Below are 240,180 nucleotides of genomic sequence, written 5' to 3'. Positions count from 1 at the left end.
TTTCCCTTACCGTCTCTGTGTAACAGAACCTGCCCAGTAACAACATGTAGTTGGTATGTCTTCTAGTCCTTGCCTTTATGTTATTTATAACAATTTACCATTGTTATCTTCTTCAGCTTCCCTTAGCTTTGGTGGAAAATATTTCAAACTCCACTCAATAAATGAGTAAAGGTATTAAGCACCATTATTCAAGTTTATAGCGTAAGCATTGTACTGGAACTTAACTCTAAGACTCTCCTGGTATGATACACTTGGTTTAGTGCTGTTATGTCTGATTATTTGCTTGCATATGTAAATCTCGTCTTCTTCCTCAAATTCTCCTCCTGATCTATGACAGAATCCTCATTTTGCATTTCTTTTTATTCTTAACAACACTTAGCACGATGTGAGTCATGTGATAGGTACTTGGTAAATGTTAACCTCTTGGTTGATTCTGTTCCGATTTCCAACTTGTGTTCCAACCACAAGAAATGTGAAAAAATGGAAGACATATAAAGGGCAGAGGATTTCATGGCAGAGCTAACTCTCTTTGCATCATATTTTTCGGGTGTTGCAACATCATGTTATCTCCTTTTGTTGTTGACATTTTGATAGGAAGTTTATTAACATAGGGTATAGTTGATTCTGTTTTGGTGTTTCCCCACAAGGTGCTGTGGTTATTGCCGGGTGAAAGCTCATTGCTACAGCTCCTTCTCCAAGGAATTGCCCTGGGATGATGGGAAATGCCTTGACAAAAAAGCTGGGCATCCCCCTTAGTAACCAACAAGTCAAGGGGCTGCAAAAGGCCTGCCTTCTCATCTGAAGGTGTGAAAACTCTGCAAAGCATTCTTGTAGATCAGGCCATGGCTGGACTTTACCTGAGACTACATGCTTTCTCACAGTTTCCTCTTCCCAGCTCTGCTGAACTCTCCCTGACTAATTTTTCTTGTGCACTCCCTCAGTAATTGATATGCATCCAATCCCTGTCTCAGCCTCTGTTTCCAGAGAAATCAACCTATGGCAGAGGATCTTAAAGAAGCTCATATGCTTTAAGAAATCATAACCAACTACTTTATAGCTTCCTAAAATACGTGTTTATTTATACATGTGTATTTTTGTACATTGTAGTAGGCTTGACTTTAGAGTAAATGCCCAGCTCAAAATTATATCATTAAGGACTAGTTCCTTACCTCTGTCCCCAGCAGTGATGTTTGTAATGTGATACTTTTCTCATCATCACAATTATTTGGACCAGAATGGAACTGTCAGAATCCTTTCTCTTTGGATTGAAGGAAAATATGACTTTGTGGTTTAATCTGTAATATGCACTCTGCCACTGTGAATGAATCATCTTCTACCTCCAGTGTGACTGAGTGGCAGAGAAAGCTAAGAAGAAAGAATGAAACAGACATATGAAGAGGAGCACAGGACATAGACAGAGGGCACTCCCATGGTTTCTGTTGCCCATCAATTGTGAGACACCTTCTCTCTATATAATACCTTACCCCATTTTGCTTAAACATGCTTTGGTTGGTTTCTGTTACTTAAAATTGAGAGAGTTCTAATTCATATTTATCCTTTGAGATCCAGCTTCCTTTGGAACAAGATAAGGATATTCATTATCACCACAATTGTTGTTTAATTTTGTTGCCAAGATATTAGCCAAAATGTTTTGGTAAGAGACATAAACCATGTACCAATATGGAAAAATCTCTAAGGTATGTAATTAGGTGACAAAAGATGCAAAACAGAATGTGTCATATGCTACCATTTGAGGAAAAGGAGGGAAATCATATCTACAGATATGATATATGATATAGATAGTTTCCATAGACCTCAAAATCCCTGGAAATATATTCAGGAAACTAGAATCATTGGTGCCTCTAGAGAGGATACTTGAGCAGCCAGGGGTCAAGGACAAGAAAAATACTTTTCACTGTATTTTCTTTTTTTTTTAAAAATAGGCTTTATTTTTTAGAGAACTTACAGATTTACAGCAAAATTAAGCAGAAAGTACATAGAGTTCTATACTCTTATACCTCTTGCCCCCACACATTACGACTTCCCCCATCAAAATCCCAAACTGAATGGTACATTCATTGCAACTGATGAATCCACGCTGACACTTCATTGGCCAAAGTCCATACTTGATATTAGGGTACACTCAAGGTGTTGTACATTTTATGGGTTTTGACAAATTCATAATGACATGTATCCACTGGTACAGTATCATCTGGAATGGTTTCATTGCTCTAAAATCCTCTGTGCTCTGCCTTTTTATCCCTTTTCCTCCCCTAACCTCGGGCAACCACTGGTCTTTTTACTGTTCGTGGGTTTGTCTTTTCCAGACTGTCAGGTGGTTGGAATCATACACTATGCATCCTTTTCAGAGATTTCTTTCACTCGGTAATGTGTATTTAAGGTTCTTCCATGTCTTTTCATGACTTGACAGCTCATTTCTTTTTAGCATGGAATAATATTCCATTGTTGGATGTACCACAGTTTATTTATCTATTCACTTACTGAAGGATGTCTTGGTTGCTTCCAAGTTTTGGCAATTATGAATAAAACTGCTATAAACATCCATGTGTAGGTTTTTGTGTGGATGTAAGCTTTCAGTTCATTTGGGTAAATACCCTGGAGAAAGATTGCTGGATGGTATGGTAAGAGAATGTTTAGTTTTGTAAGAAACTGTCAAACTATCTTCTGGAGTGGCCGACCATTTTGCATTCCTACCAGCAATGAATGAGAGTACCTATTGCTCCACATGCTCACCAGCATTTGTTGTTGTGTTTGTGTTACCTTTTTTTCTTTTCAGATTATGAACAATGTGAAAGCATTAACTACTCAAAAAATTAAATTAGATGAAATACAGTTAAAAAAAAAAAAGCCCATCTCAGTCCTTTTAAGAAGTCTTCTTGATCTCCCCAGGGCAGTTGACCTCTCCCTCTATTCCCTCACTGCATCATACGTTTTTAAACTATTGGACCTTTTATATTGCATTCCATTTATCATATCAGTGTCACCCTCTCCCATTAGACTGTGAGCTGCTTCATGGAGGGGCAGTATCTTAATCACTTTTGTATCCCCAGTACTGAGTGTCTCGCACTATGACTAAACAAGTGAAGTTACTGTAAATTGATATCATTAAAAGTTATTACCTTGTAATAATGAAATGATAAGTAGACCTGAAACTCCATTAGCAATCTGGGGACAGATTGAATTGATGAAGAATAGACTTGAAAATTTTCTTAGTTGCAATCTAGGAATAACTTGCTTTAGCATCTAGAAGCTCTTTTGAGTTTTTCCGCCCCCCCCCAGGAGTTTTTAAATAATTTAGCTAGCCTACTGGGTGCCTCCTACATGCAATAGAATATGCTAGGTCTTTGGAGGGTTTGGTGATGGATCTTGAGGAATTTGCCATGAATATGGAAAATGGTATCTGTCCAACACACCTGGACCAGGAACTGTATTGTAGGATGAAGTGTGATAAGAGATGTTCAAATGAAATTGATGGTATGGAAGTGAAGAGACATTTAATCTGATGTAAAGATATACTATTCATTCATTTTAGTCGTTCAGTACATACACACTGAGCCTTTAGTATGTATCAGGCACTGTTCTCTGCAGGATCATTGCAGTGAATAAGATATGGAACTTCCAGTTTAATGTGAATGTGTGTGTTTGGAGTGGAGGAAAGGTAGGTAAGGATTAGTGGGGAGGGACAAAGACAATAATTAATAAACAATAAATAGCTAAGCTTTGTTTAAAGAGAATGGTCAGATAGTAGGGATAGCAGAGTTTGCAAGAAAGTAAGGGATACTCTCTTGGGTCAACCAAAAAGGGATCTAAAAATCAGATGTTACAGTTTTTTGGACTTGCTATTTAGCAAAGAAACACATGAAAGGAAACAATAGACTAAAGAAGATGGATTTAACGTGTAAAAGGAACAGCTTATTTAGAAGTTTGGTCTGAGGATCACCAGTATCACCTGGATACTTGGCTGGAACTTTAGAATCTCAGGCTCCACGAGAGATCTACTGAATCAGAATCTGCCTTGCACCACACTCCCAGGTGTTCCTATGCATAATAATGTTTCTGAAGCACTAGTTTATATGACATCATAGTTGAGGGATACTAGGAAGATTTCTCCTGACTGCCTTTTCCCACTCATTCATTTTAGTATCTAAAATTTCATTTTTGGGGTGCCTGGGTGGCTCAGTCAGTTGTCTGCCTTCAGCTCAGGTCGTGATCTGGGGTCCTGGGTTCGAGCCCAGGCATCCCTGTCATTCATCTTAGATAAGGGAGGCAACTTATCCCAAGGGAAACAATGACGAGATAATTTTTTAAGGCATTTAACCTGAATCAGCCTCTCTGCCTACTTGTGATCTCTCTCTCTCTGCAAATATATAAATAAAATCTTGAAAAAAAAGATAAATGGTTTAACTCAGTGGACGATTCTAGGTTGACAACTGTAATTATTTTACTTCACTATTTGAAGATATTGTTTCATTGACTTCTAGTTTCTTTTGTTGCTACTGAGAAAGTCAGCTGCCATTCCTTTGTCTACTTTTTAAAAAATTTCAGAACTTCTTTCTTTGATCTTCTCTAAATTTCACTATAATACCTAGATGTGAATTTATTTTGTTTCTTTAGAGTATAGTTCCTGCGCTGGAATTGCTGTGTCATAGAAAATGTTCTTTTTCAGCCTTTCCAGATAATGCCAAATTCTTTCCCAAAATGACTGCCTTAATTCACACTACCGAGTTCTTACATCTTTATATAGCATTATGTTACATAAATTTTTGCTTGCTTATTTTGTAATAACTTTGTTAACAAATAGAGGAAGACTGCTTCTCAGTGTCCCAAATAAGAAAGGAAAAATTCAAATTGTATGTTATTCATCTTTTTTTAAAAAAGGTTTTATTTATTTGTCAGAGAGAAAGCACAAGTGCACAAGCAGGGGGTGCGACAGACAGAGGGAGAAGCAGGCTCCCCATTGAGCAAGGAGCCCGATGCGGAATGCAATGCAGGACCCTGGAATCATAACCTCATCCAAAAGCAGGTGCTTAACCAACTGAGCCACCCAGGCATCCCTGTCATTCATCTTAGATAAGCGAAGCAACTTATCCCAAGGGAAACAATGACGAGATAATTTTTTAAGGCATTTAACCTGAATCAGGCTTTTTTTTTTTTTTTTGGTCTGATCTTTTTCAATTCCCTTGAAAACAAATAAGCTTTGTTGAAAAACCTTTCTGACTGATAATTGCCCTTTTGTGTTTTAAACTTTTTACTTACTATCTTACAAGATTAACTTATTCATTAGTTTAGAACTTGGTAAGGAATTGGGAGTCTTTTCTAATCTTTGGACCCAAACTCCCTAAAACAGTTTTTAGTTCTTTTTGGTACTTTTTAAAATGTGTCTGCTCGTACATATATGAGTACTACCTGTGGAATTTTTATGGACTCTATTCCTTCTTTTATCACAGTAATACTTTTATTTTTTTTTTCAAAATGAAAGTAGGTTTTTGTCTGATTCTAAAATTATCATTTTTTTTTCTGATTCTAAATATAATAATGTTTAGGGTAATTTTAACATCTCTAGTTGATCTCAGCGCTTAAAACACCACCTGCATTCTTATCACTACTTAGGGAGAATGACTTCTAGGCCATTTTAGACAACGAGTTATTTGATGTTCTGTCTTTTTAGTTGTTGTAGTTGTTGTTGGTGTTTTACGGTATTTTGGGGGTAGAAGATGCTACAATTTCATTTGCTGTTTATACTTCTAGGAGGATGTAAAATAAAACCTGTTAGACACAAAGTCCTAAAAGCTCATTTTCTTTTATTTGTTTTTATAAGGAGATAATAAGCGACTATTAGTATCATGTGCCATGTTAACCCTACTATTAAGATATCTATCAATTTTACTGTTTAACATACTTAAAAACAATTGGTACATTTTCCTAGTCTATTTTCTTCCAGTTTGTCTTCATTCATCACAGTGCGGAGAATAACTGCTTCTACAGGATGTACCACAATTCTTCTGCATGAATCCAGTACAAATAGCACATTGTTCATAACTGAGAGGATTATACCTATTGTCATCTGAAGAGAAGAATAAAGTCAGAATAAAATGTTCCGTACTTGGGACACCTGGGTAGCTCAGTCCCTTGACCCCCTGACTCTTGATTTCGGTTCATATTTGATCCCCACTCCAGGATGGAGTCCTGAGTGGGGCTCTGAGCACAGCCGGAAGTCTGCTTGAGGATTTGCTCTTCCTCTGCCCTTCCCCACTCATGTGGGCACTTGTTCTCTCTCTCTCTCTCAAATAAATTAATTAATCTTAAAAAATGTTCTGTGCTCAAGGTACTTTTTTTTTAAAGGAATAAACAAAGCTGTTTTTCCCCCTATTTTAAACGTGTAGAATATGGACATTATTAGTTTTTGCTTTTTTTGATGTCATTCAACAAATCTGATTTAACATAAAACCAATTAGAGGTAATTTAAGGAAATCCTTATGGAGATATTGTAACTATGTTTACATTAATTACACTAGCCTTTATGTAATATTTCCAACTCTGATTTTGTTTGCTTCTTTCTCCCCCTCCCTAATTCTGATTTTTACTTATGACTTTCTTAAAGGCAGGTGTTGTATTAAGTATTAATGTTTTCACAACTAATGAAAATCTAACAATATATGGTATATATAGTCATAAGATACATAAGAGAGCAAAGTAACTCTGATAGCCTTTATTGATTTGTGTGTGTGTGTGTGTTTTGAGTACATAATATTCACAATATTAAAAATTCAGAGGATACAAAAGCATATACAATAGGGAAAGTTTTCCTCCCATTCCTGCGTCCTAGACACTCAGGTATCCCCAGAGCAATCAGGGTTACAAGTTACATCAGTGGTGTTCTACAGGTGTTTATATGTGATGATCCCCTCTAGTACCTCCGTTATTTAAAACATAAGGTCAAAGAACGTGAATGGACTTTCAAAGGCACCTCATTTTGAAGCAGAAGCAGGTTTCCTGGCATTCTAATTCAGGACTTTTTGCAATCTTCACACTAAGCCACATTGCCTCTTTTAAGTGGCTAGTTGGCAACTGGTTAATCAGTGCTGTTGTTCCAGTCCAGGCAATTTAAGTTTCAAAGTAGTTTGGTTTAAGATTGGAATACCGGTACGCAGGTTAATCAGAAAGGCAGTAGGGGGCGGGTTTCTTTGGCTCGCCAAAAGGAGGCTCGGGTTTTAAAAGGCTGACCTAGGACTTAATCACAGGGTTTGACTTTTGCTGAGTCCCGGGGATGGCGCGTGTCAGGCCCAGAGTGCTGACGTCAGCACGGCTCCGAGCCGGGCGTCTGGGTACTCGCTTTCAGCCTTCGGGCTGCTAGCATCTTTAAAGCGACCCGGCCTCTATTTAAGGCGTTGATGGGTCTCGGTCCCATCCATCCGGACTTCAGCCTGCACACCGTGCAGAGGGGATGAGGTTTCATTCTCGCCCCTACAGCCGGTCGGGTGAGTGTGGTGCAGGGAAGAGATTCGTATGTGCCAGAGCCAGCCCCACCCAGGGGCAGCCCGCCAGCTGGGTTTCGGGCTGCATAGTCCCAAAGCCAGAGCGGACCAAGGCGGCCGGTCCTGTTCGCTCGGTACGGTCCTCTCCAGACCCCACGGCCTCCACTCCTGGGAGCAAATGGTGGGGGGTAGGCTTCCATAGCCAGTCCCCTCGGCCAGCCTGCTCGGTCCCCTGACAAAAAGCGATTCCTTCAGCGGCGCTGCAGAAGCCCGCCCTACCCATCTCTTCCCTTCACTGGAAGACGGATCACGCGGCCAAGAACGCGACTCCACGAACTGGGCTTTTTTCCCTGCCAGCTGGGGCAGGGAGCGAGACGCGGGGTGAGAGTGGGAAAGGGCCTTAGCAAACAGGTCTGTGGGCCAATGGCTTTTCTTTGTCTTTTGGTGCCGGCCAATGAGGCGTTTGGAGGCGGGACTTCCGTCTAGCCTCGGTGTTGTCGTCCCCACTCCGATTTCGGCTGTGGGGGTCGGTGCGGATATTCAGTCATGAAGTCGGGGTAGGGACTTCTCCCGCAGCGACGCGGTGGGCGAGCCTATTGGTATTGCTGGGTCGGGCTTCCAGGTAAGCGCCTCTCTGGCCTCTCGGTAGCCGGGCAGGGGATTGTCCCTCTCAGGGCCTGGCGGGGAGAACACACCCCCTCGCCGGCCCTCTGTGGCAGCCCCGCTGCTGAGAGAGCTTTTTGCTGCTGCTCCCCAGGCTGGGTGCGGAGGAAATAAGGCTTTTTGCAAAAGATTAAAAAACAAAAAACTCTCTGTCCTTGGAGGGCCGCTTCCCGTTCTCCCCCACCCCCACCCTTTGAGTTTGTATATATCTAAAGTTGTATTATCTGTTTTGCTTCTCACCTTCCCATCCTGCGGCGGTAGGACCCTGGGAAGATGTTGGGAAGGCTTCTCTGGTCAAGTACCTGCCGCAAAGTCCCCGGGCAAAATCACTTGACTTAAGTTGCAGGGGACTGTGTAGCCTTTGAAAAAAGGAGGGCAGTCATCTCCTTTCTTTATAATCTTCCTCCTTCCCCCTCTGGAAGCCCCTCTGGAAGCTCAGGTTGAAGGTGGGACCTTACTCTACTAGGGACATATTCCATGTCCCTCTCCTCTCAAAGACAGCAGCTCTGCCAGGACACTTACGGAGTTGACCCGCACGGATAAAAGCTCTCTCCCAGTGAAGGAGTGGGCAGACACTGAAGCCAAGCGATCCCAGAAGCACTCAGGCAACTTTAGTGGCAGCCACTGAGTGTTTTCTGCTAGTTTTTGGTGAATTCCTTTATTTTTTGTCTTAACCTGGCAGTAGTACCTTTCCAAAATTACTGTTCCATCCTCCTTTTCAGCACCGTGGGCAGCTGCTCAGGTCCATTTTTTTTTTTTTTTTTTTTTTTTTGCCCCAAACTTGCCTGAATGTTAAATGTTCCTCAGTGATGCAGCAGGAACAGTGAAAACGAACGCATTCCTTTCAACAATGATCTGTGGTTCTCCAAGGAGAACATCTGCAGTTTTTGATACAATATAAATAAGTAAGATGGGTGTGCCTCCAAAGGGTTGTACTAGAGAAACAGATCAATTCAAGATTTAAGGATGGGCTTTCAACGGTTTAATCTTTAAATTTAAGGACCGTTTTTAATTAGTTGAGGAGATGAGTTCCATTGAAAGGGAACAAAACTGGACTTGTAGCAGTGAAAAAGAATTTTAAACAGAAGGTAAAAAGTGTAGTGCAGTGCTGTAGTTTGGACTCCACAAGGTTTAATGGATTTTGGAATCCATTTAGCGCATTGACATTAACATTAGAAAGAAAAAAAAAATAAGAGGACATCCTATGGAATAAGACTAAATATTTTATGAAGGTTTTGTTTCAGTTTTAAAAAAATCTGTATATGGGGCGCCTGGGTGGCCCAGTGGGTTAAGCCTCTGCCTTCAGCTCAGGTCATGATCCCAGGGTCCTGGGATAGATTCCCGGGTCATGCTCTCTGCTCAGCAGGGAGCCTGCTCCCCACCGGCCCACGTCTGTCTTTCTGCCTACTTGTGATCTCTCTCTCTGTCAAATAAATAAATAAAATCTTTAAAAAAAATAAAAAATCTGTATATGAAAAGGAAGCTGTGAATGTATACCATATTATTGTGGATTATGGCAAAACAGTGGGTCCCAGATTTTGTTCGGTCCTGCCTTCAGCTCTGCCTCTTACTAATTCTGTGACATTACCTGTGAATAAGGGAAGAATATTAGGAATTATTTGAAGTAAAATGTCTTTTACGTAGTTAAGCCTCAAAGTTTTTTTGTTTCTTTGTTGTTGTTTTTTAAAGATTCCATTTATTTATTTGACAGACAGAGATCACAAGTAGGCCGAGAGGCAGGCAGAGAGAGAGGAGGAAGCAGGCTCCCTGCTGAGCAGAGAGCCTGATGATGCAGGGCTCCATCCCAGGACCCTGAGATCATGACCTGAGCCAAGGCAGAGGCTTAACCCACTGAGCCACCCCGGTGCCCCTGTTGTTTTGTTTTTGAAATGATTGGGTAGAAGCCTGAATATTTCGGTGTCAGAAATGACAACTGTTTTATTAATATATATTTTTACCTTGTCTTTATTTGAAGCCAGCTAGCGTGCTGTCTCCATGTGTAATAGTAAATCATGTGGACATAATTTTGGCTTGTGAGGTTTAATACTGAAGGGTTTGGAGTAAGTTCTTACCTCTCCTTGTTTAAAGCTTATTTTTCTCAAGCATTTTGAGAGGGGCCTCAGCTGTTACTAGCATTCAACATCCTTCTTTTGATATATTTTTCAGAAGTTTGTCAGGCACTAACTTTAACAAAGTTAAGGCAGGATAAGGGCATGATTAGTTTATATTTTTGAGTTAAAGCATTTTATGTTTTATAGTTCTTGCCATTAAGATGTATAAAATGTATAAAATGAAGTGACATGGTCAGAGATCCTGGTATACTTCATGTTGCTGTGACCTAAGAATGTTTGATGTTGAAATAAAAAGTGTCATTTTGGACATTTTAGAACCTGGGAGTTAATAATGTTTAGCAGAAGGCAAATGATTTGAGTCAAAAGAGTATTTTGTATCATTTGACATATTACTACCATATGGCATTTCATATGGTAGTTTCATATGACCTGAAAAAGGGAAGAAAGCTAGTAAGTATTGTTAGTTTTCTCAAAAGAGGAAACAGAACTAATAGTCAAGTGAATTTCTTTTAATAAAGCACGGTTAATAATTGTTTAAAAATTCGTGTATTCTGTAAATACTTGCGACTATATCAAAACCACATTGTTAAGCTTTACAAAGCATTTACCTAAAAGTTGATTTGGAAACAATGAGGACATATGATTAGTATTGTCAGTTTACAGATTATAACATATAAATAACAACAACAGCAGTAATAGCTGACACAGAGTTTTTTCATTATGGGCCAAATATAATTCTACGGGCTTTACACTACGTCGTATAATGATAAGTAGTACAGTTATCTCCTTATAGAAGGAGAAACGAAGACCTTACAAATACACAGGCGTTCACACAGATTTTTAGTGGAATAACTGAAATTTGAACCTAGGCATCCATGGACAAAAAAGTGTGTCCATTTTGTGCCATGTTTTATTAAAAAAAAAAAAAAAAAGAATGCTGGTGACCCTGGGTTGGCTCAGTTGGTTAAGCATCTGACCCTTGGAACACCTGGGTAGCTCAGTCTGTTAAGTGTTTGCTTTCGGCTCGGCTCATGATCTCAGGGTCCTTACTTGGCAGGGAGTCTGCTTCTCCCTCTGTCTGCTGTTCCCCCTGCTCATTCTCTCTCTGACAACTAAATAAATAAAATCTTAAAAAAAAATCTTTTGATTTCAGCTCAGGTCATGATATCAGGGCTGTGAGATTGCGCTCCATGTGGAGCCTGCTTAAGATTCTTCCCCCTGGGGCACCTGGGTAGCTCAGTGGGTTAAAGCCTCTGCCTTCGGCTCGGGCCATGATCCCAGGGTTCTGGGATCGAACCCTCCATCGGGCTCTCTGCTCAGCGGGAGCCTGCTTCCTCCTCTCTCCCTACCTGCCTCTCCCCCAACTTGAGATCTCTGTCAAATAAATAAAATCTTAAAAAAAAAAAAAAAGATTCTTCCTTCCTCTGTTCCTCCCTCTCCCTCCCTAAATAAAATATAAAAGGAAAACAAACAAACAATGCTATGGGGTTATTTTGGATTCTTGCTTGTTTAGATGATCTTGGCTAAGTTCCATTGGCCTTCTGTTTCCTCAATTCCTTCTTCAAAAATACAGTATTAAGCCATTATGTTTTTGTGGGGATTAAGATAATTTGTAAAGGACTGGACAGAATGTGTTCAATAACTCATACATGCCTCAGTCTTTTTCCTTTTATGTTGAGGATATGCTCATTTGAAAGGTTATTAGCAGTTGGAGGAGGATGGAAGAAGAAAGATAGTTCTTCATAAGGATGCTACCCAAGCACAGAGATTAGAGATAGGAAAGCAGAGACGATTTGCCAAGGTTGTATGTTTAAGGAAAAGGCTGGTAAAGGTAGATTGATATAGAGTATGGAGATCTTAAATGCCATAATAAGGCTTTTATATATGATTCTAAGTTGAAAAGAAGCACTCTTTATAGATAAGCATCTGAAACAGAAGTGGAGTGAAGGAGTTTAAGCCTGGAGGTAGGAATACCATGGAGTTTAATTATAGTAGTTGAGGCAAGAAGTGATGATGGTGGGATTGTAAGGAACGGTATAGATTTGGAAAATGTTGACATCAACATTGGGAACTGACCTGAGTATGGGCCTAAGACAAATTTGGGGGACAGTGGTGATGTTATTTATGAAATAAGGAGATTATGATGAAGAACAGGTTCTGGGGAAGGGAAGTTAGAAGGAGAATTTATGATAGGGATTTTAGTTTCAGTGCTGAGTTTTTTGGATGTTTGTGAATGTACATTGGTTGCTGGGAGTTTTATGTATTCCATAAAAAGGGAAAAGCCCATTGTGAGGAGGTGGTCTAAGGCAATCCCCCTTCTGTGATCAGTTTCATAGGAGTGATGTAACTCCTGAAGGTCCTCAGAAATGCAGATTTCTCACTGGATAGTGATGTACCCATTGTTTTCCCTGTGAAATTTTGTGTCCTGGGATGGTAGTAGAAGGAAAAACTTTGGAAACCTAGCAATGCTCACACTTACTGTTTCAGAAGAGAAGCAATCTTTTCCCTCATAGACCTTATCTTCTAGTGGGACAAATAAGGTCTTTTAATAATAGAAAATAATTAGGTCTTTCTTATACTATGTATTTATAAAATCATAATTTTTTAAAAGACTTTTTTTATTTTAGAGAGAGCCTGAGAGGGGAGAGGAGTGTTTGGAGTGGGACAAGCTGACTCCGTGCTGAGCGCAGTGCCCAACGCAGGGCTTGATCTCATGACTCCAAGATCATGACCTGAGCCAAAATCAAAAGTGGGGCTGGTTAACCAACTGAGCTACTCAGGTGCCTCAAAACATAATTTTAAATAAGAGTGCATATCAGATTGTAACTAATACTGTAGAGCACTTTGAAAGAAGGGACTGTTATTCTTACTCATGTGTGTCTCCCCATTTCCCCTTCTTCTCAATGGAATGGCTTAGATATATTTAATACACAATTATAGGCATTCATTAAATGTTTATGGTAGGGAGATGGAATTGTGTAAAGGTAGGGGCCAGATCTTAAAGGAATCAGCTAAATGTAGCAAGTATTAAGGACCCAAGTACTCACTAAAGTGACTATTGGGAAAGAGAAGTGTGCTGTGAATTGCACTGCCTTGCTTGCCTAGGAGGTTGAAATGGAAATAAGATTATATTGCAGTTGTAAGCATCAACATTAATGGAATCTGGGTGTACCAGACTTGCCCACTAATTAGCTGGTTGACTATACATAACTATACCTTTCCGTTCATTTCCTCATTTATAAAAAATGATGTTGGAATTTTTTAGTTAAAAAATTTGCTTTTAAGACTTATAAAATATTTATTGCTGTAATGTTTCATTTTACTAATGAAGATAAAATAGAGCTGATCCTGTGCTTTCATTGTATAATAATCAGACTAAACTTATACTTAATGAAGTAGATATTTTAAAAAAAGGGGTCTACAAATTTAATGTTTTCTAGTTATGTTACTAATATGACTGCATTATAATTTTAAAAAATAAAGCAAAATATGGCCTAATATATAGTTTCCCTTTTTGCCATTATGTAGGAAAAATAAGCCACAATATTTTAGACTCTAATAATGGTTCTTAATATTTCTTCATACTTTCATACTTGAATTTTATAACAGCCTTTGATTTTTTGCCAGGTGCTAAGTATGTAAATCAGAAAAGGTATAATCCCTAACTTCAAGGAGTTTAAAGATAATGGGAGTGATGAACAATTAGTTTTGTTACCTTGTGGTGGCATAGAGAAGGCACTTACAAAATGAAGGTCTGTGAGAAGAAATTTGTATGATTAGAGGAGAAAGACTAAGGAGCAATGAATGGCAAGGGACAAAGCTGGAGTCTGTTTATGAAAAACTTTGTCCAAAAAAAAAAAAAAAAAAAAAAGAAAAACTTTGTCTGCTAAGCTGCAATTTAGTTTTGAACTTTATTCTTGAAAGTTACTTAATCTGTTAATGAATTTTATGCAGGAAGTAACCTGGTTAGGCATTTGCATATCTACCTCTACAGTCCTCTTTTTTTTTTAAATTAACATCTAATATTTGTTTCAGGGGTACAGATCTGTGATTCATCAGTCTTACACAATTTACAGCACTTCCCATAGCACATACCCTCAATGTGATACACAAGGAGGATTCGTTATTTCAGTGATAGCGTCTTACTTGAGGAAATCAGTCTTTTAACTCTTCTAGTCTTCAGTAAAGTCTGAGGACCAGTGCTTTTAGAGTATCTGTAGCTATGTAATATTTGGATATTAGAACATTTAAATGTTCATAGCCACATTAATATAAATTGAAAAAAAAACAACTCAAATTTTGGGATACTCTTCTTATTGAAGTAAGAGAACTTCTGGTCAGCTCTAAGAATTTGATTTAGAATCATTTCTTAAAGGGCTAGAAATTTGTTGAAGTTTGACTGAATGTGACTGTAGTTACACTTTAGAGAGGGAATGGACTTCCAGAGAGAAATACCACGTTGTGATAGATGAATATTTCTAAATCAAGTAATGAGAGAGTAAGTAGGAATTGAATTTTTACTTTGCTTAGATATAAAACACCTCATAGGGATGCCTGGGTGTCTCAGTCGGTTAAGCATCTAGCTTCAGTTCAGGTCATGATCCCAGGGTCCTGGGATTGAGTCTGGCATCATGCTTTTTGCTCAGCAGGGATCCTTCTTCTCCCTCTGCTGCTCCTGCTTGTGCTCTCTTTCTCTGACAAATAAATAAAATCTTTAAAGAAGAAAACTCATAAAATGTTGAAAGATAATTTATTGGCCTAGTTACTGTGCTAGTAATTTACATGTTCGACTTTCAAAAAAGAACTGCTTGTAATCGTCCAACAGTTACTATAAACAATAATGCCTTAAAATTTTTTGAGGTGAAATTCATATAACCTGAAATTAACCATTTTAAAGTGAATAATTGAGTGGCACAGTGTTGTGCAACTACCACTTCTATTTCCAAAACATTTTTATCACTCCAAGATGAAACGCTATACCCATTAAGCAGTAATTCCCCATTCCCTGCTGCCCCTACCCCCTGGTGGCCACTGACAGGCTTTCTATTTCTCCGGATTTACTGGATGACTCCTATTTGTTATAGAAATTTCATAGAAATGAAATCATACCATGTGTGACTGACCTTTGTGTTTGGCATACTGTTTTCAAGGTTCTACCCTGTTGCTGCATCAGCCTTGTCATATGTGTACCCTTTTTACGTCTAAGTCATTGTTATTGTATATATACACTACACTTTATTTGTTCATCTGTTGGACACGAGTTCTTTTCTGCTCCTTGGCTATTACGAATATTGTTGCTGTGAACATTCATATATAAGGATTTGTATTGAGTATTGGTTTTCATTTCTTTAGGGTTTATGTCAGAAATGGAATTGTTGGGTCATCCTACGTTTAGCTTTTTTGAGGACTCACCGAACTTTTCCATGGTGGCTGAACTATTCTTCAAACCCACTGGCAGTGTATGAACGTTCCAATTTTTCTACATTGCTACCAACATTTGTTCTTATCCATTTAAAAATTAATGTTATTGACATCCTTTTGGGATGAAGTGGTATCTCATTGTGGTTTTGATTTGCATTTCCCTAATGACTAATGAGATTGAGCATCTTTTTATGTGCTTATTGGCCCTTTGGATATATCTTCTTTGGAGAAATGTCTGTTTAAGTTTTTTTGACCATTTTTTAATTGGGTTTGTCTTTTTATTATTGAATTGTAAATGCTTTCTGGATCTAGATTCTTAAAAGATACACTATTTAAAGCATTTTTTCCTATTCTATGAGTTGTCTTTTCACTTCCTTTTTTTTTTTTTTAAATTTTATTTATTTATTTGACAGATAAAGCCACAAGTAGGCAGAGAGGCAGGCAGAGGCGGCGGGGGGGGGGTGGTGAGGAGGAGGAGCAGGCTCCCTGCTGAGCAGAGAGCCCTATGTGGGGCTCATCCCAGGACTCTAGGATCCTGACCTGAGCTGAAGGCAGAATCTTAACCCACTGAGCCACCCAGGTGTCCTGTCTTTTTACTTCTTGATAATGTCCTTTGATGCATAAAAGTTTTTAATTTTGATGAAGCCCAATTTATTTTAATTTCTCTTGCTTTTTATGTCCTAGCTAAGATTCCATTGCTGAACCTGAGGTCATGAAAACTTGCTTATAAGAGTTCTGTCATTTTATCTCTTATATTTAGGTCATTGAATCATTTTGAGTTAATTTTTATATTTATTTTGAGTTTGGGGTACAACTTCATTGTTTTGTATGTGAATATCCACTTGTCCAGTACCACTTGAAGGGACTATTATTTTCCCATTGAGTGGTCATAGCACCTTTGTCAAAATTCAAGTGGGCATAGATGTAGGAGTTTATATTTGATAATTCCTATTTCTTTGGTCTTTATGTCTATCCTTAAGCCCATTCCACACTGTTTTAGTTATTGTAGCTTTATGGTAAGATTTTTTTAAATCAGGAAGTGTGAGTCCTTTAGCTTTGTTCTCTTTTTTACCAAAAGTGTTTTGACTATTTGGGACTTCTTGTAATACCATATGAATCTGAGTTGACTTCCGTTTCTGCATAAAAGGCTATTGGAATTTTGACAGGGAATGTATTTAATCTGTGAATTGCTTTCAGCAGTATTACCATTTTAACGATACTTAGTCTTCCTAATACATGGCATATTTTTCTATTTATTTAAGTTGTTGATTTTGTTCAGCAGTGTTTTATAGTTTTCAGTGTATAAGTCTTTCACCTCCTTGATTAAATTTACTCCTGGGTATTTTATTCTTTTGGGTACCTTTCTAAATGGACTGGTTTCTTAATTTCATTTTTGGATTGTTCATTGCTGCTATGTAGAAACACAGCTGATTTTTTTGTGTAATGTTCATTGCTTTTAATAGTCATTTACTTTCTTTTTTACGTATATGAACTGAATCATATAGATTAGAAATTGGAACGTGATTAAAAAATTAAAAAAAAAGTAGAACATTAAAGAATTTTTATTTTTCTGATGTGAGATTTTGCTACATATGAATTGTTTGGGATCTCCTTCCAGCATAGTGTTGAATGATTTTCTAATTCTGCTAGTGAATTCCTGGTATCCTGTTATACATGGCCATTATAATAGAAGATAGAACATTTTATTTTCTTTAAGCTTTTGGAGGGGACTTAGTTGTGATGTTACAGAGAAAGCCTTAGGGATAAACCAGACTTATCACTGAATTTGGTTTAGAGATCCATGAGTAATAAAAATAAGATTGGAATGGAAGCTAATGTGATAATTTAATGATAAATTATCATTAATACACATCAGTTTACTTTTCTCAGTTTTTCTTGAAAGTTTTCAAATATTTAGCCTTAAAATTTTATTATGAATAGACATAGTTTCAACCTCACAAGTAATTAAAGCAATACAAATTTATATAATAATCAGGTCACCTGGAAAAGCTGGGATTTCATGACACAGACTTGTATTTATTAGCTCTACTATATAAGAGATGTCATTGAGCAAGTTACTTAAAAATAAGAGCAAATACTTACAAGGCGCTTGCTATATGTTAGGCACTGTTATAAGGACTTTATGTTACTGATCTAAGTCTGTTTCTTTATGGAAAAATAGTAAAATCAACCTCTATCCATTATAGTATTGTGAGGATTTAAAAAAATGGCTAAAAACATAGCCAAAAATGTAATCATTCAATAAACATTAGCAATTTGTGTTCTATAACTTTACCTAACATCAACTAAGATGAGGAAAGGATAATCAGTGCAATGAAATGCACACTTATTTAGAAGTGTAAATAGAACATTATTTCTAGAAGGCAGTTAGGCAATATGTATTAAGTCTTAAATGTTTCTTTGGTGTAGTGATTCCACTTCTAGGATTTTATCCTAAGAAAATAATCAGAAATGTGTGAAGATATTTATGTTTATCATAGATTTATTTATAATTGCAATAGTTGGATTAATCTTAATATTAACAGTTGGGGAATGGTTAGGCAAAGTCATAATTGAGCTATATAGTGGAATAATAAACAATTAACATATTGTGAGAAATTTTATTACAAAGGAGAAATGTTTGATATAACTTTCAGCTAAAAAGCATGTAAGTCATAATATAACATGATACAAATGATGTAAAAATATGTGTGGAAAAAATATTGTCACTCATGGTTGGGTCAGAGAAGCAGAACCATTGTGAATAAAGTGAATGGTATAAAATAAGGGATTAGATTTTAAGAAATTCTGGCAACTGGTTATGAAGTATATCATAAAGTTGTTGCCTTTGTGTCTTGTATGTTGGGTGAGCTGAGGGTCGTTGTGGATTAACTGGGTGGCAGTAAGGAGGAAGAACTCAAAGTGTGTTCGGGAGATCAAGGATATATTAAAACGAACATTGAGAACTAACTGCAACACACGAGGACAAACACTAATGTTATCTGTGAATATTAACATTATGGTAATCAATCCTTGTCTTCTCTTGTCTCCTCTCTCTTCAACATAGGGCTTGAACTCACCACCCAAGATCAAGACCTGAGCTGAGATCAAGAGTCTGATACTTAGTTGACTGAGACACCCACGCTCCCCTCAATATTTTCTTTATGCTTTCCAGTGAACATTATTTTTAGCATTAGGAAAAAAAACCCTAACATTTTATTAGATAGTAATGTGATGAATAATATGTAAACAATAGAGGCTAATTACAAGGGTATTAACTTAAGTCAGTGAACAATGGAACCAGGATTAGAACCTTGATTCCTATGTTACAACTCTCCTTAAAGTCTTTGCAGTTATACTCTAAAAGTTAAATTCAATTTGTCAGGGTTTCTGAGAGAAACCACAGTGATTTAAAAAAAAAAAAAAAGATTTCCTTACTTATTTCTAGGAAGAGAGAATGAGCTGAGAAGGAGTGGGAGGGGCAGAGAAAGAGTGAGAGAATCCCAAACAGACTGAACACTAAGCCTGACACGGGGTTTGATCTTATGACCCTGAGATCATGACCGATCTGAAACCGAGTTGGTCACTAAACCAGCTATGCCACCTAGGCACCCCCAAAGTGATTTTTATAGCTGATAAATTTTCAATCCTCTGTACTAATATTTAGAAAAGCCTCAAAAAACTTATTTTGAACCTTGGAAGGCATGATTAAAATAATGTATATTTTTTTATTTTGAAGTAATCCCAAGGTTCCAGAAAAGTTGTAAGAATAATATAGAGGTCTTTTTTTTTTTTTTTTTTAATCATTTGAGAGTAAGTTGTTGACCTGATGCTCTGTATCCACCAAATACTTCAGTGTAAGATTCTTACATTCAGGGATATTTACCTTGAAGAAATAAATGGCTGGTTTTAGGGCAGAGGCAGAAAACTATAAGATGAGACTGCAAAGTCTAGTCAGAAAACAAGGAAGGCTCAAGAATGATGGAGACCTATAAAAAAGACATAAAAGCCAGTGTGAGCCAGGTTGGGGACAATTAGGCATCAAAATAATTAGTCTAGCAGTTTATAACCCATTGAACAAATAGTAACCTATGATTCCGTAATGATATAACTTGAAAGTTTGAGAAATGGAATACTTATTGTGGTAGACAGAACAGTGACCCTAAAGATGTCCACATCCCAATACCTAGAACCTGTGAACATATTCTCTTATGTGATAAAAGGAACTTTGCAGATATGGTTAAGGATTTTGGGGTGGGAAGATTATCCTGGATTATCCAGGTATGGTATTTAGAAGGAAGCAGAAGAGGAGTTTAGGATAATGTGATGTGAAAGGTATCCTCTGCCATTGCTGGCTTTCTAGGTGGAGAAAGGGGCCCACCAGTCAGAGAATGTGGGCAGCCTCTAGAAGTTGATAAACATAACAATCGTGTAATTGAAAACACTTTTATTTTAAAACATACATGGATAAGAGTCTAAAAAATAGATAATTCAAAGAGACTGTAGGTGTTCTTTCAGATTCTGTGCCTTAATAACATGCTAATGGCCATATATTTATTTTCCTTTTTCTCCTGTTAAGTGAGAGAAACACTGCCTTATTTAAGTACTGTCTTGAACAGAAAGTTAACCATGTCAGTTACCAATTTATTTTCTTTCGGCTCCAAACTGTCCCGTCAATACCTGCTCCACAATAAAGGACTGGACTCTGAGTGTTTCTCGTTTACAAAGAGCAGGATGTTAAGCTTTATTAGACTCTGGAGGGGACAGAGTGCTAAAGGGAACTTAACTAGGGAAAGGGACTTTTTTCCTTCCTTGTTCCTGTTACCTGTGTTTTCCTTTTCTTGCCCTTGTTGCATGGTCCATCAGCAGTCCACGTGGTTGAGGACATCTGGTGATTGCCTTAGCCATGTGCCCAAAATACAGAGGCTCTCCGTGATCTTGCAGCTTCAGTTTAGACCTGGTATCTATTTTGCCACAGCCCTTCAGAAGTGGATGTCCTGCATCTCAGGCCTCATGCCTTCAGTGCCTTGGCACTGAAGGTATCTGCACATGCGCCCACCATTCTTGGCTTGTCTTTACCTCAGGGAATTGTTTGCTGAAGTTCTCTTGACATGGATACTGTGCATTCCAGGCCTTGTGCCTATGGCAGTGTCCTAAGTACCTCTGCACACCTGCCTACCAGCCTCAGCTTGCCTGCACTCCGAAGCATTGTTCCTACTTGCCTGGCAACATTGGACCAACTCTGGTGAAATTCTCTCTAGTGTGCTGCAACCATACCTTCTCCAATGAGAAACCCTGGCCTTGGGGAGGGGATGAAGGGAAAAAAAGAAGGGGAGAAAAAGAGGAGGGGGAAAAAAGGGAAAAAATATTTTCCATCATAGTTAATAATTACATTCATTTTAAACAATTAAAAAACTTCTTTATTGACTTATAATTGACATAAACTGTACATATTTAAAATGTGGAATCTTTCTCTCCTTCTCCTTGCCACCTCTTACCAATATCTTTATAGTTACTCCGTCAACGTTTACTAATTACTTTTGTCAAACATTGTTTATTTTACTTTATAGTTTGTCTCATAATTGAACCCCTGCTGTTAGAAAATTGATCCCTGGAGAGTTCCAGGAGCTAGACCTAAAAATCTGAAGTTTTGGTATTGGTTTGGTCATGTTTTTAGTTGTGAGCACAGTGCTGAGCTCCTTGGCAGTGGAAGTGGGGTGCTCGCAATCCATGTCTTCATAGTTAAGCTGTTACCTGTGGTTCATAGTGATTTATTGTTAACTCATATACATTCCTTGGAGCCCAAATGGCTGCTACTTTTGAACTTCATGGCAATAATATCTGAAAGGACTATAGCATGGGATGGAACATTTTGAACGCTTTACAGAGAGGAAATAACAAAGAATTTAACTCTCGGCTTAAGATATGTCCTTGCTTCACACCTTTTTGATTGTACATTTCACTTCACAAGAAATCATTTCATTTTTAAATCATGAATAGACTTGTGAAGTGTAAGACCTTATTGCTTGCTCGTTAACTTTTTTTGGTATGAAAGTAATGCACACTTAGAAAACTTGAACAAGTGGAATGGATTTTCGTTAAGATTTCCATGTATTTTCTTTTAGGCTTTTGTTTGGTATACATTATATAAATAGACTTTTAGAAAAGTCTTGACTTTTTTAGTTTTAAAACATGCAGATTTATAAATATAAAGAAAATAAAAACCATATAGAGTTCCACCACTCAGAGTTTATATGCATTAACGAATTGTTTTCTTTTATAATATTTACTCATTTTTTTAGATATACACATAAAATACTTTTAAGGTTAAGGTCTTAATTTTTTTTTTTTAAAACCATGATTAGGGGGTGGCCACATTCAGAGGCTCGGTAGAAGATAATACTGAGAGGTCATGTGTGCATTCATTTTACGAATATTAAATACATAATGCGTGCCATGTACTGTTTAGATACTTGTGATACATTTGTAAATTGAAATTCCTGTTTTGGAGGAATTTACAGTCTTACAGCAAAGATGGATACTAAACCATAAACATAACATTTAAGGAAACTGTAGTATGATAGAAAGTAATGAAAATTATGAGAAGTAAAAAAAAACAAAAACATAAAGGAGACTAAGAAGTAAGGCATGGTGGGTACAGAGGCAGGTTGCAGGCGTTTGCCGAGGAAGAGTGTGGTATACAGAAAAGAACAGCAGGAGTAGAGCTCTGGGGTGGTATTTTTAAATTTTATTTCTTTTAAATTGGTTCCACATCCAGCATGGAGCCCAAAGTGGGGCTTGAACTTGTGGCTCTGAGATCAAGACCTGAGCTGATACCAAGAGTTGGACACTCAACCGACTGAGCCACCCAGGTGCCCCTGGGGAGATATTTTAAGGAAACAGTTATCAGGAGGAATAGTATAACTTGATCTGGTGTCCCATACTTCTCCACAATTAACATAGTAGGCCAGATTTCATGCTTACTGTCTAAACTCTGTGGGTCATTGGGCATGCTCAGCTTTTTGTTCAGAAATTCTGCATAAATTAAGGAGGGTGGGGGGTAAGATAATGGGTTTGGAAATTGGTTCATTTATTCAGTCAGTCTCTAGTACATATAGATATTGAGTCCCCTAAAATAGGGAAACTGGAATGATAGCACAAATTGATACTTTCCTATACATTTTTATTTGTTTTTCGTCTTACTTGAGAAGATTTTTCTGAGGTTTTGATGAGAAAATAGTCCTGTCAGATACTCAGCAGAGTACCTGGCTTAAAATTAAGTTCTCTGCTGATCTGTCTATAGTGATGGTGGTGACTTTTGTGTGAAGCATCCTAAAAAAACATTTTGGTTCAGGAGATTGATACTTCGAAGTATATACTGAGCATGATATTTTTGATGATGTAGAAAACAACTTCCTGTCATGTTTCCTTAAATGGTTCCTAAGACTCTGATATCCATGAAAGCAATTTCATTGTCTATTGTCTTTTTTTGTTTGCTGGGTGGCTTATGGATGGGTTGGCAACCTATGACATTGGTGACAACGGTGGTATTTGAGAGAATTATGAAGTGTATTTTTGTTAGCATTCCTATTTCTCTTTTTTTTTCTACCTCTAATTTGCTCCCTCTACTGCATATCTCTTTGACTTGAAGTTTATGAATAATGACTTGGTATGCCAGTTGCCAATATATGAGAACAGTGTTTTCCAAATTTGACTTGATATAAGGATTCAATGGGGGACATTGTTTAAAATTGTTATCACAGAGCCCAGTGATAAGTGCTGTTCTGGACTAAAGCATGTTTTCCAAACTTCCTTGATGATAAGCAACTGGAGTACATGTTAATAATATGAGTAATCTACATTACCAGATACCATCTCCTGTCCACTGAAGGAGAAGCTGTAACTGGGGTTGAATATGAGTCTGGATATTAACAGTTGCTTATTTGTTCATTCACTTAGTTTGAATGTGATCTCGGTAAGCTACTACTTGCCAACTTTTAACTTTTCCATGTAGCCAGAAAAACAAAACAAAAAGATCTTGTTTTAAATGGCAGCCTGCTTTATTCTCTCTCTCTTTTTTTTCCTTTTAAAAAATGGCTAGAATTAGGGCGCCTGGGTGGCTCAGTGGGTTAAGCTTCTGCCTTTGGCTAGGGTCATGGTCTCAGGGTCCTGGGATAGAGCGCCAAATCGGGCTCTCTGCTTGGTGGGGAGCCTGCTTCCCCCTCTCTATCTGCCTGCCTCTCTGCCTACTTGTGATCTCTGTCTGTCAAATAATTAAATAAAATCTTTAAAAAAAATTGCTAGAATTATAGAAACAGAGTGCATTAGACATTTATGTGTGGTTTTAAGCAATAATGATAATGCAAATTCCCCACACTGCCCAGGTTGATATAGGGAATATTGGTGGCATACTAGAAGCACACTTTCCCTGATCACACTCCTCTTTCTTACCCTTGAGGTACCCATTGTCTTATTTTTATGATAACTTCCTCATTTTTCTTTGTTTTTACTTCTTAAATGTGAATCTCTGCATAATCTCATCTCCATTGTCTTTTAAAGAACTTCATATGATTGGAATTATGTTTGCATTCCTTGTGGCTTCTTTGGCTTTGGGTTATTGTTGTGAAATTTGTCTATGTTATATAGCTGTTGTTCATTTTCATTGGTGTAGAGAATTATATGTACATACCACAATTAATTCTTATTTTAATGCCTAATGCTCAATAATGTTTCATATAAAAAAGGAGAACTCATTGTTTATTTCTGCCTAAGACTAAGGGTATATGTTGTGGAAGGACAGGACATCAATTCTGTTACTTAACAGTAGAAATATTCTTGATTCTATTATAGTTGATATTTTGAGGGAAAGAGTAAAGTATTGTTTCTCTGGGGAAAAAAGCCAATGTGACTACATACTAAACATTGAGAATAGTTTGTATGAGGCCCTGAGGTTGGAAAGAATTGATGTTTTGCTATTTACTAACCTTTTGAAGTTAAGAATTTGTTCATTTTGTGTCATTTGTTGGAAAAATCAAATTGTAAAGCATTGTCCTGGAACCAAAATTTTTGCTTTGGTTAACGGTAATGGTTAAAAATCTTAGATGAGGCTTGCTTTGAGTTTGGATGGCTTCATATTAGAGAAATTAGATGGGCAACCTATGATTTCTTTGCAAAGAACTATAAGGCATCTTATTTTTGCTTAAAAAGCTAATTAAGCCTTGGTTTTTTTTTTTTTTTTTTGGTAACACTTTTGTTCATGACAGCCTCTCAACCATTTTTTAAAAGCCATCCTTTATGGGAATTTAATTTATATTAGTAGTTCCCAGTTGTTAAAACTCTTGGAAGTCATGATGCTTTTAAGGGAACACTGTGAAGTTATTGATGTTCTCAATTCATACAATAAGCAATTATAGTATTTTAGAGGAAACATTATAGTACCATATATATACAATATATGTACATGACCATTAGCACATTTGTTAAAAAAATAATTATCTTATGAAATATGATTTGGCTATTACAGATTTTACACTAAAGTAGTTAACTAGCTGTTCACTTATTTTTTCCTGTTAGCACTTGCTATAGCATATGTTCTTTTGATGCATTTTACAATATAAAATACATTTATGGAGAAAAGCAAATTGAAATTACTATCCATTAAATCTTTTGGCAAATTAGGAAAGGTTACCATTATTTTAGCAACAGAGTATTTTGGTCCATTTTTGGAGTGCTGGTCATGCTCAGAGAAGTAGCTTGAAAACATTAGAGTATGAGCTTATTCAGAGGCTTTCCTATGGAGATGATTAGCTGTTTCATGAGTGTTATTTGGCATTGAACTAGTTGAATGTGAGTCATCTTCAGAATAAAAAGTTGTTTGGAAAGGGAATTTCTTGTAAGTTGTTGCCCTTAACCACTTATTAAATGCATTTCCATTTGTAAAATGAAGGTTTAATTTTGCAATTTTGTGCAGATGAATTGTATAGTAGTGTCACAGATTTAAATGTGAGGTTAAGATTTACTTTGATGCTTGGGGACGTTTTTAATTTTTAAATTTTAAATTTTGCAAATACCAGATGAGCATTAGAGGAGTAACTGGCATCTTTGCTCTGTTTGGCCATACAGATGTTATCATCATCATCATCATCATACAGATGATAATTATAACAACAGATAATAATAACAACAACAGATAATAACAACAAGAACACGTGCCAGACAGGGTGCTCAGGTTTTGTAAAACAAGGCTAAGAGAAAAGTAACAATCAAGGGTTGGTTCTTTGAAAACATTAACAAAATTAATAAACCTTTAGCTAGATTTAAGGAGTAAAGGAAGGCTCAACTAAAATCAGACATGAAAGCCGAAACATTATTACCAATTTTACAGAAATGAAAAGGATTATGAAAGAATACTATGAACAACTGTAAAACAAAAAAATTGGGTAACCTAGTTGACATGGAACACACAGCTATCAAGACTGAGTCATAAATAGAAAATCTGAATATATTATATGACTAGTAAGGAGATCAAATCAATATTAAAAACCTCCCAAGCAAGAAAAGCTCAGGACCAGATGGCTTCACTGGTGAAGTCTCCCAAATATTTTTAAAAAGAATTATACCAATCCTTTTTTTTTTTAAAGATTTTATTTATTTATTTGACAGACAGAGATCACAAGTAGACAGAGAAGCAGGCAGAGAGATAGGAGGAAGCAGGCTCCCTGCTGAGCAGAGAGCCTGATGCAGGGCTTGATCCCAGGACCCTGGGATCATGACCTGAGCCGAAGGCAGAGGCTTAACCCACTGAGCCACCCAGGTGTTCTTATACCAATCCTTCTTAAACTCTTCCAGAAAGTTGAAGAGGAGGAGATACTTCCTAGCTCATTATATAAGACCAGCATTATTCTGAATCCAAAGCCAGACAAAGGTACTACAAGAAAACTACAGACGGGTATTTCTTATGAATATTGATACAAAAATCCTTAATCCTAGCAAACCAAATTAAATAGCACCATGACAAGTCATGTGCTTGTTGACATGACATGTCAAGCAGTAGGCATAACTAGATATAATCAGAGATTGTGGTGATGGCTCTACCTCTAAGAAATTTGCTTGGTAGTTCCCAAGGATTTCTAGCATATTCTCTACTATATACTTCCTTTGAAGAAATGCAGCCTTATTCTGATTATAAGAATATGTAGAATGAATATGGAGTCATGTTCTATTTTTGGTAATTATCGAGAGAGAGAGAGAAGAAAGAGCAGGGAAAGCTAGGGAAAGGGCGAGAGAGGGTGGGATGGGAGAAAAGAGGTAGGTATTTGTAATTAGCAAGATTCTGTTACCAAAAAACCCAAGTTCAGCTGCTTGTTGCTTGAAAAGCCAATACTTAAGAGAGAAGTTTTGACTGGAAAGGAGTATGATTGTGATGAACACTGGGTGTTGTATGTTAAGTGATGAATCACTTCTGTACCCACATTGCACTGTATGTTAACTAGCTGGAATTTAAGTTTTTTGAAATATTTATTTATTTCAGAGAGAAAGAGCAAGTGAGTGAGCTCATGAAAGCTGGGGTGGGGAGGGTGGGACTGGGATAAGCAGACTCTGTGTTGAGCATGGAGGCCTGATGTGGGCCTCTATCTTAGGACCTTAAGGTCATGATTTGAGCTGAAATCAGGAGTCGGACACTTAACCAACAGAGCCACTCAGGCACTCCACTAGCTGGAATTTAAATTAAAAACTTGGAAAAAGGGGTGAGCCCAGGGTCCTGGGATCCAGCCCGGCGTCTGGCTCTCCACTGAGCGGGGAGTCTGCTTCTCCCTTTCCCTCTTCCCTTCTCTACGATTCATGCTCTCTTACTCTCTCTCAAATAACTAAATAAAATCTTAAAAAAAAAAAAAAAGCTTGGGGAGGGGTTAGAAAAGGAATGAACTTTATTCAGGACACCCACCACTTGGGGAGTGTGTCCCCAGCCTTGGGAAGGCTGACTCTTGTCCAAAAACCAACTCTGAGGTTTCTGCCTGGCCCAGAGATTTTTAAGGAACTTTAGGGCAGTTAATCAGTAAAAGGGGAGTACAGTGGTCTATAACACTTCTTGTGTGCAGCTACAGACATTGCGGTACCTGGAGGTTATATATTGGTGCCTGGGGGGGGGGGGCGGCGTAGCGGGGGCAGGTTGTATAACAGGGTTTAGTTCCCTATGCATGATCTATAGATATACTAAGAAATGTTTAATCACACAGACTAAAAGTGCTTCCTAAAACTTAGACTACTTGGTTGGCCAGAGGGGTCAAGGTGGTGCGTTCAATTTTATTACAAGGCTTTTCTGTATGCTTTTTCTAAACATGTTTCTAAAGAAATGTCCTCAGTAAAATTGTGTTCTATTTGGGGGTAATAAATTCACAACAAACAATACTTTATTGAATTCTGTTATAGAGGCTGCAGTAGTTGAGTTAATTAAAAAACCAGAGGCTGATGAGTATTGTAACGGGAAAGAAAGGTACAATACCTACTCTGCACGAACAGTGAGAGGTTCTGGTTGACCTTAACACTTTCAACAAATGATTGGGCATAACCTGACACCAGGTCCCACTAGCTTTGTAGAAAAATATGGACTGGGAAGATAGCATATCAACATATATCTTCACTGAGAACCTTACATTCATCCAGGTGCTTTTATACTCAACTAAGTATACAGGATGTGACAGACAAGCATGTGTGGGTATATATCAAAGCAGCATTAGGAAAGTCTCCTGGAGGAAAGGAACCATTTTTTTTGTAATAGCCCATGAATAACTTCCACATTTCTTTAAGGGTCACACTTATTTCAAGAATGTTTCAGCGAATATTTTTGTTTTGGTGACAAACTTTTATAATTAGCTTATAGTTTTTTCACTTGTCATGCTTTTCATAAATTAGGAAGTCCTTTTTATAATAAATGTTGCCTAATAATACAATTTGACAGTTTATATCTTAAGCCAGTAATTTAAGTGCTACGAGAAAGCATTGAAGGATTTAAGCTTATTAACCTTTCTCTCTGGAAGACTTCTTAGAGATTTGTGTGATTTTGTTTGTGTGTGTGTGATTTTTTTTTTTTTCTAGAAGATGTGTCAATAACCATGGATCTTTTATCTTTTTTTACAGAAATGGTGCATATTTACATGTAAAATTTTGCATAAGATGGCATAGAAGTCTTAGTTTTCTCCTAAGTTTTCCTTGAAGATAGTGGAGTGTATTTTAAATTTCTGGATAACATTAATGAAGATAGCTGGTGATAGCAGGGTACATTCTTGGAAGTTGTGAGTTGATCAGAGCAAGGATACCTGTTGGACTACTCGGGAATAAAATTGTTTAGGTTGGGCAGACTCTGAAGATTTTAGATTTTTTTGCCACTTCTTTATCATTTACTTCTGTTGTCTGCCTGCCTTCCCCCACATTGATGTCAAAATTCTTTTCTTTCTTGACTTCTGTGAAATTAATCTTTCTCTGGACCCTTAAGTTTAGATATTCTTCACTTTTCTTTAACCCTCTTCTCTTTTTAATTTTTGCTTTTACATTAAGATCACTTTAGTTATCGGGGTGCCTGGGCGGCTCAGTGGGTTAAGCCCCTATCTTTGGCTCAGGTCATGGTCTCAGGGTCCTGGGATCGAGCCCCGCATCAGGCTCTCTGCTCGACAGGGAGCCTGCTTCCCCCTCTCTCTGCCTGCTTCTCTGCCTGCTTGTGATCTCTCTCTGTCAAATAAATAAATAAAATATATATTTAAAAAAAAAAGATCACTTTAGTTATCTATCACCTATCTGTTGATGATTCCTAAATCTCTACGGTTTGGTAGAACTCCTGACTTCTGTTTAACACTATCTGTTTACATGTCCACCAGAGTATTTCACAAACATTAAGTGAAAAAAATTCCCAAATTGTACTCACCTCCACTAACTGTAGTTCTCCTTTACTATTTCCTCTTTTGTCTTTTGGCAGCACCACCCAAACTGTCTTCTTATATTCCACTGTTGTTGAGTTCTTATATGTACTTTTGTATTTATTCCAGAGTTGTCTTTTTAAATCCTAAATAATCTGCTTTCACAGATGAAGTAATTTTTTTGTCTCAAAATCATACTGTTTGTATGTGTCAGTACTAATAACATAAACCTGGGTCTGTCAAATACTGGATCTCCTATTTCTTGCCACAGTTATAATACTGCTACTCACTTCTATGAACTTAAAAAAACTAGGGGTGTGCCTATAAGGTTTAATTACAAGAGTATTTATTGCAGAGTTTATAATGGTAAAAAAGAATTTCCAGGGGCGCCTGGGTGGCTCAGTGGGTTGGGGCTTCTGCCTTCCGCTCAGGTCATGATCTCCAGGTCCTGGGATCGAGTCCTGCGTTGGGCTCTCTGCTCAGTGGGGAGCCTGCTTCCTCCTCTCTCTCTGCCTCCCTCACTGCCTATTTGTAATCTTTCTCTGTCAAATAAATAAAATCTTTTAAAAAAAAATTTCCAATAGAAATCCCATTAAATCAGCTATAGCACATTTACATGGAATGACATGTCGTCATTATACAACTGTGTTTTAAACCAGTAGTTTTCATTTTGTATAAACAGTCATATGTGGAAATCCAGTGTATGAAATACATTAAAAAAAATGTTTGTTTAGAAGGTGTGGAAGCCCCAGAGAGCCTCTTGGACTGCTATCTGCAGTGGTTGTCCAGGAGATGTTATGGTACAGGGTTTGAAATTTTTAATTTTTTCAAGTATAGTTTAATGAAGGAGGAAAATATTTGCAATAAATGAACTGAAAAGAACACATTTAATAAAACAAGGGGCGCTTGGGTGGCTCAGTGGGGTAAGCCTCTACCTTCGGCTCAAGTCATGATCCCAGGGTCCTGGGATCCAGCCCTGCATCAGGCTGTCTGCTCAGTGGGGAGCCTGCTTCCCACTCTCTCTCTACCTACCTCTCTGCCTACTTGTGATCTCTGTCAAATAAAAAAAAAAAACTTAAAAAAAATATATTTAATAAAACAACATGTACATATCATATATCCCCAATTTTGCCAAATATATATTTGAATGTACATATAACTAAAAGAATGAAAGGTTTATACATTAAAATATAGACACTAGTTATTCCTTAATTTGGTGATTGAGTGATTTAAATTTTTTGTACATTTTCTGCAATGAACAAGAACTAGTTTTGTAAATAGACTATAAAAACTCCAGCATGTGTGTGTGTGTTTTTTAAAGGCAATAAAAGCAAAAATAAGTATAACCAAACTCACTGCATATTGTTAAATATACACCTATGCAAACCCTCTCTCCCAGCCTTCTCCTCCCCTTCATATCCAGAGTAAAAGAAGAAAACAATCTAGTGACTGTTGTGCCATGAGCATTGGTTTGATGCCCTTGAGTATCTGTTTAAGCATAGGGTCATTACCTCTTGAACATCAACCTTGATTATTGATGTTATTGTTCATTGGCATTTAGAGCATGGCTTTTGGAAGCAGCCAGGGTTTGAAACCCGGCTCTGCCATTATTTATTGTTTGACCTTGAGTAAGTTACCTACCAATACCTAAGTTTTCCCCATCTATGAAAAGGGAGATGTTAGGTTTAGATGAGTTTAACTTGATAATGTGCTTAGAGAGATGCCTGACACTTAGTCATCAGTAATAGTTGTTGTAGTTATTATACCTTTAGAGTTATTTTTCCTCTAAACTGTTTTTCCCTCTCCTTATTCCCAAAGTTGGCTGGGAATTCCGGAACTTTACAAAGAAAGTCATAGTTCTTACGCAGATTAACTTTCTCAAACAGGTTGGTAGTCAACATTCTGCATATTTATTCTTTCTAACAAGGTTTAGTAGTAACCATGCCTTATTTTATAGGGATTTGCATATTTTTTATGGTATGATTTCTGGCCAGAAATTATCTAGGGTGGTTGTGTTGGGGATCTCTAAGACTACTGCAAGTTTAGTGATTTACTAGAAGGACTTACAGGACTTAGCATCTGGTTGTACTCATAACAATGATTTATTACAGTGAAAGAATACAAAGCAAAATCAGCAAAGGGATAAAGTCCAGAGAAGACCGGATATAAGCTTTGAGAGTCCTATATGACTCCATTGAAGATATGCTAAATTCCTCAGCACTGAGTTATGACAACACATGTGAAATGTCTACCAGGGAAGCTCAGTGCCGAGAGTTTCTACTGGGGACTGTTCTGTAGGCACCCTCTGCCTAGCATGTTCAAAATTTCAGATTCCTAGAAAGAAAATGTGTTTGCTACATAACCACACTGCAGAGTTCAGACACAATGAGCCGTTCTTATCGGGGCTGAAGGGAACCCTCCTGAAATCTAGTTCTCAGATGCCCGTGAAGGGCCAACCCTGCAAGCAGGTTTTTCCAGGGATAGTAGCCTCAGGCCTGCTATGTTAATTCTTCTCTGCACAGAGGTATATTTATATATTTTACCTAGGAAACTAATATCAACAAATTTATATTTAAAAAAAAATTATAGACTTAATTCATACACCATAGGCTTTACCCATTTAAAGTGAACAGCATAATGATTTTTATTTATTTATTTTTTAAAAAGATTTTATTTATTTATTTGACAGACAGAGATCACAAGCAGGCAGAGAGGAGAAAGCAGGCTCCCCACGGAGCAGAGAACCTGATGCGGGGCTCGATCTGAGGACCCTGGGATCATGACCTGAGCCAAAGGCAGAGGCTTTAACCCGCTGAGCCACCCACGCGCCCCAGCATGATTTTTAAACAGTTTTTTCAGAGAGCAAGCACAAGCAAGGGAGAGCGGCAGGCCGAGAGGGACAGAAGATGTGGGGCTCAATCCCAGCCGCTTGGGGGCATGACCTGAGCCAAAGGCATGCTTTAAACTGACGGAGCCACCCAGGTGTCCCAGCACAGTGATTTTTTATATATTTATGGAGTTGTGCAACCATCAGCACAATCTAAATTTGCATGACCCTAAAAAGAAACCCCATACCCATGGGCAGTCATTCCCCATTCCTAGCTAGCTGCCCTCCACCCCTCCCTTGACTCCTACCTGCAGCCCCCCAGGCAACCACTAATGTACTTTCTGTCTCTGTGGAATAGAGCTATACATTGGACATATTTTCAGCTTTATTTCTTCTTTGATCGTACTGGCTTTGTAAGAAGGTAGTTCAAGAATTATTCAGAGGTATTTCTCTTTCAGTGTGTGTCAAAGAGACACAGTTTGAGTCTGCATGGTATCCTCCAAATACAGAGCTTTATCAATAGTAATCATTATCAAAATTGGTATTACTTGAGTTGGTGGTATTTAATAAAATAATTCATTATAAATGTTCTTGTCTTTGCAAACTTTGTTCTGATCTTTGTTGTTGTTGTTGTTTTTTTAAGATTTTATTTATATACTCGACACACAGAGAGAGATCACAAGTAGGCAGAGAGAGAGGGGGAAGCAGGCTCCCTGCTGAGCAGAGAGCCCAATGTGGGGCTTGATCCCAGGACCCTGAGATCATGACCTGAGCCGAATGCAGAGGCTTAACCCACTGAGCCACCCAGGCACCCTGTTCTGATCTTTAAAAAAGTATGTTATACCAATAGTTGAGGCCTACCAAGAGAATTTTAATACTTATTACTTGGTTATTGTTTAGTCCTTAATGGGATCTTTTTGCTGCAGGGTAAGGACTCATGTAGAAAATTGGATGAGGTTGGAAAAGGTAGCAGCACTATTGTCATTAGGATGTAGAGAGGGAAAAAAGTATATATTAAGAGGGAAGGGCAAAACATATTACTTTATAATATATGGCTTTTTTTTTTTTTACATTCTCTAAAGTGGGTACATTATGCAAGAATAAATAAATTTACATGAGAAGTTAAGTTATATTCAAAGAAGTATAAAAATTCCTTAAAATTATAAAAATTGTAAAGTGTTTTTAAGTCCTTATTTAGATTGAAATCTAGTTCCCTTCATAACAGAGTTAGTAGACAAACTGTACTGCATGCTGAGAACTGTGGGAGGACATTTGTTCTGTGGTTAGAACACAGAACTTAGTCACCATGAGTTATGTAGTTGTTGACTAACTTTGGGTGTTTACCTAAATGTCCACATCTGTGTAAATTTGAAATAGGCCCAATTTTCATGTTAACCCATGTTTGTAGTGAAGATATTTTTGGACATCAGGAATTAACATATGAAATGACTTGTTGTCAAGGACAAAGTACCAGAGCTCATTGTTACTTCTCTTCCAGGTGTTTTTACAGCGAGATGCTGCTCTCCATAGGGATGCTCATGCTGTCAGCCACGCAGGTCTATACCATCTTGACTGTCCAGCTCTTTGCATTCTTAAACCTACTACCCGTAGAAGCAGACATTTTAGCAGTAAGTACAGTAAAATTTATTCATGTCTAAAAAGCATCCTTCAGAGAAAAGCTTTTAAAAAGGCGCCTGGGTGGCTCAGTGGGTTAAGCCGCTGCCTTCGGCTCAGGTCATGATCTCAGGGTCCTGGGATCGAGTCCCGCATCGGGCTCTCTGCTCAGCAGGGGGCCTGCTTCCCTCTCTCTCTCTCTGCCTGCCTCTCTGCCTACTTGTGACCTCTTTCTGTCAAGTAAATAAATAAAATCTTTAAAAAAAAAAAAAAAAAAAAAAAAAAAAAAAGTCCTAAATGATATTTACCCATGAACATTCAGGCCTGTACACATAGTTGTTACTTGAAAGTTTAGGACTTTACCCATCTTTGTATTTCTTAATATCTAATGTAAGATCTCACAAACAATAAGAACCTGATAAATGTTGCTCCTGAGAGTGTGTACACTCTCAGGAGTGCTCAAGCACACATGTGTCTACATGCTGTGTGTTTGTGTAGAATCTTACTGTTTTTTTCCTTGGTAATTAGTATAGCTCTAATGACCTTGATAATGATATTTTTAAAAAATTATATAAGATGATTATAGAAAATTTCAAGCTTGGATTAACAGTAATGAGAAGGGAAGCACAACAATCTTTGAGAAAAGTTTTTACAGGGGCGCCTGGGTGGCTCAGTAGGTTAAAGCCTCTTCTTTCGGCTCAGGTCATGATCCCAGGGTCCTGGGATTGAGCCCCACATCGGGCTCTCTGCTCAGCAGGGAGCCTGCTTTCTCCTCTCTCTCTCTATGCCTGCCTCTCTGCCTACTTGTGATCTCTGTCAAGTGAATAAATAAAATCTTAAAAAAAAAAAGTTTTTATAGATTATTATTCCTCAAAACCTTAGTAGTTTTTTCTAGATTGTCTTACTGTCCTGTACCCTGGGAAGTTTATATTTTCTGTGAAGCCAGAAAAGGAAGAATTGTGTGTGTGTGTGTGTGTGTGTGTGTGTGTGTGTGTGTGTGTGTGTACATGTACATCTGTACTCTAGGTACTATGCTAAAGATTTATTATTTTTAATTTCTGGGTATAAGCGATTTGCTTAATGACAATAGGTCATTCTAGAAACAGAAGGGCTAGAATTGTTGCTGACCAGAGCTTCATGTGGTCTTCAGCCTTGTCTCTGTATACTGTAGTTTTTGGGGAAGTGTCTAGGATCATTGCAGAATTTGGGAGAGCCAGGCTGGTTTCTATACCCTGACTTTTGAATCATAGCAACTCTAATTCCTATAAAATTTGTCACCCTTGTTACCCTCTTTAGTAGGGAACTGGTTGATTTAGATTTTTTCTGGAATAGTCTAGAACAGTCTAGATGGAGTAAAAGTAGAACCTTTAAGGACTAAGAGTCCATTGACGTACAAATTTTCCTCTAAATTGGTCCCCAAAGTCCTTGGAATATTCTTGGAATGACTTTTGAAATGAAGTAGAGGATTTATGGACTCATCAGGGAATGAAGTTTTCTGTGTGTCCCTTTTCTCCTTGGATTTCTTACATATTCTCCCCTCCCCTTCCTCTCTTATTTGTAACATCTGGCACTCCTTCTTTTCTTTCTTTTCTTTTTACCTGAAGTGGATTGTTATTTTGAGGTTCAGCTTTGGTGGGTTAAATAAGTTTCAGTGGCCTGCTCTGGGAACTTAACCAGCTTTGTGATCCTAATGAAATTACTTAGCCACTCTAAGTAGTTCCGTTTCTTTATTTGTAAACTGGTATGATGTGATGATAATTAAGATAAACTGCTTAGAATAGTATCTAACACATAGTAAATGTTTTATCTTTTTTATCTTCATTATAATTATCATTCTCCTCATCCTTCACCCACTACCTCGAGTAGTGTATGAGACTGCCTGAGGTGGGTTTTTTTTTCTTTTTAATGTAGACACAAAATAAAAATATTAGGTATGGAAGTACAGTCAGTCTTTGCCAACAGTGTTCCTTGTGTTTCAGGCAAGGAAATGTGTGGAATGTATGTTGATATCATCTAGGGAAGGAACCGTCTGCATGGGAGCTGCTTAAATGGGGGTTTTTATGTTGACACTAAAGGAGAGAAGGCTGATGATGCAGAAATAGCTAGAGGAGAGTAGATTGTGAAGGCATGTAACTAGAAAAAGGGGAACTAAATATCAAGGCAGAGGAACTCGATGTGGTAACACAAGCATTAAAAGGAAGTGAGTCAAGAGCCAGAAAATGTTAGCTTTTCCTTTTAATTGAATAAAAGGATCCTGAAATCGAGTGTATAGTATTGCACATTTAAATAAGTTGGGCATTAGGTTGGTCCATTTTGGACTGGTATTAGGATACTGCTTTTGAAAAGATAAAATTCAGATGCTTTTATTTTTGGCCATTGAATTTTGTGGCCAATGTGTAAAATGAGGATGATAAAAACAGTGTCCATCTTTAATAGGGTGTTTGTAAAGATTAAATAAGTGAACACCTGTCTGGTGTATAGCATGATAACATAAATGTTCAATAGTTGTTAGCATTTGTTACTTTCTAAATTAAATTAAACCTTCTGTTCAGGCTGCTATTGAAGGAGAAACTTGGTTAAGAAAAGGCCTTTTCAAAAGAGGTAGATTAAAACTGTTATGTGGCAATAACCGGATGGGATTCCAGAAAGGAATACTTTTATTTTCCGCTTCAAGAATTTTAACAGTAGCCATTCTTTAATTTCATGAGCAGTCCACTGTCTAATACTGAAAAGCACTTTTGTGCTAAAGATGTTTGTTTATCTTGTTCATCACAGGAATATTATTATTTTTTTAAGATTTTATTTATTTAGTCAAAACAAAGAGAGAGAAGGGAGACAGGGAGAGGGAGAAGCTGGCTCCCCACTGAGTAGGGAGCCTGATGTGGGGCTCGATCCCAGGACCCTGAGATCATAACCTGAGCCGAAGGCAGACACTTAACCACCTGAGCCACCTAGGTGCCCTGCAGTATCTTTTTCTTTTTAAACAATGTGATTTTAAGAGTCATTGTGAAACAATCTGTGTTTTTTTTTTTTTTTTTTTTTTTTTTTTTTTAAAGATTTTATTTATTTATTTGACAGAAAGAGATCACACGTAGGCAGAGAGGCAGGCAGAGAGTGAGAGAGAGAGAGAGGAGGAAGCAGGCTCCCTGCTCAGCAGAGAGCCCGATGTGGGACTCGATCCCAGGACCCTGAGATCATGACCTGAGCCGAAGGCAGCGGCTTAATCCACTGAGCCACCCAGGCGCCCCGAAACAATCTGTGTTTTGCTGTTAAGGAAAGATGATGCAATTTCAAAATGGGTCTGCTCAGTGACAAAACTTATTCCAATCCCAGTGTTGCAAGTATTGTTGTTCAAGGTAGAAATTTTATTTCTGAAATTTTAGCCAAAAAAGTGAAACTCCTCAGTAATAGGAAGTGATAAAAAAAAAAAAAGTTCTTAGTACAGTTGTAGATTTTCCATTTCCTGATATTAAAAGTACAATTTTTAAAAAAGTACTGCCTGCACACATTTGTGCTTTTCCTTTGGTCTATGTTGATCTAGATCAGTTTCTTTATTTTACAATAGTGTCTTTGGTCTTGGAGCAATTAAGACTTTCTCAAGTTTAACACTTGAGTCAATTAGAGAAAGGTGTTTTAATTAAGAGATTAAATGACACATCGTGATAATGGATATAAAAAGCCTTTATGACTCTAAAGCCCTTTGTAAACTATAGAGCACTCTGTAAGTATGAGTTATTGTTACAGTAGGAACGTACCCGGAATTAGTGTTGGCTTCCAGGTGTACTACCAGGTGATTATCCCAGAGGTAACAGAATAGTTAGGTTCAGTGACCAAATTCATATGCTCGAATCCTACATTGTATTAAATTAATTACAAACATACAATGAGAAGTGCCATTAAAGAATGGCTGTGTTAAGACACTCAGGGTAATATTTAAGTGAAATGCCAGAACCATACCACCCAAATCCTGTATTGCCCATTATTAGTTTGTCCAGTCTGTCTCAATTCTGCATCAGCTTTCTCTGGTCACAGTGTGGTTGCTGGGACATGGAGTTGAGGGTGAGCAAAGGGAATTGGCAGATGAAAGGTTTTCAGATCCAAAATTTGCTCTGTTGGAGAGACTTAAGATATTTACATCTTGAACATCTTGAACACAGCTATAGCTTGCTGTTAACCCGCAGAGCTATTTTTCTGCTTGTCTCTGGCAGATGACACTTGAATTTAGAATGGGTATCACCAGTGGGCATTTGATTGAGGGATGACAAAGCTCTCAATCTGGATTTGTAACCTAATCCTTTGTGAATATTTAAAGTTTGGTTGATCTTTTGTACTATCCTTTTCTAGCTATACGTAACACTCTCACTTTGTTCCATACATTTTACCTGTCTGCAAAACGATGTGTTCTGTTGTTCTCTTTTGGCCTACTATTTGTGAAAAGCTATCTTCACTTCTAATACATCATGTAAGCTTTGCCTGTATTTCAGAAGTTACTTGTTTATTATGTTTGCTTAGTTTCATCTATCTTCCTTGTTTCTCTTTTCTGTATAGCAGATAGAACATTCTTAAATTATACAGCACACTCACTTCTCAATTATCATTAGTATTATCTTCTACAATGACAGAGAACCCTTGCTTTGTTTGGTTCTCTTTTGGTAGGAAACTGATAAATACTGTGGCATAGGAATCTATACCTATAAGGAAGGGGAAAGTTGATTGTGAATGCTTTCAGTTCTCTATATGGATATGTTTCATTGTGTTTCTTTCGTTCATTGTTCAGCTCTAGATGAAAATGTCCAGATTATATAGAAAAGATCATTTCTTAAAAATGATTTGATGCTTCTTCTTTGGGGCAAAGGCATCTTTTGTAGCTAGGGCCAGAAATCCTGTGTATCTCTTCTATTAAATAAGACCATTTAGAGAAAGTCAAATGGAACTCCTGTTGGAAAATAATCTGTTTAGAAAATTCCTTGCTAGGGCACCTGGCTGGTTTAGTTCGTTAAGGGGCTGTCTTCAGCTCAGGTCATGATCCTGCAGCCTTGGGACTGAGTCCCAAATCAGGCTCCCAGCTCCACCGGGAGTCTGCTTCTCCCTCTGACCTTCCCCTCTCTCATGGTCTCACTCTCTCTCTCTCAAATAAATGAGATCTTAAAAAAAAAAAAAAATTCTTGCTAGGGAACTGTGGGAGAAACTCAGAAAGCAGTAAGTGGTTTAATGTTATAGGATTGCTGCTGTTTAATAAGAATTTTGTGAAATCAGAATCTAAGCAGTTGTATATGTTGTAAATTGTATATATTCCTTGCCATTTTAGTAGATGTAAATTATAAAGTTGATTTAATTGTGTTAATGGATAAAATTGTGGATAAAATTTGTGGAAATGATAAATCATAAACATTTTGTTTTTAATGTTATGTGTAAATTGATTGTAACTTGATTATTTTTAATTTTATATTTAGTATAATTTTGAAAATGCATCTCAGACATTTGATGACCTTCCAGCAAGATTTGGTTATAGACTTCCAGCTGAAGGTTTAAAGGTAAGCAAATAGTAATATGCAGTAAAAGCACAAGGTATTTAGTAAGGTCATTTTTATTGCTCTTTGTTTAAAGAATGAAAATATTTCTTACCATTACCATAAAATCCACACATATTCATTTATAAATGGTTCAGACTCTTCAAAAGGTATAAAGAAGAAAGTGAAAATCACCTATGATTGTATCATTCTGAACGAGCCCCTGTTAAGATTTTGGTATGTATTTCAGACCTGTTTTCTAAGATATGTACTGTGTGTTGGGTATATGTGTATGTGTGTGTGTGTGTATGTGTGTGTGTTTATAGATATGTGTATGCATATTATATTATGTGTTTACTTATATAATGAATTTATATTTTAACACTAAATAGAAACATGCTACTTGGTTTCCAGGCCTTTTCACTTATTTCTCAATCTAGAACATCTTTTCATGGTATTAGAGAAGAATCTTTTTATTTGGAATGGCTGGCTGGTTTTGCAATATCATGAAATACTATGGGTTTTTGAACATTTATTTGTTTAATTTTTCATGTGGGTTTTTAGGTTGTCCAGTTTTGCTTTTATAAGTAATGCTACAGTGAGTGTCTCCTTTTCTGTGTAGTTGTCTATTTATTTGCATAGGATGCATTTCCAAATTTAGAATAGTTTTGTATATGGAATACATGTTTAAAATTTTGTCGTATATTCCAGGTTGCCCTTTGAATGTTTGGGACAATTTAGAATCCTACCAATAGTGTCTGAGACTTTTTTCCCCCACTCCCTCTTTAATACTAGATATAACCAAATTTTAGTTAATTGATAAACTCTAATGAGCTTGAACATCTTAGTTTTTTGCTGTTTGTGTTTGAACGTGTGCATATGAATGTGAGAGTGAATTGCCTGTTAATGCTCTTTGCCCATTTTAATTTTATTTTCTTTAAAGTTTTTTTTTTTTTTTTTTTTTAAATCTGAGGGAGAGTGTGTGTACACAAGCAGGAGTTGAGGAGTGCAGGGGCAGAGAGGAAGAAGGGAAGCTGAGTAGGGAGCCTAAAGAGGAGCTTGGTTCCAGGACCCTGGGATCATGACCTGAGCTGAAGGCAGACGCTTAACTGACTGAACCACCCAGGGGCCCCTCTCTGTCCATTTTTAAATTAAAATGTCTGTTTTTACTGATTTTTTTTTTAAAGATTTATTTATTTATTTATTTGACAGAGAGAGATCACAAGTAGACAGAGAGGCAGGCAGAGAGAGAGGGTGAAGCAGGCTCCCAGCTGAGCAGAGAGCCTGATGTGGGCCTCGATCCCAGGACTCTGAGATCATGACCCAAGCTGAAGGCAGAGGCCTAACCCATTGAGCCACCCAAGCACCCTGTTTTTACTGATTTCTTTCTTTCTTTTTTTTTTTTTTAAAGAATTTATTTATTTATTTAACAGAGAGAGATCACAAGTAGGCAGAGAGACAGGCAGAGAGCGAGGGGGAAGCAGGCTCCCTGCTGAGCAGAGAGCCCGATTCGGGGCTGGATCCCAGGACCCTGGGATCATGACCTGAGCTGAAGGCAGAGGCTTAACCCACTGAGCCACCCAGGCGCCCCCTGTTTTTACTGATTTCTAAGAATCCTTTTTATACTGGAAAAATTAATCTATTATTTGCCATATCATATGTGTTTCAGGTCATTTTTTTCTGGTTTGTCCTTCATCTTTTAACTTTAAGGTTTCAGTAGTTTTGTTTATGTAGTTAAAAATTACTATGCTTTTCTTCTACATCTGGGGTCATGGTTAGAATGTCCTTCCCCATTACAAGGTGAAGTTTTTATGTTATGTAAGTTAGAATATGAAATTGTGTGTATGTACCACAGAATGTTTTCAGGTTGTTTTTTCTTAAAATTCTGTAAAACTATTATTGTCATTTAGGATGGCAGGCACCTTTGGGAGGAGTGTGTTAGTTTTTAATTTTTTGAAGATTTTAAATTCTTAAATTCCCAGCATTGTAGGACTGTCTTGCATTATAAAAATATTTAAATAGAAAAGAAAAATACAGAGGAAAAAAGAAAAGCTTTCCATTACCCCCTCTTCATCTATACATGTCAATCCCACTTCTCTCTTCAGCATTAAGTATCAGGGTGCTGTGTGATCTTATAGACCCTTCAGCTGTTTTTCTGAATATGTGGTGCTTTTTAGTTCATTAATTTATGAATTGAAAAAGTTCATAGGTGATTACCATTTGTATATATGAAAGGTTTCTTAATTTCTATAATAGAATCAATTCTAGCTAATTAACTCAGAAAGGGATTTATGAGGGGCTACAGATGTCTAGAGTACTGAAGTGGAATAGCAAGGTTCTTGTCCCACGGAGTTGAAGAATGGATCTCACAGGCAAAGGAGAGTGAGTAAAACGATAGAAGTTTATTAAACAAGGATACAGAAAAAGCTCTCAGGACTGAGAGGGATCCTGACAGGGTTGCCACTGGGGGCTTTTAGATGGGCTTTTATAGAAAGGGAACCAGGGAACTTAAATCCTTTTAACATCTCTATTCATATCACCTTTGAGCAAGGGCTAGTGATAACAACTTCAGTGGCTTTACTTCCTTTTTAGGTTCTGGTAATTTTGTTGGTCACAAGAAGCTGTTATAACAAGATTCCACCTCTGACACCCAGTACATGATGGTCCAGCTTGTTTCCTTTTCTCCCTCATATTTTTAAATTTTGTTCTCCTGATCCCATGGCCCCCTACCTGTCTCTTCCTCCCTAGCTCCGCCTGTCCCTTACTCAGTATCATATCCTGGAGAAGCAGATTCCAAATTGTCAGGAACAAAACCCAGAACCTCCTTGTAGAAATGGCTTGATAAAGGATTGATGCAGCCACTGACCCCTAAAGCACAGCACCTTCTCTCCCATCAGGAAGCCTTTGTGATCTTACTTAGCTCAAAACATTTTGCCTCAACGGCCACCCAAGCTAAAGAAATACTCTTTGCCAGACTGTTTTCTGAAATCTAACATCTTGATTTTTCTGACTGTAGGCCCTTTAACTACTAGTCAAATAGTTTAGTGAAATACTCGCTATGATGGAGGCTGGCTAATATAGTTTATAGTTTTTGTTGTTATTTTTGTTGTTTTAGTCTGCTTTAGAAAGGTGGAATTCGTAGTGTGGGGAAGGTGGGTCAGAAAATTTGGGGCACTATGAATGACAGATACCCACTATGATGTTACTCTGTAATTTGACTCCCTGTACATCCCCACACTTAGCATTATGTCTTGATCTTTCCACAGCTGCATCTATAGATCTAGCATGTTCCTAGTGAGCACTGCATTGCATTGTATAATATGAAGGACCATAGTTTATTAGTCATTTCCTGTTAACAGATATTTTGTTTCTTATCCACAATTAAGTTATTTCTCTAGGGTAGAGGTTTAGAAGTATAGTTGATAAGTCAGTGGGTTTGTACTTTTAAAATCTTCACTGATACACTAAGTTACATTTCCAAAAAGCGTGCTGGAAAAATAAAACAAGACAAAATCAGAGAGGGAGACAAACTGTAAGAGACTCTTAATCCTAGAAAACAAACTGAGGGTTGCTGGAGGGGAGGTGGGTAGAGAGATAGGGTAACTGGGGGATGGATATTAGGGAGGGCATGTGATGTAATGAGCGCTGGGTATTATATATAAGGCTGATAACTCACAGGCTTTTACCTCTGAAACCAATAATATGTTATATGTTAATTAATTGAATTAAAATAATTAAAAAAAAAACCCGAAAGGCTTTACTGATTTTATTCCCATTAACAGCACACGAGAATACCCGTTTTTCTACACCCTTTTCAACACCAAACCTCACCTATATTCCAAAACCACATCATCAGGAGGTTCAAACTTTTCAATTTTCTTATTTATATACTTTTAAGAAGTTACTTGATAAGTAGAGGAAATAATTGATGTGGATTTTGGAATATAGGTGAGGTTCGGTAGGGTCAGGTCTGGAGCCGACGACCAAGAAAGAATTCTTTGGTGCAGAATGGTGGTGGTTTTATTAAAGCATGGAGACAGAATCCATGGGCAGAAAGAGCTGTCCTGCGCTGGGGTTGTGAGGGGTGGCTGATTATATACTTCGGAGTTGGGGGAGGTAAGGAAAAGGGAGGTTTTCAAAAGAACTCTCATATGCCAAATAGGACCTACAAGATACTGGAGGCATTGCTCTTGTCAAGTTAAGATTGTTTTTTCCCCTCCAGCAAGGTATTAAAGTGAAGACCATTGGAAGCTTCCTGGAGGAACATTGTATTCTTTTTTTTTGGTTTGGTTTTGTTTTTATTACTTTATTCATTTGAGAGCTAGAGAGAGTGCACACGCAAGGGGAGAGGCAGAGGGAGAGGGAGAAGCATATTCCTTGCTGAGCTGGGAGCTCAATCCCAGGACCTGGAGATCATTGTCCTGCCTGAGGTGAAATCAGATGCTTAACCATCTGAGCCACCCAGGTGCCCCAGAACATTACTCTGCCTGTCTCAAGTATCTGTTATTGGCCTGCAGTTTATAAGGACATCCAATTTCATCCACATTTCCTTTAGGTTATTGATAAGAATGTTTTTCTTGTTAAAAAAAAATTGTAAAACTTTTTTTTTTTAATATTTTATTAAAAAAAAAATTGTAAACTGAGGGAGACTTTGGTCCTGCAGGATCATAATCTCTAGAGCCATTTGTTTTTCCTTCCCTTAGCTTTAGGGCAATCATGAGTGGGTTGAGGAATGTCACATATATCCCATCAGGGGTGGGGGTGGGGGTGGGGGTTGTGGGGTGTCAGCTTGTGCTTTGTCTTCAGCTTGCCTTCTGTTCCCTCATTATAATGAGGATTGCTAAAAAATTGAAAGCCAGATTTATCTCTAAGGAATCCTTAATCAGTAAGCCTAGCATCAGATTTCCTAAGTATAGCTACCAATGGCAAATCTTATTTTCAGCAAAATACCTTTTGGGCTAGATATATCATGATCATTGTATACGATGTTTTTATAATATAGTACTTAGTGTATTTTATAGTACTAAGTGTATAGTACTTATGTATGTAGATGAGAAAACATAGAGAATGAAGGTCATGGGATGCAGATTGTCCTTAACTGTATCATTCTTAAAGGTTCTAGATAATTTGTACCTTTTATGATATGTATCCTTATATATGATTTCTCCTGATCATTATTCTTAAACTAGCACTCTGTGTTATCACTAGTAAAATTTCCACAAACTAGACTTATTTGAAAATTTACTAGTAACGTCTTCAGGATTCTTTTTTTTTTTTTTAAAGATTTTATTTATTTGACAGACAGAGATCACAAGTAGGCAGAGAGGCAGGCAGAGAGAGAGAGGAAGGGAAGCAGGCTCCCTGCTGAGCAGAAAGCCTGACGTGGGGCTCGATCCCAGGACCCTGGGATCACGACCTGAGCCGAAGGCAGAGGCTTTAACCCACGAGCCACCCAGGCACCCCCGTCTTCAGGATTCTTTCAGAAGAAGTGATTTTGTAGGGTTGAGATTAGAAAACTTTTTTTTTCCTCTAGTGAAAGAAAACGCAAATATTGCAAGGAAATATGGTTGTTTGGATGCCTTATTTGTGATGTCTCCTTTGCTTTCTTTGTAGGGAAGATGCTTAGTAGCAGCTACTATATTTTCCCCTCCCAAAACACTTGATAGTTTTGTGATATGAAGATGTCTTGGTAGGCTGAATGTACTTAGCTTCCTCACTCCTAGGAACTGTTAACTGTCATAATATCACCTTCAGTTTGTAGACTAAAAAAGAATAGAGTAAATAGAGTAAATAAAAAATAATAGAGTTCATTTTTCAAAGGATAGGAAATGGAATCATCAAAATAAGAGGTAACACCACACCTTTTTATACATAAAATAGGAATTCTAAAATCAAGTCATTTTTCAAATGCACAAAGGTATAAAAAGAATGCATCTTCAGTGAATTTTGAGCTTTTAAAATCTTTTCCTATTAGTTTCAAAGGTAATGATTGCTCATTCATTTCTTAACTTTATCAGGGAATAGAGCATTTCATTAGATGTGGAAAATAATGAATTATTTCATTATGACAATTTATTACTTGGAGAAGAAGTGTGGAGACAGGGACAGAGAGTAAGGGGGAGGAGGGCCTGAAGAAAAGCATGGAAAGTCTACACATAACCCTCCTATCTTATATAGAATTCCCCAAATCCAACCTTGGTTCTTTGTCTTCCACAGTTGGTAGCCTCTTCTATCATCCTTGGACCACTCACATCGTCCTAGTTAGTTTCCAACCACATTGTAAGTCAAAGAAGGCTAAGGTATCTAATCTCCTACTCAGCAAACTCCCTACACTTCCCTGTTTCATTACTGGGCATCTTTGTTGTTTGGTCACTGAGTAGTTTTCATTAGATTTTCTTGCTGGCTTTCTCAATTTGATATGGAAAAAGTAATTCTTAATTTTTCTTCACATGAAAAAATATTTTTCTGATTATAAGCAATATATGCAATATATGCTCACCATAAAATTTAAGATGATAAAGGACATGTATAAAGAAGATTATGAAAATCATACATAATTCCACAACGAAGAGACTTGGGTATAACTATGAGTTTTTTATAGACCTATTTATGTTGTCATTTTATGTGTTTATGCTATTTTGCAGCTTCTTAAAATTTGGCAAGATCATGGCATATCCATTATGGATATCTTTTTATGTAAATATACATGCATTCATGTCATCACAGTTTTTAAAATACTATTTGAATTATATAATAATGTAATCAGTCCTCTGTCTTTGGTTGTCATTGTGTTTAGATTGCTTTCACCTATTAAAAATTATGAAATAGTTCAAACACAGAGTAAGGGAATAATAGAACATTCTATATACCTACTACCTGGATGTTCATATTTTGCCATTTTTTTAAAGAAGAAACAAAACATTACCAGTACCTTTGAAATATTTTTTTCCTTCCAAATTCCATTCCCTTATCTTCCTCCTCATAGATAATCATTTTCCTGAAATTTAGATTTTTCTCATTTATGTTACAAAACATATTTTATCTTCTATATGAATCTATAATCATTTTACCTGCTTTTAAATTGTTTGTTCTGGTTTTTAAACTTGCTTTTTTTTTTCATGCAACACTATATTTGAATTTTATCTGCATTGTTATATTGTCTGCATTCATTTTGACTGTTGCATAATACTTCATTTTATGAATATATCACAATTTAAAAAAATTTTATTAATATGTAAGATGTCAGTTTCTTGCTATTATAGCTTAAAATTCTCTCCTTGTGTATATTACAATTAGATGTCATTTCACACTCAACAGATTAGTGAAAATAAGGAGTTAATAGCCAGCAGGGATATGAAAAATAGGTAGTCTTATATACTGCTGGTATATGAGTGTCTGACCACTCTGGAGAGTTTGATAATAATACCTTTCTTTTCTGAGTGATAATTTGCCATAATGAGATAATTCATTTTTTTCTGCATTCCATATATTTCTCTTTAATAAATGAATCTGTGATCGTCCTTGAGATTATCAGGAAAAATTAATTACCAGTATTAAAACCCTTATTACTTTGTATTGTTCTATTTTTATGTTTACCTGAGTGATCTGATCCCTTTTTGCCATTCGCCATTCTCTTTGAATACTTAATACTGAAATAATTTCTGTAGCTAGGATATAACCATTTTTATTAGTAATTTTAAGTTCTGAACCCCTAATCAGATTGATAACCAGTTTGTATTCAACTTCAGTTAACTGGATTATGTCAACAGTGACTGAGTTATTATGACAAATTGCAAATGGCAAATGATGTGAATAGTGAATGATTGAAGGTCTGTTTCTTTTTCAAAAAACAAAAAACAAACAAACAAAACCAGTATGTTTTTGGCTTCATTACCAAAGGATTCCTTTTAGTTAGGATTCACTTTTGTTTGCAAAACTGAAGAATTTCTCTCCTGCCTCTTAAGTTTTCACAGGTTTACTTTCTGTATTTGTTTCTGAACTCTTTTCTAATCTGATTTTGTTAGGAGTTTTGTAGTTGCTTAACATGTTTAAAGCTCTTATGCTATCTGTCAAATACTACAGAATATAAAATATGAATGAATATTCCTTACTGACTTGTGTTGTTTTGTCAGTTTAGAAGGTGATCTTAGAGGGTATTTCCAATGTAAGCTCAATCACTTAGTTTCTCTAAGAGCAAAAAGAATTCTATCTTTTTGGATGTAGCAGATCCTACAAGTATACCATAGTCTTTTGAGCTTTTGATTTTTTACTTGTTGGTTCAGTGTTTAAAGTGACAGTGTTTGACTGGATTTTTTTTCTTAAGCAATGGTGTGGTTATGATGGTCGTGTGTTGTGTAACAGATTACTAAAAGGCATTGTCCACCAGAAGGCACAGTCATTTTGGTTTTTAAGTTGTCAAGATATGATCTATGAAGTGAAGCATTATCTGTGTGTGCTGAATGGGAAACACATAACAGTTGTCCTTTCTTCGTATAGCTTGATAGAAAGTCAAAACCCTGACAAACAACTACTTTTGTGTTGAAATTCAAGGCAATAATCTTTAAATTTTTATCAATTATGTTGTTTTCAGGAATTAGACTTGTTAATAGAAAAACCAAAGAATTGTCAACCAGATCTGTTACAGTATCTCTTTAACTCTTTCAACATCAGTTTCAGTTAAAAGGGAATTACTGATCTCATTTCCAAGCTTTATCCTGGACATCATGATTTATTGCCCCCCCCTTTTTAATGATAAGATCATTAGTAAGCTATTATGTCTACAGATTAGTTTGAAATAGTAAATTTAGGAAAAAGGTATTTGTTAATTTACATATAAATGTGAAATTCTATTTGCAATCAAGTTAATCTGATTTTGATTATATAAAGAAAGGTATAGTAAATATTTAACAAGTTAAATTATATTTACATGGGACAGCCAGTATTCTAAAACCAAGAGGTGATCAGATGGGCTTTCGGAACATATTTCCATGTTACACAATGTGATCTAGAAAACAAAAGAGAAAAAGACAAATCCAGAAGAATCTCCATAGGATAAAACCATGTTTTCTTGTCTGCAAAAATAATACTAGTTACGGTGGACTGGAGCCTGTAAGAAGAGGCTATCCCCTTCAAGAGCATTCCTGAGGGGCGCCTGGGTGGCTCAGTGGGTTAAGCCTCTGCCTTCAGCTCAGGTCATGATCTCAGGGTCCTGGGATCGAGCCCCGTATCGGGCTCTCTGCTTGGCAGGGAGCCTGCTTCCTCCCCTCTCTGGCTGCTGCTCTGCCTACTTGTAATCTCTCTCTCTCTCTGTAAAAAAGAAAAAAAAAAAAAAAAGAGCATTCCTGAAACATATGTTTCTAGATGACTCGTATGAGGTAATACATATATATTCAACAGGTAATACTTTTTTGGGTAAGAATTTAACAACATTAATAGTAAGAACAGGAATATTTAAGATACAACCTGAAGTTATACTAAAAATCATCTAGTTCATTGACCAGCCTCATGTCCTCGTTGTTTTTTTTTGAGTTACTGAATTTTTTTTTTTTTAAGATTTTATTTACTTATTTGACACACAGAGAGAGATCACAAGTAGGCAGAGAGGCAGGCAGAGAGAGAGGGAAGAAGGCTCCCTGCCGAGCAGAGAGCCTGATGCGGGGCTCGATCCCAGGACCCTGAAATCATGACCTGAGCTGAAGGCAGAGGCTCAACCCAGTGAGCCACCCAGGTGCCCCTTGAGTTTACTGTATTTTTAAATAATCTCTACACCCATTGAGGGGCTCAAACTCACGACCCTGAAATCAAAGGTTGCCTTTGACTAAGGCCATCTAGCACCCCATGTTTTGTTAATAACTTTATTGAGATATAATTCACACACCATGCAGTTCACTCATTTAAGGTGTTATGTTTCAGTGGCTTTTATAATATTTAGAGTTATGCAGTTATCATCACAGTCAATTTTAGAACTCCCAAAAGAAACCCCATACCCTTTAGCAGTCATTCTCCATTTCTCCCCAACCCCTCCAGTTCCAACTCTAGGCAATTATTCATTTATAAATCGGATCATATAATATGTAGCCTTTTGTTTCCATCTTCTTTCACTTAGCACTTCTTCAAGGTTCATCTGTTTTATAACATATATCAGTACTTCGTTCCTTTTTATGGCAGCTAATCTGTTGTATGGGTATACCAGATTTTGTTTATCTCTGTATCAGTTGATGGACATTTGGGCAATTTTTACTTTTTGGGTTTTATGGATAATTCTGCTATGAACATCAGTGTACATGTTTCTATGTCTGTATTTTCATTTCTCTCTTTTAAGGATCCACCCATTTATTTTTAGAGAGAGCAAGCACATGTGGGGAGAGGGCCAGAGGTAGAGGGAGAGAAGCAGATACCCTGCTGAGTGTGGAGCCTGTTGTGGGGCTTGATCCCATGACCCTGAGACCATGACCTGAGCCAAAATCAAGAGTTGGACGGTGAACCAACTGAACTGCCCAAGTGCCCCCCCCCCTTTTTTTCTTGAATATATATCTAAGGGTAGAATTGTTGGGTTGTATGGTAACTCTGTAACCTTATAAGGAAACCCCAGATTGCTCCAAAGTGGGTGCACCATTTTTAACTCCCACCAGCAGTGTGTGGAGTTTCCAAGTTCTCCATTTCTTTATCAAAATTTGATCTTAATCTTTTCTTTTTTTTCTAATAGACATTCTAGTGGGTGTATAGTGCTATCTCATTGTGGTTTTGATTTGAATTTCCCTAATCATTAGTGATGTTGAGCATCTTTTCAAGTGCTTATTGGCCAGTCATATATTTTCTTTGAAGAAATATCTTTCAAATCTGTTATCTATCTATTTGTCTGTCTATCTCTTTATTATTTTAGGTGGCTAACATATGGTGCATATTGGTTTCTGGAATAGAATTCAGTGATTCATCACATACAACACCCAGTGTTCATCATAACAAGTGGCCTCCTTAGTACCCTTCACCCATCTAGCCCATCTCTCACCTACCTCCTTCCACTAACACTGTTTATTCTCTATTGGTAAGAGTCTCTTATGGCTTGTTTCCCTCTGTCCTTTTCTTTTTTTTCCCCCTTCCTATATGTTCATCCCATATGTTTTCTTTCTTAAATTTTATATATGAGAGAGATCATATAGTATTTGTCTTTCTCTGACTGACTTATTTCACTTAGTGTAATACTCTCTAGCTCCATCCACATCATTGCAAATGGCAAGAGCTCATTCTTTTTTATGGCTGAGTAATATTCCATTGTAGATTTATACCACATCTTCTTTATCCATTCATCAGTTGGTGGACATTTGGTTTCTCTCCATGGTTTGGCTATTGTTGGTAATGCTGCTATAAAGATCGGGTTGCATGTATCCCTTGGAATCTGTATTTTTGTATCCTTTGGGTAAATACATAGTAACACAATTGCTGGATCATAGAGTTGTTCTAAATTAACATTTTGAGGATACTGTTCTCCAGAGTAGCTGCACCAGTGTCCTTCCCCAGATTAGGGAAGTTTTCAGCTATAATTTGCCCAAATAAATCTTCTGCCCCTTTATCTCTGTCTTTATCTTCAGAGATCACATGATTTGTGTGTTATTACATTTTACTAAGTCACTGAGTTCTTGAAGTCTGCCTTCACAATCCATTACTTTTCTTTTCCTCTTCTTTTTAGCTTCATTATTTTCTGTAGTTTTATCTTCTGTATCACTGATTTGCTCCTCTCTTTCATCCATCCTCCTTTTTGTGGTCTCCATTTGTTTTTGCATCTTGGTTATAGTATTTTTAATTTTGGCTTGACTAGATTTTAGTGCTTGTAGTAAGGGATTAGCTAGTGTCTTCTATGCTTTTTCAAGCCCAGCTAATATTCTTATAAACGTTGTTTTAAATTCTGGTTCAGACATCTTACCTATATCTGTATTGATTAAATCCCTGGCCTTGAGTTCTACCTCATGTTCTTTCCTTTGGAGTGAATTTCTCAGTCATGTTGTTTTGTCCAGAAAAGAAATGAAGAAAGAGAAAAAAGAACAACAAACAAAAACAAAGCATAAAACAAAGAAAAAAAAAAACCAAGAAAAACAAAAATATAAAACAGGTAACCAAAAACCTCACCTAAATCATGGGTGTGTTTTTGTCTGCTTGTTAAAAGAATCTAGATCGCAAAATAAAAAATAAAATAAAATGAAAGTAGACAAAAATAAAAAATATATCTGAAAATTATATATATAAAAATTTTAAAAAGTTAATAAAGGAATTGGAAAATAGAAGAACAGTGAAACAATAGTAAAAATAAAAAATAAAGAATAAAAGTAAAAAAGGAACTTGATCCTATTTCCCCTAGAGCTGAGCTTTGCAGCACTCAGTGATCAGTAAACTTGGTGTATGCTAGTTGTTTGTGCTGGTCTTCTGGGGGAGAGGTCTGCTGCACTGATTCTCAGGCTGTCTTATTTCAGAGCAGATGCTTCTCCAGTGCTCAGGTGGGCGGGGTTGGTTTATGTGGCTTGGCTTGCACTAGGTGGGACTGTTTTGCTCCCTGAAGGCTTTTAGTTCTCTTGCGCAGGATGAAAATGGCTGTGTCCAGCTCTCTAACCGGGGAGCTGAACATTTGCCCCTACTCTTTAGTGAACCCTCACAGGAAAGCAATCATTGTTTCTCCCACTTTCTGTCTGAACCCTTTATTTACCCTGCTCTAGTGGAGCCTTTTTAGCTCAGGTGTGTGACTAAATTTCAAAACTGCAAATTTCAGGGATGCTGGAAGGGCAGACCTGCCCTGTTCCTCCAGGGCAGGGTCTTGTGCTTGTTGCCAGTCCCAGGAAGGTAGTTGCATGACCAGCGGTGGTATGTGGTTTATGGCAAAAAGCCCTCACCAGGATCTGCTGCTCTCTGCCGGCTTCCTGGCTCCGATTCCTGGAACAGTGTTGCAACTTGGTGCCCCTTGCTGCAACCCAGGGGATCCTCAGACCACCCTGTCACTCCTCGATTCTGCCCCTCTTTGTCACCTGAGCACCTTTACTCCAGGCATGTCCCCCACGGTAACAAACTTAAAAGTTCAGATTTTTACGCTCTGCCCTTCCTAATACTCTGTGATAGCTTTAGTAAACAGGCTCCCTCCTTGTTGCGGCATCTATAGCTGTCTTCAAGCGAACTTCTGCCCCTCCTACCTTTCAAAAGGTGGCTGCTTTTCTGCTTGAGGAGTTGGAGTTTTTGTTCTCTCAGAACTCCATTTGACTTTTTGGGCGTTCAGAATAATTGGTAACTATCTGTGTTCCAGGGATGAGACAAGCTCAGGGTCCTCCTACTCCTCTGCCATCTTAACTCCACCTTTGCTCATTTTAAAATTAGAGTCTATGAATTTTTATTATTGAGTTATAAGATTTCTTTATGTATTTGGATAAAAGCCCCTTGTCAGATATATGATTTGTAAATCCTTCTTCCCATTCTTGGCCTTGTCTTTTCATTTTTTGGATGATGCTCTGTGAAGTACAAAAGGTTTTAATTTTGATTAAGTCCAGTTAATCTATAGTTTCTCCTTTTGTTTATGCTTTCTGTATCATATGTAAGAAATCAATGCCTAATCCACAGTCATGAAAATTTATGTGTTCTAGGATTATTTTGATATAGTTCTCAGATTTAGGTCTTTATTTTGAGTTAATTTTTCTATTTAATGTGAGGTAGAGGTTCAATATAATTCTTTTGCCTATGGATAATCCAGTTTTCTCACCACCAGTTGTTGAAAAGCTATTCTTTCTTCACTATGTTGTCATGGCACCATTGTTTAAAAAAAAAAAAAGTCAACCATAAATATGAAAGTTTATTTCTAGAATTTATATTCTGTTCCATTGATTTATCTGTATGCCAGCACCATATTGTTTGGATTACTGTAGCTGTATCGTAACTTTTAAAAATGGAAGTGTGGGTGCACCTGGGTGGCTCAGTGGGTTAAGCCTCTGCCTTCGGCTCAGGTCATGATCTCAAGGTCCTGAGATCGAGCCCCACATCGGGCTCTCTGCTCAGCAGGGAGCCTGCTTTCTCCTCTCTCTCTGCCTGCCTCTCTGCCTACTTGTGATCTCTGTCTGTCAAATAAATAAAATCTTTAAAAAAAAAAAATTAAAAAAAATGGAAGTGTGTGTCCCCCAAGTTTGTTTTTCTCTTCTAGATTATTTTGGCTGTTTTGGATACCTTCGATTTCCATTTAAACTTTAGGATCACCTTGTCGATTCCTGCAAAAAAACAAAACAAAAATAAACCAAAAAATCCAGCTAGGGTTTTTATATAGATTGCATCAAAATTGTAAATTAATTTAGGGAGTATTACCCTCTTAACACTATTAAATCTTTTTATCTATGAAAATAGACTGTCTTTCCATTTATTTAAGTGTTCTTTAATTTCTTTTAACAAAGTGTCGTAGCCTTTACTGTACAAGTCTTGCACTTCTTTTATGAAACTTATTCTTGCTTTTGATACTATTGTATCAAAAGATTATATTGTTTTCCCAGTTTGCTTGTCAGATAGCTTATTGGAAGCGTTATAGAAATAGTTGATTTTTGTACATTAATCTTATATCATGCAATTTTGCTGAACTTGTTTATTCTAATTTTTTTTAGTGGGTTCCTTAGGGTTTTCTATATACAGTTGACCTTTGAACAATGTGGGTTTAGAGGCATTGACCCCCACATGGTCAAAAAACTATGTATAACTTTTGACTCTCCAAAAACTTAATTACTAATACTGTTGACCAGAATAGCCTCAGTGATATAAACAGTTTATCAACACATATTTTGTATGTTATATGCATTACATTCATATACATATGTATACATACATATACATGTACATAAAATACCCATACACACATATACATGTACATATACATACATATACCTAAAAATATATACTGTAAACATATAACATAATACACAGTAAAGTAAGATAGGGAATAGAAAATGTTACTAGGAAAAATTATAAGGAAGGGAAAATACATTTATAGTACCATACTGTATCAAAAAAAAATCCATATGTAAGTGGGCCTGTGCAGTTCAAGCCCATGTTGTTCAAGGGTCAGCTGTATAAACTCATGTCCTCTGCAGATCAAATAGAGACAGTTTTACTTCTTCCTTTCCAATTTGAATGTTTTTTATATCTTTCCTCTTTTTTCCTTCTTTTCCTTTTTTCCTTCTTCTTCTTCTTCTTTTTTTGGCTTAATCACCTGGCTAGCACTGCCAGGAAATTTTTTTTTTATTTGAAGAATATTTTTTTACTTTGAACTTTGAAATGTTTCTTTAACATGAAGCAATGAATGTCTAAAATAGTTAGGAAAAGGCAAATACTTTTATCAGAAATTCCTAAATAATCCCATTTAGGATATTTCTGAATAGAATTGTCAAGAGCAGACATTTTTTTCTTTTTTTTAGATCTATTTATTTAGAGAGTATATGTGAGAGTAGGGGAGGATCAGAGGGAGAGGGAGAGAGTGAGTGTGGGGCTTGATCTCATGAACCATGAGATTATGACCTGAGCCAAAACTAAGAGTCGGTCACTTACAGATTGTACTACCCAGATGTCCCAGCCTTTTTTTTTTTTTTTTAATTTGTTTATTCATGAGAGAGAGAGAGAGACAGAGTGTGTGTGTGTGTGTGTGTGTGTGTGTGCACGCGTGTAAGCAGGGAGGAGGGCAGAGGGAGAGGGAGATAGTATTCATGATGAGCACAGAGCCAGATTTGAAACTTGATCCCAGGACCCTGAGATTATGACCTGAAATGGAATCAATAGCTGGTGCCCCAAGAGCAGGATTTGCTTTAGGATTAGTTTGCTCTTCTTTTTCAAGTGTCTTAAAATGAAAAGGTTATTGATTTGACATTTTTCTTCTTTTTAACATAGGCATTTATAGGCATAAATTTGTTAAGCATTGTTTTAACTGTATCCCCTTAGTTATGATATGTTGTTTCTCTTTTCATTTTCAAAATAATTTTGTAATTTCTTTTGCAAACTATTTGATTCATTGCTTATTTAAGAATGTGTTGTTTATTCTGTACTTATTTCTGAGTTTCTTCAAATTTTGATTTCCAATTTTACTCCAGTGTGGTCATAGACTGTACTTTGGATGATTCAGTGCTTAAAAGTTATTGAACATTGTTTTATGGTCTCACATATCATCTATGCTGGAAAATGTTCCATGTGCAATTGAGAAGAATGTATACTTTTTTGTTGGATGAGATGTTCAATAGATGTCTTTTAGCTTTAGTGGTCTTATAGTGTTGCTCAGGTCTTCTGTTTCCTGATTGATCTGACAAGTTCTGTGATTGAAGTCTCCAATATAATTGTTGAATTATCTATTTCCCTTTTCAGTTTTGTTAGTTTTTTTTTTTTTTTTTTTTTTTTAGTATGTGTAATGCGGGACTCTGTTGTTTGGTGCCTGTATATTTATAGTAGTTATATCTTTCAGGTGTATTGACCTTTATATCATTACAAAATGTTCTTGTTTATTTCTCGTAATGTATTTTTACTTTAAAACTTACTTTGTTTGTATTAGTATAGTCATTCCAGCTTTCATATGGTAGCTGTTTGTATATCTTTTTCATCCTTTTACATTTAAACCCTTTATAATTTGTGTTTCCTGTGTTCGGCATACAGTTGGAACTTCATTTTTAAAATCCATTTTGACAATCTGTCTTTTGAATAAATTATTTAATTCATTCACATGAATGTTATTCTTGATGTTGGGTTTACATTTCCCATTTTATTTTCTGTTTTTTGTGTTTCATGTCTATTTTTTTCTTTTATTGCTTTCTTTTGCTTTAAGTTAATATTTTCTAGTGTATCATTTTAATTCATTATTGATTTTTTCCCCCCACTATATTATTTTGCATTATTCTTTTGGTGGTTGCTAGGACTTACCATATGCATCTTTAATGATTAGAATCTACTTCAGATGAATACTAGGTCAGTTTCAGTAAGATATAGAAACATGATTACAATTAGCTCTATTTTTTTCTCTTTTATATTACTTGTATGTATATTATATGTTATAAGCTCAACGATACATTGTTTTAACTATTACTTCATATAATTTTATATTTACTAATGAGCCTGAGAAAAGAAAGGAGAATAAGTATATGTAATGTTTTATGTTAACATTCTTACTTATTATTTCTGGTTCTCTATTCTTGTGGATTTGAGTTGCCAGTTAGTGCCATCTACTTACTTTAATATGGCTCTCCAGTGCATGCTAATTGGAAATTCAACTTACAGGCAGCAGCTGGGAATAGTCACTGGATATGCTTGTGTTTCCAAATTAGAGTCGTCACTGTTTTGTATGTTCCAGGATACTCATGAGATACCAAGCCCTGTGGTATCCCAGATCCCAGAGTTAGGTGATTTGGAAGTTAGTCAATGGGGTGACAGTTGGAGTGCTAGTTGTATGGACAAGCTCCTTTCAGGGAGAAGCTGGAGGCTGGTTTTACTGTTCAAGTGAGCTGACAGTGGACAGCAGAGGATGTGCCCACCAGATCTTTCAGGCTTCTGGGAGGATCCTAGTTCCCACATGGAGGCTGATTACAAAGCAGAACCTCAAGCATCAGCTAGAAAAGTATGCAGTCATAGCTCTTCTAGGGAAAGACAGGGATGGGTATTTTTGCTTGCATCCTCTGTGCTAAGCCCTGGGGGGAAATAGTGGATAGTGATTGCTTCCATACCTGTTAAAAACTGCTTTTTTGTTGAATATGGTCCTATAGGACGTTATGTGGCAGACATAAAAATTGGGATGTTAGGTGGGTGGACACACTTCTTCTAGAAAGAAGCTAGAGACTTGGTTTAATTGTTGGAGTGAGCCAGAATTAAAAGTTGTACCCTCTTGTACAGTATACAGTCAGTCCTTTTCCAGGGAATGACTGGGAGATGGGTGTTTGCTTGCTCCCTCTGTACTGAGTCCTAGATGATAGCCAGGCTGGGTGCACCTGGTTTTGTTATGGTGTGTGGGACTCATGGACACACACCCTGCTGGCTTTCAGAGATAGGCAGTTTGGGGCTGGTCCCTTGGGTACAACCTTAAAAATTGGAGTGTTAGGAATGGAGTATGGTTCAATGTAATATAATTGTATTTTGTGTGTGTGTGTGTATACACATAGTTGTTTATTATGTATATATATACATGTATATATATACACACACACAAAACTGTGTATATATATACATATATACATATGCATGCATATATATGTAAATATATGTAATTGTATATATATAAAAAATATACATTAACAGAATATAGGGGGAAAAATCTCACAATCATCTCAATTCATGTAGAAAACACGTTTGACAAAATCCAACACCCTTTCATGGTAAAAACACCCAAAAAACTAAAAAAAAGTAAACTTCCAAACGTTGCTGAAATTAAAAGACACAAATACCCTAAGGATATCAATCTTATCATGGATTAATAGACAATATAGTTAAGATGTCAGTACTGCCCAAAGCAATCTATAAATTTGATACAATTCCTATCAAAATCCCAATGATGGTTTTTGCAGAAATAGCAAAATCCATCCTATTATCTCTATGGAATCTCAAGGGACCTCTAATAGTCAATATAATATTGAAAAAGAGCAAAGTCAAAGCTCTCATACTTCCTGGTTTTAAAACTTACTACAAAGCAGGGAGCCTGGGAGGCTCAGTTGGTTAAAGAATCTGACTCTTGATTTCAGTTCAGATCATGATCTCAGGGGTGTGATACTGAGCCCTGCACGTTGGGCTCCACACACAGCTTAAGAGCTCAATCTCTCTCTCCCTCACCCTCTGCCCCTCCCCACCCCCTACATGCTTGCTCTCTCTTTAAAAAAAAAAATAATTAAAACAGTACAAAACTACAGTAATCAAAATAGTATGATGCTGACATAAACACGGACATAAAGACCAATAAAATAGCATAGCTCAGAAATAAACACATACAAGTCAAATGATTTTTACAAGGGTACCAAGACCATTCAAAGAAAGGATAATTCTTTCGACTGATGTATTGGGAAAACTGGATATTCACATGCAAAAGAATAAAATTGGACCCTTATGCCATATAAAAAATTAACTCAAAGACCTTACATTTGAGTCAAAGACCTGAATGTAATAGCTAATATATAAAACTCTTATATGAAAACATAAGGGAAAAGCTTTATAACATTGGATTTGGCAATGTTTTCTTAGGCATTAAAAGCACAGGCAACAAAAGAAAAAGATAGATGATTGGACTTCATCAGAATTAAAACCTTTTTGCATTAAAGGGCAAAAGACCCTCAAGACAACCCATGGAATGAGGGAAAATATTTTTCAATCATATATCTGATATCCAGAATATATAAAGAACTCCTAAGAACTCAATAAAAATAAGTTAACCTGATTTAAAAATGCACACAGGACTTGGACAAACATTTCTCCAAAGAAGATAAACAATGGCCAACACACTCATGAAAGGATACTGAGCATCACTAATACTTATAGGGAAATGTAAATCAAACTTGTGTTGGTTATGTTAGGATGACTATAATCAAAAGGAAAATAATAAATGTAGCCAAGGATGTGAAGAAATTGGAACTCTTGTGCATAGCTTGTGGGAACTTAAAATGGAAGAACCACTGTGGAAAACAGTTTGACGATTCATCAAAAAATTAAATATAGAATTACCATATGGTTTAGCAGTCCTACTTCTGGGTGAATACTCAAATGAAAGCAAGGACTTGAACAGATACTTGTACACCCATGTTCATAACAGCATTATTCACAATAGCCAGAAAGTAGAAACAACCAAAGTATCCATCAATAGATGAGTGGATAAACAAAATGTGGTATATGCACAAGAATATCATCCTGCCTTAAAAAGAAAAGAAATTCTAAAAGATTTTATTTATTTGACACAGAGAGATCACAAATAGGCAGAGCATCAGGCAGAGAGAGAGGGAAGCAGGCTCCCTGCTGAGCAGAGAGCGGGATGCTGGCCTGGATCCAAAGACCCTGGGATCCTGATCTGAGCTGAAAGTAGATGTTTAACTACTGAGCCACCCAGGTGTGCGCTCCCACACTCTGTTTCAAATAAAGTAAATTTCTTGAGAAAGAGCTTTGGAGATCTTTTTTCTCACCAACTGCCTCTCTTACTAGGCCAACTTTCTGAGCCACTGATCTGGAATTGGCTCCATTCAAAATTCACCAGCCTCACTGGCTTTCTTTCTAATCTAAGAAATGACTGTGTACTCACTGTTTCCTGTGTTTGTTTCTTTATTACTAATATCTATGTATCTCCTGAAGGATTGCCTAGCACAAGTCACATTTTCATTTTTCGGTGATCCCCTGCTAAGCTCTGTGCTTGTTGGGAATAGTTGTCTCTGATCTCTTTGCCCCTCTTAGCATGGATCTTTTGTCCTGAAGGTGAGCTAAGGTGAAGGTGACCAGGGCCCCAGTGTTCTTGGTTTTGTATACTTTGCCACATTCACCAGGAATTTAGCCTTTGCACTTTGGAGCTGGAGAGGATGACAAATGGTGACCTTCCCTTTCTGCTGAGATACCATATTTCTTAACTGGGAGCTCAGGGGAGAAGGAGCCGTGTGGTCTTTGCCCTGGCAGTACAGAGTGGAGCTTCCATCTTACTGACCTAATGGCGTCGGGGAATGGGTTGTGGCTCAGATGCCACAAACTTTTTTCTTACTTTAGCATAAATTTCTCATCAACCTAATAACTACCATTCTTGGTTTAACCGAGCAGTTGTTTTGAAGGAACAGTTTCTCCTAGACTTTGGAAATAATCTCTTTGATAATAAGGATATTCTTATATATCCTCTGTTTTTATAGAGATACTATTTAAATATTAAGAGGACTTCTTTTTTTTTTTTTTTTAAAGATTTTATTTATTTATTTGACAGAGAGAAATCACAAGAGAGGCAGGCAGAGAGAGAGGAAGGGAAGCAGGCTCTCCGTTGAGCAGAGAGCCCAATGTGGGACTCGATCCCAGGACCCTGAGATCATGACCTGAGCTGAAGGCAGCGGCTTAACCCACTGAGCCACCCAGGCGCCCAAATATTAAGAGGACTTCTAATTTAAGACTTATTTATATGATTTATAGTTGGTAGTCACTCAGTTTTTATATTAAATATTGGGGGCTATGTGTATTCAAAATGATTGCAATTTTGTGGGAGTATTTTCTCAGTCCTGTCTGAGCAATTTTACCAATATGAATAGATATAAGAGCTATATTCAGAATTTACAGGTTGAAAAGTTGATAAATATAAAACCAGGAAGGAAAATGTTATAGTAGAGGTCCTCACAAGCAACAAGTACTTTATCATACTCATTCTGTTGTAGTATAGTGTTTGGCATAGAATGTAAATTTCTTGAAGGCAGAATCTTTCTCTCTGGCCGTACCTGAATTATAGTAGGGATTTAACAAATTTGTTCAGTGAACCAATTTATCAATAAAATAAAGAACCAAAATGGCAATTAATGTTTCAGGTTGACCTGTTGTGAAAAAATTGTGAAATAGGAAATAACCAAAATGACCATATTGAGAAGTTTGCAATCTCAGAGGTTCATTAGTATTCTTCAGTGAACATGAAAAGCCATATTTAAGAATCTGGTAGCCTGATGTTTTCTGTTTCTAGGGTGATTTATGCCATCTGTTTTCTGCTTGCCCTCAGAAGCTCTGTGGAAAAAAACTTGAGGGTGAAAATTCCAACTTTAGGATTTATTTTGCTCCTGACAAGTAGGAAATATATTGGAGATACACCAGTGTCTTGGGGTCACCTTCACACCTTGATGACTAGCTTGTCTTAAATGTCTCATTGAGGAGTATTTATCATGATCAGTACCTCTTACACATCAGAGATGCAAAACTGTCAACAGTTATTTGGCATCAGGGGGAGCCTAACTTGAACCACAACAGCTCATGATTATTTCTTACTTTTTATTCAGTATTGTTTTGGCCTGACCACTATTCCCTAAAATTTCCTCTCCCAAAGTGAACATATTTTACTTGCAATTTTTGGCACAATAATACTGTAGATGCTAAGAGAATTTGCTCTGTAATGGAATCTGAAAATGAATCCTTGTATAAAGCAAGGGATCTTTTTTTTTCTTTAAAGATTTATTTATCTTTAAAGATTTATTTATTTATTTATTTTAGAAAGGGTGCATGAGTGAGGGGATGGGCAGGAGGAGACAAGAAATTCCCCACTCAGCAGGGACCCCAACATGGGGCTTGATCCCAGGATTCCTGGGATGATGACCTGAGCTGAAATCAAGAGTCAGATGCTCAATTGGCTGAGCTACCCAGGTTCTCCACCAAGGAATCTTTTCTTGAGTAAGTTTATTAGAATATGTATTGAAAGAAGGTAAAAATTTAACTGACTGATTTTATATATATTATATATATACATATGTATATTTTATATATAACACACACACATAGAAATATCTTTGGTTTGATGCTACCAATTTCCTTCTTGACACCCTATAATTCACTTTAAGTTGTGGGCTTTTTTTTTCTTTCCAAGTGTATTTGTTTAGCGTAAATATCGTCATAATAATAGAAATAATAAAAATAGAACTACCCTGTGATCCAGTAATTGCACTACTGGCTGTTTGCCCCCCAGATACAAAAACACTAATTCAAAGGGATGTATGCACCCCTATGTTTATTGTAGCATTATTTACAATAGCTAAATTATGGAAGCAGCCCAAGTGTCCACACTAGATGAATGCATAAAGAAGATGTGGTGTATATATATAATGGAATAAAAAAGCCATGAAAAAGAATGAAATTTGCCATTTGCAACAAGGATGGAGCTAGAAAGTATAATGCTAATAAGCAAAATAAATTAGAGAAAATACAGATACCATATGATTTCACTCAAATGTGGAATTTAAGAAACAAAACAGAGGAGCACCACCTAGGTGGCTCAGTTGGTTGAACATCTGACTCTTGATTTTGGCTCGGGTCATGAATCCTAGGGTCATGGGATCGAGACTGGAGTTGGGCTCTGTGTTCGGCATGGAGTCTGCTGGACATTAACTCCCTATCCCTCTGCTCTTCCCTCTGCACTCTCTCTCAGATAAATAAAATCTTAAAAAAAAAAAAACAATAATAAAATAAGCATGCAAAGGTAAAGAAGAAAAAAAGAGACAAACCAAGAAATAGACTCTAAACTATAGAGAACAAACAGATGGTTACCAGTGGGGAAGGGGGGTGGGTGGGTGAAATAGGTGATGGGGATTAAAGTGCTTAGCATGATGAGCACTGAGTAATGTATAGAATTACTGAATCACTTGGGGCGCCTGGGTGGCTCAGTGGATTAAGCCGCTGCCTTTGGCTCAGGTCATGATCTCAGGGTCCTGAGATCGAGCCCCGCGTCGGGCTCTCTGCTCCGCAGGGAGCCTGCTTCCTCCTCTCTCTCTGCCTGCCTCTCTGCCTACTTGTGATCTCTCTCTCTGTCAAATAAATAAAATAAAATCTTTAAAAAAAAAAAAAAAAAAAAAAGAATTACTGAATCACTATATTGTGTGCCTGAATCTAATATAACACTGTATGCTAATTATACTGGAATTAAAATGAAAAGTTAATTAAAAGAACAAAATAGCATTAAAGAATAATCTTTAGTTTCACTGATCTCACTGAAATCATCTTCTTTTTGTGTTTATATTAAATTTGAAAGACGTGTTTTTTTTTTTTTTTAAAGATTTTATTTATTTATTTGACAGACAGAGATCACAAGTAGGCAGGGAGGCAAGCAGAGAGAGAGAGGAGGAAGCAGGCTCCCTGCTGAGCAGAGAGCCCGATGCAGGGCTCGATGCGGGGCTCGATGCGGGGCTCGATGCGGGGCTCGATCCCAGGACCCTGAGACCATGACCTGAGCCGAAGGCAGAGGCTTTAACCCACTGAGCCACCCAGGCACCCCAAAAGACAATGTGTTTTTGAGAAAGGAAACATTTGAGTCAGTGTGACTCATAGCACCATTAGTTAGCTGCTGAATCTTGGCTGTGTTGTCTTCTTTGAAGCTTAATTAAATATTCTCTAAAACAGGATGATAATGCCTATGATTTGTGATCCTCAGTTGTGAGCATAAAGCTGTCTGTGTGTTCTAGGACTTCAACTTAGTTATGATAGTTAATTTCAACAGCTGCAAATGAGTTGAAAAACCAGTTGTCTATAAACCGCATATCAAAACTTCTACATAATACAATGAAAGATGGGATAATAGGATAGTAGGTATAAGAAGGAGAAGAAAAAAGGTAACCTAGACTGCTAATAATTTTAATAATAAGTACATCTGAACTTTTGCCATAAAAGTGATGATTATATTAGCACAATGCCAAATTAGAGTGCTAGGCTGACAATACGGAAACCTGAAACTTAGTGCTGGTTTAATCCCTATAAGTACTGTGCTAAAATGGGAGGAACATAGGCTTTGGGGTCAGCATTACTAGGCTTCAAATTATGGTTCTATCACTGGGTGAGTTATTCAACTTAAGGCTGTCCACTTGTCTATAGTAATACATATCCAAAGCATTAGGGTAAAGAAAATAGCTGTTATTTATTACTTTTTTCTCTTATTTTGGGTTTTGTTTGCTTTGCCCCACTTTTCCTAGTTTCTTTAGATGAAAATTGAGGCCATTGATTTGAGACTTTTTCCTCTTTTCTAATATAAATATTTAGTGCTATAAATTTCCTTCTAAGTGCTATGTTAGTTGTGTCTCACAAATTTTGGTAAGTTGTGTTTTTATTTTCATTCATTTCAAATGTTTAGGGCTCATTTGGCCCATTTGTGAGGCAGTAGTTTTCTGAGGACTCTGTTTGGTGCTCTGTATTAGAAAGTTTTCCCACTCTGACTGATAAGGGTACAATAATTCCCAGACCTGTGTAGGCTCCAAGGATTGTTCTGTTTACTACTTTCTTTCTCAGTTTCGGGTAGCTCCTTCCCACAAAATGCAGATTACTACTCAGCCAAGGACTTGAGTGGTTACCTCTGCATGTAACTAGAGCTCTTTCTTTGTAGCTCCCTTTCCCTCAATATGGTGCCGCAGAAAACCTTAGCTGCGTTGGCCTCCCCATGCTCTGAACTCTGTCTCCTCAACTTATTGAGACCACCAGACTCAGGGTTCTCCTGCCCTGTTCTGAGGCCTGGAATTTCTCCAGGCAGTGAGCTGAGGTATTTGCAGGGGTCGTTGCATTTATTTATTTCTTCTTAGCAGTTGCTGTCTTGTGCTGTTATCCATTCTTTGAAAGCTGATATTTCATACTCTGTTTAATTTTCTATTTATTTATTTATTTATTTATTTATTTATTTATTTATTTATTTTTTAAAGACTTTATTTATTTGAGGTAGGCAGAGAGGCAGGCAGAGAGAGAGAGAGGAGGAGGTAGGCTCCCTGCTGAGCAGAGAGCCCAACGTGGGGCTCGATCCCAGAACCCTGGGATCATGACCTGAGCCGAAGGCAGAGGCTTTAACCCACTGAGCCAACCAGGTGCCCCAATTTTCTAGTTATTTAAACCAAGAGGATAAAACTAAGTCCCTGTTACTCTGTCATGGCTAGGAAGTAGTTCATCTTAGCATCTTAGTAGGTAATTGATATAGGCTAATTATAAAATCTTTTTAAAACAAATCACTCAAAAATTCTTACTTGAGTAAATTCTCAAGGTGGGTGATTTTTAGAACTGTGTATTAACGTTGTATAAATTTTTATGCTTTTTCTTTTTTTTGTTTTTAATCTCAGTGCAATTAATAAATATAATAGTCTGGGACCTTATTTAAAGGTTTGACATTCGTAGACTATTGTTATGAGCCTAATTTTGTTTTTAATACTTTCTGAACTTTTTCAGAAATAATATGTTTTAAAATTTATATAGTTGGTCTAAATAGTATTTGCTGACTTAGCACTTTTAAGTATTTAATGTTTTCAGTTATTTATGGGTTTATTGTATTTTTGTGACATCCTTAAATCAGATATTAAGATCTAAAATAAAATTCATTGATAAAATATATAACCAAAAAAGTTACTAGGGAGAATTCTAAGAGTATACGTAAGGGGAGATATAACTTTTGAGATGAAAGATAATTGATTACTGATTTAAAAAAAATGCCACAAATGTAATATCTAGATTTCTGTGTTTTTTTTAAACAACCTTTTCTTATAATTTAGTTAAGGGTTTAACTTATAATTAGTATAAAGGGTTTAACTTTTAATTAATATATAACCCTCAAATTTCTGTCTTATTCAGTGCTTTCTTCAGTGATGTGCAGAAAGACATGGAAGGTATGACTCAAATTTGCAAATGGCATGAAGCTTGCAATGGTTAAAATACTAATGTTTTGCCTTTGAGACCTAAAAAATAGGTACTTAAAAAAGGCGAAAAATAGCTTAGTAGCAGCATATGTCAAAACTTTGTTGAAACAACTGTAGTGTGTTTGCCAGAAACATCAGTATGTTAGAGTGTATCAGTAGAAGTGTACTGTCAAGAGCAGGTTAAAGCGTGATAGTTCCCTTTGTTACCTTCTTGTTGATGTGTTTGATTTATCAAAAAAATTTTTTGAAATAAACTTAGACATAGAAAACCTGCAAAAAATAGTGCAGAGAGTTTCCATATACTCTTTACTCAGTTTCTTTTAATGTTAACCTTTAATGTTAACCCTGGTGCCTTTATCAAATCTGAGAAATTGAAATTTATACAATATATTAAATAAAGTGCAGACTTCTTTCAGATTCCACAGGTTTTTCCACTAATAACCTTGGTATTCTAGGATCCAGTCCGGACTATCTGTTGTTATATTGGTCAGATCATTTATAGTAGTATGTTTGGGTTTTGGTCCCAAATTAAAATATTGTAAAGCTTAAAAACCAAGTCAAATGCCACTTTTTCTGTTTTTGCCTCCTATAGTTTGAATGATTTGCTTTGTTCTATGCAGTTAATTGCATGTTGTTTATACTTTGTTTTCTCTTATTGGGTTTGTTAGTCCATAGCCAAATAATTAATATTGGAAAGAACTCAGTCTTATTCATCCTCTTACAAAGAGCCCTTATGAAATGAGACCAGCGTATTCAGAGCATAGTGTTAAAAGAACTTAAAATAACATGAGTGTGGCTAAAGGATATTTTACTGTATAAGAAGAGCATAATTTCCAACTATTTGTGAAAAAGGAATTAAATGTGTCCTGTATGTGAAATTATGGGTAAATTTTGGCAGAATGATCTGATAAAAAGTTAGAGGAAAGAACAGTGGATATTTTTAAAATCATAGAAGGTTGTTGATATACATAAATTCCATCTGTCTCAGATTAGGAAAATGTTAGCTAATAAAGTCTGATCAGCGTAACTCTGGTCTGTGCTGGAATGTAAAAATTATGACAGTTCTGTGAATCGCCAGGTTTACACACTTCACAGCACTCATGATAGCACATACCCTACCCAATGTCCATAACCCCCTCCCCCTCTCCCAATCCCAGATTCACAGACCTGTACCCCTGGGGATAAAAATACATTATATGTTTATTAAAAAAAAAAAAATTGGAAGGGGAGGCGAACCATAAGAGACTATGGACTCTGAAAAACAACCTGAGGGTTTTGAAGGGTCAGGGGTGGGAGGTTGGGGGAACAGGTGGTGGGTAATAGGGAGGGCACATTTTGCATGGAGCACTGGGTGTTGTGCAAAAACAATGAATACTGTTACGCTGAAAAAATAAATAAATTAAAATTAAAAAAAAAATTATGACAGTTTCCTCTAACATTTTTGTTTGAAATATTTATATCAGATATTGGAATCAGCCTTAATCGCCTTTTAGACTAACATTTTGGCTTGTTTGTTTTTATAAATGTTCATTCTTCTTTTTGCTGCCCATTTTGGTTTTTACCTAGTTGGGTTTTATTTTGTTTTGTCGTCTTAATGGAAGTGGTATAACATCGTGGTTCAGAACATAGGTTCTGGAGTCAGACTTCTGGAATTGCATGCCTGCTGTGTATGTAACCTTGGGCAAGTTACCCAACCTTTTTGAGACTTCATTTCCTCATCTTCAAAATAAGGATAATAACAGTAGTTACTTCCTTGGGTTATTCCATGGATTAACTGAATTAGAACATTGAAAGAGCATAGTGCCTGACACACAGTTTTGAGTGCCATGGCTCAACAAATGTTAACTGCTTGCTGTTACTGCAGTTAATTAGTTAATTTACAACTTTAAATACTAACAATATTACTCAGCTCTTTCTCTCATTCTGCTTTTAACTTTTATACTCCTACAAAGGGAAAGATGTAGTGCTGCCTTTCAACATTTTTGTTGACATTATAATTTCATAGACTTTTCTTAATTTTACTATTTTTTTTAAAAGATTTTATTTATTTACTTGACAGAGAACATGTGCACAGGCGTGCACAAGCAGGGGGAGCAGCAGAAGGAGAGGGAGAAGCCGATTCCCTGCTGAGCAGGGAGCCAGATGCAGGCTTGATCTCAGGGCACTGAGATCATGACCTGAGCCGAAGGCAGCTGCTTAACTGACTGACCCATCCAGGCACACCTTAATTTTACTATTTATATAGCTTAACATTAAGTGCAAACTGAAGGGAAGGAAGGTTAAGGTGCTTTTCAGCCTGAAACAATCTTTGAAACAAAACCACTTTATCAAATTATCTACCTATTATGCACTTATTAACCAGTATAATTATCAACAAAATTAATTTTTGATAATGTTTATCCTGAAATATTCTAGTTCTAAATACCTTCTGAACCATTAAAGCAAAATTATATTCAGCATGATTTTTATGTTTAGGTTTTTTTGAATATTCCAGTTAAAAAGTGGTAATCCAAACTACTTTGGAAAGCTTGGCAGTATTTACTAAAGCTTGATACCCCCATTATCCAGCTTGATATCCTATGGTTCTGTTTTTATGTACATACTTAACAGATGTGTATGTGTTAATGTCCATGGAGTGTTTATAACACCCCTATTTGTAATAGTTCCTAACTAGAAATTACCTTCATGGCATCAGCAGTAGAATAAATTTTGGCATAGTCACACAAAGTAATACTATATAAAAATGGCAGTAAAATATCCTCCAAGTATAGTTTGCTCAACAGCAGGGCTGAATCTCACAAATACAGCATTGAGAGAGAGAGAAGTCTTAAAAGACCACTTACTATACTATATGGTTTTGTTTGTGTCAGTTGTGAAATTGGGCAAAATGAAGCTGTTAGAAGTCTATGTAGTGACATTAGGAATGGGGTTCGAAGAGTAGTTATTGACAGGGAAGATGAAGGGAACTTCCAAAGCACTGTTAATGTTCTATTTCCTAATACAGGTGTGTTTAGTTTGTAAAAATTCATCAAGCTGAAAAATTATATTTTGTGTACTTTGCCTTTTTTTTTTTTTAAAGAATTTATTTATTTATTTATTTGACACAGAGAGATCACAAGTAGATGGAGAGGCAGGCAGAAAGAGAGAGGAGGAAACAGGCTCCCTGCTGAGCAGAGAGCCCAATGTAGGGCTCGATCCCAGGACCCCGGGAACATGACCTGAGCCGAAGGCAGAGGCTTTAACCCACTGAGCCACCCAGGCGCCCCAGTTCATTTATTTTATTACCCTGTGTTCTGACATATCTGAAATTTGGATGTGTCTTTCAGTTGCTGTCCACTAGGTGGCAATCATAGTGGAGTTGACTTCTCCGGACTTGGGAAATTAGGCCATAGCTGTTCATATTATTTTCACTTCATTTGAGTTATATTCCTTGTTGGTACTGTATGGGTTGAGTTTGATTGTTGTTACAAGTATCTGGAAAAGAATGGCGCTATGTGGTTTGTCATTAAAGCAAAAAGTGTGCAGAAAGGTACAGAAAAGGCAGCATGGTATAAATTTAACACGATTGAAGCAAATATTCATTGTTGGAAGGATAACCACAGTTATAGTTCTCTGCAAAGTAAAAACCAAGTGCTTTATGGAATCAAGAAGGGGAACTATTTTATGAATAAATGAAGGAATGCTGCATTTTATTTCTGAAACATGCAAAAGCATTTCCCATGACGAAGCAGGAGAAATTGTCATATCCTGTGGATAGGTGGTTGATGTGACCAATTCACACACCATATAGGAAGACTATTGTGTCAGAGCTTTAATTGTTCACATCTTATAAATTTATTGAATTTGGTGACTTTTTATGTGTTTATTCAGTGTCTTACACCTATTGAGACAGTCATTTGATCTGTTAATGTAACTTTTTTTTCTGTTAATGTAGCATTTTATGTTAATATATCTTCTGATGTCAAATCATCCTGTATTTCTGGAAAAGCAACTTGCTATTTTCTCTTTAAATTAATAGTTATCTTGTGGATATCTTTTTAACTTAGTGTATATAGATTTACCTCATTCTTTTTAATGGCTCCATTGTTTTTCTATTGTATGTTTTTTTAAAGATTTTATTTATTAGGGAGAGAGAGCATGAGGGAGAGAGAGCAAGCATGAGTAGGGGACAGAGAGAAGAGGGAGAGGCAGGCTCCTCGCTGAGCAGGGAGCCCAGTGTAGGACTTGATTGCAGGACCCTGGGATCATAACCTGAGGTGAAGACAGACACTTAATGGACTGAGCCACCCAGGCGCCCTATTGAATTTTTTTTAAATGGCTGCCGTGATGATGTGCATGATTTCCAGCTTTTGCTATTAAAAACAATGTAGCAGGGAACATCTTTCTATATATATATCTTAATATATTGGGGCTATTATTTCTATAGGACAAATATCTAGAAATGTGAGTTTTCATTGTTTGATAACATGACATAATGGAAAAGTTAATTTAAAAAAAGTACATACTTGGTTTAGAAATCATTTTAGAAATCATCGGGGTGCCTGGGTGGCTCAGTGAGTTACAGTCTCTGCCTTTGGCTCAGGTCATGATCCCAGGGTCCTGGGATCGAGCCCTGCATCCGGCTCTCTGCTCCACAGGGAGCCTGCTTCCTCCTCTCTCTCTGTCTGCCTCTCTGCCTAGTTGTGATTTCTCTCTGTCAAATAAATAAAATATTTAAAAAAAAAAAGAAATGTCAATCATCACTGGAAAATATACCAACATGTTAACAGTGGTTTGTCTTTGGGGTGATGGGCTTATGTGTGATTAAAGAAAAAAAATTTTAGTGGTAGAAAGGGAATGAACTTTAAAAAAACCAAATGCTTATGAAATCAAATACTACTACTTTAGAAGTCCTGGGATTATGAGCACTTGGGAGGATAGGAACTGTTGTAGCTCCCAGATAATTCATCTAGCATAATGCAAAATACATGAAGCAATCTAAAAGATGTTTTTAGAAGTAAGTTTAATTGATTTTTGGAATTTAATGGAGAAAAAAAACTTCTTGCCAATTCTTTTTCAGGGTTTTTTGATTAACTCAAAACCAGAGAATGCCTGTGAACCCATAGTGCCTCCACCACTCAAAGACAATTCATCTGGCACTTTCATCGTGTTAATTAGAAGACTTGATTGTAATTTTGATGTAAAGGTAATGTTTGTTTTTTTCCTTTTTTTTTGTTACGTTTTTTCGTTTCTCTACATTGAATTCTCCCTTGTTTCAGAAAGGCTTTAAAAGTTTTATAGAATTCATCCAGATTAAAAAAAGAAGGTGAGGATGAAAGGAAAATGGGAAGTTGGTGAAGGCAAGCAAGACAGGAACAGGTTTAAGTTTTTATTCATTTGCTACAAAATTGACTCTAAACTTTAAGCAGCCAGTACAAAAAGGGGGACAGCTCACAATTCATAGTTTTTACAACACTGTAAACAAATTGATGAGAATAAAATGATTGCTATTGGTCCTAAGGATTTTCACGTGGTTATTGGGAATCTTAAATCTTGAATCTTTAATATTAGAATATTGCTTGATCTAATCTAGGAATGGAAACATTAGCCTTCAGTTTTATGCCTTTACTCTTCCATTACCAATACTACACATGTATTTATGTTGACATTGGGATTTCTCTTTTGCAATAAGATAACTCTGTCACCTGTACAAAGTTTGTCTCCCTGGTGTGGGTTAGGTCAGATAGTAAAACAAAGTTTGCCATAGGACTTCCCTCCCTATCATCAACAATGCTGCTCTAAAGGTTTTTGATACCTCTAATGCTGTCTTTGCAAATCTGGCTTTGGATGGTCTTGGCTGAAGAGCCCACTGAGGCCCGTATAAAAACCTTGATGTTACTTTTACCGAACTACCTCAGACTTGAGTGTCATGTAGTTTCTTGTGTGTATATTAGAGAATAGACATGGGATATTACTTCATGGACTTGACATAGCTAAGATCAAGATCTTAGATGATTTGTTCAGTAACAAATCATCAGGAACAGACCCCTGCAAGTTTCTGCTCCTTGCATTTCATGAAAGAAATGACATTTCCATAATAAACTTATTAAAGGAATAAAATAAATAAGTGTAAAAGGGTTTGGAAATGTAGAGCACTTTGTAAATGATAGGTGGTGTTACTGTTGTATATCATTTCCAAATCTTAGCTCTTAGTTGCCTTTAAATGGGAAATAAATTAGAAATTGAAGTCAAATGTAGATTTCCTGCTCTTCAGAATTATGTCTTTTTTTATAGTCGTTTGAATTTAAGCCATTTTAAGATTTGATCTAGAACTAAAACTGTAATAATTGCAGATTGTTTCAACAAAAAGGAAACATTATTGTAATATTTCATTAGTTTCTTGCTGCTGAGAAATTAAAAGTAAACTAAAATTTGCTGATTCTAAGGTTTATTGCATTATTATGCTATGTAATTTATGGCTCAGTCTGGTCTTTATTAACTAGAAACTACAATACTTTTTTTTAAAATAACTTTTTCATTGGGGATGGAAGGTGGTTCACTGCAAAATTTAAGGAAATACTGTTGTTGAATGTTTATTTTTCATGGTGAAAACACAGCTCTGGAATGAATAGGTAGGCCTATTAGACCTCCTGTCCCTTGAGTGGATCCTTATCATGAGTCTGAGTGTTTCTGATAGAATTTTATGATTAGCTATACTCCAGCAACTCTCTTCCTACTTCCTGCCTTGAATTTTATGCTGCAGCCATACCCCCTCCTTGAAGTCTCTTGTACAATGCTGAACTACACCTTTGTGCCTTTATATATACTATTTCCTCTGTTCAAGATCTCTGTCCAAGGTGACATTTAAGTGCTAGCTGAGGATGTTATCTTTTCTGGAAGCCTTACTTTTCTTTCTGCCCTCTCTGATAGAATGAATCATTTTAGCTCAATGTGCCACTCTTCTACTTTGTAAATATCTCCTTTACTGTTTATCACATTATTTTTTATTATATATATGTTTCACTTGTGAACTATGTTTAGAGTTCATGTTTTAATTATAGTTATTACCTAATTTGTATCATAGTGCATAGTAGAGCAATAAAGGTTTGTTAAATCAAGCTATATAGTATAGTAGTAAGCCTTCTACTTATGCATATAATGCATTGTTTTAAAAAACATGTACATGTAAAAATGTTTAAATTGAGGATTCTCATTTTAGAAAGAGAAATAATAGAAATTTTCCCATTCTACCTCACTGTAGATACAGTTTTAATGAGTAAGATTCTAGTCTGTCGTACATGTTTTTAAACTCTGTTATCTTTCCTTCACAAATAAACAACAGAGTGTATTATAGCCATTTAAGGCTAAAGATTCCTTACTCATGTTTTTCCTAATGGTTTGTCTTGTCTCAGTTGTGTTAAAAATATGAGACCTCAGTTTATAGGGAAGACACATTAATTTTAATGAAGATCTGGAAATAGATTGCATACATTTGAGTCCCATTTTTTTTTCATTTGAAATACAACTTTATTCTGATTCTCAACTAAAAAGAATGGGAATGACAGTGACAAATTAGATTTTACCACTGGATATAGTAATGTGACTACAGCAGTCTTTTATCAGAAACTCAGAAAGGAAACAGTTGCATTCTAAAATAGCCAAATATGCAGTTCCCCAAAATGAAGGTACTTTTAAAACTGCCACATTCACTCTGAAGCCCATTCATCTCCTCCAGCATCCCCAAGATTAAGCACAGGTGCTGTTCAGCTATATAATAAAGTGGCAAATGTGCTGCACCACAGTGACATCACAGGACAGCTGCCTATAAAACTGGACTTCTGGGGGCGCTTGGGTGGTGCAGTCAGTTAAGCGTCCAGCTCTTGGTTTTGACTCAAGTCCTGATCTCAGAAATCAAGCCCCATGTCATGCTTCTTGCTCAGCATGAAGTCAGTTTGAGATTTTCTCTCTTACTCAGCCCCTCCCCCTGCTCACTCACTCACTCTCCCTCTCTCTCAAATAAGTAAGTCTTTTAAAAAATCCAAGCAAACTAGACTTTTGACACTGCACTTTCTCACAGGTCATCATCCTCATCCAGGCAAACAGTTGTCTAAGCAACTTCTAGATCATGCTTATACTGTGTTGCCAAAGCTAGGTCCCTGACAACCTCTGGTGGGGCAAGAGCAGGCATGGCGACAAACTCCAGGTTAGGGTCTCCAGTTAGTTTTCTAGCAGACACAAGAAGGGCTTTTCAAACTTGTAGTTAATTCTTTTGGCAGAAATGTCACAGTACTACAGGTTCTTCTTTGAGTGGAAGATAATAGATTCTGAGTTAATTTTCTTGTTCTTAACATCTACTTTGTTGCCACACAGCCCCATGGGGATGTTCTCACATACTTGTACCAGATCTCCATGCCAGTTAGGTACATTCTTGTAAATAACTCTTGATGTTACATCAAACATTATAATGGCACACTGGGCCTGGATGTAATAGCCATTCCTCAGCCCACCAAGTTTCTTCTGACCAGCCTTATCCCCTGCATTGTACTTAATAGGTCCTTTGTTGGTATGGAACATAAGAGGATGGACCTCAACACCCAAGGTGTACTTCTCAAGTTTATCAGTCAGATGATGTTTCACAAATGTAGTTTTTCTAGTACCACCATCACCAACCAATACAAGTATGAACTGGACTTGGGATTTGCCTTGGGCAGCTATCATGTTATTGCTTCCAGAGGTGTCTCTGATTGAACTGAATCTCATTTTTATTGTTAGCCGTGTGATCTCAAGCAAGTTATTTTACCTGTGGCTCAATTTCTTTATCTGTAAAATAGGAATTGTAATGCTCCCTACATCCTAGAACTGTTATGAGGATCAAATGAAATAATCAGTGTTAAATGCTTATCAAACAGTGCCTTGCACACAGTAAGTAAGCAGCAGGTATTAGCCATTGACGTTTTCTGCTTCTTGCCATTGGTGTAAAATAGATTAAGAAGAAAGGTGGCAAAGATACTGATTTTATTAGGCCTAGAAGTTTCTCATAATCTGCTGTTTGTAAGATGGATAACCAGGAAGGCCATGGTATAATTCAGCCTGAGTCCTAAGGCCTGAGAACCAAGGGAGCTAATGGTCTGGAGTCAAAAGGTCCAAGAATCAAGAGCTCTGATGTCTCAGGGCAGGAGAGGTGGATATCAGGAAGATCATCTATTTGGGCCTGCAACAAATTGGATGATATCCAGTCACATTGATAAGAGTGGTAGATCTTCTTTAGTCTATCGAATCAAATGCCAATCTCTGTGAGAAACCCCTTACCAGACACACTCCAAAATACTGTTTTACCAACTCTGGCATCTCTTAGCCCAATCTTGTTGACACATACAACTAACCATTACACAGACCTTTCAGAAACTAAGTTATTAACTGATAAGTCACACTATGGTGCAGTAACTCAGTGACAGTTGAGAGTGAAATTTCTAATGGGGTCTATAAAGGACAGTTTAGTCATGCCAGCATGTAATGTATAAAATATAAGTTTCATGAATACACAAGAGTAAGAAGTACAGATCACCTATAGTACAGAGGTACTATGAAGTAGGATACATTTATCATAGTTACTGGAAAAACAACTGGAATCTCATCCCAAAGGGCAATTTCTTTTTCTAAGGGTAGTCATGGGTTGATCGGCTATTAACTTTATTAGCTATAATCTTCAGATCAAAACCCATGGCTGTATTTTCTGGGCTTTCAAATTGGTAATTACATACAGTTTTTTAATTAGGTATGTTATAGAGCCTAATCACTTAGAATGTATATTATAGTACTTCTCTGAATTGAAAATAAATAGCTCTTTATATAATAGGGGCTCATTCATATATATCTACAGTTCTGTATGAATACATTGACTTAAGAAACCAGTTTAAAAAAAAACTTTCTTATTACTGATGTAACATCCTGGGACCAAATACTAAAAATGCTTAATTCAGCCCCATACAGAATGCAGCAGTTGACAATAGTTGCAAGGTTATATTTTTTGTCATGCCTTCTATTGAAAGTGATACCAAATTATCTCAGTGAGAATTAGCTGTACGTTACAAAGCTTTCCTTGGGGAAAAGAGCACTTCCCATTGTGGAGAGCAGAAGGGAAAAGAAGAAGTAAAATTTCATCAACATCTTTCAGTAGTTGTGGTGGTGGTAATCTTGGTAATGTGGTGGGTATTTCAGGGTTTACTCTTTGAAATTCTTTAGATTTTTTTTTTTTTGAAGATGAGTATTGTACTATAACTGAAGAAACCTAGTCTTCTTTTATTTCTTTCTTAGAAGTCAATGATGAAGTGAAGTGGTTCTACAATAAAGAAAATAGCACATTTTTTCAAAACAAACTATCCCAATTGCTTTCTGTCTCAGCCAATGAGACAGTCGAAATGCAATTAATAATTTTTGGAAGGTAGGAAATTGTACTGTTTTTAACATTCTAAGTTAAAGAGAGCATGATTTTAACTTTTTTGTCTTCTTTTGAGAGAAGTTTTGTCTTCTTTTGAGAGTAGAAGAGGCTTTTAATTTATCTTGCTCTAAAGAAATGTAGCAAAACCCATACTCGGAATTAGTTTTTAGATATGTAGGATGTCCAGAGGGCTAGTGAGAACTGTTGATTATCCGCCAGCTGCTTATTCTGAAAACAGTCACTTTTATTCACACTGACAAAAACTGTATCCTCTGAAAAATGCAGCTCTTTAGAGGAAAAGCTAAACAATGTCATTTTGTTTAATCCTTGTACAATGCTTTCTTTACTGTGACAAAATGTAATTGTTTGGGAATGCTAGTTTTTGGTGACTATTTGAAGTTAAAAAACATTGCTGGCTCTGATAAAGGTATTATTAAATTTTTTAATTAAAAAAATGTAATCTCCTGAGGCAGAGTTTTCAGAAGACTTGAATTGGCATCCCAGTGGGAAATAGGACTTTTTTTCTTAATTTTTGTTTGAAGAACATTAAAATCACTTTAAATAGAACTTTTCAGAACTACACAAATTTCTATGTTTATAATCAAATAATAGTTTTCAGAAATCTGTTCATTGCCATTGCAACTCAAGATATTTTCATCATATGGTTAATACTAAGTCAGCAATTTTTTCAAATAGTCCTCTTATTTTAATTGAACTCTAGGGAAACTTAGTAAACAGATATGGTGCAATGCATGTACTTCTGAATTTAATTACCACTTTTTTGCTCTAATAATTATTTTTGAATGATGCAGCTGCAGAGTCATATAGGCCAGTTATCAAGAAGCTAAAAGGACTTTTAGATATCATTCCTTCTTCCTTTTGTTTTTGTTTTTTCCTGACGTGGATGGAATAGTGTTTGGTTTGTAGATGATAAGGAATATGTTAGTACTCATTTTCTGTTGGAATATGACTTTTATAAAACTTAAGGGGCGTACAAACCCCCTTTACCTGACTTACGCCTTTCTCTCAAATCCCATCTGTACTTTGCCTGTTCTGTCACTTTAACCTTCAGGAGTTTTACAAGTCCACAATGCGTTGAGCAGTCTCTCCCTTTCTGTCTGATTTTTACCATGTTCTTCATGTGGATTCCCTTCCCTCTGCTTGGTTATCTGGGCAGCCTGACCTTATTTTCACTCTAAGATGAAGTAATTTGAAACTTTTCCAGATTTTTTTTTCTTTTCCTGATTTTTCTCCAAGTTGAATAGATCACTTCTTCTGTATATTACTTAATCCCATTTAATCACTTTTTCTTTTATATATTCTCTAATCTCTGTGAGGGAAAAGATAATGTTTTAGGTTCTATAATTTTAGTGTCTGATACATTGTATAGCACTTGGTGGGTGCGCAGTATTTGCTGAATGAACTAACTTAGAAATCTTTAAGGGCTTACAATTTAAACTGGATTAAGGAATAAACAGTATTATCGGAACCTTCTGTTGGCTCCGTGTTCACTTCACTTAATGTTCTTGGAAGTATTTCTAAATCCAGATACTCATTTATCTCATAAACTTTTTTGTCCAGGTCCCAGTGTTTTATGAAAAATTTTAAAAATTACCATAAAGTTCTTTTGGGTTATTTGGATGATTTTATAATAAACATACTACTTTTTTAAAGAAATTTTAGCATCTTATAAAATAGTCTTCCCAGTTTTCCTTTCTAGTTTTGCCTTTCATTATCTTCTTTCAGTCCTCTAGGCTGGGAGTCCCAGGATTTCCCTTTTATTTCAGTAATACCAAGCAAGTAAATATGACCTTGATTAGAAATTAAACTATAAATTATCTCAAAGTTGCTTAATATCTATTTAATTTTTCCTACTCTTTTCTATATTCCTACAAAGTAATTTATAGCATTTATTAATCTACTTCAGAATCATGTTTAAAAGATTCTACAAAAGGATTATTTTCAAGGATTCTTGGGGAAATTGAAACATTTCTGCCCACATATGGTTCAAACAGCTTTGTGCTGCTAGCTCATTAATTTATTCATTTTTTCTTCTGGCCTTTAATTGATAAACATATCTGCATTTTAATAGGTTCCTAGGGACACCTGGCTGGCTCAGTTGATAGAGCATTTGACTCTTGATCTCAGGGTTGTAAGTTCAAGCTCCACATTGGGCATGGAGCCTACTTAAAAAAATAATATTAATTGGGTTCCTTTAAACGCATTTATGTTTCCTTTGTAATGTTTATGCAATAGTAAAATGATAAAATACTCTTCTTTTACCAGAGAGCAATATTCACCAAAAGAAACCTAAAAAATAATAAATTACATGTACTTTACCCTAACCTAATGAAATGTGTGATACTCCTGACTTTATTTACATATCTCTTCCCCACATTCTTTTGCTTCAAAATCAAGATGTTCAGATTACTCAGATATACTATAAGTAAAGGAAGTCTAGGTGGGAGGAAGATAGGATCTAAAGGAAGAGGAAAGGATGGATTATATCACTGAAATTCTATTAATGTGAGAGAAATGTTACTAGCACCTAGTACCATCTTCTGTGCATTAGCTTTTCCCTACGTGGCCTGTAGTGATACCAAAATAACATGGGGGAGAGAATGGCATTGGAATAGGATTTAATCTTGACAGGATTACTTGCTGTAGTTATGAATCTTATTTCAATCATTGGTTGTTCCTTGCTATAACATTTCTGTTAAGTAGAATTAACATTGACAGTTTTACATTGACATCTGAATGTACTAGTGCTGCTCCATTCTCATCTCCATTGCTTTGATCATTTGAGAAAGAGATTCTACTTCCTAATTTCTTTTACTTCCTTTGACGAAAAAGGAAGATCATAGGCAGGTTTTGAGAACTATCTTTATTCTCTAAGTTTTCCATTAATTTTTTTCCATGTCTTTCCCTTTTAAGGAAAACAACTTTTTCTTCGGTGTTATAACGACATCTAGGCTGGGAGAAAGGGTAGTTTTTGCTAGGCTGATGTTTGAGTTACTGTGGCTTTGTGTTGGCAATTTTGAAAGAAAAGGAAACTAGTTTTCCAGAGAAATTTTTCAGTTGGCATTTGGAAGCAGAGTTAGACCACATTTTCTGCAGAAAGATCCACAGAAAAGGTTGTGGATCCCATAGAGGTTGGACTGTGAAGTGAAGCCCCAATTTTTTCAGATTCTGCTAGAATCACTAGTACCCAGTAGTGTATAGCCAGCAGGTCAGAAGAGGCTAGGTTCCAGACCCACCGAGGATCTGTTATATACGGTTTTCTTTTTTGTTTTGACTTTTTACCTTTTTATGTTTTGAAACTAGCACACACAAAGTATTTATAATGTATGTATATACAATCCAATAGTAAATGAATATTGGAATTCTCACTACTCAAGTTTAAGAGACCTGTCACTTACTGATGTTCATTAGTTAATGTTAACTAATTAAATTTCATTAAAGTCTACATTAGGTAAGTTTTTAAAGTTTTATTCTAAGTATAGATCATATTAAATTAGTATTTGTATCTGATCTTCATGAGAGCTCCCTATTTGGAATATTTTTATAGTAATTTCAAATGTTTTAATAGAGTGATGTTAAATATATCACAAAGTGATTGCTTGTTAAAGCTGCTCATTTTCTGTCTTATATTTGAAAAACTTTATGATGAAAAAATTCTTTGCTAAGGCCAGACCAAACCCCAAAAGTACTGTGCATTTCTTTTTCCGCTACAGTAGATTCTCTTTTTATGTTCTATTTTTATATATTACTGTTTTATTTCTCCCTAACTTGATTCTAGCCTAAAAACCCATGGGTACTTTCTCATGTCAGCTTCTAGGGAGTAGAATTTATGTTTTATGAAGTTCTGTGTACTGAGTTTTTTTCAGTACAGTGCTTGGTGCAACAAAATGAATGAGCAGTTAAAGAAGGGCGAATGCTCAGAGTTCTACCACTGGGTGGTGCTGAGCATTAAAGTGCTCATTGTAATTGTTCCCTCCATTACATTACAAGTGTAGTACAAGTCTATCAGTACTTGGGAATTCTTGGTTGGCTCATAGTAAGTGCAGAGTTGTCTTTTTGTTACAGGAAAAGTTCTTTCAACAAGCTTTATTTACAGTGGTAGGTGGGTTGAAATGAGCTTCTCATTCTCATTAGGATGAAAAATAATTAAGATTTGATTAGAATAGAATATGAATTTTGGCAGTATCAGAAATATCAAAATATGAATTTTGATCATATTTTTCATTTTAACATACAGTTTAATATGCATATGTAACTAGAGAATAATTTGTGGATACCTCTATTAAACTTAAATTGCAATTCTGAAAATTTATTTAGGCAACTTTTAACTGATGTGGTTAATTCTAACTGGTAAAAGTTCATTACAAAGTTTTTTTTTAAGGCATCTTCAAACTAATGACAGTATTAGAAATAGCTGTACATAAAGGTTTATTTGTGTTTTCTTAACATTTCCTAGAAAAAAAGGATTGTTTTTAGTTTTATTATTCTTCTCATGTCCTAGACAAAATATTAAAACTTCATTGTAAACAGCCACATTTAGAGACCTATAAGTGATGGTGTGTTGCGGAATACTATTTCTGCAATAAAAAGCACAGATTTATTTTCTGATTACAGACAATGTACAGAACATTAAGAACTGTTTATATAAATAGGTTTTCAAATTTTTTAACTGAGAAAGTACAGCCAAATCCACAATAAGAAATTTACTTTTATTCTTGCCCTAATACATATACAACACATAGCCTATAATAAAGTTTGATGAAGTAGTTTACTAATACTACTTATGATATTCTGATATATGAAACTTTTTTAAAAAGATTTTATTTATTTATTTATTTGTCAGAGAGAAGGGGAGAGAGAGCAAACAAGTAGGCAGAGAGGCAGGCAGAGGCGGACAGAGAAGCAGGCTCCCAGCTGAGCAAGAGCCCGAAGTGGAACTCGATCCCAGGACCCCGGGATCACGACCCGAGCCAAAGGCAGTGGCTTAACCCACTGAGCCACCCAGGTGTCCCTGAAATTTCTTTTTATTAAAAAACTTCACCCAGGTCCACCAAATTATTTTACTACCCATAATTTTTATTACCTTCAATACTTAAAAATTGCTTTCCCGTGTACCAAAACAAAGATTGACTAAAATGCTGCCATTGGACTGGAACCTAAAATCGTTTTTAAGTTTCTCGAGGATTCTAGCTTCTGTTTTATGCTATACTTGAAAAAAGTAAGTATGGCTTTGCATACAAACACCGATTTTACCAGCCCTGCCAAAAATGTTTTCTAATTAAATAAATTCAACTTCTCTCCAAACCTAAATAAACATATGCCATTTGTCAAAAGGTCCACTCTCTTAAAATATAACCTTACATAAGAGAGGAAATGTGCCTTTGTATCACGATTATAAATGTCATAAAGTTTCAGCATTAAAACCACATACTTTTCGTAACAGTTTTTTTTTTTTTTAAGATTTTATTTATTTATTTGACAGAGAGAGAGATCACAAGTAGGCAGAGAGAGAGGGAGAGAGGAAAGCAGGCTCCCTGCTGAGCAGAGGGCCTGATGCGGGTCTTGATCCCAGGACCCTGGGATCATGACCTGAGCCGAAGGCAGAGGCTTTAACCCACTGAGCCACCCAGGCGCCCCCATAACATTTTTTCTTAGAACTTTTATGTACTTATTATTTTTTTTTTTTTTTGTAAGAGTTGAATTCTTACCAGGTTTATTTCTTTGTTTCTCTACCACAGAAAAGAGGTAAGGGTGGGGGAAGGCTGGAATGACTATTGTTTAGCCTACTACTAGTGAGTACAGAAAGAGAGGAAGTGACATTTAACACTTAACATTAAGGAGAAAAACCAGCTAGGGTATGATGAAGCCTATTCATGATGATCCCCCGAGTCACTGGAAAAGGTCAAATCATATTTGTTACCTTTTTCCTGAGAAAGCTGGGAAAATGCAAAATATTTTAGGAAAATTTTTATCTGTGATGACTGAAGTAAAATTTTTGGCATGTTTTTTAGGGGGAACTAAACGGAAGATACAGGGAACTTTTATTTTTGTGACATACATCTTCCTGGTAGGGCTGGTAGACTGTTACCTTAGTTGTGATTGAGTTTGAAGAAGCAAGATATATACAAATAAACAAGGTAGTTCCTTTCCTAAAGGAGCATAAAATATTGCATCCAAAGTACTCTAAATGTCATTTTATCATCTTTATTTTTCAAGCTGATTAACAGACTTAGTTTTCTGATAAGTAATGTTTTCACCAAGATGTTTTTTTTTTAAAGATTTTATTTATTTATTTGACAGAGATCACAAGTAGGCAGAGGCAGGCAGAGAGAGAGAGGAAGGGAAGCAGGCTCCCGACCAAGCAGAGAGTCCGATGTGGGGCTCGATCCCAGGAACCCGGGATCATGACCTGAGCCGAAGGCAGAGGCCTTAACCCACTGAGCCGCCCAGGCACCCCTCACCAAGATGTTTTTTTATCAGGATGGGGAAGTTCCCTTCTATGTCTAATTGTTTTTTTTAAGATTTTATTTATTTGACCTACAGATCACAAGTAGGCAGAGAGGCAGGCAGAGAGAGAGAGAGGAGGAAGCAGGCTCCCTGCTGAGCAGAGAACCCGACATAGGGCTTGACCCTAGGACCCTGGAATCGTGGCCCGAGCCGAAGGCAGAGGCCTTAACCTACTGAGACACCCAGGTGCCCCATGTCTGACTTATTTTTATTTATTTATTAAAATATATAAAAAAATTTTTAAATAAACATATAAGGTATTATTAGCCCCAGGGGACAGGTCTGTGAATCGCCAGGTTTACACACTTCACAGCACTCACCATATCACATACCCTCCCCAATGTCCATAACCCCACCACCCTCTCCCTCCCCCCCTCCCCCCATGCCACCCTCAGTTTGTTTTGTGAGATTAAGAGTCTCTTATGGTTTGTCTCCCTCCCGATCCCATCTTGTTTCATTTATTCTTTTCCTACCCTCCAAGCCCCCCACGTTGCATATCCACGTCCTCATATCAGGGAGATCATATGACAGTTGTCTTTCTCTGATTGACCTATTTTGCTAAGCATAATACCCTCTAGTTCCATCCACGTTGTCGCAAATGGCAAGATTTCATTTCTTTTGATGGCTGCATAGTAATCCATTGTATATATATATACCACCTCTTCTTTATCCATTCATCTGTCTAGGTTCTTTCCATAGTTTGGCTATTGTGGACATTGCTGGTATAAACATTCGGATGCACGTGCCCCTTTGGATCACTACGTTTGTATCTTTAGGGTAAATACCCAGTAGTGCAGTTCCTGGGTCGTAAGGTAGCTCTATTTTCAACTTTTTTAGGAACCTCCATGCTGTTTTCCAGAGTGGTTGCACCAGCTTGCATTCCCACCAACAATGTAGGAGGGTTTCCCTTTCTCTGCATCTTCACCAGCATCTATCATTTCCTGACTTGTTAATTTTAGCCATTCTGACTGGTGTGAGGTGGTATCTCATTGTGGTTTTGATTTGTAGTTCCCTGATGCCGAGTGAGGTGGAGAACTTTTTCATGTGTCTGTTGGCCATCTGGATGTCGTCTTTGCAGAAATGTCTGTTCATGTCCTCTGCCCATTTCTTGATTGGATTATTTGTTCTTTGAGTGTTGAGTTTGCTAAGCTCTTGATAGATTTTCGATACTAGCCCTTTATCTGATATGTTGTTTGCAAATATCTTCTCCCATTCTGTCAGTTGTCTTTTGGTTTTGTTAACTGTTTCCTTTGCTGTGCAAAAGCTTTCAATCTTGATGAAGTCCCAATAGTTCATTTTTGTCCTTGCTTCCCTTGCCTTTGGCGATGTTCCTAGGAACATTGCTGAGGCTGAGGTTGAAGAGGTTGCTGCCTGTATTCTCCTCAGGATTTTGATGGAATCCTGTCTCACATTGAGGTCTTTCATCCATTTTGAGTCTATTTTAGTGTGTGGTATAAGGAAATGGTCCAGTTTCACTTTTCTGCATGTAGCTGTCGAATTTTCCCAACACCATTTGTTGAGGAGGCTGTCTTTTTTCCATTGAACATTCTTTCCTGCTTTGTCAAATATTAGTTGACCATAAAGTTGAGGGTTTATTTCTGGGCTCTCTATTCTGTTCCATTGATCTATGTGTCTGTTTTTGTGCCAGTACCATACTGGCACAAAATGATGATGACAGCTTTTAATAGAGCTTGAAGTCTGAAATTTTGATGCCACCAACTTTGGCTTTCTTTTTCAAAATTCCTTTGGCTATTTGAGGTCTTTTCTGGTTCCATATAAATTTTAGGATTATTTGTTCCATTTCTTTGAAAAAAATCGATGGGATTTTGATAGGGATTGCATTAAATGTGCAGATTGCTTTAGGTAGCATAGACATTTTCACAATATTTTTTCTTCCAATCCAGGAGCATGGAACATTTTTCCATTTCTTTGTGTCTTCCTCAATTTCTTTCATGAGTACTTTATAGTTTTCTGAATACAGATTCTTTGCCTCTTGTTTAGGTTTATTCCTAGGTATCTTTTGGTTTTGGGTGCAATTGTAAATGGGATCAACTCCTTAATTTCTCTTTCTTCTGTCTTGTTGTTGGTGTACAGAAATGCAACTTATTTCTGTGCATTGATTTTGTATCCTGACACTTTACTGAATTCCTGTACAAGTTCCAGCAGATTTGGAGTGGAGTCTTTTGGGTTTTCCACATATAGTATCATATCATCTGCGAAGAGTGATAGTTGGACTTCTTTGCCGATTTGGATGCCTTTAATTTCTTTTTGTTGTCTGATTGCTGAGGCTAGGACTTCTAGTACCATGCTGAGTAGCAGTGGTGATAATGGACATCCCTGCCGTGTTCCTGACCTTAGTGGAATAGCTCTCAGTTTTTCTCCATTGAGAATGATATTTGTGGTGGGTTTTTCATAGATGGCTTTGATAATATTGAGGTATGTGCCCTCTATCCCTACACTTTGAAGAGTTTTGATCAGGAAGGGATGCTGTACTTTGTCAAATGCTTTTTCAGTATCTATTGAGAGTATCATATGGTTCTTGTTCTTTCTGTTATTAATGTACTGTATCACATTGATTGATCCACGAATGTTGAACCAGCCTTGCAGCCCTGGAGTAAATCCTGCTTGGTCATGGTGAATAATACTTTTAATGTTCTGTTGGATCCTATTTGCTAGCATTTTGGTGAGAATTTCTGTATCTGTGTTCATCAAGGATTGTGGTCTGTAATTCTCTTTTTTGATTGGGATCCTTGTCTGGTTTTGGGATCAAGGTGATACTGGCCTCATAAAATGAGTTTGGAAGTTTTCTTTCCATTTCTGTTTTTTTGGAACAGTTTCAGGAGAGTAGGAATTAGTTCTTCTTTAAATGTTTGCTAGAATTCCCCCTGGGAAGCCGTCTGGCCCTGGGCTTTTGTTTGTTTGGAGATTTTTTGATGACTCTTTCAATCTCCTTACTGGTTATGAGCCTGTTCAGGTTTTCTATTTCTTCCTGGTTCAGTTTTCGTAGTTTATATGTCTCTAGGAATGCATCCATTTCTTCCAGATTGTCAAATTTGTTGGTGTAGAGTTGCTCATAGTATGTTCTTATAATTGTTTGTATTTCTTTGGTGTTGGTTGTGATCTCTCCTCTTTCATTTATGATTTTTTTAATTTGGGTCCTTTCTCTTTTCTTTTTGATAAGTCTGGCCAGGGGTTTATCAATCTTATTAATTCTTTCAAAGAAACAGCTCCTAGTTTTGTTGATTTGTTCTATTGTTTTTTTTTTGTTTTGTTTTGTTTTTGTTTTTTTTTTTTTTGGTTTCTATTTCATTGATTTCTGCTCTATTCTTTCTTATTTCTCTTCTCTTGCTTGGTTTAGGCTTTCTTTGTTGTTGTTTCTCCAGCTCCTTTAGGTGTAGTGTTAGGTTGTATATTTGAGACCTTTCTTGCTTCTTGAGAAAGGCGTGTATCACTATATATTTTCCTCTCAGGACTGCCTTTGCTGTGTCCCACAGATTTTGAACCGTTGTGTTTTCATTATCATTTGTTTCCATGAATTTTTTCAATTCTTCTTTAATTTCCTGGTTGACCCATTCATTCTTTAGAAGGATACTGTTTAGTCTCCATGTATTTGGGTTCTTTCCAGATTTCCTCTTGTGACTGAGTTCTAGCTGCAGAGCATTGTGGTCTGAAAATATGCAGGGAATGATTCCAGTCTTTTGATACTGATTGAGACCTGATTTCTGACCCAGGATGTGATCTCTTCTGGAGAATGTTCCATGTGCACTAGAGAAGAATGTATATTTTGTTGCTTTGGGATAGAATGTTCTGAATATATCTGTGATGTCCATCTGGTCCAGTGTGTCATTTAAGGCCTTTATTTCCTTGTTGATCTTTTGCTTGGATGATCTGTCCATTTCAGACAGGGGAGTGTTAAAGTCCCCTACTATTATTGTATTATTGTCGATGTGTTTCTTTGATGTTGTTATTAATTGGTTTATACAGTTAGCTGGTCCTACGTTAGGGGCATAGACATTTAAAATTGTTATATCTTCTTGTTGGACAGACCCTTTGAGTATGATATAGTGTCCTTCCTCATCTCTTATTATAGTCTTTGGCTTAAAATCTAATTGATCTGATATAAGGATTGCCACCCCAGCTTTCTTTTGATGTCCATTAGCACGGTAAATTGTTTCTCACGCCCTTACTTTAAATATGGAGGTATCTTCGCGTCTAAAATGAGTTTCTTGTAGGCAGCATATTGATGGGTTTTGTTTTTTTATCCATTCTGATACCCTGTGTCTTTTGATTGGGACATTTAGCCCATTTGCATTCAGGGTAACTATTGAGAGATATGAATGTAGTGCCATTGTATTGCCTGTAAGGTGACTTTTACTGTATATTGTCTCTGTTCCTTTTTGGTCTACTACTTTTAGGGTGTCTCTTTGCTTAGAGGACCCCTTTCAATATTTCCTGTAGAGCTGATTTGGTGTTTGCAAATTCTTTCAAGCTTTTGTTTGTCCTGGAAGCTTTTTATCTCTCCTTCTATTTTCAATGATAGCCTAGCTGGATATAGTATTCTTGGCTGCATGTTTTTCTAGTTTAGTGCTCTGAATATGTCATGCCAGCTCTTTCTGGCCTGCCAGGATAAGTCTGCTGCCAATCTAATATTTTTACCATTGTATGTTACAGACTTCTTTTCCTGGGCTGCTTTCAGGATTTTCTCTTTGTCACTAAGACTTGTAAATTTTACTATTAGATGACGGGGTGTGGACCTATTCTTATTGATCTTGAGGGGGATTCTCTGAACCTCCTGGATTTTGATGCTTGTTCCCTTTGCCATATTAGGGAAATTCTCTCCAATAATTCTCTCCAATAGACCTTCTGCTCCCCTCTCTCTTTCTTCTTCTTCTGGAATCCCAGTAATTTTAATGTTCTTTCGTCTTATGGTATCACTTATCTCTCCAATTCTCCCCTTGTGGTCCAATAGTTGTTTGTCTCTCTTTTGCTCAGCTTCTTTATTCTCTGTCATTTGGTCTTCTCTATCACTTATTCTTTCTTCTGCCTCATTTATCCTAGTAGTAAGAGCCTCCATTTTTTAAAAATATTTTATTTATTTGACAGAGAGAAATCACAACTTGGCAGAGAGGCAGGCAGAGAGAGAGGAGGAAGCAGGCTCCCCACGGAGCAGAGAGCCCAATGTGGCGCTCAATCCCAGGACCCTGGGATCATGACCTGAGCTGAAGGCAGAGGCTTTAACACACTGAGCTACCCAGGCGCCCCGAGCCTCCATTTTTGATGCACCTCATTAATAGCTTTTTTGATCTCAACTTAGTTAAATTTTAGTTCTTTTATTTCTCCAGAAAGGGCTTTTATTTCTCTGGACAGCGTTTTTCTAATATCTTCCATGCCTTTTTTGAGCCCGGCTAGAACCTTGAGAATCATCATTCTGAACTCTAGATCTGACATATTACCCATGTCCTTATTGATTAGGTTCCTAGCCTTTGGTACTGCCTCTTCTTTTTTTTTTTTTTTTGTGGTGAGTTTTTCCATCTTGTCATTTTGTCCAGATAAGTATATATGAAGGAGCAAATAAAATACTAAAAGGGTGGCAAAGACCCCAGAAAAATGTGGTTTAACCAAATCAGAAGAGACCCCAAATCATGGGGGGGAGAAAGGGGATAAAAGAGGTTCAGGAAAAAAAATTTAAAAAAGAAAACAAATCAAGGAAAAATATAAAGCAGAAAAAAAATATATATATATTAGACTGGTGACTAGAACAGGGTCACCCACTTAATATGGGGATTATTTCAGTCTCTTAGAAGAAACTAACTCCCAAAATTTTAAAGAATGAAAAACGTATAAGGGTAAACACAATGACGGGATGGAATATGATTATAAAGATGAAAAAAATTTTTTTTTAGTTTCTAAAAAAGGAGTTGATAAGGTAAGTTGGTTGGGAGAATAAAGAAAAGGAAGGTGGGGGGCGCCTGGGTGGCTCAGTGGATTAAGCCGCTGCCTTTGGCTCGGGTCATGATCTCAGGGTCCTGGGATCGAGCCCCGCGTCGGGCTCTCTGCTCCGCGGGGAGCCTGCTTCCTCCTCTCTCTCTGCCTGCCTATCTGCCTACTTGTGATCTCTCTGTCAAATAAATAAATAAAAAAATCTTTAAAAAAAAAAAAAAAAAAAAAGAAAAGGAAGGTGGAGTGAATTTGCTCGGTCTGGAGACTAGAACAAGCCCAATGCTAGATTTAGGGTGTATTTTGATCTATTAGAAGTCATACCTCAGATTTTTTAAAAGCAAAAACCGTATGTGTATACAAAAAATAAAGTTAGATACAATGAAGGATAAAATATGACTATAATAATGAAGGTTCAAAAAAGATTTTTTTTATGAAAGGTATTAAGATAAACTAGTTAAAAAATGTTAAAAGAGGAAAGGGTAAAAGTTAAGAAAAATTTAGCAGAAGAAAAAAAGTAAAATAAAAAAAATTAATTAACCTTGCAAGACTAAAGAATCATGGGGAGAAAGCCATGAATTCCATGCTTTGCATTCTCCTCCTCTGGAATTTCGCTGTTCTCCTTGGTAAGTGAACTTGGTCTTGGCTGGATTTCTTGTTGCTCCTCTGGGAGAGGGACCTGTTGTAGTGATTCTCAAGTGTCTTTGCCCGAGGTGGACTTGTACCGCCCTTACCAGGGGCTGGGCTAAGTAATCTGCTCCGTTCGGTTTTGGGAGCTTTTGTTCCCTGAACACTTTCCATAGAGTTTTGGAGGATGGGAATGAAAATGGTGGCCTCCAGTCTCTGGCCTGAGGAGCCAAGAGCTCGGGGCCCCACTCCTCACTGCGCTCTCAGAGAAAAGCGCTCAATCACTCCCGTCTCCCCGGCCTCCTGCCGTGCTTGGAGAAAAGCGCTCAATCACTCCTGTCTCCCTGGCCTCCAGCTGCACTCTGAGCTCACCCAGCCTGTGACCAAGCATCTCTGTCTCTGGCCCACAGCTCCCACAGATCCCTGAGCTCTTCCAGGGGGCTCTACCTGGATCTTGTAGGGTCCCCTCTCACAGAGCAGTGGCCTGTGCCACAGATCATGGTTCAAGGTAACCCCAAGTTGAGAGCTCACGCCTCGGCTCTGTCTCTGTACCCGGCTTCTCCACTCTAATACCTGCGAGCTTTGTGACACTCAGACACCCCCGATCCTTCTGTGACCGCCCAGGACCTGAGGCCATGCTGTCCCCGCATGAGCTTCACCTCGGTTTAGCCTCTGGAGCAATGTCCCTCAGTGGAGCAGACTTTTAAAAGTCTTGATTTTGTGCTCCATTGCTCCACCGCTTGCTGGGAGCTGGCCCCTCCCTCTGCGGTCTATCTTCCCATCGCTTTGGATTCACTTCTCCTCTGGTCCTACCTTTCAAAGAGTGGTTGATTTTCTGTTTCTAGAATTGTTGCTCTTCTTATCTTCGATCTCCTGTTGGATTTGTAGGTGTTCGGAATGGTTTGATAAGCTGTCTAGCTGATCTGCTACCTGATGTCATCTCAGCCTGCTACTTCTCTGCCATCTTGACTCCTCCCCCCCCGTCTGATTTTTAATTCAATATCATTTAATATCCATGATATCAAACAATATCATGGAAAAATGTGGCCATTATATTTTCAAGGCTTGCCTCATGCCAACACTGAAATGTTTACCAAAATATGAGGAGACATAGTTCCAGCTATTTCCTGCAGGTGAAGAGAGCTTGAGGAAATAAACTGTTAGCATTAAAACCAAGCGGAAACTCTTACTTTAGCCAAGTAATGAGGTGGACTTCTCAGACACATGCCCTTGTTAGTTAGGGTCATTAGTGGATGTGCACACTATCTCTAGTACTATTGAACTCACTGAGGACCTATCAAAGGTCTAATTGAGATAATTTTTATGGAATTTTTCATTTTTACAGTCTTAACTAAAATAGTCTAAAATCTATCCCTGCATCAGGGGAGATCTTTAGAAAGCTGAGGACATTAGATCAAGTAACATTGGTCCCCATCGAATTGTTTGACTTAGATGAACTTGGCATGATACTATCATTTTGTATTAAGAAATACTATAAGAAGCAGCCCCACTTCATTATATTTATCTTAATGTAGCTAACATTTTAAAAATTATTTGTCCTACTAGAAGGGTCCAAAAATAGAGATTTTTACAACTTTATTTTTTATCTTGCTTTAGTATGTATGTTTGCACTAGAATCGTTTCACTTGTTCTTCTTACTGGAGTAATCATCACAATGAATTCTAAACAGTTAAATCAGGTAACATATACCTTCAGCAAAGCTAAACCCCATCATCCTTCCCTCCATCCATCTAGCCAGCCCGTAGGTTTTTCTGAGCACTGGTCTTGTGTGTATTTGCTAAGTATGCCAAGTTGGTAAGAGTCTCTTCAGTCTTTTGCTCATTTTTTGGGGGGGTGGGTTGTTTTCTTATTAATAAGTTTTGAAAGTTCTTGATATATTCTGGAATATAAGCCCTTTATCAGATATGCATGGTGCAAACATTTTCTTCTAGCCAATAGCTTGTTTATTCTTAACAATGTCTTTCAAAAAGAAGAAATTCTTAATTTTGATGAAACCTGATTTTTTTTTAATTTATTTATTTTCAGCGTAACAGTATTCATTGTTTTTGCACCACACTCAGTGCTCCATGCAATACGTGCCCTCCCTATTACCCACCACCTGGTTCCCCAACCTCCCACCCCTCGCCCCTTCAAAACCCTCAGGTTGTTTTTCAGAGTCCATAGTCTCTCTTGGTTCATCTCCCCTTCCAATTTCCCTTAACTCCCTTCTCCTCTCCATCTCCCCATGTCCTCCATGTTATTTGTTATGCTCCACAAATAAGTGAAACCATATGATACTTGACTCTCTCTGCTTGACTTATTTCGCTCAGCATAATCTCTTCCAGTCCCGTCCATGTTGCTACAAAAGTTGGGTATTCATCCTTTCTGATGGAGGCATAATACTCCATCGTGTATATGGACCCCATCTTCCTTATCCATTCGTCCGTTGAAGGGCATCTTGGTTCTTTCCACAGTTTGGCGACCGTGGCCATTGCTGCTATAAACATTGGGGTACAGATGGCCCTTCTTTTCACTACATCTGTATCTTTGGGGTAAATACCCAGCAGTGCAATTGCAGGGTCATAGGGAAGCTCTGTTTTTAATTTCTTCAGGAATCTCCACACTGTTCTCCAAAGTGGCTGCACCAACTTGCATTCCCACCAACAGTGTAAGAGGGTTCCCCTTTCTCCACATCCTCTCCAACACACGTTGTTTCCTGTCTTGCTAATTTTGGCCATTCTAACTGGTGTAAGGTGATATCTCAGTGTGGTTTTACTTTGAATCTCCCTGATGGCTAGTGATGATGAGCATTTTTTCATGTGTCTGATAGCCATTTGTATGTCCTCATTGGAGAAGTGTCTGTTCATATCTTCTGCCCATTTTTTGATATGATTATCTGTTTTGTGTGTGTTGAGTTTGAAGAGTTCTTTATAGATCCTGGATATCAACCTTTTGTCTGTACTGTCATTTGCAAATATCTTTTCGCATTCTGTGGGTTGCCTTTTTGTTTTGTTGACTGTTTCCTTTGCTGTGCAGAAGCTTTTGATCTTGATGAAGTCCCAAAAGTTCATTTTCGCTTTTGTTTCCTTTCCCTTTGGAGACATATTTTGAAAGAAGTTGGTGTGGCTGATATCGAAGAGGTTACTGCCTATGTTCTCCTCTAGGATTCTGATGGATTCCTGTCTCACGTTGAGGTCTTTTATCCATTTCGAGTTTATCTTTGTGTACGGTGTAAGAGAATGGTCGAGTTTCATTTTTCTACATATAGCTGTCCATAAATCAGTGGCTTTCTTATACACTAACAATGAAAATACAGAAAGGGAAATTAGAGAATCGATTCCATTTACTATAGCACCAAGAACCATAAGATACCTGGGAATAAACCTAACCAAAGAGGTAAAGGATCCGTACTCGAGGAACTACAGAACACTCATGAAAGAAATTGAAGAAGACACAAAAAGATGGAAGACTGTTCCATGCTCTTGGATCGGAAAAATAAACATTGTTAAAATGTCTGTACTGCCTAGAGCAATCTATACTTTTAATGCCATTCTGATCAAAATTCCACCGGTATTTTTCAAAGAGCTGGAGCAAATAATCCTAAAATTTGTATGGAATCAGAAGAGACCCCGAATTGCTAAGGAAATGTTGAAAAACAAAAACAAAACTGGCGGCGTCACGTTACCTGATTTCAAGCTTTACTACAAAGCTGTGATCACCAAGACAGCGTGGTACTGGCATAAAAACAGACACTAGACCAGTGGAACAGAGTAGAGAGCCCAGCCAGATATGGACCCTCAACTCTATGGTCAAATAATCTTTGACAAAACAGGAAAAAATATACAATGGAAAAACGAAACCTGATTTTTTTTAATGAATTGTGCTTTTGTTGTTGTAAATAAGAAATCTTTTCCTGGGGCGCCTGGGTGGCTCAGTGGTTTAAGCCGCTGCCTTCAGCTCAGGTCATGATCTCAGGGTCCTGGGATCGAGTCCCGCATCGGGCTCTCTGCTCGGCAGGGAGCCTGCTTCCCTCTCACTCTCTCTGCCTGCCTCTCTGCCTACTTGTGATCTCTCTCTGTCACATAAATAAATAAAAAATCTTTAAAAAAAAAAAAAGAAATCTTTTCCTTCCTGAGGTCACAAAGATTTCTGCTTGTATTTTTTTCTGGAAATTTTTTTGTTATGTTTTAAATTTAGGTCTAAGTGGCTCATTTTTAGTTAGTATTTGAATTTGGTGCAAGTGATACATCATATTCTTTGTGTGTGTGTGTGTGTGTGTTAGTCACCATACATCAATATTCTTTCTTTTTTGGGGGGACATCTAATTGTTCTAGCACTGTTTTTTGAAGATTGGCCCCTTTTTTTTTCATTTTTTAAATTGAAGTATGGTTGACATATGCTACATTAGATTCAGGTGTACACCATAGTGATTTGAACTCTGTATGTTATACTATACTTACCACAAGCATAGCTACCATCTGTCACCATACAACACTCTCACAATACCATTGACTATGTTCTCTATGCTGTACTTTTCACCCTGGTGACCTCTTCATTCTATAACTGGAAACCTGTACTTGCCATTCCTCTTCACTCCTTTTTGCCTCTGACAACCACCACTTTGTTCTCTGTGTTTATGCTATTTCTGCTTTGCTTTGGTTTTTAGATTTCACATATAAATGAAATCTTTTGGTATTTGTCTTTCTCTGTCTTTTACTTAGCATAATACTTCTAGGCCCACCCATGTTGTTACAGATGGTAAGATCTCATTCTTACTTTATGGCTGAGTAATATTACTCTGTATGTGTGTGTGTGTGTTTGTGTGCACATATACCACGTTTTCTTTATTCGTTCATATATCAGTGGACATTTACCCTGCTTCTATATCTTGGCTATTATAAATAATGTGGCAATCAACATTGGGGTGCATGTATCTTTTTGAATTAGTGTTTTTTGTTTTGTTTTGGTGAATACCCAGTAGCAGAATTACCAGGTTTTATGGTATTTCTGTTTTTAATTTTTGAGAAACTTCTGTAGTTTTCCTCAGTGGCTGCACTAATCTGCACTGCTGCCAACAATACACTAGGGTTTCTTTTTCTCCACATCCTCGCGAACACATACTTTGGTGTTGAGTTGTATACTTTATATATTTTGGATATTAACCTCTTATCAGATAAATCATTTGCAAATATCCTCTCCCATTCTGTAGGTTGCCTTTTCATTTTGATGATTTCTTTCACTCGCAAAAGCTTTTTATTTTGGTGTAATCCTAGTGGTTTATTTTTGCTCTTATTTCCCGTGTCTGAGGAGACCTATCTAGAAAAATGTCAGTAAGGCCAGTGTCAAAGAGATTACTTCCCATGTTTTTTTCTAGGAGTTTTATGGTTTCAGGTCTCACATTTAGAATTTTAATCCATTTTGAGTATATTTTTGTATGGTATAAGGAAGTGGTCCAGATTCATTATTTTGCATGTAGCTGCCCAGTTTCCCAGCACCATTTGTTGAAAAGACTGTCTTTTCCCCATTATATGTTTTTGGCTCCTTTGTTGTAAATTAATTGACCATATAGTTGTGGGTTTCTTTCTGGGCTCTCTATTCTGTTCCATTGATCTATGTGTCTATTTTTGTGCTGGGACCATCCTGTTTTGGTATTTATTGAGTATTTTTATCATGAAAGGATATTGATTTTGTCAAATGCAGTGTTGGCTGCATTCCAAAAATTTTGATATGTTTTGTTTTCATCAATTCAAAGTATTTTACAGTTTCCTTGGTGAATTCTTTTTTGACTCATTGGTTATTTAGGATGTGCTGTTTAATTTTGATATATTTGTGAATTTCCCAAATTTCCTTCGAATATTGATTTCTAACTTAATTTCATTGTGGTTGGAGAACTTTGTATGATTTTAGTACTTTAAATTATTGAGGTTTATTTTATGCCCTAACATCTGGTCTGCCCTGGAGAAACTGCACTTGAGAAGGATGTTTATTGTAGAGTAGAATGTTTTATAGATGTCTGTTAGGTCTAGTTAGTTTATATTTTGTTCAAGTCTTCCATTTCTTCATTGATCTTCTGACTTATTCTATCCACTAGAGAAAGTGGGGCATTGAAGTTTCCAACTATCATTGAATTGCGTGTTTCTCCTTTCACTTTTTTTTAGTTTTGCTTCATGTATTGTGGAACTTTGTGATTAGGTGCATATGTTTATAGTGGCTATAGCTTCCTGATGGAAAATGGAAAATGTCTTCCTTTGTCTTAGTAAGACATGGATCACGTTTTTAAATCCATTCTGCCGATCTCTGGTTTTTGATTGGGATATTGAGTATGTTTACATTTAATGTAATTATAAAGTAGGATTTACATCTGGCACTTAATTTGTTTTTTTATCTTTTCTGTATGTCTTTTTTAGTTTTTCAATTCCTGCCTTTTTTTGTGTGTTAAATGGATATTTTTTAACATACCTTTTTAATTTCCTTGTTGTTTTTTCTGTATATTTTTTAGTTACTTTTGATAGTAATGGTCCTGCTATTGCAGTTATCATCTTAACTTAAAACAGTGTAGTTTAGATTAGTACTAAGTCGATTTAAATAGTATATGAAAATTATGGTTCAATATACCTTTATTCCCTACCTCTTCTATCATGCTATTGTACTATTATTGTCATACAAATTGTATTTTTATATAAATCTATTAACATTTTTTTATGCAGCTGTCTTTTAAAACAAATAGGAGCAGGAAAGAGTTAGAAATAAAAATATCTTTGGAGACTCAATCTCCTTTCCTTTCCAAGTTTCCTGGACACTCTGTCCATATCTATATTCCCTGTGTCTTCTATAAACTCTGTTCTCACTTGCTCTCAGTTTGTGTTTGATTTCTATCCTGTGTGAAGCCAAGGACCCTCTTGGCCGGTCCTGTGGGATTCCACTGTGAGTCCTTGGACCCAACCAGCCTGGACCAACCACATCAAAAGCGTGGACTGCAGGGGCCCCTGGGTGGCTTGGTTGCTATACATCTGACTCTTAATTTTGGCTTAAGTCACGATCTCAGGGCACCAAGATCCAGCTCTGTGTCGGGCTCCATGCTCAGTGGGGAATTGGCTTGAGATTCTCTCTCTTTTCCTCTCTCTGTCCCTCCCTCCCTCATGTGCGCGCTCTCTCTCTCTCTCTCTCTCTCTCTGAAAATTAAATTAAAAATCTTAAAAAAAAATGTGGACTACAGTATACTTAGACTGCAGGCCAGGAATGTCTGCTGCTTCACACACTGTTCTGGTCAACAGAGGGAAGAGTGCAGAGATTGACAGAATGCATTTAGAAACTTTCATAGCAATTTCATAGAGTCATCTATGTCTGTTGAATCTAATAAAAAAATTAGGTGTCCTAAACAAAACAAAACAAAACATCTTTTTAAAAAAAGATTTATTTATTTTAGAGTGTGAGCAAGTGTACATGCATGAGTCGCGGGAGGGTCAGAGGGAGAGAATCTTCAAGCAAAATCTCTGCTGGGGACTGGGGGGATGCCTGAGGTGGGGCTGGATCCCAGGACCCATGAGATCACCACCTGAGCCCATACCAAGAATTGGGCACTCAACCGAGCCACCCAGAAGCCCAATAAAAGTATCTATATACAGTTTTCATCATACCTATGTAGTTATATTTACTGCTGCCACTTATTTTATATAGATTTAAATATTGGCTACTCTTCATTTCATTCATTTCAGCCTAAAGGACTCCTTTTGATATTTCTTGTCAGGCCACTGGCACAGAGTCTCTGTTTTTGTTCATCTGGAAATGTCTTAATTTCACCTTCATTTTTTTTCCCCAAGATTTTATTTAAATTATTTTAGAAAGAAAGAGAGAGTGAATGAGTGCATGGGGTGGGGGTACAAACAGACTACACCAAGCTGGACTTGGGCCTCGATCTCAGGACTCTGAGATCATGACCTGAGCCAAAATCAAGAGTCAGTTGCTCGGGTACCAGGGTGGCTCAGTTGGTTAAGTGGCCGCCCTTGGCTCAGTTCTGTTCCCAGGGTCTTGGGATGGAGCCCCACATCGGGCTCTCTGCTCAGTGGGGAGCCTGCTTCTCCCTCTCCCTCTGCCTGCTATTCTGCCTGCTTGTTCTCTCTCGCTCTCTCTGTCAAATAAATAAATAAAATTTAAGAAAAAAAAAAGAGTCAGTTGCTCAACTAACTGAGCCACCTAGGCGCTCCTCACCTTCATTTTTGAAGGAAGCTTAAGCTGGATACAGAATTCTAAACTCAATTATTTTCTCTTGAAGCCTTTTATTAGTTTATCTAAGTGGATGGTTATGTCAACTTACAAATTAAGAACATCTTCTTTGGTAATCTATATTCACTCTTTCTCTCTTCCCAATCTCCACTGTCCCATGCCTCCCACCTTCCTTATTTCATTGACCAGAATTTCAGTATACAATGCTGAATAGATGAGGTGAAAGTTAACATTTTTCTCTTGTTGCTGTTATTGAGAAGAAAACATTCGCTGTTTTACCAGAAAATATGTTGATTTTGGGATATTTTTGTAGATAACACTAATAATGTAGAAATATTTAAAAATGTCGATATAAAATGTGAACTCAAGTTCATTATTGGGCAGGAAAGTAGATTGAGAGCCAAAAGAAAATGAAAGATGCTTTAAAGTCACTGTAGGTATCATATGATTAAATTTAGTCATTCTCTTCCTAGTAGTCAAGTGCTTAAAATGCATCTTGAGATAGGTGTATCTTTTAATATTTATACCCAAGCCAGGTAGACTTTCCAGGTAGAAATTCCCTAATATTTATTACATCTTTTTTTACTCCTATTACTACTTTACTTGTTTCAGTAAATAAAATTAAAACATGTCATAGAGGGGCGCCTGGGTGGCTCAGTGGGTTAAAGCCTCTGCCTTCGGCTCAGGTCATGGTCTCAGGGTCCTGGGATTGAGCCCCGCATCAGGCTCTCTGCTCAGTGGGGAGCCTGCTTCCTCCTCTCTCTCTGCCTGCCTCTCCGCCTACTTGTGATCTCTCTCTGTCAAATAAATAAATTAAAAATTTAAAAACAACAACAACAACAAAAAAAAGTCATAGAAATTTCCTTCTAAATCATATTTTCATTCTGAATAAATTACAATCTGACCTATTTCAGCTTTCTAGTTAAAAATAAATGACCTTTTTAATTTATAATAAAATGGTGAAATAATGAACTAAACTTAAGATTGTATTATCACTAAAATTAGAAGAGAATATGTTTAAACTTGGCTACTATTTTGAATCAAACATATTTTGTCCCATCAGTTGAAAGCAGGTATTTTTAGAAACATGGGGCGTCTGTAGGAGACATGTGTATGGTGTTCATGGAATGTTAGCTGTCTGTCTGTCTGTCTGAAATAATCTAATAAGCTTGCCTTTTCACTGTTGTTCAGGTGTTACAAATTTTTCTTCATGAAAGAAAAAAAAACAAATTTATAATTCAGATAAAGACTTGAAATGTGTTTCAAAATTTAAAAAAAAAATCTTATAAGTGTTTCTGCTGTCAATAATTGGATTCTTTTCAAGGTTATTTTCCATCAAGGAAAGTCAGCTCTGTTGAATTTTTACCATTCTTGCAAATATATAGCTTAGAGATATACATAGCTCTGCTTATGTGTAGCATCTCTTCTCAGAGGAAAAAAAGAAGTACATTTAGTTCACGTACAGATGTTAAAGGGGTTTGAAGACTATAAGAAATGTAAAACTGTGAATGGATTATGTTTTATTAGAAGTTAATTATTTTTAGCCACCAGGTAGCTAGATTTACTCCAAATACTTGTTGGATGAATGAGTGAATTAATTTGCTGAAAATCTTTAAGTTTTTATCTCAAGTCTTAATCTGTTGTATTCTATCTTACCTAAAAAAAAAAAAAAATCTATATATAGAAACCCTTGCTACCCGCCCTCCCCTTCCCCCCGCCCATTATTCAGAGGCATTCCTTTCTCTTTCCTTGTGAAAACAAGCTCTGCTTCTCAGGCTTTTCCATTTCTGTTTAAGCATATTCCCCAAGTTACCTAGGTTCCTAGGTCCAAAAATTAGTTTTTGAAGAAGAATAAAAGCTACTGTTCTTTCATATCATTGCCATCTTTCTATCCTGCCTTTTCACGACATCTCCACATATTCAGTTTCTCCTTTCCATATCAACCTAAGTAGACCAGATTTATCCTAAAATACTGCCTCAGCCATGTCAGCCCCTTATTCAGATGCGTTCTGTGAACTCTAACGGAGTAGGTGCGGTGTCTGATTTTTGGAATGGTCTCCAAGGTGGTACTGCACAATCTGGCCCTTTGTTTTCTTTCTTCTCCCTTTGGATTCTCCAAGAGCAACAATAAAAATCAATGGCAATGACAGTACTCATAACTAGCACTTATTTAATATGTGCCAGGTACTGTCTAAGCACTATTTTGAGTGTTTTACATATGTTAAATTGTTTAATCCTCATAGTAACTCTTTAAGTTGGATATATTATCAGACTTACCTTACAGAGAAGTGAACTTACTTGCCTAAGTTTATACAACTTGTATGTGACAGTCAGAATTGGAATGCAGGTAATCCTTTTCCAAGAGTTTATATTTTTAACTTCTCTGCAGATCTTCCTTTCAGTAACATTCTTTATTTAGTAATGTCGATGTTTTATTTTGTTTTTAGTAGGCCTCGCTAGGTCCTGACTTTTGTTTTGTTCTTTCTCTTCCTTATCATATGAGAAATTTCCCTCAACTCTTTTCTACAGTTAGCCCAAATTTTTTCTCTTTGTTAAAGTGTAATTCATGTCCCATAAAATCTGTGATAGGCATTTCAGCCCACTAAATATTTCCCCTCTAAGTTTCCAAAAACTCTATGACAATATTTTAGCACTTTCCTTCTTGGCTTTAAACGCTGTTTTGCATAGAGGTTTCATTTGACCCACAAGGTTTTATGATCATGTTGTCTAAGTTTTGATGATTTCTCAGTTCAGTTCCTTTTCTCACACATTTATAAAATGTTAGTAAGGTTTATAATTTTTGTTCTCCTCCTGATTCATTGGGAAACCCCATGCTTCTCTATCTATTCAGATTAAAAAAAAAAAATCGCAGCTCTGCCTAAATGCGATTGTAGGGCACTTTTACTTACCCATTTTTCCTCCTTTCTAAAATGTAGAAAAGAATACCTACTTTGTTGAGGTGTGCTAGGTATTAGAGATAATATATGTAAAGCACTAGCATATAGAAGCTTCCTTTATTCATTATAGCTTTTAGTCTGGAGCCTTGTTACATGTATCCTATCAACAGTTAACCCCCAACTTCTCAATCCTTCAAATCCCATAAAAGATCTCTACTTGGAGTCTTGACAGCTCAGTCAGTTTTATTAGTGTCAGTATTACCAATTTGTCCACTCTGGAAATAAGATGAACTATTGTGTCATTTCCAGAATTCCTTTTCGAACCTTACTAAAAGTTTTTCCATTAATAGTTTGCTATCTTCTGACATGCTGGCTACTTCCTATAACTAGCCAGCAGTCCCATTACTCCAGAACTCTTGGGTAGATGCCGCCTGGTCTACATAATTTAGTTGCAGCTAATTTTTTTATTAAAGCTAAAATATTTAGAGCATTTACCACAATTTGAGCTAATGGCTCTGATCAATCTCCTTTATTTTATTTTATTTTTTTTATTTGTTTATTTACAGCATAACAGTGTTCATTGTTTTGGCATCACACCCAGTGCTCCATGCAGTACGTGCCCTCCCTATTACCCAAAAGGCAGATTGGCAATACAATTCAGAAGGCTTTTTCATGAAATTTTCAGTTTTGATATCTCTCTTGGAATTTAGGTTTGTTCACAGTGCATGTTTTTTATTTGTCAATCTTTGAGTTCTTTGCCTCCATCTGACACCATGTATGAGGTTGCATTTTATGAATGTGAAACTGCACGTGTTTACTAAGTTGATTTAGGTTTTATTTCTGCCTCATGTTCTTAAAAATACCAGCTGCTGCTTAGTTAAAAATGTAATTTAATTTGACTTGATGCACACGTTTTGTAGTTCATAAACATGGATATGGTTTCCTTGTTTGTATTCATGTCTGTTGGTCCATATGTTAATGTGTTTCTTGATTTAATTTTAATACTTTATTTTGGAGATAATAAAAACAACAAAAGCCTTAGGGAAGACTTCTTGTTAAATTTTTGAAAACATGTTTCTAATTTTGGGAAGTCACACTTGTACATTCAAAAATCCCTGCCTATTTTAGTGGTTTTCTAAGTTTTCTATTTGAGGGATTTTATTGTTTTGTTAGCAGAGAACAGCTTTTGATATTGATATAATATTATATTGTATTTATGGAACCAATTTCATTTTGGATGTGTGAAGGAGACATTTCCTCAGTTGCTCCATGCAGTTTTAAGACTCTAATGGCTAGATTTAATTACACACATGGCAGATTGTTGTAAATCCAATAATTTATATTGGTGGTTACTAACATTTGGGGGTTCAGAAAGCCTTTTATAAAATTAATGATGGCCTTATCTCTTCCTACCAGAAAAGCTCACATGCAGACAACTACAGGAGCTTTAAGGACCCCATGGAAGGTTGTTTTTTTTTTGTTTGTTTTGTTTTTTTGAAATGGGATAGTGTGTGTATGTGTATGTGTGTGTGTGTGTGTGTGTGTGTGTGTGTGTGTATAATATAAGGCGCTATATAAGATCTTTAAGAAAAATGAAAACAAATTGATACAAATGCTGTAAGCAGGGAGTGGTTATGTGGGTGCTTGAAAAAAGATGCACAGCAGGGCATGGAACAGGGCAAGCTTCATGGAGATAATGAAATTTGAAAGCCTGATAGGCATTCAGAAGACAAAGCCTATTCCAAGCAGACACACTAGCATGAGCTAATAGAGAGGCAAGAAAGTGCCTGACCTCTTTGGATATCCATGAGAATTGAGAGCTCTTTCAGAGTAAGGATTGTTTCTAATTCACCTTTGAGTTCTGCACTGTGCCGCACAGTACCTTATGTAATTTTATTATGTAAACTCCACAAATACTAATTGAATTGAACTTTTTTTTTTTATCATGGTTCCTGAGACCACCTTCCTGTGTGTCCTATTGTGTTGCATCACAAATATATATTTTGCAGGGAAACAAGTTAAATCATGTAATTTCAAATTACATGATTTTTTTAAGCCAAATTCATTGGCTTTAAAAAACTAAAACTTGGGGCGCCTGGGTGGCTCATTGGGTTAAAGCCTCTGCTTTTGGCTCAGGTCATGATCTCAGGGTTCTGGGATCGAGCCCCACATCGGGCTCTCTGCTCAGCGGGGAGCCTGCTTCCCCCCCTTCTCTCTCTGCCTGCCTCTCTGCCTACTTGTGATTTCTGTCTGTCAAATAAATAAATAAAATCTTAAAAAAAAAACCTAAAACTTGTTTTTTTAATTAGAAAACACCTTTTGATATAAGTTTTATATTTCTTAAATTGTATCTCTGGGAACATTTGTTTTTTGAATGTTTTAAACATTTCTCCTCAGTTACTGGGTTAGCTTTTTGGGAGCAGTTAAAATGGTCATGAAAGCATCAAATAAACTAATAGTAACCCCAAGCAAGTATACTTCTGTTTAAAAGCTAAGTGAAGTCTCTTCTGCTATGGTAATAGAATGAATAAATAATAGATTAATATATAAGTAATAAATAAGTAAGATTTAGAAACTATAATATCCTTCTTAAGAGTATTTTTTTCCTCCCCTTGAAAGAACAGTACTATCTATGTGGAAGAAGTTTTGGAGCTAGCAGTTTGTCAATTTTAGCTGGATACTTAAAAATGCAAATGTAATAAAAAAATAGCAGACTTTCTTGATTTTTGACATTTTCTTGCAGGACTAATAAACATTCCTTAACAGTTTTATTGGCTGGTTAATTTTCTTGCCATATTCCTAACATTAGAGCAGTACGTCCTGTGTTGGTGAACTATTTATGTTACTTTAATCAGTTTTTAGAAAATCTCTGCCTAGTTTTCTTTCTTGTGTTTGTAATGTTATAATGTGGGCTATTAATTTGTGTGCATGTTTTATACATTTACTCTTGAATAAGGAATAGTTAGCGCCTGTTCTGTGAGGCTGTTTCACAAGTGCTTTTAATTCCTTGAGGCACTCATCGACTACAGACCGGGGTTTTTAATTTATTTATTTTTTCAGTGATAGGATAAAATTATTCTGATTAATCCGCAAGAATAAAAGTAATTTGTCCAAGTTTATTCCCCTATAAGCAGCATATATTTGAATGCCCAAGGGCTGATGACTCTTGAGCATGATCATAGCAAATCTCTATGTGTTAGAGCTAGGTGGGTTTATTGCTTTGGATCCTTTAGTATTTTAGCTTGTATATGTCTTTTATTTGCTTTTCATTCACTTCATGCCATGAATGAAATCAAGAAAATATCCAAAGTCATTGATAATCAATTATAAAATATGTTATGTTTCAAGAACATATTTGAGATCTATTATTAGATATATACATAATCTAGTCCTAGACACATGGTATAGACTTGCTGGTTTATGTTGAAGTTGAGGGACTGTATGACAAAGCAGTCTTTTCCTCATATTGCGATTGTTTTCTGACTTGCAGGTTTTAAATGCACAGAGAGCAGGATACAAAGCAGCCATAGTTCACAATGTTGACTCCGATGACCTCATTAGCATGGGATCCAACGACAGTAAGTACAGGTATCACTTTTCTTCTCTCCTGTTTGACAGATCTTTTTGAAACTAAAACTTAACAAGACTTCCCCCCACTCTCATTTTCTTTTTAAAAAACAAAATTTCTTTTCTTATAGAAAGGTAACTCATCCTAACCGTTACTCTTGTGACAATTTTATTCATACTGAAGTGGAATTGTTCTTTTCTGAACAGTTAGCTGTTTTGTTTTCTTTTAACCTTGTGTTTCATTTTAGAAGATGTGTTGATATTTTGGTAAAAATCAAAGCTTTAAATAGAGATAAACATGCTGAGTTAAGGATCCATAGAAGAATTCTGGTGATTTCTTTATAGAATTACAATATTAAATGTTAGGGTATGCATCTACACTAGTTAGCTACTGTATTCTTATAGAATTTCAAAGCCACATACTTGTGCTTTCTTACACCAGTTGGTTATTAGCTTCTTAATATACATTGATATGCCTATAGCTTTTCATTCAAAATGGGAATGTTTTCCTTTATTCTCTACCAAATACTAGCTTGTAGGGAAAATGAGCCGATTTTAACCAAATAACTGGCTTTAACCAGTGACTTTTAAGCTGTATGCTTTCACTTAATTTGGTGAGAGTGGTAGGGGTATCTTTTGTTACGTTAAGGATGTGACTTTGGGACCCCCCAAAGGATGAGGGCTGGCTGCCAGGAGAACCACCCTGTGATGAAAGGGTTGGAGCTTTCAGTCTCCCCCAGCCCCCAATCTGGGGAGAGACAGAGGACTAGAAGTTGACAAGATCTCCAGTGGCCAGTGGTTTACTGTCTAATGGAGCCTTCATAAAAACCCAAAAGGACAGGTTTCAAAGAGTTGCTAGATTGGTGAACACATTGAGATTTGGGGAGAATTCTGTGCCTGGAAAGGGCATGGAATCTCCACATCCCTTCTCTCATACTTTGCCCTATGCATCTCTTACATCTGGCTGTTCCTGAGTTCTGTTCTTTCATAATAAACTGATAATCTGGTAAGTAGATTGTTTCTCTGAGTTCTGTGAGCTACTTTACTAATTAATTGAACCCAAGGAGGGGGCTGTCAATGGAACCTCTAACCTATAGCCAGTGAATCAAAAGCATATGTGATAACCTGGACTTAAAACTGGTGTCTGAAGGGTTGAGGGCAGTCTTGTGTAGAATCTGACGTAGAATCTGTAGAATCTGATGCTATCTCTAAGTAGATAATGACAGAATTGAGTTGAGTTGTTCCATGATGTGGGGGATATCCCCCACATATCCATTGAAAATTGGGTTCAGAACCCAAAGCACACTGCCAGCATCCATGATTAAGTATTTTATTTTTGTTTTTCTTCTAGCACCTAACCATAATACCTCTGGCTACTAAGTGCCATTGAGTCTCATATGCAAGAAAGAGCTTGGAGCAAAAAGCAGACATAAAGCTGTGGACTACTATCCTATGTTGGAATATATTTAAGACTTTAAATAATTAGATCCTCAATAGGAAATATTTTGGAGTCCTTAACTAAATTTTTTATAACTTAAGACGCTCTTCGTTGTTGTTGTTGTTGTTATTGTTTGAGTAGAACCCTTTTCTTCTTACCTTTAGAATCTGAGCTAAAATTATAACTTATAAAAAGTAAAATTGGTGGGGTACCTGGGTGGCTCAGTGTGTTAAGGCTCTGCCTTCAGCTCAGGTCATGATCTCAGGGTCCTGGGATCGAGCCCCACATCGGGCTCTCTGCTCGGCAGGGAACCTGTTTTCCTCTCTCTCTGCCTGCCTCTCTGCCTACTTGTGATCTCTCTCTCTCTCTTTGCAAATAAATAAATAAAATCTTAAAAAAAAAAAAAGTAAAACTTGGTAATGAAATCCTTCATTAATTTCCATATATGTATTTAAAGTTATTTTTAACATTTTAGCTGATTAAATCATTAAAATGCATGAGGTACCCTTAGAAGGGTCTAGCATTTCACAAAAAGTTTGCCAATCACTGCTGGGAAGTAGAGGAATTGATGAAGGTACTTGACTTACCAAATAAACTAGTTCTTTTGGTACTGCAGACATGACATGCTCTTCTTTCCCTTCAGCTGTCTCTTTTAAAAAAATATATGCCAAGTCAGTAACTTTTGTTACCTGTATACATTACTAGCAAAATGAAAAGCGTAACTACTCAAGAAATGGGTGTAAATTTAAATTGACACTCTCACTTGTATCAGCTGTATAACTTTAAGCAAGTTACTTACTCCTTGTGTGTTTTGCTGAAGTCCTAAACCAGTTAGCAGGCTTCAAGACCTTCTCAGGTGTTTTGAGTTAAACAAATTCATATTTATAAACTATTTACTCTCTTTACACATTTTCAATAAAAATTTTGCAAGCAGGAAGTGCCTGTTCCCTCTAACACCTATTTTGTCTTTGTAATACCATGAAACCTTTTTGTGGTAATCATGACAGTTCCTAAGGAAAATATGTTAAATGTTAAAAGTAGCACACAACATGTAATCCTGTTGTTGCCATGGAAATGTTTGAGTTGAGCTATTTCATTTCAAAGATTGCTCAGAATTTTGGTTCTTTATTGCTTGGATTATTTCTGTGATATTTTGCTCTATCCCTATGTATCTGTGTTTGGGACATTTCTTATATTCAGAAACAAATGTTGTAAAGATCTTTACAATTTTCAACTTTGCTGTTACTTGGAAGACGAAGGGAAAGCATGGATTCATTAAAAGAGGCATGTATCTATCCCCTTTTTAAGGCTTAGTCTATGACCACCGAGAATATTGTGCATATTTTAGGAACCGACATTGTACTATCTGGAAACAAAAGAACGTTTTAAAAGCCCCTTGCTGCCAACATTTCACACAAGGAATTTGTCTGTTTTTATTTCAGCTAGGACATAGGATGGGTTAACTCAGTGAGCCAGTAATATTTGTCATCTTCAGGAGGCAGCAGAATGTGATGGAGAAAACACCCAACTTCGGAACCAGGAAATGTGGGTTTATTCTTCTAGGTTAGTTAATATATGAATTTTGGGAGAGTTACTTAACCTTTTAAGCCCTTTACTTTCATCTGTAAAGGTGTGAATAATTTTTATTTTTATTTGACCTGACGAGGTTGTGAAGATCCTATAAGAGCAGATATGTGAGAAAACCCATGCCATGACAGAGTTGCAAGAGCTTAGATTAGGAGGCAGAGCCTCAAGTTTGAGTCTAGGTTGTACAAATTCCTAATTGTATAATCAGGGCAGGTTATCAATATGTCTGGGTTTGTTTCTTCTCTTTTTTCCCTTGTTGTCTTCCTTGAACAAGTATTTTTTTGACAGCCTGCTCTTCATCAGGTACTATTTTAGCCACCATGACTACAGCAGGGAATGACACACTTTAAGGCTCTGCTCTTGTATCTTTCAGTGAAATAGCAGAATGCAGCAGTTAGTTTGGCTTCTGGATACTGCCTGCTAGGGTTTGAATTTCAGCTGGATCACCTGCTAGCTGTGTGACCTTGGGAATATTTTCTTACATCTCTATAGGCCTCACCTTTCTGATCTGTAAAATGGGGATGATAATAGTACTTAACTCATTGGTTTGTTGTTGAGGATTGAAAGAATTCAGACATAGAAAACCTCTAGAAGACTGTCTGTTTCTTAGTGGTTTCTTAGTCATTACATAATAAATACATGATAATATAATTATTAGATATTATATAATAGTATTAATAATAATCATTTATGGCTATTATTACTGCTATTATTACATTCTAGGGTGGGAGAGAGGAAATGAACATACAATCAAAGAGATACGCTGTATGTCAAGTAGTGATAAGTGCTATAAAGACAATTATGAAAAAAGAAAGAAAGAAAGAAAATTATGTCAGGGCACCTGGGTGGCTCAGTTGGTTAAGCGACTGCCTTTGGCTCAGGTCATGATCCTGGAGTCTCAGGATCCAGTTCTGCATCAGGCTTCCTGCTCAGCGGGGAATTTGCTTCTCCCTCTGATCCTTTCCTCTCTTGTGCCCCCTCTCTCTTATTCTCTCTCTAATAAATAAATAAAATCTTCAAAAAAAAAAAGAAAGAAAAAATCCATGTTAGGCTGAAGGGATATAGAGTGTCAGGGATGAGAGGAGGCTGGTCATTTTAGATAGGGTGGTCAGAGGAGGCTTCTCTGAGGTTTTGACATTTTAACAGGTCTACAGCAAGAGACTGAGCCATGCAGATTTCTGGAGCAATGTTCCAAGGAAAGGGAACAGCAAGCAAATACAAAGGCTCAAAGATAAAGTTTATTTGGTGTTTTCAAGGTGTGACAGAAAGCCACAGTGGCTGAAGTATAGGCAGAGAGAGTGGAGAGAATGAGGTTAGAGAAGGCGCTAATGGCAGGATCACATTGTGTATTTATAGGACTTTGGAATTTGTTATGTGTAGCTTTTAAACAGAGATGTGAGGTGATCTTTTATTTTAAAAGGATCACTTTGGGGGCATCTGGGTGGCTCAGTGAGTTAAAGCCTCTGCCTTCAGCTCAGGTCATGGTCCCAGGGTCCTGGGATCGAGCCCCACATGGGGCTCTCTGCTCCGCGGGGAGCCTGCTTCTCCCTTTGTCTCTGCCTACCTCTCTGCCTACTTGTGACCTCTGTCTGTCAAGTAAATAAATAAAATCTTAAAAAAAAAAAAGGACCACTTTGGCTGTTCTTTGGAGAATAGATTGAAGGTGGAAGGTGGGCAGGAGTGCCAACAAAGAGACAAGTTAGAACGTTGCTGCAATAGCCAGGCCAGAAGTGATGGTGATCTGAAGTATTAGCAGTGACTATGATAAGTGATAGAATTATGGCTCTGTTTTGAAGTTGATAGGATTCAACAGAAGAAATAAAGAAATTGAGGAGTCAAGAATGATTCCAAGATGTACAGCCCGAGAAACTAGGTGAATACAGAATGCTGTTTACCAAGGAGAAAGACAAGGAGTAGAGCTGATTTTGAGGAAAGAGACAGTGAGAGTTCCATTTGAGAAACATTAAGTTTAAAACATCTATTAGGCAAGCAAGTGGAGATATTGAACAGGCAGTTGGATATATGAATCTGGAGACGTTGGGGTTGGCCATCTAAATTTTATTTTGTCTATGATATCATGACGATACTATTGGCAATGTATATTTCACAGTTTTGTGGATAAGAATTATCTAAAGTATTTTGTGAACTAGAAGATGTTTGGTTCAGTAGATAAATAATATTGCAAAGTCTCCAAGATGGCTTTTCATATTTGTATACATTCCTCCCCTTCTTCTGACTGAAGTGAGGAGCTTTTTACATCTCTTTAGATATCATAACTCAAAGAAGTTCTGTTACTTCCAAAAATTATTGATATGACAATATCTGAGTTGTATCAATCAATGGAAAAAACTTATACTTTTTTCCATTATATGGTCCCATTGATATAAAAATATAACATTTTTATTGATCCCACTGATATAAAAATAGTGATTAAATATTCTTTTACCAACCATTTTGGGTCTTGCCTTCCTGGGGCTTATATGGGATGTGTATATGTGAAAGAGGGGTAGGGATGGGAAGAACGGGAGGAAGGAGAGAATGAGCAGAAATGAATGATTATATTTATGTTAAAAAAAAAACTAGAAGTGAAAAAAATGCACTCTACCAGGATTTTATAACTTTAAAACTTGTTTTTATGGGGCGCCTGGGTAGCTCAGTCAGTTAAGTGTCTGCCTTTGGCTTAAGTCATGATCTTAGGGACCTGAGATCAAGCTGCATTGGCTCCCTGCTTGTGGGGGGAGGTCAGGGATCTGCTTCTCCCTCTCCCTCTGCCTGCCCGTGCCCTGTGCTCATGCTAACTCCCTCTCTCTCACATAAATAAATAAAATCTTTGAAAAAATTATAAATTGAGTCCTGCTATTATTTTTTAAAGAAACTTATTTTTATAAAGATTAAAGAAAACACGTCTGCAGTTGCTTAGGTTGGAGGGGAGAGGTTGAAAATAAAGGGGGATACAAGGGAATTTGGGTGGTGATAGAACATTCTGTGTCTTGATTGTGGTGGTGGTGGTTACATAACTGTATGTGTTGAAACTCCTAGAACTGTTTATTACTTCAAATAAAACCTTTGTCTTTGGGTGGGAAGGATAATGGTTGTGTTTGGTTTTCTTCTTGTATCTCCCCCCACACCCCTGCCTTTTTCAAATTTGTGTTTTGAGAGAACAAAGTTATTGTGAAAAGTGTAATGAAAGTAAGTGGACTTTCTCTAAAATTTTAGAGATTTGTTAATTTGTTAAATTAACAATTAAATTAACAAATTAAATTAATTTGTTAAATTAACTCACAGCTAAAAATAAGACTGCTTTTTCTATTGTAAATTTAAAGAGAATCTTCCTGAGTAATGGGTAATTTTTACAAACTTCTCTTTTGTTGACATTTGACTTTGGTTTTACAAGTAGGTATAAGAGTCCATTGTCTTAAGACACCAAACAAAACAGAGCTTTACTGTGAACTCCAGGCTTAGGAGGAAGTAGAAATTTACCCGGCTTTCCTATTCTTTGCCCTTTCTCAACTTCTGTCAGCCTGTCAGTCTGGAAAGCCGTAGGTATATGGTATCATTTTTGAGACTTGTATAAAGTGGTCTTTTCTTACATTCTTTGGCTTATACATCTCCTGGGAATGGGTATGTAAAAAAAAGCTTTTTCACTTTCTCATTTAAGTTATGTGTGGAAAGAAAACGTAAAATAAATTTCTTTCTCTTCCTTTTCTAAGAGTTAATTATGTCTATAGAGGAATAAATCAAAAGGAAATATTAAAAATATATCTAGTCTTCACAGGACTATTGAGATGGTACGGTAATGTATGTATGCACAATGTTAGCTTTTGTTATTGTAAATGTAATAGGATTTCTCAATCACTGTGATTGATAATACTATAACTCTGCAATGAGGAAAATCAACTGATTTGAATTGATTGTAATTATTTCCAGTTGCATTTGCTGCTCTTATGAAGAAACTAGAGTTGATTGTACACGGAGTATGGGATTTTAAGAATAATTTTATTATTATTTTATACAGTTGATGTGCTAAAGAAAATTGACATTCCATCTGTCTTTATTGGGGAATCATCAGCTAATTCCCTGAAAGATGAATTTACATATGAAAAAGGGTAAGTAATGGATATAAAAAAAAATCATGTAGCTTAATATTCCTTATATTAGGGTAGAACTATATTAGTTGTAACCAAGGTTATGTTTAAAAATGAGCTCTACTGTGCTAAATTATCTCTTAAGTCATTATGATTTTAAGACTCTATCGTAATATTTCTTCTGTGCATGATTATAATCATTGATGATAACTTCCTAGATCCATTGAGTTCTTTAGGGTTTGCAAGTACTCTAATTTTATAATTCCTTCTTCATTTATTAGCTAAAATGCTTCTGTAAAGAGAACGTGCACCTTTATCAGTTATTTCATTACCTTGATACACAATCTAAGAAAGCGAGGATGGGGTGTCAGGCTGACTTAGTTGGTGGAGCATGTGACTCTTGATCTCAGGGTAGTCAGTTTGAGCCCCATGTTGGATGTAGAGATTATTTAAAAATAAAATCTTAAAAAAAAGGGGGGAGGGGTGTCTGGGTGGGTTAGTCAGTTAAGTGTCTAACTCTTGATTTCGGCTCTGGACACAATCTCATGGTCCTGGGATCAAACTCTGCCTTGGGTTCCAGGCTCAGTGGGGAGTCTGCTTGGGATTCCCTCTCTCCCCCTGCCCCTCGCTTGTGCACTTGCTCCCTCTCTCAAATAAATAAATAATTCTAAAAAAAAAAACAACTGGTATAAACAATCCCTGCCCTTCGTTTACTATTTTTCAAAATGATTTCGTTCACTAGCATCTTCCAAAGATGATTTATATGTATATTCAAACTATCATAATGAATTCATGAGTTAAAACTCACTGAATGTGCTTCAGCCCATTGCAGTGATTCTCTTTATTGATGTTCACATTTTCCCATTTCAGACTTCCAAGTTTAATCCAAATGTCTTTTAATGTAAATCTGGAGCTTTTGACTGCTCCTTATTTTCTGTATGACAAGATGTTCCAGGTCCCTTTTGTTCTTTTCCTACCCCTGACTTGGAACCTGCCGTTTTTTTGAAGGCGCCTCTGTTTTCTTTTAATTGAATATGGTATTTAGAGACTGAGGGGTGATCATTGCTCCTTGGTTTGTCATTATTTCTAGGGCTTTTCAGTGGATAAATCTAAGACATATATGTGCTTTTTGTTTTTATTATACGAGGTAAATTTTTCAGATAAAATAGTGTGTTTTAAAGATACAAAAAGTCATGAGCGCATGCTGTTGCTTCTAACCTAAATTCAGGGCTGAAGGTTTTTTGCTCTACTTCATTAATTTTACACCTGTATTTTATTTTTCTGTGCTCAAAGACACCAAAGTAATTGTTTTCTTTTTTAATTGCACAATACATATATAACAGAACAATACCAACACTACTGCCATTTGTTAAAAAACAGTTCTTTCTTTGTTTAAGGTATATCATAATAAGGATCTAAAACCAAATTACCATGTTTTAAAGACATGTAAAATAATTCTGTGTGCTGATGCTATCAACTGGAAGCACAGGCCTATTTGATTCATGTTGCTTTTAGATTTTAGGGATTGCTTTTTTTACCCTCATTGTGACTTTTATGATTTTGTATAAACTTAAAGTCAAAATCAACAAAACGCAGTGCATAGTCAGAGAAGTCCAGCTTCTAAGTATCATCTGCTTTGTCCATTGTTCCCATCCTAACCTTTTAAGTAGCAATTTTAAAGTTTATTGGGGCACCTGGGTGGCTCAGTTGGTTAAGCATCTGCCTTTGGCCCAGGTAATGATCCCAGGGTCCTAGGATTGAGTTCCACATTGGGCTCCTTGCTCAGCGGGGAGTATGCTTCTCCTTCTGCCCCTTCCCCTGCTTGTGCTCGCTCGCTCTCTCTCTCTGTCAAATAAATAAATAAAATCTTCTAGAAAATAAGACATAGGAAACACTAGATTTAGAACCCAGGTCTGTGAATCTTAACACAGTGCTTACAAGAAAATTCTGGAATTGATTGCATTTCTGTGGTTACACATATATAGGAAGTGTTCAAAAGTATTTAAATTTCGGAGTGCCTGGGTGGCTCAGTGGGTTAAAGTCTCTGCCTTCAGCTCAGGTCATGATCTCAGGGTCCTGGGATCGAGCCCTGCATCGGTCTCTCTGCTCAGCAGGGAGCCTGCCTCCCCCTCTCTCTCTTCCTGCCTCTCTGCCTACTTGTGATCTCTGTCTGTCAAATAAATAAATAAAATCTTTTTAAAAAAAAAGTTTTTAAAATTTCTAGTTCCCTGGGTCTTCCTGCTTTGTTCGTTTAGCCCCTTCTCACCTGGCAGTTCTGTTCATTTCTGAGCAACCCTTTGGCTTATCTCATAGGACAGGGTTTATTTGTTTATCTCATCCAAGCCACATCCACATAACATCCTTATGTTAACATACGGGGCGCTTGGTTGGCTCAGTAGGTTAAAGCCTCTGCCTTTGGCTCAGGTCATGATCCCAGGGTTCTGGGATCGAGCCCCATATTGGGCTCTCTGCTCAGCAGGGAGCCTGCTTCCTCCTCTCTCTCTGCCTGCCTCTCTGCCTACTTGTGATCTCTGTCTGTCAAATAAATAAATAAAATATTTTTTAAAAAGATTAAAAAATTTAAAAAAATTAGAAAAAGAAAGTTGTTAACATAAAAGGAGAAGAAGAAAACTCATATGAGAGATGTAAAGTTTGCTATTGCTGAGATACTTATTTCTATAATGAGTTGAATGTAGATAAGCAGTAGTCTGGCTTTTAACCCTGACAATGTTAATTTATAGCTGGTTGGTAGGAGTAGGGTAGGGAGGTTGCAGAAGACTAGCATCGGATGGAAAGGTTCTTCTACTTAAAAGTGTCACCACTGTTACTGTCTCAGCACTGGCTCATACGGTTTCAGAAGAATTGTGTCAAGCATAGGGGCATTACTTCCAGACCTGACCTCATGCTGGAAGAGATGGCATACATTACAGTGGCCCAGGCTGCTGCTTTTCTTTTTTTACCCTGATAGATCAGTCATTTTGGTATTTTATGTAAAGCTACAAAAACACGTAAATCTTTTGTCATCCCCTATTCTGCTCAAAGTGATTGAAATAAAAAGCTCCTTTTATTCTAGCATTCTTAGCATTTTTGGGAAAATATTTAAATTATTGGGCCATTCCTTATATTATCTTTTTTATTTGTTTTTGTATTTGGTAAGCTTGATAGAGCTCCCTGCATATGAATATAATAAATAATGGCAAGAAGACTTAAAAATTGCTTAATTTGATTTCATGTTATTTTTCTTAAGTACTGTGGTGTTCTAAACATCTCTGTGCGGGGGAAGGAGTTGGCCAGTTTTTATTTCCCTTTTATTGAGAATTTTTGTTTTGCATTTAACCCTTATGTTACGAAGTACCAGGCTTCACTGCCTAAAAATCACCTAGAAGTGGGTTACAATGTGGTGTTACCAGCACCATACTAGTGGAGTAGCACCTGAGTACAATGGAGAAAGCAGTCCTATCACCATTATACAACCGCTTCCTTAGACTGAATATATTTTCTAATGCAGGATTTTGCAACCATATAAAATTTGCTCACACAACAAAAATAGTGTGCCTGTTTTTGTTTTTTTTTTCCTAAAGATTTTATCTGAGAGTGAATATAAGCAGGATCAGAGGCAGTGAGAGAAGCAGACTCCCCACTGAGTAGGGAGCCCCATGTGGGGCTCATTCCTAGGATTCCAGGATTATGACCTGAGCCAAAGGCAGACACTTAACCGACTAAAATATCCAGGCACTCCAATAGTGTGCCTATTCTGATCACAGTTTCATTTTATGAGTCCCTGTCAATTTTTGTAATTGTAATTCCACCATAAGCAATAACATGGTTAATAACAATGGGGATTAAGGCAGGTAGCCTTATTCCATCCCTTTCCCACAACGTACACTTTTTTTTTTTTTTTTCAGCTTTTTCCAGTCAAGCAATGGGGAGGGTAGAGAATAGGGAGGAGGCTACACCTCCTTTTAATTCCCTTATCAGTTTTTTATTCCATATCTCACAGATTAATGTACAGGGGCTATGTCCACTGTACCTGGTATAAGAAGTTCATGTAAAGCATAGGGAAGAAGGAGGATATTTTTGATAATAGTAGCTTCAGAGCTTTACCATAGGAGGAACTGATGGATAATTGACTGGGATGAGGGGTTCTGTTGACAAGGTGCCCAAGGTACTACCATTGTTTAAATTGCTGATTTTGCCTGTAAAATATGCAGAATTTTGCCCAGGTTACTAAATTCAGTAAATAACATGTTTCTAGGATGGACACAGTAATTATTATTGGCTGATTTCCTGTACCCAGTCTAAAATCTTCCTTAATTATGTAAGCAAGTTATTTTGGTAAATATGTAGAAGAAACAAAGATGGAGAATGTATCTCTTAAAGTATTGGAAATCATGTTTTAGAAGATGAGATGTGTTTAGTGGATTGAATTTTAATATCTAAATGCCTTTTAAACATTGCTTTTGTTTTTAATTAACATTGTAATTTGGCAACTCTTAATATTTCTCAATTACTAATTTTTGTTTTCTTCTAGGGGCCACATTATCTTAGTTCCAGAATTTAGTCTTCCTCTGGAATACTATCTAATCCCCTTCCTGATCATAGTGGGCATCTGTCTCATCTTGATAGTCATTTTCATGGTAGGTAAATCAATGTTAAGTATATTTTTAAAAATAGTATGGATGGTTCTAAAAAACATTGTATTGAGTGAGAGGAGACTTACATAAAGGGGTACATATTGTATGAGTCCATTTATATGATTGGGTCTAGAAAAGGTGAAGATAATCTGGGTAGAAAAATCAGAACAGTGATTACTTCTAGGGGTGCTAGGAAGAGGGGGTGAGGGATATACTGAGAAGGGTATGAGGGAACTTTTGGGGGGTAAGTCATATTCTGTATCTTGACAGAAGTTGCACAAACATCTGTACACTTGAATTTTTTGCATGTCTTTGTATATAAATTTTACCTAAGGAAAAAAATACTGTAAAAGAAATACTAAGCTCTAACTAATGAGAGATATGCTAAAGTATTTGGGGAGACATATAATGATGATCTGCAACTTTCTTTGAAATGCATTATAAAAACAATGAGAGAAAGAGGTGTTTTGGGGTGCCTTGGTGGCTCAGTTGGTTAAGCGGCTGCCTTTGGCTCAGGTCATGATACCAGAGTTCTGGGATCGAGCCCTGCTCAGCAGAGGGCCTACTTCTCCCTCTGACTCTGCTTGCCACTCTCTATCTTTCTGTAAAATAAATAAATAAAATCTTAAAAAGAAAAAAGAAGGTGTTTTGATGGGTAAATAGAGGGATGGAAAGGTGATTAAAAGTGTAATACAATGTTAATTGTGGAATCTAGGTGATGGGTATATGGGTATTATAAAATTTCTTCAATTCTTCTCTGTATTTGAAAGTTTTCATATCGAAATATAAAGAATACTATGAGTGCTGAGGTTAAAGGTGATGACACATTATCTAAAACAGTGGCTACCACAGTATGGTCCTGGGACTCTTAATGGGACTGCGAAGTCAGAATTATTTTCATAATGATGCGAAGATATTATTTGCCTTTGTCACCCTCAGTCTCTCAGTGTTTAAAGTGGAAGTTTCTAAAAACTATATGATTTGTGATATAAAAACAAATTGAAGGCAGAAGCAGATAAGAGAAGACCTCTGTATTAAGATAGATACTAAAAGAGAATTGCAGGGGCACCCTGGGTGGCTCAGTCAGTTAAACATCTGCCTTCAACTCAGGTCATGATCCCAGGGTCCTGGGATCAAGCCCCATGTCGGACCTCCTGCTCAGTGGGGAGCCTGCTTCTCCCCCTTCTTGTGTTCTCTCTCTCTCTCTCTCAACTTAATAAATCTTCTAAAAACTTTTTTATTGCCACCATATAAAACAATCCCAGGAGTCTCATTTTATTTTTATAAAGATATTTATAATAACAATCAATCAGTTTATTGTTATATGGACATTACAGGTTAGAGATTAAATGCCATCTTTGGAATGTTCAATCTTTCTGTGATGCTCTGGTATTTCTTTTCATTTATTTAGATCTTCTATATCCATCAGTTTAATAATTTTTTTCTGTAAACATTTTGCACGTCTTTTGTTAGACATTTTTTTTTAAGATTGTATTTATTTATTAGAGAACACAAGCAGGCAGGAGGCGTAGAGGGAGAAGCAGACTCTCCACTGAGCAGGGAACCCGATGTGGGACTCCATCCTCCGACCTGGGATCATGACGTGGGCCTAAGGCAGAGGCTTAACGGATTGAGCTACACAGGCGCCCCTTTTGTTAGACTTTTGAAATTGCATTTTCTCAGTGGTTGTTATTAGGATATAAGAACATTATGGATTTTTAGAAAACAAACTTTTGGGGCCTGGGTGGCTCAGTGGGTTAAGCCGCTGCCTTCGGCTCAGGTCATGATCTCAGGGTCCTGGGATCGAGTCCTGCATCGGGCTCTCTGCTTGGCGGGGAGCCTGCTTCCCTCTCTCTCTCTCTCTCTCTGCCTGCCTCTCTGCCTACTTGTGATCTCTCTCTCCGTCAAATAAATAAATGAAAAATCTAAAAAAAAATAAATAAATAAATAAAAAGCAAACTTTTAATTTTTGAATAATGTTAAGATTTACAAAAAAATTTCAAAAAAGAGTGTTCTTGTACATTCCTCATCTAGTTTCTCCACTTTACATTACCGTGGTCCATTTGTCAAAACTAAGAAACTAACATTGGTACCTTATTAGTAATTGAACTCCAGACTTTGTATAGATTTCCTGAGTTTTTCCATTAATGTTCTCTTTCTGTTCCAGGATCCAAAACAGAAATCCTGTTCCAGGATTCCAAATAAAAACTATTTTATTTAGTTAGTATGTCTTCCCAGGCTCCTCTGTTCTCTGATAGTCTGTCAGTCTCAGTCTCTCTGTGTTTTCAATAACCTCAACAGTCTTGGGGAGTCTTGGCCAGGTATCCTGTAGAATGTCCCTCAATCTGCTGTTTTTCTTATGATTACATTGTGTTATAGGTTTCTTGGGGGAATAAGTTTTTAAAAACAGAGGTGAAGTGCCCTTCTTATGTCATGGGGTACATGATATCTGCATAACATTACTAATGGTATTAACATTCATTCCTTGGTTAAGGAATTCTCCACTATAAAGTTAATATTTTTCTCTTTTTCTATTCTTACTTTGGAAGTGAGACACTTGTGTAGCACCCCTAAAACTGAGGAGGGGCAAGCAAGATCTAGAGTGGGGAGTGGGAGAGAGTATCTACTACATATATTATTTGGAATTCTTTTGTGAAAAAGATGTATCTCTTCTTGGCATTTATTTATTTATTCAATCATTTATTTATATTAATATGTACTCCTGTATATTTATTTTATACCTTGGGTTATAATCTAGTGCCATTTTATTTATGTTCAAATTTTGACCTTTGACCATGGAGCGCTCTATCAAGCTGGGTCATGTGTCCCTTTCATTTAATCCATCCTTTAGTTTTTCTAAGCACTTCTTTAGTATCTGGTACTATAAGAAGCTTCAGATTCATCTTATATTTTCTTGCTCCACCCCTAAAATTAGACATTTCTCCAAGGAGCCCTGGTTTCTTTTATTGAAGTGTTATATTTAGAAACCAAGATTTAAACACTGGACATAATTTTTATGTATTAATCTTGTATCTACAAACTTGCTGAATTCTACTCTGGTAATTGGAATTTATTGAGTCCCTTAGGTTTTTAGTGTAGAAAAAAAGAATAGAAAGAATAACAAAAAAATGCCCTTGGCAGAGTAGGAGTAGATGTAAATACCCTTAAATCAATAAAGATTATTGACTGAAAACTAAAAATGAACATCATTAAATGGTTAATTTGTTAGAAGACTTCTTGAAAGCCAGAAACAACCAAAAAAATGTTCCTTATTGTTGAACCTCCTATTTAACATTATGCTGTCTTCTCTGGTAAACTGAGAAAAAAAGACTGTATAAGGATTAGAAATAAAAATTTTCTTCTTCCTTATTTAATGATGAATGGGTGCTGAATTATATATCTTTTACATGTTGTAATGATCATTGTTTTTTTTTTCTCTTTTACTCTATGTGGGATTACATTATTTTGTAAATTTTAAAAATCCTTGTATTTGATTATCATGTATAAATTTTGTCTTTACATTTTGGATTACTCTGATTTCTAATATTGGATCATTTAGTTCTATACTTGTACATAGATGCGAAAATCCAAAATAAAATATTAGCATTCTGAATGTCTGGGTAAGGGAAAGTTTTAGTATTATGGGACCAGAATAATCTTTTTTTTAAAATGGAATTATTTCATTTTGTTTTTTTAGGGAGGGAGGGAGATAGGATTGAGAGAGGAGGGGGAGAGGGAGAGACTCTTAAGCCAACTCCATACCCAGCAGGGCTCAATCTCACAACCCTGAGATCATAACCGGAGCCGAAATCAAGAGTTGGATGTTTAACCTACTGAGCCACCTAGGCACCTAGAATAGTCTTCACATCAAAACTGGACAATCCATTAGCACATGGAGCAGGCTCTGTAGAAAACAGTATATGACAAGTCCTCAAAAAATTAAACAAATTATCATATCCAGCAATTCCACTTTGGGTATATAACCAAAAGATTTGAAGACAGAGTTGGACAGATATTTGTACACCTTTGTTCATAATAGCATTATTTGCAATACCCAAAGGTGGAAGCAACCAAATTGTCCATCAGTGCATGAACAAAATGGGTTTTCAGATAAACAAAATGTGGTATAGACATACAATGGATTGTTAGCTTCAAAAAGGAAGGGAATTCTAATACATGTACAATGTACAATGTGGATGAACCTTAAAGACATGCTCACTGAAAAAAAGCTAGTCACAAAAGAACCAGTACTGTATGATTTTATTTATATGGGATACCTAGAGTAGTCAGATTCAGAGACAAAGTAGAATGGTAGTTGCCAGGGGCTGTAGGGAGGGTAGGGTAGGGAATTATTGTTTAATGAGTACAGGGTTTCAGTTTTGCAAGATGAAAAGAGTTTTATGGATAGATGGCAGTGATGGTAGCACAGTAATGTGAATGTACTTAGTGCCACAGAACCGTACACTTAAAAATGGTTAAGATAGTAAGTTTAGTGTTATTTTACCATACAGTTGACCCTTGAGCAACATGGGTTTGAACTGCATGGGTCCACTTATAAGCAGTTACAAATAAATAACTAGACAAGATAAAACTAGACCCATAAAACTAATAACCCTTATTTTCTGTTTTCTAAAATAGTTTTTGATTGAGTTGGGATTATATATCAGTTTTTGGTGAAGGTTGTTTACAAAATAATCCAGGTCTGTCGACTTTTCTCATAGTCATCTGGACATTCAGATAGATGGTTGTCTGCTTTTTCTACTACCACGCCCAGCATGGAGCCTGATGCAGGGCTCGATCTCACAGCCCTGAGATCATGACCTGAGCTGAAATCAAGAGTCAGATGCTTATCCGACTGAGCCACCCATGTGCCCCCTAAATTATATTTCCAAGAAATTGTCTATTTTATCTGTTTTCAAGTGCCTTGTCTGGAATTAAGTGCCACTCACTTAACAATTTAAAAAGAATTTCTTTTTTTTTAAAGGGAATTTATACTATATGTGAAGTGAGTTCTCTTTATTCATATTTGTCCTTGCCTTTCACAGTGTTATCAGAAGTTTACCTGTTTTGTCTTTCAAAGAAGTAGACCTTGAGTGTTTTCTCTTGTTCCTTTCATTCAACAAATATTTTGCATCTATGATGCACTACTTTGGGGTCCAAAGATTCATCAGTGAACCAAATAGGTAAAAATGCCTTGTGTAAAGCAGCTTAGATTCTGGTGGAAGTTACATTCTAAAGTCTTCACTTTCTTCTTCTTTTTTTCCTCTATCTCCTGAATTTCTGCTCTTTATTTTTTTCATTAGTTTCAGAGGTAGAATTTGGTGATTCATCATTTGCGTATAACAGCTGGTGCTCGTTACAAGTGCCCTCCTTAATGCCCATCACCCAATTATCTCTTCCATTTCCCCTCTCCCCTCCATCCACCCACATTTTGTTTCCTAAAGTACAGCATCTCTTATGGTTTGCCTCACTCTGAATTTTCCATCTTATTTTATTTTTTCTTCACTACTCCTATGTTCATCTGTTTTGTTTCTTAAATTCCATGTATGTGTGAAATCATATGGTATTTGTCTTTCTCTGACTGACTTATTTCACTCAGTATAATACCTTTTAGTTCCATCTATGTTGTTGCCAATGACAAGATCTTTTTGATGGCAGAGTAATATTGGTGTGTGTGTGTGTATGTGTGTGTATACACATATATAGACCATCTTCTTTATCCATTCATCTGTTGATGGACATCTGGGCTCTTTCCATATTTTGGCTATTGTGGACAATTGGAGTGCAGGTTCCCCTTCATATCATTATGTTTGTATCCTATGGATAAAATCCTATCCTATGGATAAAAACCTAGTAGTGCCAATGCTGGATCATAGGGTACCTCTGTTTTTAACTTTTTGGGGAATCTCCATACTGTTTTCCAGAGTAGCTGCACCAGTTTGCATTTCCACCAACAGTTTAAGAGTGTTCTCCTTTCTCCACATCCTCTCCAGCACTCCCTCTCACTCCTTCATGTCCTCATCCTTTTCCCAGCCCCATCCCTAGGCACAGATCAGCTTTTGGTCACTATAGATTAGTTTGCATTTTTTTCAGCTTTATACACATAGAATTATATATTATGTACTCTTCTGTGTCTGCCTTTCTCTCAGGATAATTATTTTGAGATTCATGTATTGAGTATATATATATTTTTTACCCAGTTATGTTTGATTGTATAAATAAATTACAGTTTTGTTTAATCCATTTACCTTTTGATAGGCATTTGGGTTGTTCTAGTTTTTGGATATTACAATAAAGCTGACATGGACATTTGTGTACAAGTTGTTATATTGATTTGTACTTTCATTTCTATTGGGTACATATAAGTAGAAGTGGGGTGATAGAGTCATATGGTAAATGTGTGTTTAAAGTTATAAAAAACCATCAGCATTCCAAAGTGGTTATAACAGTAGTGTATCATAATGACAGTTCCTCCACTTCGTTGCCAACACTTGATATAGTTAGTCTTTTTAATTTTAGTCATTCTCATAGGTGTATAGTGGCATTTGTGATTTGAATTGACATTTCTCCTTGACTAATTATGTTGAGTATCTCTTCCAGTGCTTATTTGCCATCCATTTGTCTTCTTGGTAAACTGTTTATTCAGATATTTTGTCCATTTGTTTTCTGTTGGGTTGCCTTTTTTAAAAATTACTGTTTTTGAGTTCTTCATAAATTCTGATACAAATTCCTTATCAAATATGGAGTTTGCAAGTATTTTTTCTCATTCTGTGGTTTGTCTTTTATTTTTTAACAGTGTCTTTTGAGGATAGAAGTCCTCATTGACACAGTCAAATTTATAAAAATTTTCTTTTTATGGATGTCACTTTTGGCATTTGGCTCTGTCCTGTAGACTTCCTTTGCATTCTTGCAAGCACAGTCACTTATATTTGAAAATATTCTGTATATTTTATCCAGCATTCCTGAGTATTCATAGTATAGGTGTTCTATAGTACTTCTATTCAGTTTGCTGCTACAACTGAAAGTGCAGTGACTAATCAATGTGTGTTTGAAAATTTTATTAGTTTGTAACGTTCAGGAATTTCAACTCTGCCTTCTTGATCCAGTGGAGCCTTTGTAACTTGTGGTCTGTCATTTATATTTGCAAAGAAATAGTACTATGTTATTTATAATGTTTCTGTTAGAGTAGATAAAGATAACTTAGGTCAATGATTAAAAATTCAAAGGATAATTTGAGGTAAACTATTTACTTATCTAACTAGTGCTTCAATTAATGATATTGCAATTAGGGTTTAAGTAAATTGAATTGATTTGCCACAGCTATCCAGAAACATGTCTGTTATTGTAATGCCCATTTTCTATTTGCATGTTTAATGTCTGATTTCTTTTTTTTCTTTATCTTTAGATCACAAAATTCGTCCAGGACAGACATAGAGCTAGAAGAAACAGACTTCGTAAAGATCAACTTAAGAAACTCCCTGTACATAAATTCAAAAAAGGTCAAGTGAATATTTTAATTTTCTAAATAATCACCATTTGTTTATTTAAGAATCTATGATGACCTCACTCTAATACTGCCTTCTGAGCCCTTGCCATATACTATGCCTAATACTCTGTTAATAATCAGTGAATGTGGAAGATGGGGTTTTTTTTTTTCTGCGGTGTATGCTGGTGAAGGCAAGAAGGGGGTAAATGGTCAGTAGAGAATTTACAAACAATAACGAAACTGACCTAAATGCTTCACCATGCGTCAGCAGTTCTCAACCTAAATGGATAAAATACTTCTGTGCATTAATATGATCTACTCCCACTAACCCTCCTTCCACTTCTCTCTCCCACCATATACCACTATTTAACTAAATACAAAGTTAATAGTGTTACGTTAACTAAATACACATGTGGCTATTATGTGTCAATGTATTTTAAATATATAGGCTCATTTAATTTTCATATTTCTATGAAATGGATACTTTAATGGGCATTATGGATGAGGAAATAGAGGATCAGAGAGGCAAAAAACTTAAATATCACACAGCCAGTCCTGATAGAGCTGGAGAGGGGTCTAATAATCTAGTTAATATAATTTCTCCTACCTATGCTTTAGTACATGCTTGTTAAGTCCTTTTGGCTAGTAGTCCCAGACTTTTCAATTCCATATACCATGAAAAGTATTCTGTTTTTTAATTCAGAAAAAATGCATAGAGAGGAGAAATGGGGAAGGTATTAGAATTTAGTTCTGCCAAAATTTTATTTTCCAAGTAATTATGTGTTTTAAAAAACCTTCCATTTACAATAACTGTCATTTGATTAAAAATATAACATTAACAAAAAAATAGGAAAAGCCACATGTTAAAAGGAATAAACAGAGACATTTATAAAAATGTACTGCACTGTCCTCATTCACTATGGAGTATGTAAAAGTTATTCACAGGCCTGGTTTAAGGACTGGCTTTAGGAATCACTTTTTTAAACTCCATTTTGTGTTTATTTTTATGCTTCCTAAACCCAGAAAAAAAAGGTTTAGAAAGGTGGTATTGTCCTAGGCATACATAGTTGGTTTTTCATCTGGGTAAGATGAGTAGCCATTATAGGATTTTGAGTGGGGGAAAGGTAATATGTAATTAAATGTTAAAAGGGTCTTTCTGGGGGTGCCTGGGTGGCTCGGTGGGTTAAGCCTCTGCCTTCGGCTCAGGTCATGGTCTCAGGGTCCTGGGATTGAGCCCCACATCGGGCTCTCTGCTCAGTGGGGAGTCTGCTTCCTCCTCTCTCTCTCTGCCTGCCTCTCTGCCTACTTGTGATCTCTGTCAAATAAATAAATAAAATCTTTAAACAAAACAAAATGAAGCAAAACAAAAAAAGGGTCTTTCTGCTGCTATGTTAAGAGTAGGGTGTAGAGGGTCAAGGGTCTATATAAGCAGAGAGACCAGATAAGAGGCCATTGCAATAATCCAAGTGAGATATGAATGTGGGTTAGACTGAGTGGTAGCAGTGGAGGTGGTGAAGAAAATCTTAAATTCCTAAAATTTAAATTAAATTTAAAGAAAATTAAAAGAAAATCTTAAATTCATATGTTTGGAAGATGGAATACACTGTATTTATTAATGGACTAGTTGGGGGAGAGAAAACAAGGATGACACCAGAGTTTTTGGTTTTAGCAATGGCATTGCCTTAAAATAGAGATAAGGATGGTTAATAAGTGGTGGAGTGGGTTTTGGGGGAAAATTGGGCAAATAAGTTTTGGACCTGTGGAATCTCAGATGTCTTATAGATATTATAAATGAGTCTAGAGTTTAAGAGACAGATCTGAACTCGAGGTGTTGCATAAAGATATATTTAAATCATGAGTGTTGAATGACGGTACCAAGAGAATGAGTATAGGTGTATGGAAGAATACCAAAGACATATTTGGGACAGTCTAACATTAAGTAAGGAAGAAGAGAAATCAGCCAGCAGTGGAGATGGAGCAGGAATGGCCAGTTTTATAAGGGGAAAATCAGAAGCAAGTGCTTCACCAAAAACCAAAGTGATGCAAATATGTCAAAGAGCGAAAAGTGATACAACCTGTGTCACAAGCTCCTGATAAATAAGGAAGATGTAGCCAACAGTTGGCCATTAGAAGTTATTATCTTGATGAGCAGTTTTGACAGGCAAAAAACCCGAGATTGTGGTGGGTTTAGGAGAGACTGGAAGGAAAAGGATCAGAGCCAGTAACTGCAGACAACTTTAAACAGAAATTTAACTAAAAGTGGAAGAAATGTGATAGCAGTTGGTAGAGACGTTGGGTTAAGAAATAACAGCACATTTACTGAAGGAAATTGATGACATGAGTGACAGATGGGAGAGTAGCTGTCATACTGTCTTTGAGAAGGCAAGAAGGAATGGGATCTGGTACACAAATAGGTAGACTAGCCTTAGGATGGTAGCATGGAGAGCTGAGCCCTGATGGAAGGTAGAATATGTGGGTGCAAAATTCTGGGACATGGGTATTTATGGTGGTATGTCTGTGGAAATTTTCTTTACTTCCATTTTTCTCAGGGAAGTGGGAAACAATAATTAACTGAAGATGAAGATGGGAGGGGAGATGCTGGAGGTTTCAGAATAGAAAAGTATAAAATATTTCTAGGAGAGTAATTGCGCAGATGGACCAGGGAAATATAATGTGATTACCTGGCAGCCCAGACCTCCCTGTCGGGTTTATTGTTATGAACCAGTCAACATATTTATGTTTTTCTCTAGCTCTATTCATCTGTGTGGACTGGTGTTTTATCCTTATCATCCTGTTGTTTTTTTTTTATGTGAAGTATAACATGTTTACAAAAAGTATCTAAGATACATATTTCTGGAACCATCTAGTTCAAGAAACAGAACATTACTGGTGCGCCAGAAACTACTGTGTACCCTTCTGGATCATAATACTTTCCTCGCTGGAAGTAGTCATCCAGGCTTATGATAATTATTTCATTGTCTTTCTATTAGGTTTTACCACCTGTATATTCATTCCAAAACAATATGATTGAATTTTTTCCTATTTTTGAATTGCATTTTTTTTAAAGTTTTTAATCACCCATTGTTCATCATGACAAGTGCACTTCTGAATTCTCATCACCTATTTCACCCATCTCCCCACCAACCTCCCCTCTGGTTAATCCTCTGTTCTCTATAGGTAGGAGTCTGTTTCTTGGTTTGCCTTTGTCTCTTTCCCCACCTTTGCTTGTCTGTTTCGTAAATTCCATCTGTGGGTGAAATCATACAGTATTTGTCTTTCTCTGACTTCTTTCGCTTAGCATTATGCTCTCTAGCTCTATCTATGTAGTTGCAAAAGGCAAGATTTCATTCTTTTTTTATGGCTGAATAGTATTTCATTGTATATATACACCACATTTTCTTTATCCATTTATTAACTGATGGACAGTTGAGCAGCTTCCATATCTTGGTTGGTGTTAATAATGCTGCTAAAAACGTTGGGGTGCATGTATCCCTTTGAATTAGTGTTTTTGTCTTCTTTGGGTTAATATCCAGTAGTCTGTGTGCTGGATTGAGGGTAGCTCTATTTTTAACTTTTTGAGGAAACTCCATACTGTTTTCCAGAGTGGCTGCACCAGTTTGCATTCCCACCATTAGTGCAACGGGGTTCCTCTTGCTCTACATCCTCTCAAACACCTGTTGTTTTTGTGTTGTTGAGTTTAACCATTCTGACAGGTGTAAGGTGATACTTACTTTTGACTTGCACTTCTCTGATGATAAGTGATGTTGAGGGTTTTTCATGTATCTGTTCGTCATCTGTATCTTTTTTGGAGGAATGTCTGTTTGTCTTCTGCCCATTTTTAATTGGATTATTTGTTTTTTGGACATTGACGGGGTTTTTGGATTTGGTGGTTTTTTTAATAGTGGGCATTGAGTTTGTATAAGTTCTTTATATACTTTGGATATTAACCCTTTATTGGATATGCCGTTTGCAAATATCTCCTTCCATTTAGTAAGTTGCCTTTTAGCTTTGTTGATTCCTTCACTGTGCAGAAGCTTTTTGATTTTATTATACCCCAGTAGTTTATTTTTGCTTCTGTTTCCATTGCCTCAGGAGACATATCTAGGAAAACATTTCTATAGCCAATGTCAGAGAAATTACTCCCTCTGTTCTCTTCTAGGATTTTTATGGTTTCAGGTCTTACATTTAGGTCCTTAATTCATTTTGAGTTTATTTTTGTGTATGATGTAAGAAAGTGATCCAATTTCATTCTTTTGCATGCAACTGTCCCAGTTTTCCCAACACCGTTTGTTGAAGAGACTGTCTTTTTCTCATTGGATGTTTTTGTTTCCTTTGTCAAAGATTAATTGACCATATAATCATCGTTTTATTTCTAGGTTTATTTCCATTCCATTCTGTTGATCTATGTGTCTGTTTTTGTGCCAGTACCATACTGTTTTGATTACTACAGCTTTGTATGATATCTTGAAATTCAGGATTATTATACCTCCAGGTTTTTTGTTCTTATTCAAGATTCCTTTGGCTATTTGGGGTCTTTTTGTGGTTCCATACAAATTTTAGGATTGTTTGTTCTAATTTTGTGAAAAGTGCTGTTGGTATTTTGTTTTTTTTTTGTTTTTTAAAGATTTTATTTATTTATTTGACAGAGAGATCACAAGTAGATAGAGAGGCAGGCAGAGAGAGAGAGAGGGAAGCAGGCTCCCTGCTGAGCAGAGAGCCCAATGCGGGACTCGATCCCAGGACCCTGAGATCATGACCTGAGCCGAAGGCAGCGGCTTAACCCACTGAGCCACCCAGGCGCCCCGCTGTTGGTATTTTGATAGGGATTACATTAAATAATAGATTGGGTGCTATGGACATTATAACAATACTTGTTCTTCCAGTCCATGAGCATGGAATATCTTGCCATTGCTTTGTGTCATCTTCAATTTTTTTAAATCAATGTTTTACAGTTTTCAGAGTACAGGTCTTTCTCCTTCTGAATTAAGATTGTTCCTAGGTATTTTATTTTGGGTGCAGTTGTAAATGGGATTATTTTCTTAATTTCTCTTTCTACAGCTTCATTATTAGTATGTAGAAATGCAATGGATTTCTCTATATTGGTTTTATATCTTGCAACCTTACTGAATTCATTTATTCTAGTAGATTTTTGGTGGAGTCTTAGGGTTCTCTGTATAATAGTATCATGTCATCTGCACGTAGTTTAAGTTTCACTTCTTTCTTACCAATTTGGATGTCTTTTATTTCTCTTTGTTATCCTAGCTGTGGCTAGGACTTCTAGTACAATGTTGAATAAAAGTAGTGAGAATGGACATCCTTATGGACACCCCTTTCCCTGTTATGTATGATGTCAGTTGTGGGTTTTTCATATTTGGCCTTTAATTTGTTGATATATGTTCCCTCTGAACCTACTTTGTTGAGAGTTTTTATGAATGGATGTTGTATTTCGTCATGCCTTTTCTGCATGAAAAATTGAAATCATATAGTTTTTATCCATGATATAGTTTTCTGCATGAAATATTGAAATCATCATATATTTTTTATCCTTTTATTTTTTATTTTTTAAAAGATTTTATTTATTTATTTGACAGAGAGAGATCACAAGTAGGAAGAGAGGCAGGCAGAGAGAGAGAGGGAGGAGGAAGCAGGCTCCCTGCCAAGCAGAGAGCCCGATGCGGGACTCAGTCCCAGGACCCTGAGATCATGACCGGAGCTGAGAGCAGAGGCTTAACCCACTGAGCCACCCAGGCGCCCAGTCCTTTTATTGATACGATATATCAGGTTGACTGATTTGTGAATATTGAGCCACCCTTGTATCCTTGGAATAAATCCCACTTGATCGTGGTGAAAGATTTTATTTTAATGTATGTTGGATTTGGTTTGCTAATTTTTTTGGTAGATTTTAATATCTGTGTTCATCAGAGATACTGGCCTATAGTTCTCTTTTTTTGTGTGGTGTCCTTAACTGGTTTTGGTATCAGGATAATTCTGACCTTACAGAATGAAAAATTTGGAAGCTTTTCTTCCTCTTTTATTTTTTGGAATAGTTTGATAAGAATTGGGTATTAACTGTTTTTTAAAAAGTTTCATAGGGGACCTGAGTGGTACAGTCAATTGAGTGGCCTATTCTTCATTTTTGCTCAGGTTGTGATCTCAGGGTCATGAGATTGAGTCCCATGTCTGGCTTTGCACTCATTGCAGAATCTCTTTGAGACTCTTTCTCCCCCCTTCAAATAAATCTTAAAAAATAAAATGAAATAAAATGTTCTGTGGAATTCACCCTGTGAAGCCATCTGGTCCTAGACTTTGGCTTGTTGGGAGTTTTTGATTACTAATTCCATTCCATTCCTGGTAATCGCTTTGTTCACATTTTCTATTTCTTCCTCATTTTGGAAGACTTTATGTTTCTAGGAATTCATTTGTTCTAGGTTATCCAAGTTGTTGGCATATACTTTTTCATAATATTCTCTTATAACCCTTTGTATTTCTGTGGTTTTGGTTGTTATTTCTCCTCTATCATTTCTGTTTTTGAGTCCTCTCTCTCTCTGATGAGTCTGTCTAAAGGTTTATCAGAACCAACTCCTGGTTTCATCATTCTGTTCTATTGGTTTTTTAGTTTCTATTTTATTTATTTCTGTCCTAATCTTTATTATTTTCTTCCTTCTGCTGATTTTGAGTTTTGTTTGTTCTTTTTCTAGTTCCTTCGCATGTAAAGTTAGCTTGAGATTTTTCTTGCTTCTTGAGGTAGGCCTATATTGCTATACACTTATGTCTCATAACAGCTTTTACTGCATCCCAAAGATTTTGGGCCACTGTGTTTTCATTTTCATTTCTCTCCATGTATTTTTATTTCCTCTTTGATTCTTGGTTGACCCGTTCATTGTTCAGTGGCATGTTACTTAACCTCCATGTATTTGTGCCCTTTCCAGATTTTGTCTTCTGATTGCTTTCTAGTTTTACACTGTGGTCAGAAAAGATGCAAGGTATTACTTCAGTCTTTTTAAATTTATTGAGACTTGGTTTTTGGCCTAATATGTGATCTGTTCTGGAGAATGTTCCATGTACACTTGAAAAGAATGTGCCCTCTGATGTTTTAGGATAGGATATTCTGAATATATATGTTAGGTCCATCTGGTCCAATGTATCATTCAAAGCCACTGTTTGTTTCTCTCCTTTTAAAATCTGTTTGGATGATTTATCCATTCATATAAGTAGGGTGTTAAAGTCACCTGTTATTGTATTACTATCAGTTAGTTCCTTTATATTTGTTATTAGCTGCTTTATGTATTTGGGTGTTCCCATGTTGGATGCATAACTGTTAACAATTGTTATATCTTCTTGTTGGATTGTTCCCTTTGTAATGATATAGTGTCCTTCTTTGTCCCTTGTTACAGTCTTTGTTTTAAAGATATTTTGTCCAAGTATTGTTACCCTAGCTTTTTTTCACTTCCATTTGCATGGGAAATGCTTTTCCATCCTTTTTCTTTCCATCTACATGTGTCTTTAGGTCTGAAGTGGGTCTTTTGTAGGCAGCATATAGATGGGTTTTGCTTTTTATCCATTCTGTCACTTTTGGATTGGCGTGTTTAGTCCGTTTATATTCAAAGTAATTATTGATAGGTAGGTACTTACTGCCATTTTGTTACTTGTTTTATGGTTGTTTTTATAATTCTTCTCTTTTCTTTTTTGTTCTCTCACAGTTTGCTGGTTTAGTGATATATTTAGATTTCTTTATTTTTTGCATACCTGTTACTGATTTATGATTTGTGGTTATCATTAGGTTTGTATATAACATCTTTTGCATATAGCAGTCTATATTAAGTTTATGACTGCTTAAGTTTCAACCCATTCTTCACTCCTTCCTCTTCTGTACTCCTATACTTTTTTTAGGTATATGGTATCAAAATTTACATCCTTTTATTTTGTGAATCTCTTGACTGATTTTTGTAGGCACATTCCTACTTAGGATCTTTCCACTCAAAAAGTTTCCTTTAACATTTCTCATAGCACTGGTTTAATGGTGATGAATTCCTTTAACTTCTGTTTATCTAGGAAACCATTTCTCTCCTTCTCTTCTGAAAGATAGCCTTGCTGGATAGAGTATTCTTGGCTGGAGGTTTTTTTTTTTTTTTTTTTTTTTTTTTTTTTTTTTTTTTTTTCCCCTTCTTTCAGCTCTTTAAATATATGATGCCACTCTGTTCTGGCCTGCAAAGTTACTGGTGAAAAATCTGTTGGTAGCCTTACTGGATTTCCCTTGTTTATAACTGTTCTTGCTTGCTGCTTTTAAATTTTAATTACTGTGTGTCTTGGTGTGGATCTCCTTAGGTTGATTTTGTTGGGGGCTCACTTTGCTTCTTGGGTCTGGATTTCTGTTTCCCTCCCTGGAATTGGAGAAATTTTCAGCTAGTATTCCTTCCTTCCTTCCTTCCTTCCTTCCTCCTCTCCCTCCCTCTTTCCTTCCTATTTTTCTTTAAAGATTTTATTTATTTATTTGACAGAGTGTGCACAAGCAGGGGGAGTGCCAGGCAGAGAGGGAGAAGCATGAGCAGGGAGCCCGATGGGGAGCTCGATCCCAGAACCCTGGGATCATGACCTGAGCTGAAGGTAGACACTTAACCCAAGCACCCTCAGCTAGTATTTCCTCAAATAAGTTATCTTCTTCTTTTTCTCTCTTTTCTTCTATGATCCCTATAATGCAAATTGATGGTGTCACTGAATTCCTTAAGTCTATTTTCAGTTTTTATTATTTTTTCTCTTTTCATCTTGATTGCTTTCCATTACTCTATCTTCCAGGTCACTGATCCATTTTTCTGCTTCCTGTAGTCTACTGCTTATTCCCTCTAGTGTATTTTCAATTATTGAGTTCTTCATCTCTGATTGGTTATTTTTTATATTCTCTCTTTGTTGAGAGTCTCACTGAGGTCCTCTACTCTTGTCTCAAGTCCCATGAGTATTTTTATGACCTTTACTTTAAATTCTCTATTAGGCATCTTACATATCTATGTTTTGTTTGCTTTGATTTTTGTCCTTTAGTTTCATTGGGGACATATTCCCCGTCTCCTCATTTTGTCTATCTCTGCATCTGTTTCTGTGTGTCTCCTGCTCTTGGAAGTAGTGGCCTTCTGAAGAAGAGGTTCTATAGCACCCTGCAGTGCAGTGTCTCCTGTTCACCAGAACCAGGTGCTTCAGGGGTGTTTCCAATGTGTGTTATGTGTGCCCCACTATTGTGGCTGAGCTGCTTCTGCCTTTAGTCTCATCATCTGCAATGGCTCTCTGCCCACTCTGGGGAGGGTCTGGTCCCTGTGTTGTTTGTGGGCCAGTCTGAGGCCACCTTTGGCTTGAACTGAGACCAGGCATTCTCCAGAGGTGCAGTAGCATGTAACTGCAGGGCACTTTCCCTGTGTTGTCCCCCGAGAAGCTTTTGTTGGTGGGTGGGGCCTGCAGTCAGACCAGATATCTGCCCTCAGCCCACTGCTGGGGTAGAGTTGGAATAGTGTGTGTGGTTATCTTTCCCTCTCCCTGGGGGCAGGAGTCACTTTGGAGTGGGACTGGTTCCTGTTGGCCCTGCTTTGTGGCACTACTTTAGATGGCCTCCAGCCAAGGGCATATTGGAGAAGGCAGGTCTATAAGAGAAAGCAAGGGTAGGGCACACTGTTAGCAAGTTAGATGGGAAATGTTGGTGCTACACTGATTCTCACAGGTGTCCATGTGTCTAGGCTCAGGGATGGAAAGAAATTGGGGCCTTCGGCTCCTTTGTTCCTGGAGAAGTTTCCCATCCAGTATGCTTTCTAAAATTGTTAACCAAATCCTCCTCCTGTATACCCCACACTTTTTTTTTTCCTCCCAAACTAATGCTTCTATGCTGTATCTCTGTGGGGCTGTTTCTTGTGCTGTCTCTTTAAGGGTGGGGACTCCATTTCTTGTCACCCTCCCTCAGCTCTCCTAGGGTGGAGCCTGCTGATTTTTAAAGTTCCTGTTGTTAAGCTGACTGATTTTAAGAACTCACAAAATTATGACCCTCTGGTTTTCATGCAGGTTTCCTGTGCCTGGAGTGCTTGGTATGAAGGTCTGGTTCTCTCCCCTTTCTGTACATATGGTGTCCCTTGCTGCCCTGGACAGTCTCATTTAGCTCCTGACATCATCTTCAGCATTCCTTCCCTTTTCAGTGTGGTCTGGTCTCTACACTGAGTTATGGAAAGTCTGTTCTGCCAATCTTTAGGTCATTTTCTTGGTCATTTACACTAATGTAGGTGTTATCTAGTTGTAACCATGGGATGAGGTGACGTAGGGTCCTTCTACTCTGCCATCTTCTCCATGGGATCCCCAGAAAGTGATTGCTTTTTATGGCTGAGTAATATTCCTTCATGTGTTTCTACCCCATTCTGTTTATCTAGTCATCTGGTAGTAGACTTGTGGGTTGCTTCTACCTTTTGACTATTGTGAATAATGCTGCAGTGAAAATTGTTGTAAAAGTATATGTTTGAGTTCCTGAATTCAGTTCTTTTGAGTACATACTGAAGTGTGGTATTGCTGGGTCATTTGGAAATTTTGTTTGTAACTTTCTGTGGAACTGCCCCTATTGTCTTCTACAGCCGCTACACTATTTTACATTCTAAGCAGCAGTACAATGTTCTGATTTCTCCATATTTTTTGAGTTAATTTTTATATATAGTGTGAGGTAGGGATCCAAGTTTTATATATATATATTGTGCATGGAAATGCAGTAGTCTCAGCTCCATTTGTTGAAGAGAGTCTTTTGTTATTGAATGATCTTTCACCCTTGTCACAAATATTGGCCACAGGTATGGGTTTATTTCTAGACTCTCCAGACACACACAGACACACACACATATATATATATCCAGGGCTGTAACTTTCCCTCTAATCATTGCCCTCACTGCATACCACAATTTTTTGTTGTATTTATGATCTTCATTGAGTTAGAAATACTTAAAAATTTCTCTTGAGGTTTCTCCTTTAATGCATGTGTTATTTAGAAGTGTGTTTAATCTCCAGGTATTTGGAGATTTTCTAGCCCACTTTCTGATACTGATTTCTTGTTTTATTAAGTTGTGTTTGAAAGCAGACATCCCGTGATTTCTTTTAAATTTCTTTAGGTATGTATTAGGGCTTGGAGTGTGGTCTGTCTTGGTGAATGTCCCATGTGAACTTGGAAAGAATATATATTCTGCTTCTAGTTAGATGATGTAGTCCATATGTCAGTTATATCCAGGTGATTTGATGGCTTTAGAGTTCAACTATATCCTTACTGATTTTCTCCTTATTGGATCCATCCCTTTTTAATAGAAGGGTGTTGAAGTCTCCAATTGTAGTAATGGATTTATTTGTTTTCCTTGCAGTTACATCATTTTTTGCCTTAGGTATTTTGTGCTGTTTTTACACATATAAACATTAAGAATTGTTATGTCTTCTTGGAGTATTGAGCCCATTATCATTATATAATGCCCCTTTTTATCTCTGATAACTTTCCATGCTCTGAAATTGCTCTGAAATTTAGCTACTCTGCTTTTTATTGGTGTTAGTAGCATGTGTTTTAGTCTTTTCAAGCTACTATGACAAAAATACTATAGAGTCAGTGGCTTAAACAACAAATACTTATTTTACACAGTATGGAGCCTGGGAAGTCCAAGATCTATGTGCCTGCAGATTTGATGTCTAGTTTGTAGGCAGTTGTCTTCTTACTATCGTCATATGACAGAAGGAGCAAAGGAGCTCTCTGGGGTCTCTTAAAAAGTCACTAATACCATTTGTGAAGTCTCCACCCTTATGATTTAATCACATCCTGAAGTGCCAAGTATCATTATGCTGGGGATGAGGCTTCAACATAAGAATTTTGGATGGACACAGACATTAAACTAAAGTGGCAAGGTATTCCTTTCTCCATCTTTTACTTGTAATCAATGTCTTTATATTTAAAATGGGTTTCCTGTAGACCACACATAGTTGGCTCTCCCTTGTTTTTGAAACACTCTGAAAATCTTTTAGTTGTTGTATTTAGACCACTGACATTTGAAGTGATTATTGATGCAGTTGGATTAGTATCTACCATTTTGTTGCTGTATTTTTTATTTTTGCCTTCTTTCTTTTTTCCTATTTTTGTCCTCCATTATTTTTCTGCCTTTTGTGGTTTCAATTGAGCGTTTTCTCTTCTATGTTAGTATATTAATTACACTTCTTTATTTTTTTCTAGTGGTTTCCCAGTTTCTGCTATACATTTACAACTAACTTTTAAGTAACAATGTACTGCTTCACAGTAGTGAAGTACATTATAACAAAATATTCCTAACTTATTTGCCTCTCCATCCTTTGTATCATTGCTATAAACATTTAGATATGATATGTAATTGCATAATTGTTTCTACTATTATTTTGAACAAACTGTTATCTGTTAGATCAATTAAGATGATAAAAATGGAGAAGGTTGGGTGGCTCAGTCAGTAAAACATGTGTCTTGAGCCCAGGTCATAATCTCAGGATCCTAGGATCCAGAGCTGCTTCAGGCTCCCTGCTCACTGAGGAGTCTGTTTCTCCCTCTCCCTCTGCCCCTTCTCACTGCTGATTCTCTCTCTCAGATAAATAAAATATTTTTAAAAATGAAAGTATTTTACCTTAATTTATTCCTTCTCTAGTACTCTTCCTCTACACATATTTGAATTTCTGACTTATATCCTTTTTCTTCTCTCTGTAGAATTTATTTTAACATTTCTTGCAAGACAGATCTACTGGCAACAAATTCCTTCAACTTCTGTTTTTCTGAGAAAGTGTTTTTACCTCCACTTTCATGTGTATGCTTAAATCTTCTTTTATCATGGTTAAAAAACACATAATGTTAAATTTACTATCATAACCATTTTTAAGCCTGTTGTTCAGCAGTGTTAAATATATTGTTGTATTATAGATGTCTAAAACACTTTAATCTTGTAACACAGAAACTACACTCATTATGTACTTATTTCCCTTCTCCAGTCCTCTCAGTTTTTGGTAACCACTCTTCTACCTTCTATTTACGTTTTTGAATACTTTAGGTTCTGTGTATGAGTAAAATCATATATTTGTTCTTCTGTGACTGACTTATTTTGCTTTATGTGTCCTCTAGATTTATCCATGTTATAGCATGTGCCAGACTTTCCTTCTTTATTTTAAAGACTGCATAATATTCCATTGTATATATATACTATTTTTTCTTTATTCTTGCAACTGTTGATGGACATTTGGGTTGCTTTTACCTCTTTGCAATTGTGAGTAATGCTACTAGGCACATGGGTATGCAGATATCTTTTTGAGACTCTACTTTGAATTCTTTTGGGCATATACTAAGAGTTGGGATTGTCAGATGGTGTAATAATTCTATTCTTAATTTTTTTTTTTTTTTAGGAAAAACTTAGGTACTGTTTTCAATAATGACTGTGCCATTTTACATTTCCACCAACCATGCATAACACTTCCAACTTTTCTACATTCTTCTAACATATGGTTTCTGTTCTTTTGATACTACCTTTCCTGGTTGGTGTGAAGGGGCTCTCTCATGGTTTTGATTAGTGATACTGAATAGCTTTTTATGCACTTATTAGCCATTTTTATATCTTTAGGGAAATGTCTATTCAAGTTCTTTATTCAGTTCTTAATTGGGTTATTTTTGTTGCCACTGCTGAGTTGTAGAAGTTCCATATATATTTTTTGGATAATAACTTTTCAGATATATGATTTGAAGTTATTTTCTTCCATTCTGTATGTTGCCTTTTCACTTTTTGATTGTTTCCTTTGACAGGTGGAAGTTTTAAAATCTGTTATTTTTTTTTAATCTGTTGTAATTTTTAAAAAAAATTTTTTTTGTCTATTCTTTTGTTGCCTGCGCTTTTGGGGTCATATCCAAGAAATCACTGCCAAATCCAGTGTCCTTAAGTTTTTTCCCTGTATATATTTTTTAAGAGTTTAGATCTTACTTTTAGGTATTTAATCCATTTTTAGTTCATTTTTATATATAGGTCTGACTTCATTCTTTTGCATGTAGAAATTTAGTTTCCTCATCACCATTTATCAAAGAGACTGACCTTTCCTCATTGAGGTCTTGGCACCGTAGCCAAAAATCATTTGGCCACATGTGCAAGGGTTTATTTCTAGGCACTCTGTTTTTTTCTTATGCCTTATATATCCATCTTTATGTCCATATACACAGTCTTAATTACTTAATAACTGTGGCTTTGTAATTAGTTTTGAAATCGAAGAATCTGAGGCCTCCATTTCTTCTTTTTCAAGATTGTTTCAGCCATTTGGTGTTCTATGAGATTCCATAGGAATTTCAGGACTTTTTTTTTTTTTTTTTTGCCCTATTGCTGTAAAAAAAAAAATGCCATTGGGATTTTGATGGACATTGTGTGTTAAATCTAGATTACTTGGGATGGTGTGGATATTTTAACAATACTAAGTTTTCAGTCTGTGAGCACAAGATAGCTTTCCATTTATTTGTAACTTTTAAAAATTTCTTTTAGTGGTGTTTTATAGTTTTCGGTGTATAAGTCTTTAAACTTCTTGGTTAAGCTTATTCGTAACTATTTAATAAATGGGATTTTCTTAGTTTCCTTTTCAGATTGATCACTGTTAATGTCTAGAAATACAACTCATTTTTGGTTATTTTGTATCCTATAACTTTGCCGAGTTTATGTATTCTAACAGTTTTTCTTGGAAATCCTTATGGCTTTCCACATGTAAGATCAAGTCATTTACAAATTCAGATAATTTTTCCTCTTCCTTTCAAGTTTGTATTCCTTTTCTTTTTCTTGTCCAATTCCTTTGATTAGAACTTCAGTTCTTTGTTGAATAGCCTTGAAAGGAGTGGACATTATTGACCTCTTCTTGTTCTTAAAAGTTTTTAATTTTTCCTTACTGCATGTGATGTTAGCTGTAAGCCTCTAATATATGGTTTAATTTATTACGTTGAGGTAGTTTATTCTTTTTTTTTTTTTTTAAGATTTTATTTGACAGAGATCACAAGTAGAGGCAGGCGGCAGGGTGGGTGGGGGGGAAGCAGGCTCCCCACTGAGCAGAGAGCCTGATGCGGGGCTCAGTCCCAGGACCCTGGGATCATGACCTGAGCTGAAGGCAGATGCTTAACCCACTGAGCCACCCAGGCGCCCCTATTCTTTTTTTAAGTCATGGAAGTGTATTGAATTTTGTCAGATGCTGTATCTGCATTGAGATGATCATGTCTTCTCTCCTTCATTTTGTTAATATGGTATATTACATTGATTTTTCATATGTCAAACCATCCTTGCATTCCTGTATTAATTTTACTTGGTTGTAGTGTATGATCCTTTTAATGTATTGAATTTAGTTTGAGATTATTTTGTTTGGAATTTTTGAGTCAATATTCATCAAGGAACTTGGTTTGTGATTTTCTTGTGTCTTTGGTTTTGGTTTCATGGTAATGTTGATCTCAGAATGAGTTTGAAAGTATTTCCTCCTCTTAGATTCTTTGGAAGACGGAGGATTGGTGTTATTCTTTAAATGTCTAGTAGAATTTAATAGTTAAGGCATCTAGTTTTGGGCTGTTCTTTGTTGGGAGGTTTTTGAATACTGCTTCAATTTCTTCACAGTTATAGGTCTGTTAAGATTTTTAAAAATTTCTTCATGATTTAGTCTTGAGAGGTTGTACAATTCTAGGAGTTTATCCTTATTTTCTTGGTTATCCAGTTTTTTGGCCTATATTTATTCATAGAATTCTCTTTAAATCCTTTTTTTTGTGACAGCAGTTGTAATATCTCCTATTTCATTTATAATTTTAGCTATAAATCTCATTCTAGCTAATGGTTTGTCCATTTTGTTGCTCTGTTCAGTAAACTGACTCTTTCACTGATTTTTTCCCTTTTTATTGTTTCATTGTTTCTGCTCTAATCTTTAGTATTTCCATCCTTCTGCTAACCTTGAGTTTAGTCTACTCTTTTCTAGTTCCTTGAGATGTTAGGTTAGTTTGTTGATTTGAGATATTCCTTCTTTAAATATAAGGTCTGACTGCTATAAATTTTCCTTTGTACTGCTTTTGCTGCACCCCATAAGTTTTGGTATGCTGTGTTTTCATTTTCATTTGTCTCTAAATATTTTCTAATTTTCTTAGTGATTTTTTTTGACTCACTAATTATTTAAGAATACACTGCTGAGTTTCCACATATTTATGGATTTTCCTGTTTTCCTTCAATTAATTGCTAGTTTCATTCCCTTGTGTTGGAAAAGGTAGTCTGTATGATTTCAGTCTTTTTAAATTTGTTAATATTTATTTTGTGGCCTAACATGTGGTCTGTCTTGGAGAATGTTCCGGGTACTCTTCAGGAGAATGTATATTCCACTGTTACTGATTGTGGAATGTTCTGTACTATGTCTTTGTATAATTGGTCTGTAGGGTTGTTCACATCCTCTGTTTCTTTATTGAACTGTGTGGTGATTCTATCCATATCTGAAAGTGAGGTATTGTTTCTTACTACTATTGTATTGCTGTCTCTTTCTCCCTTGAGTCATGTTTGCTTCATATATTTGGTGCTCTAATGTTAGCTTCCATATATATTTGTAATTACTGTGTCTTACTAGTGAATTGACCCTCTGTTATTATAGTGTCCTTGTCTCTTGTGATGCTTTTTATCTTAAATTCCATTTTGTCAGATATAATTGTGGCCACCTCTGCTATCTTTAGACTCCCATTGGCATAGAACATCTTTTTCCATCTCTCACTTCTACCCTATATATGTCCTTAGATTTAAAATGATTGTCTTTTTGGACAACATACAGTTGATCTTGGTTTAAAAAAAAAATAACCCATTCAGCCAATCTGTATCTTTAATTGGTACAGTTAGTGCATTTACATTTAAAGTAATTACTGATGGAGAAGGACTTACTATTGCCATTTGTTTTGTTTCCTGTCTTGTAGCTTTTTTGTGTGTCTTTCCCTCTCTTGGTGGCTTCATTTGTATTTTGTTGGCCTTGTGTAGGTGTAGTGACACGTTTTAATTTCTCATTTCCCTTTGTGTCTACTTTATCAATATTTCCTTTGTGATTAGCATTACAATCACACAAAACACCTTAGTTATGTAATCTGTTCTAAGCTGATAACTTCAATCATATATAAAAACTACTCCAAATCTCTGTCTTCTCCCATTTTGCTGATTACACAGGTTGCTTTTATATTGCATATTATCCATTAACATTGATTTTATAATTACTTCTTACACTTTAAAAAAATTCTACATCAGATTTTTATGTGACTTATTCACTGAAATGAAATATCATAGGATTCTATATTTGTATATTTGCTTTTACAGGGGGATTTTTTATTTTCATGTAGTTTTGTGTTGCTTTTTGTTATTTTGCTTCATCTTGTAGGACTCTACAGCATTTCTTGTAAGGCAGGTCTAGTGGTGATGAGTTTTGTTTTGTTTTGTTTTAATCTGGCAAAGTCTTAATTTCTCCACTGTTTTTGGAAGAAAATCTTTTTTGCTGGCTATACTGTTGGCAGTTGTCTTCATTCAGTACTTCAAATATACTATCTCACTCCCTTCTAGCCTACAAGGTTTCTTCTAAGAAATCTGATGATCTAAAAGTTGTTACTTTGTATGTGACAAGTCACGTTTTTCTACTTTCAAAATTCTTTATCTGTGACTTTTGACAGTTTGATTATGATGTGTTTTGGTGTAGGTCTCTCCAGACTTATCCTTGTTGGAATTGAGATTCTTGAATTTGTAAGGTCATTTCTGTTCCCAGATTTGGGAAGTTTTTGGCCAGTTCTTCAAATAGGTCCCCTGTCCCTTTCCCTTCCTTCTCATAGGATACAAGTAATGCATTTTGTTCTGCTTGATATGTCCCAAATGTTCCTTAGGCTGTCTTCATTTTTCTTCATTCCTTTTTTATTTTTGCCCCTCCACCTTGGTAATTTCCAAAGGCCTGTCTTCAAGTTCACTGATTCTTCTCCTTGGTTAAGTCTCCTATGGAAACCCTCTATGAGATTTTCAATTTATTTACTGTATTCTTTAGTTCCAGGATTTCTGTTGGGTTCTTCATAGTTTCTCTTTGTTGATATTTTTTTCATACATTGTTTTCCTGATTTTGTCTTTCTTTCCTCTTTAATTCATTGAAGGTCCTTCTGACAATACTTTTTAATTCTTTGCAACTTATATCTCTCTTTAGGTTCAGTTCCTGGAGATTTAATTTGTTCTTTTTAATGTGTTATGTTTCCCTGCTTCTTTGTGTATCTTATTATTATGTTTTGAAGATTCTGGCATTTGAAGAATCAACCAACTCTCCTAGATTTTACAGTCTGGTTTCTAACACAGGACTTTCTCCCCACTTACAGATAGGGAAACTTCTCAAGCCCCTCTGGGTATGCATCCTTCTGGGCTTGTTGTTTAATCACCTATTTTAAGAGTTTTATCAGTTTCTACTCAAGGCACTCCCCCTATTTATGTGTACAATATTGTAGCTGCTCATGGTAGAATAAATTGTGATACTGGAGCTCTACCTAGTGTATGCCTATAGTACTACAGACTCTAGTGCATGGTTAATTATTTTTTTCCAGAGATCCCTGACCTGGCTTCCCATTCCTGTCAGTACTTGGACACATGAAGACAAACTGTTCCCTTGAGCAGACCCTTCCAAAATTCTGACACTGGACATACATTCTACACTTTTCCCTTCTCAGTTAGAAAATAAGAGTTAGGGGTTTCTTCCCAAACAGATGTTAGGGAAGAGGGACTCTGCCCTGAGGAAGTGGATAGTGTCATGAATTTTCTTACTGGACTTTGATGCTGTTGGCTTCACCCATGTCTGGGGTACAGAAACCTTTGAACCGTTTTTTTTAGATTCCTCACAGAGACATTTGGTCTGTTAGTGTTAGGTCTCTGTCTCCATGGCTGCATGCAGATCTAGGGCTTCCTATTCTTTCATTTAGCTGACATCACTACTTTCCTTTGCTTTTGAAGGATGATTTTGTAGGGTATAGAGTTCTAGGTTGGTGGGTTTTTTCCTTCAAGGCTTTAGTCACTCCACTCTCTCTTTGTTCTCATGGTTTCTGAGGAGAGTCAGGTGTAATTCTTTGTTTCTGTACATTCCTTCCCTCTGTTCCCCCGGCCCTGCTGCCCTGGTTTCTTTCAAAATCTTTTTTTTTTTTTTTTTTTTTTTTTGTATCTTTGATTTTTTGCAGTTTGCATATCATATCATATGCCTAGGTGGTTTTTGTTTTGTTTTTAGACTTTGTCCTGCTTGGTGTACTGATATTCCTGGACTTTTGGTTTGTTGTCTTAGATTAACCTGGGTGAAATTCTCAGTCATTGCTTCAAATACTGCTTCTGTTCTTTTCTCACTTTCTCTCCTCATAATTCCCATTATGGATCTATGATACCTTTTTTAAGTCATCCTACAGTTCTTGGGTATTTTGTTCTTGTGTTTTGTTTTGATTTTTTCCTTTGATTTTCAATTTTGGAGGTTTCTATGGATGCAGCAAGCTCAGAGATTCCATCCTCAGCTTTGTCCAGTCTAGTAACCAGCCTATCAAGGCCATTCTTCTGTTATGTTTTTTGATCACTAGCATTTCTTTTTAGCTCTTCCTTAGAATTTCCATATTTCTGCTTACATTATCCATCTGTTCTTTCATGTCATCTATTTTATTTATTAGAGCCCTTAGCATGTTTATCACAATTGTCTTAAATTCATGGTCTGATAGTTCCAACATCCCTGTCATGTCTGAGTTTGGTTCTGATGCTTGCTCTGTCTCTTCAGACTGTTTTTAGCCTTTTAGTGTCCTTGAAATTTTTTGTTGAAAGCCAAACATGATGTTCAGAGTGAAAGGAACTCCAGAAAGTAGGTCGTTGGTGGTATGGTCATAAGGTGTGTGTTGGGGTGGGAGGGGGCGTGGGAAATGGGAAGTATTCTGTAGTCCTGTGATTATGTCTGTCTTTTAGTGAGTCTGTGGCTTTGGGCTGTGAACTTCACAAATGCTTTTCTCTTTTTCCCCAGACTTTGTTGGGACCTGATGGCTATAGAGGTTGGAGTTGGGTCTTTGCCTTTGGCCATGTCAGATTGTGATAAAGATCCCAGTAGGTTTCAGTCTGGTTTGATAGTTTTTCTTGAGGGTAGGCTTGTGAAGAACAGTATGCTCTGGCAGATTTCAGAATTGCTACTTTTCCCCTCACCTGTCAGAAGTCCAAGGGGATTATTCTCTGTATCCCCTCTGAGAGAACCTGGTAGAGCACCACAAGGTAAAACTAACAAAATGTTCAAGTTCCCCCGGATTTTTTAAACTCTCAGACTTGTACACACTGAGCCTTTGCCAATTCATCAGTTATAGTTCAGGTTTTCCTACCCCAGTGCTAGTGCTCAGGGGGTTTCTGCTGTGAAAAGTTGTGATCTACCTACCTGTCTATATCTCCCATTTTGGGGGCAGCAGTTTGCCCAGTGAGTTCACTTCTCTGACAGATCTAAGGATTGTTTATTTTTGTTTGCTCAGCTTTTTACTTGTGAGAACAGAGTGATAACTTCTAAGGTCATTCAGTGCTGGACCAGAAACCTCCCCTAGAGTTTTCTTTCTCTCAAACTTGCCCACACTGAGCCTCATCAATTATATTTTATGTTCTCCTGTCTTAATATGGGTTCCCACAGGTTTTTTCCCTCCTAGTCTTCTCCTCTAGTGAGTTGTGATTCTCTGTATCTGCCATTCTGACTGTCTAGTTTTAGGGGAAGTTTTTTTCTCTGTGACCTCAAACTTACAGATCTAAGAAGAGTTGTTGATTTTCAGTCTGTTCAGTTTTTTTTCCTTGTGGTGAGCAAGGAGTGACAATTTCCAAGCTTCTTATAAGCTGGAAAGCTCTTCCTCCTGCTCTTTTGATTTCTTCTACTTCTACTTCACTCCTTGGTTATATGTGTCTGTTTCTCTGGATCAGATTTACCCAGAAGTGAAACTGCTAAGTCATAGATATGTATGTCATCAAATTTAACACATAGTGCCAAACTCCAAGGCAAATACCAATTTACCATCCTATGAGTTATATGAGAACTGCTGTTATTTTACATATTTCCAGATCAGTCCAGTATCCTTAGAAAGTTTTAGGGCCTGATCAGATCCAGCAATCTTACATGAGGTCTGTTTTTTGTATTTTAGTAGCAACAAAATTATTTGTTAACATTACTGATTTATACAGTTTGCTTTTTAAAAATGCTTTAAAAAATACTCCCCTTATATAGTTAATTCCATATTTAAATATCTATTCATGCATTAAATATATACTAGGCACCTACTGTGCTCTAGGCATATGGTTCTCCCTAAACATTAGGGATGCAATAATGAATATAAATCCAGAAGGGTCATATTTCAAGTTTCTTATAAAATTTAGATCCCAAACTGGGTTTTTAAAAATACTGAATAGAGACAGTTTAGAAAACATTTTGACCTAATGCATCTTTTTCTGACTTCCTAATACATAAAATTAGGCCTCTCATTTTAAAATTATTAGCCTGCATCTTGAAGATGTTTCTTTGCATAGGTTGTAATATTTTCACATTCATACCTAGCAAGGCACTTACTTAGTAGGAACCCAAATATTTGCCCCAAATTATCATTAAATTACAAGCCATTTACACTCAGTTAAACTAGCCCTAAAAATACTAAACTTATAGCAGCTGTCAGAGTGCCAGCCTTTGCTAATGGGCCCTGTTTCAGCCATTGACATGAAGTAGTTATTAATTTGCACAAATGGCTACACAGTGTAAAACATTGTTTTTAGCATACCTGTGATTCCACTGTAAACCAAATTAGGAACAATTTAGAACCAATGAGTAATGGATTAATTTCCTCTTAGAAGTGGCAGATTAAACACATTTTGATACTCATTGTCTGTAGAAAAAGTCTTACTTTTTTTGCCCTAATTACGAAAGAGATAATATCAGAATTATTCCCGTATGAACACAGAATTGGAAGCCATTTTATTTTTTTTTTTTAAAGTTCTTTTACGGGGTGCCTGGGTGGCTCAGTGGGTTAAAGCCTCTGCCTTCGGCTCGGGTGGTGATCCCAGGGTCCTGGGATCGAACCCCACATCGGGCTCTCTGCTCAGCAGGGAGCCTGCTTCCTCCTCTCTCTCTGCCTGCCTCTCTGCCTACTTGTGATCTCTGTCTGTCAAATAAATAAATAAAATCTTAAAAAAAAAAGTTCTTTTGCCAAAAATCCTAAACTTGATTTCCTTTACCCCACCCTGGTCCGGATGCTTGGGGCTACACAGTCTGAGAGTATGAAGGGCTGTCAGGTTCTCCACTATGAAAGGATAATGATGAAAACAGATTTTTTTTTAATGCCTTTCAAGTTATAGACTGAAGTGATAAGCCAGTTTATCAAAAAGAAATCCCACCCACATTTTCTTACTTGTGGGAAATTACCTTACCTAAAATTCTAAATCCAGGCTGCAATATAAAATTTTACAGATTGTACACTGCACAGCTTTAGGAGGTTTTTTAGGAGGTTATTGTTCATTCTTTGTCATCAGATTTTTATTATTTGTGGTAACAAAATTATTTTTTGGCAGATAGCGATAATGTGCCTTGAGGTAGTATTGCTTTTTTCCTAATTTGCATAAAGGTGCCACTGAGCCAGGAGAATTTCTGGTCTGAATATAGAATGATTGATGTAGCACTATAACCATCTTAAGAAACAATCTGTGCAATCACCCAAATTCAGAATGCAAATTTACAGGAAAATCATCCAGCTTATTTAACAAATAAAGTTGGGAGTAGAATATTTTTAGATTAAGAGACAAGTTACCAGCTAAATGCAATGTTTGGACCCTGCTTAGGTTTTGGTTTGAAGAATTATCTGTAAAAAAGACTGTTTTGAGACAACTGAGGAAACAGTGTGCCTTGGGTATTGGATGATGCATAAACAATGGATCTTGGAACCCTGAAAAACACAGTTTAAATTGAAAACAAAGAAGATTCATTATCCCCCCCCCAAAGATATAAAGAGAAAATACTGTTCATTTTGTTAGATATGATAATAGTATTGTGATTATGTTCTTTTAATGTCCTTGTCTTTTAGAGATATATAAACGTATGCGTTGGTAAAATATTATACCTGTCAATATTTGCTTTAAAATACTTAAGGAAAGAAAGCAGAAGGTGGATCTAACAAGAATAGATTGAAACTTGGTGATGGTATATGAGGTGGTCTCTTACTTTGTTTATATTTGAAAACTTCTCTAAAAGAGTAAAGAAAGAAAGGAACGATGTATTCTTACCGGATTTTATGTCTAAAGGGAAATCCAGTAGAGGGTGCCTGGATAGCTTAGTCAGTTAGGTGTCTCACTCTTGATCGCAGCTCGGGTTTTGATCTCAGGGCTTTGAGTTTGAGCCCCATTTTGGGCTCTGCGCTGGGTGTCAGACTACTTTTAAGAAAAAGAGAGGCGTGGAAATGCAGTAGAAATCAGTGAAGAATGTACATTATATTACTTCTTCTCCCTGTAGGAATCAATCCATTTTAGGAATTATAGAAAGCCCCAAAATTCAACTGGAATCACAAAGTCATTTTCTTTCCTATAGGTGGTTCCCAAGTTTTTTTCTAGCACAGATTAATTTATGCAATTCGTATCATACCTATAGTAATTAGAGGGGTAGCAGTATGTAACTAGTTCTTCTGAATCCCATAGCAGTGTGGAACTTAGCAGTTAATTTTTAGGAGGTCAGCAAAATAGTGTGGTGGAAAGAATACAAGATCTTGAACCTAAAGACTTGGTTTTATTCATGATTAGATGTGTGACCTTGACACATAACCTTGACACTTAACCTCCCCCTCTGATACCACGTGCCCTAATAATTGCCTAAGATGTTGGAAGAAAATAATGCAAAATCTTGACTTTTCAAGTACAAATTATCATAGACCGGAACTAAGCAAGGCTAGTCTCAGTTAACCATAGAATCTCTGAAATCTCATAGGCCAGGTTATATATTCAGAATGTCTTAACTTCTGAAGAAAAAGAAATGTGTAGTTATGTGACAGTGTCTGCTTTGTGTCCTACTGGATGGTTATTCCTCCCAATTATTCAGAATCAATTGTTTTCTAACAGCAAATCATATCTGTTTAGTGCTTTGTGTTATGGGAACTGTTTTTACATATATTGCCTCATTTGGCTTCTTTATTCATGACTTATTTTATGACTTTTATTTAAGGATTTTTTAAAACATCTTTAATATTTTTATTTAAAAATGTGTTTCCCACATTTTCATAGGCTGATCGTCCTGTGTGACTAGTCATTGAACACGTTGAGTCATTAACTGGTTCCGTGTTGGCCACAATCGGAAAGAAGCAATGAAACATTCACAAAGTTAGGTTACAGTTTCTACCATTGCAGGGGTAATAAAGGTACAGCATAGTCCAGAGATTCTCAAAGTTTCTCTGCTTTCTGCTTCCATACACTTTACATATCCAGGTCATTGCCATCAGTAACTTCTCTTGTATGCATGTTTTCCCCTCCTGGCTGGTTGTAGGTTGAGTAGGCAGGCACTTGGGAGCACTGCTTATAATCATTCCTCAGTACTTTTAATCTCCTCCTCCTGTAAAATAGGAATCTCCTTGCTGCCATATGTTTGATTCACTGCTCATAATAATGGCAAGCATTTGAGAGCTTTCTATGTGCTAGGCACAGATCTGTGGGTTTTTTATCAGATTATTTTCTCCTTAATTCTTGCGTCTTCCTAGCAAGCTGTTTCCTGATGACCTCCAAGCTTTTATGTCCCACCCAGACGTTTCTCTTAAGCTTCAGTCCAGTCCCATATCTCCAATTAATCAAGACCTTTCTGCCTGGATAACCTATACAGTCTTCAAATGTAACATGTCCAAAACTGTTTTTCCTACTGCGTGATCTCAGGGTTGTGAGATAGAGCCCCATGTTGGGCTTGTGGAGCATGCTAAGATTCTCTCTCCCCCTCACCTTTTGCCCTCCCCACCCCCCTCGCAAATCAAACTTAGTACTTAGAATAAGGTCCTTATGGTCTGAGCCCAAACTTATATCCCTAGCCTCATCCTGGTTCTCTTCCTTGCATCTTAAATTCTAGCCAGATGAGCTACTTCCTGTGCCACCCACATACCTCTGTATAGTTTTTTTGGCCTTTCCCTGCTTTGTTTACCTCTGAGTCCCCATTCTTCCTTTAGGGTCTGCTTTAGTACAGTTCATGGTGTCTAGCAGGCACTTATTCTGTATTTGCCAAGTAAATATCAGTGTCTGTTATTGTAATGGACATTTTAGAAAACTTGCAGATCAGAAATGTGACCCCCATTCTCAAAGAATTTCTAATGCAATGGAAACAGGGCAAATGCAATTTACTTTTATACGTATTAAAATATATATTAATATATATTCTCACATATATTTACTTTTATAATATATATTATACATAATATTTATATATATATTGTAAATATATACTTACATGGAAAATATGGCTTTCCATCACAATACAATTTTTTTTTTTAAGATTTTATTAATTTATTTTTGAGAGAGAAGAAGGAAGCGAGCATGAGTTGGGTTGGGGAGGCAAAAGGAGAAAATTTCCTGCTGGGCAGGGAACACTATGTGGGACTTGATCCCAGGACCCTGAGATCATGACCTGAGCCAAAGGCAGAGCCTTAACAAACCGAGTCACCCAGGAGCCCACAACACAACACTTCTTATATTACAATAAAATGTATGGTCCAGTGAGGAAAAGTAGATACTCTGTCTTTTCAGAGACAGTACATCTGACACACCGTAGTCTCAATGAGCTGCACATGTTGTTCAGGCTCTAATTAGTCTTTAGCAGTAGTCACGCATTATTTTAGGATAAAATACACTCACAAAATACTAACCATCTCTTCAATATTTAGAATTGACTTACCCATTCTTAGTTTAAAAAAGAAATTACCAGTTTGTAAATCTGCTTCCAGTCCCTCGCCTGCTCCTTTTATGTTCTGTATCCTAATAATGCCAAATGAAACACTTAGAAGTTAAGCAAACAGCCATTACTTAAAATTGCATACATCATCTTTGCATTTAACCCTCCCGCTTTTATTACCTATGCCAAGTCCCCAAATCTGTTGTCTTTCAAAATGATCATTGGATCTGATCATTTCTCTTCATTCTTATTATTACTGTGTCATGCAAGCCTGTCCTGTTATTTGAACCTTGGGAGTGTCATACAAGTCAGTCTGTGTCCAGGCTCGCCTCTACATCCCAGGCTTGGCTTCCTTCAGCACACTGATGAAGAATTGGTTCGATGCTGTTTTCACACATAGTCATTCCTTTGCTTGAAAGCTTTCATCGATCTCTACATCCTGAGAAGTCAGATCAGAATCTTCATCTTAGTACTCACAGCTTTTCATGATTTGGCTTCTCCATCCCCATCTAACCTTACTTTCCACTACTCCTTATCTCTAACCTTGCATAACTTAGATTTTGTCATGTTTATTTCTTCTTTGCAAATACTTTTCAACTGTTGCTTTTCCAGTAGTATCTGTTCCTCCTTAGTTTTTCTAAATTCAGGTTATCTTTAAGGTCTGACCCTGGTGCCTAAGAACCTTTCTCCAGTATCTCCTAGCATAGCAAACTCTTCCTTCTTGTAGATCTTCTGATTGTCAGTAGACAATCAGAAGGCTCTAATATTACCACTGTGCAAACATTATAATCTGGGAGTACTTTTGTTGTCTTGAGAGTTGGCTGGTATATTCAACATTGGATTTGGATGGTAAAATCTGAGGACAGCTTTACTCCATCAGTCAGGAGTAACACCTTTCTCTGAGAAGGAAACTTTAAACAGAGAATAAACTGGGGGGAGGGGCAAAAGGAAGGAGAGAACATTGCAGAGGAATAGCAACTACAGAGGCCTTGAGGCAGCAGTGTGTTTGATATATTCAGGAATAGGAAAGAGCATGTGGCCAGCACAGTAGGAGGTAGAGGGAGAGTGGTTAGAGAGGAGAGGGCTAGAACATGCTGTGGCAAAGACTTGTAATTTTATTGCATGATGGTGTAACTTGATGGCTTTTGAGCATAAGAATGACAAGCTCAAATTACTGTAGAAAAGGATCCCTCATGCTGGTGAATGAAGAACAGACTAGGGGTGGAAAGTGAAGTGGTCAAAGTCCATGTGGTATGTTCCAGGTGAGAGAGGCTTCCTTGTTAACCATCCAGCATGAGCGAACAGAGGCTTTGTGGGATCTGTTATTCAGCATGTATTTACTGGGAGCCCACTCTATACCAACCTCTGTACCAAACTCTAGAGATATGTCAGTGAGTAAAAGACAGTTCATCTCTTCGTAAGGCTAAGAATCTATAACCAGTGCTAGTTGTATTTTGTTCTGTGTTGAACTATTTCAAGGGAAAATTAGTCTGATTTTACTCTTCAGAAAATCAGAATAGGGAATGTTTTTCAGTTTCTCAAAAGGAGCACTTTACATATGGCTACAAAGCAGTAAGGTTCCAAGTTGGGTAGGAGTTATGTTGTGACTATGGCTTCTGAGAAATCAGTACATTCCTGAGTTACCTAAAGGTGAGGTATCTTATTATTTCATGTCCAGAAACAGATCCCAAGGTCTGCAGTGTAGCTCTGAGGTGGACTGAAGGGGATTGAGAGGGTTGGTTTGTATCCAGTACTCTTGACCTTTATCATTTGCCTGTAGCTGTTTACTACAGAGAACCATGCCTTCAGTCCACTAACTTCTAACGAAAGAAGTCCGTGTAATTTATGCCAAATGAGTTAATTAGGATTAAACTGGATTGGGATGGGTGCTGTACCCAATAAAAGTTTGATAATTTTCCATCTTATATCTTGTGAGCATGCATCACACCTGTTCTGTAAAAAAAAAAGGCAAACCAAGCAAACATCATATACATGATCTCATTTAGTTCTCATAGCAGCACAATTAAAAAAAGTACTATCATGACCATTTATAGATAAAGAAAATGAGACTCAGAAAGATTAAGTAGATTACCTAAGGGTGCATAAGTGGGTACACATAAGTGACAGCGCTGCAATGCAAATTCTTGACTTCAAACACTATACTTAGAAATACTGCCTATCCTGTCTTTCTTCTTCAGTCAATATCATTTCAAAATAAATTGCCCCTGGACTTTACTCCTTCCCATTCCTCTCTTCTAGTCCTCTCCCCACCCCACCTGCACTTACTCTTCTCCTCAATTTACTATGTCAAAGAATATATATGAGATAAAACTAATTTCCAAAAGTTTCAGGTCTACTGAAATATGAGAATACTCATTTCATCATATTCTACCTTAACAAGATAAATTTTGTAACTGGTCTTTTCCTTTGCTCACACTTCTGTTGGGATCTTAGTGTTTTCTTACCAGTTACATGCACTTTTTAGAAGGAAATTTTATGTATTTTTTTTTATAGTCACTTTTGCTGCATTGAGAGTTGAAATTAAATACTAGCCCAATCTAGTCAACAAATGTTATCTAGAAGTGATTTGGCTACATGCAAAAATAATGTAGGCCCAGTGCATCTTCCACCTTATACCCCAAGGGTACCTGAGGCTGCTCAAGTTTTTTGTTTGATTTGTTTTATATGAGGGGAAAGAAAAATAATTACTGGATTAGAACACACAAGTATTTAAGGACATACATAAATGTGAGTTTGTTGAAGTTGGCTCTCAAGGATGTTATACATCCTGATTTCCTAGGGGCCTGAAAAGAAATAATGAAAAAAGAGTAACAAAACCTTTTTAGTAATTAAAGTACCAAAGTATTTTAAGTACTTGAGTTCTGGCACAATATTTATCATTATAAAATCCCTTTATCTTGGCTTTTTTAACTTCAGGATAATGACATCTTTTAATCCACTTGCTCCTCTATTCAGAAAGATCTCAGGTGTAACAAGTCTTTTACTTGCCTTATGCAATCAGGTTAGAACCAATGAAGACTAACACAGGGAAACCTTAGGTTTAAAAAGAAAATCACAGGGCACCTAGGTGGCTCAGTGGGTTAAAGCCTCTGCCTTTGGCTCAGGTCATGATCCCAGGGTCCTTGGGTCGCCCCGTATTGGGCTCTCTGCTCAGCAGGGAGCTTGCTTCCCTCTCTCTCTCTCTCTCTCTGCCTGCCTCTCTGCCTGTCAAATAAATAAATAAAATCTTAAAAAAAAAGAAAAAGAAAATCACTCCAAGTGGAACTTGGCCAATGCTTGGATTTGGATTTTAAGCTTGTTCTAGGGATTTATTTATGGCCTGTGAGGCAATCCATTTTTATTCTTATTCTCAATTAGTGAAGTAATTCATGAATACATTTCCGAAAACAAAGTTGACAACATACTGCTCTTTTATTCAGTGGAATCATTTGTTTCCTTATTCTGCATGCACTGTCATTTCATCATCTGAATACATAAGAAATATCTGACCTTTAATTAAACTTCTAGAATGTAGCTGCTATTTTTAGCATCCTAGAAAGGGTTGTAAAAATATGAAACCATGGGAGAGAGAAATAAACTGTCTTTGTTCCTTCTCCATATGTGGCAATCTGAAGGAAGAAAGTGCTCTGGCTTATGAACTAGAAACACTTTAATTTCTAATAAGTGGCAGCTTAAGAGTATTTCTTAACCTCTTACTCTTTTTACATTGTGAATCAAAGCAGATTACTTGAATGTTAAATTCTAAGTAGATGTGCTAGAACACAGTGCAGGCATAATGGTTAAAACCATGGATGGACTCTGGAGTCGGACAGACCTAGGCTGGACATCTGGAGCCCCGTTTACTGGCTATGTGACCTTGTGCAAATATGCACATTTGTTGTAACACCTCAACAGATGGGAGCAATTAGTATTACAAAAATAAACCCTTACATAATAAAAATTAGTATTATTAAAATTCAGTCATTAGACATTTATAGATGAAAAAAGATTATCAAAATCATGAAGCAGCTTAAAAATATGTAGCTTTATAAATACTACATCTGAAGTTTCTTTCTAATAGCCCTCAGTTTGACCTAGTTGTACTTTTGCTTTAAAATGTTTTGGTTATCATGAGATTTGACATCTAAAGAAAAAAGAGGCCTATTTGTTAGGTATATTCTAGTTTATGCTAATGGTTTTGACAAAGTTTATGCATATATGTTAGAAAAAAATTTCCAATTTAATTACTGCAATTTCCTCATGGTTGTAAACACTATGGATGATTGAAAACATGTAGAACACTTCTGTGGGTACTCACCACTCCAGTGAGTCACAGCACCAAACCATGAAAGTTTTAAGAGAACTTTCATAGGCTTTAGAATGTAGTAGAAATATTAATTTAGAGGAAGTTACAGTATTTTGGAAATACTTGCCAACAAACAAAAAGAATTTGGCATTTGGTAGTTTTCCATAGGCCTAGTCTGTAGTCAGACCCTCAGAAACCAGCACGTTGAGGCACTGGGACAAGCAGGAAACAGGTCAACCCTTGCACGGTTTACAGTGCTCTGGATACAAAATCACCTTAAATCTTCTTATTGTATTGATCTTCACTTGGCAGCTCTTTCAGAAGTGTTTGTGCTGATTAATACTTCAGTGATTTAAACACTGACTTAGCAATTTCTAGCACATATAAAATAATAGTGTTTTTAGTTTTCTTGCTTCTGAAGCAGCCAACTGCCTTATAGAGCTCTTCATTACTCATTATTGCCCTCAAAAATAGCTCAATTGAAGTGTCCTGAGTCATTCGGTTAATGTATTTCTCCAAGTCTATAATCATAAAGACTGGTTACTATACACCATGTTTCTTAGCAGATGAAAAAGCCTTCTGTTTTCACTTAACATTCCTTCTACTAAGCATTTAAGGCTGTCTCTGTAGGAGCTATCTCCCCTGCAGTATGTGAAGGAGCCAGATCCCAGAGTTATAAATGAGAGGGGAAAATGGGGTTTCATATTTGAAAATTTAAGTTACCAGGCACTTTTATTTTATAGCTTAATCATGGAGACTTTCCAAGATAGGCCTAAAAAGCAGAAGATATGATTTTAGAGATTGGGAAAAAAGCAACATTACATTTCAAACAGAAGATGTAAAAGTAGAGCAATACTTTTTATAAATTATTTCTTTAATCTAGCAACTGAGACATGCTTTAATTTTTAAAACTATATTTAACTACCTTTAATGTAACCTTAAAAGCAAATATTAGTTCCTTTGCTCAGGGGTTAAGTTCCCAAGAATTCTTGGGGCGCCTGGGTGGCTCAGTGGATTGGGCCGCTGCCTTCGGCTCGGGTCATGATCTCAGGGTCCTGGGATCGAGCCCCGCATCGGGCTCTCTGCTCCGTGGGGAGCCTGCTTCCTCCTCTCTCTCTGCCTGCCTCTCTGCCTACTTGTGATCTCTCTCTCTGTCAAATAAATAAATAAATAATAAAAAATTCTCAAGCAAATCTGGTTTTAAAAATCTTCTATCCCTCTTATCTCTTGTTAAGAATTCTTGGGAACTGGTATAGAGGAGGGGAGAAGAGAAGATAAAATTAATTTATTTGCTAGAAAGAGCTGTCATTGTTTTCTTCACTGTTGAATTAGGAAATAAGTGGCAAGGTAATTTTCTCTACAAGAACAGTAATTTTTGCTTTGAAGTTCATGAATCCAATGCTAACATCTTCCCTGGGCAAATTCTTGAAAAATGTTTTTTATTATCTCTCATGAAACCTGTGTTTAGTTAGCCCTTGAATGTTCACTGTCTTTTACTTTGACGAAACCTATTCTAGTTGACTTTAAGCCTTAGACTAGCTTGTTATTAAATTGAACAATTAAGCTTTCCATCAATTTGTATGCGCTAGAGATAGATTCTCTCAAATTAGTCATCTCTAGATGTCATCTAGAGATATCTAGAGATGACATTTTTAAAGTCATCTCTAGACAAGGTGATTCCTCTTTCTATACCTAATGTTAAATCCAAATGTTTTTGTTATAACATAGCTAAATGCAGGTCTCCACTTAACTTCTGTGTTAGCTTGTTCATGACTGAAAGGCCATTGTAGCTGAAACTTGTGTGAAGGGGAGTGAGGCTTGTGTGAAGAGGAGATGGAAGGAAGACGGTCAGATATGTAGCTTTATGAAGTTCATGATAAGCTCAAATTATTCTGAGTGAGATAGGGAGCCATCTAAATGAGATTGATATGGTGTATTAAAAAAAAATCACCCTGGCTGTTAGGGAGGAAAAAAAACCCACCACATGAGGCAAGAACAGAGAATGTAGACTAAAAGCTCTTATAGTAATCCAGGCTATCAGATCAGAGTAATTGAGGAAACGAGAAAGGGACAGATTCTGGATAAAGTTTACAGGACTTGCTGACAGATGGAATGTAGGCCCTAAGGGAAAGTGGCATGTCCAGGCCCAATCAGCTATTCGTGTTACTGCAATGATGGCCTTACATCTGTGTGATTCCTGTTCTGTGCCTTTGCAGTATCTAGTGTTTAGGAGAGAAGCTAAGGAAGAACAGGTTTATAGCAGAAAAATCAAAGTTCTGTCTACTCATACAACATTCCCAGATTGATGGGACTTTAAAGTGCATTCATGAAACTTTTCTAAAACATTATTCAAGTGACCGTGCCAGAAGCATTCTAGACAGAAGCATATCCATGCTGTTTCAAATAACTGGCCTGAATCTCACCCTTCCGTAACTTAACACCTATGCAAAGTCGTTGCTTGACAAAGCCTGGAGAGGTTTTATATCAAGGTTTCTCAACTTCTGCACCACTGGCGTTTTAGATGGGGTAATTCTTTGAGGGGCTGTCCAGAGCACTGGAGTATGTTTAGCAGCATCCCTGGCCTACTAGATGCCAACAGTACCATCTGCCCGTTGTGAAAACCAAAAATGTCTCCAGGTATCATCAAATGTCCCTGGAGGCTGGGGTGGGGCACAAAAATCTTCCCCAGTTAAGAACCACTAGTTTATACTAGGCAAAACTTCCTAGCAATGGTGCTGACAGAAACAAATGTTTACTGCCACTTATAAACCCTTTTATGCTACTGGAACCAATGCACAAATTGGTTATTTTAAAATCTGCTCAAGTTGTAAACCATAAAGATAAATGCCTTAAATTTACCTTTAAGCACCAATAATTATTTGATGTTGGACCATGATCCTGAGTATGAATCCACTACCAAGTTGTTACAATACATAATGCATTTCCTACCATTTTTAGTTTTAGGCAGTTTTAAATGGGACAAAAATTGGATTCTGCTTTCATTCTATTGATAACATAAATTTGTACAATCTCACCTGTACTTCATTTATTCTCATTTCGGCTGGAGAGGGGTTGGGGGAGCAACTAGCTTTTATTCAGTGTTCTTTCTTAATACAGTCAACCTAGCTATCAAATAAAACCAGTCTTTTACACTCACAGATCAAGGACTGCTGAATATTTAATTACAGAATTACCCTGTGTAATACAGATTCGGTGACCATTGCCACTGACTCTTTGTAAGCGTAAAGTTCCTCTATGTGACAGCAGCACGTGGGGATGTCAGAGAGCAGCTTCCTCCCCCAGCCTTCAGTGCACCCTGTCGTCAGTCAGTATTCCTTAACAGCCAGTTTTATCCTGGGCCAGTTTGCACTAAACACTATGTATTCAACTTGTGTTATTTCTTTTACTCCACATTCCTAAGATACAGATACGTTAATATCTTTGTTTTCCCTTTGAGAATACTATACCTGGAGATGTGTCTTGCAAAGCTAATAAATAAAATGATCAGGATGAAAATCCCCAACATTCTAACATGTGCTTTACCATTTCATCACAAGTCCAAGGCCAGGGGGGTTAATTCTCTACAAAGCACTAAGCTCCAGTCTAGTCCACAATCACAAACTGTACCTTTGAATCTTGACCCATCATCTTACAAGAAAAGAAAGATCAGGGACTATGAAGCATCGAGTCCACACATTTAGGACTTTTTAGGACTAACCCCAGTATTACCTGTATTAATTTCCTATTGCTGTGGTAACAAATTACTACAAACTTAGTGGCTTAGAACAACATATTTAACTTACAGCTCTGTAGGTTAGAAGTCTGACATAGGTCTCACTGGGCTAAAATCAAGAATGTCATCAGGGCTGTGTTCTTTTCTGGAGGCTCTAAGGGGAGAATCCATTTCCTTGCCTTTTCCAGCTTCTAGAGGCCACCAGTCTTTGGCTTTTGACTTAGTTTCCCCTCCATCTTCAAAGCCAGTCACACTGTATCTCCCTGACCAGTCTTTCACTGTCACATTCCCCTCTGACTCTGAACTTTCCTGCCTCCCTCTGGTACTTTTTAGGACTCTTGTGATTATACCAGGCCCACCTAGAGAATTCAGGATAACCTTCCTACCTTAATAAAATGATGCTGAGAGCTTTCGGGCACAGCTCTGGACCAGTCTGTTCCTGTTCAGTTGTATTAACTCTATCATTTTTTTCCCTGAAAAATGTGTAGCATTTTATAAAGAAATAAATCATGAGATACTTCACTTTAAATTCGAAATCATTGGTGCCAACTGAATTAACACAAATTATACTGTAAAAGTCATTTGTAAGAAGTATTGGCTAAAATGGCTGTAGGAAGTTACTCATTATTTTAGTTCAGTGAGATGGTCAAATGTCAGTGCACTTACACAAAATCAGTAAGTTTGGCACAAATAATTTTTACAGGTACAATGACGGCCTTAAAAATATACTTAAGTGTTAATTTAACCTGATACTTTTAACTCTGCAGTTTAGCTTCTGTAATAGCTGTTTCCAATTTTCTCGGTAGTTGAGTTTCCTTTAGATTTTATGCAGTGTGTGATGCATGCTTTGCACTTGTCTTTATTTTTTAAAACGATATACCCGAGGACTCACAAATGGTAGTAAAATACAAGTAGAAGGTCATAACATACTACTCTTTGCTGAAGATCTAAGTAATTCCAACAGGAAAGCAGTATAAAATTACTAAAAATCCAATGCTTAAAACTTAAGTTTGAATTTCCAAGAACAAAGCCAAGGACAGAGATGCAAGTGGTTTCTTTAGGAAATAATCTCTGGAAGCAAGAGTGAGGGAGTGGGGAGAGTGAAACAGGGAATGAAAAACGAAGTGTATCTTACTGAGCTGGTTATTGTGGACAGCTGGGTCTCTATCCCCCAGGGTCTCTATCGTCCAGAGCCCCACTGAGAAACCATGTGCCTCAGAACTGTCCCTTTGAAGACAGCTGGGGCCTTTATCCAACAGATTACCTCCTCCGTTGGTAACAATGTGTGTTTAGTGGGCACTTTTACAAAGTCATAAAATTTTAAAGTTTGATTTGTAAGAGAAATCAGTGATGACTGATTTGCTTATTAAAACTGTCCTCAAAGTCGATGTAAATGGACCAACTGTATAATTACAGATATACTGGAGTCCTTTAGTCTTGAATAGTTTTAGATGCATATGATCAGTTTCACCAAATTCCACACACAGGGTTCTAACGTAGCAGCTTCTATCTGCTATAGAATGATTTGATACTCAGTACTGTAATAACGAAATTCAAAACACTGAACAAAAAGTAATTTTCATGAAAGCTTTTTTTGGGGGACTCTTCCTGAATGTGCTATTTTAAATGACTAAAGGATGGTAACGGGATTGTTTGGATTGAACTATCATTCTATTCATATTAGAAATCCAGGCTATTTCTGACCTGCCTTCTGACCACACTTCCTACCCTGTGTGTGGGATAGGCAATGAATTGTCCTTTGTTCCCTGAGATTTTTAAGTTTTTACCTAATCTATACATTTAATGCTAAACACTGAATTGAAAGCAGTCACAGTGGTCACTGCCACCATTGCCTTAACTTAAAAAGATGCTGTAGGACTGCCAATTCCTTTAAAATTAACTACACTTGAATTCCAAAAACAGCTATGAATTAATAAACCTTCATGATTTATAAAGGTGGTAAGTTCAACAGTAAATTAAGAAGGCAGTATTAATAAACACCATTTAGTGACCATCTCTGTGCCTGGCCCTTTGTTTACTCACAAACCTGTAAGGTGTAGAGAATCTTCTTACAGATACCAGAACTGGATGACAAAGGCTAAGTAACTTGCTAAAGCACCACAGAGCTAGTAAATGTTGGAGTGGAGATTTTGAAGCCTAGTAGGTCTCACTCCAAATGTTTCTCCAATAACAAAAAAAATTTGAGTATATTCTAATGCTTCCATTTTTACTTTAAAAATTACTGAGACTTTAAAGAAATCTAAACAGTGAAATTCTGTTGTCTTTGGTATAAAATATTTCAAAACCAGCATACGAATAGTCATGTAAAACACTACTCCAGTTATGATTAATAACATTCTTTTGTAAACTTAAGATAAACAAATTTGACATCCAGTTTTAATTTCTTTTAGGTAAAAGGTTAATTATTTAATTAAAACTTCAGGTTCTTGAATTTAAAGCAGCTCCCTGATCTGACAGAGAATAAGATAAAGGTATCATTTACAGATAAATCAATCAAAAGACATTTAAAATAATTGACTGAGGAAGACCTTAGAGCTGGAAAGACCACTTCTATACATCTTTTAATTAATTTTATTTACTATTGTCACAGGAGATGAGTATGAGGTATGTGCCATTTGTTTGGATGAATATGAAGACGGAGACAAGCTCAGAATCCTTCCTTGTTCCCATGGTATGAATACTTACATATTGTTTTGAATTTATGTATAATTGATATGTAGGCTCAATATTAGAGAAGGAGACAAAATAGTTATTAGCACTATGAGCCAGGTCTTGTAGTAATTAGTGGTGTCATTAAGGGATAGAGGTATATTTATAAAAACTTACCAACTTTTCTTGTCCCTACACGATACATATAGAAGAACAGGAATAAACATGGCAAGAAATTAAAAATGTAATGTTCTCAACCACAGTATGCTATCTAAAAGATGTGTATTTTGCTTTAACAGCTTACCACTGCAAATGTGTAGATCCCTGGCTAACTAAAACCAAAAAAACCTGTCCCGTCTGCAAGCAAAAAGTTGTTCCTTCTCAAGGCGATTCAGACTCTGACACAGACAGTAGTCAAGAAGAAAATGAAGTGTCAGAACATACCCCTTTACTTAGACCTTTGGCTTCTGTCAGCACCCAGTCATTTGGGGCTTTGTCGGAATCCCGCTCACATCAGAACATGACAGAATCTTCAGACTATGAAGAAGATGACAATGAAGATACCGACAGTAGTGATGCAGAAAACGAAGTTAATGCGCATAGTGTTGTAGTCCAACTGCAGCCTAATGGTGAACAGGATTACAACATAGCAAATACTGTTTGACCTTAAGAAGGTGATTGGGTTATTTCCTAATAAATGTTTATTTAGGTATACAATTTGATTTTTTTGCTCCCTTCAGAGATTCCTGTAGAGACAACTTATTTTTTAGTATTCTACAGTTTAATCAGATTACTGAAACAGGTTTTTTTGATCTGGCATTTATCTGCAGGAGTGTACTTCATTTCACTGGTAACTAGTCATAGGCTGGTGCTCGAGCATCAAATCAACCCTTCTTCTGGAATGAAATATAGCCAAAGTATTTTTTAAAATTCCTCAATATAGCTTGCAATTAAGACCTAGATCCCAGTATGAAAATGTTTCGTGTTTTACACACAAGGTGAGTGCTGTGGCCACCTAGCATGAGCTAAGCCAACTCCCATTTGCATAAAGTTTACCTAGAGTTATTGAGTTGGAATATATTTGTTCTGATACTTTCCTAAATTGCCATCACTCAGGAGAGGTGACAATTTAGCATTTTTCCTTATATCAGCACCACAAAGAAACTTAAAGCTCGTTTCCCTTTCTATTCCCAAGCAGTCTTGTCTTGATAGGAAGGGTCTGTACTAGTGCAGATTTCATAGGTTTCTTTTTTTCTCAAAGTTTTAAATACTATAGTGTTATGTATGAATTTGATTCATCAGCTAAAGTAACATGTCTCTGGACTTTACTTACTGAATTTCAGTATCCTTAAGGGTTTTGTGTTATGATCAAAGCAAAAAGAAAATGCTGTATAAAAATACCAAACTTCAGCAACTGTTAATACTCAGATCATATACCTCTTAACAAAAAGCATCTTATGCTAATTAGCCCTGCTCAAGTATGTACAGAGGAAATTGTTCAAGTATTGGATTTGAAAATAACTGCTTATGTTTAACAGAACTAATGATGTAAACAATGTATTATGAAAAGCTAAATTAAACATTATAACTATGTAGAAAATATAGACTTATGTATAATCAAAATGCTCAGAATTTTTATATGGCATTGTATGAAGGGAGTTCGAATGTTAATAAACACGTTTCCCACTTTAAGAACTGGCAAAATATTTGTTCTACTGTACTATTACCCAGATTAGCTTCATTTATATGCACAGTACTGTAAAGGTATAATTAAGGTAATGTAGGTCAGATAAAACAACCTTAGAATTTTATACAAGGTAACTGACTGCTCACAACCAATTAGGTAATCTCCCTAAAGTTAAAACTGCAGCCCAAATCCCAGCAATAATGTACATTGTAGTACCCTGCCGTAATTATGGTACATCCTTATAGTAGACCTCTATACAGCCTTTAAAGAACAAAGTATCTAGACAGAGCTATATTGACATGGAAATTTTTAGTCAACAAAAGCACATTAGAGAATAGTTAAGTACATGATACATAGTTGTCTTTGGTTGTAAAAGGAGAAAAATTTATTTTTAAAAGAAATGTTAAAATACTGGGGAAATTTTACCTTCTGAAAAAAACAAGTCTTATAATCCATCAAAAGAAAAAAAGTTATTTCCACTTAGGAAAATAAAAGGTTGAATTCAGTATCCACTGCCTGATACAAGTTGTTCCCTCCCCCAACCTCCTTTTAAAAATCACACACAGACCTGAGAAACAGATCATCAGTTTACTATGGTAGGGAAGCAGACTCTGGAATTGGATGTAACTTACACAACCCTAACGTTTGCAAACCTGGGTGGTCTGTACAATTTCATTTAACCTAAGGGAGGGTATGAGGACACTCAGTACCTACTACATAAATATACGGTAATAGCTTTTTATAGTTGTTAAATAAACACCATACCTAAAACCATTTTTTTTTTTAAAGGGCAAAGTTAAAGGTCATTATAACATGTAGTAAGTGTTGTATCCCCTCAGTCCTCAATCTATAAATCAGATAAAGGACATGGGTTCCTTTTAAGTATTAGGAGTTTTTCTGAGGCAAAATTGCCCCCCCCCCCTTTTTTAAACTCCAAACTACTTTTAGTTGTGTAAAAAAAAAACCCACTATATATACACACACACACACACACACACACACACACACACATATATAGTCAGTTGAAATCTGTTTATTTCTTCATGGTGTAACTATACAGCTTTTTAAATAGGACATTAAATAAAATCTAGTTTTCATTAAAAAATTCTTTCCTAATTTAAAACTTTTCTGATATGAAAGTAGTCACATGGAAACTTACTCCAGAGATGAATTTATCTTGATATTTTGCCTTCAGAAACACCTATATGTATATGTATATATTATACACTCTATGGATTTATACTCTATGCAGTATCTGTTATTTAATGTTTGTTGGTGAGCATTTTCTCATGTTATTCAAGGACTATTTTTATTCTCTGGACATACAATAAATTCATTCAACCCATAACCCTCAAAGTTAAATCTTGCAGTTTCCCATGTTTAGGTATTTTAAGTAATGCATTTAGCCCTATTTCCTTAGGTTAAATTCCTAGAACTAAGTATAAAACAGTTACCTACATGTATTTTCCTTAGTGTTTTTTTGTGGGTAGGGGGCCAATGGCTAGTTTCATTATTTCATTAAACACTAGTGTTACAGTTGCCCCCTACCATCTTCTACTCCCCTACCCATATCCCCAAACACAAACTTTTCACTTTATAGGTTCCTTAAGGGCTTCACAAGTTTGGTCACTGCTTTCTAGTCCCTTAGATAGCTCAGCTGGTAAAGGGGAAGACTGTAGCAGACTTCCTGGTCACTGGTTTCTAATCAGTTACCCTAACAGTTCTTTACAGCTAAAGCATGCATTTATATTATTACTGAAGTCTCAAATCATCACAACCCAAACACCAAATTTTCATTTGACCAACCTTTTGTTTGTAACTGGGTTCTTAACAGGTCAAGAAGTTGAAGTTTTTTTCAATTTCAAAGGTTATGTCCAACTACCAAAGTAGCCCCAAATTCCTAACCTTCCATACTTTTACATCCCTGTATGTACTGAGAACTAATCCCTGACAACACTGTCAAAAAATTTCAGTTATGCACAGTACAGTTTAATAAGGTGGAGACTGCCATTCCCTACCCCACTGTTTCTTAAATGGTAGTATATACAGACCACTTAAAAGTGAACCAGACTGACCTGCTAATTATTTCTAAAGGGACTTCTGGAGCTTATGGAATCCCATCTCTATAGTAAAAATCCAGAGCCCAGAATCTGCATTACAACCAGCTCTCTAACCAGTTTTGCTTAGACCCACCACCAACTTCTGAGCATTCCTGCTCCAAGCTTCTGCCTCATAGTTCATAAAGAGTATAAACTAACATTCGCTAAAAGTGAATACATCCCAGAAACCTTATAACCTCTGGAATTAAACTTGACTATTATGTAGTCAAAGCTAATAGGTCACTCCAGTGCCAGAAACTCCAGGAATATCCCAGTTTTCTGACATGCTGCCTAAGGAACATCTTCTCTTCTGTGAAAGTCCCCGTTGGTTGACTTCAGCATGCCAATAAAGCTTCCAAATCTAAAGAAGTCACATGACAGTTCAACACAGAAGAATCCACAATGCAGAAACCCTTCTTGGTATTGGGTTCCTTACTGCTCACTAGATTTCACAGCTAGAGACCAACAACAAGAGAGAATACTTAATTTCTAGCGGGTAAGTCAATTTTCCTCTCGCAAACCCAAAGATGAGCCCAAAATGATTTTTAAACCCTTTTTGAAAAAGATAAATGCCCATGAAAAAGAAATTCCCAGGCACTCATTTTATTTATAATAAATCCTACAGGATATGGAATAGGCCATGAGCTCAATTTTAAGATTTTATGCTTGTTACAGAGTCTGGCCTATTCTGTATATCCCAATGTATCAAAAATCAACTGTAACAGTGACAACAATTTACATAAACACAGGAGTCTAGAGTATTTGGTTGGAATAAATTTATTTCATCTGTCTGTAAACAAGGTGTTTAATAGTTATGGCATTTTTTTAAATGCATATTAAATCAGATGAGTTAGACTGTATCCCAGATGTAACAAAGTGCAGGGAAAGAAATGGACAAATCAGCAACAAGATTTGTTTTTAAATCTGTACATTATCCACAAGGCCCAAACAATAGAAGCAAATACTAGAATGTCCCTAAAGTAGTGCCATTCGAAAGAAACCTTTTAATAGGTCAGTTAAAATCCATCTCACAATAGCAACAGTTCATTTTAACAATAGTATGGCACAGAACACATATGAAAAAAATTCATCACAAGACAGCCAAGTCCACAATAATGCAACTTCATAAAAAACTCAAGCTGCAAATAAAAATTGGTCCTATGAAGAACAAACTGGACACACTCCAGATGGTTATGTTGGGATACCTAATGTCCATAATGGCAGCCTTTTACAATTTTACTAAAGAGTAGAGCTGGTGTGCAAAGAAAAAGACAGGAACACAAATCTGAGCTATTGCAATGATGGAATGTCCCTGGGGATTCGATCTGTTATGGTTACTGTAAGGTCATGGGAGGAAGTGCCATTTGCTCTCGTTTTGCAGTTGCACTCTTCACATATCCTACAGACAGAAGGCCTGTCTCTACTCAAGTGCAACGTAACAATACTGAAAGCAAACTACTGCAGCTCTCAATAGCTCGTCAACAAAAGGGATTATTACTTGGTTAAATAAACCAGGCACTGCGTCAAAGATGGAAGCAAACCAAATACCTATGTGCAAAGGGAAAGGGTGGGAAAAGAGGAGTGAAGGAAAGATGCATGCACTTTTTCCTCCCAACCATGCGCTACAAAAGGAAGACTAAATGAGCTAAGTAAATGCTCAAAGTGCTGAAAAGACATTGATAAAATTAGAGATTGTACAACCGGCACCTTGCTTAATATTAACTTATTTTAGTTATCAATATCCCATTAATTGCTAAGACAAAGTGATGCCCAACTTGGCATGCCCCCTCCCCCCAAATTTCAAGGTTTCATGCAAATCATTATTGTGCTGCAATTATGTTGCCAGATAAGGGTTGGTTACATACAGTGGTTAACATACAAATGATCCATTGGGCAAACAGGAATCATGACATTAGAAAATAGGTAAAGAAAAATTAGCTACCACCTATAGTCTGGTAGCACTGTGACCATAATTGGGGTGGTGATGAAGACAGTTGCTAGGTAGATGGGGAGAGGCTGCTTACACATCAGACCTCCTCAGGTATAAAGCGAGTTCATATGCTTTCTTGTTAAGTGTGCCTCCGTGGACACCTTCCTTTCCCATGACTATAACCAATGCTGGAGTACACAGGGAAACAAAACAAAAGTGAACAGAATTATTTAAGGGGGGGGGAGGGCAGAAAGAAAGACACCTTTCCCCACCAACAGAGGGATACAAAGGAGACACAGGTTCATACCCCATCACCCTGCATTGCTAATAAAATTTCCAGAATTAAGACTCAAGCTTACAGCTAGGAAAGTTTAAGAGCAATTTTCCCCTAATACTTAACAGTCTGCCTAGCAGCTAGAACCCAGAGTCTCTCAAGTATTTTGCCATTGAGTATGCCTTCTTATTCAATCCGCCTCCATGGACCCCTTCTTTTCCCATTACAAAGACCAAGACTGAAAGAGAAAGAAGAAAAGTGTTTCAAAAGAAGTGTTAATCAAGAAAGTCACATAAGTTTTAGCAGACAGAACCCCGATTAATAAGTTAACATTAAGTTAGTTTTTCGTGAACTGTCAAGCACTGAAGTCAACGAGGTCTCCAAAAAGAGAACTTTCAAACTAGAAATACACTGAAAACACTATAAACTGCATCCTGGAAGCCCAATCAGTGCAGCTGCAGCACTCCATAAAATATCTTTATACTAGCTAGGAAAAAAGAAGTATGATCATTTTCTTCTAGGGCAAAAACAAATGACAAATTATTAGACTACTCCCCAAAATATAAACTTAAAAACTTAGGGGTGCCTGGGTGGCTCAGTGGGTTAAAGCCTCTGTCTTCAGCTCAGGTCATGATCTCAGGGTCCTGGGATGGAGCCCCATATCGGGATCCCTGCTCAGCGGGGAGCCTGCTTCCTCCTCTCTCTCTGCCTGCCTCTCTGCCTACTTATGATCTCTCCCTCTGTTAAATAGATAAATAAAATCTTTAAAAAAAAAAAAAAAGAATTCTCCCCAAATTTAACAGGCTTGATTAAGTACAAACTATTAAGTCTTTCCAGTGAGACTCAATGTGTCTATTAATTCCAGAGGAAAACCAAGACCAAATTTTCAAGAGCATTTTCAGTGCCATTCAGAAAAGGCCAAATAAAAAGTACTTAAGGCTTGTGCTTATTGATATCCTCGCTGTGCTTTGTTTCTGAATCTCAAATCCTGAAACAGGATTACTGTCTCCAACAACAGGTTCTTCTATGATGCAATTCAGAGGTCCAGCCCCAAAATACTTGTGCATGGCCGATTTTATACTTGCTACCGCTAGATGTCAGTGGTGCCATTTAGTATAAAAATCTTATTCTAGTTTTGTCACATGGTTAATACTTCTTTTGAACAGATTTATCTGAATGCAGGTAATGTTTAGAGATATGTCTCTATTTCAATTATCTAATTTTCCTAAAGAAAAATACTCATAAGCATAACTCATATCAGAATAAGAGTAACGCTCAGGATAATCACAAGGAGTTCGTAGAACCACAGCAGTAAATTACTGCTAGGAGGGGCTTCAATTCATTCACATAGTAGATTTGGTCTTAAAATCAGCTGTGGCAAGTCTGCTATCTGAGGCCACACAGCCCTCTTAATTTTCAAAATATTTACAAAGACTAATACATTTCAGTGTATTTGTAAAGCAATTAGGTATTATAATAAACCTTAATCTTGGAAGTTTTTTTATGAAAAAGTCGTGTGACTTACTACGTGTAGTAAGAATTCTGCAATGTTGACAATAATCAGGAAATACCAGAACTATATACATGAAATATTTCTTAGTTTTCAAATCGAAATCACAGACAAACTTAAGTCTTTGAAAATATTTCAGTAAATAGGTGGCTTATTATAAAACCTTATTCTAATTATTTCTCTCTTCCCCAACAATATTTCTAATAGAAAAATGAGTGAATGTTAATTCTCCCTTTTTTATGCTGAGCAGTGAATAATTAAAACGCAGGGAAAAGATGCAAAGGTGAAAGACTCAAAAGGACTAAAGTAACCAAACAGTATGAATGACTTAATATATGTGAATAATGTATGAATATTCTGTTTTTGAGTAAAGTCAGGATCTTAGAGACTAGGCTGTGTATGCAGCTGCTATAGCGTTGGTAAATCTCAAGCAAAGCAGTGCCTCCCTTCAGTGCTGGGCAGTTCACAAAAACCACCTTAATAGCCATTATGGACTAACACTTTAATTCAAAATGTTAAGGAAACTGCTTAATAAGTCGTAATGTAGCATGCAACTTTTAACCAAAAGAGTACTCTGCTCACCTCTACCAGCTCTGCCGACAGCAACGTTGTATGTTGGCTCTCCACCTTGACTCTTTGTCCGGATGTCCATTGTGCAGTCACCATCGACGTATAGGCTATCTCTGATCACCGAGCACTTCTTTGCACCAAGAGTCAAACCGTTGGTAAAGAAACCTTCCCGGTCTTTTCCTACAATCATATCTATTTCTACTGGCTGCCCTCACCAAAAAAAAAAAAAAAAAGGGAAAAAAAACATGAAGTTGTAATTCTTTTCATGCGTCCATATAAGTGGAAACAGTGTGCCAAGTTTGTATCATACTGTATTAGAAGACATCCACATTTCACTAACATAAAATAAAGTTTGTTTTTTTCTAAAGAATTACTTAATCCTGTATGACTACATGTTTTGTATCACTCCATTTCACATTTAACTATGTACTACTATGTACTAACTAAAGACCAGTCTGTGCAAAGAATCTATTAAGTTCCACTAAACTGAAAACTTTACAGATTATTTATAAACTGTTACAAGTCAGGTGGTACCTGAAATGCTTATGTAATGGTAAAGATTCACCTACAAACTCTTCTAACAACTGCTTGTCTGTCACATCCAGTCACATTACAGTTCTGCTACATCAAACTTAAAGTTGCTTAAAAGTCTGAAATAATGCCCATGCTTAACAGACCCATTCCCTTCTACTCTCCTTTAAATAGCCTGAAATATCCCCCACAGTATGAACTTCAAACCCTAGTCCTCGACACATTCCCAAATTCATATCTCCCTCCTCTACTTTCCTAGCCACTCTCTTTTTCCTCTCCAACTTCCCTTCCCCTCCCACCTCAGTAACCAGTTTTCTTTCTGGGCAAATGCAAAGAAGATTCAGCTGGTAGCACTGCAGTAGGCAACGGTAAAAAACAAACAAAAAAAACCCGGAGAAAATGGAGGGAGATGGGGAAAGAAACTGAGGTAGTCACCAGAACCGGAAAGGAGAAAACGTGCATTCTAACATTCCCTGAATAAGAAGGAAGGCGTCGCCCCCATCAGAACTGCAGAGTCATAGCAGGCCCCAGCCATTTCCAAGCACACTCCCGCAATCTTCCCAGCCAGACAGCGGGAACTCACACACAAAGACAAGAGGACTGCAGGAAAAAAGTTGATCGCCAGACAGATGCCAATTCTCTATAATAACTGTACTCCACTGCGATTAAAGGAGATCTTAAAGTACCGGTATCAAGGACTGAGTTCTACAGTTAGATCTTAAGCCATGTTAAGTGGCATAGAATAATTAGTAGCACTCATAATAGGGGGCCTGAATTGTGGCATTTGATGGGAGAGGAGCGTGGGGCTATTAAGGGAATGCCCCTGTATTTGACACAATCGTCACAATCCAAAAAGAGCCATGTGCAGAAAGAGGCAAAACAATACAGCAACACTGGAGGCTTAGTAACAATTATCCCCCAAACATGTGGCCATTAAGTCACAAGAAAATCAGGCACTGTAAAGCATAAATCTGCATTAGTTCCTTTACTATCTTCACTAAAGAGGGAGGGACTTGGAGAAGTGAAGTGTCCCTTGGGCTTTCACAGATTACTGTAAGCCCCATAAAAGCACCCCCTTTTTTAGAGCTATGTTGCATAATTGGGGATAACGGTATATCGATGAATCTCCATAGGAGGAGGAGAGAAATCAATGGCAGTTCGCCATCTTGGAGAATTAAAAAAAAAAAAAAAATCCTATGGAGCCAGAGCTGAAGTCGAGATTCACGAATCCACCTACGTTGTCGGCGTACATTTCTCTCAAGCCCCAAAGGCCTGGACACCCGCAAACCTACGCAAAGTCGCTGCGAGGATCCGGGGGCCGGGCAGCCGCCGCCTCCCACAGCCCGCAGGGCGGACGGCGCGCTGTCCGCGGAATCGAGGGGCAGCCGGGCCGCCGGAGGACCCCCACCCCGGGCCCGCGCACACCCGCCCGGCCCCTCCAGCCCCCGCTTCCACCCCGGGACGTGCAAAGCAAACCTCAGGGCTTGCAGGAGACCAGAGAGCCTCGCGAGGAGGAAAAAAAACCCGCCCCCCCCTCCCGCTCCAGGCGGTGCGCCCCCTCCCCCCGCCTCACGGACAGGCACTGGGAACGCCGGGGACCGCTGTGGCAGTCTGGAGCCAGGGAGCCAGGCCGCCGCCCCCGCCGGGTCAGCGCAGCCTCGGACGAGGGGGCGTCCCGGGCCCTCGGCCTCCCAGTCCGCCCGGCAGCCGCATCCTCGGCGCCAGCTGCCTACCACACCTGCCGGCGCGGCCCTCCTGTGCCCACAGCCGACCGGCCCCGCTCGAGTCCGGGGACAAGAAGGGAAACCCGGACCGCCGCCGGTCCTCACCGTAATGCTCTGGAAGACGCCCCCGGCCGTGGCTGCCCAGACGTATTTGGCGTCGCAGTAGCCGACAATGGCGGCCTCCTGGCAGCAGCCATCGCACATCAGGTTATCCACGTAGCTCTGCCAACCGGCCATCTTCGAGCCCTTCGCACTGCAGCGGGGACGGCGAGGAGCAGCAGGCGCAGCGGCGGCGGCGGCGGCAGCGGGCGGCGGCGGCGCGGGGGGAGGCGGGGCGGGGGCGGGGAGGAGGCGGCTCTGCGCAGGCACCGACCACCCCCCTCCCCGAGGAGCTGCGGAGGGAGGACGCGGGGACGGCGAGGAGGGACAAGCGGCGGAGCGCGCCCGGCCTTCCTGTCCGCCCTCCCGCACCGCGGGACTAAGCACCACCGGCTGCGGAACGGCTGTGCCAGCGACTACGGTGCTGGCGGCGGCTGCTCCTCCTAACCGCGGCACCTTTCAGTTCTCCGCGGCCGCGGCGGGGCGGGCGGGCGTGCGCGCGCTCGTGCGTGCGATCCTTCCGCGGCGCCCCGACTCGAAGGGTCCCGGGAAGGGAGGGGCAGACTGAGGCGGGGGCGCGGAGGGATACCGCTCTGGGACAATCACGGCTGCCACGTGCGGCAGAGAGGTCCGGTTGCGGTGAGGTAGCTGGGGGCGGCTGCCCGAGGCCCGTGGAGGGGGCGGCTCCTCCGTCGCATTGGGCACCCCGGAGATGGGGGCGTCCGGGACGCGTCCAGTCCCCGCGGCTGGGTCGTGATGCGCCTCTCTTCTGCGTCCGGTGACTGGGGATGCGGAATCTTGAGCCTTGGTGTTGGATTGCCGAGTTGCCCTGGTGACGGGATGTGGCGCGTTTACTCCTGCTCGTGGTGGGGGTGGCAGTGGCAAGGTCGCCCAGGCTCATCTCCGGCGTCCTCAATGGGACCCTCTTCCCTGGGGAGCTCAGGCAGCCGAGAGGGCGCGTCCCGGCAACCTGAAATCTGAGCTGGCGTTTGTGCTCTCAGGACCGTTTCTGAGCTTTGCCAGTCTTTCATTGTTGCCTCATTTGGGTACCAAGGCTTCGCATTCTCTGGATTCTTTGACAGTAAGAACCCCTTTACGACTGCTAATCACCTGTGGCTAAATTACTCAAAATTCCGAACAAAACCATAGCGACCTATGTATGTAAACTATTGTTGGCTCCTGGGAAAGTTAGTGGCGGATCGATGAAATCACTGAAAAAACAAGGAATAAAAGATCTAAGAAAGGATTCCCCGGCTGGATATAATACAATTTCTGCTATTTAAAGGTGAAATAATTGCAGGACCCAGGTCTGAGAATGGCTTGTATTTACAAGGATCCTGTGATTCTCTCATCTCTTCAGTCATCTCTGGGTGCTTTGAGTAGACAAGGAATTAGGAGACGACCTACAGCAATTTTAAGTGAACAAAAATGATCTGCCAATCAAGGAAAGGAAGAAAGCTCATTTAAAACGTTGAAAAGTTAATTTCAAATTTAAAGTTATCCCGTAAGGTCACGATTTGTTAAACGGCTGTAGCTCATGAAAGAACACAAACAGGTTGCTAAACAATTTAATTGGTTCTGAAGCTTTGTATTTTTTCTCCTGTTTGCTTTAATATATTTTCTGCTGAAATCAGCTACTGCAAGGGCGGGGGGGGGGGGGGGGGGTAGGTACAGTAGGAGAACCCCCCAAGTCAGGAACCTATCAGAGTGAGACAATGTATTTTCTCATGTTCTGATCACACAGAATACATATGTGGTATAAAATGTGTGCCAAAAATTGTTTCATTTTTGCGTGTGTGCCTGGTTACACTTACTGGTTTATTTACCTCTTTGTAGTGGTGTTTGATGGTTTTAATCCTTCAATCTTAGCAGTTTATCACCTTAAAAGTTGATAATACAGTGTGTTGATAGCACTGAATATGGTCACTTTGTGAGAAATCATCAAGCTGTACAGTTACAATTTGTGCTTTTAGTATGCATGTTATAATTCAAATTTAAACAGAAAAAAAAATGAGAGAAAATAAAAGTAAAATAATTTAAAGTATATTGAAATTGAGTGTTATTTATTAACCTACTCTAAAGTTTTGGAGATTTCATTTCTAGACTATTAGAGCAAAGAGTTGGAAATAACTGCATTCCATTTTTATTCTATTGTTGGCTTTAAACAACAAAAGGATTATTCCAACCGAATATTCTGGATATTCAAATCTCAAAAGGTTTTAAGAAGATTCTCAAACACATCTATGAGGTAATACATTCCGAAGAATTTAGAATTTCTGTCCTTTTTCCATATTTTTCAAAATTTGATACACTTCAACATTACCATTTTACTTTTTCAACAGTGTTATTACTTTCCCAGAACTGCATACAGAAAAATTTAAACTATGAAAAAAATATTTGGTGTAATAGATTAAATGAGGCTTTACAGTTTAGATTTTTAGATAATATAGTCAAAGGAATCTACTTACTGTCTGTTTTTAGTACAAACAGTCCCCTACTTACTATGGCTCAATTATTATTTTCCAACATTACCATGATGTAAAAGCCATAGGCAGTCAGTAGAAACTGTACTTTAGATTTTGAATTTTGACCTTTTCCCTGGTTAGTGGTATGCCATGTGATACTGGAGATGCGGGGCAGCCAGTCAGCAGTCAGCTCCCAGGCAGCCCCGCAATCACAAGGGTAAGCAACTGATACAACCATTCTATTTTTTACTTCCAGTATTCAGTAAACTACATAAGATATTACATACTTTATTTTTTTTGGTGATATTACATACTTTATTATAAAATAGGCTTTGTGTTTGATGATTTTGCCCAACTGTAGGCTAACGCAAGTGTTCTGACCACATTTAAGGTAGCGAGGCTAAGCTTTTGACGTTTCTAACGTATATTAATTGCATTGTCAACCTTTGATAGTTTCAGTTTACAATGAGTTAAGATCTGTACTATTATAAAATAATCCTGTGCCTATTTTCTTTAGAACTGATTTCCCAGCACTCTGTCTTATTTCTATTTGTATACAATGATCTTTTACTATTTCATATAACTTGTGTACCACACACACTTCAAGAGGCATAAGTAGAGGTTAAACACTGAATTTTAGGAATAGCAATGTGTTACGTCCAAAGGAGTGTCAATATGAAAAGAAGAATTAACAATTTGCATCTTTCTCTAGGTTTTGTTCTTGTTTTTGTTTTCCGGGTAACTGATCCCTACAGTGATAATACTGATGTCTGGGCAGTAGAGAAAAATCGTAGCTCTGTTGATAACAGGGAGCCAGAATGATGGAGCCTTTAACCATCAGTGGTAGCATATTTAAATTAGGAATGAGTTCTTATGCATTCTTTCCAAAGTTTTTAAAATCTTATTTAGGAAAACAGAAACTATGTGGTAAATCATATTCTTTAACGTATCAGTCAAGGTGTGTCTGAACTTTTTAAGTCCGTGAGTAAATCATTTGACATTTTAGCAAAAATACAAAGAAAGGGCGCCTGGGTGGCTCAGTGGTTTAAGCCGCTGCCTTCGGCTCAGGTCATGATCTCAGAGTCCTGGGATCGAGTCCCACGTCAGGCTCTCTGCTCTGAAGGGAGCCTGCTTCCCTCTCACTCTCTCTGCCTGTCTCTCTGCCTACTTGTGATCTCTCTCTGTCAAATAAATAAAAATAAAAAAAAAATCTTAAAAAAAAATACAAAGAAAAAGGAGTTACGTCGGTTAAAATGTATTCAACCCATTAAACATTTGTGTAGACTAAAGCTACATAATTACCACAAATATAGTAATAATTAAGCCCACCCCGAGCCCCCAGTTAACTAAAATTTCACCTCCATACTTATTTTTTGGAAAAAGTGTTTTAATTGTAAATGTAATTATCAAAACAATAAAATTTAGGAAATGGAGAAAAATCACACAATCTCACAAGCAATGCAAATGATGTCTTTTGAACATTTTCACTCACTTTATTTATGATTTTTATAGTAAAGAACATGGAGTATCTACAATTCTGGATTTGTCCATTTTATCCGGAAACTCAATGAATTTTTTGCTTTTTATAGCTCGAGGTTATTCAATTGGATGCATACAAGATAAAATTATTATCTTTCTGATATATTTAACCTTTGCATTAGGTTGTGGCCCTCTTTATTGCCAGTAATGTGTTTCATCTTAACCAACTGGGCCACAACCCCATACATGGATTTTCTACTGCATGAGGGGTATGTGCCCCTAACCCCTGTGTTGTTCAAGGGCAACTGTATACATACACATTTGGTACTTAGCATTCCTTCTATCCCAGATCGTTATTCTATGATCCTTCTTCCTAAGTAAATCTTTAGAAGTTCTTTTAATAGAGTTCTCCTAGTAAATTGTGTATTTTTGTTTATTCAAAAATGTTTTTATATCACTTTCATTCTTAAAAAAATAAATTGAATTTATAATACAAGACCAACACTTTGAAAATACGACATTCATTCTGGCTTTCATCATTGTCAGTTGTGTTTTTATGAATGATCTGTTCTTTTTTTCTGGCTACTTTTGAAACCTTTTTGTCCTTGCTGTCCTTCAGTTTCACTATGATGTATCTATATCTAGGTTTCTTTTACTCTACTTGGAAAAAATAGGTGTATATCCATGATCACTTCTGGAAAATGCTCAATCATTATCTCTTCAATTATTCCTTTTCCTCAGTTCTCTCTCTTCTTTTGGGATTCAAAATAAATGTTTCCTTTTCTTCTTCTCTTCTCCACATCTCTTAGCTTCTCTCATATTTTCTGTCTTCTCTCTGTACTGCATTCTGGGTAATTTCTTCAGCCAAAAGTTACAGTTCCCCCTTCAACTATGTTTCACCTGCTGTTAAACCCCTACAATGAGTTTTTCTTAAAATCTGTTTTCCATTTTTAGAAGTTCCATATTATTATTACCCAGATCATTCTCATTCCTGATGGCTTCTAATTGCTTACCTATCTTTGTGGTTCCATACTTCAAACATTTCTTCAAACATCTCTTACCTTATTATTCTATGCTCTTTGTATATCTTTGTGGTTCCATACTTCAAACATTTCTTCAAACATCTCTTACCTTATTATTCTATACTCTGTATCTGGCAATCCCAGTATCCAAATAAGTTGTACGTTTTTACCTCTCTCTCTCATGATGGCTTGCCTCCTGTATACTTGGTGATTTTTAGACTGTGAATTCATATTTCCTTGATCTTAGTATGTGGGAATTCTGATGGCTTCAATTGAAGACACTTTGTTTCAAAGATGATTTGCATCTGGTTCTGCCATAACCCTTCCTATGATGTCCCCTAAATGCAGGAGTATCTGATTCACTTCCTAACATAGAGCTGCTATTGGCATTTGCATTCACACCAACCCCATCTCTCCAGCTTGCATACAGACCCTTCCTCTAGTTTCTGCTCAAGATTTATTTCTCTTAATTTGGTGAGAAGAGGGGTCATTGAAGAGATTTCTAATTTCTGAGAGCCAAGCAAAATAGCAAAAAAATGTTTTTGATCCAGTATCTAGTTGTTTTGCAGCCGGAGAATTCCCCTACAATATCTAGTTCAACAATGATGCCAGAAGCAGAAACCATAACCACAACTGGGAATCTTCTGTGTTTTATTCACTGTGAGTTTCTGGCTTGGGTACTGGTTGGTGCTATTTACTGAGACATGGAATATAGCAAGATGAACATCATCAGGGAGGAAAATGTTTAGCTTAGTTGACTTTTCAGTACTTGTGAGACAGCTAAGTGAAAATGCTGTATGGCAGTTACATGTACAGCTCTGTAGTTCAGAGGAGACATCTGGACTTGAGATAACACTTCAAAAATGAGTAGAGGAAGAGAAGTTTACAGTGAAAGCAGAATGAGTGGCTAGAGAAGTTGCGTAGAGAATCAGGAATGAGCTAGGTCATAAATGACCAAGGAAGAGAGTTTTTCCAGATGGTAGAAATGGTTTAAGAATAGCAAATAATACTAAAATGTAAAATAGGAGTACTGGAAGGTGTTCATTAAATTAGCAACAGAGAGGCTGTTTTGGAAATAGACAAATACAGATTTAGGTGAATGATGGCGAATAAACCAGATTGCAATGAGTAAAGGAAAAAATGGGAGGCAAGAGAGCCGAGACTTTTCTTCATTTAAGAATTTTGACAGTAAAGGAGAATAAAGAGAGAATTAGCCAAACGGAATTAATGGGTAAAGGAGGGGGTGGTGGTGGTTGTTTTACTTAGAGAGTCAGACATGATTAAATGCTGATGAGACAGCACTATTAGAGAAGGAGATGTTAAAGATACAAGAGAAGGAAGATAATGCCTCAAGGCTCTGGAACACTTAAAAAAAAAAAAAATGGCCTGGGATCCAAAGCATAGTTGGATAGAAATGCCCTTAGAAAAAAGATGGGGCACCTTCATTGTAAGAGCAGTATACGATTGTGACTTTCTCTTCTTTTTATGGCACTATGATATGAATACAGAAAAGTGAACTTATAATAAATATATACCTTGTGAATTTTCACAAAGTAATTTCACCCAGATAGCCAGTATCCAGATGAAGAAATAGGATGATATCAGGATCCCAGGGATCCTCTTCTTGCCCACTTTAAGTCACTACTCTCCTCTCAAAAATTTAACTACTTTTCTGACTTCTTAGAAGTCATAGAATAAATGTGGTTATTTTTGAACTTTATGCAAGTGGATTCACAGAATAGGTCCTTCTCCATGACTCTGTCTGGCTTCTTTTGCTTCAGTGTTTGTCACTCATTGCAGTGTTGTATGTAATTGTAGTTTGTTCATTCTCATTACTGTAGAAGATTCCATTATCTGGCTATACCATCATTTATTTATCCCTTCTACTCTTGGTGCATATTTTTTTTAATTTATTTATTTTTTCAGCGTAACAGTATTCATTGTTTTTGCACAACACCCAGTGCTCCATGCAAAACGTGCCCTCCCTATTACCCACCACCTGTTCCCCCAACCTCCCACCCCTGACCCTTCAAAACCCTCGGGTTGCTTTTCAGAGTCCATAGTCTCTTATGGTTCGCCTGCCCTTCCAATTTTTTTTTTTTATAAACATATAATGTATTTTTATCCCCAGGGGTACAGGTCTGTGAATCGCCAGGTTTACACACTTCACAGCACTCAGTTTCTAGGATTTTGCTATTAGGAGCATAACCACTTTTTGGCATGTATTTTGGTGTGCAGAGGTCAGTATCTACCTAGGAATGAGACTGCCAGCTCATAGGTTTGGGTTTAGTAGATACTAACAAATAACATTCCAAAGAGCTACCATTTTACCTTGGAACCAGCAATGTATGAAGGTGTCAGTTGTTCCACATCCTCACCAACATTTGGCATTTCTCTCTTTTTAAGCATAAACGTTTTACTAGGTATGAACAGTAATTCATTATGGCTTTAATTTGCATATTCCCAATGACAAAAGTGAGCACATTTTTCATATATTTATTAGTCATTTGGACACTTTCTTTTGTGAAGCATTTGTATAAAACTTTTCCCATACATTTGTTTGGATTAACTAGGGAGTAATCCATCAGGTGGATGTATCATAAGTTGTCCATTGATATTGAAAAATCAAGTAAGTGGAGAAACAAAAAATTTTGGTTATGATTTGTGTTGGTGAACTTTCAAAGGCATGGAAATAGATACACACATTTTTAGAAAAATGTCTAACAGCAAGATTTAAAATATAAAGAATGGCACTTAATTAATCAAATGTGTTAGACATTGCCAGTTTGCCTACTCACTATTTACCGTTCTTCCTTGCTAACAGAATCATAAATTTCCTTGGGGGAGAGAGGTAAGAAATGCAATTTAAAATACCTCCAAAATGCCCTTCCAGCTAGGGTGATCATCTAACCCATTGACCAAGGAGCTGAAACAGAAGTTATTTCATGGAAAGCTACTTTTCCCCTACTTTAAATATTTGTATTTTATATAATTTCCCCAGATTTTATATTTATATATTTATAATTTCCCTGATACATGTAATACACACACACACACAACTTTCTGCCCTTAATCTGTCCTCCCCTTTATCCAGATTGTGATGATGCAGTGTTGAAGCAAACAGCCATTTGTGACTATGCTAAGGATGGTGAGGAGAAGGAACCTGCTTTCTCAAATGGCTTCATCAGCCTTGCACCACCTCCCCCAGACACTTACAACATTGGATAAATAACCTCCTTATTTGGTTAAGCTATTATAATCAGTTTCGGTTAAGTGCAACCAAACCCTGTAGTAACCACCCATTTTTCTACCACCATCCCAGGTCCCTAAGCATTCTGAGTTATCCAGTGTTGTTTTTCCATTATGAGTTAAACATGTGAGGAAATCTTTTATATTTCTTGCATCCCTATTGTAATAATGACTGAACTGGCCACATCATGGAACACTGTTCTGCTGGTTTTGTTGTAATACATTTAGTGCCCTAGAGGTTTCAAGGATTTCAGATGCCTTGCTCCTAAATGTCTCAGTAGCTGATAGAGAATTTCCTAGGAGTTTCGACTCATTTTCTCCGATTTACCAGGTGCAGAAAGAGAACTCTGGGATTCCGGCATCATATGCAGAACATGTCATTCCAAGAAAGTTACACTTGAACTTGAGAGGTTTGTTGTAGAATTCCAAGGGGAAGGACACAAAGCCTATAAAAACACTGGTTGTCTTGTTATCTCACATATGTGAAAAATGCCAGCATTCCATCAGAACACCCCCCTAAGAGATAACACATCTAATTTTTCTTGATCTCAGTCCCAGAATGCAAGCAATGAAATTCAATTAAGTAGCCTTCCAAAAAGTATTAAAATGAGGCTTTAAATTTTTATGTTTCCGCTAAGAAAGCTCAGATTTCGCTTTCAGGGAAAATTATTTCTGGGACCAGCTACCTTCAGTTCAGGCTTATCCAGACTCATGGTATAAATGGGTAAACTTTGGTCAAGAGACAAACGGCAGAACAAAAATATTAAAAAACAAATGGAGAATAGGATAATTATTCCAACTCTAGGTGAAAGTGAGTGTCTTAGATATGAAAAAATAAGACTATGATAATGAAGAACCACTGATGACTGGAATTCCAAATAACATGTAGGGCAGTGAAAGAGGAATGCTCCCAATACTATTACTTTACATTGTAGAGATGGACTCTTTTAGTGACTACTTCTATGACTCTGTTTTTCAAAATCTCTTTAACACAATATATTTCATTTCAACAATTTATTTGCTAGCAATTCTTCTTAATGGATAGTAGATATCCTTATAGTGTTATTTTTTTTCCCAAACCATATAACAAGTATTGAGCTCTTGCTATGGCTGTAAATATTGGTATATGCTAAGAATATAAAAGAAAGTCCCTGCCCTCTCTTTTAGAGTCTAAGCAGGGAAGAAATTAAGCAATATGGTCTGGCTGGAGGATATGTAAGAGACAAGCAAGGGTAAGACTATATACCATTAGATCACAAAATCAGATAGCATTCTAGAAGGACAGAGATGGAAAAAATTAATGGAGGTTGGAGTTATAAGAAAGTAATAAAAGAGTATTTCATAGAAAAGGTACAACAACTGTTCAATCTTGAAGAATGGATGGAACTGAGGTTTGATTTTCAAAATCATGGACAAAACACGAGCTACAGATTTCCCCTCCTACTAGAAAAAGCAGCCCACAGAAGAAAGGATTTGCAAAGCATGTATCTAGCAAAGTATTCATTCAGAATATATAAACAAACTATAAGCCAATAAGAAAAAGAGTGACATGTAAAAAAAAAAAAAATGAGCAAAGACTTGAATATGCACTTTATAAAAAGGGTTCCCAAGGTCAAATAATGGCAGAAGAAAAGGCACCACTGCATTAGTACCAAGGAAAGGTAAATAAAACCACAATGCACCTTCTTACACTTATTAGGATGGCTACTATCAAAAAACCAAAATACAAAAACCAATACCGAAACAAAATTGTTAGCGAGGATGTGGAGAAATTGGAACCTTTGTTCACTGTCAGCGGGGATGGAAAGTATATAGATAGCAGTGTAAACAGTTCCTCAAAAAATTAAAAATAGAATCGCCATGTGACATGGGCATGAAATTTCCTAAAGCTGAACATACACATAACTTTAAAGCGGGGAAGTTTTATGACCTATGAATTGTACCTTCAGTAAAGCTGTTTAAGAAGAAGGTGCTAAAGAAGAAGAAAAGGTAGGGTATGTTACAAGTACAAGAACATTTGAAAGAGGTTCTAATGGCCAAAGTTGGAGCAATTTGAGCCAAAAAATTAAATAATGATAGTGTTGTATTATAACCTTTAAAATATGCATGCCTCCCTACTGATATAAATAAATTAATGAGGAAGAAGGGACAAATCTTCCTTATAGAAAAATTTCAAGTACTTAAATGTAGAAGGGATGAAGGAAATAGAAAATTACCACTAAACCACAATAATAACTACTGTAAGCAAGATCTACTGACGACAACTAAAATTAGTGGATGAAACTTTTAGAAGAAACAAGGTATTTGCATAGCCTCAAAGTATCTCCCCACAAATATTTTCCCCCAAATATTTATTAATTTTTGTGGTTTTAACATAAGCCTACAAAGTTTTTCATATTCCCCTCTAGGAGGTGGAGCTTAATTCCCTCCCCCTTGGGTCCAGGCTGGAGAATTAATCAACATCAGGGGTCCGTCACAGAAGCCAAATATAAAGAGGATTTGGTAGTGTATTCCAAGGTAACAAATTTCCTAACTATCCTGCAGAGGGTTGCTGAACACATAGACTGAGCTCCTGGGAATTAAATGCTGGTGGTTCCACTAATGATAATAAAACCCCAGTAAAGACACATATGTTGTTTATAACCCTAATTAGACCAGATCAGTCTATCCCAATATAGGGCAACACATTACATAATGTTGGCCAAGGCGAAAAATACATTATTTTCAGAGGTAAACACCAAGTTCTAGTGACAAACTTACCTCTAGAGAAGGGAGTAAACTTAAAAAGTCTAGGTGACCTAAAACTAAATTCTGCAGTAAGAAAAGGAGGCTCAGCATTGTAGTTAATGGTTTAGATTTAAATGACTTGGGGAAAAACAGAGTTTTGTGCCCTAAGAAATGGTTAAAAAAAGAGAGAGAGAGAGAGACCCTCAGTGAGTTTTGGGGTCTGAGATTATTGACCTAGAATGTATAAAACTAATATTACTGAAACATTAGGAAGATGTCAAAATAACATCATCCATAATCCTAGGAATGTATAAAACAACTTTAATGAAGAAATAAATTCAGGGCGCCTGGGTTGCTCAGTGGGTTAAAGCGTCTGCCTTCGGCTCAGGTTATGATCCCAGTGTCCTGGGATCAAGCCCCACATCGGGCTCTCTGCTCAGCAGGGAGCCTGCCTCTCTGCCTACTTATGATCTCTGTCTGTCAAATAAATAAATAAAATCTTAAAAATAAATAATTTAGCATATGGCATTTAATATATAGAATAGTTTAAAGTTAAGTGTAATAAGTTTTGTTATATTTCTGTATGTTGTCTGCTATGTAAGGCAATGACGTATCCAAAAGAATCAATCATTGGGTTTGCAATTTGATCAAATTTTATATTAGTGCCTAAATGCTCAACCCATTGAGCATTAAGTCAAGTTCATATCATCATGGGTGTTCTTCTCTGTGCATAAAACCCTCTCAATATTAAAGACTAATCCACGTGTCCAGCAGAATCATCCTCTGGGGAGAGAAGTCACCTTGTCCACCAGGAAGGAAGCTCCCTGTCTTCGTTAGCTCAGGCTGCCATAACAAGGACACAGGCTGTGTGGCTTCCACAGCAGAAGTGTGCTTCTTCATAGTTTGGGAGTCTAGAAGTCTGAGATCAGGTTGTGTCCCCAGTGTTGATTTCTTCAGAAGCCTCCCTTCTTGGCTTGCGGAGGAGAGCCGATTTCTCTCTGTCGTCATGTGGTTTTTCCCTCTATGCCTGTTGCCTAATCACCTCTTCTTATAAATTCACTACGTTGGGTCTGGGTCTGCCCGTATGAACTCCTCTTACCTTAATTACCTCCTTAAAGACCCTGTCTCCTAATACAGTCACATTCTGAGGTACTTCAACATACAAATTCAGCCCATAACAATTTCTAAAACCCAAGAATCTGGAGGTTCAATCACTGCAGGCAGAAGGACCCAGCCTTGGAAAGTTGCTGAGGTGGCAACTCTCGAGTGGGGGGTGGAGAGAGAGAGAAGGAATCAAATAATCAGAAGAGCTGACTTTGGGCATGTGGGAAGGGTCTTAAGGAAGGTGAGAGAGGAGTGAGCCCTAAGCATTATGAAACCCCCTCACGGCACGTCAGTCGCCAGCGTGCTTTAAAACACCTCACTGCCAGGGCATACCTCAGAACAATTAAATCAGGATGTCTGGGGGTGAGACTTGGGCTTCAGTAACTCTTGCTCTCCCAGGTGAAGGGTCCCTGGTTTCCGCTCAGGTCGTGATCTCAGGGTCATGAGACTGAGCCCTGTGTTGGATTCTGTGCTGAGCATGGGGTCTGCTTGAGATTCTCTTTCCCTATTCCTCTGCTCCTTGTGCACATGGGCTCTCTCTCTCTCAAAAATAAATCAATCTTAGAAAACAAACAACAACAACAACAAAAGCAAAAGCTGTCACGGGTGATTCCATAGTGTGGCCGAGGTTGAAAGCCCACAGGTTTGATCACAAGTTCTCACGCTCCAGTACCCTGCACGAGGAAGTTTAGACTATAGGATGCAAATCTCAGACTTCTCACTCTGCAAAAGGTGGTGAATGGGTGGCCCCCAGCCCCACACTAAAGTTAATGGCAGGTCCCTTGGTCATATTCACTCAGGGCCAGGGGATCATATGAAAGGGGTACTGTTGGTAAGGACCCCACCTGAGAAATACTTGAGGCCCATACTCCTGTCTCCTTTGACACTTCTAGGCACTCTGCCTCTCATATTGAGCCCCTAATGTGTTTCCGTAGCTGTGTTCAAACTCAACCCATATCCTCTTTACCCTCTCTCCCCAAGGAGGAGGGAGAAAATGAGAAACCCAGTTTTATAGATTTGCAGATGTACATATTTCCAAATACATTAAGAATGTTTGAACCACGTTACAGGGTGATGACTGCTACCTGACCCTTGAGGAATACTACATCACAGACATACCGTACTGAGGATAACACAGTATCACCATGGGCCTCTTTGATTTGTGCAAAGATTAGTTTTTCACAGAAATGATCAAAAACAGATGTTTCATATCTAACATGTTTTCTCACAGTTTCAATAGAAATATTTTTGTGTTCAGATACATCCAAATAAAATATTTGGTCTTGAGACATTCTATTTTAAAAGTCAGTGAATTGTGACTTCGTGACAACAGAAAAAGCATGAATCGGGACCCGCTTTATCTTTCTCATCTTCCGGCCAAGCAAAGGTGAACTGTGGGAAGTGATGAAATTCTGAACGCTGGTGATTCAGGGATGATTTTTAAAATACATGCATCCCTCATGTAATGAAATTGAGAAATGCCAGCGACATTTACTATAAATCCTGCTTGGTGATTCCTCTCACGTTGATTTGCATTATAAAACCAGAAGTGGCTTTTGATTAGAAAAAATTTGTTCCCAGGATATGATAAAATTATGCATGTAGCCAAATTTTAAAGTCATATCTTCAGAGAAAAGTGTGTCACTCTAAAGAGACATATTACCCAAATCTCAATATTATTAATAGGGTGCATTAAAATAAACTCCAGGGAAAAACATGGAAAGCGAAAATATTCTACAACAATGCTTCACAAATTTTAATTTGCATAAGAATCAACTGGGGATCTTGTTAATTCTGATTCTGGTAGGGCCCAAGATTCTGCATTTCTAACAAGCTCTCAAGGGATGCAGTTGCTGCCAATCTTTGAAAGCTTGATTTCCTCTTCCATTAATTGCACCCACTCCAAAGGTAGCGATTCCTAAAGCTCTTGTTCTCTGCTAACATTTTCATCACCTTGGAACAGAGCTGACTTGAACTTTATATCTATTAGCATTTTCACCTAGTCCAACTTTTACTTACCTTCTTAGGGGGTCTCTTGTTTTTTTAATTTTTTAATTTTTTTATAAACATATAATGTATTATTAGCCCCAGGGGTACAGGTCTGTGAATCGCCAGATTTACACACTTCACAGCACTCACCATAGCACATACCCTCCCCAATGTTTAGGGGGTCTCTTTGCACACAAATTTTTTCTTTCTTTTTTTTTTAAGATTTTATTGATTTATTTGACAGTGAAAGATCACAAGTAGGCAGAGAGGCAGGCAGAGAGAGGGGGAAACAGGCTCCCTGCTGAGCAAAGAGCCCGATGCGGGGCTCGATTCCAGGACCCTGAGATCATGACCTGAACTGAAGGCAGAGGCTTAACCCACTGAGCCACCCAGGCGCCCCGCACACAAATTTTTTCTTACCACACTTTTATACTTGACTATGTAGTCTATGAAAAATGCATAAGATCACCAGCTCATTGCTAATTAGCAGAGACGTCTTTCCAGCACAGGATAGGAAGCATACTAAGACGATCTGTTAATAGTTAACAATGATCACCCCAAGCACCTCCAGTGACACTACTGACAACCACCGTTGACTGAGTACTGAGCATTTGTTAGACAGCGCTGTGATTCACTGAACTCATCTTCATTGTTAAAGGATTCAGTGAGGAAGGTATTCTATTTAGCAAACTGTCATGTAGTGCTTGCTGTGTGTCAGGCATTGTTCTAGCACTCTCCGAGGATGCGCTCAGTCAATCCTCAAAACCTCTATGGAGTCTGTGCTATTAGTACCCTCGTTTTGCAGATGAGGAAGTGAAGGCATAGGAAATCGAAATAACTTGCTCAAAATTACCTAGTTAGAAGGAGGTAGTTTGATTAGAACCTAAACAGTCTGGCTCCTGGTCATCCTCCTAACCAGAAGAGGAAACGGGTGAGAAACCTAAAATGTAGCTACTTGGAGGAGGAGGAGACAGGAGTTAAAGTAAGGTCTGTGGTCTCCCTGTGTCCCCTGTCTCTGATCACTCCACACTGTCTCTCTAAATTAGCAAAAAGGGACACTGGAGAATACCTGATTCTCACTGAATTAATATGATCTGATATAATTTTATTTGTATATTTAATCATTTCTGCCGGCATTAAAGACTGTTAGAATAATTTCATCTGCTTCAAATGTAGCTTTGTATACGAGACCATGTCTGCAGTTTAAATGTGACATATGAATGCACACAGTTATAGAGGGGGCAGAAAGTTACATGAGCAAATGATCATTTGGCAGCAGAAACACCGTCGTCTCGGGAGATCCCCAAATTCCATCTGCTCGGTGGATTGTGACTCTAAGGGCGAACTATAATAGTTTAATCAAACTACAAAAGATCTTAAACATAGTTAAGGGGAACCTGGGTGGCTAGGTGGGTTAAGCATCTGACTCTTGATTTCAGCTCAGGTCATGATCTCAGGGTCATGGGATAGAATTCTGTGTCAGGCTCCATGTTGAGCCTGGGGTCTGCTTAAGATTCTCTCTCTCCCTCTCACTCTGCCCCTCCCCCCAGCCCCTTTCACCCTACTCACACACACTCTCTCTTTCTCAAACAGCACACACACACACACACACATTTGGTTAAAACCAGGGATATTTTCAATTTCATGATGTACAAATTAGGAAATATCTATTCAGTGATAAATTAGATATTAAGCTATCTCTTATAGAAAGAGATGTCTTGCTTTTTAAAAAATCTAGCCTACCAGTTCCAAGCCTTTTAATCAGGGTATATAATCTGTCTATAATCAACGTACTTCTTGATACGGTTGGATTTAGGTCGATGATTTGCTAGTTGTTTTCTATTTGTCCCATCATCTGTTCCTCCTTTTCTGCCTTCATAAGAAGTTAATCAAATACATTTGAGTATTCCATCTATATTTGTCTATTTTTAAGATGTATGTCTTGATCAATAGATGAATGGATAAAAAATGTGTGGTATATATACACAATGGGATATGACTCAGCCATGAAAAATTGAGACCTGGCCATTTGCAACAACATGGATGGAGCTAGAGCGTATAATGCTAAGTGAAATAAGTCAGAGAAAGACTAGAAACATATGATTTCACACATTATGGAATTTAAGAAACAAAACTAATAAAGAGAAAAAAAAAACAAATACATAGAACAAACTCATGTTTGCCGTGGGGGAGGTTGGTGGGGGAATGGATGAAATAGATAGAGGGGATATTAAGAGGCACAAATTTTCTTTTTTTTTTTTTTTAAAGATTTATTTATTTGACAGATAGAGATTACAAGTAGGCAGAGAGGCAGGCAGAGAGAGAGAGAGGAGGAAGCAGGCTCCCAGCCAAGCAGAGAGCCCGATGCGGGGCTCGATCCCAGGACCCTGGGATCATGACCTGAGCCGAAGGCAGAGGCTTTAACCCGCTGAGCCACCCAGGCGCCCCAAGAGGCACAAATTTTCAGTTACAATATAAGTAAGTCACGAAGATGAAACACACGGCAAAGGAAATGTTCTCAGTAAGATTTTAATTGTACAACTGTAAGACTGAAACAGTGTTTGGTGACAGATGGTGATTACACTTGTGGTGAGCACTGAGCAATGCAGAGAATTGTTGCATCGTTATGTTGCAGACCTGAAACTAATATGACAATGTATGTTAATTATTTTTTCAGTAAAAAAGATATATCCCTTTGTAATTTTTTACTGGCTGCTCTAGAGATTACAATCTGCATCTTAATTCATCAGCGTTCATTTAGAGTTACTACTGGAATGCTTCATTCAAAAGAATTTGCGACAGTAAAATTCCATTTATGCCACTCTATCATTTACCACATATTTTACCTTTATGTAGATTATTAACCTCATAATACAATGTTACAAAGTTTCATTTTAAACAATGAATTTTCTTCTAAATAAATTAATGGAAGAACAAGTAATCTTTCATAGCTATCCAAATATTTATTATTTCCAGAGTTTGCCATTTCTTCCCACAGATTCAAATTCCTGTTTGATGCTGCTTTACTTCAGCCAGAAAAACTCACTTTAGTCTTTCTCATAGTATGAGTCTGTTAGTGACAAATTCTCTCAGCTTTTGTTTATTCAAAAATGTCTGGGATGACTTTTTATTTTCCTCTAGCATTTTAAAGATGTTATTCCATTGTCTTCTAGCCTTCATTTTTTTTTTCCTGATCAAAAGTGAGCTGTCATTTGTGTTGTATTTCTCCTGCTTTGTCTTTTTTTTTTTTCTTACTGATTTCAAGATGTTCTCTTAATCATTAGTTTTCAGCAATTTGATTATGATGTTACTAATTGCAGTTTCTCTTGTAGCTTAAAGTTTGCTGAGACTCTTAGATCTCCAAGTTGATGTTTTCTGCCATTATCTCTTTAAATATATATATTTTTTTCTACCCCAGAAAAATTCTATTTGCTCTCCTTCTGTTGCTCCAGTCCCACATACTTTAGATCCCTTGATATTGCCCTAGGTCACTGAAACTCTTTTTGTCTGTCTGTTTTCTCTCTTTTCTATAGATTTGATCATTCCTATCAGTCTGTCTTCAAATTTACTGATCTTTTTTCGTCCTATTTCCAAAATGCTATTAATTTTTTCATTTCTGATTTCATTTCCAGATTTAGAATTCTTATTTGGTTATTTATAGTGTCCATTTCTTTTGCTGGTGTTTCCCATCTATTCAATCATTATGACATCTTTTCCTTTAAGTCCTTGAACATATTTATAATAGCTGTTGCAAAGTCCTTTTCTGCTAATTGCAATATTTAATTCCAGAGTTGATTTCTATTGACCATTTTCCCTCTTAGCTTTAGATCACATTTTATTTCTTTGTACTGTGCCTGTTATCAATTTATTGTCTCTTAAATCTAAATTCATCCTTTAGTATCTACTCTGTGAAAATGGATGGACCCTTCAAACATTTCTTTTGTAGAGTTAATATGTTAGGCTTTATTAGTAGAGAAGGTTGGAGGCACATTGCAGGAGGAATGTATATATACATATACACATATATGCTTATATGTTTGTGTGTATATATATATATATAGAGAGAGAGAGAGAGAGAGAGAGAGAGTAAGTCTTTACATTTTTTCTAAAGTTTACCATTATTATCTGCAGGAAGATCAGTCTGACATAAGCTTCTCTACTATTATCAAGACCAGAACTCCAAATGGGATTTTTTAAGACATTATTCAAATAAGTCATTGATAGAAGTATTAACATTATTAATATTAACATTAACATATTGGAAAGGATTTTATTAAACAAAAATGAGAGAAACCATATCTCTGACTCAATTTCTGATACTAAAGAAGTTAATTTTTCCTTTTTTTAAGATTTTATTTATTTATTTGACAGAGAGAGACACAGCAAGAGAGGGAACACAAACAGGGAGAGTGGGAGAGGGAGAAGCAGGCTTCCCGCTGAGCAGGGAACCCGATGTGGGGCTCGATATGGGGCTCGATCTCAGGACTCTGGGATCATGACCTGAGCTGAAGGCAGACGCTTAATGCCTGAGCCACCCAGGTGCCCCAAGAAGTTAACTTTTCAATTAAAAGTATTTCTTTAAGGAAAACAACACATTTTGATTATGTTATACAACACTAAGGTCTGGATGCAGAATTTGCCTTCAAAGTGCCCTACTCAACAATTAACAGATTGTGTCAAATATTTTAAGTATTAAGTATTTTAAAAATAAGATTTCAATTTGCAAAAAAAAAAAAAGAGTTCTTGCAATTTGACTTTTAAAAAGCCTTCTTTCCCAAACTGGGAAGATTATGACCTATGATCCTATATTTTGACGGACATAGTATATAAAAACATGATAGGTAGACCAGGTTATTAGATACCAATGTTACATGTTTATTTACTTATTTATTGTTAAGATTTTATTTATTTATTTGACAGAGAACAAGAGAGCTCAAGCAGGGAGAGTGGCAGAGGGAGAAGGAGAAGCAGCTCCCCACTGAGCAGGGAGCCCAGTGTAATACGAGGCTGGATCCCAGGACCCTGGGATCATGACTGGAGCCGAAGGCAGACACTTAACCGACTGAACCACCCAGGTGCCCCCAATGTTACATATTTATGACCACATTTCCCTGTTTGTATACCACAGCACTATCAACAATGAGGTTGATCTGGAGAATGAGTTATTGAAGATACAAAAACAAACACTTTTAATAGAAAATAGAAAATTTGGAAATGTGTAAGAAGCTTTGATAATTTTCATTTTCTTCCTAGAAATGACTACATGACAAAACAGGGTTGTATTTTTACTGTCTTCTTTTTCATTGTGGTATTTTTGGTTGAGAATTATTTGTATACCAACAAATATTCAAATGTACACAGTATTTTAATAAAATAGGGAGGAGACAATAGTGTCCAGTCTAGAAATCCTGTTTCAAGGCCTGTCTGGAAACTGTTGTGCTAATGTAAAACTGTCTCTGGTGACCTGAGCTCTTGGAATGCTAAAAGCTGCCGCTCCAGGGTGGTGTCTCTAGGTGATAGCTCACATTCTGTAATTCTTGAAAGGGACAGAAAGGTCTTCTCGAAAGGTAAAACCCTAGGATTTGTAACCTCTCATCCTTTCTTGACTCTCACAGACATCTTACTCTATGTTTTCCATGCACAGAAAGCTCAGGATCATGTACTACTATTTGTCTAGTTCCAGAGAATTTTATTCAGTATAGGTAATTACAAGAATAAAGACTCACATTACTCAATTGTATCTGTCATGGCTAAAAGCATTAATTTGTCTTTTCCAGCTTGGCCAGATTTGGGGTGTCTTTACCCTGACTCATGGTTCACTCACAGCTGGTTGTTTCTGGGTTTCACAGGCTCTAGTCCCGTTTTAGGCTTTCTTCTGTAGGACCTGTTTTGAGACTGGGAATGGCAGCCCTCTTTGCAGTCTGGGTTCCCCGTCAGTGGGCGTTAGGTTGAATCTGGTTTAGCACTCACCTTGATCCACTCTTCCTGGACTTTGTCAAAGATGAGCTTGTTGGTTGACTCTGTGACGCAACATCTGCATCAGGTTTGAATATACTGGTTGCCAATCCTTGCCATTTTATTTTTTATTGAAGCAGAGTCGACACACAACGCACATAACACACATAACACACAATGTTACGTTTAGTTCCAGATGTCCGGCACAGGGATTCCACACTCTAAATGTTGTATGTGCTCACAAAGGTAACTACTGTCACCACATGACACTATTACAATACTACTGACTGTATTCCTCATTGTATGCTTTTTATTCCCATGACCTGTTCATTCCATAACTGGTAGCCTGTGTCTTCCACTCCCCTTCACCCATTTTGCCTATTCCCCCCTTCCCACCACCACCAGTTTGTGTTCTGTATTTATCGGCCTATTCCTGTTTGTTTTTTAGATTACACATATAAGTGAAATCACACAGTATTATCTTTCTCCGTCTGACTTACTTCACTTAGTATAATACCCTCTAGGGTCCATCCATGTTTTCTCGAATGGCAAGATCTCATCCTTTTTTATGACTGAGCCATATTCTATTCTATCTGTATGCCACATCTTCTTTTCCCATTCATTGATCTGTGAATATTTAGGCTGCTTCCATATCTTAAGTACATGCCATTTTATTGATAAAATTGTATCAGTTCTAACAAGCCAGGTAAGGCAAGTCCCTTTTTGTGGAATTCTGACCACCTGAGAAATGTGCAAGTTGGTCTTCAGTAAACCCAGATTTTAATTGTGTCTACCAAGTCATCTAATCCCGGTGACTTCTATGTGTGAATTATGAATGTAAATGCTTATTTTTTTTGTCTTACCTAATAAAGAGTCAGGAATATGAGTGAATAATTCCCACATCAATGCATCTCTTGTGAGTAGAGTGGGCTGGGGAAGCCCAGTTACAAAACACACAGGAGGCTGAGCTATTGGAGCCCAAAAGCAGCAAAGATCCAGCCCAGAAATATATTCCACCTTGAAAGTAAAGGTTGGGGAGCAGAGACTATAGGAAGAACTGCCCAGAAAAGTGATTTCTCGAGGTTTGTGCTCAGTCCTGTCTCAGACCACTGACGAGACATTGGAGATGGCTGACAAGGCTGGCCAATCTTAGAAAATTATATGGAAAGCAGGAAAATAAATGGACTAGAGGTACCAAAAGTTTGGGTTTGGTATCATCTCAAGCCATTTGAAATATGCTAAAATTATACCTTTGAACTCAGCTGGCATCATTTTGTCCTTGGTTAAGGTTGACCTTACATGACAGGAGATTTGAGCAGGGCTGTGATGATCTCAGTGACTTTAGTATCTACCACTGGCCATGCACACACTATTAACATTATCATATTAGAGGAGATAAGATATAGTGGAGTCACATATATGTGCATTTTGTAGCCCAATTCAACTATCTTCCCATGGATTTAAAATACTATGCACATATTTGGCATATGTGTTTTTTATTCTGTACTTCCTTGCACCCACTGCAAAGAGTTGTACACACTAAGCTATGCTTACTGTGTACTTTATGGAATATACAATTTATTTTCAGGAGTATATTGGATTGGATTATATGTTGGTTTTTAAAATTTATTACACATTGTTTTAGAATCTTTGTGCTAGGTAAGATAAGTTCTACTCTACTGGGTTCTTGATAAGCAAGTAAAACATGTTTTGTTTATATTTTATCTTCACACATGAATTTACTATATTCACTTATTACAATATTATAAAAATAAATCCTAAAGCAAAGTCCTAATTATTAGTTTTTCACAATTTACATTGATTACATGGGGGCATAAGAGAAACAGTTTTTTTGTTTGTTTTTGTTTTGTTTTGTTGTTTTGTTTTGTTTTTTTGTTTTTAGGAACAGTTTTCTTTATTACTCGCCCTATGTTGTCAGGAACCTGGGAGGACTCGGGACAGTGGTAATGCTTACCTTGGCTGAGGAAGTATGCCAAGCCCAGTTGACAGGGATGCCACACAGGTGGGGATGTTTACCACAAAAGCATTTTCTTGATTTCAGTTTGTATTTCTGATCTTGGTTTTCTAAAACAACAACAACAACAACAACAAGTAAGCAAAACAAAATTAAAAAAAAAACAGATATAAGATAGAAAATGTATTCAACAGTGAGGGTGGATGAAATTTTTGTTAGATTTTCCAAAAAGGAACTGGGCGAAGTTAGCTGAGTAGACAGAATAAACATGAATATCATAGAGAAATAATGAAAAACACTTAAGCAAACTTTGAAAAAGCTACATGAATGTCCAGAAAGAATCTTTCGCTCTGAAAATAAATTGCTAGGCAGGAATTATACAGTCTCTCTCATCCAGCTTGATGAATGATATTATCTCAAATCACACAGCCTGAGAAACTGATTACTATAGCGAGCCTAAAAATGTACTGTTAAGAGCTGGTCAGGGTCAAGCCTCCGCTACCAACTGGCAATTATGTTGAGGCATTTGATTTGAAATTATGCTTACATGAAAATTTATCTATAAACCTGGCAGAAATAGATGTTTTGGAAAATATAGTTAAGAAGACAGGAGTAAAATATATCAAAATCAAAATAACGTTTTTACTCTTTGCAAGAAAAGGGGGGCTTTTATTTTTTATTTTTTTTAAGATTTTATTTATTTATTTGACAGACAGAGATCACAAGTAGGCAGAGAAGCGGGCAGAGAGGGAGAGAGGAGGAAGAAGACTCCCTGCTGAGCAGAGAGCCCGATGCAGGGCTCGATCCCAGGACGCTGGGATCATGACCTGAGCCGAAGGCAGAGGCTTTAACCCACTGAGCCACCCAGGCACCCTTATTTTTTATTTTTTTAAGACTTATGTATTTGAGAGAGAGAGAAAGAGCAAGCTGAGGGAGGGGCAGAGGGAAAGGGAGACAAAGAGACTACCGGCTGAGGAGGGAGCCAAATGGGGGACTCAATCCCAGGACCTTGAGATCGTGACCTGAGCCGAAATCAAGAGTTGGATGTTCAACTAACTGAGCCACACAGGTACCCCCAAAGGGGGTGGGGGCTTTTAAAAAAGAAGAACTGCTTCATCCACATAGCTTGGGTAATAGATACTTCTGTCTCTGTGAAGATTTGTTTTTTTAAAGATGTACTTATTTTAGAGAGAGACAGAGTGCACAGGTGGGGGAGAAGGCAGAAGGAGAGGGAGAGAATCCTCAAGCAGATTCCCTGCTGAGTAGGGAGCCCCACGCAGCTGGGGTGGGGGGTGCTCAATCCCAGAACCCTAAGATCTCAACCCCAGCCAAAATCAAGAGTCCAACACTTAAAAGCTGAGCTCCCCAGGTACCCCAAGAGCTGACAGTTAAAAGATGTATCTAGAGTCATGTGTAATGGGGACAGTCTGTTGACTTCCAATTCAGAGACTAACTAGATCATATCTGATATTCTCGGGAAGATGTTTGGAATCTCCGGTTCGTGGTAGGCCTTCTACCTCACTGGGCACTGGGAAGTGCAGAAGGCCCCTAGGCACACATATGCACATACACACACAGCTTGTGCTGTACCTTTCCCTTTAGAATGAGGACTAAAAATTTGAACTATGCAGGAAAATGATATTCAAACTATTCAGAGAAAACTAATATAAGAAAATTAATAGGATCCTTAGCTCTGGGCAAACAAGAGTTATGTTCCAGGAATGTGATTGGGTAAGCTGAAAACATTGCCCTATTTTTCTTCTGTGGCCCCAAGAAGATGAAACAAAATAACAATGAAATGCTAAGAATCATTAAGAGGTAGGTGAGGAAAAGAAACACTCTCCAGCCAGTTTGTTGATCCTAAAAATACTATATGTTGTTCTGGTCATTGCCTTTAAAGAAATAAAACCATTCCCGACTAGAAACAAGTAGAGGAGACTTCCATATGCAGAAGTCAGGGACACCCCCTTTCCCTCAAAACAGGCTAAGACAGATGGGACTCAAATATTTACAATAAGAGGAGCTATGGGTGGATAACACAGCTCTTACCAAGAACCAGTGTACCTAACCCAGAGCTCCCTTGCAAAGCTAAAAAGGTCCAAGTTCGGACAAACAAAAGAAGTCTTAATTTGCACAGTAGTAAGTTTTACCCAGAGTAAGTCTTTACCCAGAGATGGAAGTGGCAAACATCCACAGTGCCAAAAAGGCTAGAAGAGTGACAGTGACACCATAGTTAGTGTTAGATGGTCTTGGGTTTAAAGACCAGTTAGGGGACTTGCCAAGACTGACTGGAGATGAATTAATCTCCGGGAGCTCCATGGTTCTCATCTATAAAATGGAGGCCAGCACACCGTCTACCTCACTGGGTTATTGTGAGGACTGGGCAAAGCTGTGGATAAAAACACCTAACACTAGCACATGAGGGCTGAAATGAAGGGGGAGAAGGGTCAACGAGGAGGCACTGGGTAGAAGGGTGAACAGGGTGAGCTGGGGGTGGCAGATTCTTCGGCTCAAGTGTGCCTGCTCCAAACCCAGGCTACCCTGGGATTCCGGGTGCCAAGGGAGAGAGCATTCGGGGGCCAGTCCGGCCCACCTGGACCTCCGGGATCTCTGGCATCCACCAAGAGGAGTGTCGGGGGCCTCCTGGGATCCCTGGCCCCTAGACGTTTATAGATAGAGTCTGTGTTCCTGCCCACCCAGGCCCCCGGACTCCCCGGAACCAGGAGCACCTCCTCAAGGGTAAGGACCTGGACCACGTACCAAACCATGCTGGACAAAGTGCTGGAGGTGGCAAAGGGCTGCCTCATCTTAGTGGCTGAGAGGGAGGACCTCTAGGTCCTTGTGACGTAGGTCCCACACAGATTCCAGAAGGTCCTGCTGGAGGCGCGAACGCCACTCGCGTGCAGGACCCACAGCGAACTGGCCGCTTGCACCCCTGTGGTGCAGCTGCTAGAGGGCAACCTGTACCATCAGCGGGAAGTCTCTCACTCCACCGTGCGGCCCTGGCGGAGGGGCGGTCCCCGACACCCTGGCCAGCGCCCCACGTCTGGCGGACTCCCAGTCCTATCCCAGAGCCCGGTACCACGACTCCTCTGTGCACTTCCCGCCAGCGCGCCCCTCCGGAGGGCTCGTCCACACTCACCAGGATGTCCAGGCGGTGCCCCACCTGGTTGAGCCCAGAGGCCGGTATCCAGGTGGCCCACGAGGCAGTCGCCCAGGGGACTTCCAGCGCTTCCAGCAGGCGCGCGCCATGGGGCTGAGGAGCACCTGCCCGGCCCTCCGCCGCAGCCGGCGCCGCGCGGAGCGCGCAGGTGCTGTGTCCCGGCTGGGAGGCCTCATTCTCGGGCTCCGAGGGCCAGCTGAAGTCCGGGCCGCATCTTCTCTTTCGACGGCAGACGCGTCCTGCAGCACCTCTCCTGGCCCCAGAAGAGCGTGTGGCGCGACACCTGCTGCCAGGTGTAGTGGACCTCGGCTGCGGCAGCGGTGGGCTAGGCCTCCTCGCTGCCGGCGTGCAAGCTGTTGGAGCGGAAAGCCGGGAGCGGCCACAACACTTTCATGGAGCTCTTGCATGGAGAATAGCTTCATGACCTCCTCCTCCAAGTAGGGGCCCAGCAGGCTCCGGCGGACGGATGGACAAGCGGCCAGAGGCAAGGCCAAGCGGCAGGGCAGGGAAGAGGTCGCAGTGCAGGAGCGTCTCTTGGCACCTCCAGGGGGGAAAGCTGGCTGGGACACTTTCCTGTATGCTTCAGGCTTTGTATAAGCCTCAAGAAATAAAGGAAAGCCAAAGAGTGTATTTTTTTTTTTTTTTTTTTAAGTTTAAAACAAAAACACCTTGCACAGGGCTGGGCATATTATAAGAGGCCACCAGAGGTTAACTAGTAATACTATTCTTTTTTTTATTTTCAAGATTTTATTTATCCATCTGACAGAGAGAGAGGTCACAAGTAGGCAGAGAGGCAGGCAGAGAGGGAGGAGGAAGCAGGCTCCCTGCAGAGCAGAGAGCCCGATGCGATGCGGGGCGGGGCTCGATCCCAGGACCCTGAGATCATGACCTGAGCCAAAGGCAGCGGCTTAATCCACTGAGCCACCCAGGCGCTCCCTAGTAATACTATTCAAGGGTAAGAGTTCCTTATCTCAAAGTGGTATACAAGCCTCATTTGCCTGACCAACTGAAACTTGGTGGCTTTGATCTTGTGTAGGATTCTTCCGCTCTAAGACAGTGATCAACAAATATTTTCTGCAAAAAGCTGCATAGTAAAACGTTAAGGCTTTGTGGTACATATGGTCTCTGCCAAAAATATCCAGTTCTGGGCTTTAGCAAGAAAGAAGCCACAGATAATCTGTAAATGAATTTGCATGGTTGTGTTCTAATCAAACTTTATTTATGGACACTGGAATTTGAATTTCACATAATTTTCAACTGTCACTAAATATTCTTCTTTAGTCTTAAAAAAAATGAAAAATGAAAAACCGTTCTTCTGGGCCATACAAAAACAGGTAGTGGGCTGGATTTGGCTCCTAGGTTGTAGTTTACTTACAGCTGCTCTAAGACAATGAGGGGTTCGGAATGAGCCACACCAGAATGTGCCACTTTGGCACATGGATTATTTTCAGCTGAAGGCAATCAAAACCCAGCAGACACAGGAAACGTTTTTTACTTCCCCCTTAACTGCCGAAGTGAAATTAGAGTGGGGGCCTGTACTGGGAAGGGAATCATTACCAGTGATAAGCTTTTCATCTGAGAGACTTATCTGCAAGGCATGGCACATTTGTTTACCAAATATTTGCTCTTCTCACCTTCCTATGAATTGTCTTCCTCCCCTTTGAAGCCCTGGAAACCCTTTATATGTGTTAAGGACACATATAAACCTCAATTGCCTGGCTGCCTTTGGGTCATATGTTTGTGATGCTCCCACAGGTACATAATTAAACTTGTTTTTCTCCTGTTACCCTTTTTATCATGGGAGGGGTCTCAGCCAAGAACCTAGAAGGGTAGAGGGAAAATTATCTCTTCCCATTAATAATTAAGTTCACTTATTTCTCACCTTATGAAGAGCAATTCTCAGTCTCTCTGGTTTTCTAACACTCCATCCTCATTTGAGGACACAATCTACTGCTAAGTGCACTGCTTGGCATCTTTGTGTTTGGTTGAGGTAAACTAAAATATCTTTTGAAAGGAACAGGAAATTTTCAGGATTTCATCCATCTGTAGACCTGTAGACTGAGGTAGGAAAAAGTGAATTAGAACCACACTGACAAGGAAAAGTACAATAAACTGTCTCTTGATAATAAATTCAAAAAATGACAAATGTGAAATGTTTTAGGAGCCACTGCCAATTTTATGTCTCTCTATTTGTGACTCAGTGGATCATACGACTGGACACTAAATCAACAGCTGGAAAATATTATGATAATGAAGCGCAAGATTCTGAAGGTAGCTTTGTAAACAGTTTTTTCTCATGACTAATGTTAGTACATCTGCAGAGATGTTTGTAATAAAGGACCGAATTAATTCTTGATACTTCTGCTTCTGTGCTTAAATAAATTTTCTTAAAATTGGAAACTGTTATCCTCCTGTTACTACAGTGTTGTGGTGATTTGTGTGTGAGAAATGATGCTTCCCTTCACATACACTCCCCCACTCTTTAAAGTGATTTGGAGATTTAGAAATCATGGCTGAGAGCAGGGAGTTCAAGGCCATCGTGTAAGTTGGAAGGAAACATAGTGAAGCATTTTTTGCAAACTCTGTCCCCTGAATATAACTTTTGGGGTGAAGAAAATGTTTTAATACATAATACTAACATATTTGTCCCTTATAGCAATAAAACAATAAAGCATAAAGTTAAATATTTTGTATGGAGGAAGAGGTCTATGAAGGTTAAAGTGCCTAGGGCCCTCAAAAGTCATAATATGGCCCTGCCTCTTACATCCTCAGCCCTCCATCATGAGCTGCTAAGGAAAAGTAGAAAACATAAGTGACAATCTCTTAGCACTTCCCAGCCTTAGTCTTCTGAGTTTAGACACTCTGTGTGCCCAACCAGGCAAAACTGGGAGAAGGTATCCTGGACCTTGGCCTTGAGATCCCAGGCACCCTCTGAGTTAAACATCCTCTGGAACTGAGCTTCAGGGGCCCCCTCTCCAAGACTGCCTGCCGGTAGTGTTCCAGGGCCAGTAGATGGCACGGGCCCAGGAGAGCGGCCTCTCTCTGTGGCGTGGCCGCAGAGTCCTAGAGAAGTGGTGGAACCCCCCGTGCGACTGCGGAGCCAGCATTTGGGGAAATGTCTGAACCAGGACACGCTGCGCAACAGGGTCTGACTTGCATGGGACCTCCGGACATGGTTCTAGATGGAAAAGGTTCACTCCCTCGTCAGCTTGCAGGCTGGAGGCAGTTTGTTTTATTTCATTTTGGTCTGTTTGTCTAGGCCTCCACGGACACAATTTCTGAAATGGGAATCCATTTCAGCAAAGAAAGGAAGTCAGAAGTAGGTAGCAGAGGATGGGTGGTGTGACTACACGGGCAATGGGGCTCTAGGCCCAGCTGTTCCGAGAGCTGCTCCTCTCATTTCGGGGGTCATCTGGCCATGCCACTTAGCTGGGTGTCCCCACAGTGATGGAAGACTTGGACAGCAGGGTTTCCTGAAGTCAAGGTACTATACTACTGCTGAGTCCTGGGGTTTCATAGTACCCGACTGCGACTAGTAGTAGTCTATAGACTAGTGTCTATTTATGGAGCAACAGTAGCAGCCATATCACACATTGTAGAGAAAGAGCTTCCCAATTTATTTTTACTGGAGTGAGGAGTCTTAACCCTCAGAGTCGCCATGAATGGATCAGCTCTTCTCTTAGCCAGCTGGAGGGACTGACATTCAATGAGGGCCCTGGCAGCGGGGTGGGGGGTGGCCAAGGCTCATCTCCAGGAGAGCTCTGGTGGTAGCTCGATGGCAAGTGAGGGAATAGGTTTCTGCAGGGGGTTGCAAGAAACAAAGTGAGGGGGTTCACTGTTGTCCCACCATGGTGGACTATCATATTTTCCAGAGTGGTGAAGAAGGTTACCACTGGAATCACTGATCTTTGTATGTAAGTTATTACAAAGGACGTCAGCAACCTTGTCATAGTCTACTTTATGGGAATGGGGATGGTTTATGGTTTCTTTCAGGAGGTAGTCTATGCATATATGAGCCAAGAGGACCATTTTGCGGTCTTGGCTAAATAATCCCAGAATAATTCAATTGTGTATTTTGGGGCCTCCTTTTCCATATACCCAGTTAGGGTTTGAAGGACTTGGGCTCGGACTTTTTTGCTGATGGTTTCCAGGAATGATGGTGCTAAGGTCACATGACCAGGTCTAACAGTCCCGCAGGTCTGTGGTCAGAAGCCACGCAGCCATGGCCCTTCAGAGTTAGGCCTATCACTACCCAGACAAGGTTCTCCAGGAGAGGAAGAGTCGACCTCAGGACAAGCTACATAGCCATCTGGTCTAGAAAGGTCATGGGACCATGCTTTCTACATCACAGGCAACAGGCACCACCTGCCCTTCCTCAAGTAGAAGCTTATCTTCTTTCATACAGATGGTAACCTCCAAAATGGAGACTATATCCCAAGGGGCTGGCAACTTGACATCATGCTTTATAAAGCATTCCAGGGGACCAACTGATAAGCATCACTGGCAATATTTCTGATAAAGCTCACTCTCATGTCTAGATTTGACGTGACAATCACCTCCATTTTCCTTTGCTTGGAAGACACCATACAGAACTACCTTGGCTATTTCTGTCAACTCTGTGCATTTTCCCCACCCTGCCATGTTACATTTTATCCATACAGATACTGACAGCATGGGGCTTCCATGGTGATTCCAGCGATAATGGTTTGGAAATCACGAGGTAGCATTATTTGCTATTAAAAACATGCAGAAATTGTGGGTAGGCTGGGAAATGAGAACCCTGAGTTATAAAGATGATAGACTTCCTGTGGGGAGAAGTGTGGGTTCACATGATCAGGATTGTGAGCCTATGTTTTTTGGTGGCAGAATTGCTTCAGCTATGGAAAGGTTTTTCACCCAAAGGTGAAAGGTTTTTATGTAGAATTCATAGCTACATACTAGAGGGGACAGACAACTAGTCCCTGTGTGCTTTGGGGCATGAGGGTTGGCTGTAGCATCCACTTGGCAAGTGTGGTGAAGAGTTTTGAAGCTAGTTCAGAGGACCTTGTGACCAAGAGAAACTGAATAACTTTATACTTGGTCACAAACAAAAGGCCTGCCTAAACACTCACTTTCATAGACTAAACTAGAAAGGAAGAAAAGGATAGTTACCAGAATTCTTGGGAGAATACCAGGAGGCAACAGGGAGCGCCCAAGGAGACAGAAATGATGACCGGCTGGTTGTAGGGGAGTGATGAGCAGGTTTTCATGCCCCATACAGACCTTCTCAGAGTCTTCTTAGAGCCCTGCAGGGCTTTGGTCACAGACAACGTCCCCTAATTTGCTTCTACCATGACTGGCTTGATCATAGATAGGATTGCTGTGGGCCTCAGGCACAAAGCCTCTCAAGTCCAGAAGATCTGAGGTCATGAGAAAGTGACTCGAATCTTGGTGGGCAGAGATAACTGCTGTGATGGTTTCCATTTTGGTGAACAGAGCTGTCTGGTAAGCACCTGTCCCCTGAGGGGGAGCAAAACTCAGCACACCCCCACTTCCCAACACTGGGGTAGAAACAGACCTTGTTTGGAGGGTGGGTTGTGTGTGTATTAGATAAACGCTAGATGTTGACATGTTTTCCTGCTACCTAGTTTCAAATTTCCCAGATTTTTCTAGAAGGTATTTTACAAACTATAATTCTTGGCCTATCAGTGGATTGTGAAATCAATTGAGTAGGGCAGAACCAATATTTTGGTTTTATTTTGTATTTTTTATTTTGGAAGAAATTCAGTATCTAGAATACGGGAGAGAACATTCTGATGTCCTGCCATGTGCCTCTCACCCAGCTTCAGCTACTACCCCTTCATGGTCAGTCTTGTCTCATCTACATGTCCTTTCATCTGTCTCAATTATTTGGAAGCTAGTTCCAGAACTCGTATCATTTTTATCTGCAAACACTTTGGTTTGTATCCCTAAAAGACAATGATTATTCCCATTTTAAAACGACATGCATAGAAGAGTGAAGTCATGTTTTATAAGCTGTCACTTCCGTTGCACGTGTGTATGCATGGTGTGCTGTGTGCATTTCACTGTGATGTAAAATGCATTTCTCACGGTGAGTCTCAAAGTTCAAAAGCCACTGTTCTAGAAGACACTGTGTAGCACCCAGGCCTCCCAGGCGGCTGCACCCTCACCGCTGGCAGAGGAGAATCAGGGCTCAACCCAGCAGGAGGGAAGTGTTGGGGGAGGGTGCTGGGGTGGGTGGAGCGTGGCCTGGACCATGTGCAGTCCTCCCTTCAGAGGCGCATTCCAAAAGCTTTCACTAGGGGGAATCTGTGACGGGGTAAAAGAGAAAGTATAGGATAATATATGTTTGCAGCCTCCTCCTCTCTTCTAAGGAGCCTCAGAGCCTGGCTTTGTGTTGCTGCTGCAAATAGAAGATGAATGGAAGGAGGCCCAGAAAAGTGAAACGCATCTAGTCAGTGAAGAGCTGAGCAGAAGTCAGGAGGCAGTAGGAAGCAGCCTTGAGGCTGGAGGAGATCGGGAGGAGAGTTTCAGAACAGCGAGGGGCAAGGAGCCAGTAAAGTTTCTCGGTGGCTGCTGTGGAGAAGGGTAAAGGTAACTGAAGAGGAATTTTAGGAGAATTTGCTCTGAGTCATGCAGTGTGTCTTGGTTTAGGTTTGTTTTTAAAACTTCAATAGAGTTTTAAAATCCTTCCCAGTGCTTTTGGAGGTGGAACTGAATGCCGCTCTAGGAAGGAGAGCTCAGGCTGTGTGGGTCAGAATGAATTGCTTCCAGTATCCTCCACCCCTGTTTTATAGACCTCATTCTTGCTCTTCTTTCAGCCTACAAGCTGCACAACGTTGCTTCCAGAAATCTCCTCCTTGGTGCTTCCAAAGCCCCACCCCAACCCTCCTCCCTCTGCAGTCTTGTTACCACACTTCCCTCCTCCCCACCCCCATCCTGCGGGGTTGCATGATGGTTACAGGTTACAGGTGAGCCGCTGGAGGGCCAGGACCCTGTCTGGTTCATCCCAGCATTCCCTGGGGCTGCCAGCACACAACACAACCTTTGTTGTTTCCCTGCCTTCAAGGAAATGAGCATCCCATTCAGGGTCTTTGGGAAAAACAGGAAAAGTACAATTGGGACTAAGAGTAAGCTGTAAGTTTGTGATATGAATCATCCCGCATGCTTTATGAGTTTACAACAGAAATGATGAACTGAAAACAACAATAGTATACACTCCTTTGTGCTCTCAGTGTTCTAGGCACTGTCCTAAGTACTTCACATACATGAACTCCCATAACCCTCACAAGAACCCTCGGACCCAGGGACCATTATTGCTCTCATTTTGCAGATGAAGAAAACAAAGCACAGAGAGGTGAAGGGACTTGCCCACAGATGGACCCGTGGCGGGTGAGGGTGGGGCTGGGTCATCTGGTTCCAGACTCTGAGCTCTTAGCCAGGGCCACACACTGAGTGACAGGCAGGTGTTATGAAGGAGGAAGACTCCTGCTGTTGAGAGGAGAAAGGAGATAATTCGGGGGCTTGTATGAGAGTGCAGGAGGGAAAGGCTTGGGTATGTTCACTGAAGCAGCATTTTTCAGAAGGGGTATTGGGATATCGGTGGAATGGGAGGCAGGGAACCCAGTGAAGGAGTTTAGAGATGTTCTGAAACTAAAGACTCAAGTCTTTGGTTGGAGAGATGCTGTGATGAAGGTCACTACCCAGGAAGATTGTATGGGGCCACAGGCTGGTAGGGTGTGTGTGTGTGTGTGTGTGTGTGTGTGTGTGTGTGTGTTGAAGGGAATGGGGCAGGTGAGAGTCAGGTGTCTCAAAAAGGCTGTCAGAGAGTCTGAGACAGAGGCCTGATGGTCTTCACAAGGCAAAGGAGCTCCTCTTTGCCAAATGGATGGTGAGAACAGAGACCACAGAGCTGATGAGAGTTTTGAGTGGGATGATCCACTGGACAGTGACCCCTAGGAGGAGCAAAATTCCCAAGGAGAGGAAGCAGAGGTGAGCTCGTGGTTCTATAACCCGGGGGAAAATGCAGGAGCCCCTGAGAAATGCATGTTCATGACGACTCCAAATTGGCAAAAAGGTGAGCCAAGTTCAGGCAGAATGAAAGCAAGTGACCTCCAAGCACCAGGACCCTTCTCAGGGTCCGGCCCTAATCTTGACCTGCCAACCTGGCTCCCTGAGAACCAGGTATTTCCTGCCCTCGGGGTTTTTCTTTTTTTAAAAAATATTTTATTTATTTATTTGACAGAGATCACAAGTAGGCAGAGAGGGGGAAGCAGGCTTCCTGCTGAGCAGAGATCCTGATGTGGGGCTAGATCCCAGGACCCTGAGATCATGACCTGAGCCAAAGGCAGAGGCTTAACCCACTGAGCCACCCAGGGGCTCCCCTCAGGGTTTTTCTACAGGCCCTTCTGCTCTCCTCCCCGCCCCACAGCTTTTCTGGATTTCTCTCTTTCATCCTCTGGTCTCTGCTTGCACTGCCACCTTCTCAAGGAAAAGCTTCCTGACACCCCTGAAACCAGGTTAGTCTACTTGTTTATCTGCTCCCATAACGCCCAGCACTCTTCTTCATAATCCTCAGCACACTAGTGACTGTTTCATTCTGCAAGCCCATCAATGCTTACTGAGTACTTGCTATGGGCCAGGTGCTGATCTGGAGGCAGCAGTGAACAGGAGAGAGCCCCTACATGTGCGGAGTTTACTTTCCAGGTGCGGGGTGACAGAACACAGAAAAGTTAAAAAATACAGAAACAGGAACCATGTCAGAGATTGAGCGGTACTCTGTGAAGAAATAAATTACAGCGCCAGCATACTAGGTTGGATAGTCTGAGAAGGAGACAGAACTAAAGGCCAAAGAGCAAGAGTCAGCCAAGCCCAAGACCAGGGCCAATAGCTGGTACAAAGGCCCTGAAATGGGAATGAACTTGGCCTATCCCAGGAGTGAAAGACCTCCTTGCTGGAATGCGGTGGGTGAGGGCAAGAGTCCTATGAAATGAAGTGTGAGAGGTCAGATCATGGAAACAGGGATATAGAGTTTAAAAGCAAGGAGATGAAGATGGAAACTTTCTCAGTACAATGGGAGCCACTAGGAAACCATTTAAACAGAGAAATCTCATGACATAATTCATGTTTCTAAGGGTTACACTGGATGCTGTAAGGAAAGTGGATGGTAGAAGGACAAGAATGGACATGAGAAGGCTGTAATTTTAGCAATCTGGTGAGAGGTGGGGCTTGTACCAGGATGGAGATGCCAATGTTGAAGAAGAGTGAGTACATTTCAGGATATGTCCTGGGAATAGAGTCAACAGGTGCTTGCTGGATTGGATGTGGGGGACACAAAGGAAAGAATCAAGGGTAACGGGTCTACCTTTGGAATGGAATTATGAAGAAGCCATTTACTGGGACAGAAAAGAATGTGAGAGAGGGTGGGTAGCAGAGTTCTGTTTGGGTCATGTTAGGTTGGAGATGCCTATTCAGACCTCAGTTTTATATCTAAGCTGGGGATCCAGGCAGGTGGCAGGATATACACTAGTCTGGTTCTGGGCAGGGAGCAGTCCTGAAGATATGAATTCCTGGCCCTCAGCCTAAAGATGATATTTCAAGTCAAGAGCCTGGTTGAGATCATATGGACTTTGTCTGCTTTCTGATTAAAGTGATGGAGAATTCATTGTGAAGGAAGTGGATCCAGAACTCAACTGGATGGGATGGACTCTGGGGACACTCCATTTAAAGACTGAGAGAAGGTGAGTGGAGAATTCCACATAGATGCTGCCTGGTCAGGAATCTACATCCTAGGTTGGTGAAGGAGTTCCTCTCTAATTCTTTATTCTATTTTATTTTATTTTATTGAGAGAGAGAGAGAGCATAAGCTAGGAGAGAGGCAGAGGGAGAAGCAGACTCTGCACTGAGCAGAGAGCCTGACGTGGGACTTGATCCCAGGACTCTGGGATTACGAAATGAGCCGAAGGCAGATGCTTAACCCAATGAGCCACCCAGGTGTTCCTCCTTGATTGTTTCTTTTATTTCAATGAAAAATATTTTTAAAAAGTTACTAGCTGAGCATGAGAGCAGGGAAGGAGGTATCAGAAGTTTGAAATGGTTTGTCAATTTTTGTTCAATATCTTTCTTTCCAAGAGAGCGTCAGGCTCATGGAAGCAAGAATTAGATCTGTCGTATTCATTGCTATTCCCAGTACCTTGTAAGTTGCTGCACATATAGTAAGTGTTCAACAAACAAGTGTTAAGTGAATGAGTCTCAACTGAATAAAAGTTGGACATCTCTTCCAGTGATGACCGCATAACAAATCATCTCGAGACTTCGTGGCTCAACGCAACCACTTGTTAGTATCTCTAACCATTCTGCAGTTTTGATAAGCTCACCTCGTAGTTCTCGCCTGGTAGTCAGATGGCAGCTCAGCTGAAGTTATCCTATGGCTTCTTTATTCACACATCTGGTGTTTGGGCTGTGGTATCTAGGCCATTCGAGGGCTGAGTGGGCATCGCTCCCTCAGGACGGCTTCTTCTTGTTGCTAGCATGGCCCTCCTTACAGTATGGGGGTCTCAGGGTAGATGGATTCTTTCCCAGTGGCTGGCTTCCCCAGGGATGACTCCTTCCGGAACTATTGTTCCAAGAGACTCAGGTGGAAGTTTCAAGGTTTCTTGGAACCTTGCCTTAGAAGTCTCACAGCGCTCCATCCACTATGTGGTGTGAGTCAAAGCAGTCACAGGCCCCTCAGATTCAAGGGGTGAAGGAACAGGCTGCACCTGTCAGTGAGGGAAGGAAGTGATGCAGCGTTCTTGGAGACAAGCTACAACAGCATCCATGTGACTGTGTCCTACAGACCTGGCATCTAAGGGGAAGGATAGAACTAGAGACAGAAGGGAGAATAGAGCAGATCCCTTAAGGAGGAATAGAGCAGACCCCTTATGGGAGGAATTGTTAAGAAGGCCGAGCTAAGGAGGTCATCCCTGCCTGCTCACATTCCCTAATTAAGGGTAGAAAAGAGGAAGAGGGATGAAGGAGAGAACCAGGGAGGGAGAGAGGCAAAGTGGGAAGGGGGAGGGACTGAGGGAAAGAGTTGGGGGCTAGAGCAGGAGAGGGAGGGAAGAGGGGAAGCAGAGGAGGAGGAGGTCAGGAAGGGGAAGAAAGGGAGGAGGAAGGAAGGGAGGAGAAAGAGAAAAATGAGCAGCTTAGGTATCCAACCTCAGCTTAAGGCATAACCAAGAGTCCCCTTAACTGAAGGGTGAAACCAAATTCTCTAAGCTGTTTATTTGTAGTCTATGAAGTCTCCTTGATAAAATTAATAGTCGCTGCCGCTTTAGCCCTAAACAGAGCAGACCTAGCTGCACCGAGCTTGGTCAGTTCAGGGCAGGTTCAAGCCAGGGTCTGTGCGGTGTCCCTGGATTCTCATTGTAAGTATCACCAGTCACACACCCGCTAAAGTGCCTGATTAAGTTTCACACAACCTTCACAAAGCAGTGAGTTGGGTTCAGTTCTGCATTGGAAAAAGGATAACGGTTATGCCAGATTTAAAGTTAGGTCTGGCCTGGGGTCACTTATCTGGCTCCTTGAATAATTCTCTTTTCTCTTTGCCAATTAAGCTTATTCCTGAGTATACTTTGTATCCAAGTCTCCGTTTTCATTGAGAAATGAGATTTTATCTTCGCAGAGCAGGGAAGTATAAAGCAGCAGGTCCTGTCAAAAGGAAAGGTGAGTTCAATGTCAAACGATGGAACCGCAAAATTAGAGAGCCAGAGGCTCTAATGAGGAGGCATGAAAGGACAGAGAACAAAAGGCAGCAGGAAATGATGGAAGGGAGAGGAAGTCGAAGGGTCTCAGGGATTTGATGTTTTTTCTTGGAAATAGGAGGCAGTCATGGGGTAGCCTTGCAGCCAAGGAAAATGTTTTACTTGATTATTTGCTTTTTAATTTCACTTTGTTTTTTTATAAAATCATAGAGTGTGATTAAAAAAAAAAAACCATCGTCAAATGAAAGCCTAGTTTACAATCTTTCCATTTGCGGACATCTGCAGATAAGGGCCCCATTCTTCCACAGATGCCTCATGCCCCCCGCTCCAGGCTCCGAGCTGAGACTGGGATCAGAGTCTTGGACTGGGCCCTGAGTCTGTGAATTGTTCTTAAAAGTGATTACTCCTTGTTTAAGTTAAATTTCCCGTGGCGAGACCGCCTCAGCACAGGAAGTTTAATGTTGGATGCTTCGTGTTGATGCTGGAAGTCACTTCCCAAGTTCCTCGGTCCCTACCTTTCATTTAACAGAGAACATGCAGGCACCAGAATCCCAGTGATCAACTAATTCACCTCACATAAAAGACTGAATTTCACAGAAGGTTTTGTAAATCAGATTGTATAGATACCTTCCAAAACATCATTTGTACTCAACGTATTACTTCCCTCTCCACCATTCAAACGAACACCATCCAAATGAATGCTTTCTTGTCATAAATGTTTGGAGCTAAGACACCAGAATGGGAGATGTCTTTTGAACTTTGCTTCTAATGTCTTTGAAGTCACTATGGTGGGCTTTGTAAACTTCTCAACAAAGTCCGTCCTTTAAGTCTGAATAGAAAATGTCTACATAGTGACACTATATTAATTAGGGTTACCTCACTTCTGTAATAAAACTCCTAATCAGTGGCTTCGCACAATATGTGCATCACTGGGAAATTATTTAGCTTGTTTATGTGACAGTTTCCTCTTCTGCAAAATGAGGGCAATGTTGTTTTGTGTATTAAATGAGTTAATATATATAAATCCCTTTGAATAGTGCCTGGCATGTAGTAACTCTCTATTAGTGGCTTCTGAATGAATGGATGGATGAGCAAAAGAATACACATTCATTTCTTGCTCACTTACACAGTGTGGGTGTCCCTGGTCTGTGAGTTTTCCTTGAGCTCATGCAGGGCCCAGCTTCCTTCCTTCTTGGGGCTCCACTCTGCTCCATGTCCTCTGGGTCCTCTCCTTCCCCCGTTAACATCCAGCTTGAGGCCCTTCTCTTCCTGACATCTAAATTGGAAACGATCTAAATTGGCTGAGTGGGGAAAGATCCTGATTTCGCTGCCAGGACAGAAAAGAGACCTTATCTGAGAAATGTCAATAATGACTCCCACGTCACGGGGCTCTTCTGAGAATTGCATCAAATGACACACATGAAGGGACTAGCACACAGTAGCGACACAGGGGACACAGGGGAGCTGCTATCTACCGCTGCTTGTTTGCATTTGTCTTTTGTATTTTAGCTGTTCTCCTTTCCTTCCTTCTTCCTCCAGCCTTTCCAGGGAGGTGCACATGTTTGACACTGTTTTTGTTGGCATTTAATGAGCCTTTTCCATAGCGTTCGGTCTATTTCTCAGAATAAGGATGGCTGTGGTCCAAAAACATCTTCTTCATTAACAGAGGGACTAGTGTGGACCAACTTTCAGGTTGAATTCTCCTTCATTTCCTTCCAGGCCAGCAGTATGCTCCCTGGTGAGGGCTGAGAAGATGTGATGGGGAGTGAGAGAGGGTGTGGAAATGGGGGACTCAGCATCCTTCCCTCATATGATTATTCTCAAAGTAATTTCTTTTATTCTGTAAAGAGTTTTTAGTAATAGCATTTCACAAATAATACCAGAGAAAACTTCAAAATCACATAGTCACCATTTCTTGGTTGCTGAATTATATCCATTATATATGGATTTATGAGTTTTGGCCTCAGATGGAACATTACACATTTGGGGAAGGCGCACCTTGTGGCCAGGCTTCCCGGGGTGCCCACAGCAGAGCTTTCATGGCGTCTAAAACTTCTCAAAAACATCTTTAACCCCATTCATGTTATAAAGCACAAAAAATTAAAGCTACTGTCTTTGAAAATTTGCAATTCTCCAAAGAGGGCTCGAGACACTTTGACTTAATGTGTTGCTGGACCGAGCGAAGGAATCGATAGCCAACAAAGTTCCTGTTTGCTCAGCGACAGTCCTGTGAATGTAGCTATTTTCCCTAAGGACACCACGCGATATTAAACACCCCATTGTCTGGGTCCCCTCCCAGACTGATCACAGCACACTCTGCAGATGACACCGGGCACATGTTTGCACTTGAGCTCTCAATCAAATGAGCCACTGGGTGGAGAACCACTGTGGTAGACATTCATAATTCCTCCTGGATTCTTAGATGAGTTCCTGATTATCTTGTTTTTCTAATAGTGGGTTATTATAGATACATGAAGACACTTGAAGGTGGGGTGCTCCGAGACGACAGGACCCGGACCCTGAGTCCACTGCCTGGGCACGAAGGCCACAGGGTGTTTGTGGCTCACTTCTCTGACGCCTAAGAGGGGATCCACTTGGCTTTTGGGGAAGGAGGTGGGTGATGCTGCTGGTGGCGCCCTCTGGCTGAGAGGCTGGCGATGGGGCTTCTGTGGGGTGGGAGGGTCTCCTAGCTATCCTGTCTTTAGTCCGGACATCCTAACCTGTTGTGTTCTCCTGGTATTGGTGAACCATCTTTCCTCACACTCTTGTTAACCTCGCACCTAACTGGATCACTGTGATAAGCAAGTTTTACTAATTGCGCCCCCATGCGAATGAGGTTCTCAGTGTTACCGTGGGGAAGTGGTGAAAAGAAAGGAGAGCTATGGGAGGGAGGTGGCCTGAGGAGTAAGACATGTCATTGCTCCCGCAGGTGGATGCTTACACAGACATCTTCCAAGCACCTGCATTTTCCAAGTCCAGGCATTATGCTCGGGACCCAGGCCAGCAGCATCTGCTACAAATTCCAAATTCCAGGCTCCTCCCCAGCCCCACTGAATGCTCGGTTGATTCAGATACACACGAGATAGAGAAACATGGAACTGGGGTCTAGAGGTGACCGAGGCAGAGTCCTATCAGCAAGGAGCTAACTCCTCGCTTCTGGGGAAAAAAAAATTCCTTTTTTAAAAGGCAAAAACATAATTTCAGAAAAATACATAGTGAGTCTGTGTCAAAGCTTTATTTAATTCATTAATGAGGGAATCAACAAAATGGCAAAACTGGTTTAAAAGGAGATAGGAAAAAAATGGATACATTTAGACAACAGGAAAAAAGAAAATGCTGGAATAAGATTGCAAAGTTCAGAACAAAACTGGTTCATGTCCTACAAGAACCTAAAAACCTTAAACGTTGGGTTTATTTTTTTCAATGAAGAGAAACAGTTTGCCTCTTTCCTGAATAAAAGTCATTTGCATGTATTCATCTTCTGCAAATTAACATCTAACTTCACCAGATTCTGGCCTCTAACCCATAGAAAGTAATAAGTCAAACGAAGTGAATTTCCCTTGAGGCCTGTGTGTGAAATGATGCTTGAATATGACTTGAAAGCCTCTGTGGTGATCTGAAGTTTTGGGTAACTTTTCTTCACAATTCAGAGAGGAGACATGGGGAAATAAATACTCACAGTGAAAGAGGGTAAACGATGACACAACTAGCGAGCATGTTTGGCATGTTGGGGGCTGTTTTAGGTGTTTGCTCTTTTCCGTCACAATGCTGTGAGGCAGGGGCTGGTGTGGTGCTCATTTTATAGAGGATGAAACTGAGGCAGTCAGACTCCAGACCGTGAGTGCTTAGCTGTCTCCCCAACAAAACAGCTAAGGGGACAGTAGGCTGTGTGTGTGTGTATGTGTGTCTGTGTGTGTGTGTGCAAATTTGACTGAGGGAGGGAGGCTGAGCACGAAATCGATTGTACTCCCATTTTTCATATTTTTTTTAAAGATTTTATTTATTTGATACAGAGAGAGAGACAGCAAGAGCGGGAACACAAGCAGGGGGAGTGGGAGAGAGAGAAGCAGGCTTCCCGCTGAGCAGGGACCCTGATGCTGGGCTTGATCCCAGGATCCCGGGATCATGACCTGAGCTGAAGACAGACGCCTAATGACTGAGCCACCCAGGCACCCCCCATTTTTCATTTCTTATGAAACAAATCATTCCTAAATTTGAATCAAACAATGAGATAGGGTGATTGGCTATTATGCAGGCTGCCTGGAAACCCTAAGATTTTGTTTGTGTAAAATGCTGGATACATTGTGCCAACCTGGACTACTGTTCTTGGCAATCAGACCTAGGGTGTCAGCTCATTAAACCATCATTTCCAATCCTAAGGCTGAAACGTTATGTTGGCACATTTAGGAAAGCCAGGGGAGGGAGACCTGTGTGTATGTTATAATTCAGTCAGTGTTCTTTGTTTAAAAAAAAAAAAAAAGGATTTCATTAGAATCTGGCACTCTCTGAGAGTCTGGGGGATTAGAGGACTCCCAGGCTTGATTTGGTATCTAGAACCCACTTCAGCAAAAGGCCAATGAGTAGCCGAAGTGAGCTGCTCTTTTCTAATCCACCATCTAATCCTCTAAAAACAGGGTAACCGGAAGCAGGACTACTGGAGCCCCTGACCCAAAGTAGGTGTGAATGAGTACCCTGTGCTGCTGTTGTGCCTTTTTGTGGCTGGCACGTGTTTGAAGTTCGAGTTGCAACTTGATGAGCCAAATTGTCCTCCCCAGCCTCCTTTTGTTTGGTCACAATTAGTTGCACGTGCAGAACTGTTTTCATATGTAATTGCTCCCACAAGGGGGTAATTGCACCCAAAAGTGGTTGCTTGCACCAATGGCAGGAGCAATTAGCAGCAAAAATGCAAATAATTGCAGGCGTCCAAATTGCAGCCCTAAAAAAGGGATATCCAATGGAAGTCTGAAGATTTGGCCCACTCTCCTTTTCCCACTGGAAGTGCACTTGTTACTGGAAACCAATATTGAAATCTCCAGACCTGCTTTGACTTTCCACACCTCCAGGGGCTTCTTGGAAATGGTGTACATTATAGGACCAAAGAAACACCGGATTGATCCCAAATGTAAACTCATTTAGGAACCAGAAAATGGAGGTACCTGGACATGCCTGAATTTTCCTGGAAAAACAACCTAACCGGTCTTTGGGACCTCAGCAACAACAGAATTGGTTGACAGAGAAACACTGATCTGGGGAAGACAGGAAGGGAAGGCAGTATTTTACAACCAAGTGTTTTAGAGCAAGGAAATAGCGAACTCCTATTGATTACGGGCCCACAGGGGCCGATGCCACCTACAGAATGAAGAAAATAAACTCTGGTGAAGTGTTTATTGTTTAGCATTCCTATATTAGCAAAACCTTTTCCTTGGGGAATAAGTGTGCTACATGAATCAATGCCAAGCCAACCAGAAGAATGTGGAAGAAATAAAAGAAAATAGAATGCATTTTCTCCCACTAGAAATACACTTTAGTTTCGCTTGCAGGGTGACAGTGGAATTTGTTGGGCTTTGGGGTGAAAAGCAGGGAGTGAGGGGTGAGCTCATTGGTTGACAAGAAACAATTTGGAGGAAACACTGGGCCACCTGTGGGCAGAATGTATTTAAAAACCAAAGGTTGGCCTGGCAGTTGCGATCTCACTGCTGCAGCTCCGCGCGTATGTGAGCTCTTAGTCAATTTACTAATAGCCTCCTCCGCTCAGTGCTGGGCAAGAAATGTCGCGTTCCATTTACTCCCGCTGTTTGTAGCATCTGGGATGCTGCTCCATCATCCTGCCAATATAATTCTCCTGTACTTTGTGGGCTGCAGCAGGCCTGGCAAAAGATTTACTTTGCAGATAAAGAGAGAGGCATTAAGGGGTCAAAAATGCTTTAGTTGGGGGGGGGGGGGCGGGTGTTAGAAAGTGTTTTTTTCTTCCAACCGAGAAAGGAAGTATAAAGAAAAAGAGAATTGTGCTCGGGTATTTAAGAGGGCTGCTCTGGTATGGTGCCGTGAGATGAAACCAGTGGTTGGGCCAATTATTTGCTTTGGGTAACCAGAGAAGGTAGGATCATTCTGAGTCCTCGCAAATCCCCTTGAGGAGAAGTGCCCCATGTGTCCCAGAACTAAAAGAAATCCTATGACTGTTCGCGGAAGGAATTCTCTGTGTACAGGCTGCAGTCAGGTTCTGTTTTCCAACCGTGAGGACCTGGTGTGTGGTCAGCAGAAGGCCTTGACGTCGGAGGCTCTGATAATGACTGGCGTGTAGAACACTGGACATCTGCTGGGCTTTTCATGTGCTGCAGAGCAGAGCCTCCCTCCCCATTTGCGTATACTAAAATTAATTTAAGCTGGGAATGAAGGTTTTAATTGCTTGCTTAGGCTTTACAGCCAAATATGATTGGGAGACAGCGCCTTAGCAAAAAAAAAAAAAAAAAAAAAAAAAAAAAAAATCACATTAAAATGTAAATGATTGACATGTACTTCTAAATTAGAAGGACGCCATGGAGGCAGGGTGTTGCAAAGCAGGAATGTAATCTGTTGAGAGCTCTGGGTAGATTGATCCTGGGCTATTGGGGTGTGAGATGATTGTTTCTGAATAGCATGAATGACAGGGAGTTCTGGGTCAGCAGAGGGAGGGCAAGCAGAGCTTTTCAGGATACAATGGATGTCTGTTGATTTCACCTGATTGCTATTTCCCCTTTGTCTGGTAATGGCATGCTCCTTTTCCTTTGGGCACTATGCTTCTCTTAGTCCATGTGGCCCTGGAAGGATTAAGTTCTCCTCAGACATTCCCCACCTCCCTATGACTGTATCTAACCAGTCAGAGGTCTCAGTCCTTCAGGGCACTGGTCTTCCTGTGACAGGATGTCACTGAGAGAAAGAGAGAGAGAGAGGGAGAGAACCTTTATTCTGAGGTTTCTGGTTGCAGAAATTGTGTGAGCCTGGAGCTGCTAGAGGCAATTTCCCACAGCAATGTGGGATAAAGTATACTTGGAAGAAAGCCATCACAGAGAGGAAAGCAGAGGTGGAGAGAGAAACACCGTTCTGATGGCATCACTTAAAGGTGCTGGATCTAACCATGCCTGAAGGCAGACACTTCTAGTACCCCTCTGTCTTGAGAAGGTTTGAGTTAGATTTTTATCATTTGAAACCAAATACACAGGGAATTAGAGACTAGGAGAGGCCAATGGATTTTAATAAGAGTAGATAAAACTTTCTGTTTTAACTCTAAGGATTTTAAAGTCCCTATAAAGAAAAAACACTAATCTTTAGTATTTCTTTGAATGTGACTTTGTTCTGGGATAAAACATGTAGATTTTGGCTCTACCTGGGAAAGTTATTTAATCATTTGGCTTCCTCTTTTGTAATAAGTAACAGTAATATATTATAATTTTAGTAGAAGTGCCCCCCTCAGGTAGATTAACACATATATAAGTCTTAGAATGATGCCTTGCACCAACTAAGTACTCGGTACATTTATACATACTCGCCTCTCATGCTTTCCTTGCCTCTCCCTCCTCTCTTCCTTCCTCTCTCTCCCCAACCTTAAGAGTGTGGTAAAGGCAGAACTTTACCTGGAAGCCTGGAAGGAACTGAGCTGGGGAAATGGAGAAGCCTCTGTTGTGAATGGGGACAAAAGAGAGTCTGATAACAACACACATTCATTTAAAAAGTTGCCCATCAAGCATGGACTAAGCATAAACGAATTGTTTTATTCACACTAGCACCTTGTGTCTTCTTGGCAAGTGAAAACTCACTGTCTGCATGTGTTTCCTGGTATGAAATCTTCAAGATTATTTGCAAGGCTGCAGAGAATTTATTCAACCAATTTGCCCACGTTAATAACTTGGAATAGTGAAGCGAATGATCTGAACATGCTGCACCGTACTTGGTAACTCAAAGAAATCATAGGATACATATTTGTTATACCAGCTGCTTCATTATTTTTATACAAAATAACGTATGGTCAAAGACAGAGGCAACTGGCCATGAAATGAAGGTAGTTTGAGCCTCAGGGACATTTTTGTGCAGGGCCCCTTCCAAGGCCCTGGAGAAATATAAACCACGTGTTCTCATCTTCATATATTTTTTTAAGATTTGAAAAAGTAAAATATTTTTGCATTCTTTTTTAAAGGAGAGACCCCAACATTACATAAGCCACAGGCCCCATAAATCCTGTAACCATCCTTATCACCCCTTGACACTTACAGGTTTCCTAATGTGTTTGGTTTTTTTTTAAAGATAATCAACCCAAACTTGAGAATAAGACCAAGAAAAATAATCAACCCAAACTTGGAAATAAGACCAATAAGTCTGTGTAGAAATAAAGCCACACAGCCTTTCGGTAGCATACTGGGGCTTTGCTTCACAAATTGACCAACGAGTATTTAAGTGTCTAGGGGAAAATGTCTTCACTTGACTCATTCTTTTTTTTTTTTTTTTTAATTAACATATAATGTATTATTAGCCCCAGGGGTACAGGTCTGTGAATCGCCTGGTTTACACACTTCACAGCACTCACCATAGCACATACCCTCCCCAATGTCCATAACCCAACCACCCTCTCCCTACCTCCCCCCCCAACCAGCAACCCTCAGTTTTGTGAGATTAAGGATCTCTTATGGTTTGTCTCCCTCCCGATCCCATCTTGTTCGTTTTTTTTTTTAAACTAATATTTAATGGTCCCAAACTCTGTGAAATTACATGTTAACTTGTAGATTTTTTTTTGTCTGGTAGAGATGCAAATGACTTTTGTCTGGCAGAAAAAAATAACCTCAAAAATTATGGTTTTATAACCAGTTTTGTATCTAATCTAGCAATCTTTTCTATTTTTTTTTATTGCCTGTAAGTTCCCAGTCCCTCCAATGCTCTTTGCACCAGTTTTACTGTCTTAGTAGTTTCCTCATTAATGATTTAAACAAAATCTTTGACATTTGTTTATGCTATATTTGTACAACTTTTTGAAAATTATATTGTGACAGGATGTTAAGCTCGCGGAAGAAAATCCTTCTGTCCATAATTCACTATGACATGTCCAAGTACATGTCGCACTCTATATGATGCCTTAGGTAGGGGTCAGAATTTTACTTTCCGTCAAAATGGAGGAACCAGGACCAGATTTATCCTTCTGCCTTAAACAACTAGAAAAGCAAACAACATATATGAAATAGCAGTCCTCAGATCTACAACAGGCAGTGCAGGACTGTGATCTATACTAGAAGGGAAAGAAACAAGGTGATCCCGTGGTAGCCCAGCTCACTCCATACAGGCTCTTTCTGGGCTGTAGCACAGGGAAGAGGAGCCCAATACAGCTCAACAATCTCCTGAACTGAGAAGACAGAGATTGGAATTGTAGGGGGAAGTCAAGGCAGCTAGAATTTTCTGAGTGTTATACCAGAAAGGAGAGAGAAAGAGAGGGAGAGCAGGAGAGAGAGAGAGAGGAGAGAATGCTCTGGAGATCTATAGAGGAAGATCCTTAAATGTTTGGCTGAATATATATCTACATGTAATAAAGGCAGGGAAAGAACCACTGGAAAGGAGTGAAAGAACAATGACTAGAGTTGGAATTGATTATATTCCAGCAACCCAGATTAGAATATGAGCAACGTTGACTATAATCCTCAGACGGGTATTAATTTGGTGGTAGAGCTAAGTTAGCCGTATGCTATAGGGTGCTCTGAACTCACCTCAACAGAGCAGGAAAGCAAATCTCAAAAGAGTGCAAATGATTCCTAGTAACTCCCATGTACACCAGAATAGAATCCAACACTATTTAAAGGAATATGACAAAATCCAACATGTAATCCTCACACTGCTTGACATCCAGTTAAGGCAAGAAATATTACCGGGAGTAGAGAGGGACATTACACAACACTAGAATAAGCTATAATAATCCTAAATGCATGCACTTAACACAGAGCTTCAAAATACATGAAGTAAAACTGATGGAACCAAAATGAGATATAGACAAATCCACAATTACAGTTGGAATCTTCAGCATTTCTCTTTCAGTAAGTAACAGAACAAGTAGACAGAAAATCATAAAGAAAATCGTCACAAAACCTGGACATAAATATTCATAGATGCCCGTATTCATGGTGCCCAAAAGTAGAAACAACCCGAAGAATCCATCAACTGATGACTGAGTAAACAAGGTGTAATATAGTTGATAAAGTCACCGTGAATATGAAATTTGCTAATGTTGAACCATACATCTAGGGAAATACAGAGTCACATTCTTGTGAGTCTTTAGTCACAACATATTGGTCAATGGATCAATTCATAAAAGTTTGGTTCTGCTTATAGATACCTTATTTATTTAAAGACACCAGATTCATTACCACTGGACTCATAGTCAACAGCATGACAGCTCATGTCTGAACAAAGTTCACCTACCACTCACATTTTCCCTATTCTCTATGAAGCACACAGCAGCCTTCTTGTGCTTAGGAACACCAGGCAACACGTCAGCATTATTTTTGTGGGGCCATTTTAAACAGCAAAATCGTCAACAAAAAGCACAAAAAATGAAAAAAAAAAAAGATATGGCACTAAATAGACTGAAAAAAAAAAAAGAGACTTGTTTATAATAAAAGAACTGAAGCAAGAAGCTTGAGCATCACCTTGTGTGACCCCAGCTGGGAGCTTAGGATGACTCCAAGGTTTTGCTCCTCTGTGCATGGCACAAATGATTACAAAAATGCTGTGAGTATTGATTTGGGGGTTACAAACAAATTTTAGGGAGTAGGTGAATTAGCAAATGTAGAATCTAGTAGTAGGACTGACTATATATCATACAAGGGAATATTATTTGGCTAGAAAAAAGAATGAAGATCTCATACTCACTACAGCATGATGAAACTTGAAAACATTATGCTAAGTGAAGGAAGCTAGACACAAAAGGCCATGTACTGTATGATTTATGATTTCGCTTCTGTGAAATGTCTAGAATAGGCAGAATGAGAGAGGCAGGCAGGAGATTAGTGGTTGCTAAGGGTTGGAAAATGGCCAATGGGGAGTGACACTACTAGAGGTGTGGGGTTTCTTTTGGGATGATTAAAATGTTCCAGAATTGGGGTGCCTGGGTGGCTCAGTCGGTTAAGTGTCTACCTTTGGTTCAGGTCATGAGCCCAGTGTATTCGAGCCCTAGATCAGGCGCCCTCCTCAGTGGGGAGTTTGTTTCTCCCTCTCCCTCTCCTTCCAGCTCCCCCGCTCATGCTCTCTCTCTCTCTGTCAAATACATAAACAAAATCTTAAAAAACAAAAAACAAAACATACTGAACTTTGTATATGAAGAGGGTGAATTTTGCGGTGTTAAATTATATTTCTACTAAAAAAGTAAGTAAATTTAAAAAATAATAAATACAGAAGGTTCACGAACACTATCAACAAATTTTACCAAATTAATATTTATAAAGCATTTCACACAACAGCAGAATTAACTTTCTTGTCAAGTATGGAATATTCACTAATATAAACAACATTCTGGGCCATAAAACAAACCTTAACAAATTAAAAAGTATTGAAATCATACAAAATATGTTCTCTGCCCATAACTGAATTACCCTAAAACCCAGTAACAGAAAGAAATCCTGAAAATCCCCAAGTATTTAGATTAAACAGCATAATAACCCACCAAAGAGGAAATCACAAGGTAAATTACAAAATAATTTTAATCAAATGAAAAAGAAAACACAGCATATCAGCTAAAATAATGCTTAGAGGGAGTTTCACAGAATTAGGCTTAGATTAGGAATGAAGTAATGTCTCTAAGCTTTCACTTTAAGAAACTAGAAAAAGAAGAGTAATTAAACTGAAAGCAAAGAGGAAGAAGAAAACTTTTATAAGAAGAGCAGAAATCAGTGAAATTTAAAATGGAAATACAATAGAGAAAATCATTGAAGCAAACAAACAAACAAAGAGAAAACAGTTCCTCGAAAAAAAAAACAATAATATCTATAAACTTCTAGCAAGATTGACAACAGAAAAGAAAAGAAGAATTGAATCACAAATATCAATAGTAAAATAGAAGATACCACTACAGACCCTGCAGATACCAAAAGGATAATAAGGGAATTCCCGGAACAAATCTACATGTGTAAATTTGACAACTTAGATGAAAAGGACCAATTTCTTGAAAGCACCAACTACCACAACTCATCCAATATGAAACTGAGAATTTGAATGGCCATATGACTATAAAATAAATTGAATTCATGGTTATAAACCATTCAACAAAGAATATTCCAGCCCCAGATGGCTACCCTGGTGAATTCTACCAAACCTTAAAGGAAGAAATAAGGTCAATTCTACACAATGTGTTTGAGAAAATAGAAGAGGAGGGACACTTCTCAATTCACTCATTCACCAGTATTACCCTGGTACCAAAACTAGACAAAGACATGACAGGAAAACAACAGACCAGTATTCTTACAGACTAATTTTCCTAGACACAAACATCTTCAACAAAATGCAAGCAAATGGAATTCAGTGATATAAAAAGATAATACATCATGACTAAGCGAAATTTATTCTAGAAATGCAAGGCTGGTTCAACATTTGAAAAATCAACCAATATAATTTATCATATCAAAAGACCAGAAAAGAAAAAGCACAAGATTATTTCAACAGATGCAGCAAAAGCACTTGACAAAAATCAACTTAGATTCATAATACAAACTCTCAGCAAACTAGAAATAGAAGGGAAAGTCCTTCACTTGGCAAAAGGTATCTTTGCCCTTTTGGGGCACCTGGATGGCTCACTCATTTGAATGTCTGACTCTTGGTTTGGTTCAGGTTATGATCTTGGAATCCTGGGATTAAGCCCCATATTGGGCTCCATGCTCAGTGCAGAGTCTACTTGTCTCTCTCCTCCTCCCTCTGCTCCTCTCCTTATTCATGCATGCTTACTCTCAAATAAATAAAATATTTCTTTAAAAAGGTATCTTTGCCCTTTTGACATAATTGACATGTCTAGAACATTCCACCTAACAGCAGAATACACATTCTTGTCAAGTGGACATGGAACATTTACTACAACTACTATATATCTCTAGCTACTGTCATACTTAATGGTAAAAGACTGAATGCCTTCCTCCTAACATCAGTAATAAGGCAAGGAAGTCCAATCTCATGACCTCTATTCAATGTGTACTAGGGGTCCTAGCTAGTTGTGGTAAGGCAAAAAAGAAATAACATGCATATAGATTGGAAGAAAAAATAAAACTGTATTCATAGATATCAAGATTGCATAAAAATAGCAAAGAATCTATAAAAAAAGCTGCTTGAACTGAAAAGTGATTTAGCAACTTTGCAAGATACAATATCAACATGAAAAAATAGTTACTATTTCCATCTGCTATAAATAATTAGAAATTGAAATAAAAACATTTGCATTAGCATCAAAAATCATGAAACACAGGTATAAATCTAAAAATATTGGGAAACATGTATAAAGGAAAGATCAACTGATAGAACAATATGGATGCATTTTAAAAGCATTATGCTAAGTGAAAAAAGCTGTACACAAAAGACTATAGACAATATGACTCTGTTTATATGAAATTCTAGAAAAGGCAGAACTGTAGTAACAGAAAGCAGATTAGCGCTTGCCGGCTCCAAGAATAGGAGATTACCTGAAAGGAAGTACAAGGGAGATTTTTGGAGTCGTGGAAATGTTCCATCTTGATTGTGGTGGTGTTTAAATAACTGTATATATTTATCAAAACACACTGAACTGGGGTGGCTGGGTGGCTCGGTCTGTTAAGCCTCTGATTTCCGCTCAGGTCAGGATCCCAGCTTCCTGGGATCAAGCCCTGCCTGGGGGCTCCCTCTCCCTCTCTCTGCCCCTCCCCCTGCTCATGTTCCCTCTCCTTCTCAAATAAATCTTAAAAAACAGAACAAAACACATAGAACTGGTTAAGTATATTATATATAAGTATATATATAAGTATAATATATTAAGTATATTATATGTAAAATACACCTCAATAAAGTTGATTTTAAAATAAAAGAGAGAGCACTGTCAGATTGCCATGAAGGGGATGGACTGACGAGGCTAATCAAGACTAGAGACCTGGATGTTCATTATTCAGACACAAAAGCGAGGATTTTTTAAAAAGAAAGTTGACAGAGAAGTAAGGGGAAAGCACAAGAAGACCAAAAAAGGAAAACACAGAAGTACAGAAGCAGATGAACTTCTCGAACACAGACTTTGTGTGCTAAGATAATTTAAAGATGAGCCACAGATTGGCACAACAGACAAGGCAACCCTGGGCGCACTGGCTCTCGTTCCTTCCTCTGTTCCACTTCGGTCTCCTGTGGATGCTGGGCAAAGCCGCTCAGGCTGATTCCAAGGAAGGCTCGCGTTATCTCCATCATGTCAGTTTGCCAGTTACGGTTTTAGGGCCCCCTGAGGGGTAATTTGGTTCTGCCCTACTCTCTGAAGCAGGAATGGCCAGGGGTCAAGGGGCCCTTGTGGCCTCTTGCTTACTCTTCTGGTTAGTGAATTCTTTTTTTTCTACGGAGCAATCCACCTTCTGTTGCCACTTCCTGTCTTTGCACAATGCCACCTTGGTAGGGCTGTCGCATGCAATACTTGGGATATATTTAGACTGTTTTTTTTTTGAAATTTATTTATTTATTTATTTTTAAAGAGGGTACAGGAGTACCAGGTACCCTTCTGACAGTTTTACAATTTTTTTTTTAAAAAGATTTTATGTATTTAATTGAGAGAGAGAGAGAACATGAATGGGAGGAGGGGCAGAGGGAGAAGCAGACTCCCCACTGAGCAGGAAGCCTGATGTGGGGCTCAATCCAGGAACTCCGGGATCATAACCCAAGCCAAAGGCAGACACTCAACCGACTGAGCCACTCAGGTGAAATTTAAACTTAACTGGGCATCCCCTATTTTTACTTCTAAATTTGGCAAATCTTACCTTGGGCCACATCCCGCAGGATTCTACCTATTGTCCCTTCCTTCCATCTAATTCCTGAGACTGTTTTCCCTGAATCAGATCATTTGGGGTTTACAGTGACAATATGTTTACAGATTCAGGAACAAAAACAGGGTCAGGTCCAACAACCCGGAAGAGGGATATTGTCCTCTCAAGACTCAGGCTAGTCAGAAAAATCGGGATATTTTTTCTCTAAATAGCTGTTACCTCCACACAGGTAATCAAAAACTGCTGCCTTGAATCTCCTTACTACAAGAGAAGTACTTCTCTTTGCATAGTTAGGGAGAAACAGAAATTAAATTTCCACCTTAGAAATGGAGCAGTAAGTTAAAGATGTGATCAATCCAATCAAATATTGATTTGCTTCTTTTTTGACTCCTTTCACATATAGTTCGTAGAGAAAGTTCATACGTGATCTGACTTTTTTCTAAGTGTGTCTGCATCTAGCTTAAAGGCAATTTCATACCAAGAAAACATACTGAATTGTAGCATCTGGTATAAGAACTAGGGAATCTTTATTCTCTGATCAGTGCTCTAAAATGTCTTCATGAATAAGATAATATTTTAAACCTCAAACACAATCAACTTCATTATTTGAAATCTGTGATCTTATACTTGCCATGTATTTGAGTACTTTCTAAACTCTTATTAATGATGAAAATGAGGCTGTCAATTAAGCTAAATAACACGGCCGGGGTTACAGTAAGTCAACTGTTAGAGTGCCTGAATCAGGAATTCTTGCTTCTGCAGTTGGTAACAAGAAATCTGTCTGTCTGTCTATCTATCTATCTATTCTTTTCTGGTTCTCCATTTTTCTCAATGTCCCACAAACCCTCAATAAAAACATAAATCAAAAATATTTATTGCTTAAATATTTAATAATTGGATATAACTATTTATTCATAAATTAATTTTTTACCAAAACTATAATCCATGGACCAAAACCACATGGGTGAGTCTTGCCTGTATGTGTAAACAGAATTCTTGTGTATTAAATACATATATGTATATATCATGTTGCTACATATAGTAGGCTTTTATTACATAATCCTTTTTAAAAAAGATTTATTCATTTATTTTGAGAGAGAGAGCACACGTGGGCACGTGTGCATTGAAGCAGGGGGAGAGGCAGAGGGAGAGAATCTTTCAAGCAGACTCCCCACCAAGTACAGAGCCCAAAGTGAGGCTTGATCCCATGACCCATGAGATCATGACCTGGACTGAAACCAAGAGTTGGATGCTCAACTGACTGAGCCACCCAACTGCACCCATATACTCCTAATTGAGTACTGATGAAGAGACCAATGTTTCTGGAGTTGTTTCCCTTTGCTCCATTGCATCAGTGAGGCATAGAGCTTCTTTGTCTCAAGTAATATAGCAGGAAAAAAAGTTTTTTGGTTTTCAAAATTGCAAGAGCTCTGGGCATAGAAAAAAACCTAATGAGAAAGAATGAGTCTGCATCAACTCGTTCCCCCAAAGACCCACACGTGAGGGGAGAGGAAAGAGATTTGGAGGGAAGGCAAAGGGAGGTTAGCTGAACTCTGGTGTGGCCCTGAGACAGTTTCCATGCATTGCTCTCTCCTCAAGGCTGAGGCCTTGAGTAGAAGGTGAGGAGAAAGTTAAAAAAAAAAAAAAAGAGGTCGTGGGATCTGAGAGTGGTGGTGAGCATCGATACTCCCTCGCCCCTCCAACCCATTCAAAAGCTGGGGAGGCAGCCAGAATGAAGGTCCCCTAGAATACCTACATATGGGCTGGAATTCTGGGTTGATGGCCCCGGGCAGCTTCACAGAGCTACCTGTGCCCTGGGCAGCATGGGGGCCCTGGAATGACCCCTGAGAGAGTTGAACCCTGGGACCTTAAAGCCTCCCCACATAGACAATGCAAGATCAGACAAGAATGAGGATGAATGGATGGATGGATGGATATCCATCATCGGTTGGATAATGACCCAGATTAGATACCCACTCTCATCCAGGCAGACACTCAGTTCTTCCCAGCAACTTAAAAGGACAGGAGAAACCCTCCTTGATTTAGATTGTTTCCATATAAGGCACACTAAGTTTGGTTATTAAGAGTCTAAATAAATTTATATATTTTATACCACTAAATGTGTGATCCGAGATACATGTCCATTATAAATAGATAATAGCTAGATGATAGATACAGGATATAATATTTTATATATTTAAATTATGTGCATTCTCTATTTTATATTTATATTTGGAAGTTTGCTGGGAAGTAGACAATTAGGAGAGTGGGCTTTTCTTTTCTAGCTATGATAAGGGCTCAAGAGGGTAAGCAGAAAATTATCACATTGGTTCCAATAAGGAAAATTTTTAAAAGTCTGTGTGTGTGTATGTATGTGTATAGTGTAGACAGACAGACAGATATCTTGAGCTACCACTTGTCTGCCTAGAGCAGTTCTTGTAATGATGGGGGAGAAGCCAGAGTGCCCCTAAAGCTTCCACATGAATCTGAACATCTCCAATCTACTTTGCCAGCCTTAACTATGAACTTCATCTTGTGGCCTCTTGTGCTGTCACAGTAGGTGGGGGAAATTCCCGCTGGAACTCCAGGGTTGGACCCCACTTTCTGAAACAAATAGATTGTGAGTGGGAAGCACTGGCTGAGTTTGGACCAGCAAGCCTTTTTCGCCATTATTGACAAAGCATGAATAAATCAAACACCATTTCTGAAAAGACCATTTCTGAAAGCTTTGAGACAAAGCATAGATCTTGGGTTTCCATTTCTAGGCAGAAAATGAAATACATTTATTTATTAAATGTGAGAGAAAAAAAAACATTTCTGGTTTCTCTTAGGAATCACTTACACAAAAAAAGAGACAGATTCTTGCAGAGCAACCCGGCTAGAAATTTTCATTATGAGAGGCAAGAGAGTGACGTGCCTGAAAGCATGAGCCCTGGAGCCAGGTGGCATGGGTTCAAATCCTAGCTCTGCCTCCGGTGGCTTCTGTACCTCAGTTTTCCTCTTTGTAAGGTGGGGTTTATCACAGTAGCTTCCTCATGAGATTGCTGTGAGGATTAAAAGAGTAAAGAACCTAGGTGAATAGGCACTATGGTGTCGTTATTTGTTTTGAAAGGTTAATGTGTTGAGCAAGACCACCAGCTTCCTTGTCAGCACTCAGGCAGAATTGGGAATAGCCTGGAAAGTAGTATGAGAGATTCAGATAAAGAATAAGGAAGAATTGGGCAAGTTTTTGTTGTTTTTTAAAATAGTTCATCAAAGAAGTTATGAGGGCTTGAAAAACAGATGCCTTTAAAAGCAGGAGAGTTACTCATTTGACTGGAATAGTTTCAGTCTAGGGCCATCTGCTGATGAGCTCCAACCTTCTTCATCTGGATGCTTGGAATTTCATTTAGTTGTCAGTTTCTTCCTCTACTTCTACTACGACTACTACCACCACTACTTTTTTCTTCTCCTTCTCTTCTTTCTCGTCTTCCTTTTCTCTTTAGTCCCCTTCTTCTTCTTCTCCTTCTAAGATTATTTATTTATTTATTTGAGAGAAAGAGAGAGAGAGAGAGCGCTCAAATAGGGGGAGGGGCAGAAGGAGAGGGAGCAGTAGATACCCAGTGGAACATGGAGAGAGGGCACTGGGGGAGATGGGAAGGGGTCTCAATCCCAGGATCCCGAGATCATGATCCGAGCCAAAGTTAGACTCTCAACCTACAACCTACTGAGCCACCCAAGATGCCCCTAGTTGTCAGTTTCCTTTGACCCTAAAACAGCTATGTCACTGGTGATGATGTTGGATGGTTTCTCATTTCCTAAATGTGCTTTTGCCCTGGTGGGCAGACCAATTGCAGTTTAACTACTTAGAGAAGAGACTGGTAGTAGAACATAGTCGGAATCAGTGTAGTGTTCCAGGTGATGAGGATTAACAAAGAGCATTCTGACTCTTCAGGATGATTTTTCCATGTGAGTTAATGCTATTGAACAGAATAGAAAGTTTTTCTAAACCGAGTTGTGTGACTTGATACATGTTCCTTGGGTGTTTGAAAAAAGTGTCACAGGGCAGAAAATTTAAATAAAAATTTAAAACTAGGTTCCTGGGACATTTGTGAGCTGCTAGTGTTTTGCTACCAGGAACCAAAAACAATCTGTGGTCAGCTAATCTTTTGGCCACAACTAATTCAAAGGACACTTTGAGATACAGGTTCCACATCACAGAGCCAGTAAGACTTATAGGTAACTCTTCCCTGAAGATCAATATATTTACAATCAAAACCAGGCAATCTGTAAGAGTTATATTTGACCCCAATGTTGTCATCATAACAGTAACATGGTATTCGATCTATATTCCATCCAAATCATAGAGTTGACAGGACCTTAACAACATGGAAGTCAGTCCCTTCTTCCATTTTGCAGACAGCAAAACTGAGACTCTAAGAGCTTAAGAGCTTTATCCAAACTGAAATTGTTGGCAGAGCTGAGATAGGAGCCCAGAACCCCTGGCTAGCCCTCCCATCTCATTTCGAGCCGCTCTCCTTCTCCCTCATGACACCTGGAAAATGGTTGTCTGCGTTCAGTTCTCCTAACAGGGCAGCCTTACCCCATGTTGGGCCTTGGTATACGTGCTCTTTCTTTTGCTTTTCTCCCCATATATTCCTGTGGCTTCCTCTATCAAGTGTCACTCCATTAAGATCTTTTTAGAGAGGTCTTCCCTAAAAACTCACGAGTCACTATCAAATCACCTTGCATAAGTTCCTTCCCAGCACTCGAATCTCTGAAATTATCTTCTTTATCAATTATTTCTTTTTCCCCTCTTGTCTGCCTGCCATTCACAGGTAACCTCCAGGAGAGCTGAGGCCTTACCTGTCCTGTTTCTTGCTGTATTTCCTGCTTCTGGGATGGGTCTGGGAGAGCGGAGGTGCTCAATCAACATCGCTGAGAGCAAAAAGGAAGGAAAAAACATTTTAAGAGCCTTTCTGTTTACCTGGATCGTTTGATTACACCACGCTGCCACTTTTAATTCATGTAGCATAATCGTTAATGCCTGCTATTTATTGAGGATGTGCTATATTTTCAAAAGTTATGTTGGGCCTTTTTCAAGTCTTATCTCATTTGAGCTTCACAACAACCCTAGGTGGTAGGTATAATTACCCTTGTTTTACTGATCAAAGGCTTGAGCTCAGAGAATTTAAGTGGCTCAGGCAAGTTGCAAAGCCCCGTTCCAACCCCCGATTTGAAAGTGATCATACATTAAGACTTGCAACATGCTTTATTTATTTTTTTTTTAAGATTTTTTTTATTAATTTGACAGACAGAGATCACAAGTAGGCAGAGAGGCAGGCAGAGAGAGAGAGGAGGAAGCAGGCTCCCTGCTGAGCAGAGAGCCCGACGCGGGGCTCGATCCCAGGACCCTGAGATCATGACTGAGCAGAAAGCAGAGGTTTTAACCCACTGAGCCACCCAGGCGCCCCTGCTTTATTTATTCTATCTGTTCCCAAGGGGTCAATATCAGGGCCATATCAGTAAATATGATGACAAAACAGTTACCCGATTGTGAGGGCTCAGAACAGGTTTTAATTCCACATTAATAATGAAATAGTCGGTTGAAAGTACAAAGATGCTTATAATTACATTGATCTTTGAATGTTCAAGTAAGCTTTGGCCTCCTCGTTTGTTCAGGTTTTGATTGGTTTGTTGTGTCTCCTCGGGCTCAGGAGAGGGAAGGAGAAAAAGCGCTGTTATTGGTGAGGAGAGAGAGCTTTTGCCTGGGGCCTCATAGGCCGGGAGGAGCTGATGCAAAGTTTTGGGTTCAGCCTGGCTATTACCCAGGAGGCCTCCGCCTGTAGGAAATGGGGTCGGGGCTTATTCAGGCCATGAAGGAGGACCTCCTGCCCCAGTCCTGTTTTCTGTTCTGACTGCTAATTACTGAGCCCTCAGTTCCCCTACCTGTCATGTGGAGAGTTGTGGAAATGTTGGCTGACAAACAGGTGGAGAGATAATTGAACATTGCTTTGGGCTGGCAGAACTTGTTTGGACTCTTCCCAAGACCAGTATAACTGTCTGCCTTGATTCTTACATCCTGGCCATTACTGAGAAGGGAGGTGTGCAGGGAACGGTCAAACAGTTGTTCACTTCAGCTCAAGGATGCTTCCAGGCCACCCAGAGGGCACTGGGTGGAGAAGGTTCAGGAATGATGTCACTGGTGGAGTCTGCTGCCTTTAATCCTGGCCATGGTCATGGGCCTCAGGTATAGACACTCAGGCCCATGTGTGACCCATGGTGGGCAGGCACCATCCCCACAGGTCCTCTCCCTCACTGCGTCGCTCTGCTCTCTCACCCCAACTCCTCAATCTTTTACAATATGTTACCACCACTCCCTTCCTGCTCGCCTACCTCCCCGAGGCCAGATCCCAAGAGTCTCCTTCTCAGCCTCAAGTTCTATTGCAAGAGCCTTCATGCAGGGCTGGAGTTTCAGAAAGTGTGGTGTCCACATTTGTTTTTATCCAAATATCCCTTTTTGGAAAAACCCAGGATTGATGTTCCCCTGTAGTAACACAGGTATGTAAAAAAGATCCCCAAGGACTCAATGCAAGGAAGGAATATTAAGGTTTAAGTCCCTCTAGAGTCTGGAGCATCTTTCGAGCTAAGTAGAAGGACCGAGGGGAACGATGGTGAGCCAGCCTTGAACTCTGTGAACTGGTGGGACACACCCGGAGCAGTGAGTTGCCCTGAAAAAAGACAAAGCTGGATTTTAAAATATGTTCATGGTCAGAGGAAAGAGTGCTACCTGTGCCTCACATGTTAAATGAGAGGGGTGACATATTTTTCTTGAGCAGTTTACCTCGTAAGTTTTAGGATGGGAACAGGAGAGAAGAAAGTAGAGTGTGAAGTCATAATGAAACCTGTGGCTTTTAGGAGGGAAAGCAAAGGAAGAGGCTAGGAAGGAAGCAGGGCTGGAGTTCATCTGAGTGGGGCCCTGTGGGAATAGAAAAGAGGGGAGGCTGGCTTAGGGAATGTCTGCTACCTGATTCCAGGGATGCCACTGTGCCTGGGGAGGCAGCATGTGTTTTTAAAGTCAAGGGTTGGATAAGAGACTCTTAATCTCACAAAACAAACTGAGGGTTGCGGGGGCGGGGGGGGGGGGTGTGTGGGATTATGGACATTGGGGAAGGTATGTGCTATGGTGAGTGCTGTGAAGTGTGAAAACCTGGCGATTCACACACCTGTACCCCTGGGGCTAATAATACATTATATGTTAATAAAAAATAAAAAAAATTAAATAAAGTCAAGGGTTGGGGGGCTCAGCTAGGAAAGGACTCATATGTGGTAAATGAGATTTTCCAGAGCTCAGGGCTAGGGAAGAAGGCAGATTCCTAGGCAGGTACCCAGAGCCCCTGTACCTGGAGTGACAGGTCAGTCATGCAGCTCACAGAAGCCACAGAAGCACAGTGAGCTGTTCCCAGCTTTGGCTGGGTCAAAGGAAGACTCAGCTGTGGGCATGTTGTCAGCCATGTCAGAGCAGTGAAGTCTGGGTGCGGCTGTACCCAGGTGAGGGTGCACCACACAAGGATAGGCCATTGGCCCTGAGGGGCTGGCAAAGGCTCATGAGGCCAGATGCCTAAAAGGAAGAGGGTCCGCACGAGCCTCCTGGAGAGCTTGAACAGGAGAGCTGATCTTTGCCATACTTTCAGGGTTTAATTCCTGTCCTACATTGGTTGTAGCTAATCTCTCAACGGGCTGCCTAGAGAGAAATGCAAACAGCTAACTTGGTGGAAAAGCAGAGATCATGTATCATTAGTGTTTCCCTTTGTCAAGGGCTAGAGTCACAACTGAGGCAACTAACTGAAAGGGACCAAAGGAAGGATGGTCTGAAACAGACTGGGATGGTTTATGTTTATGCTAACTTATCAGAGTAACAGGCTGGGGGTCCATCACTCATCTGATACTCCCTTTCACTGTTCTGAAGATGGTTGGCTCTGACACTGCTTTATAAGAGAAAAGCTCTTTAGGAGAAGAGGAGAGAACTAGACAGATGTTCACATCGAAACTAAGTTCCAGTCCAGTGGGGCAGGCAACTGAGGCACCAGTCTGGGATCAGTGATCCAAACTAGTTCCAAAAAAGAATTGTAGAAGGGTATCTTTCAGAAGGACCAAGGAAGGGGTTCAATGTTAAAGGTCATGGCAAGGCAAAGGCCAAGGATTCAAAAGTTTAGTCAGAATAACACTCATGACCAGTCTTCTTGTATTTTTTTTTTAAGATTTTATTTATTTATTTGACAGAGAGAGATCCCAAGTAGATGGAGAGGCAGGCAGAGAGAGAGAGAGAGAGAGAGAAGCAGGCTCCTTGCTGAGCAGAGAGCCTGATGTGGGACTCGATCCCAGGACCCTGAGATCATGACCTGAGCCAAAGACAGCGGCTTAACCCACTGAACCACCCAGGCACCCCCAGTCTTGTTGTATTTTTAACAAGGAGGTGAACTCAAGGTGAGCATGGAACTGGGTCTATGGTTTAGGTGGGGTTTACTCTATCCCCACAGCAGGGGTCGGTCCTGGTTAACTTAATCCAGTAATTGGTCCCTAGGCACATAACCCAGTCTGAGACAATAAGAAATAAGATGGTTCCTAAGGCTTCTGTGAAAAAAATCTTTTCCTTTCCTATTTAATACGACTTTTTGTCCCTAAGCAATAGTGTGAATATGTGAAGTCTCTAGTTGCGGTAGCCATGGGGTGGAGGGTATGGGGCCCACCTGGATGTCAATTGGAGCCCGAGGATGGCCCCTATGTTGTAGCAAAACAGAGGTGAGGACTTCAGTGGCATTGTCTGAACTGTTGGATCAAACCTGACCTGAAATATCAATTCTCACTGGATTTCAGATGCATGAGTGAATACACTGATTATTATTTCAGCCAAGTAGAATGGAGTTTTCTGTTTTTATTTTTCAACATAGTCTAAACTGATGTATTAACGAAGGGTGAAAGGCGCAAAGCCAATAGAAGGGGTTATGATAGGCTACAAAGTCCTCTCATTTCAGGAATCAAGTCTTTTAGAAAGTAAATCCTCCTGGTTTCTCTTAGGATGGTGATTTGGAATATGAGACCAGTCCTCCCTGGGTGGGGGCTTCCCTTTGGATGCAGCGGCCCTTACCCAAAACTGAACACAGGCGGTGCAAGGCCAGTAATGAAGTTCAGAAGGTGACTAGTGAGAATGTCATCACTTTGTGTTTGATTTGCTTTTTTGGGCTTTCCTAAAATGGTGGGAGGTAGGTCAGATTGCTCGTGCTCTGCTAAACGTTTTGCTGAATTCGTCTGTGAGGATGGAGAAACCAAATTGGCCCTTTCAGATTGTTCTCTAACTTCCGAGGAAGCAAGGCAGCCCCAAATACCACAAGCAGGCTGAGTGTGGGTGGTGCCGGGAGAAGGCGCAGAAGTGTTCCTGGTTGAAGCCCTCCCCGCCGCCCCAAGTGATCCTTCCAGTGAGAATGTGTTCCTGAGACCAGATCCCACCCTGCAGCCTCAGCCCCCCAGGGCCACAGGGACCAGATCCCCGTCCTGAGGCCTTATTCCGAAGCATTCTTTGGTTGGGGCTCAAGAGGCACCCTCCGCTCCCGACCCCACTGTTCCAATAAGTCACCTGCGAAGGAAAGTTGCAGGAATAGGTAGTTCCCTTCAATGGCCTGACGTCAGAGAGCCAGGAAAGCCCCCTCAGTCCCGCCATTGCTCTCCCACCGACTTATATTCTCTCCAGTGTCCAGACGCCGAGTGACATGTGGCGCACGCGCAGTGAAGGATACCAGTCACCGCTCCAAATGAAGTAACTCGGCTGACCCAGGCCAGAGAGCTCGTCTGGGCCTCTGCAGAGGAGAGAGAGCGGGAACGCGCGGATTCAAAGGGCTGCGGAAGGATCCGGAAGTGGCTGCCTCGAACTGGGTATCGGTCCTCTTCATACACGTTGCCCTAATTTAGTGTTCTTCCGAGAGTGTGGGAGGGGGAAGCTAGTCCTGCAAGAGACAGGTCTCTCCACTTCATTGCTCTCCTACTTCCCAAGAGAATTCTGAAAAATCTAGCACCCAGGTGGCTCAGTGGGTTAAGCCTCTGACTTTGGCTCAGGTCATGGCCCGAGGGTCCTGGGACTGAGCCCTGCATTGGGCTCTCTGCTCAGCAGGGAGCCTGCTTTACTCTCTCTCTGCCTGCCTCTCTGCCTACTCGTAATCTCTCTCTGTCGAATAAATAATTAAAGTCTTAAAAAAAAAATCTAGCACCCATTTATACGTTTTTACGTTAACATCTCTGATGTTCATCCTTGATTTAAGGGCTTTTTAAAAATGAATAATAGGAAATATAAAACATTTGATCACATGAATTCAGGTGAGGATCAGTCGCTATGGGCATAAATATTTTATAATATTGATGAGAGAGCAGAAGGCAAGCTGAGGCCAAAGTACAGGCTGACGTTCTACCATGCCCCCCAACCCCCAACTCCTCGGTAGGGTATGAGTGACTTTCCTCAGGCACTCCCGGCTTCCCTAAAGCTGAGGGAAGGAAAAACAAATGGTTAACTAATGGAGATCACAGTCCTGCAAGACATGAGTCTCCACAAGTTTACCAAGGTCTTGGTGATTTACAAGGAAAAAGCATTCTCATCAATAACCTAACTTTCAGAAACACATAACTCAATTTTCTAGAGCCCTAACATCACCCTCCCTTCTATGAGTAGTGTGGGAAAACAGAGGCAAAAAGAAATGTAAACAAAGTTAAGTTTCTTTATGACCTGCAGCCTATTGACAAGGGCTTGGGATAGGAAGAGCATAACACTCCTTCAGAAAGCTCCCAGCTGTTGTAATATTAATGCCTTACTAGAAGAAAAACTTGGTAATGGCCAGGCTTCCAGGATTCTGTAAATCTTCTTTAGCATATGAAAGTCCTTTTGGACACCTTCTTTTTTCCTTTCCTTCCCCAGCTCCCAAGTATATTATCAGCAACGCTTCACAACCCCAGAGCAGCAGCTCTTTCTGCCCATGGCTCCTGTCCCTGTGCTTTAATAAAATCCTCTTTTTACACCAAAGATGTCTCAAGAATTCTTTCTTGGCTGTGGGCTCCAGACCTCACCAGCATTCCAAAATTACATCGATAAGACTTGCTGAAGCAAATTTTAACCACTTATTAAAGAAAGAGAATCAAATCTGAAGAAAGAAAGAAAGAGTGAAAGAAAGAAAGAAAGAAAGAAAGAAAAATGTTTACCCATGAGTTTTCTTTCATGTATCTCAAAACATTTGGTGGTCTCAGAAAACATTCCAGTTACAGGCTAAAGAATCTCCATCACAAATAGGTATCATTTCAGTTATTCTGAATTCGGAGCATGCCCCAAACATTGCATTCAGACACAGCTGCAGGTGCGACAAAGCTCTGGGTAAGATAGCATCCTAAACGTTTCATGATTTAACATTCAAGGAGCAGGCAATCGGAGTGCTTGGAGCTCCGTTCAGACCCTCATGGTAAGATCTGGGGGGAGTGAGAGCCCAGCCTCTCTCTGATGAAGGGGAAAAGCCCACAGTATTGGGAAGGAAGTCTTGTTCTCAGGAGGATCAGCTTGATAAAAGAAATTGATTCCTTTGAAATGATCTGTATCCCTTGGAAAGTCTTCGTGTGCCCCTCAGGTACCTGCATCCCAGCATCAAGGACAGGTCATGACAACAGGGTTCTGGGGAAATGCAGCCAGATTTCCTTACTGCCTTCTTCAAGGCTCTGTGAGGGCCTGCAGTAAAGAAACACATCCTTGTTACACTTAAGAGTTTTCCAAAAGTACTTATTTTTTATTTAACACTTGTTAGCATTATCATAAAAACTTTTTGGAATAGTGTTCTTAATGGCATTCTACAGATAATGAACTGAGGTTAATTGACTTGCTGTAGGCTAGGGGGGTCTGCAAACTCTGTAAAGGGTCAGATAACAAATATTTTAATCTTTGAAAGCCACTTGGTCTCTGTTATGGTTGCTCACCTCTGCTGTTGTAAGGCGAAAACACCATAGATAACTCATCAATGAGTTAGCTGAAGGTTCTAAAACAACAACAACAACAACAGCCCACTTTATTTACAGAATCAGGCAGTGGGTTGGATTTGGCCTGCAGACCATATATACTTTGACAAGCGCCACACTAGGCCATATATCTAAGGTGATTTGAAGCTGGGTCTGATGACCTCATAATACCGACCCTGTCCTTGTATCACTCTGAGGTGGTGTCATGGAGAACACCATCAGAGAGGCTACAGGACAGGAGACAAACCACATCCCCTTGGGCATTTTGTGAAGGATGGGCCCCTTACAGCTTAGCTGGTTCTGAGGCCAAGTGGGTCTCTCTCTTAGCATTTGAGTGCACCTGCCCTCACCTCTACTCATCTTTAATAAGGCATCAGTGTGGACCTTTTGGCCCAAAGAGAAAGTATCTCCCATAGGCCCCAGGTGCCAAGTTCAGAGCAAAGTACAAAAAGAAATCTTTTAGGACAAACCAACACCCCGTACAGCTCTGGGCTCAATCAAGCCCACCTGGAGTTCTTTCTCTTATCGTTTAATAAGCTGGTCCTTTGGTCAAGGGCGTCTGAATATGCTAGATATTGGATTGGCTATTTCAATTGTAGTTCTTCAAAGCTTCCAGAATGCTGAAAAGTACTCATAAACCTTTGCTTGCTGCCAAAGTACAGGCATTTACCTGGGAGGGAATAGCCATATGTGACGTGCATGGATTCGAAGCTATAGTCCATTGTGGAACAGTCCTTGGGAAGACCTTAAGAGGGTTCATTTTCATTTTTGGATAAAATCAAATGATGGCCATTATTTCTTGGGTGGAGATTGCTCCCTGGAAGTCATCTGGGGGCAGCTGCAAAATGCAAAAGCGTGTCCAACAAGCTGTAATCACGGGGCTCTTTGCAGAGGCCTCTATTATATTGTTAACCTCCATAACGACAGAACTGTTTTCTTTGTTCTGAGAATGGTAGGCAGAGGTCACCTCGTAAAAGCCTAGAGACGGCATGCTAAGGATGTCAGATTGGATACTGCAGGGAACTGCTAAGAAGGGAAGTGGCTTGCCCCAACAGACATTTAAGCATACATTGGGCAACAGGATGAGTGTGAGGAAGGCAGGAGGGTTTTAGAATAGTCCAGGAGAGAGATGAGAGACTATGACTGGGGGTGGGGGGGAAGGGGTTGGGGATGGAAAGGAGAGGATCAGGGATAAATCATATTGCTATTTAAATTGTAGTCTGAAAGTCAGCGAAGTGGATTTGTGAGGAAAATGCTAAGAGCAAACAAGGCTTTTCTTGGGAGAAGTAGAAAAAGATTGCGGCTCATGCTGAAATGCAGGATTAAGCTAAGCAGCAAAGGCTCAGAGAGAAGAGGATGGAGACTATAGTTAGCAGGCTTTAGTCCCCACTCACTATTTGCTATGGACAACTGAGTTTTGCTCAATATTATGAAAGGTGCAGACAAATGAAGCTTCCAGTCTCCTTCTCTATTTCCAAGCATATCAGCACCCTGAGCCCTTCCTGTATAGAAATTCTACACATTTAGTGCAATCCCTATCAAAATATCATCAACATTTTTCACGGAGTGGGACAAATAATCCCGAAATTTTTATGGAACCGGGAAAGACCCTGAATAGCCAGAAGAGAGTTGAAAAAGAAAACTATAGCTGGTGGCATCACAATGCTGGGCTTCAGGTTCTATTACAAAGCTGTAGTCATTAAGACAGCATGGTACTGGCACAAAAACAGACACACAGATCAATGGAACAGAATAGAGAACCCAGAAATGGACCCTCAACTCTATGGTCCACTAACCTTTGACAAAGCAGGAAAGAATGTCCAATGGAAAAAAGACAGTCTCTTCAACAAATGGCGTTGGGAAAATTGGACAACCACATGTAGGAGAATGAAACGGGACCATTTTCTTATATCATATACAAAAATATACTCAAAATGGATGAAAGATCTAAATGTGAGACAGGACTACATCAAAATCCTATAGGAGAACTAAGGCAGCATCCTCTTTGACTTCCACCACAGTGGCTTCTTGCTAGTCACATCTCCAAAGGCAAGGGAAACATAAGCAAAAATAAACTATTGGGACTTCATCAAGATAAAAAAAAAAACAACAACAAAAAACCAAACTTTTGCACAGCAAAGGAAATAGTGAACAAAACTAAAAGGCAACCTAGAGAATGGGAGAAGATAGTGGTAAATGTCTTAGTAGATAAAGGTCTAGTATCCAAGATGGGTAAAGAACTTATCAAACTCAACACCCAAAGAACAAATAATCCAATCAAGAAATAGGCAGAGGACAAGAACAGACGTTTCTGCAAAGAAGACGTCCAGATGGCTAACAGACACATGACAAAGTGCTCAACATCAGGGAAATAAAAATCAAAACCACAATGAGATACTATCTTACAATAGTCAGAATGGCTAAAGTTAACAAGTCAGGAAATAACAAGTGTTGGCGAGAAAGCAGAGAAAGGGGACCCCTCTTATATTACTGGCAGGAATACTAGCTAGTACAGCTACTCTGGAAAACAGTATGGAGTTTCCTCTAAAAGTTAAAAATAGAGCTACTCTTCACCCCAGCAATTGCATTACTGGGTATCACAGGATACAGATGTAGTGATCTAAAGGGGCACCTGCACCCCAATGTTTATAGCAGCAATGTCCACAATAGCCAAACTATGGAAAGAGCCCAGATGTCCATTGACAGATAAATGGATAAAGAAGATAAAGAAGACACACACACACACACACACACACACACACACACACACACACACAGGAATATTACTCAGCCATCAAAAACGAAATCTTATCATTTGCAATGATGTGGATGGAACAGAGGGTATTATGCTAAGTGAAATAAGTCAGTTAGAGAAAGACAATTATATACGTCTTCACTAATATGTGGAATTTAAGAAACAAAACAGAAGATCATAGGGGAAGGGAGGAAAAATTAGACAAAAAATCAGAGAGGGGGACAAAGCATAAGAGACTCTTAATCATAGGAAACAAACTGAGGATTGCTGGAGGGGAGGTGGTTGAGGATGGGGTAACTGGGTGATGGGCATTAAGGAGGGCATTTGATGTGATGAGCACTGCGTATTATGTGCCACTGATGAATCACTGAACTCTACCTCTGAAACCAAGAATACACTACATGTTAATTAACTGAACTTAAATAAACTTAAAAAAAAAAAGAAATTCAAGAGCTACTCTTACCACTAAGCATTCTATAAAATACATGGGTTTTTCAGCAAGCACAGTAGTCTTCAAAACGAAGATCAGTGACTCTGGCTTCTTGCTTAAATATAAATGAAATCATCCTGCTTTGTAATCATTATCACAAACACTTTTAGATGGCTCCCCTCTTGACAAAAAGAACAAACAAGTATCCTTCACAACAAAGAGTATTAACTACAAAAGAGCAACACTATAGAGAAGCCCTCCTAGCTTAGTTGTGGCTGTTTCCAAAATAGCAGCTGAGGCAACCACCTTAAATATGGAGATCCCTGTGGAAGGCAATCATCCGTTCTGCCCTCTCAAAGCCTGCCAGGATTTAGAGACTGCATCACAGATCAGTGCCACCCACAATCAAGGGGCCAAGAACTTTGGGTAATTGTTGAAACTTTACCGATTGTCTCCAGGGCGTATCAGATGCTGGCAGAGAGCAGCAGGTGCTACTCAAGGCTTTCTTCAAACCCTCTCTCCTTTCGCTCAGGCCAGTTCATTAGCTGCCAACAGGCTGCAGCCTCCTCTCCCCACTGTGGCCACCTGACACCGCTTTGGGCTTTGTTCCTGCACCACTGGAACTCCGTGGCAAAATCAGATCCAAGTGAGCCTTATCACGGGTACCGCAGGGCAGCCTGTTCTCAGGTTTTAGATGCTCGGCGACATTTGGCTTTTCTTTCTGCAGTTGCCATCCTGGCTATCTCCCTGACCTGCCCTCTTGGGCTATAACTTCTAACCTATCCATTGAAAGCTTGCCACAAAATAGACTCTCTGTGGGGGCTCTAAGATGCACAGGGCATGGGGCCCACCCTTGGGGACAAGACAGGTCCGCTGGGGAGAGAGAAATGTACACATAGAACACTCTCTGAACAGCATGTAATTTCACATTTTCTAGACTTCTAGAGAGGCCCTCTCCATGTGCCTGTTGGGTATCAGTGCCGAATCAGAGGTACAATGTGAGAAAATAAAATAATTCTTCTTGGGGGTCATAAAGAGTCATCTGTCACATTTATGGGGAAAGTATAGACAAACGTGGGTAATATGTACCTGGCTGGGTGATTAGGGAATAGAAAATGCTCATACACAAGGACGATATATCTTTCACTAAGGTCATAAGACTTGTTTTTATGCCATATAAATGTTAGCTCTGTGTGTATGGGGGGCTTTTGTTTTTGTTTGTTTGTTTTTTTAAGGATTTAAAGACTTAAAAAAAATTTTTTTTTAAAGCTAGTCCCTAGGATCATAACAGGCATCTCTAGGAATCTAGGTAAATGCAGGTAAGGGATGGAACAAATGTCTTATTTCAGTGTAAACCTGAACAATCCGGTCCCAACGAATCCTATTCCTTTCTAGTTTCTCATCCCCTCCCCGCAAGGTAACAGGAATGATCCCAACAGAAAAGAGGACCAGAACTCTCAAGGGAGCTTCCAGCTCTTTTGTTTTTCTTCATCCACTGATGTCTCTACCTTGAAGAAACTGTATTTAAGACCCTGGTGAGACTTGGCTACAAAGCATTCTGTTCAGACTTTTGTTCTGGAAGGGAGAAAAAAAAGCAGTTCTAAAGAGCTGATCTTACTTTTTCGCTTCTGAGCTCTGTCTGTCGAAAGAACATTCTGCTAATTAGTCAGACAGCCGGTGAGTTGGGGCTGCTTGGTTTTTAAGGGAATAGGCACCAAGTGGAAGTATCTCTGACAGTTGGGATTTCTGCTTTCAGTTTGCTAACACTGAGTTCCTCTCTGTTGTGATCAAAAAAGTCCAGCCCTTCTGTGGTTCCAAGCAGCACTGAATATTTGAACACAGGCCTGTGTGGGGGATGGAAGAGGAAACTCGCTCGGAGATCAGGTCTGGGGTAAATAGCGGACTGAGTAGTGGGAGAATGGACTGTATCCCTATAGACACCACAAAGTGCATCAGAATTTCTTGGCTCATTTGTCCCAGGCCTTTGGCCTGGGTTGGTTCCTTGTCCTCGGCAGTCTTTAACTTTTTCTTCTGTTCTGTATCTTGTTTTATACCAAGAACTGTAACATTGACGTTAAAATCAAACAGACATGAGTTCCAGTCCTGAGTCTCCCTGCTTACGTTGGGCAAGATTCCTAAGCTTTTAAGTCTCAGTTTTTTTCATCTGTAAAATGGGGATAATAATAGCATTTCAGGTTACTGTGAGGGTCGACTACAGTAAAGTATAATAAGTACGCAGCCCATTGCTTAATCCACAGTAAGTGCTCAGGAGTTGATTTCCTCTCTTGTTCTGACTTTTCCACTTACTAACTGTGAGACTTTTAGCAAGTCATCAAAATGTGCCTGGCCATGGTTTTCCTTATCTTTAAATTGGGTAGGAGGACATGATGACAATACCTGCTCACTGGGATGTCCTGAGCTGTGTCTGGACAGATGTGTTTGCAGCTATGGGTAATGGCCGCTGCTGTGAGACTTGCCTGGGGGCTCAGTGGTCGACTTCACAGCCATTGCCTTTGTGGGAAGGAAGGGTGTCAGGCTTGTGTCTGAGACATCAGGGGGTATGTCTTCTCAGACACGGGATGTAGGAGGGGGAAGTGGGAAAACCCTGTGGGCATACTCCTTGCAGGTGGACATCCTGAATGCAAATAGTAATTTTCTTCTTCCTTTGGAAAATATGGTTATTATGTATCAACATAATGGGGCTATATAGGATGCCCAGGCATCCGGCCAAACATTATTCTAGGTGCGTCTGTGAGGGTGTTTCTAGATGAGATTAACATTTGAATCGGTAGACGGAATAAAGCAGATTACCTTATCCAATGTGGTGGG

The 240,180-nt window shown here is 38.5% G+C and overlaps 2 protein-coding genes and 1 pseudogene across 6 annotated transcripts; 1 reads left to right on the top strand and 2 right to left on the bottom strand.

Moving 5' to 3' along the window:
• The first annotated feature begins 7,388 nt into the window (after window positions 1-7,388).
• RNF13 (ring finger protein 13) lies at window positions 7,389-161,566 on the top strand. 4 transcript variants are annotated; one of them, XM_046002847.1, is made up of 10 exons: window positions 7,389-7,499; window positions 33,888-34,017; window positions 39,457-39,537; window positions 70,894-71,019; window positions 103,954-104,041; window positions 111,071-111,161; window positions 115,672-115,777; window positions 123,180-123,273; window positions 159,816-159,896; window positions 160,174-161,566. In XM_046002847.1, the coding sequence occupies exons 2-10, from the start codon at window positions 33,904-33,906 to the stop codon at window positions 160,536-160,538; spliced, it is 1,146 nt and encodes a 381-aa protein (XP_045858803.1). In that variant the 5' UTR covers window positions 7,389-7,499; window positions 33,888-33,903; the 3' UTR covers window positions 160,539-161,566. The 4 variants fall into 4 exon arrangements, with proteins under 4 accessions (XP_045858803.1, XP_045858802.1, XP_045858805.1 ...); XM_046002846.1 differs by lacking the exon at window positions 7,389-7,499 and adding an exon at window positions 7,987-8,118; XM_046002849.1 differs by lacking the exons at window positions 7,389-7,499; window positions 33,888-34,017 and adding an exon at window positions 8,047-8,118.
• On the bottom strand, window positions 73,885-74,531 carry LOC123939997 (annotated as a pseudogene).
• Window positions 161,567-164,419: 2,853 nt separating the features above from the next.
• Window positions 164,420-170,579, bottom strand: PFN2 (profilin 2). 2 transcript variants are annotated; one of them, XM_046003401.1, is made up of 3 exons: window positions 170,305-170,579; window positions 167,957-168,149; window positions 164,420-166,102 (listed from the first exon to the last, which is right to left on the bottom strand). In XM_046003401.1, the coding sequence occupies exons 1-3, from the start codon at window positions 170,434-170,436 to the stop codon at window positions 166,005-166,007; spliced, it is 423 nt and encodes a 140-aa protein (XP_045859357.1). In that variant the 5' UTR covers window positions 170,437-170,579; the 3' UTR covers window positions 164,420-166,004. The 2 variants fall into 2 exon arrangements, with proteins under 2 accessions (XP_045859357.1, XP_045859358.1); XM_046003402.1 differs by having other exon boundaries at window positions 164,420-165,778.
• Window positions 170,580-240,180: the final 69,601 nt, after the last annotated feature.

Source organism: Meles meles, chromosome 4 (genome assembly GCF_922984935.1).
Source record: "Meles meles chromosome 4, mMelMel3.1 paternal haplotype, whole genome shotgun sequence".
NCBI classification, from domain to species: domain Eukaryota; kingdom Metazoa; phylum Chordata; class Mammalia; order Carnivora; family Mustelidae; genus Meles; species Meles meles.
Note: the sequence above shows the minus strand (reverse complement) of the source record. Positions and strands in the feature narration are given on the sequence as shown.

What these genes read in the sequence shown, in the direction of transcription:
- RNF13 (XM_046002847.1), top strand. Translation starts at nt 33,904, where the DNA reads ATGCTGCTCTCCATAGGGATGCTCATGCTGTCAGCCACGCAGGTCTAT. An exon ending in TAGAAGCAGACATTTTAGCA is followed by an intron (nt 34,018 to 39,456) that starts GTAAGTACAGTA and finishes TTTTATATTTAG; the next exon opens with TATAATTTTGAAAATGCATC. An exon ending in TCTTGATAGTCATTTTCATG is followed by an intron (nt 115,778 to 123,179) that starts GTAGGTAAATCA and finishes CTTTATCTTTAG; the next exon opens with ATCACAAAATTCGTCCAGGA.
- PFN2 (XM_046003401.1), bottom strand. Translation starts at nt 170,436, where the DNA reads ATGGCCGGTTGGCAGAGCTACGTGGATAACCTGATGTGCGATGGCTGC. An exon ending in GCGTCTTCCAGAGCATTACG is followed by an intron (nt 168,150 to 170,304) that starts GTGAGGACCGGC and finishes TGGTGAGGGCAG; the next exon opens with CCAGTAGAAATAGATATGAT. An exon ending in TGTCGGCAGAGCTGGTAGAG is followed by an intron (nt 166,103 to 167,956) that starts GTGAGCAGAGTA and finishes TTTCTCTTTCAG; the next exon opens with TCTTGGTCTTTGTAATGGGA.